This window comes from Siniperca chuatsi, linkage group LG8 (assembly GCF_020085105.1).
Source record: "Siniperca chuatsi isolate FFG_IHB_CAS linkage group LG8, ASM2008510v1, whole genome shotgun sequence".
In the NCBI taxonomy this organism is placed as follows: Eukaryota; Metazoa; Chordata; class Actinopteri; order Centrarchiformes; family Sinipercidae; genus Siniperca; species Siniperca chuatsi.
In genome coordinates this window covers 19,655,122-19,911,241 of record NC_058049.1, presented here as the reverse complement: position 1 = coordinate 19,911,241, position 256,120 = coordinate 19,655,122, and the positions used below count along the sequence as shown (strand labels likewise).

Sequence of the window (256,120 nt, the reverse complement as noted above, 5' to 3'; positions counted from 1 at the left end):
TGAACACAAAATCAGAGTTTGGATGGAAACCATGGCAATGATTTGTTACCACGGTAGTGACTCGCCACCACAGTCACCACAGCACTGGGCAAAGCTTCTGTAGACAGTTGCAGAACCACAGTGTTTTCCTCTACGGGTCTCTAAAAAATGTATCACTCTATGGTTTCTAAGCTTTTTGATTCTGCAAAGTTTAAACCACGGTCTTTGCTTCATTACTAAATGGTTTTCTCTTTTTCTATGTGAGATGTATGCTACAGCCTGTCTAAACAACAGTTGAGAATTTAATCTGGAAGCATTTATTTTGGATATATATTTAGCTCCTGACCACCGGCCCGGATCATGCCAACCATGCTAACTAGCTGGGGCAGGGTTATATTTACAGAGGGCTGGGCATCCATCATCGCAGCGCAAAAACACAGACAGGCAGAGAGCGAGGAAGGGAAAGTGTGGCCCATCCGTCACCACAGTCCAATCTCAGGGCTTGCCTATTTAAAACACCTCACAATTTGACCACAACAGTGCCACAGGTCACGCTGTACTACTGGACCTACAGCGCAGCATTAAACATTTGCATCCTTGTGCCATCTAATGTGCACAAGTGCACATGCTCATATTGCATGTTTTTTAGCATGCACATATGCATGCTATCACCAGAAAACCCAGACTGGAAGCTGTCCGATGACAGAAGAAAGGTCAGGAGGGAAAAAAAGCTGATGGTGACACCTGGGCTTTCTGCCCTGGCACACTGCACCTGAATGACATCACTCAGACGCATAGACAAAATAACACATCAACTGTCAAATACAAATGGGATAGACTGTCTGATACTGCAAATAGATGGCCAGACAGATAGGCAGGCGCACAGCCTGCAATGACAGATAGTGTTAAAGCAGACAGACAGACGGACAGGCACAAGGTCAGAGAATGAGTGACAAACAGACATACAGAAATGCTGCGTCACTCCTCGATACACAAGGATACTGAGACTGGCTTTCCTGCATGAGTGTAACTATGTGGAGACATTCCATGTGTGCATGATCAATCAGATATCTAAATGTATTTTTGTATACATACATTGCCATAGATTTTGTTTACATTATTATTTGAATACATTTTGTGCAATGTACAGAGAATAACAGTTGTACAAGAAAAATGCCAAGTAGCAAATACAACATAACAAAATATCTACAACACAGAGAAAGGAGAAAAATGTATTTTAAGTTCAACAGTATTCAACTCAGCTGTAGATTTTGTGCATACATCTTGTGTGGTTGTTTTGCCTTTATGAAGGAAAGCTGACTGTGCATGCATGCTCTTTGTTTAAGTTCATCTCTGGGAGCTGCCCAGTACAACCACAGTCTTCTGCTGCTGACCACTGAACAGTCCCAGCGGGGCAGTTGGGGCTTAAGTACCTTGTTTACCGCAATAACCATTGTTGGGGTAGATGACAGTGGTTGTCATCCATCCCACACAGATTTTCCCAGGCTCTCAGGGGATTTGAATCACATTCAGAGCAAACCTGTGACCCTCCAGTCACAAGTTTGCTTTGTGTCCAGCGCCCGGTTTGCATCCAACTTCTGTTCTGAGAGACTGCTGCCCTATGTGTGGACGTGCATGTTTGCTGGCTCAGGTAGCAGATCGTATAGGTTGCACCAATGCCCTCCAGCAAGAGGTCTGATGTGTTGGCATTTTCAGCGTGGGGCCAAGTCGTTAGCACATTGGAGTGGAGAATAAACCTGCCATGTAGGGACATTTGTCTGTGAGCTCAGAAACACTGAAACCCAAGAAGCCTCTCAAATCCCCCCAACTGACTGCCTCTGGGGTATTAATAACACACACCCATATACACACTCCTGTCCAACTACTGATTAACAATGACCCCAAGCAAAGTTTTCATTCTGATGAGTGCTGAAAAAAACGTGTCATTGCATGCCGAATTTTTGGATCGTGAAAGTCAGAAAAGCGCCTTTTTACCCTGCATGCATACTGTACTTCCAGGGAAAAACATACTTTGAACATAGTGTGAAGGGTTTATGGTGATGTTGTGGTCAAGTCTGGGCTGTGATTAGGGTGTGTGTATGGGTCCAGTTAAATGACATCATGTAAATGAACACCCCTGGTACCCGCCGTCCCCTGACCATGTGAATGCACGAGCCTCCTGGATGGTGAGGTCATGATGGTCTGTAGATCCTTGTCATGGGGGGTTTTTGCTAAAGTAAGGGTGGGGGGAATGCTGGCTATGCACACCCAATATACTATGTTTGGTTCCTCCACCGTCACCTTTTTACTCAGCGCACCCGTTTACCTACTGTGCGTGCATTATTCTTAAGCAGTTGGTTGCTAAACTGCACTGCATGTTGTGTATTTTTTTAGATGCACTAGGGTAAAAACTGTGAATGTAACATAAAAAGCCAAGATTGTCTTGAGCCACAGCTGCTTCACTGTGTTTTATGACCTCTGGCCTATGTACAGGGACTACACAAACAGTGGCTCAAATACACAGGTGCTATAAATCATGCATGTGTTGATAGCTCTAATCAGTGACGTGTGTGCTCGTGTGGTATAAGTGGTGTCACAGGCTCAAGAAACAAAACTATGGGGAAACGGAAACATAAGAGGCAATGAGTAAAAGAGTGTGTAGTTTATCGCCAAGTGTTACATGAAAAGTTTATTGTTGTTGTTAAATCTGCCTCTTGTATTGCTTTGGAAAACTACTCCAGCTGTGCTTTGGAAAAGTAACAGAGATAGGCTCCTGGAAGACGGGGAAGCCTGTGCTGCATTCCTGAGTCGTGAGTCGTGAGCGGGGTAATCACTCAATGTGATGTAATGACAGGTTCATGGGTTGTGCTCACATACATGTCCAGACAGAGCACCGATGTTAACACCTCACCACACACCTTCCCCAGATAGCAATATTTTATTTCCTCTACACTAAGTAGTCTGATAAGAACATTGTTTCTCAAGATAAATTACAGCAATAGATATACAGATGTTAGAAATATATAATAGATATGTACATCAGTGACTCTTTCTGACTTTCTAATGATTTTACCTATTGCAGGGATTTCCATGAAGATATTCATGTTCCCCTCATGATGACTTATAATAACTTTCACTCGATCACTTGACTTTTCCTCTAGCACTATCATTACATCGAACTTTTAATTTCTCAAATACTATGGATTATAACCAAATACCTGAAAAACTAATGAGATTCCAATCCTCAGTGGTTGTGTGCTAATTTTCAAATGTGGTGAACATGCTAGCATTGTCAATGTGAACATGTTAGCATGCTGATATGAGCACTTAGCCTAAAGGTCCGCTGTTCTTAAATACAGTCTCACAGAGCCACTATGTCTTTAGACTCTTAGTCATGTTAAGAATATAGGTGCGTTTTCATCCACCATCTAACTGGAAATTGCGGAAATTTGAAAAAAAAAGAAACATTGCAAAAAGTTTTTACACTTAAAGTGTAAAGTGTAAGTGAGTAAAAGTTGGTGTGTTAGCATGCTAACACGCTAAACTAAGATGGTGACGATGGTAAACATTATACCTGCTAAACATCAGCATGTTAGCATGACATTGTGAGCATGTTAGCATGCTGACATTAGCATTTAGCTCAGAGCACATCTGCAGAACAGCCTCACAGAGCTGCCAGCATGGCTGTAGAGTCTTATCAAAACTGGTCTGGTTGGAGATCTGCCCCAGCTATAGAGAGAGTTGCTGCAGGTGTTCAAAATTATCTAATGAGTAAAAGTGGCTCTGATGGGTGTGGACTTGCGGCCTAATAACACTGGCACAGTGACAACTGTGATATCAGTGTTTGAACCAAAATGTTGTCCCATTATCCAAATTTACTCTCACGTCTGACAAATGAGTGACAAATGCAAGCGCTATGTTATCTGTGATGCGGGTGAACTCTTCATCACAGCTTCATCACAGTGGTCAGCTCCTGTGTGTCAGCTAAGTCATCAGACTGTCTGTCTGCTTGGATTGGTTTTTATTTCCAGTATCGTTCACGTCAAACAGAATATGTCTGTCTCCCACACATCCTCTGCATATTTCACATAATCCATGAGGCGCAGCTGAGACCGCCAGCATATTCCCTCCCTGCAGGACGTGAGTGTGGTCCCTGATAGAATAATAAACTAGGCTTTTCATCATGGGAGGCATCACTCAGTCGAGGAATCCCAGCCAGACAGACTTGTCTCACTCGTGACAAATGGTTTTTCTCTCCCTTTTTTCTCCAAATCAACACACTTATGTTCCATATATCCATTTTATGCTGGCTTGTGAAAGAGTAAAAGAAACCACACTGTCCAAAAAAAGAGTCTGCAGAGCCTAGAGAGCACGCTTATGTTGGCAAAATGCACCATTTAATTGCTGGGCTTGTAAAAAAAAAAAAAAAACTATTTGTTTCAGGGATTCCCCCTCTCATACAACGAACACACACACACACACACACACACATGCAGACACACAGTAACTGCCTAGCTTGTGTGCAGAGACATTTAGTCTTTCAAAAGCAGCATTGTGTGAAGGTCAGGAGAGTCTGTGGAATGGTGATCTATCGTTGTGACATTCTCCATTCTGTGAGAAAGGCTGGACAGCCAGCTCCTGTTACATAGGCACCAGAGGAGAGCTGGATAAAAGGCAAGGAGTGTATTAGCATTGTTTCCTGTGTATGTGCATTTGTGTGTGTGTGTGTGTGTGTGTGTGTGTGTGTGTGCACGCCAAAGCCGGAGAGCATTAGAGAGACAGTGACTACTAAGATTCTGATTTTATTATGACTGTCTGCCTTTCAGACAGATCAGAGATGAGTGAGTAAGACTCAGGGGTATCAGCGATTTACTTCTTCAGAGAATGAAGGCCCACACACACTCCATAAACACAAACTTTGTATCCTGATACTGGTTTTATTAAATATTAACTGAAGGTAAGTTATGATTTCTCAGGCTTGTAACTGAACTTTCAGGTGCAGAAACTGCGGTATGAGCTAATCCTGATGATGCCATCAGTTTTGTGAACACAGTATCAGAATGCTGCAAGGTCACAAGTCCAGTGTGTGCCCAAAACTGCTGCCACAGGACAATGTTACATAGGTCAATGTTTGAGATATGTCTGTGGTTAGTGGTTTTATTTTATAATGAGTGGACTAGATACAACTAGGGATAAGTGAGAAAATATGCTGTTTGTAATCTGGGTAAAACAAAAAAAAAACATCTGTTGAGAAAGATGCTTCATCTTTTCTTTTCTTAAGAAATGAAACCACAGGGAGGGCAGTGATTCACAAATACGTTGCAAAGTAAGACAAAAAGAACCACAACCTGACCTCACTTTTATTTCCTCTGTATCTTCCTCTTTTTTGTCTCTTTGCCCCTGTACTCCTTACCACTCTGTCAGGGCTATCATTACACTGTATTTTCTAATAAATGACCCTCTGTATATTTCCAGGTTGGCAGCAGGTCAACTGTAAATATTTGCAGAGGAACTGCCTCAGGAATAAGTTACAGGAATGGCGAGAGCAACAGAAAGCTGACAAGCTAACAGTATCAATCTCTGACACTGAACTGCACTCAGCTGCAGTTAATCTATCCTTTTTTCTGAGCTCTGATGTCACCATTAATACACCACTGCATATCTTCACTTGGCATGAAAACAAAAGGCTGTTATTATTTGTCATACCACGGCCATAACTGGTTTTGAAGCTGATGTCCAATATCCTATTTTAAACATGTGTAACAACAGCCATCGTAATTTGGAGTTTTGCAAGTCAGGAAATCTGGTGGTGACACAGGCATGGCCAGCAGTCCTTCCTGTAGGTGTGCCTGAATCTATTCAACTTACCTGAATCACTGGGTTGTCCTGCTCAGCTTAACCCAACCCTAAACTGTAAACTGACAGGGCATGGAGAGAAGATGGGTTTATCTACTTAGCTACCAACCGTTAGAGCCTAGACCAGTTTTGTGGTTGTCCATATGAATATGCACCATTCACAACTTTGACTAGTTATGATATAGCTACATGTGTACCAGATTATATTGTATTTTTGCTTTCATTTGGCCTCCAATCATTGATAAGAAATATGCTCGGAATTTACAGTGTCTTAACATTCGACAGGTTTTCACAGTTAAAGTCTGGCTCATTTTCTGCATAGACCGTGTTAGGTGACTGGTAGTTGGAGCACCTCCAAATCTTGGATGAGAATGCAACTCTCCTTGGTTGAATCATCATTACAAAAGATGAGGAACTGCATTACAAAATGTCTGTTTTTTTGGTAGAAACACACATGTACAAGCTTGTGTATAGCAACATGTAAGTGGAAAATTTCTGTAGGAAACATCCAACTAAAATTAAGAACAAGTGGAAGCTATAGATTAGGCTTTCAAAAAACCTGACTAAGCAGTTTAAATCAGTTATTATGGGCCAATGTTAGATGAATACAGTAACTCTGGTGTAGTGTTTTGATTGCAATGGCAACAATGAAGTATTCTCTATTTGCTTCAGCTCTGATTCACATTCTTCTCCGTAGAAATTAGTGATTGAGGCTTATGGGTATTGTAGTATTTAGAGCCATTTGTCATTCTAAACTGAGGGAAAAACATTATACAAAGTGGAAATATGTAAGACCTGCGGCTATAACATGCATCTTTCTTATTTTCTCTGCCATACTACTTACCCTGCTGCATGTCTGCCTCTGTATCTCACCAATGTACTATCTGTCTGAATTGTGACATGAGACTTTCTCGATTGTCACTGTCATTGCATCATATCCCTCTCCTGATGTGACGCAATGGCAGTGAGTCACTAGCTGTTTGCAAGCCCGACCAGGAATCCTGGTTCAAGTTTATCAGGTGTCCCACAATGTTTATGCCATTGTTCTTCCTCTACATTCGCCAGGTGCTTCAGTGCAAGATAAAACTTCAATAAAGTCCTACATGACCACAATAGGCTGTTCACCTGGCCTTTGCCACCCTGGAGAGTCAGAAAACACACAGAGGTGTGTTAACAGTGATCAAAGGATTCACCGCTGATTCTCTTTCATGTCAAATAAAAGCGATTAAACACATCCTCAGACTGAAAGCTGCTGAAAGCATTTCTTCTGTGGCAGTGGAACATTCCAGGAGAGAAACGGGATATGTTCATTGGAAAAGGAGCTTTGAAGTTACCTGAGTGGTGCTGCCTCATCATACATTTACTCAGGTTACTACACTTGACTCTGAAGGCATCAAAATTATTGGGCCAGAGGCAAAGAGAAAGATAGGACAACCCAATAACTGTGTAAAACTGTATCATCTCTGTGAGTCAGTCTTTCTTGTGTAAATTATGTTCCATTCAGGTCTTATCTGTACAGAGGTAGAAGAAGGTGACCCCAGGCTACACTTAGCACACCTTACCTGCCTCTCTTGCCTCCACACCTCATTTATCACATTCCGATGTTTTCCTGTCACAGCCTGCATTTGAACTGTTGAAACACTGTCAGAGTGCAAGTGTGTGCTGTATGTATGTCATAGAGGTGAGCTGTCAAAATGGGCAAATCCTTGCCAATTATAAATCCTACCAATGCTATTTGAAATCAGAAACACTTCGTTATCGTGGTCCAATTGTTGGCTCTTAATTATTACATGAATTACAGAAAGTTTGGTTAGCAAACTACAGGCTTGTTAGCAGTCATATCTCCACTTACACACTGCTAAATGTCAGCTGTAAGCTATCAAAATAAAGCCATAAACAAACAAATAGGAATTTCAGTTCTATACTGACAATGCTTGATAGCATCTATTAAACTTTTTTTTCCATTAGTCAGTCTTTGAAATGATCTTATCTCAGAGTGTAAATGCACCACACATTTACTACTGCATAATATATCCATTTTTGAAAGCTCTGGTGCCCAGCCGTCTCCTAACATAACAACGTTACATAGTAATGTTGCTTAGTAATGCTTTGCATGCCAGCAGTGCGTTGAGGTAGGAGCATACTTTAGAATATAGTAAGGTCCTCATGGGATTTTACACACACTCCATAGAAACGAACCAAAAGCTCATAAAGCAAACTCTCTTTAACGGGAAGCCCTGCTCCTAAACCTTTAGAAATGAGACGCCTTTTGCTTTGGACACTAAGAATGCCAAAAACAACCAGGAAGTGTGTTTTTGACTCCTACTGTATATGTAAAAATACTGACATAAAACTGAAATAGCAGCTTCCCACTGGTTGTGCCCATACCCAAGGGGATTATGGGAAAGTGCTACCACCATGCCAATGGCTCCCCATTGTGGCATTGTGTGTATGTCTGTGTGTATTGTGTCTGCCTTAAAATGCCGAGGCACTTATTTTTTCCATTTATTAATTTGAAGGTCAAGAGTTCTGCAGTAAAACACACAGACCAGCAGACAAAAAGCCCCCCCACCCATCCTCACAACAATCACACTTCCTCACTTCAAACACTGTTATTTCAGCTTCTTTGTGTTTATGGAGTGTAGACTGAAGATCCACGGCTGTATGGGGAACTAGTGAGGCCATATCCTCTCAAATTGTACTCTGCTATTAGCTCAAACAGTCTATAAACATCAGCCACGTTATGTTTATACATTTTTAGCTCAAAATTATCATGCATTGCCTGCGTTGAGGCCACCAGCATTTCCATGGCATCACAGCAGCAGTGATCTCAGTGGGCCACCCTCTCTTGACGTCTCTCCATTTGTCATTACTGCTAGTTTCAGCCCTCCGCTCTGTTCTTCTCTCTTTCCTCCCTCCCACCCTGTTGTGAGACGGCACAGGAACTGGTCAGGGAGGAATGTGGTGGCACAGCAGCATGACACAGACGGAGCACCCACAAGGACAGAATTCAAAGAGAAGGAGGTGGAAAGGGCAAGCAAAAAGGTGTCAATGAGATGCTGGGACTTTCTGACTAAGGCATTCAAGTCTATTAAAGAGAAAACCACATTTGCAGTGAGTGCCGTCATTGTGGGAAGCTAATGTAACTACAATGGTTTATATAAAGCAAAGACGTGGTTCCTGTGTTGCCTCCTACATTCTCAGCTGTCATTTTTCTGAAGAACAAAAAGTCAGACAGTGACAGTGAAGATGTTTTTCAAGTGTCCTAATGAATACACTGGTAACCTGGTCATGGATCTCTCGCCCCGTGTCCAGGCACTCACTCCCTCTCACTCCCTCTACCTCTCCTTGCAGTCCTCATGCATTACAGTGTTGTTGCCTCTGTAGTTGCATGGCTGCTTTGACAGTAAATTGGTGTTAATAACTGTTTTATTCTATTCTCATTTTTATTTTATATACTTATAATTTATCTATTTTATGTTTCTTTATTTATCTGTACTTAAATCTGTCTTTGTGCTGCTGTAACACCCAAATTTCCCCTCTGGGGGATCAATAAAGGATTATCTTATCTTATTTTATTGATATTAATTATCCCGGCCATTCAAATTAAAGCAAACACCATGAATGTCACCCAGCAGTATGATGTCAGTGGTGACTTGGGATCCCACTTATGGTTTGAGGTCAGATAAAGGACCAAACTGAGAAATCATTTTTGTAGGATTAGTGCTTTGATTTCGCTCCTTGTTGTCTCCAGTAGATTCAAACTGGCATTGCAGAATGTGCTCAGGAGTAATGATTTCCCATGTATGTGTGATACAGTAACTGGTGGTGTCATGTGGTGAGAATGTACTGACCACCATGTGTCTTTCAATGTATCATCTCATCACACCAGGATGTCTGAATATTTACAAAATGGATTTTGGTCACATTGTGATCACATGACCCTGAGTGGAAAAGCAAAAACTACATTTAGAGGACACTGGACTTTTGGCACTTTCTGTGAACTATGTGACAACAACAAACTGCAACAAACCAATGGCTTTAGGGCCATTAGTAGCAACTGATTAATTAGAAACTAGCAGTAATGACTTTTTCCCTACATCTATTTTGCCAACAACAGCAACAATTGGACAACCAACCATTTCTCTCATTCCAACCACATTATAAGCCCTGGCCTACATTATATAAAGCCTTTCTAAGGCAGCTACTCCATGTTTCCAAAAGGTAGAGCATTCACATCCATTCTGGGGCAGGATCAAAATTAAAGATTCAGAATCTACACTTAAAGCTAAACTGCGAAAACCTGCCATCTCCTCTACAGCTGTGTACGCACTGTCCGCAACAAATATTGTGTACATACTCAAGCGAGTCGTGCTCTCGTCTGTTCAGGAGTTGCCATTGATCTCTGACACTGTAGAGGGTGCTGTGGACACATCTACAGCAAGCAACTGGAAAAGAGGTGTAGAAAAAGAAAGCAGGAAAAGGCGCATTTGACGGATCTTTGTTGAAATATTTACAGTAGCTGGCCCCTAGCCACATTAAATAAAGGGGTTATCTAATTGCAGGTGTGTTTTGGAAGGAAACGGAAAAGGAAGTGATTGGGTCAGGGGTTGATCATTGGACCAACAAGCCAATCATAATTAACAGGGAGCCACAGACTACAATGTTTCAAATTCTGAGAGGCAAGCACCAGTCCCACTTACATAATTACTGAGGTTTGTGCACGGGGCACATGTGTTTACAGAGCCCGGCACAAGAAGTATGCAACGTGCAGTGTGCATTAATGTTTTGAACTTTGGGAGAAACTAAATGTTTAACAACACCAAAAAGGTAGGGTAAACATTGTCACCGTTGGAGTGGGAATCAATTAAAGCCCCTCTGTAGAATCTTAAAATTTTGTACTTTAGCACCCCAAATGGTAGTATTAAAAAAGACACTGTTGCAGAGACCAGTGCAGAGATGAATTAGCTGAATGCAACACATAGACAAAATGTAATCCGGTTTTATTCTTTTGTAAATTCACCAACTAGCTAGCCTTTTTATAAACTAACTAATGAATAACCAACTTGTGTATAACATTTAGTCATCATTTAGTATGTTGTATGTGTCTGTGTGTGTTTCTATACATGTAAAGGCAGATGACAGCTGTGACACTGAGCATAAACACAAACTAAATGTTCAGACATTAGTTTCTATCCCTCCACATCCTCTTCTTCCCCCAGTTTCCTTCTTTTGTTTATTTTTAGTCATTCAGAATTTAGTATTTTTAGTGTGTTTGTTGTTACTTTTGGCTACTAACACCCACTTTTAAGGAATGCCTCTTGAAATAGCACTATGACAGACAGATGGAATAAAACAGCTATGTTGGTAAGGAACAGGGTAATGTGGGAATAAAAAGGAAAACAAAGAACAATCTTTGTGTTTATGCAAGACGGGCCTTTTCTTGGGTGTGTAGGGTCAGCAGCGTGTCGTCAGTGTGTGTGTGTGTAAGTGTGTATGTGTTTGGTGGATGTGTGCCTGTCTGTATTTCCGTTGGTGGTGCTTAGGACTGTGCAGTAATCAGCCAGGAGGAAGAGCCTGTCCAAGTGCAGACAGCGTATCTCCCCTAGCCTGAGGAGCCACCCGTTTTCTCATACAGTAAACACACACACGCATGCGTAGCCCCATTTGACAAACCATAGACAACAATGTGTAGGGTTTAGATTACAAAAGCATAAAAAAGTACCAGGAAGAAGCAAATGAACATTTAAACCAAATGGAATGGGCAAGTGAGACAACAGAGCAGCTCTGTTTACTATAGACACAATGGTCTTGACAGAAGAGTTATTTTTACCGACTGTGAAGCAAACTTGATATCGAGATAAGAGAATGGAAAACTGTGTCAGAGAGGACAAAACAGAGAAATGTGCAGGGCGAGTGTTAGGGAGGGGTGAGATAAAACAAAACAAAATAAAATTCCTGCTTAGGCTTTTATGCCAAGTTGTACCAGGGGTTGTGTGTTTAAAGTCTAGGGTGTTTACTGTGAAGGTTTATTCAAACATTTTGACCACATATGTTTGAGGTAGGCTTACATTAATAAATTACAATTATAGATGCAGAGTCTGCATTTTGCCAATTTTTCAACAGCATTTTAACGAACCTTAGACAGCATCAGAAAAACGTTATATTGTTTAGTTGTTGTCTAGTGCTAAGCCCCGTATTAGACCTGTCAATCAATTATAAAGAGAAAGCAAGTTCCAACCTTGTGTTTTGATTTTTGGGAGCTACCCTTTTGTTCACTTTTGGATCATGAATATTGCCTTTAGGACTTCATGTTTTTCGTTTTTGGGCCTCTTGGGAGCAGACCGTCACAACAAGCTGAAGAAATCACATACATCTGACACCCTATGGCCTTGGCCCATTTACACATCCAGCAGACATGGAGCAACATTAGCATTTATTTTGAGTCGTGGTTCTGGCCACCTCACCTTAAAAATGTAAGTCCAATACTCAGTCTCCTTGTGGCTCTGTTTTCACCTCCTCCAACTCCTGTGAGAAATATCTCGCTCTTTAGCCGCTAAACCACAATACACCACCATGTTCACCTGCTAGCTGCTAACTTTGTCTGTATGTGGTTTGGTGCTGCACATGTAGCATACAGTGGGTTTATCAGAGCGTTGTTGTCAAAAACAAACAAGGTTGATGAGAACAGTGAGAATAAACTACTGAAGTTGTAGACTGAAATATTAAAACAATGAGCTACACAAAAATAAACACTCCATTGAGCTGAGGGGAGGTGCAGAGTTTTGTGATAATTCCATGTGAGTCAGTCACTTTTCACATTACATGTAGTCATTTGATCCATCGCTCATATAAAAATATTGATTGGAGCAGCTTTAAATATAATTTAAATGTAATTCAACACCTAGACCATGTGGTTCCTACAAAGATAAAACATGTCTTAGAAATTAATATTTGTCTAAGTCTGCTCTGCAGTAGGTTATCTTGGAAAATGTTGCTGTTCAGGAAATTTAGACTCCTACATTGACTCACACACAGTGATAATGACGAAGGAAAATGACGAAGGCAAAAAAGCGGGACAAAGACAATATTATTGCCTAGCTTTCACAAATAGAAAATGATAAGAGACAGACACTTTTGGAAATAGGGTGTGGGGGCTCCTGAAGATGGCTGACTAACCTTGACCAGGAAAACTCTAACCTCATCCTAACTGTCTACTGTAAGTTTACTGTGACACACAAGCACACAAAAACATTTCTTTCAGCCTCACAAGGAGAGAAACATCTGCAATCAATTATTCCCACCCACCCAACTATAGAATTCAATAATGACTGTAAAACGCAACAGCAATTTTCTTTTATGATGTTGTTTCCCTGCTTGGCATTGCTTTCAGTAACTATAGAGATGGATGGCAAAGGCTGGCACAGACACTAGAGAATGGTGTTCGATTCAGTGGTCATATTAGTGGGAAATAAACTTCCTTCATTACTAAGTGCAGTGGATGCACTACCGCTGTTTTACCCTCTGTGTTTCCTCTATATAAGGTGCTATAATGAGATCCCACACACACACTCACACACAGGAGTGACAGGAATGTCAGTCCTGGACAGCAGCCAGTACCTAGTCACTCTGCAACAACCATTCTTCAGACCTGGGGCCCAGCAGGGAATGAAGTGAGTCCATGGTGAACCAAGCCTCTCAAACAAAGACTTGTGGTGTGGTGATGTCACTTCCTGGCAGGCTGTAACTCTGCTTGATGTGGAGTCTCTGTTGGTGGATGAGGGGGCGAGGCGATACCCCACTGGGATGGACGTAGGTCGGAAGAGGGGAGGAAAGAGGGCTGTTAATGAGCACAGAAGCAGGAGGATGTTGTTGTCGGTCGCACTGCGGCTGCTTGGTTTACCATACTCATTTCCTTCTCAGGCTTCTGCAGCGCTGAGATGTAATCGCTCAGCAGCTCCTGACCTGAATGTTAGGTCAAAAAGACAAAAAGTAACACAGAGATATAGAGGGAGTGTTTGAGGAGGGATGGAATTCAGTGACAATAAAGATGTCAGTGAGGAGTCTGTAATTAGTGTGAAGGAACTCCCACAGTAACAAACACACCTGCAGTCTCGAACAATCACACCACTGTCTTGAAAAGGGAACTGAGGCCTTATGGGGAGGCAGCTTGTGTGTGTGTGTGTCTATGTGTGTGTGTGTGTGTGTGCGCGCGCATGTGTGTGAGAGAGAGAGAGAAAGACATAAAAAGAAAATGAAATCAGGCAGGGAGAACTCTGACTGAATTCCAGAGGTGATAGTTCTGGAAGTTAGATGCAAAACTAGCATTAAAAACACAATCTGTGTGGTTTCAAGGGCAACCGGAAAGTCCCAATCTGTTTCAGTGATCTCACACAGTCCTGTAGACATCAATTGGTTTTACAGATTTTGTAAAAGAACTAAAAGAAGTATTCAGTGCAATTCAAAGACTCTAGATCTTGCTGAACCACTGATACGTTACCCTCATCCAAGCATTCAATGAGGTTTCAAGGGTTAAATTTCACTTAATATGCCTGATAAAAACTTGTTGTTTGCACAAAAATGTTGCTTTGCTTTACCCTGGCGTTGTCGGCCAGTTCTCTTTTGGAAGAAGAAGTAGCGGGAGAGCAAAAAATGCCACAATACTGCCTCCGTCACTTCTTGCTTGTTGCTGTGAATGTGTCAACACAAGTTAAGTGTTAGCAAGTATTGTATAAATATGCAACCTACCTGTACTTTGTGTTTAGTGTAAAAGAACATAGTAAACATTATACCTGCTAATCATCAGCATGTTACCGCTGTCATTGTGAGCCTGTTAGCATGCTGATGTTAGCAGACTCTTTTGACTTTGTCTTGTTAAAGCTGCGTGCTATCCCACAATGCCCTGAGAAGCGATTCTGTTGCGTCCATAGAAAATGAACACTGCAGGTCTTGAATCTTTACCTGGAGAACTCCAGATGAGGCAACAGTGCCAGACACAGTGCCAAAACTGTGGGCGATGGTCAGCCTCAGACATTCAACAACAGCCCAATAGCACCTCACAGTCCACTGTTAGCTTGATGTGTCAGGGCTCTTAGATATTTGACACTAGTGTCAAAGATGGTGCTCATCCTCAGTGATACCATAGTCAACCTTCAAAGTTCTCTTACGCTGAGATTGTGACAGTTTGGGTTTGGTTGTAACAGTGACTCCAACTAATCCAGCTCACAGGGAGAGGATCAGAGGACGTATAAAAACAACTGCTCCCACAGGGATGTGTCACATTCAGATAGGGGCCCTATTGTCCCCCAACAAAGCTTTGGTGCTATGTCACATTCCCGAAATCCACGCTGGGGAAGGGGGCTAAGGGAAGGAGTGATATTTTTCACACCGAGGCACAAAGCCACAGAGCATCGGTCTCCGTGACTCACACATGGGGAGGAAAAGAGGCTGAGTAATCACAATAATAACCACCATCATCCTGTCGTCTCGACAGTTGCTACTAACTGGGACTCCTCACCCAATCAGTACAGGAATAGAGTATCAGATCACTCATCAAGATGAGACAATATTGCTGTTGAATTAGCCGTGTCGGTGCATATGTGAGTGCTGAGCACGATAATAGTAGTGTGTTACTAATTACTTCCATCTCTCAGCTAGTAATGGGGCAGATTTTAGCAGGGCTTTTCACATGGCTGAGTCCATTAAAGTGTCCCGCTGGGGCTTGACTTTACTGCCTTGTGCAAAGCTGGCTGTCGTGTGTGGCGTGTTGATAAAGACAGAGCAATCTGGATTGAGAGATTAGCGGTGGTGTAATGGGCAGAGATGAAAACTAGATGTCATCTCTCTGCCAACCAAGTGCTTCCATGTCCTCAGCCCTTTCTCCTCTGTGTGTGTGTGTGTGTGTGTGTGTGTGTGTGTGTGTGTGTGTGCTGGCAGAAGAAGGTCAGGGGCGCGTCTGCCACGAGCTCAGCTCTCACTCTGAGAGAAGCCATCATCCATGACCTCATCCAAGGAAAAATCCCCCTCTCCTGCCTTCCTCTCCTCCCTCTTCTCTCCTCCAGCAGCTGAGCGCTTCCTCTGCATTCCTGCTCTCTGAACAGCTCCTACACTGTCTCGAGGCTGCGGCAGAAGAGAGGGAATACAGAGTAACAGTAGGTGGATGGACAGATGGAGGGCAGCAGAGGGGAAAGTCTCACTGAGGTCACGGACACCACTAATAGGGCTGTGGGCTGCTTAGGCGACCTCACAAGGGGGGAATGTAAATTTGTTGGGGGTCAGAGAGATGAAGGCAGATGAATGAAGAAATTCAAAAGAGGGAAAATCATTCCTTCATTTGCTTTAAATTTTCCGGTTCTTGGTCATGGGTGTTCCATTATACATTGAGCAGAAGGCAGGGTAACACCCTGGACACCTTGCCAGTCTATCAAAGGGCTATACATAAAGGCAGTCCAACACATTCAAACACTAGCGGTGTGGCTCGGTTGATCGGTCCACCACTTTGGTCTAGACTGAATACCTCAATAACTAATGAATGGATTGGCATACATTTTCATACAGACAGTCCTGGTTCCCAGATGATATATCTTAATGACTTTGGTAAGACTTTTCTACTACGCCAGTAGCAGGTTTTGAGTGAAGGTTTTGAGGTTTTTAGTGAAATGTCCCAGCAACTATTGGATGGATTGTCATGAAATTTGGTACAGACATTCATGTCCACCTCAGGATGAACTGTAACTATTTTGGTGATTCCCTGGCTTTTCATGTAGTGCCACCAGCAGGTCAAAATTTTAATATTTGTCTCATTTTTATTTTGTGTTAAGTGCTAATTAGCAAAGATTAAACTATGCCACATCTGTTGAACTGACTGTCTGCGTTCTGTGTTCATATCTGATACATTGCATGAGAAATAGAAAGGGCCAATGTTGTTTTAGTGGAGGGACAGGGGCATTCCTCCCCTGCTTGTATATCAAACACACATATCTTAGGCTCACAGAGGTATTTCTACACAAGGGAAATCCCTCCACTCTTTCCTCACAATCCTTTCAGGATCAAACTGGAAAAATAAAGATTGCTGAAAGTGTTTGCCTTGGGGGTGAGTGTTGGTGGTGGTGGTGGTGGGGGGGGGGGGGGGGGGTTTGAGGTGTTCTTTCAGTTTCAACAGCAGCCGACCACAAAGGAGACACAGCGAAGAAGAATTCCTGGAGCCCACTCATTGTGCTAACCAGAGGCTGCTGCCGTCTGCACTGACATCCGTCCGCCTCTCCTTTGTCATAAGCTGTGGTGTCAGCCAGCTCAACTGGCCAGCACGCGTTGGGCTGATCCTCTAAAACCACCATTAGGTGCCTGCTTCTGCACACACGCACCCTGGGCGGATATGGGAGCCGGTTTTTTTTTTTTCAGAGAACTGCAAGGCATACTGTGAGGGTCAGAGAAAACAGATGAGTCAAGCATGCAGTCATCCAGTCTTCCTGTCTGTTTGCCGGCATGTTGTTGTTTGTTTGAGTTATTTTTTTTGGCTTGTGTGTATGTGTGTGTGTGTATGTGTGGTAGTAGTGATGGTGATTAGGGGAATGGTCAATTGCGTCCAGTTTCTTCCCTTGCTTTCTCTCCACTCCTTTCCTCGTCCCCTCTTAACCCAACCCCAGTCCCTAGTCTCTCTCTCTCTCGCTCTGTCGCTAACTCTCTCTTCTCATCTTACCCAGTAAGTAATGCGATGCCACCATCAGCCTCCTTGGGGCCTAAATAGACCTCAGTGAGAATTTAATAGTGTGACCATGATACATAACAAGTGTCTGTCCAGCAGGGTGACATCAGCAGAGGGGAATCTGCTGGTATCCCTGCCCAACTCCTGCTGGCATCAGGAGCAAGTGGACTGAGCTGGGCTGCTTTTTCAACACTACTAACATAGAAAGCAGCAGTGTGGAGTGGGGGGCAGACTTGATCATTTGGGGGTTCTAAGAAAATTGTCAACCTGACCATTTCCAATCAAGTCTTACCTTTAAGTTATAATCCTTAAGATTTTAATTGTATGAAACTGTATTTGTGATATGGCTGGTATTTTTTCAGCAACAGCCATTCAGTGTATTTACATTCTATATATGCAAATACAGTTGTTTGTGTTACTGGCAGAGTCTGCCTTTACCACTCAGGATTGCTCACCCACACAGAAGCAAATTACGGTGAACAATGCATGCACATACGAGGTAGATTACATTAAATCTGACTTTCCACGTGTCATTTTGAAAGGAATTGTGCGACCTGTATTATTAAAACTCTGTTACCACCAGTAACCACACAAAGTAACCACCACTGAAATCACAAGGATTTTACTTTAATAGTTTGATATTTTGGGAAGTACGCTTTCTTGCTTGCTGAGAGTTAGAAGAAGAGATCAATCTCATGTCTGTGCACTATGGCGCTAGAGCTGGGAGTTGATTAGCTTAGCTTAGCGTAAAGACTAAATACATAAAGAAACAGCTAGCCTTGTTCAGTCCAAAGTTAAACAAACAAGATATAAACTTTAGAAGTACTAAAGTTTATTTTTTAATTTCTGAGAGAGTTAGGCTCCCCCTGCTTGCAGTCTTTATGCTATGCTAAGCTAACTGACTCCTGGCTCTAGCTCCATTGTTAATGCACAGACACTCATCTAACTTTCGGCAACAAAGCAAATAAGCGTATTTCCCAAAATGTCAAACTATTACTTTAATGGTACAACTGAGCAGTCATGGTATAGATGTAAAACCTGACTGATAGATCTCTTCTGATTGAGAAAAGTTAAATATTCGTACAGTGTGGTGTTACTGGCAACCCTTTGAGGCAGTGGTAATTTTCTTAGCAGCAACGGCTTATTATTTCCCTTGTAGCTTTTGGTGCAGTGGTAAAAAAAAAGAAAGTTTGAGGTTAAGAGAAGTAGCTGAGTTTGATGAAGTAGTGGAGGGAGTTTGGATGACTCAAGAAATGACCAGTTTTTTAATCTAACAAATGAGGGGTGTTGGTCATTAAGTACATATCCTCTAAATTAATGAAAAATGAGCTTTCATTACTTAAGGCTGCAGGGACCTATGTGGCTTCCTTTGCCCTAATGGCAAGACTGCCTCTGAGCACATGTGTCATTTTTAGGGGTAAAAGGAAGAGGAAGAAAAAAGAGACAGGAAAAGGATGAGGAAATGGAGGAGGGGATAGGGATGTAAGGAGGACAGGAATAAAGAATAAAGAGGGTAGCTCACAGGAACTGAAGGGTAAATCAAAGTAACGGACCAGATAAGGAAGAGTGAGAGCTATGATAGGCAGTGACGCCGCTCCTCTATTACTCCTTAATCTTTTTTATCCACATGCAGGCGAAGACAAGTCAGCACCCTCCTAAGTAGAAGTTCTCACCTTGACCCATTCTCCATGCTTCTCTCTTCATCTCTCGCTCCCCCTCTCATGTTACCGTGTTGACCTTATCTCCAAGCTCCTCTTCATTCCTGTCATCCTCCTCGCCCTCCTCCTCTTTGCTGTCCTCACCGTGTAAACAGGACAATACAGACTGTGTACAACACACTGATCCATCGCAGCCTCAGTCTTTTTGTCATGTGACAACGGCTGTGTCGCTGTTGTCACCTCATCAATCAGGCCTGAGGGGCACACTGAGGCAGTGCTGGCGCTTCATTTTGACTTTACAGGAGCAGTTGGGGATCTAAGTTTGTGCTAGCATCATGCAAACACACACATGCAAACACATTCTCTTTTGCCAGAATAGCAAATTGTATACCTTAACATCTAAAGCAGATTCTGACACACACACTCATTAATTTCAGGTATTAATGTGTTCCTGTTGATAATATCCGGTCAGATAATGATTATATTTCCAACTGTTGGCGTGCGTACTTCCATATCAATGTGGAAACTACCCATTGTTGCTCTTCGGCGGGGCAGGAAACACCTTTCACAACAAACTCACTCTCCTCACACTGATTCAATCCAATGCAACCACTATAGCATCTGATTACTCAAGTCTATTTGGCAATGTATCAAGACAACAGACTGGTTTACTTTGCTAATGGATTTAGATCTTTTCATAAAAGCTTTAGAGATAAATATTATCAATACACCCATATGGCACACTGATGCAATGTAGGTGACTCTACTGTATAGGCTTTATTGGTGGTCAGCTGAAAACATCTACCAACATACATATTGTACACTTTATTTCCTAAAATTATATATTTAAAACAGCATCACCATAAATGAAAACAGTTTATTGCTACTAACTATAATGTGTTTCACAAAATTAGTTGGAAACATTTTTGTGAGTCTCCAAAAGTCTTTTATGTTACAGACAAAGGCGCCTAAAATGAGTTTAGGTGAGCACACCTTGGCGTAAACAACTGCTGTCAAAAACAATAGCGATCTTGGTACACCGGCAGTTCTCATGGGAGTGTGGCACACAATGAATTTTGCCACTTCCAATGAATTTTGGCCAACCTGCAAGGAAATGGCTTCTGAGCTGTGGAAATATCTCTTTGAGTCTCTCTAGGAACATTCAAAAACACTCTCCTTCTCCTGCGGAGCCGTTACTGTGACCCTACAAGGAAAATTCAGGAGTGGTGCAGCGCTGATGCCTGATGATGGGCCACCATACCGGACATTATTTCCTGGCTGTGGTCCACCAGCCCACTGAGAAACAGAACGCAGCGAACTCCCTTCTCTCTCAGCATTCTGGCTCTTTGGTGGCCATCAGCCCCGGGAATAGCAGCTATGTGAGCATGACTGCACAGCACTATTTCTGTGTGCTCTGCTACTTGACATTGAGAAGCCAGGATTAGGTGGCTCCACTACTGTAAATGACTAGCCCCTGTCACACATACAAACACACGTACACATGTATGCGTTTTTGCAAAGACACATATACACGTTCATACATACTGCATAGGAAATCCTGTGACAAAAACAGATTGGAAAATACGCTACAATTATTTGTAACTGAGCAACCATAGTCGTCAGCATATCGTCGCTGTTCCCTGAAAACCATATCACTATCAACTTTTTTTCATGAGTTAATAAAAACAGGTCTGTTTTCAGCTTTGTCACAAGTGACATGTATTTTTCAGATAATCCTAAGGGTTTTTTTAATGTTTTTTTTAGCGTAAAGGGGAACTGTGCCAATTTTCCACATCAAAATGTGTTTACAGATCTTGGGGACTACTACTGCATATGTGAAAAAAGTTGTATAAAGGCTTTTGTGGCTCCAGAGGGAGCTATGCAAAGTCTGGTAAACTGCCTCGAGTGATGTCATTTGAGTCAGCGTCAGTTGGGGCTGAAGTCTACAAGTTTGAAAATTTAAAAAAAATCTGGGGGTGTGGAGTTAGAAAGAAGTGAGTTTACCAAACCTCTGAAGCCCGTTCCTCATCTCTGCTTGAGGCTAGAGGCTCCAGGCTACACTAACCGCTACTAGTATAACACACCTAGAACGCACCGAACAAGCGGATAATGTCAGCAGCAGGTTTCACCAAGGAAGAAAAGTTTGCAGAATAAAAAAGATGGTTCTGTTTTGATCATTGTTTTAAGCTGTCCATCGTGAGTCCGACAATGTTATAGAAGTGCAATGCTAAATCTGTGGAGTACTCTTTTAAGGAGGATGAGAATTTTGTCAATCCATAAGGGAACACTTAATCCCTCGGGTTTTCTGAAAAATTTAAAATCACCAAAATTGGAGATACATAGTCTTCATTGGACAGCGACAATATGTTAACCTCTAAAAATAGACTACACTATCATATTCTCTATGTCCCTTGATAGACAAATGAAGTATTTTGAATTTAATTCATCAGTGAGGTCGTCTTCTAAAATTGCAAACTGAGTAGTTACCAATATGTGCATGGATTGTTTTTTCCTGAAAAGCTGAACTGCAGTTTTTCAGTTGCTCAAAAAAGGAAATGAGGAGTGCTGGGTCCTGAATCAGGTACCACACCCTTATGGTTCATCTGAACATCTGTCTATAACTACCATCCCTCAGTGTGAACATGTGAGTCTGACAGTATCTTGTTTATTCAGTATATATAGAAAGCGTGGGAATCAAACCCACAAACAGTATTGAAAACGATCCCATAGCAAACATGTAAACACTGATGTTTTGCTGTGGATTTTTGCTTGTAATAGTTTGGTTAACCCCTGGAACCCACACAGACGCAGCACCAAGGCATTACTCTAACACATTCCCACACACACACACACAGTGTCGGTGTAACAACATCCGTGTAGGAGGTGACTTCAAGGGGTGACTAACATTTGGCTAGGTCTCTGCCTGCCTTTGAGTCCAGCTGGGTCTTTTGACTTTCCTTACCCCCATTAAACCTGCATGCGGCATACATGACAACATTGTTGCATCCTGCTAGTATTTGCCGTATGTGGTCTCTCTGAACTCTGCGGCATTCAGGGCTGGTTGAGGTCTCAGATGTTATACTTGGTGGTGTGTCTTTGAACATGACATCTGTTGGCTGTGTGAGTAATGATGTGTGGTGCTGTGGCACGATGGGTTGTGGCTGAACATCAGGTGTTCCTTATGCCTATACACTGCACATCTGTTCCCCGTTGCTCAGTGCATACACACAGTGGTAAGTGAGTCCTGACCGCACTCATAATGATTGATCTGTCAGTGAGACTGATGATGCTGTTGTCAACACATGAAACTGATAATGTCTCCGTTTTGGTCCAAAGAGAAAGGCCTCTGAGAAACATATTAATTTAACAAACAATTTTGTTAAACTGTACAACTGAAAACAACTGTGGTGATTAGACACTGGTCTCCACATTACATGGCCTACCCAGATATAACCACATTTAAACATAATAAACTAGGGAGGCTTTCTGACTCCATATCTACACAGCACCGACTAAAAATATTTGCCTTTTGAGCACTGAACATAATAACACTAATGGCCAGGATGCAGGTGCTTTGGTTAAAATCAGAGACAGGGGAAATAAAAATATTATGTTTACTATAGTTATAGCTCCTGAATGGGCCAAAAGAACACACTGGTGTTATCATTATCCAGATCTAAAATATCACATTAATGTGTGGCCCACGTAAGTGAACCAAAGAGCGAAAATAAACTTGACCTTACTTAACTGATCTGTCAGTACAATGTCTGAGACTCCCATTATAAAAGAACGTAGTGCTTTGATTTGTACAGTTAAGATATAATGAACTACAAGAGTCAAAACTTCTGAGAATCTTTTATTTTGCTCTGAAAAAAAAATCACATAAATATAAATCACTTCAAAACTATAGGACAGGATTTGAAAGGGTGGAACACTTTAATTCACATTTTTTGCTTTGTCAGCTGAACACGGATCTGAGGGAGTTTCTATAATGATGATGACATGACAATACAACATATTCATACCAAATTCTTGCTACAGTGCATATGATATTTGACTCCCTTTTAAAAGTTTCTTAACAACATAGACACCAAGTGCACAGTTTGTATGTTGCCTTTAATCAATAAATAGCCAGTGGGATGTATCATAATGACAGACACTGATCTGTTATTATAACACTGAGGCAGAACAGTAAGCCTAATGTGGCCTAAAGATCCCCAGAGCTGAAGGATCATTTTGGGTGGGGGAAGTGAAAGAGCAGTGCTTGCCTCATACCGCATCACGGTCATGTGTCTTTGAGCAAGGCCCTGAACCCTTAACTTCTACAGTGGAGCTGCTTAGTGGCTGACAGATCCAACTGGTTGTACTGGGCAGCTTCCAGGTTTGAACGTGTGTAACTGTGAGTGTGAGCAGGGCGTTCCTGAAAAGCATTGTTCTCAATGAAAAAACACTGAATAATTAAGCGATCTAGTCTATTCAATGATCAATTTATTAACCACAGTGCTATTGATCATCTACTGAGTGCCAAATATAAAGCCAGAAAATCAGATATTTATGCATCATATCTCATTTCATGAAATACTTAATATCTCAAGGAGCTTCTGCATTGTTTCCTTTTCTGTTTCCTAAATAAATATCATATCGTCCAATAAGAAATATAAAAACAACTGTAACATCATAATTTTAAAAACTGTTGAAGGTGGTTAAAATCTCTATAAATACATTTAGCTTAAATAAATAAATTAAAATCATAAATATACCGTTTACTGTACACAAAAAAAAACATGGACATGTGCAGGAAAATAGAAAATGCTATCTGTTGAGAAAAAAAAATCCAGGTTGAGCTCTCGTTGTTAAAAATCTTTATCTTGTTCAGTTCAGTCTGAAACGACCTCTTTTCGCACAGTCAAGAAGCAGCAAATGTTCCTTCTTCTTCTCGTTCCTTCGTGCTTATCACCTGTTGCTCGCCACATCTCCAGTCCATCCTCTGGGCCGTTAGTATTCCAGTTTCAGGCGGGCCGTCTTCTTTCTGAGGCCTTCAGGAATATGTTCAGTGGCCCATTTTTCATCTGAACGTCTAGCAGAGGGTCAGGCAGACAAAAACCTCTGTTCCCTTCTTCATGTACGATCCTTTTTCCTCTAGGACCTCCTTTCGCGCTTCACTTCTCTTTTTCTATTTTGAGGTAGAATTTCCACATCTTTGCCTAACATGAACAAAAAAAAGAAAAAACGAGAGGCGGTGAGCAAAACTTTATTTCATTTAGGCAACAAAGAACGAATTAAAAACGAAGATGTTTTGTCAGTGTATGTGTTTGTAGCCCTGTTCCTCACTACTCACCTCTCTTTGTCTCTTCAGTGGTTGGACGCTAACCCTAATTTGACCTTCTCTTCATTCTCTACGTCATACGCTCCCCGCTTGTGAAACCTGCAATAAAAAAAAGAGAAGAATCTTGTTCAGACTACTTTCTGTCTATCTATGACAAGTCTCTAGAAAAGCCATTTATCTGTGTGTGTGTGTGTGTGTGTGTGTGTGTGTGTGTGTGTGTGTGTGTGTGGTTGTTAGTGTGTGTTTGTGAGTGGATATATGAGTGTTTTTCTTACCTGAGCAATAATAAAAGGCCTATGATGATGAGGCAGACGGACGACAGCACTACCGCCACCACGGCCAGAGCTGTGGTCCGGTTGTAGCCCTCCTGGGGCTTCTCCAAGGGCAGCGTGAAAAACTGACACCTTTCCCCAGAGTAATTCAGGTGGCACCTGCAGACAGGGCAGAGAGGGAGTCGGTTGAGGGGTTAATAATTCAGGGAATCCATAGTGGTGGAGATGGTGCGCAGATAGATGCAGAGCTCGTACTTACACACAGGACGGGGAATGGATTTCCCGCAGATACTGGCAGGTGCCGTGAATGCAGAAATCCTTAAACTTCTTCAGGCAAGGATTCCTCTTCTTTCCCTTGCCTTTCCCCCTCTTTCTTCCCTTTCCTCTCCTTCTCTTTCCATCAGTGCTTTCAGCCTCGAGGATGGCAGATGGGTCTTTGGGTTTGCTTGACATGGCAACTAAACCAAAAACAGAACAAAAACAATTACATTGTATTGTCTTTGTTAAGGAAGCAAGTAAAAGCTGAATTAAGTCAGCAGTGAGAAATTTGAAAAAAAGACAAACTTGACTCCCTTACCTTGTGGCCGTTCCACTTCATAGTCTCCAGACATGCCATCTTCATACTCGTCTTCAAAATAATATTCATCGTTGTACTCCTCCTCGCCTTCCTGACCGTACTCCACTGTCGTCGCATCCACACTCCTGCTCTCCTCCTCCACCCTCCTGTCTTTGGTTGTGTCCAAAAAGTTGATAACAGCTGTGTGCCGCTGCCTGTCGCTCTCATACCTGTCAACTGCGGCACCACTGGCCAGTCTGGACACCACTGGGGGAGAGAATAAGAGTTGTTTTAAATGTCAAAATTGCATGTAAGCTTTGGTTTGATTCAGTCTTTAACATAATAGACCTCCAGAACACCTTAGAAACTCTTCCTCTAGGGGACACAGGTTAGTGTGCCAAGGTGGGTGGCCCTCTGAGGGCAAGTTGAAACATGTGAGCAAGTAAGCTCCAGGGCTGACTTATGGCTTTCAGTGCAATCACACTGATCCCTGTTAGGAAATACACAAGCTCAGATACAGAGCATGGTCCTTAAGGGGTTGGTAGGTATTCACTGCCGTGCTCGGGAGCACTTCAGCAGAGGGGAAACTTGCCAAAAGTGAGGCTTGAACTAAGACTCAGACTCAGAGGGACAGTTTAGATTTGTGGGCTTTAGATGGGAAATGTAGTTGGGGGGGGGGTTAGAAGTTGGCATACAATCTCTCTGTCTCATACACACACACAAAATGCATGGACAGACAGTTAGCTAATGTCAGGCAAGAATATGAGTTAAAAATAAATGTATCCAGTTACATAAAGCATGCTCTAAAATAGAGAGATGACCCCATTAGCTCCCGAATAGCCTGGCATCATAGAAAAGCGTTGCCTTAAAGGTTATAAAGTTTACAAGACACGTTATAGCTCGGCCATGCTCGAGAGGTTTACAGCCGAGGAGAGACGGTGTCGCGCAGGTAGACACAGAAAGCAAACATCAAACATAATAATCTAACTCAACACAGAGAGAGAGAGCAACACGCTTGTTATCATACATGAGGGCACATGAAACTCACCCAAGGCGTGAACCAGCAGGAGCACAACACTGAAAATCCTCATGATGTCAAAACTTCCAGTGATTTTTATTTGAGAATAAAAAAATAGGATGATCAACAAGTTGTATTCCTCCCACTTGTTCCGGTTCTAAATATTCCTTCGTTGCTGTCTTTTTTGTCTTCTCTCGACGTGTTTTGTGGGAATTAATTCCGCTCGTTTGAGAGCTCTTCGTGTGACTTCAGAGGGCTGGCGAGCCTCGGGTGCTGCGGTGTGAGGGGAGCGGAGACAGAGAGCGTCCGGACAGAGGCTCCGCGGTATTTATGGCTCTTCGCTTCACCACGCCTACAGAGGAGGCTGCTGTGAGAAAATGTGTGGCAAGAATAAAAGGTACTAATGGATTAGCTGACGGAATTCTGTGATTATTTTATCAATGCTATAATATATGAATATGTAAGCTTTGATTACCTGAGGTGCTCTTGTCTTTTAAAACACTGACTAATTTCTATAAGCCACAGTGTATGTTGCCTCTTTGCCTGCCAGGTCCAAATGACTTGCCCTATTTCATTTATGAGGATTTCAGATTTTTTAGTGCTGTAAAAGCATTTCATGGTTGGTAATACATTGTTTTACTATCACTCTGCTGTCTGGGCACTGTTGGTCTTTGTTGGTCTGTACTTTAAGCTGTATATATACAAATCTAAATATAGATAGATAGATAGATAGATAGATAGATAGATAGATAGATAGATAGATAGATAGATAGATAGATAGATAGATAGATAGATAGAAAATTGCAGTGTTACAGCAGCCAACTCACATAAAACAAACAAATAAGGTAGTTAAAAAACAATATACAATAAAAAAGTAAAATTATATAAAATAACAAATAGAATAAATAAGTAGTTCCCAAAATTGTAAAATGTGTGCCCTTTTACTTGTCTTCAAGTTTTGCTATAAACAATAACTAATATTACTTTTTTTAACTCATACAGTCAGACTTGCAGTCTATGGCTCAAAGAATTCAATGCTATTTAATCCAGATGAGTGTTATAAGCAGTGCAAAGTAGCCCCCACACAAATTTACAGTAATTAGAGTGATATTGGTTGATATTGATAAATGGTAGGCACACCCAACCAATAATATAGAAAAAAGAACTAATAACTGGACTGGTGAATTTCTCCAGGCCTATAAATAATAAAAGCAGGTTCCACAGGCAAATAAAGCATAGCTTGTCTGCGCCACCGCGTGGTGAAACTAGGAACTACATCATACCTGCTCTGATTGCGCTTGGAGAGGACTACAGGTGGACTCTTGACGTTACACGTTGCTCATGGGAGATTACACTCAAATGTTTTGGTTTCAGGTATCATGTAGAAGAGACATCCCATTTGAAATCATCTAGCTGTTGTTTTGCTTACATACCGTAGTAAGGGTTTGCTTCCATCTGTACAAAATACGAAAGCATGTTGGTAGCCTAATAGAAGAATTTGTGGCAATAACAGAAACGGTGACACCCTCATTACCTGTCTGATGTTAGGACAAACAGAGTTCAATCAAACACTTAATGAAATAAACACCCAACTGGAGTAGGCCTATACACACACTGTTTTTAGCTAGGATACATTTAACATGTGCAGCTGGAATGTCATATTTATGAAGAGGAAGAAGGAAGCAAAACATAACATTACATTAGAAAATCCTCTTGGGGAGGCATCAGGGAAAATATATAATCATTTAATTAAATACTAAAAGAAACACGTTTAGCTTGAGATTATTTATTGTCTGTCTGCGTCTCCCCGCGCTCCAGTAGGTGGCGGTAATGCATCTATAAACTGACTTCCTAACCGCCAATAAATCCAAAGAAGAAGAAGAAAGTTCTCACAGCGCGCGTGATTGCGAGGGTCTGGTCACGTGAATACTCGGGGAGAGGGCAGAGGGGAGGGGTGACAAAGATGGCCGACGAGGCAGGGGAAGTAAACACAGCTGTTGAGGATGGCGAAGCAAAACAACAGCTAGATGAGCCCGAAGTTTCCGGAGCCGCCACCAACGGCGATTCCGGCGGCGAAGACAGGCAGGACCGAGCAGAGAAGTCGGCTCCGGCGGCGGCAGAGAACAGTTGGTCGGCTCCTATCCTGTCTCTGGCTCGGAAGGCCACAGAAACGATTAGCAGCGGGGTGAGCTACGTTGCTGCCCCGAGAAATCCCTCACAGGGATCCGCTGCGAGCTCCCCGACGGAAAGGGAGGCCGAACATGATCTCACTAACACTGCAAAAACGCTTGCAGGTAGGGAGTGGCTATTATTAACCTTTGACACGCAAACTAACGCTGTCCAAGTTGTAAAATATTGCAGCCATAAAGTCCATCGCACAACTTCCTCTTGGACTTAGTTAAGTTAATTGTCAGCTGTCAGGACACATGACATCAGGAGCAAAGCCTTGATTTGATGGGTTGGTGACCGTGCAGATGGTCACGCTGTTCTCGCTGCCACTCTATGAAGTGTTTATTCTGCATTTTATGGACTCAAGCTTGCGTGACATCCCCTCCAAGCCTGAATCTGTTTGACTGATCTCATTTGCTATGCTTTTTCTTTGCCTTGCATGCTTTACAGTCCTGCCCCCCAAAAACCCCATGGCGATAGAAAGATCCAACCTCCTCAGCATGATGAAGCTGAGCATCAAGGTATTAATTCAGTCCTCCTTGAGTCTGGGCAGGACGCTCGACTCGGAGTTCCCTCCTCTACAGCAGTTCTTTGTCGTCCTGGAGCATTGCCTCAAACACGGGCTGAAAGGTGAGGCAGTCCCTGAAGCTGACTGTTTGAACAGAATTAGTTTTTATTTAAAGTGATCCAAACCCATGTCAGTACCAGAGCAAGCAGAAATTACTTTTACATTTTGTTTTGGTGTTTTTTTCAGCCAAGAAAACCTTCATTGGTCAAAACAAGTCCATATGGGGACCTCTGGAACTGGTTGAGAAGGTGTGCCCAGAGTCCGCTAACGTTGCCACAAGTGCCAGAGACCTGCCGGGCATTAAGTATGCTTTGCTAAGCTATTTTCCAGTAAACCTACAATGTAAATTATGCTTAACACCTGTTTGATTATTGGCAGTTTTATTTTATTTTATTTTCAGGACCGGTTTGGGGAAAGCAAGGGCTTGGCTGCATTTAGCGCTCATGCAGAAGAAAGTAGCTGACTATATGAAAGCTTTGCTGGACCGCAAAGATCTCCTGAGGTTAGTAAGCATGACTAGTTATGTGGACTTAACATAGCAGGTATTTTATACTAGGATGTTAACATGTTTGCATGTTCAGTTAACAGTTAATTTTCTACACTTCCAATTTATTCTGTTTCTCTCCATATCCTTCCTTCAATCCCCTCCATGTCTGTTTCCTCCTAGTGAGTTTTATGACTCTGGAGCACTGATGGTGGAGGAGGAGGGGGCGGTGATGGGGGGACTGCTTGTGGGCCTCAACGTAATTGACGCTAACCTCTGTATTAAAGGGGAGGATCTTGATTCTCAGGTGAGGGCCTGCACATCCCAGCAGTCACACCTCATTTTCTCCATGAAAAACAAGTCGATCAGGATCCACAGTGATCAATTTCTCTTTCCCATTTAGGTGGGAGTCATCGACTTCTCCCTTTATCTGAAAGACCCTGTCAACAGTGACACTCCAAAAGAGTGAGTGCCTGCTTTCAGATGGACTGAGCATCTCACCAGCACTGCTTTACATTATGTTTTGACATGCTCTATGTTCTTATTTAAGTTTGAACTGTGCACACTTGTTTTTATTGTTTCTCGTTCAGTGATGGCAAGATGACAGCCATATTAGATCAGAAGCACTACATTGAGGAGTTAAATCGTCACCTAAGTGGCACCGTCACTGACCTTCAGGCTAAGATGGACTCTCTAGAGAAGACCAACAGCAAACTTGTGGAGGAGGTAATGTGTGTGAACGGTTGTGTGATTGTGCTTGTACTTTGAGGGGTGCGAGAAATTTTTGGATTGCTCGAACCAACTATCTAAAAAAAAAGAAGGCATTCCCCTCTAATGTCAACATAGCATCTGTGTGCCATTAGTGTTTTTCATCTGACTGATGAGTGTGTTTTTCTTTTCCTCAGCTGACAGCAGCAACAGACAGAATCAACTCTCTGCGGGAAGAACACGAACAGCTAAGAAAGGAGAATGAGTCGATCTTGCAGTCCAGCCAGAAAAAGGAAGAGGTCAGAAAGCATCTACAGGTAGCTACAACTAAACCACTCCCAATCTAAAAAAAAATACCCAAACTGTATGGTGTGTTTTTCCAGGCAACCCTTCAGGACAGCCAGGTGGAGCTGGAAACATACAAACAGACTCGACAGGGCCTGGATGAGATGTACAGTGTGGTGTGGAAGCAGTATAAAGAGGAAAAGCGCATTCGCCAGGTCAGGTATCAACAGGCTATAGCACTAGAAGGGAAGACATCATGCCTTGTGTTTTTTTGTTTTGTTTGTTGTTGTTTTTTTTGCACTAATTAGACTCTAGAACTGAATTTGACTCATGCCTTTTGTATGTTTGCATTGCATGATGTCAGGAGCTGGAGCGTGAGCTGGAGCTCCAGGTGGGCCTGAAGCAGGAGATTGAGGTGGCCATGAAGCTACTGGAGAAGGACACACATGAGAAACAGGACACGCTGGCAGCCCTGAGGCTCCAGCTTGACCAAGTCAAGAATCTTAACTTGCAAATGTTTCACAAAGCTCAGGTAGACACACGGGAATACACCTTGTCTTTCTCTTGCATGCCCGCTCAGACAGAACGCACATTTACACAGTCCGTGTGTTTCTTTAGGACTCTGAACGAGAAGCAGAAAAAAAGCAGGCGGAGGCTGTGCAGCTTGAGCAGAAGATGGACGAAATGGAGAAAGCCATGGTGGAACTAGAGCAGAGGTATGTATTGTTCATGTTTCTGTGTGTTCAGATGATATTCCTTTAAATTAATATTCTTCTTCTTTTTCGTTTGTGTGTCAGACTACAGAACTCGGAGCGAGAGCGCAAACAAAGTGACCAGTCAGACAAAGATATGAGGGTGGAGCTGGAAGGAAAAGTGGATGCTTTGCAGAAACAACTGACGGACCTGGACACACTAAGGTTAAGACAAACATCGTAGAAAAGGTTACAGTCGTAGTCATCTGGACACTGTTTTCAGAATCAAGACGTTTCGGCTCCCATCCGGAAGTCATTCTCAATTGATAGAACACTCCTGGACGAATGAGGGACTACACCGTCTTATTTTGTTAAGACAAACACACACACAGTTGGCGAAAATAAAATATACATAGCATAAGTTCACAAACTACAAAAGAGATACAGAAGGATAAAATGACTATATGTATTGTACATGGAATAATTAGAAGAACACAGAAATGCCTTTATTTAAATTTAAATAAAGATTTGGCCAACAAGAGTTAATGCTAGACTGAGGAGTAGTTAAGTAATTCATCTTGGATGAGTCTGCGCTCACACTTCATTAAAGATTAGTAAAACTTCAAAATCGGCTCCAAGAGTAACTTTTGTAACTTGCTGTTCCATCTTAACTGTAGAAGGTTTCCTAATCAGTGGTCTTGGTAGGGGCAAAGGAATTTCCTTTCAAGGTGCACTAATAAGTAGCAATAACTGCAACGTGTAACAAAGATCAAATATTTACACTAAAACAATATGTATAAGTTTAGAAAAATAAGTCAGAATTATTAAGGGTCCAGTACTAATTCAAAGTCAGTATCTGAAAAAAGTAGCTTTTTCCAGTGAAGTTTAATTTTAATGGGATATAAGCTTAGTTTTGAACTTGAATCAATCTTACGCAAATTTCAAACTGTGTGGGAAATCACTGTCCAAGTCAAGTCTTCATTAATTCTCTTCATACATCAAGTCTAAAGAACAATGCCATTCATGTTAAACATGTTCACGTCATGTAAATTGAGTCCCCCGTCTGTGATTGTTAGTAGCAGTTCTTATTATGATTTAATATTTTCAACATGTGGTCCTACATACATACATAGGCTAGAAGAATTGCCATGTCTCTTCTCTGTTCTCAGGCTGGGTTTGGAAAATGAGCTGCGCACTGAGAGGGAACAGAGACAGAGTCTGCAGAAAGCTCTCCAGCGGGAACAGGACAACAGCATCGAGCTCCGCACACAGCTGCAACAACTCCAGGGCCTGCACACGGTTAGTGACACACACACACACACACACCAGAGTTAGGGTCAGTCAACTAACCACTTAGTTATAGAAGAGTTTTAGAAGTGCTTCTTTATCATTGCTTCCGGGTTCATTTTAATTCTGGGGTTCAATCTCAAACCTGTTCCAGGATTAGTGTGATTAGATGCTGCAGTTTAAGAGCGGTTCCTGGTTGAATATTTACATTTGTAATATATCAATATTTGCGATGTAATTTCAGTAGTTCAATTGGTGCAACAACCTCAGAAAAACATGGTTCATCGTATTTTTCTAAAGTGGTGTTAGCAAATACTTAATAATCCTGTACAGTATTGTGATGTTATGGTGCTTTTTTCCTGTGAATTGATGGTGCAGGAGCTGCAGGATTTGAAGCAGGAGAAGCAGCAGCTGCAGCAGACATGTGAGCAGCAGGAACAGGCTCTACAGGAGATGGGACTGCATCTCAGCCAGTCAGTACTACTGATTTTGTCATCTTTTTGTTAATCATGTGTACCATTTCATGTCATGAGGCTTTTGTGTTTCCTTCATCTTTGTCAAAGGTCTAAACTTAAAATGGAGGACTTCAAGGAGGTCAACAAGGCTCTAAAGGTAAATCTGAATTAGAGCGGTGTGTGCTTATACAATTGATTCTGTGAAATTTGAAAAAAACAAAAAACAGAAACCCTATCTTGTATGTTCATTGCTCCCATCAGGGCCACGCCTGGCTGAAAGATGATGAGGCTACTCAGTGCAAGCAATGCCAGAAGGAGTTCTCCATCGCACGCAGAAAGGTAGGCTCCTTTTTCGTTTTTGATTTTCTACTTCTATAATATTCATCTTCACAGCAATGTCATTGAGCTGTCTGTGTGTTGCAGCACCACTGTAGAAACTGTGGAGACATCTACTGCAACAGTTGTTCCAGTAATGAGCTGGCCTTACCCTCCTACCCTCGACCTGTGCGGGTGTGTGATATGTGCCACACCCTCCTGCTGCAGAGAAGCACCTCCACACGTTCCTGACAAGACACCTACAAGCTTAAATGCTTCTACAAGAGCTTTCTAACACTGCACATATTCATCCACTATGATTTTTAACTACTTATGTTAATAGAAAAATGTCATCAAATCTTGGAAATGTGATTTGGTGTTTCATTTCCACTGTTACCTGAAATTCAGGAACATTAGTTAATCTGTATTAAATAAGGGGCCACCTTTTAACACTGATGGGATGAGCTAATATACTTTATGCAGATTGTATGTTGAAGTATGCTTTAGAGTTTGAGTAATAGTTTACAGTTTCTTTGGGCTGGACTAACATCAGTTTGACAATTTGGTACTTGAAAAACTGATCATTGTAAAGTGTGTAGTTTTTCCTAATTCAAACCATGGATGTTGAGATCCCATCATGTTCACTTTTGGTTTTCAGCAGCAATCATTTGTGTAGCTGGTTGATAAAGAACACGTGTACTTCACTTTGATATTGACTTGTCATGCATCTACTCTAACAATTTTTTACAGCTATGGCCCCACTGCTGGATACATGCAAAATTGTGTAAATGACTGTAGAATGTTAACAAAAATCTAACTATTTTAGAATGTATTATAACAGGGTTTTGTTGATTGTGATAACTGCTACGAAGCCATTTTTTTTTATTTGAGAATGGTGACCAAAAGTTTTTTTTATCTAGATATTTCATAAATGAATAAAGCCTCCTGTTTTGCAATGTTTGTTTCAATTAGATATTCCAGACTAGTTTATTCACTTTGTGGACAGGAAATACAAATAGCATTTGAAGCAGTAGAAACCTTCATGTCAGCAGATTTGAAATTCACTTGCCGTTGATATAGCCCTCATCCAGAAAAAAGAAAAAAAAAAAACGCCCTATCAACAGTCATACCTTAAGAAAACAAACAAGCTCTGACCATGTTGTCTCAAATTCAGATTAACATTTTAACGGGAAATAAAAAACGCTAAACACTACGTAGAAGAAACAAGGACTAAACATCAGAAGATAGACATTTTCTGATTTTTTTTGTTCATGCACTCCAACATTGAAATGAATGTTAAAGCCACCAGCACATGATGAGTTAAACCTTGAGGAACAGCCAGGTGTTTGGAGACCGAGAACACAAAAACAGCACACTTCCTGGTAATGAAAATTTAAAGTACGGTTTCTGTGACATGTCAGATCTGTGAGGAATGGGGAAGACAAACAGTGCTTCTCTGACACTTCTTGTGACACCAGATTATCTCACTTCTCTCTGAAGATAATCCACTTAAAAAAAAAAAAAATACAAACCCTACCCCTCAATATTTTCAAAACAACCTCGCCTGACCCTACCCTATGTTCACTAGGTGAGACTTACGATTCCAGTCCTTCCAGCAAAATGCTGAGTTAAAAAAACACATCAAAGTAAGGGACAAACAAAAAAAAAAAAAACTACATTCCCCATCCCCCGCCCAGTCCATTCATAGAGCCTCTGCTTCCTCCTCCTCCTCCTCCTCCTCCTCCACCGCTGCCGTAGTAACTGCTTCCCATTCCGCCCTGGTTACCTAACAAGAGAGAGAATACACACTATAGGACCGAGGAGTTCACCAGGGAGTCATGCGAAGAAACACACTGCATTTCTGAAGAAATACCCAGAAATGGGTTCAAGATCAGGCCAGTGCAGACTGGAGCACAGCTGTGGTGCATATTAATACTTAAGTACATTAACTAAGTGTGTTGAGAGTAGGAACGGTTGTAGTTCAGGGTGGATGTAGAAGAAACATAATAATAACAACAACAACAACAACAATTTTAAGAGCTGACACTCACTATAGTCACTGTAGCCACCCATATTGCCCTGGCTGCTGTATCCACCAGAGTACCCTGAACTCAGCTGGCCACCGCTGTAAGACGACTGGTTCCCTGTGGAGAGGACAGATCACATCTGGTTCAGGAGGACATTAAAGCATCGTAATTATGCCATAGATGTGGTACTCTGTTGTGTGCTGCTGTTGCTCATTTTGTCTGAGAAAAGAACAGACACCACTAGACTTACGACCATTACTGATACTCACCCATGCCACCCATCATCTGGCTGCTGTAGGCTCCGTTACTGCCACCTGCTGTTGAATTCAAGAACAGCTCCACATAGCGGTGCTCTGAGGGGGAAAGAGAGAAACCATGAACATCATTAAGAACATCTATATGCAGGGTGGAAGTAGTAAAGTCACTTATTTTAAACTCACGCATGTTGGCTTTGTCTTTAGACATGGCTGCCACAGCATCCTCGTGTGTTGCAAACTCTACATCTGCCTCCCCGGTTACCCTGCCATCTGGGCCAATCTCAATATGGACCCGCACTGGATTCAATGGCGAGAAGAACTAAAAAATACAAACAAGGGCAAATTCACAGTGTAAGATACAACCTTAACATCTGCAATATGCACAGAGGAATTCAGCAATGCTGGGATTTTTATGATATTTTGCAGTTGTTCCTCAACTTACATTGTAGATGTCTGTCTCTGTGGCTCTGTATGGCAGTCCCCTCATGTGGACACAGTGGCCTGTTGTGCTCTGGAAGGAAGAGCCGCCATCTCCATACCGTCCATCCGATACACCTGAATATACATAATCGAGATTAACACAAGGGCTTATGAGGACTTTACATCCTAATCTTATTAATTCTATTGTGCCTTGTTAGCATGAAGGGACATAGGGTGAGTGATTATTTAAAACAACTGCACACCCACCTCCTCCATAGCCTCCGCGACGCATTCTGTCATAGGATCCCCCTCGGCCCATCATGTTGTAGCCGCGACCACCAGAGGGCCGATCGTAAGGGCCGGGTCTCTGCATGCCCATGGGCTTCCGCTGGGGTTCGTAATGGGTCCGCACCTCAGCACGGCTACTCTTGAAGATCTCAATGTACCTAAGAGCATAAAGATACCACAGTGAGGGCATGGGGAATGGGCCGGACAAGGCTGCATTTGCTCAATACTGATGAAACTGGGCTATGCAGATGCTGTCGTGGTGTAGTCCATAGGTACTAATATCTTTGAGTACTTAATGCTAGTTGTTGAGAGTAGATAAAAAGAACTTAACTGAGTTGCAAAAATGAAGCTGTCCAAATTGATAAGGGCCTTATTGACTTACACTTTTCTTATGGTTACCTGAAATGAGTTATATCTGATTTAATAGAGCGTCCTGTGTCCTTGCCATGACAGCCATTGTCCTGGTTTTAGAGGGACAGAGAGGGCTCCAGCCCGTCTGCAAATCACTTACTCTAAGCATTACCTGTGACAGTGGTCTCCAGATCCATGTGTACAGTGGTCCTCTGATTTTACCACCAGGGAGACTCCTTACCATTTATCAGCCTGGACTGATGTTTAGTGCTGAGACACCATTTGTTCTCAAAATTAAGCATGTACTCTAAATTCAGGATTCGTCTCATATTTGTGAATGGTGCCCAAGCACTAATCTTCCCATTGAACATTGTGAATGTGTGGCATATTTGGATCCAACATAGCAATTTGTGTATGTGTTTGTGGTAAATATTACAAATATGCTTAAATTAGCCAAGATGAATATAGTGTCCGTTTTGCATTTGGATCAGATGTTGAGGGTGCACACCATAAGAAAAGCAACTTATCCAGCCAACCAACCAACCATCCCCACCTGTGCCCTATTCTTTCCTTGTGTTTCTTTAGAGCCTTTTCAGCTATATCCTGTGAAGCAAACTGCACGAAGGCCTCCCCCGTACTCCTCCCCTGGATGTCCACCGGCAATGTTATCCCATTTGGCACGATTTCCAACCCTTCAACCCAAGGACAGATAACCCCAGCAGGGGACATATTAAATCACATGCCCAATCACAGAGAGAACTTTCTCTAAAGAGAGAGATAGAAAACTTATGGAAAACTCTATACATCATCACACAAACCAGTTCAGTTTTTAACCAGTGACTGGCCATTCAACGACTTACATTTACTATATTTTGGGGATAAAATAGAAATGAGAGGATAGAGGAAGAATATGGAAAAGGGCACTGTTTGGGACATCAGGCTAGTATTGGTGTGTTGATGAAGAGAGGACAAGATCCTGGTGGGTGACATGAGTTAAATTACTTTCGCCCATTAGCAACTAATGTAACACTTGACGTATAGTGTATATAAGAAAAATGTATTTAAAAGACAAGGGTGTGAGGAAATGGGAAAAAGAAACGATGCTGGGGTAAGAGATTGTCCAATCAGTGATGAATGAGACCCATTCCATCATTAGTAAATTACCAGTAGGCACAGACAACTTAAAAATTTAACTGCACTGTTTTACAACATCAGACGATTTAAAGAAAGAAAAGAAGGTGATGAAAATGGGCTAAATATGGATATGAAGGGCAAAGATGGGAAAGGGTGTTTGCATAACAGATTCCTGTCCTTGAACTAAACAAAGTCTTCAAATAATTTCTCTGTTTCAATTATAACTAGCTTCCTTTTCTGGCGTCATTTCCTCACTGATCACCAATCCAAAAACATAAATCGTTTTATTATTCTATTGTGTATACAGTAGGTCATTATCATTTTCCAATGGCATATTGACTCCTTTGTAAAATCAGATGAATTGTTAGGAGAAAGGAAACAAGAAAAGGAAGATGGGGAAAAAAAATAAAAACTTATCACCAACATTACATTAAGGAAGTTTTACAATTAACCCCTGCACAAGGCTTATTCTTACCTGAGAAAAACTGTACTATCTCCTCCTTGCTGCAGCCAAAAGGAAGGCCTCGAAGCCGGACGAGCCCATCTCCTGCTGTTTCTGGGCAGTTTGGACCAGTGTGCTTCATGACCCAGTCCATCTCGACATTATTCGATTTAAAAACTATATCACAGGACATACAACAATCAGCTATCACAGCTTAAAGTGAAGACATTTCAAAAGGAGTCATTATGCGCAAGCAGTTGAACACACCCTCGACATATCTGTGACCCATAGTTTCCCTGTCCTTCTTCACTGCAATCTTTAGGTCTTCCTCTGTCTCCAACTCGACAAATGCCTCTCCGCTGGGACGCCCCTCTCTTGTGTAGGTGAAGTGGATGCCACCTCCATTGTTGATGATTTTGCAATCTGCATTTGAAATGTATTATATAATCATTTCTGATTGCTTTACAGTACTTAAGTAATTCTTAAAAATTATAATATATAAATACCTGAGAAAAATCTCTGTACTTCATCCACTGAGCAGGACCAAGGGAGACCCCTGATGCGTACTACATACCCCTCATCAGCCATGACTGGTCACGATCCCTGAAGAAAAAACCCCCACTATCATTCAGCCTTTAAAAGTATGAGAGGTTAGCACATACTACTATATAGATAATGCATTCTAATCAGAAATCACTATGCCAGTAGATGTGGGCCGTATGGATACAATCTTCTGTCGTGGTATTTATCCCGATAAAAAACACATTTCTGCACTGTTTTTCTCATTTAGTGTTCAAACGTTAATATACTGAATTTTAGTGCTTGGACTAAAATGCAGTTTTCTTTCTACACTAAATGTTAAACGTATGACGTTTTCTACAAGGTAAAAAGATTTAAGATTTCCCCCAAGGTTTGAAATGATCACAGTCATATTTTGAGTCAGTTGCTTGGACCTTGATTAATGTGATTAGTGTAGCTTTAGTTGGCAGCGCCATCTTGAGGCCGTTTGATAGTGCCAAACGGTATGTACCAAATCAAAAATCTCGATGTCGTGGCTTTACCCTGCTACAAATAATATTGTTGTCTATAACATACATCGCAAGCAGTTGTCGCAATAACCGTATTCCCAGCTCTGCCTGAGTAAAAGTCTAAAGCGACCACTTCATAAAAAGCGCGAACCCGAGTCGTTCCCAGCTAAGTTAGCTAACCTTAGCGACTCAACAATGTGTCGCTAAGTTATTTCATTCGACAATATTTCTTGTGTTGAAGCGTTTTGATAAATCTTCAAGAGTTCGCAGAAGCCAAGTCGAGCCAAATTAAGAACCTAATTTATTTTCGACAGGGTGGATGGCCTTCAGCACGCTCACTACCGCACCCAGACACAAGAACAAAAGCGGCCCTCTCAGCCGGCGCCATATTATTAGCATTAACAGTCAGCTAGCTCTCACGCTAACATTCGCTAGCAAACAGTATTATAGTATAATCTGGTATACCTACCGGTATCTATATTATGCTATGAAAGTATGCACACTTTGCATTTCATTTTGGTAAGGCGAATTAAACGATAGCAGCAGCCATCAATTTACCTGATTCAAGCGTAGATACAACACGCCGTAATATGTATAACCAGACCTGCGTGATGAAGCTGAAACCTTGCACTGGGTTGCCAGAACTCCCCAACCATCCCCCTTTCTGGGGCTACCAAGCGACGCACTTAACTAGTTATCGCCTCTGTTCAAAACTGCAACACAATCACGTTATTTAACATGACCAAATATGTTAAATATATGTGTAACCAATATTAGTATTTTGCTGTCTTTTGAATTGTATCGGAATCCAAGAATCTCAAATTTGCTAAATCTCCTGTAAGATCTTAAAATTGACAGAAAGTGTGGTTTCTTTTTACAGACCTGGCAATCCCGGCTGAATAACCAATTGCCTTCGACTGGCCTGCGTCCACGCCCAAAAATGATGACGTTGCCGCCCTAGGCCTTGGCTGGCCGGGTAGCTTCTCCTGGCCTACAAATCCAAGTAACCCTGTTTACAGTGGTCAATAACTAACTTGTAATGCTTTTCAGTTTCTTTTAAGGTAGAATATATGTACCTCACAGACCTAATTTCAAGGCCAAACTGAGCTCTTGCTTATCAAAGCCAACTCAAAACATTAGGACAAACACTATTTGAGACTAAAGCCTATTTAATAGGACAACTCAACCAACAGCAAACCACAATAGATGTTTGAGTTTTTGTGATGATGATGATGTGTTACAGTAACCTAGATATGATACTGGTAACCTAGATGCTGGTTTTGGTGACAACTGTGACTGAAAGATCACTAGTTTAAAATATAGGCAGGAAAAGTGAACAAGCAGCGCTAACATTCTTAACAACCAGCTAATCCAAGATGTTGGTGTGGTGACAGACCAAAAGTAGCCTAATAAAAGCAAGCCATATATAGATAATTTGTTAAAATCAGTGAACCCTCTTTAATGATCTGGGCAGGAGAAGTTTACCTTCCTTTAACAACTTCTAAAGTGCCCTTCAACAAGGCACTTTACTTCCTTCTGCTTTAGAGAAGCTGTTTAGTGGCCAATGGCAGGCCATAATAATAATGGTCAGCTCCAGGAATAAATTTGTGTATATGTCAGAGGTAGAAAGTAACAAATTACATTAACTCAAGTAATGTAATTAAGTATATGTTTGAAGTACTGGTACTTGACTTGAGTGTTTTATTGAGTTATTTTTATATATATTCCTATACACATCATTTTAGCTGTAAATGTTGCACTTTTTACTGTACTGCATTTTTCTTATGGCTTACTGGTTACTTTGCAAGTCATAGAATGTGATGCATTCATGTATATTAAACTACGCAAGAGTATATAGTTAGACTTGACACTGCCTGGACCATCTGCAACATTAAAATACTGCTTGGTCATTATTAATTAATCATTCAGTTCGCATTTTACAGTACATTTACTTTTGATTCTTAGGTACATTTAAGGTAATACAAGTTTGCTTTTACATTAGCAAACTTTCAAGTGGAGGAGTTCTTACGGAGTATTTTTATCCTACAATATTGCTGCTTATTACTTATGTTAAGGATCCAAATAAATCTTCCAATACTGGTACATGTATGAATATGAAGCACACAATGCTAAAAAAAGAACATAGATGGTCACACATAATAATTATAAAGATTATCAAACAATGTGTCAGTTTGATACATTTTACTGCAAAAAGCGGGCATCTTTTAATATGTGTTGTTATCTTGTGTTTTAAGTCTAAAAGAATTCAGTTGCATATTAATTTTCAAAATGCATCACTCATTTCCCAGGAAGAAACCAGACACATTTACAATGAGATCTGACAGTTTGAATACACAAATCACAGGGGTTTAACTAAAAACGTGTTCTATCAATGAAACACACCTCTTTTAGCACAGACATTCTTTCCTTACCTGATAAATAAATATAAGTACTAATAATATATAAAGAGTAAAGGCATTCTAGGAACCTTGTTGAGTTAGGCAGTTTTTACTCAAGACCAGTTGATGGTCTTGATTCATGATGGACAGGTGCCTGACGTCAGTGAAAATTCTGCAAAGTTCAAACCAAACATTCACTAGGGTCCAGATAAAGACTTTTAAATTTGTGAATACTTCGGAATTTTACACCAGAGGGCCACTTCAAGGAAGTGTATGTGCCTCAGTAGTTTGAAAATGAAGTTCTTGATTTTTGTGGGTGAAGTCACTGGTGAAAGTCATGTGTGTTTTTGTCTCTACTCCCTAAGTCACCCAAGCATACACAATAGGTTGAATTATATCATGAGATTGCGTGTTACTTATTTGCAGCAAAACATCTATCTACATATGTAAGCAGTTCATTTTAAATAACAAGTGCAATTGTGATCAGTGGTCACCTTGTTTTTATCCTTGTTTTTCTGGTTGTGTGTGTGTTTTGTCTCGTATAATTGACTCTAAATAATACTTCTCTTTTATTTCTTCTAATTCTAATCTTATTTATGCTCACTAACACATTATATCAATAAATTGCAACATATGTAATTTGTGAGGTTAAGTTATATACTGATATTCATTGTCATTTAAAATCACATTAAATGATTAAAATTTACAACACGTACCAGTATACTCTCACTGTAGTCCATCTGTTAATGTGATTTCTCAAAGAGTTTACATGAACTAGTAAAGCTAGTTACCAGTTAAGTTGGCCTACCATGTCATGTCTTGACGTTCGTTCTACAGCCTCGTGATATTGGTAAACCTAACATGACGTTGCGGTCTCGTGTTTGACAAGCATTAACTTTGACCAATTGAAAACAGAACTTTTTCCTGCTAAGCCAATAGGGTTATCCGGATTTTCTAGTGAGGCGGCCTTTCTGAGAAACAGTGCGTATCGGGTTAGGTTGTTAGAAAGTTAATGGCTGGGGGAAAGAGATCCTCCTCAACCCTCGCTTCGGGAGAGTTTCTGGATTCCCTGAAGTAAAATCACGCAAATATCTTAAAAGAAAGAGCCTGGACGGACGTTTAAGTCAACAACTAGCTCGTTAACATACGTATCGTGAACATAAGTATGCAGGATGCAGTAGCCGGGACGGCAATGCTGACGGACGGCTTCGAGGACGAGATTGACTCGGTGACTCCTCGCTCCCCAGTGGCAGGGATGGGGGTAGGAGCGACACCAGGAGGAGTCGGACTAGGGGGCATTGGGATTGGTGTAGGTGGAAAGAAAGTACGTTTATACGGTGAACCAGGTGGGCCTGCTGCAGAAAGACTGGATTTCAAACTAGCGGCTGCGGCCGTCCTCTCCTCGGGTCCAGGATCCGGCAGCGACGAAGACGAGGTTTCAGAGGTAGCTACGATAAGCTAAGCTAGTTAGCTAAGCCTAACCAGAGAGCTAGGCAACATTCCTCTCCTAGCGCGAGCTGGCTGCTAGCTAGCGAATTAGCTCGCAGTTGGCAACCACCCCCTCCCAGGCCGCTGAAATTACGTAAAATAAGCCCGCACTTTAATCGAATAACACCTCTTGCCAGTTCAGATGATTATGGAGTGTTGTGATTTCGATAATGTTTGGTGAGACACAAGCAGTTGTTCACGCTAAGCGGCTGAAATGTTTTATTTATGCAGCGCAGGCTGTGACCACGGCCTAGTTCGGGTGGAAGCGAAGACGGCCTCGTTCGGTGCTGTCGTCTCGCAACACCCATCACAAGTTTGCAGCTCTTACAACAGCTTTCCAGCCACAGCAAATGGAAGGTGCCCGTAAACCCACGGACGTATACGGTCAGCTAACTATCTGCCATTTCGTAGTTGTGGTGCAATTACGTCACTTTTCCAAATCATGTAAATTAACTTCGATCGTCCCTCAGCTAACTTTTCGATACGTTTAGATTATGTCTTTCCTCGCGGAACCACTCAAATTTTCGACAGTCGGTGTTGACAAATAAACCAGTTGGGTTTTTCCATCCTTCGTCTCTGTCGGTCAGGTAGCTACCACCACTTTTGCGTTGTCACAATTGAGAGCAGCTAGAGTTCATGTTGAGAGGTGTCCAACTTTCCATGTGCTGGCACACGGGGACAGGTGTAAAGGCATCTCCTCCTCAGCTAAACATACTTTAGACATGTTTTATATTAGCTCATATGGATGCAGAGATAATACATAACATTTGTCTCCACAGCACAAATTTGACATGCCACCCAAAAAACACTTACTTAAATGACAATGTGACAAAACCACCTCTTTTTGGAGGGGGTTTTGACAAAATAATCAAATGGTTACTAGTCAGACTTCCAAATGCCATGTCATAAGAAAACAATTTTTATTGCATGTCTTGTCTAATGTGAGATGTCAGTTTAAATATATTAAGACTTCTCAGCCATTGAAACTGCAACAGACACAGGAATGGAGCTTGCCAGACTATTGGATGGCAAATATATGATTTGCATTAACCTACCAAATGTCTCAGTTTAATAACATTTTCATGGTAATGTAATATTCATTGTCATCTAAAAGGTGATGCAGTATTTACTGTCAGAAACACTATCATCAAGGAGTTATGGGTCTGGGGAGAGAATTGGCACCGCTGAGCTATGCACATTACCTGTTGAGCTGTCTCTATTATACTTAACTAATATCTGACCAAAGGGATATCAGTCTGAAACGTACTACAGCCATGACAGTTAGACAAGTAAGGATGTCAGCTGATACCAATGTCAATATAGCCTGGCCTTTCTGTCTGAGCATCAGCTGTGTAGTAGCAGAAGGAGAAAATATCAAGTTTGACAATTACATTTTGGGCAGTTTAATTGAATCAAATTGCAAATGTATGGCCTCTCTGTGTCATGTTTCTTCACTCGCCCAACCTACTATATAAGCCTGAAAGGGAGTGTTTGTTGTGGTGTTTTACTCCAGTGGAGTACTCGCTGCTCTGGGCAGTAGCTAAAATCTGAGCCCCAGGATTAAGCAGATGCCATTCTAGGCCTTTCGAGCTCTCTGGATACCAACACTCTGGGAACTGTAGTTCATTAATAGTGAAGACTGATGTCCATTGTTGATTATAAAGGCCTTAGTAGAACTACATCCCCCATGGATTGTTGTGCTCTGCGTTCCCATCGTATAGCTGAATTCCTCCACATTGCTGAATGCTGACTCTCTCCCAACATTTGCTCTCTGGGCCAGGCCCTAAAACTAAAAGCACGCAAGCCTGCTGCAGCTTATGGATGGAGATAAACAGAGATTGTTACTTTTATCAGAGGTTGTTTTGCAAACTGTTAAATGGCAGTAATTTATTCTAAATCTTATAATTATTTTAAACTCTGACCTTCTAGATAGGCTGTTTGCCCAAGTAAGTTATGTCTGTCGTATTTGTCATTCTGAATAGCTAATGTATATACATTATCTACTACACAGGATAAATGATTGACTTAAACATTTTTTTAAGACAGTACAACGTTTGGCACACTTTAATGAAGTTATTTGTGTGGAATTGTGTGAATCAGTCATTGGTGTATGTAATATATTGATGTTTTTTTCTTACTAACACTGTATATAGGGGTCAATAAACCCAGGTGCCAATAGGATGCCCCTCTAGAAGAAAATCAAAACACTTTTCCCATAACAAAGTTTAATCTAAGGAGAGGGATCTGATGTGTTTTTTTAAATTAATGTAGTTTTTAATTTGGCCTCTGTACAGACTACTAGACGAGGCTAGCTTTGAGATGTATTCTACCTGTGTACCAAAATACATCATGAGTAAATTCCACAACTACCTGTGGCACAACTTGGACGTTACTCAGAAGATACAATGTACAATTCAAATATAAACAAGTCCCACCACTAAAATTGAAACACAGGAATTGAACCAGCTGTTACTGACTAAATGTAAACAAGTTAGATTAAAGTTTTTGGATTGTGGCATTTTACATTAATTGTTTTTTGATATATATTGTTTATATTGTTTACATCAGTAATGTTTATATATAGAGGAATAAAACAGGCCTTTATTTTGAATTATGATCAGATGATCTGTAAGGTCTACTCTTCAGTAATGTGAGTATAGCTGTAATTTATATGCACAAAAAATATTGATATGGTCTTTAGTGACATTTACAAAAACATTTATTGACGCTGCATCGACACTTAATATAACATTGTTTGTTGTTTTAGTAAAGTTATGTTGACTCACTTGGGTTTTTTTGGAGGAATAAAATGTTTGTCATACAGATAGCCAACAGTGCCAGAGCTCAGGTATGAGACTGTGGTGCTGTACTCGGGCAGCTGACTCTCAGCTGAATCTCTCCGTGTGTGCAGGGGTTTTAATTCCTGGCCGCACTTCCTGTGCTTTGACTCTCTTATCCCTGCGCTCTTTTTTGCTTTCCTTCAATTGAAAGAAACCGTAAATAAACAAGGGCAGCACGCCTGGTCTTTTTATAGGTGGTGTATTTGGGTGTGTGTGGCCACTTCTATACAGTATAATGGAAGTAATAAGTGATGTATTAAGCAACATAATACAAATGTTTCACTTTCTCATGAGTTATTCTATGTGTATTGGTTCACCAATGCTGGTCAAGGTCTCTGACCAGAAACTAACATGAAAACAGCAGTTAAAGGGCGAACAATTCTTCTTTTACCCTCCTCTCTGTACCTCTTCCAGGTGGAGTCATTCATTTTGGACCAGGAGGACCTGGATAACCCCATCATGAAGACAGCGTCAGAGTTGCTTTTGTCCAGCGCCACAGATGGAGTAGATTTGAGGACTGTTGATCCAGAAACACAGGCCCGACTTGAAGCTCTACTGGAAGCTGCAGGTATGACTGCTTACCTTGTTAATTCAGCTTAAGACTTGACACATGTTAATTTGTAGTTGACCAGTACCTCATTGGCCACATCTATTTTGCTCTAACCAGTCTTAATTTGTGCTCTGACATACAGTGACTTTGAAAAATATAAAACCACATCTTTCTGCCTCAGCTTCCCGCCCCCATCCCTTTTAAAATCCCAACAAAAGTTGAGGTCTTAGTTTGTATAAGGCCTAAGGCTGAAACGGCAATAAAGAGAACCTGCCGGTTCTGCAAGTGTCATATCAGCACATAGTTTGAAAGTGATTTGGGTAAATTAGTTTGATTATAACTTGTAATCTAGGTGTAAGAAGGTCTGTGTAGATTAATTCATTAGGGCTGGGTGTCCTGGCCTCGTTAGGGCTTATGAACATTACCAGGCAGATTAACGCTGCAACACACTTGAGCCTCCACAGCGTGCAGAGAGCCTGTGTTGAACGGCTAATGGCTAATCTCATTCTATTCCCCTTTCCCTGACTAGTTGGAAGAAGAGGTGGCAACTTACATTATCTGTTTGCTTAAGATCTGTTACAGTTTGCATAATAATAATAGTAGTAATACCTTTTTAATGTTCTCTTATATTGATTTGTGATGCTTGTGGCAGGAATATTTTGACAGCCTCTCTTTATTCCCTGAATGAACAAAGTAGTCAAATACCAGGCCATCAGGGAAGATGCCAAGTGTCTGGTGATGTTTATGGGTTGTAGACTTCAGGCAATTGTTTATTGCAAAAGAGTTGCAACCAAATATGTTTAATACGATGACTTTGTTTGAGGTTAATAACTACGTATGAACAATTCCTACATTGTTAATCTGATGTGGATATAAACACCTTCAAATTAAATCTGAATTATGGCACTTTTTTCTTGTGGGGGATAAAAACATGCTGTCAAAACCTTCTAGCACAAAAGTTGACTCACTTCTTCATGGATACATTACAACAATTCTGTAACAGGTCATTATACAAAATATTACAGGAAACCATTAAAGGAAATGTCTGTTTAATACTTTATATACATTAAGAAAATATAGCAGACAGATATTCACCCATTAGACATATTTTATAATTTCCACTGGCTTTTCTAGTTTTAATCTAAGTTTAGGCTAAGTGTGCACTTTGCAGCTTTATTATGTACAGTAAATATCAGATCAGATTTGGTGTCAGCAGGTAGTCAATATTGTGATCTGGTGATGATATACCTAATTCTTTGAATAATGTCACTTTAAAAAATGCCTCGTTTTTGCTGTTAGTGGTATTCTGTTTGATTTATCAAGCCTGTTGTAAAGAGACTATTAATGCTTAGCAGACCTAAATTCAACAAATGCAAGATGTAAAACAAGTCATACATGGATTATTTATGAAAGCTAACCATATTTGGGTGACCTTTGGCTAATATTGTCTATTCTCTAGCTAATAAAGCTGTAATGTAATGAGGAAAAAAAAGTCAAATGGCAGTAAGGTGCGCAAAACACAAATGTAAAACCTAGTCAACATGAGCTATAAAAAACTTGAATCTGAAAAGGGACAAAATGATCATTTGAAGATAGAATCCTTCTTCAGACCATTGTTGTCTATTACATACACTCTGTAGCCACTTTATTTAGAATCTATTGCAATTCAATACAACAGCTCTGTCATAAATTCTACCATAAATACATACCTTTACAAAGTTTGACTTTCAGTTAGTGTTGACATTAAATGTGTAAATTTAATTATATGTTTATTAATGAGGTCACAGTTAAAGGTGGTGTTGACTGAACTACATTATATTGAGAGGTGTTTACATTTTTTTTGTTCTCCCTGTTTATATACATTAGGGGTCAGAATATTAAAAACAGCTCTCAATGTAATACAATACCACCACTAACTATGACCTCAATGCTAAAACATATAATTGTATTAACACCTCTATGACAGTCTCAAAAAAAACCTGGACATTGTAGGTATCATAAAAGTAGACTTTATGGCAGAACAGTTGTACTGAATTGTATTAGATTGTACAGGTGTACCTAATAAAGTGGCCACTGAGTGTACATAAACAGTACAGTGTTTTTGCATGTAACGACTTTTTTTCAGATTTTTAGACAGTATCAGGACAAAAGTTTTGTGCAAACTTAAACCAAGGGATGTCTGTATCGTCTTTAGATCGTCATCGTCATTGTGCGCTTTTAGGCTAACATGCTACTTTAGAAGTATTTTTCAGACACTATGAAATCGATGAAAAGATTCTTTCAGAAGGCTGAATACGCGAAGGTCTGCGTCACCCAATTTTATTGTAACCTTTGTGACAATCTAATGGTCATGTTGCTTTCTGCAGCCATTGGCCGCGTTTGCAAAGCTATGAAAATGGGCTTTTACCAGCAAGTTCTCTTTTTCTGTAATAATCACAGTCCTACTTCCAACACAGTTTGTGTTCCCTGCTGAACTCCACCACTTGCCTCTGTATTGCCATCAGTAATAGGTGGTGGTCGTGTGTTTTCAGAAAAGAGATGAGAAAAGTGCGACAGAAATTGGCATTAAGTTCTGATTAACATCCAGGACATTTATACGCTGCCAGACAGGCTCTCCCTACCCCATTGCTTCTACTTGTAACCCCCTAACACGCGTGCACACACACACACGTTTGTTTCACTATCCCCGTGAGGGACAGTCAAAAGACATATAATGCTTTCATTAGCCCCTTACCGTAACCATCACAACTAAATGCCTAACCTTACTTAACCTTTACCTAATTGTAACCTGAACCCTAAAACCAAGTCTTAACCCTCAAAAAGCAGTCTATACGCCCATGGGTTAGTGTGTAGTCAGGTTAAAGTCCCCACCAGGATATTAAAAACATGAAACACACCCACCATGATGACCAACTTTTTGCCCCTTCTTTAAAGACATCTTACATTATATCTTACACATTGACTGTATCAGAAACAATACAGGTTTGAAATCACCTAAAAAATACATTCAGGTTTAAAAACACAATACATCCGACATGTTTATAAGGCCTCAAGGGTACAAACAATGCACTTTGGGGAGTATAATTGAATGTAAACAAAACTGTTTACAGTAATTATTCCACTGGGGATTTTTAGAGCTAAAACCCTTACATTTTTTGTTTGGGGATCCCTTGTTGCTCTGTGTTGGGAAATGAAATCTCATGGGCATGCTGTCCTGATGCAGGCACTGGTAGAAAGGTCAATCTATTACATTGCCAGTAATTCCTATCTTTTTATTATATCTTGGCAGTCACAGGTCCTCTGTCGAACTCCCAAAACACTGTCAAACTCCAGTATTCGCAGCTTTTAAATGACTCCTCTCAGGTTACAATGACCAGACACCATGCAGCAGACACTTGAATTTACATCGCACGGCAGGTTTATTTATATAAGACCTTGCAAACTCAGAGTACTTCAAAGTACTGTACTTGGTTGGATACAAATGCATTAAGCAACATTGAAAATGACAAATTAAGAGAAAAGAAAACACAGTAAAACAAGATGAAATTAAATAAAAATAAACAAATAATAGACAAAAGGATAAGTAATATAAACTAAACTGTTTCAACATCAGTTTTTATTGTATTTAACCTTTATTTAATGATACAAGTTCAATGGAGGTCCGAGACCTTTTTTGCAAAGGAATACCTAGTTATTACAACGGTATAAACGTTAAGCACTAAAACCTAAAACAGACAGTATGTACTCAAACACTCACAAAAAATTAGAGGTTTAGTGCAGTTATGGTCCAGTAATAAATGGCCCCAAAAATAATCATTAAAGTAGAAGTCAAGTGGACAAAAGCAAAGGAAAATGAGAGTTCTGATGCTGATAAATGCACATTTCATACTACACTGGCTAGCATTTTTAAGATCTGTGGCTCTGAACTGTAGTTGAACTGTAGAGCCTATAGATAGCTGAAAAAGCGTGGCCAACACATTGTCTGGTTGTTAACATTCATCAGTTGACCAGTTTATTTCTGCAGTGAAGTTGTTGAGGCACTTCTCATCTTTAACAAGGGGGTGGGTTTCCTTCACTGGCAATAAAACACAAAATAAACATGGCTTTCAGACATCATGAACGCCAGTGTTAAAATTAACTTACTGATTATAATAAGCACCAGAAACTGCCATGGCTCACCAGCACTAACATTGCTACATCTTACCCAGAAGTTCTCCCTTAAATGGTAGAGATAGTTTTGAGACACTTACAGTGGACGTAAATATATTGAAAGCTTTATCTCAGACAAAATAAGGTTGAAGTGGAGTAATCGTAACCCGATTTACAGATGTGAATTACTTTTCAGTTATTTTGCGGAATGCACGTTAGTCTGATTTCATTTGCTTGTTGTTTTAATTGTGCTCATACGTCAGAAAGGTCATGTAGTGAAGTGGATGCAAAGTGGCATTTCTAAGTACAAATGAGTTAGCTGCTATAGAAGAAAATGGCAAAAAAAAAAAAATCACAGATTTTACCTCTCCCTTTTTGTCTAGCTAATACAATGTTTCTTATGTCAAGTTGTGAAGACAACTACCACCATAATCTAGTTTTTCAGATTAATTGCGCTACAATATGCATGTAAATGTCTTAGTAGTCGTGCTGCCAGATTAGTGTGAATGCTAGTTGTATGTTCTGAATATGCATTTGGTATACAGTACACCTGCCCTGACACTTTATTTTAGCACATCTAGATAGAAGATCATGTTGTCTGTGTAAACATCGCAGAGTTTTGGGGGGAGCAGTGCAGGAGCAGGTGCTTATGGGTAAACACACTGTACATCCCTTCTGCTACATCAGAAAGTTAGTTTATAGATTGACATGTCAGTTCGTTAAAATAACCGATGACAACTGCTTTTGTTCAGAAATTCGATGAGGTTTAATGTTGACTTGCTTGCAATTTTGCGTTGGCTGTTCTCAAACAAACATTGGCGGAAATTTTAATTAGCAACTTGGATAAAAATGTTTATTCAGATTACATAGTGTGTTGGTGGTACAGTGGGTGTAGGCAGTTCAGTGGCTAGCCAGAAACTTGTTTCCGTTGAAACACAACAAAAATATCTGCCAGTACTCCAAGTCACAGCCTTGACCTCAGTGAGAGCTCCATGTCCATTTTGCTAATGTTGGATTTAAACCTAAATAGGTGACGATCAGTTATTTGTGTTTGAAGTGTGATTCACAGTTGTAGAAACAGTTATTGTTTCAGAAATGTACAAATATGCCTTCCAAAAAAAGGTTAGATTACCCTTTATTTCTTTATTTTCATCTGAGATATTTACAGTGCATCAAACCCTGATGTATGTTCAGTCTGTTGTTCAGTGAACTTCTTGTGTTCTCTGAGATAAACATGATACAGTAAAATATTAATGATCAACTTCCTCGACCTCTTGTTTCCCTCTGCCTTGGGGACTATTGCAAAATCCTTGTCTGAGCGCCGTACTAAGTTGGCCTAGTGGACCACGAGGACTGGAACTCACTTCTGCCTTGCTAATGGATGGGTTGAGGCTGAGGCCGAAAAGTTCAAAGCCAACACTTTTTACTTCTCTCTTGGCTGTTTTTGCTTCATTTTTACACATGCCCTTAAAACGTATGCTGCCACGCTCAACACAAACACTTGAATGGTTTCATTGGTTGGGAAATGGTCCTTGTTCTGTCTTCTGAAAGAGCTCTTCCAATGTAGGTCATTAGCAAAAGCTGTTTTTTTCCTCCTGCTTGCCTCTTGTTCCCCTCTTTGGCTTTTCTTCTTTTTTCTTTTATGACAAACACACATACACAAACACATTTTTTTCTCATATGGTATTTTGTTTTTCTCCCAGCTGTGCTTTTCTCTCTTGCTGACCATGGTCTCCAGTTTCTGTTTCCCTCACATTCACTGCCTGTTACCCATCTAGATGAGACCTTTTTCTCTTCTATCATTAACAGCCTGAACCTATGTCTGCTAGCCTATAGAACTAACATTACCTCCCTCACTCTATTAATTCTAGTTCTGGTCACAGATCTGTTCTTACCTGGGCATTCCCATAGTAGTCCAGCGGACATTGTTTTATGCCTTACCATTTGACAAAGTCATTGGCAAAATTATAGGAATTAAGAATCATAGATGGTGTATTGAAAGTAGTGAAAAAATATATTAAGCCATATTAACAAATGCTTGTGTGTGTGTTTTCTGTGTGTGATTTGTTTTTTTTTTTCTTTTTTCTTTTTCCTCTTTGTGTATGCTGCTACTAACCCTGGATTGGATTGGCTGGACTGGACTTGTTTCTTCATCTGGTCTGGTGTGGTTGTGCTCCCCTGTTTTCCTTGCCCTATGCACCTCTGCCCTTTTGGTGTTCGGCAGGCATCGGTAAACTGTCCACTGCCGATGGTAAAGCTTTTGCAGACCCCGAGGTGCTACGGCGACTGACGTCATCTGTGAGTTGTGCCCTGGATGAAGCTGCAGCAGCCCTGACCCGCATGAGAGCTGAAAACACACTCAACGCCGGCCAAGCCGACAAGTATGTATCTCGCCCATACTGGCATATGCCAGTTTATCTTGTACACAGTTTCATGTAGTAATAAATGAATTAATATACCCTAATAAAATCAATCTCTTTTCTCTCGAATCTGACTTGCACAATACAGTATATACGTACGTGTGTGTGTGTGTGTTTGCTCCTTGGAAGTGATTGTGTAATTGTCAGGCGTATGTGTGTTCACCTGTCACAGTGGCAGTAATTGTAGCAGTCTGGTTATTTTCAGCCGTAGTTTAGCAGAGGCGTGCTCAGATGGGGATGTCAACGCTGTGCGCAAATTACTGGATGAGGGACGGAGCGTCAACGAACACACAGAGGAAGGGGAGAGCCTGTTATGCCTCGCCTGCTCAGCTGGCTACTATGAACTTGCACAGGTATGTGAAAGGAAGGTTGGAGTGGGATGTGATTTACATGTTTGCAGTGTGTAGTATCTGTACAGTGAAGTAACCTTTCTGCGAAGCAAATATAAAATCACGATGGTATCACCAGTTGATTGTTGGAAGATTGCTGTTGGGAAGATTTGCCATTGGTGACAAGCCCCTATCCACATTTCTTAACCTTATCATTTCCTCTTTGACCCTCAGGTTTTGTTGGCCATGCATGCCAATGTGGAGGACCGGGGCATTAAGGGGGACATAACGCCACTTATGGCAGCTGCCAGCGGAGGTTATGTGGACATAGTGAAACTACTTCTGGTCCACGGGGCAGATGTTAATGCACAATCCTCCACAGGTAAAACCCCTCTTCATTTCTCTACAATTATTATTATTATTTCCCAAAGGTTACTCTCTGTGTTTTCAGCCAGGTTAATCTCTGCTGTCTTCCAGGCAACACAGCTCTGACGTACGCATGTGCCGGTGGCTTCGTGGATGTGGTAAAGGTGCTGCTGAAAGAGGGTGCTAATATTGAGGACCACAACGAGAACGGACACACACCTCTAATGGAGGCGGCCAGTGCTGGCCACGTCGAGGTAGCCAGGGTACTCTTGGAGTATGGCGCCGGAATCAACACACACTCCAATGAGTTCAAAGAGAGTGCTCTCACACTCGCCTGCTACAAAGGTCAGAACTCAAATATAGTGTCTGTCCTGTTGATTACCTTATTTAGGTTCTGTGCCATTTACATGATCTTTACTAATACTATGTTAACAGTGATAGAAGGTTTAGAAAATGGGTTTTTCTTTGTCCTATGCAGGTCACTTGGACATGGTGCGGTTTCTGTTGGAGGCTGGAGCAGACCAGGAACATAAAACAGATGAGATGCACACAGCACTGATGGAGGCATGCATGGTGAGCATCTGACCCAAACCATTACCTAAATGTTTTCTCCTCAGGGTCAGTTTATACTGCCACTTGTTTTCTATTTGCTTGTATTTTAGTTTCAAAGAAATAATGCATTCATTTTACCAAAAATTATTTGACAAAAAATGTTTTTCTTTTTTAACAATTTCTTTCCATCTTTCCACACTCAGAAGCATTTTGACAGAGCTCTCAGCACAGTACACAGCCATGTACTTGCGCACCTAAGTATGAAAAAAAAGTAGCGTTTCAGTAAATATGGAAAGCACAGGCTGTCAATGCCTATGTCCCATGATCATGATCTCACCCAGCATTAGTTAATAGTATGGTGATTTTCATGTGGAGTAGTCCACTCTAATAAAAGGGGAAGGGATGTACCTGTTTTTTAAAAAGATAAATGAAACAAATAATGTTGGGAAAGTAGTTAATGAATCAATATTTTGTTTTCTAAGAGTCATCAGGAATTGTTTTGTAATGGAATTTATAGAACCCTGTTTTGAAAGTGAATTGTAAAGAACCTAGAGGTTCTCAGACTCATGCCGCATCACTGCATATTATCTTGATTGAAAAGTAATCCCATATATTTATTCAGGTGCTTATCTCTACATTCTCTGTGTGTCTCGCTGTCCCAGGACGGCCATGTGGAGGTGGCACGGCTGCTGTTGGACAGCGGTGCGCAGGTCAACATGCCAGCCGATTCATTTGAGTCGCCCCTTACCCTTGCAGCCTGTGGCGGACACGTGGAGCTGGCAGCCTTGCTCATAGAAAGAGGAGCCAACTTGGAGGAGGTGTGTGAAGAGACCATGAAATTAAGCAGAGGATGCAATTCCCAGTTGTCTTTCTGGAGCGGTGTCTATAAATATGAATTATGTAGCTGTAGACCAATTTGTGATTTCACACATCCTGCAGTAGAGAATAGCCTTCAATTAACTTCTATTCTTTTTATACTGCCCTGCTACTATTGGCATACGTTGTATTGAATACTACACCAGCCAGAGTCTTAAAATATAGATATAATTATTATCTAATTTCTAATAATTATTAGATAAGAACTTGTTTCCGAAATGGGAATTTAATTTGTTATTGACATTTATGAAACCAACTACATGTTTTATCTTTATTAAAAAAAAAAAAAGAAAATGCAAGATAGTGTAAGCAGGGGAAAAAGGTCACATTTCATTATTATTCTGCTATTTAAAGCTTAATAAAGGAAAAAACACACTCAGCTGGCAGTGAGGTAGCAGACTAGATCACATGATGACAAGCCAAATGACATTGCTTCAGGTTTTTTGTGGTGTCTCTACCACACCTTTTATGTAAAGATGTCTACTACGGTGCCAGTGACTAGCCGGTTGAACTTCCTTCTTCAGTGAGAGTATACAGTGAGTCATACTTGCCCCTATGTTTTCTTATCTGCTGACGTTTGTGTCCAGGTCAATGATGAGGGCTACACCCCTCTGATGGAGGCAGCTAGAGAAGGCCATGAGGAGATGGTAGCACTGCTGCTGGCTCAAGGTAAACGAGCTATGCTCCTGCATCTGGGAAATGGAAACTTAATGTGAAATGCCATTCCAGTGAATAGTGCAAACTGGATTTGTTGGGCAATGATCAGCCTTCTCTTTGTATTTGTCTGTTTTTTAGCAGAAATAAGATAATCACGAGTGTAATCTGTGAAATGATTTTGGCATGATTTAAGAATTTTGATTTATTAAAGAATGCACGTTTTGCACTTTATGAAAACAAATTGGTCACTAATCACTAACTGTTCTTGTTCTGTTGTCCAGGTGCTAACATCAATGCCCAGACAGAGGAGACCCAGGAGACAGCTTTGACTCTAGCATGCTGTGGGGGCTTCTTGGAAGTGGCCGACTTCCTCATCAAGGCAGGCGCCGACATTGAGTTGGGCTGCTCCACCCCGCTAATGGAGGCTGCACAGGAAGGCCATCTGGAGTTGGTCAAATACCTACTGGCTGCAGGTGAGCAAGAGGAAAGAAGGCCTGGAGCTGCAGATCTAGGAGAACAAAGAGTATACTAAGCTGCATTTAAAATGTCTTTGTTATACCTCTGTGCTTACAATATTAATCTCTTGATTTTGTCATTCAGGGGCAAACGTTCATGCCACCACGGCAACGGGTGACACAGCGTTGACATATGCGTGTGAGAACGGACACACTGATGTGGCGGATGTGCTGCTGCAGGCCGGAGCCAACTTGGTACGCCGTTCTCTTGGTCACTTATGACTGGCCCTTTGTTGAGTCTTTTGTGTGCAAATGATAATCAATCAAATTGAACACAGTCTGTTGTGTGAAGGAAGGCTTGTAGATTGTAGAACCACAGCAGCGGTTTTTGTTGAGTCAAATTTCCTGGATGTACTGTGCAAAAGTTTTAGGCAGGTGTGAAAAAATGCTGTAAACTAAGAATGCTTTCAAAATATAACTAATAATAGTTTTTTTTAAATCAATTTACAAAATGCAAAGTAAGAGAACAAAAAGAAAATCTAAATCCAATCAATATTTGGTGTTACTACCCTTTGACGCAGCATCAATTCTTATCGGTACACTTGCACAAACTCAGGGTTTTGTGGGATTATAGTCAGGTGTATGGTCAATCATTTATACCAAATAGGTGCTAATGATCATCAATTTCACATCTAGGTTGAAACACAGTCAATAACTGAAACAGAAACTGCTTTCTTTGTGAGAAACAGCCAAACTCTGCTACCAAGGTGAGGTTGTGGAAGACAGTTTCATGTCACAGGTCATACACCATGGCAAGACTGAGCACAGCAACAAGACACAAGGTAGTTATACTGCGTTAGCAAGGTCTCTCCCAGACAAAGATTTCAAAGCAGACTGGGGTGTCAAGATGTGCTGTTCAAGGTCTTATAAAGAAGCACAAAGAAACGGGCAACGTTGAGGATTGTAGACGCAGTAGTCATCCAAGAAAACTTGGCTGAAAAACACATCAAGCTTATTTCCCTTCGAAATCAGAAGATGTCCAGCAGTGCCATCAGCTCAGAACTGGCAGAAACCAGTGGGACCCAAATACACCCATCTACTGTCTTCATGGAAGAGTTGCAGCCAAAAAGCCATACCTCCGACATGGAAACAAGGCCAAGCGACTCAATTATGCACGAAAACATAGGAACTGGGGTGTAGAAAAATGGCAGCAGGTGCTCTGGACTGATGAGTCAAAATATTTGGCTGTAGCAGAAGGCAATTTGTTCGCCGAAGGGCTGGAGAGCGGTGCAACAATGAAGCATGGTGGAAGTTCCTTGCAAGTTTGGGGCTGCATTTCTGCAAATGGAGTTGGAGATCTGGTCAGGATTAATGGTGTCCTCAATGCTGAGAAATACAGGCAGATACCTATCCATCATGCAATGCCATCAGGGAGGCGTATGATTGGCCCCAAATTTATTCTGCAGCAGGACAACGGCCCCAAACATACAGCCAATGTCATTAAGAACTATCTTCAGCGTAAAGAAGAACAAGGAGTCCTGGAAGTGATGGTATGGCCCCCACAGAGCCCTGATCTCAACATCATTGAGTCTGTCTGGGATTACATGAAGAGACAGAAGGATTTGAGGAAGCCTACATCCACAGAAGATCTGTGGTTAGTTCTCCAAGATGTTTGGAACGATTTACCTGCCGAGTTCCTTCAAAAACTGTGCAAGTGTACCTAGAAGAATTGATGCTGTTTTGAAGGCAAAGGGTGGTCACACCAAATATTGATTTGATTTAGATTTATCTTCTGTTCATTCACTGCATTTTGTTAATTGATGAAAATAAACTATTAACACATTTTTGAAAGTATTCTTAGTTTACGGCATACTGTATATAACTCATGACTCTTTTGTTTAACTTCTGGACTAAACTGAGCTTTAACAAACACGTCTTCACCTTTGCCTTCCAGGAACATGAGTCTGAAGGGGGGCGGACGCCCTTGATGAAGGCAGCAAGGGCGGGACATCTCTGTACAGTGCAGTTCCTTATCAGCAAAGGTGCGTTATTGACTAGCTGTTTAGTTTAAAAATTAAATGTACTTTTTTTGGAAATTATTTGTTTTTGCCTAAATTCACTAAAAAGTTACTTGAGTCTCTTTCTTGAAAAGTCAAGATGTAAATTGTTGATGCATGCTTAAAAGTGGTCATTTTAAGCAGATTTGTAAATTCAGTTCAGTGAATTTAAAATATGCACGCGACTTTTCCCATCCTGTGACTCAAGGCTGGGCGATATATCTAATATATTCGAATATGAATTACGTGCAATTTAGCAGATGACCATATCGACATAGTTTTCAGTGTTTCTGCTGGTCGCCGCTGAGGGGTAATGTTACTTTAGTCAGCCATAAAGTGTGTAAATAAGCTCAGGTTGCAGTATAATAGTTAGTAAAAGGCTGTATGTTGTGTTTGCTAGCACAGAAAAGAAAAAAGGTCCCTGTTTATGTAACGTTACTACGGTGTCTTCTGCTCTTCGCAGCATTTGGTCCAGACTGTGAACAGCTTTCTAGTGTACAGCTAACTTTGAGTAATTATTTTAAATTTTAATTATTATTTTTTTGATGTAAAATGCAATCAATCATCTGATCGCTCTGATTACTCTACCCGCAGTTCCAGCTCCAAAACGTATTTGGGAGAACTCCAGTTTTAGGTTATTAAAATTGACTTTAGCCTGATTCGAAGCTGCTAAGTAGCTAGCTGTTCACAGTCTGTAGCAACTCTGCTGTGAAGAGTACAAGAAGACTTACCGTAACATAAACAGGCACTGTTAATTTATTTTCTGTGGCAATAAATAAAACACACAGTCGTCTAGCAACTATTATACTGCGACCCACGCTCATCTACAGACTAAAGTAACGCAAGGGAAAGACTCACTTTCACAACATTGCTGGTTACCCACAAGGCCACCTTCCTTAAAGGGGAAGGCTTGGCCGAGTTATAGTTCTGCAAGTACTAATCGTGCAGTAAAATGGTCTCTGTCAGTCTTTTACTATTGTATATGATGTTTCTGGATTAATATTACTGCTAAATTAATGTTTATGTTGCATTTTACTGCTGTAGATGTTTAAGGTTGAGCTAATTTTAAGTGATTTATATACTGTTTGGATAGTTTAATCTACAGCAATGCATCATATTCTACAAGATCATCATATGTTTGCACTATTAGAGAATTTACGGTATGTTATTTTAGGGCAAATGTGTATCAAGCTTTATATTATATATCGCGGCATAGCCTAAAAATATCAAGATATTATTTATAAGCCGTATGTCCCAGCTTAAGTTTACTGCATTTTCTGTTTCTGCCTTGATGAGTAGAACTCAGAACCTCCTGAAACTGGTACCTGGACTTAATTCTTGTGTTTATTATACAGCGAAGCTGCTTCATCAAATTACTTTGGTTGTCTTTGTTGCACTTTCAGTACTGCCATTCGTTGTCTTCACTAGTCTTGGTCACTGCATGCTCCAGTTTCTCTTTTATATTGTTTCCAAATTTGACTTCATTGCTTGTATATGTATTGTTTGTAACATTGTGAGGGGAATATGTGAAGCAGCTATCCAATCCAAGCAGAGAAATAATAGGTAATTTAGTATAGGTAAATAAGTAATGATGATATAAGTATATGATGAGATCAAAAATGTGGTTTTATTGATTTTCAACAATTTGACTCGACGATGCTTCATCCTGGAAGGATTTACACCCATAGGCTGATCAATATGAAAGTGCTAAAAAGATTTTAAGGAAAAAAGATTTTTCTCCAATTTTTATGCAGCGTATTGTGCACTAATGCACTTAACTTTTGTAATTGATAAGACACCAGTAATATATGAATTCATTGTTACTCAGTACAGTACTTGTATTGGTGAATTTACTAATTTACAACCTTTTTTATTAGCTCACCCATCCTAATGAAGGGATACTTGTTTGTATAAACGATTTATCCCTAATTAATTTGGGTTAGAGGCCCAAGGAGTTTGCCTTTGTGAATGGAATAATAAGACTCAAAATTCATACACAGTGACTTCATGTGTTTCCCTTTCTTTTGTCCAGGTGCTAATGTGAACAGAGCTACTGCCAATAATGATCACACAGTGGTGTCTCTGGCCTGCGCTGGAGGACATCTGGCTGTGGTGGAGCTGCTGCTGGCACACGGGGCAGATCCTACACACAGACTCAAAGTAATGCATACACTCTGGATCTAGATTAGACCAGTTAGAATATTTATGCTTTATGTGTAATAATAATAATAATAATAATAATAATAATAATAATAACACATCATTGAAACCATTTATGTTTTCTTTGTAGGATGGTTCAACCATGTTGATAGAAGCTGCTAAGGGCGGCCACACCAATGTGGTGTCCTACCTGTTGGACTACCCCAACAACATCCTGTCTGTCCCAGCCCCTGATCTCTCCCAGCTCACTCCCCCCTCGCAAGATACCTCTCAGGTAGATACATCAATAAATCACACTTTTTATTAATGTTCTTCTGGGGAATATTTCTGTTTCTCGTAAGAGGCAAGTCTAATAGTTGTTTTTGATTGCTTAACAGGTTCCTCGTGTCCCATTCCAAGCTCTCGCCATGGTAGTGCCCCCTCAGGAGCCCGACCGTGCCCCATCAAATATCGTTACACCCCCACCCGTCTCCAGCAAAGGTAATCAATGCTACAAGTCCTGTCACCCAGTGAGTGTACTCACAAAATGGAGTTGCAGACTTCACTAAGCCATTTAGCTGTTATCTCCCCGGTTTATATACCGGTGGTATTTTATTGTTAAACCATCCTAATCCTAAACTTCTTCTATCCCTTTTGTTCAAATCCAGGCGTGTCCAAACAGAGACAGGCAGCCCTTCAGCCCGGTGTCCCCAGCTCAGTTGGCCGGGGGCCTGAAGCAGAGCCTCTGCCGCCCTTCCACTTGTGCCAGCCTCTCGAGTGCATCGTGGAGGAGACGGAGGGGAAGCTGAACGAGCTGGGCCAGAGAATCAGCGCTATTGAGAAGGCCCAGCTTCAGTCACTAGAGCTAATTCAGGGGGAGCCGCTCACCAAAGATAAGATTGAGGAGCTGAAGAAGAGCCGAGAGGAGCAGGTATAATCCATCATCCACTTAAGATCTGATCTCATTTTAAATCTTCTTTTCAGTGTTTTAAGTGAGATGTATATTACCTTACAAGCAAATCTGCACTGTGATTTTGCATGCATTGCACCATATCAGAAGTTAGTCAAACAAGGATGTGGCTGTTGCCCACTTAGGTGCAGAAGAAGAAGAAAATCTTGAAGGAGCTGCAGAAGGTGGAGCGCCAGCTGCAGCTGAAAACACAGCAACAGTTCACCAAAGAGTACATGGAGGCGAAGGGTTTAAAGGAGGAGCAGGAGGCCGGACAGAGCCAGGGCCCAGGCCCGGGTCCCGGAAGTACGACGTCTGCTTCAGGGCCCCTTCCCACCACACCAGGTGCCCTAGTACACACCAGCTCTGACACGGATGAAGAGGCCATCAAAGATGGGGAGCAAGAGGAGCTGCCAGGAGAGGAAGGGGAAGAGGTGAAACTATCAGTAATTTTGTTTTTTGATTTTTATGTTATTATGATGTTAGTTTTGACTCTTCTAACACTTTTAGAGACTGTAGAGACTTAAGGTGTTTTCTGTACATTTTCAGGAAGAGGAAGACGATGACGAAGAGGAGGGCTCAGAGGAAGAGGCAGATGGAGAAGAGGACGATTACCTCAAGCTTCCTCGGGTGGGCACAATCCTCCAAAGCAATGCGCCACAGCAGCCACAGCAGCCTCCTCTGCCCCCTTCGCCACAGGCCCAGGCCCAGCCCCAGCCTCCTCCTCCACCCCTTCAGGCTGCCTTCGTCCCTATCCAACCCCTGCCAGATTACAACCCTGCAGACTACCCAGGAAGCACCAGCCCAGAGCTGCAGAGGGTACTGGTGGGGCAGCAGATGCTGGGCCAACAACAGCAGGGTCAACAGTTGGCTGGGTTAGGCCCAGGAATGATACCTCAGCAGGCCCCAGATGGGCTCATGGTAGCTACACCTGCACAGACGCTCACAGACACGCTGGATGACATCATGGCAGGTAAGTGCATTTCTTTTTGTAGTTGATTTAAGATTGTTGTTGACTCTCATTGGATGTATGTGTCTGCTAAATCCCTAATCTGAATGTTTGTATAACTTTTCTTTATTGCAGCTGTGAGCAGCCGTGTGCCCATGCTGAACACTACAACCTCACCCACACCCCTGTCCCAGCCACCCACACAGATGCCCGCAAACATCGCCTCGCCCCCTTCAGTCCTGCCCCTCTACCCCTCTGTTGACATAGATGCACATGTAAGACACAAGGCCAATTTGACATGACAGAGATCCCTGAAAATTGACAATGCAAGTGAGTACATGTTTGCACAGTCCTCTACCGTGTTAAGAAATGTTGTTTTCCTCACAGACGGAGAGTAACCATGACACAGCACTGACGCTGGCGTGCGCAGGAGGACATGAGGAGCTCGTGTCTGTCCTCATTGCACGGGGAGCCAACATTGAGCATCGCGACAAAAAAGGTATGAAAGCGTGAAAAAGACTTCTAATGGTAGGGAGGTATGAATTGGATATTTAATTCATAATAGGTGTTTCATATGTTAAGGAACACAAAAACCCTCAAATGCCTCTTTTCCCCACAGGTTTTACTCCGCTGATCCTGGCTGCCACTGCTGGCCACGTAGGAGTGGTGGAAGTGCTCCTGGACAAAGGGGGTGACATTGAGGCTCAGTCAGAGAGAACCAAAGACACGCCCCTCTCCCTGGCCTGCTCTGGGGGACGCCAGGAGGTAAACACATTGTCTTTCAGTTTACCCTCACAATAGTGACATTCCTGTTCAACATGTTCCTGGCTTTAACTATGCTGTGTAACTGTCTCTTGTGTTCATAAGGTGGTTGAGTTGCTGCTGCTTAGGGGAGCCAATAAGGAACACCGCAATGTTTCAGACTACACGCCTCTTAGCCTGGCTGCTTCTGGGGGTTACGTCAACATCATCAAGATACTCCTCAATGCTGGAGCTGAGATTAACTCCAGGTGAGCGACTGGAACCTCAATATTCACTTTGGCCCCTTTGTATGAAGTAAACATGTCCACCCTTATTAGGTTAATTAGCTCCTTAATCTGAATGTGACATTGTTTTAGTTCCTGAAAGTGAGTGAGGTTGTACTTTGGAGACACCTGAGTTTTTTAAACCATATGGCACCAAACAAATACTCTGTAAAAATCTCTGTAAAATGTGCCTTTGGGTTTTAGCTGCACCCAAAAGTAATAGCATAGTGATTACCTCTGTTATAAGTGAGGAGTGAGGAAACAATAATGCAGTAACTTCATAACCAAAGCTTTATAGCAGCTGCTGCTTTGGTAAATGCTGCTCTCCAAAAAGTGCAAATACATGTTAAGTTGCTAAATTGCAGTAAAATGATAACCAAGACAAATATTCAGTGATCCATGTTATACTTCTTATTGCACATTAAACAATTAAATATTTTGGTTTTTGGTCTCTAAACAATTTATTTATTTACTCTCTCACCAGGACTGGCAGTAAGCTGGGAATCTCTCCTCTGATGCTGGCGGCTATGAATGGTCACGTACCGGCAGTGAAGCTGTTGCTCGATATGGGCTCGGACATCAACGCCCAGATTGAGACCAACAGAAACACAGCTCTGACCCTAGCATGCTTCCAGGGGCGGGCTGAGGTCGTCAGTCTGCTGCTAGATCGCAAGGCCAACGTAGAGCATCGTGCTAAGGTGAGGAGTCTGGCCACGTTCACCAAGACATGGTCTTCTAGTTTCCATCCTTTTTTATAAATTAATTTGTAAATATTTTGCGCTGGCTGAGCCTTGGATGCAGCTGGCTATCTTGCTAAGTGACTTCTCACTTCATGCAGACTGGCCTTACTCCTCTGATGGAGGCAGCCTCAGGAGGTTATGCAGAGGTGGGCCGAGTGCTGCTGGATAAAGGCGCTGATGTCAACGCTCCCCCTGTTCCCTCATCCCGAGACACTGCCCTCACCATTGCTGCAGACAAGGGCCACTACAAGTTTTGTGAGCTACTTATCAACAGGTGAGTGCTCTTTGTTTCTGTACAGAACCATGACGTAGTTTTCTTATAAGATGATCCTCAGTTGCTTCTGTTGAGTGAATTAGGTCATAATTTTCCTGCAGGTGAGTTGTTTGATGCTGTGTAGGACATTGTGCTCGCACAGACTATTGGTGAATAAAGCCCCATATTGCTGTTTTCATTGCAACTACCAATGGTGCACAAATTGTGCTTTTTTTCATGTTTTATGTCTTCTCCCAGTCCTATACCTTTATGTGACTCCTTAAAGCAACACTTCTTTCTGTCTGTGCAGGGGTGCCCATATCGACGTACGAAACAAGAAAGGGAACACTCCTCTCTGGCTTGCAGCAAACGGTGGCCATTTTGACGTGGTCCAGCTCTTGGTGCATGCCAGTGCTGATGTGGATGCAGCCGACAACCGCAAGATTACCCCACTCATGGCTGCTTTTCGGAAGGTGCAGAGTTGACCAAAACCCTGATTGTCAGTTTGTCACGCTACACTGTGGCAAGCCTCTGGTTACTAACCATTTTACTTTTACATTTTAGGGTCATGTGAAGGTGGTGCAGTATCTTGTGAAGGAAGTCAACCAATTCCCATCAGATATTGAGTGCATGAGATATATCGCCACAATCGCTGACAAGGTAGGCATTGATTTCCTTTTCAGTCATTAGTCTGCTACATCTATTGGACTTAACAAAGCTGATGAAGATGTTAGCAGAACTATAACTCCAGCTGTTGATTTCCTGCTGTTGCAGGAGCTGTTGAAGAAGTGCCACCAGTGCATGGAGACCATTGTCAAAGCCAAAGACCAGCAGGCAGCCGAGGCCAACAAGAATGCTAGCATTCTCCTCAAGGAGCTAGACTTGGAGAAGGTAATGTCAGACCCTATGGCTGTGCTTTGCGAGGTTATTGCATTGTGAATACACTGCACACACTGGATGAGGAGAAACATGTTTTTTATGACTGTTGTCTTTGACAGTCCCGGGAGGAGAGCAAGAAACAGGCCCTGGCTGCTAAACGTGAGAAGCGTAAAGAGAAACGCAAGAAGAAGAAGGAGGAGCAGAAGAGGAAGCAGGAGGAAGAGGAGGGGCAGAAAACCAAGGAGGAGTTCTTTGAGATGCAGGAGCAGAAGGAGGATTCAGCTGACGGTAACTTTTTTATGACTTTTGCTATAAGTTAAGAGACTGCAGAATTGGAGTTTATTAATACTTGTACTAGAAATAAGAGGTTGGTAACCGTTCCTGTCTGAATTTTACCCCCCTCAGAAACAGAGGTTCCTATTGAGCCTCCAAGTGCAACCACCACCACCACCATTGGTATATCTGCCACCTCCACCACTTTCACTACAGCTTTTGGTAAGAAGCGAGCAAGTGTGGCCACTACCCCAAGCACCAATCGCAAGAACAAAAAGAACAAAACCAAGGACTCTTCGCCCAACGAACCCATCATATTACAGGATCCGCAGGTGAGCCCTAGAGCTTTTATCAACAGGATTGTTTGTCTTTGCTGATTCATAATGTGCTCTGTAGATTTGATTGTCCAGACTAAAAGCACCTGTGTATGTGTCTTCCCTCTAGGTTGCACTAGCACAGCACAAGGCTGACAAGAACAAGATCCACGGTGAGCCACGGGGTGGGGGTGGGGGAGTGACAGGTGGCAACAGCGATTCTGACCCCTTGGATAGCACCGACTGTGCCAGTGAGAGCAGCAGCAGCGGGGGCAAGAGTCAGGAGCTCAACTACCTCCCTGACCTCACCTCCTCCGCCTCCTCCTACTCCTCCTCTTCCTCCTCCTCCTCTTCCTCAGCCCCCTCCTCAGGAGCAGCCCAGTCCCAGGCCCTCCTGCGCGGCCCAGAGAAGAGACACTTTCCTCAGCCGCAGACTGACGGCAAGGTGGACAACAAGGTCACAGTGTCCATCTCAAAACCAACGCAAAAGTGAGTCCCCGATGGCGCAGAGCACATTTATCAACTGACATGCAGCTGTGTGTGTGTGTGTGTGTGTGTGTGTGTGTAGCTGCTCATTTAGGGAGAACAAGCTGAGTTTTAAAATGCTATTTTTATGTGAACTATTTACATAAAGTATTGTTAAATTGCAGACTTATTTCAAAACATTTTGAAATATTCAACCAACATTAAAAATAACAGATTATATCTTCATTATTGTGATCCAATAAACCTGAGCTTTGCCCATTTTGTCACAGAGCTCCGGACATGAACGACTCCACCTCCAACTCCTTGCCCTCTCCATTCAAGACCATGGCTCTTCCCGTCACCTCACCCAACAGCAAACTCAGCCTCACAAGCCCCAAGAGAGGTCAGAAGAGAGAAGAAGGTTGGAAGGAGGTGGTCAGACGGTCAGTGGTTCATTTAATTTTATCTCTTTACATGCAAACTTTCACAGGGTTTTGATTGACATGGCCAAGTTTTACTTAATCTGCATACATTTCTATGAGAAAGACCGTTCCAAATTCAAAGAACTTGTTTGGTTTGTGGGTATCAGTTCATGTAAATTACAGTCAGTAGTGTTACCATCTGCTGGTATAGACACACAAATAATGAAATTTTACTGTTTCTTTTGAAGATCAAAGAAGCTGTCTGTGCCAGCCTCTGTTGTGTCTCGGATCATGGGCCGGGGAGGCTGCAACATCACAGCCATCCAGGATGTGACAGGAGCTCACATTGACGTAGACAAACAGAAGGACAAGAACGGGGAGAGGATGATCACCATCAGGTAAAAATAATGCCCTCTGGCGGACTGTAAGCACCACTGCAGCATAACAGAGACTTAAATTTAATGTTGATCGGGCCAGCTGGAAAAATAACAATGTTTAGTCTGTAGCCCTTCTGGATGTGGTGCCTGCATTTTGGTCCACTATTGTTAAGGTGAAAACAGTAAACCTGCACATTTGCTATTGCTAGTACATAGTTTCTTGGTGCACTGGAAATGATTCGAGCTAAGACAAGAAGGCTGATTGCATGAGAACAATGAGGCAGCAGCAATGGACTTAACACACCAGCAGAGAGTTTAATAATTGCATGTGCTGCAAACCATTGCAGAAACAGTTTTGGGTAGGTTGCACTGCACGATTAATTGCTTTCAATTAACAAAAAAACTGAGGACCAGGAATGGAACCACACTTACACTTCACCACTAAAACATTTTTTGGTTGTGCTGTGGTCTGTCACAAAACTTTATCAGACTGAATGATGTCATCACTTTAAGATTTGCTATACTTTATGACACAAGAACGTAGTCTGAATAAAGTGTGCTTTGTTGTTTCAGAGGAGGCACAGAGTCCACAAGGTATGCAGTCCAGCTGATCAATGCTCTAATCCAAGACCCAGCCAAAGAGCTTGAAGATCTGATCCCCCGGAATCACATCAGAGCCCCAGGCTCTAAAACGACCTCAGCTTCCTTCCCAAGTACCACAGGGGCCTCCAGCGGTTCAACCACTGGGCCAAAGGCCCTAAGCTCGTTGGTCACCTCCACAGGCGTCTCGTTCCAGCCCTCTTCATCCTCGTCTTCATCCTCCTCTCAGGCCGGGGGAAAGATTGGGAAGGGGCTCTCATCAAATGTCAGACAGCCTTTCCCTGTGTCTTTGCCCTTGGCGTACGCCCACCCTCAGCTGGCTCTACTGGCCGCTCAGACCATGCACCAGATCAGACACCCTCGTCTACCCATGGCCCAGTTTGGTGGCACCTTCTCTCCCGCCGCCAGCACCTGGGGACCCTTCCCTGTGCGTCCTGTTAGTCCCGGCAGTGCTAACAGCTCTCCCAAACACAATGGAGGAACCAACAGCACTGGAGGCCAGGCCAGACCCAACTCGACCCATAGTGAGCACAGCAACACAGTCAGCTCAGGAGCCTCAGTCACGACCACCAACACCACCACCATCAGTGCTCCTAACACATCTACAGCCTCGCCTCATACTCCTAATCCTACCCCATACAATCCCCAGCCGAGCATCCCCACTCCTTCCTCTGTCAGAAAACAGCTCTTCGCCCCTGACCCCAAGCCTACTGGTGTCACCCCTGTGTCTGTTGCCGCCACTTCTACTAGTGGCAGCAATGCAGTACGAGGCACAGGTTCTCCTGCACATCACAGTTCCACTACAACTACCGCTAATCCCCCTCAGCAGCCAGTCGGTCCTATCTCACAGCCCCCCATCCAGCCAACTAAAACAGAGCCCAGTTCCGTTGCCCCTCCTGGAAAAGACAAACCCTCTCTACCTGTAGAGAACCAGCCTTTGTCTGTCAGTGAGAGCATCAACTCTGTGGGTTTCACGGCCCCTGCCATGGCTTTACCTCCCAAGCCAGAGCCTCGACAGCAGTTACCTCCCCCTCCCTCCTCTGTACCCTCCTCAGAGGCGCCACCACCCCTCCTCAACCCGCAGCACAGCTCCCACCTCCCCTCAGCACCTCCTCCTGTCCTCTCACACAATGTTGCACACCCCAACAACACTGTACCCCACTTCTCAGCCCCTGCGCCCAGAGTCTCCCATCGTATGCAGCCACCAGGGCCTTACTATTCCCTTCCTGAGCAGCAGCAGCAGCAACAACAGCAGCAGCAACAGACGCAACAACAATCTGTGTTTGTGCCCTTCAATGCTCAGCAAGAACCCCTGAAACAGAACCAAAACCAGACGTCCCAGCCCACAAATTTGCCTCCACAAGCCCAGACCCAAGCTCAAGCCCAGGCTCCAGGCTCCCTTCAGGTCTCTGCTAACCTGGGGATGATGAATGGTTCCCAGATGCAGCATGTGGCCAATGCAGGCAAGCCTCAGCAGATACCCCCCAACTTCGGTCCTGCAGGCCTCTTCAACTTCAGCAGCATCTTTGATAACAATAACCAGGTGACTTCAAGTAACATTTATAATTTAAATTTTAGCCAGACATCAAAATTAAAAGTGATTTAAACTAAACAGTACAAATATCATGGTTCCTTTTTTGCTGTTACATAAGATCAGTCATGAACCCAATAATTCTAATTTTGTTTTCAATTGTGCTTGCCTTGCAGGTTGGAAACAATCAGGTGTGGGGTGCATGCCATCTACCAACTCGATCACCTCCAGAACAGTCGTACTCAGCCCCACCAGCCTACATGAGCATGGGCCAGATGGAGAATATGATGCCCCCACCTCCTCCAGACAGCTCCAAAGCCCCTGGCTACCGCTCTGCCTCACAGAGGATGGTCAACAGCCCCATCGGTATGACAGTTTTCATTTTAGTTTATACATTATCATTTTGTTGATGTTTATTTAACTGCGTTAATTCCTTTGATATTAAGAAGAGGGACCTTTTTTAAATAGGAACCTAACTAAAATAACAGCATCAAAATGGGGGTAGCAACAGTATATATGCAATCGAATATAAAAAAATCATACATGTGAGAAAAGGTAGCATAGTTGAAACGTGTCTTAACATAAGGCCTTGTATTTTTTAGTAAAGTTGTGAAGTGAAGTTTTGAGGTAGTTTGCTTTCTCATGTGCTCAATAATGAGCCGTCTCTTTAATTGTCTGAACCCACAGCTTTGACCAGTTATGCCACCAGTATGTCTGGCAGCCCTGTGTATCTGCACGGTCATACACCAGTTGGCACACCCTCATTCAGCAGACAGCACTTTTCCCCTCACCCATGGAGTGCATCCACATCAGGTACTAGGCTCACATTCTTCTTTTTATTGTTGTGATTTTCTTATAACTTTTCCGCCTTGAATTATCTGTTTAGACTTTTAGAAAAGCCATTTTGTAACCAATCTTTTTATATTGGCTTGTTTCTTCTATAACCCATTTTAAATTCATGTATGGTATTTTTATTGGCTATTTTCTATTTTTTTGTAAAGCAGCACTTAAAGGCACTGTGCAAATGAATGTTTTTAGCAATGCTTTCAAATGTGATCTGCCCCTAACTATTTCTTGTTATACTGTCTCTTATCCACTAGGTGAATCTCCTGTCCCGCCTCCCTCTACGGTGTCATCTTCTGCCCTTTCCACCTCAGCTGTGGCCCCCCCTCCCCAGCCTAAGCCAGGCAGCTCCTCGCAGCAGGACCGGAAGGTCCCCCCACCCATCGGCACAGAGCGGCTGGCTAGGATCAGGCAGACGGGTTCTGTCAACCCACCTCTCCTCACCACCAGCTACACGGCATCTGTTGGACAGGGAGGCATTTGGTCGTTCGGGGTCGGCAGTGCTTCAGGTAAGAGTGAATTTGGTTTGGTATTTTGATTTCCTTTTTTGTTTGTTAGAATTAAGACAACTGTGAAAATTGAAAATTAATAATCTCAAAAGTGTGATTTAAACACAAGAACATATTTCAATCTCAATTACTGTGCACTAGTAACTGATATCCATTAGTAATGCTAACCCTGTGTGTCTTGGTTCAGAGGCCATGTCTGGTTGGTCCCAGCCCCTGATGAGCAGCCACATGATGCACCCTCAGCAGCAGGCAGAGCAGTCTGCCTTCTCTCAGCACCAGCCCATGGAGCAGGACGACACAGGCATCGCAAACCCTGCTAACAACTACCACCCGCCTCAGCATTTGCCCAACAGTTACATGGACTTCCCAAAGGTAACACAAAGCCATAAGCTCTGTAGATGATTTAACCGCTGTTCCTCTTATGTACACATATTTTACCACTTACTCATTATTGTCCATTCAGGGCATGCCTATGTCAATGTATGGAGGAACAATGCTGCCCCCTCATCTTCCCATGGCAGAGGGGCCGGGGGGACCAATGTACAATGGTTTGCACGCTGGTGACCCCGCATGGAGCCCCATTATCAAAGTGGTCCCCAACAATGCAGATAACTCTGACCCACAACAGCAGGTAATGTCCTCTTTTATTATACCCATGCTGTCTAATCATATGCTTAGAGTTAAACTGTCAGGCTTGTATTTCTGCCATTAGTCTGATATGATGTTTGACTACATTTGTTCTAACATTTACCCCTTATCGGTCCTCTCTCCCTTCAGGTGTGGCCTGGTACCTGGGCACCTCATGTGGGCAATGTGCACTTGAACCACGTCAACTAGACCGCGTCCACAGCAATCAAACGCACACAGCATGACCCACAGCGCAAACATGAAATACCAACTGACGAATATGACCGAATAAGACAAACGAAAAAAGAAAAACGTACATGTTAACTTTAGTAGAGACCTGAGAGTGCAGAGCAGAGGTTGAAGAATTGGAAGTTCTTTTGACGCCATTCTTTGATGTGCCTATCTCAAACAAGGAAAGGAAATTTGGCGAGAGCTATTAGCAGTGTCCCGATGATGCAAACAAACATGCGCGATCACCTGTTCAACAGGATCCATTCTCTGCGTAGTTTAGCGATTTTGACTTAAACCCACATACACCGTTCTTGGGCTGCAGGGGGCTCAACATGAAGTAGCTATTTAAACTTGGCCCAGAACTAGATGATGATTACCTAAAGAGAAAGAGAAATCAGAACCTTTTAGAGTGGTAAATACATGTATAATTGTTTACATACTAAAAAGGGTTAAAATGAGAGTAAATTTCATGTCGTATAGTGGCTCTACTTTATGTAGCCTGTATTAATGTGAAATATTTACCTTAATATTCAATAAAAAGATTGAAAAGTATTTGTGTGCTGTTTTTATGAAATGTTATTCTTTACTTATTTTTATGGTTTGACTTCAACAGACATCAAGACTTTGGTACACATTTCATCTGTCCTCTTTACAGCTGGAGTCCTTGTGCAGTCTTTATGGTTGCAAATTGGCCTTTTAAGAACATTCAGATTTTCAGAATCAGAAATACTTTATTGATCCCCGAAGGGAAACTCTTTGTTTGCTTTATTTGATGAATATCTATTTTCTTATTGAGACATGTTTGTTTGTTTGTTTTTCTTTTTAACTTTTTTAGCTGAGCGTTGCGCTAACTGGAAGGGGGCTTCACTGTCATGCCCAATTCTACTTCAACAGGATACATCTGTTGAAGTAATCTCACCTTAGACCAAATTGGAAAGCTAATGGGGGTGTTAAATAAATAAACAAATGGATGGATGGAAAATGTTAATTCATTCAAAGCAAAACTACCAGTTTCCAACCCAAAATACAACATCAATACTCACCTATTTGAAATTCAATGATGGTTGGAACACTGAACTTTGCCCAATACTGCTGCTTAGTTGTAAGTGGGGATCTTCTTAAAAAGAGCGATTGGCAAACATTTTCACCTGTAATACCATTAAGATACTATCAGTAATCTTCCTGTCTAAACATTAAACATTTGTTTAAACATTTCATTATTAAACAAAATATGGTCCTAGGACATCATAGATTGCAGTCTTAGATTAGTTAATTCCTTGAAACATATCTAATTTGTATCATGCTAACAATGTACAATGCTTATCTGAGCTTGTAGGCCCGTTTATCATTCAAATTTTTACTACTGCTGTCACTGAAGGCACCATAAAATAACTGGTCAGTGCATAGTAAGGCTGTTATATTCAGAATTTAGCTGGTTGTTCTATTTGGAACAACAGTTACTACTAAAGTGTTTTATGCTATATTTAATTTTTATGAGATTTTATAATTGTTATATGATCTTGCATTAATGTGGATCCATATTGTTTGTGTAGCGCAGTGTACTTTAATGAACGTTGACACTGTTAACATTTGTCTTTTAAGCTCTGTGTGCTGTGTGCGCATACGCCAGGAGGAGGTAATGTGGCAAAGTGCAACCGGAAGTGTAGTTCTTTAGTTCCTCTAGTCATTGGTTCTGCAGTCCAAGGTAAGCATGGCGGCGACAGCAGCAGCACCAGCGGCCCCTGAGCAAACACCTGAACCATCGCAGTCAGGACCTATGCCTTTTGACTTTTCCCAGCCTCCGATTATAGAAGGCTTCAACCCTTTGCCGAGGATCAAAGATGAGACCTTCAAAGAAAAATTTATTAGAAAAACCAAGGAGAACCCATTCGTCCCAATAGGTGAGTTATACAAGCAGGGTAACACTGCAGAGCGAAGTTACAGAAGTGCAGCACCGGGACGGGACATCTTGTCTTTTATCCTACAGTGTGGTCAAATCAATATCTAAATCTGCGTTAGCATTTAAAGCTCTAACACACTCAGCTGATTGTACTGGGTTAGGAAATAGTAAGTATGTAGGCTAAGCTAACATCAGAGGAAAAAGTAGCTAACTACCTAGTGTATATTTGTCAGCTTCGTTTGTCACGGCCAGAAACAATTTGTTGTCATTTGAGTCTCGTTAATGATCTCCATCTCTGAAACTTGTGCTGCGACCCATTATATTATACTTCCGTTGTGGTGTAAAGTTTGGGACTACAGTATTTCTAAATAGTCTCAAAACTGCTGATAATGAAGTCTGTGGCCAGAAATGTTGTTGAGATTGTTAATGGGATTTTTTAAATTTTTATTCTTTGAGCTTAAAAATAAATAAATAAATGTATCTCCATTGTATTGTGTGGTTGGTGGCAGCAGTGGATAGCTAAAAAACAAAAATCTAATCAGAAACTCACACATGACGCATTCATCTTCCAATGTTTTATGACATTAGAGACAGTATTTGCTCACCACCTTTTATCTTCTTTTTGCACGCAGTCAACCCGTCCAGTACCTGGGCGCTGTTCTGTTGGATCCTGTTTATAAGTTGTGCTTTGCTTTGTGTTCCCCAGGTTGTGTGGGAACAGCTGGAGCGCTGATTTATGGTCTCCGTGCCTTCCATCAAGGGAAAACCAGACAGTCCCAGCTGTTGATGAGGGGACGTATCTTTGCTCAGGGCTTCACTGTAGTTGCCATTATTTTTGGTGTCTTTGCCACAGCTCTGAAACCCAAGCCATGAAGACAGACCAAACCTCTGCCATTCAACTCGGAGTCAGACCAGATCCAACTTGGAATTTGACTGATCTTACTATCTGAATGAACTTAATAATGTATTGTTTCCAGTATTGTTCAGATACCTATGTTAAGGCCACTATTTATTGTTGTTTGAACACTGAATAGCTCATGGTGATTAAACATTTTGCAACAACATAGTATAATCAGCTCCTCTATCAGACCAAGTAAGCAAGCTGGATTTTACTTGTATAGTGATGTAAGTCTTTAGACAAAATGCTGATAAATATAAATTATATGCTTCTTTTGTCACTGAAATGATCTAAAGAACACCTGTCTTCTGATATAAATTTTAAGTTTAATCTGGTGTCCTGTGTGTATTTGAGAAAGCATCACACAAACAACTGTATTCAGGGGACATCTACTCCTTATACAACCTTTATTTAATGGGTTATTTAAGAAAAACAAATCAGTGAGGAAATTCATTGTGAACAGTTTTTTTTTTATATATAAAATAATGGCCTGGATGAGTAGATCGAAGTGCAAAGAGGCTTTTAGACACGAGACAGGCCCAGTCCATCAAAGTCCACCTTAAACACTCAGACTTTCAATTTCACTTGAAGATCCTTGAGTAGGATAGCCCAATGGTTGTATTAGGAATGCGACAGCCCTTTGTGAAATCACTTTACCTAGGCAGAGGCATTTCAGTGGCCAGTTAAGTGTGACACTCGTATCATATGAAAACAAAACAAATTAGAATCATAGAATAAAAATACACTTGCTGCTGTGCACATAGAAACTTTTCATGTTGTCTGTGTTTTTAATGTTTGAATGCTAAAAACTGTGGCTAAGTCCCTCAAACAGACAGCAGCACAGTCTTCAGCAATGTGCGTCTGGGTATGCGAGGGTGGATGTTGGCACTGGGCATTACTACATAATTTTAGCTCCTCACGCATCAACTGGACAAACAGAATCAAGTGATTATCTCCAGGGCATTGTGATGGCAACAGTCTTAGCTGGGAAATACGTGAGGACAAATAACTTTAGGTGATCATACTCCACTATTTTTATTTTCCAGTTCCCTTTTAACATTCACTTTTTTCAGTATTGATAATGTCCAAATAGGCAACATGTGAAACAATGTGCAGACATTACTGTTTAAAAAAAAAAAAGTAACACATATTGGTGTAACACAAAAATGGAGCATAAAACGTCTGCTGAGAAAAATCAGTGAAATGAGAAATGGCGCAAGCCGTTAATCATGTGAAATCTGAAAATTTAGATGATAGCATAAATCTTTGGTTGTGAATTTTTTTTTCCTGAAATCTTGCCTAATTGAAGAGGAAATCCATCTGGCTAAATACTCAAATTGGATTAAGAGCTACGTCAAAAAGGCCACGAGCTTACGCATTTGAAAGAGAAAAATCTGCCAGCTACGTTAAATATGATGATTAGGGATATAATACAACAAATGTGAACAAAGACTGCGTTTCTACATTAATGAGAGGCATAAGTGGTTACAATCTAATACGCAATAGTGCTTAATAAGTAAGTGTTTGACATTGACCAAAATGCAAATTTATAAAAACAACCAAAAATTGTGCATCCAAAATATTGGCAGAAGCATGCGATAAAGTTGACCTAATAACAATTTATAAGTTAAAAGGGGAAGGAAACTGTTTAACTTACAGTAACAATATTTTCTTAAGTATAGTAGTGATAAAACTGACCAGCTAAAGGATGTCGTAACAATAGCACAGTCCTTCATCTTCTCACAAGAGAGTGGAGTTAAGTATATTATTTCAGCATATTAGGCATCAAGAAAGGCGGGAAGTTTTCAAAGGTTATCAACATACCAGGAATTTTATGGAAAAGGGCATAGAAACTCTTCTGATGCAATGTGAGGTTAAAACTGAAAGGCAATGTTTCTAGAACAAAATTCTCCCTGCGACCTCCTCTAGCGAACTAGAGGTGTCTGTTTGAGAGAGATGAGGACAGAACGCATTCGAGAAACATCCTTTGCCTGTTTGTTGGTTTTCGGATTGAAGTCACAGAGACGGGCTACTCTCTCCCATTCAGATCCTGGGCTGTCGCCATCACTCTCTGCCAGGAAAGCCTCCTCTGATGCTCTACAGGTGGGAGGGAGACCAGAGAAAGACATGTTAATATTAGAGGAATTTCAGAACAGATTCCATAACAGCAAAACCCATCTGAGCCAAACACGGTGCTCAACCACAAAGTTCAATCATATGAATAGCACCTGTGTATATAAATACACAATGACTTCATGCATTTCTTTATACCAATCATACACTTTGTTGGAAACATATTTAATATTTATTATAACCTATGGCGTATGGAACAATCAAATAAAAATGCAAGAAATACCAAATTAGGCCTTCAAAAACAGACTTTTTAGTGTTTGGGCATGCATCAGGTAAAAATCAACTACCGGTAACTCACGGGGTAGGCAGGGCATACAACATTAAAAAGCATAAGAATTCTAAACCTACACAAAGCCTATAACATCAGAGTTGGGCTGTTTGTAGAAAGCCTTGTCAGCAATCCTAGTACACAGGCAAGGGCAAGAAAGCAGGAAAAAGAAGGAGAAAGGAGAACAGTTTCAGTGTCAAACAACAAGCAGAGAAATGTTAGGGTCTGCATTAAAATGATTATGTAAGCGACTGAGAAACAGTTCTAATGAGGTGGACTAAATATAATATTTCTGTACTACTGTAGTACACTGTCAAGCTTGGAAAAGGGGAAGCATTTCAGGCAACTACAGACTGCTTTGGTGCTAGGCTGTAGCGTTGATGAAAACATGACATTTACTCTCTGGTGTTTGCATTCCTTCTAGCTAGCTAGCTTCCTGTTTTGTTTTCCAGGCATTCTAACTGGACACACAGCTGTAGACTAAATATCTCATCAGAGGATTGTCTCTCAGCACTTTCACAGACACAGAGGGAGAAACTGGCCACAACTAGAGCCACAGATGCAGAGTGATACCGTGCCAGACTTGGACAGAGTCTGTTGGAAAGTGTGAGAGAAGAACGGGTTAGCTTGGTCAAGAAAAGGAAAGGCTGCAATATCTTTGTAAGCGTAACGTACACCATTGATTGCAACCAGACTAAAATAACTATCTTTAAATAATAGACAGACTGTCTATTATAAGCAATACTATATATATATATATTTAAACATGAAACGGTTACACTACACCAGTCACTCAAACATTTGATCCCTTGGTGCAGTAAGTCCAACACAAGTGCTTCAATGTGCTACATCGCTCAATAAACATTCAGTTTACAGATTAAGTCCACCTAATGTGATAAAGTCTTGTTAATATAGTGTTTGTCGCCACACAGTGCATCTGACTTGACATGCACAGTAAAAACAAAATTCTGAATGATTTCTGCTGAGAAATATTACAATCTGCCAATACAACACTTGAGTTGTTAATCTGAATAGAATGAGTTCAGTGTGGTGATTACAGCATTATCACATCATAATGATAAACCAACTGTTACTTCTCTGCATGTGAACAGGGGACATGTCAGACACTAACCTATTGTTGACCTTGTTCTTCTCCATCTGCTCATTCTGGTGTACATGCCAGTCCTCCAGCTCCTTTTTGGCTTTCTCTCTCCACTCTGCCTCTGCTGCCTTGGATGCTAAGTCTTGTTAGGATGCAACAGCAGAGAACAACAGAGTCAGAGAGTCTTTAAAAAAGGAAAAACTGAGAAGAACAACTGACATATTAGAAGGACTGTGTGTGACACAATTACAGTACATATGCTGCATCAATCGTCTTAAAGGTAAACTGCAAAAAGACACGTAACAAAACAACGCAATCACAGTGGGTCACTACAGCTGCAAAGTAGGAAGTGCATTATACAGTATGATTAATTCCCCAATGATAACATTGTTGCTCACCCAATGCCTCAAGGCGTGTCTTCTGTTCCTCCCTCCACTTGCGTAAACTCTCTGGCTCTTGCCTCTGAATATCCACCTGGGCGATGGCTGCGTAGTTGTCTGTTGGGCCATTGGACTCCTTTTGGGAGGACATAAAACATTTATCATAAACAGATATTTGATCCAAATACTGAGTAGATGGTAAATCCATCACATTATAAAATATATAAATGCCAATACCAAAAAATGAAGTGAAAGTAAATGAAAGTATTTGATGGTGTTAAGAATAAAAACCACAAATAAAATGTAATTAATTCTAATTTAAGACACAGGTTAAAATATAAATGTAAAGCTCACCTGAAACATATCCCCATTCACTGCGGCAAGCTCATCTTCGAAACCATCTGACATTGTTATAAGAAAACAAAGTTTAATGTTAGCTAAGATGGGCTTCCTGACGTTTTCCAGTTATCTTCACTTCCTCATGACCTGGGTTAGCGTATGTCCGCTACTAAGAGTTACTACGGCAGTGTCACTTTGTCCTTAGGCTAAACGTTACGGCTGAGACCTCGGAAATGCAGCAGCACCTGTTTGGGCACTGATGTACTCTAACTTTATGCATCTTTGCCAATTGACAGGACAGGTTTTTCCGGAGAAGCGTGAACAGTTAGCTAATGTTATTTATCTCAGTTACTGCTATATAACGTTACTATAGATATACTTACTTGGTCATAATCAGTGTTAGTAAAAAAAGCTACATAGTTTGACATCTCTAACGTTCCAACGTCAGGAGGTGGAATGACTAACGTTTACTAACGTACGTTGTCGGTGTGCAAACAAACGCACTACCGTCAGTTAGCTAGCGAAGCTATAAGGCTATCGTTCCATTAGTTTAGACTAAGCTAACTGATACACCACCTGGATGTACAAGCTAGTGATGCTATTGTTAACATATAGGGATAGGACCATTGTTCGCTAACTACTACCACTCCAGTACAAGTGCCACTAAACATATTAGCTAGCTTTAGTTAGCTCGTTTGCTTGCTAGCCGAAGCTGACATTAGGTCAGTCACAAACTTGCCATAGTTGAGCAACTGCGGCGGAGACGGCTGTTGGCCGCCCGCTCCTTCCAGTGCTCCAAATCCTTCGCCGTCGTTCTCTATCCCCGCTATCTCACTCTCCTGTTGAGCCAGGAAAGCTGCAGCTGGGTCCTCTTCAGCCGGGTGTGTTCCGTTGTCAGCCATCTTTCACAAAAGTGTTTACAAGTTTAACTGAGCTTGGTAGGTTTAGCTAACGTTAGCTAACGTCAGCTAACGTCAAAGCCCCTAAATTAGGCGACCAGTTCTCTAACGTTAATAAACAACTTAAATATTTCACTCGAATGTCAGCTATTCCAAGTAGACTTAGTAGTGGGCAGCTGGGCAAACAATGAAATCGCCTGTAATAAACAGTCTACGCTTTGACTTAAGGCCCTCACTGATGATTCATGATTTCTTCACTTGTTCCGCCACTGTGATGATGGAGCGAGGCAGCACCCTGAGGGTACCATTTCCCTTTTGTTACAGTTTGTCTCCATCTGCTGGCCATCTGTTGCTTTCTGCTTATGATAGAGCAGAAAATAAGAACCAGTTTGTACTTTGTACCTTGAGTGTTTCTTCCTTACTCCTATTCACATGGTTGAGACCACATCTAGGTTTTATATTGGCAGGATACAAATCAGTCAGACATGATCGAGTAAATAAACAAGGGGGTGGCTGTCTCACATTCAGTTATTGAGGTATACAGAACACAAGGCTCAATCAAAAAATGATTTATTACAACCCATGTCATACTTTAACAGCAGCAGTGTTTGAGGAAATACTGGGAGAGGAAAGTCACAGAGAAGTTTGGTGCGGTGATTTCAATGCACACAATAGTCTATGGGAAAGTGATCATACTGATTGTAATGGTACAGCGACTGAAGAAGTGATAGATACCAGAAATCTTGTTTGCATAAACAGTGGTAAAGGAACAAGATTAGATATAAATAGGAATAAGATGTCATGCATTGATTTAACACTGGTTTCTGCAAATATGGCTAGTCAATGTGAGTGGAAAATATGCAACGATAATGTGGGTAGTGACCACTTTCCCATTATATGTAATATAAATAGATAGATGTACCCAAGAAAGTTCTCCTATATATAGATGGCTTTAAAGGGGCTCAGTGGGACAAATTTAAAGAATTCTGCAGGGAATTAGCCAGAAACATTAAAATGAATGGAAAAGTAGATGAGCTAGTGAAATTACATGTATGATAATTGAAGCTGCCTCAAAAAGTATACCTAAAACAACGTCCATTAATGCATTGCTCGTTGAATCCAGTGAACTGCCTCTGCATCTGAGGAGAACTAAGTTATCTCTGACATACTGGATAAGAATTCAGGGAGGAGGAGACTTAGCATGAACTGTTCTGTAGAACTGTTGGGAATACACAACATTTTCTGGTAAAGGCTTTGGCTGGGACATTAACAAGAAGGTGAAACAACACTATACAACACAGTCCAGCAGTTATCCATAGCAGCATTTCCCATGGATATTTCCACAACCAAAAGTAAATCTTCAAATATTAGAAAAGAGGAGAGAGTGGACAGAGAGGGTGCCTGGTTCAAGAGTATTTGAAGAAAAGTTACTATAATTATTTTAATATTTTCACAGATGGATCAGTGGGTAGAGGAGGTTAAACCAATTAAAGTGGTGATATGTTCAGATTCTGCTGCTGCAATACAAAGTATACACAAGAAACAGTCCGAGAGGATCTTTTAATTGAGGTTTATATGAGCCTACTAAATCTGCAACAACTAGGAATAGATGTTCATTTCTGCTGGATACCAGCGCACGTTGGAATAGAGGGAAATGAGATTGCAGATAAACTTGCTAAAAATGCACTAAACAAAAATGATAATGACATTTTAGAAATTTGTTTTGGGAGATCAGAAGCAAAGTCACTAACTCATCAGGGAATAATGACAGTAAGGGTAGAGAATACTATAAAATCAGAAGAGTCAGAAATAATCAAGGTAAATGTAGGAAAGAAGTTATGTTATCTTTTCTAGGCTAAGACTAGGACATACAGGACTCAGTGCTACCTTGTTTACCATAAAAAAAAGTCAGTGTCAGATAAATGTGAGACTTGTAACTGTAAGGAGTCTGTTGAACGTGTGCTGGTGGGATGAAGGAGGTTCAGTGTAGAAAGCGAGAGACTGAAGGGCAGAGTGGTAGAGAGGCAGGGAGTGGAGCATCAAAGGTCTGTTAGAGACAGGGGATAAACCGTTACAGGTTCAAAGGGCTTTATTCAAATATTTAAAAGAAACAGGTATAATATCTCTAGAATATAAAATCTATAAAGTGTTAATTTATTTTTTTGTTTGTTTGTTTTGTTTTGTTTCCCCCCCGTTTGTTAGTTTTGGTTAAAGTCGTGATGTTTCACACTCCGATACAGTAGGTGGCGGCATGCACCTTTAACGTTGGTTTGTAGCCTGCCAGTAAATCGAAGAAGAAGAAGAAGACTTCTGACGTTTCAGCCGAGTCCTACTAAAAAGATTTTGAGGGAATGATCCTGCTGCTCACCAAGGGGATCCACGGTGGCTTCCTGACGTCCGCTTTAAGGAAGTCCGAAACTTAGCCTGCTTACCCACCGGTTAACTTTTTTTATCCAGTAAACTGACTCGTGATGTCTGGCGAACAGGGGGGACAAGAGGTAAGCGAATTAATTTGTCCTGACATCTGAATGCATTCCTTCGCGTGGGGTGTAACTTTTGAAAGCCAACTTTTTTTTCACAGTGTAAGTTGAATTGTATGGGATGTGTTGTGCGCCTCACTGTGCAGTTTATGGGTTTGGCTAGCAGCTCGGAATCACCAACTACTTTGTTAGAGCCGAGAGTTTGTAGAGGTTTCGTTTCCCATCTTGCTATTTCTATTGTGAATGTTTAAGGTTTATTTCAAGGGCTGCACTGCGGTGGTGTTACTAGTCTTTAGTGTTCAAAGTGGAGCCTTTAATTACCTGTTGCAAATGATTGTCTTGGACACACTGAAATTCATTAAAAGTAAGATATAAAATATATAAGCGTGTAATTCCGTGTATTTGAGGATATTTACAACACAAAGTACATGTTCCTATAGAAATATTATAGTGACACCAAAGGAGATTATAAATAGCAATACCATAAACAGGGACAGGTCACTTGAATGAGTACCACAGGCATTACTAGCATATTTATTGGCTTAAGCTGATGATTCCTCCAATGGCTTAATATAGGGGGTGGTATTTAATGAACTGAAATGCATTTATATTCATGTTGTTACTTCCACTGTTTTATTATTATCTGTTTAAAACAACAAAATAATCAATTTGCAGTGTGCTGTTATCACAAGTAAAAATCTAACCCCCATTACCTGTTGCTGCGGTGGGTCTTACCATTTATTGTCTCAAGCTGTCTATCTCGTAATTAATTTCCTTGGCTCCTGGACTTCTCTGTAGGAGGTGTAATATGAGAAAAGAGACAGTAAACTAATCCAAGTTTTGCTAATTAAGACTGTTGATATAATTGTACATAAATGCATAGACAACCTTGCACCAGTACATAAACATAATAAATGGATACAAATGAAAACTCTTAAGGATTTCCATTAAATTAGCAGGTTTGCAGGTTTTTATGGATGGGCTTATTTGGGGTGCTTGGCTGGTTGGCTTTATAGTATTTTAGACAAGGACCATTTGACTATTTTTTTATATTATCTATGAGCACACCCCTATTTAAATTTTTACTAGCTCCTCTGTTGCTTTAAGAACTTGATGTTGAAATATAATTGCTGGTTTGGTTGCACTGTACTTCATGCCCTCCAGAAGGAATGTAGAATAAGCTTTACTTCAGTTGTGGCCGTCTGCCTCTTAAGTACAAAATCCATTGACTTTTATGTAGCAGGCTTTTGCCAGAATATAGGGGTAGTTGACGTTACCTCTCTCCGTCCTCCTCTACCCCCTTTCTCTCTGTGACTCATGTGGGTGTTGGGCTGAAATAGTTTGGTGTAGTTTTACATTCCTTATATAGCCTCTGAGGAGTGAGGAGAGGCTAGGGCTTGCCTGTGTCACAGACAGTGTTGGGGGGTAGGGTTTGCCAGCAGAGAGAGAATCTGCTTGCCCTAGCTTACTGACTCTCTAGCTTTCTCTCAGGTTTGGGCTATCGACCGGCCATTGAGGACGAGGTAGGTTTGCATGGTGGCGTCTTGGGTAGCTAGCTGTGTGTCACAAAGTGCAATGACACCTGGAAGGGTTGAGGAGGAGGAGGAAGAGGAGGAGCAAGAGCTGTGTTGGGGGTGTAGGTACAGATGGCAGTGGTACAGATGTAACTCACTCAATTAAGAGCAAGTGACATAGCCCTACATCTCAAGTTGCCTTTGGTTCTTAAAATTTGCCTGGTTATTTAGTGACTTGCCATTAATTGTCAATAATTAGTTCTGGTGAAGTTATTTCACGCTTTCATGGTTTAACAGTTCATATTATGTAAAATGTAAAAAAATGTCAAGGCAAATTTTTATATGCTGTGGGCCAGTGTTTCATTATAGTTCACTTTAATTGTTGAATTATTCATTGAATACAATGAGTTGGCTATACTCACTCTGAAAAAAGAGAAAAGCTGTTGAATATCACTGCTGTTCTTATTGTCCAGTAGATTTATGATGCTGATCTTTTCTGTGGTACTCATTTGCAATGTAGTGTACTTTGTTACACGCTGATTATGACGCAAGGGATAGCAACCCATTAGTTTGTGTGTTGATAAATGTAGGAACGTTGTGTCCCAGCATCTTGTAAGTAATGCAAATAGCATAATTAAAATAGTAAGATTTATTATTTCTACCAAAAGACATATTCAATGAATTACTGTAACATGGTTATTCTTAAAATAAAACTTTTCCTAGATTTAACATTATATACTCTGAAATAAAACAACTTCAGTGTCAGTTTCTGTATGGAACATGTGTGTTTGTGTTGGAAACAATCAGACAGCCAGCAACTAGGCTGCTTGTATTAAGCAGAATAGGATGTGTGGCCTCAAAAACCTTTTCCGGGCTTTCTGACTAATTAAGACACCGTTTCCTCCTTTGTCTTCCCCAAGGCTATGAACGTATACTCTGTAACCCTCAGCGGCCCAGCGCCTTGGGGCTTCCGGCTGCAGGGTGGCAAGGACTTCAGCATGCCCCTCACCGTATCAAGGGTAAGACACTTTTTGTTATTGGAGTCCGCTTTTGTACTGTGCTCTGCATCTGTGATCATTGAGGTCTTTGCACTCTTCTTGAACATTTACATGGAGGATTATCCTTTTTAAAGTCATTTATATGCCTCCAAGCTTCTGTATAAAAGCCTTGGCCTATTTTATTAGTGCTTAGTGGTTTTGGTCTCCACATAATGACCCTACGTGAGCATATTCAAGTCATCTTTTGCAGACTGTGGTGTTAATTTTCATATTCTATTCATATTCATTTTCTACAGTATATACCAGCCCTTAATAGTGTTAATCTGTTGTTTGCTTTGCAGTACTTTGTACTCTCCATGTTAGGTCACTACCTCTTTGCTGAATAAATTTTCAAATGCTCTATAAACTACTGTCGCTATGAAGAGAGCAGCAACCACTTTCCAGGCCTTATAAGTGCAGTGATGCTTTGCCTGACAAACACACAGGCTCTCACTTGCAGCCACACACGCATGCACACATAAAATCATTCCAACATTGCTGCCAGCTATCGCACACAGATCTAGCATTCTATTATGCACTCTTTCTCCATTGACGTTGTTATATTGCTACCTTAGAGCCTGGGGTGATCTATAAATGTAAGACTGATTTTACATTTATTAAATCATCAGTTCTGTTCAATATTTGCAGTTTTCTATTTTAGAGATAATTAGGAGTTAATAAGTAATTATATGGGTCAGGCCTTAGCCTCACAAGGTTACCCCATATAGTCTGAGTCTTTAAATTCTTTGTTTCTTTGTAGTTGCCAAAAAGTCACACACATAATTATAACATTAAGATGAAAAGCTGTAAGCAAATGATGCACTATTTTATGTTGCGTTGATTAGTATGGCCTATAGCGTCTACAGTGTGTTGTAAGTAGCAATGCATTGAGTTGTGTGTAGAGCTGACGTAATCCTGCGGTGAGGGCAGCAGTTATCATCAGCCTTGTCAGTACATGCCTTGTATCTGCTCCGCTCTCTGGCAGGCATCGCAGTCAGAAACACAATGTTCCCCTTGGATTCATGACAAGAAACATTTTCTTCTACCCATAAAAGACCAAACGGATGTAAAAACCTATTTGACGAATGGCCCAAAACAAAGCAAGGATTTTTGGTGGGATATAGGAGTTGACTTAAAGGGATTTCAGTCTAGACGGGCAAGGCAAACTGTAAGGTGAATGTCAGAGGGTGCGTCAGTAGTTGTAGTTGAATATTGACTGTGTAGGATGCCAGTTTTTCTGCAATCCAGGTACATTACGCATGCTGATTATTTTCCTCACTGACAGAAATATGGCTTACATTTTCTGTATTGCAAAGCCTTTCCCCGCCAGTCTCCCCATACATTTAGTTTGTCTAAGCAGCTTGGTGTGAAATTGATAATGGCTTCCATTCTGGAAAAAAACCCCAGTACTGCTAAGATTGTTGCCTTAATGACTGGTCAGTGGCTAATATCATTGTGGCTTGTTCTAGTAGTTCACCAGGCCTCAGGGTACAGGATTTGTAAAGCTGTGACAGGTTTTCTCTCTTTACCGCTCACAGACCGTTGGCTCTCCCCCGCCATTGTCATAAAAGACTGGACAGTGAATCACACAGTCACAGAGGATGAAAACAACCCAACAAGGGGATGTAAACCTCAAAGATATATGGTATCTCTTAGTAACAGGAAGAAACGTCAGGCCTGCACTCACTGGGCTGACATTGGATACATTTAGTGGGTGGTCTTTCTTTACTTTACTTTACTTTAAAGCGATTACACATCAAAGAACATATGGAGTGACAGAACAAAAGGCTCAGTAAAATGCTGTAAGGCAAATAGATTGCAAGTGATAACTCCTGAAAGATCAATGCATTTAAGTGTTGTTGTTTTTTTGTTTTTTTTCAAGATTTGATGACAATTAGTGTTGTTGAGACGGGATTCATTTAGAGCAAATGGTTATTTAGTTCATTTGAGTTATGGCAGATTGTGACATTATCAATGACTTCATATTAAATAATTTACCCTGTATTTGTTGTACTGTAAATGGGTATTCTGATAATCTTTGTATTGACTTGGAAATGTGAGTGTGTGAGTGTGAGTGTGTGAGTGAGTGAGAGAGAGAGAGAATTCGTATATATGTTTCCATGCTCTATGAATGCGCTTGTTTCCTTCCTCCTCTGTCTACAAGCCTGGAAAGCTATGCTTTCTCAGCATTCCTGGGATTTTTCTCGTATCCACCCTGTCGCTGCCAACAGACAATCCTCTTGTCTCCTTTCTGTGTCTAATATGTCTTCCACACACACTTTTCTCATGCATATGATGGACTCCCTGGGATACTTTTCCAGTGAGATCAGAGGAAAGGAGACCATGCCAAGACAAACTGTTGCCTCGCTGTGAGAGGAAAAATAACTTTTTGACCGTAGCATAATATGTACACACCCATTTATCAACTGAAAAAATCCGTACATAACCTTTTATTTGCCTTTTTTTAATATCAATATCCCACTTTTTGTTTTCTTAGCCTTGTGTTAGTAGATGCATAAAAACTTGCAAGTGAAAGCTTGACCTTTCACCATCCCATTAAGGAAAAACAAAGGAAAAAAATAATAATGAGAAAGCAGTGTCTTTCTCTGTTTAATTGAAATGTTATACCCGTTTCAACTGACACAGTGATACTGGGCACAGCTGTATGTTTTCCGGAGACCTGGCTTCTTGACCCTCCTCCCAGCCTGGGTTTAACATAGGTTGAATGCTGCTTGGCACTGGTGAACTGATATTTCAGTGGCGAACCCTAATGGGGTTGGGAATTTAATGTTATTGGCATTTGAATAGTATTTAAAGGGGTACTCCAGTGCTTTAGTACTGCACTTCCATAAAATTTGTGGATCCTACATTTTCCATAATGCAGCTCGATAGTGTCTTTTGTTACAACCTGGGCAATGCCTACGTCTTTTTCCCACCTCTAGTTTGTAACACAATTTCTATTATAAAATTTGCAGTCTCCTGACATCATCAAGGTTATTTCGGCAGACTTCAAAAAGCTCCTCCAAAGCCACAGGAGACATTATACAAATGTTTTCACAGAATGAGTGGGACTAACCATAACCAGTAAACTGGACTTTAGGGGTAAAATCTGTGCCCCTTTTTAACAAACGACTTGGCTAGACCAGAAAAACTAGAACTTAACTTTATGTGGTTGTCATGTAATGTAATTCTGTGGTCTTGCAGTAGTGTCTCTGGAACTACAGTTGTTGGCTCGAGTCTCTGTGAACACCTAAAGGATTATCGCCGACACAGCCGTCTCATATGAATGGGTCAAACATGGGTTAACGTCCAGTAGGTGTGATCCTGCCTCCGGAAACATCCTACTGTGTCTTTACCCTTTTCTAACGAACCTTTTCTAACTTTTTTTTTCTTGAATTTCTCTAGACCTCTGTGACCTTGAGAAGACAGGGGTCTACTTAAGTAAAATTATACCTCTTTCAACAGGAAAGGCATAAAATGTAGGAAGCAAGATGTCGTCGTAACACTGTTTCATTGTTGCTTCAGTTGGGTCTACCCCAGTCTGAGGCAGCCCAACAACCCCTCAGAGGAGTTTCTCCGCATATCTGCCCCAGATCTCGTGCCATCGCGATACCATAAACATTATGATACCATAACTGAGCTTCCTGAGAACCATCTGGTTTCCATCGACAAACACATGCCACGCCGCTGAAATCAAATGTTCAGAGGAAATTACAGATGATGTCACGTCAATAATCGAGTTATGGAGATTTGTTAATATCTCTCCACCACCACCCACAGCTGGATGTGTCATCGAGTCTTCTATTCCTGGTTCTCCGTGTGCGTCTGTCTGACTTGAAGACCATCTGTTGCTTTATCACTTGTATACTCTTAGACACTCCCCTTCTCTCATACACACACGCACACACACACACTCAGGAAAAGGAGGCCTTGTTAGAGGGGTGAATTAATAATTCAGTACTTACTGATAGATTGCCCGCATGGGGCATTTCTTGTGTGGCTAGTTGGAGGTGAATGTCTTATGTTTGGATCAGTGCAGCAGTGTTTTAAGGTGAGTTAGTGCTAGGTGTTCCACTGCAGTCATTACAGGGGGACCACATACTTGCAGGTTTGGTTTTCCATTTCCCAGAGGGATATTTATGGCTTTGCATCAGCTGTGCTGTGTGAGTGATGTAAGGACAGACTGTCTCTTGGCCCTCAAATAGCCGTGGAAAGAATAAAATTGAGCTGGTGCAGAGTTACAAGACCAGTATATCTACAGCTGTAGATAAACTTTAGTGCATTATTAGTTTAACCAAAAACAAGAGTAGCCAGCCCAGAGCGAGTATGAGGCCCTGGCTGACCTGCAGGGTCAGTCAAGGGAAGCACTTCAAAGGTGAATTCAAGACGTTGCATTTTGAAAGGTTGGCTAGTGCTTTGAAATTCGATAGCATACCAAAACAGCTCTGCTGCTGTGCTCTGCCAAAAAGCCTTGAAACAGGCTAGTAACTGTTAGGCCAACCCTGTAGTTGTGAATACCTTCAGTGGCACAAACGTCATGCCATTAGTGTGAAGTGCAATCATATTTGCACAAAATCATGTATGACAGGATGCTTCTTGTCGTTTGTTACGTGTGTCAGAGGAATATCAAAAAGCCTTCTTTGTGGTATCGTCACTGCATGACGTTATCCTACATTGTGGCTACGTCATTATGTCAGATCTCTGGTTGTTGTGATGTACAGTGCAGTGTGTTGCATTCAGGAACATGTTTTCCACTGTCCTTCGCCGTATTGACAAACTGCTGGGGTGGTATTGGTTTTCCATCCACCCCCTACCAACCAAAGGTCTGAGCGCAGCAACTTTAACTGCTGCCTTCTCAAGTGAGGGAGCAGCTGCACACTGAACCTGAGCCAGGAGCACAGGTGTCTGTGTCCATCAGTAACTCAACTCACACAGACACGCATGCGCAAACATATACAATCTTTATGGCTTCATATAGTCTCTTCTTTTTGTCTCACCTTTACATTTGGAGGTCAGCAATATAGGTAAAATCTGTAATGATGGTTTGTAATTTTATAGTACATACAGATGTGAAAATACAGTGAAAACCAACATAAAATGTCTGAGTAAGGTGTTGGGCCACCATGAGCCTCAGTGCTCCTTGGTATATACTCTCCAAGTCTCTGAAACTCTGCTGGAGGTATGAACACCACTCTTCAAATAGATATTCACTCATAAATTGTTTTGTGTTCCAAAATGTGTAGGTGTTTATTTGGGTTGAGATCTGGGGACTTCATACCAAATGATTTTCATCATTTTCATATTCATCAAACTGTTCAGTGACCCCTTGTACTCTGAATAAATGAGGAATACAAGAACAGAAGGAATTCAAATGTTTCCACAGAGTTTTCCTTTAATTCCTCACCTGTCTGTATTTCCCATGATATTTTATCAAAAATAGAATTTTGGCTCTTTCCGTAGACCCAAAATCCCACCCCTATTTCAGGGTTAGCTTGCAATAGCTTAGTATCTATTGCTCTCCTGGTTAGTAACATTTTAACATCTCTCCCTTTTTAATTAGTTGAACAACTACAGCTCCATTGAGGCTTTGATAGTGCTTCTGTAGCTAAGGCGCTAACAAAATCTTTTTTTTTTTTAAATTTTTTTTGTAAAATGACATGGTGCTCAAGTTTTGCTATCCAGTATAATAGTAAAAAGGGGGATGCAGCTCTCCGTAGTGACCTCAGTGGTATTAAGCCAGGCTGTGCCCCTTCTCAGAATGCCACTTGTGTCCATGCCATAGTTGTTTCTCCACAGTGTAAGCTGTTACAACTCTTTTAAGTTCTTCCTAAACTGGAGAAATTATTTCTTTCTTAACCCCTCTAATTGCTTCCAGTGAGTGCAAATCAAAGGCAATTAAAGGGATGTTTGAACTTGGCTGTAAAATAAGTGTAGCTTGGATTGCGTCTGAGTAATGCATTTCTTCCTATTTTTAGTTTTGCCATGTTTAGATTCAAGGCGGGCTTTAACTTTGTTGTCTTTATGGGCTTCAGAGTAGTTTTTCAGCCTGAGCTGTCATCAGTTTACAGAGCATATTACCTCCCTGCTCACACAAGTGTTTATGTTTTAAAGTGCAGTATCAAAGCGGCAAGTATGATCGCTTAGCTGAACATGGCAGAAAACTATTGATTGAACTGCTGAGTCCTCTGAGCTTTTGATGAGCTAACATTTGCAGGGATCCATGACATCAGAGAGTAATCCTAATAGGTTTTTTTGCCAGAAATCCTGGCACCCGCTCGCTTATCTGATGCTGAACACTTTGTACTCTGGTTATCTGAGAATTTGACACAAGTCTCGAGTTTCATTAAGCCGCATGGGCGAGCTGACTAAGCCCTTACTAAACACGATTTGGCATCTCTGCGATGTCGTCTAGAACCACTAATATACACAGCAGACAGTGTGTAGTCTGTGTACATGTAGAAAGCCATTACTACCTATATAGACTATGTCAAGTTCTTCCTGTTTGTAACAAGACTCCAGCCCTTTGCTCTGACTCAGTATGTCTGCGTGTCAGCCCGAGAGGATGATGTCATTCTTTTGTCAGTGAAACTGTTCAATGACTTACCTGTATGGATGAAAAAAGTAGATGGGTTGTTCCAGTAAGCGATGTGACTATTTGTAACATATGGTCACTGTCTGCAGGGACTCTTTCAGGAGTTCCTTTCATGATCTTAAAGGCACATCTGCAATGAATCATATGCTGATGACTGATGACATCATGATGACCTATAATGCCTGTTTCCAATAGTGTTGAGTGAAATATCTCGGCTGGCTTGTCAGACCCAGACATACAGACTCCCTGAGTTGATCATTAAGTGTTGTTAACAGATGTTAAGCAAACTCAACTGAACATGAGTTTTTGTGTGTTTGTGTGTTTTGCTTTGAGTTGCTGATGTATGTGAGATAATGGGAGGTAATGTAGTCACACAATGAAATTTTAAGTACTTGTTTCACCCTGGTTTTGAAAATAGCATGCCTCGCTGACTGGGATAACAAAACAAAAGTGCCCCTGGTGCTGCCCCTTAACATGTTTTCATCCACACAACTGTCGTCTCCTGTGAAAACCCTGTCCTCGTGTACCTGTAACTTCTCTCTGGTTTCTGTCCCTGTGTTCTCTTTTCTCCAGCTGACCCCGGGTGGGAAGGCAGCTCAGGCTGGCGTCGGGGTGGGAGACTGGGTGGTGTCCATTGATGACTCCAATGCAGAGGACATGACCCATGTGGAGGCACAAAACAAGATCAGAGCAGCAACAGACTCCCTCACCCTCACCCTCAGCAGCAAGTAAGTCATCTGGCAATGCATGATGCAACAAAACACTACATGATCACTCGCCCTCCATTTTATCTCGGTCAAACACAGCAGCATAAATCACCACAAAACACACATCCTCCTTCATTCTTTGGAGAGATAAAATACCATAATGTCCTTGAAATTTGCCTCTATATGACAGATAGTTGCAAAACACATTGGTATTAAAGTTATCTTCACACACATTCCATTATTTCATTTCCCCTAAGGCTCAAACTAGTTTTAGGTTTTGAGTTGAATTTCATTTCACTCATAAGTCACAACCCCCACTAGTACATGCTGTCTGTTTTTTTTTTTTTTTTTTTTTAATTTCAGCTTTCTATCCTGTTTGTCTCTTTGTATATTACAGTAATTAGCAGGATATTTCAAAAACAACTGATCAGATTTCAGTGGATTTTGGTGAAAAGTTAGTCCATGAGCCAAGTTTTGGAACAGATAGCACTACCATATGGTCATTTATAAAACACTTTAAGCTTTTGCTCATCAATCCTGAACTGTGAGGCTTAGAAAGAAAATTATTTCTCTGAGTTCCTGGTCCAACCCATGTCTTTGCATAAAGTTGTGCCCAATTCCACCTACATAGATTTGAAAAGTTTTGTAAACTGCAGTATTCTTACTCCTACAAATTGTATCCAGTCTTCACAGAGTTGGTGCTGTGCATAGTATATTTAGGTGGTCTAATTTTAGGTTTTTCCTATTTATCCCATGCTGTTTTTCTACAAATGTATGCCAAAGTCTTGCTGGCATGGCCTAATTGAAACATTGCTAAACTTATTGAATGCATTGTGCAATTGCCACCACATTCATAAGACAGGTGCACATATCAGCCCAGAATTTTGCACTACTAAACCAAATCAAATATTCCCAGGATTAAGGTATTCTCCAAAATTCAGCATCACATATCACAAAATACATATATTGATTACCAATCAGTATGTATTTTGATGTTAATTCAAATCTAGATGCAGGTTAACAGCCTTTCAACATTATAATTTATTAAAGTAACAAGAGGATTGTGCGGTATTGGAGGTACATGCTCTCTGGATTGTTCCTAGCTTAGTATTACAGTAATAGTCTGTCCTTAACATCCTAAAGAAGCAAGAGCAGGAGTGAGTAGTCTGCATTTAGCAGCAGATATGCATGCCAAATGCTGTCAGGCGGATACACTGGCCTCGGTTGAAAACCATTTTCAGAGGAACCATGGGTACCTTGCATTATGCCTCAGCTTTGTAATGAAATTAAAGGAACTCTTTCTTCAAATTAAAACACTTTGTTAAGTATGAGCCAGGAAAATATATATATTTTTAAAATCTTGCTTGAGTTATTTTAATTAGCACTGGATAGCCTTCATACAGGCAGCACTTATACCTGCTCACATAACACCTGCCAGAAATTCCTGACTGATAAACTATCTCTGTAGAGTACAAGCCAAAATGTTTCATCAGGAGCTTAATTATAAGAAAAAGATTTCCCTCCCAAAAAAAGATGAAATGTAACCATTTGAGAGCTTAAAGCCTTCAGAAAATGAAAAGGTACTGACTTGTTAAGTAATAAAGATGAGCCTTGCTGCTGTCATGGGACTCATTTTGATTTTGTGATGCTCACAGGTAAAGAGGTTGTGATCACAGCTATTTTCACATCCAGTCCATTTGTGGTTGCCTGCCAAGAGACTCAGCTGTTAAATTCTGACAAACCTTCTTTGTTTACTTAGTTTGTTGAGAGTCAGAACAGCCGCATTTACGTATATGACCAGAAACTAATAGTTTCAGATCATGATGGATATTTGCTGTATATTGTTCAACATATGCCTGGCTCCTGTCACATTCATACAGCATTGGTGTCTGCATAGATCACTAAAAACTGGTCTACCAGTTCACGTGTCCCTGCCAAACATTAGCCGGTTCCAGCTTCTCAAATGTGGTGATTTTCTTTGTCATACATGATAGTAAACTGAATATCTGTAGTTTTTGGACTTTTAGTTGGATGAAACAAGACATTTTAGGACACGACCTTGGGCTGTGGGAAATTACAAGGGCATTTTCACTATTTTCTGACATTTTATAAGAAAAACAATTTAATCGAGAAAATAATCAGCATATTATTCTATAATAAAAACTAGAAGAGTGCACTCAGTAGTGCAGATCTCTGCTAGGCCTGGTATCACCAAATGGTGTATGAATAACACGCCAATGTCTTAAGTTATGTCGCGTGTTATCACAACGCCTTTTTTGCTTTTCGTGTGTCATTTCACGCCATTTAGTCTCTACTGACTTATATTGTGCAGAGACGGTGTGTTATTTTATGTGCGAATGTCACAGAAAAAAAAATGTCAGGTGACGTATCCTAAAGAGCGACAAACTCCAGCTAGCGATGAGGTCGGGGTGGATGGATAGGTCAAACAAACACAGGACTTTCACCCAGGAGGCCGCTGTTCGTGTCCTGTGTGAAATCAAAAGTCAACTTATTTTGACTTGCGTAATGTATTTAATTTCTTTAGCGTCACATACGTAACTAACATACTTACCTACCGGCCGTTTAAGAGGAGTGAGGAGTCAAGGGCGGTATAAAACAGAGCAGTCAATAAAATAAAAGTCAAATTGTGACTCACTGCACCCACGGGAGGTCCTTGAAGATACGTTCATAAATGTGCACAAAAAATATTAGGCTGATGGGTGCAGTAGTTTGTGAGATTAGCTGTGGACACACACACACACACACACACACACACACACACACATAAAGTAAAGATTAAGCTAGTTCATCAATTTAGTTTGAATAGGTGGGTGGACGGCAAGAGTTACTGTATCTGCTTGAGATATTGTAAAAGATTAGGCTCTTTGCTAGCAAAGAGCTGCAATTCCTGTTTTCCATACAGCCAACATGACACATTGCTGACGTTGCATGTATTTTTTTTTTCTGCAGAAAGAGGTTACATTACACTTCGACCTACTAAATGCCTTAAAAGGAGTGTGAGGGTTGGAGTTTCAGAGTGAAAAGGAAGGAATAATTAGAAAAGGAATCTTGTTGGACTTTGTGTTGAGCAGATAAGAATCAAGAAAAGTGACGTCATGCTCTCTGCAGAGGGATGGATGGGGGTTAGTCAGTTATCATACATGAGCCAGAGGTGCCTCCTTCCCCCTTATGTGAAAGGAAGATGAAATTAGGGTGTTGATGTGTGATATGTGTTAAGGGGTATTGCATATCAAAACTAGCTGTGACTTTGTATGTGACTTTTTGTTTAAAAAAAAAAATAAAATCAATGGCAGAAAATATTGTTACTGTGCATTTTAAAACACAAGTCATGAGTGTATTTAAGGAAAGAATAGTTTTCTTCTTTTACTTTTTGTCTCATAGAGAGTGGTGTAATGTTTTGATAGACCTGTAATAAGCCAGCATGTTTACTTAACATCAGCCATACTTTTCCTGCATTCTGTGGTTCGCCTCCTCTATTTCTCATGTCCTTGTTGAGTTCGGCTATTGTAAATATTTCACATTTTTCCACTCTTTTTTTATTTATTTATTTATATTTTTTTTACCCATGACTCCCTTCCCACGAATCCCCAGTCTCTCTCTTCATCTCGCCCTCTCCTATTGTTATTATACTGTAAGACAAGCAAATATTATTTTCCTGAAACACAAATTGGAGACGAGCTATTGTCAGTTTTATTTATTTGTATCTTGGCTGCCATCCACAGTTTCTTTTATGTCGAGAGGAGGACAGCTGCACGGTGATGAGATATGGTCTATTGTTTGGTTTAGTGCCTCCATTTTGTTCAACACCAATGATCATCTCCTGTCTTTTTTGCGGCAAGGTTTAGGCTTTATCCAGAGCCTTTTTATAGGGAGTGGAATCAAAAAAATATGGGCAATAGATTTACGGCTTCAAAGACAGCAGATCATGTTGCATTTACAGGGACACACTAGGTCCGTATTTCAATGCTCACTGTCAGTGATTGGCCTAGAGGTTTCTGGTTGGAGTATGTCGGTGACGTGTGCAAAGTTGATTACAGTATCATGGGAGATTTTGGGGGGGGGTTCTGACTTTATCTAACATCAGCTTGAAAGCCGAGCATGCATCAGCTAAAATAAGTGACCTGTGAAATGAGGCAGGAAATGATCTCATACAGTGTTCATATTCAGTTTCAGCAGAGGTCAGACCTGGTCCAAGCAAACTAACTTATTCCATGAAACGGTGACTTAATCATCTCCACATTCGTTCACTGAAGTCCAGTTTGCCAAAATAAATACAGTGCGTAGCAGCTGTCATACACATTCCTTATATCCCTGATTTTAAGCGTGACTCATCAAATTATGGGTTAAAGAGAGCTGAAGCACTATAAATGTCACATTCATTTGTCTTCCCAGAAGTGTGACACGCACAGACATGTAGACAGAATGCCTTCCTCCCCTGCTCCTCTTTCTGTATCTATACAGCCCTGTTGTCATTGTGACTTTAACATTGCTCAGTGGTTGAGCAGGCAATGACATGAGCCGTTATATATTTCTCATTGTCACAGGAAGCACTGCCCATTGTTTTGTATGTGTGTTTGTGTGATTGTATGAGGGTGACTGCAGCGCTGGTTCATTCTCGCTTAACCCTGTTGTAGCTTTGTGTATCATCAACATTGGTCAGGGGCTGGTAGTGGTTTATGTTTAGCTATTTTAGGAGCTACCAGCAATATAAAGCTGGGTGCCTCTATGTTTAATGTTTAAAGATATTTTAATGAACTGTCTGCTGTGTTGCTCCAGTCAGCAGAGGCACCGCAGTAATGTGAATCCTGGGATTAGAGTTAAGAAGTGTACAGCACTGTGGCACTTGCAGTATTCTTAGTCTTGGATTGTCTGCAGATTCACCCACCCAGCTATGTGAAAAGTAGTGAGGTTTTGGTGTTTACAATGCCACCACAGAGAAAACTGTGTTTTACAACCTGGTTCTTTCTCCCATCATTTCTATCATTTGTACCATCTTTGCAGATTATCTTAATTGTGGAGATATGGGTGTAAGGGGACTCTGCTTGAGACAGCATTACAGTGGAGTCCATGGGGCATTACAAACCCAAGCAATGCAAGCAAACAAGTCCAGCATAACCTGATTATCTAAACCACATATGAAAACAAAGGAAGTTATAACTGAACTGTAGTTGTAAACATCCTGAATCCAACTGTATAATTTGCAGGGCTACTTCTTGGTTCAGTTGTACATGCGTGCTCATGTAGTTTTATGATGCATTGGATAATTCTAATGGACATTTTGAGTGCATTCTCTTCTATTCTGACATCTATCAATCAATGTTATTTATTTTAGATTTTGTCATTGTAATTTAAAAGAATGCATAACACAAGCAGAACATCGTAGTTTTGTGTCAGGAATAGTGTTTGTAACTAATAGTGTTAGTTGTAATAAATTTTAATAAACTATTTTTTCAGTTTGAGTAATATACTCATAAATTGTTCATTATATAAAATCTAAAATAAAACATTATTTTGGAAGGAGATTCAACACAGCAGCGTCCTGTTAAGGAGGCTGTCTCAAACACAACCTTTTGACTGAAACATTGCAGACTTTTGTGATTTGGAAATTACAGTGCTCAGTATTGTAACTTAAATTAGTGAATGTGAGTTTGTTGTAAATATGCACAAATAACTCCCTGTCTTTTCTTTTCACAGAGCTTTCAAAGCGGGTGGAGACCAGAAGGTAAGACTATATTTGTCTGAAACATTGCGCTCACCTCTGTATGTACACTTGGATGCTTTGGCATGGTCTGCTACTGGACTACAGTGACATTGATTGAATTTGAAACTTCCTTTAATCGTTGCTCACAACTGGCCTCAACAGTGTGTTATGTCACTTTGTGTTTAAATTTATCTGATTCACCTGTCGAGCTCTCACAGAGTCCATGCACTGTGCATTAGCAAAGCATCAGCGAGTCGCTAAATGAGTTATTTGCTGGATGGAGTGTTGTGAATATTTCTTTTTGGAATTTCCTGTGGTTTATTTTGCACAATACCTTGCACAATCCCTGATACCAAAGTTATACTGATACATTTAGTTTCACTGTCAAACCCCTTGAGATCTACTTGCCCAACTGATTACAGTTTGTACAGTACAATGGTGTCATGAACTGCTTTGTGCTGCACGCTGTTTTTAGTAAAGCAGCAGGAACATAATACTTTCATAAAGTCAATGTTCCATTTTAGTCTGTGTTCTTTTGCAGTCCATGCATAATTCTCAGTGAGAAATCTCATTAGTGAGACATGTCAGTCAAATATGACAGTTTCTCACTTTGAGCATTTTCATTTTACCAGCAGTCGCAGATTACTTTGGCTAGTCCGTGGCAGACTGCCAGTACAAATAAAATGGCTGTGTTCACACTTCTTAAGCACTTCTTCCGTGTGCAGAAAAAAGCCAGCAGGCTTAGACAGAGATGCTCCTGCAGCCCGGAGTAATCATTTTCTCTGAGCTAGTATTGGGCTGCACTGGAAGCTTTCTTAACATAAAGCTTGGGATTGTACAACAGCAGACGGAACTTTTACTGTGTGTCAAAAATGTCTAACGGCATGTTGTGCGCTGTGCTGCATCGTCTCCCTCTCCACACCCTCACAGGACTCGCTTGCTTCGGCTTCTGTTCAGCCAAAGTACTCCTTTGCCCCCAGCACAACCATTAACAAGATGGCGAGGCCATTTACAGCAGGTGGTGGTAGTGCCAACTCAGGACCTGCTATTAAACCTGTGGCCTACTCGCCTAAACTTAACACTCCGCACTCACAGGGCCGTGCCAGCATGCAACAGCCACAGAACGGGTAGGTGGATAAATAAACACTATTACCTTTGGAACCCCAATGTGACTAATGTGGTTTTAATGGTATTTTGATGTCTCGTTATTCTGGTTTTACACTAAAGAGAAAATAACTCCTTCAGGATGTCTAAACTGCATTATGTGAAAAATTTACTTCAGTGGATTGCCAAAATGATGTCAGACTTTAAGAAACATTTCAGAAAAGATAAACAAACAACAAACAAATGTGTGCTGACTCAAGGCTGAGATCAACTTAATTACTCCACTGTCTGCCGATAATTTAACAAACAAGAGTATAAACCTAGCTATTGCGAAACACACCAGCAGTAATAAGCTGCTATTATAGATTGTGGCATGATAGACTCTCTCTATAGAATAATTCAGGGAAAAAGGAGGAGGTTGTCAGCCTTTTGTCAAAACCTGATCTTGTCTGCCTTTATCATACAGAGAAAAACAAACACTTTGTTTGCATAGCAAGGAATATTTAGCTGACATATGCAATTCAAGCTGGCTTCCTTCAGCTGAAAGACCACTACAGTGGAATTTATCAGATGACAAAAGCTGTTTTACAGTCAGACAAAATATAACAAACAAGCTTCAAACAATAATATAAACCAGCTTCGTTTCTTGCAAAACAATCCACCTTTTTAGAATGGATTTGCTATTTCAACAGATGAGTTATTGACTGGAGATGGAAGATACAAGTAATAATCATAGTAAGTCAGTAATATGCTGGATAGAAATGGCAGATTGGATTTTCAAGTCGATGAAAATACTTTGGAACTTACTCTGCACTAAACTTTAGAGTAAATGGTATTTCTCAGTTTTTAGAAGCTGTTTCGTTTGTCATGGCAACTCGCTTTGTCACATTAGTCACAAGTCATACCTCCAAATATACATTTAATTACATCTCTGTTTGTATTATGCTTAAAAATAATTCACTTCTGTAGTAATGTCACCAGAAACTTCCATTTTCTTTTAAACAAATTCCATGATTCTCTCCACATTTACCGCACTGCAGAAATTATAGGACCATGCAGCTAGTTATTTGTCACATCAGAGTAATAGTGATGGAAAGTCAGCATCATGGTGTATCTATTTACTCTTTTTAACCACGGTAGGGTCAAAATGTATGAATTACATACATTTTATGGGCCAAAAGTTAAAATGATGTCTTACCAGCTCTAAGATGGAGCCCTTTGTTCAATTTAGCTTCTGATCTTTTGGTTGTAAATTGACATCACTGCTGTCTATTAAAATTAAGTTAATGTTCCCATGACCAAACTCTTGTTGCTATAATTATAAATGTCAGTATTCTCCAGTTTTTATTTTCAGTTTTCAGATTTTACAAGGACTCCAGGAATGGATCAAAACATATTTTTAATGATCCTGAAAGTGGCAGTATGGCATGAAATGGTCTTCAAGGACTGGCCAGTCTGGTTCCTGTAATTTGGGTCATGCTAGTGGTCTGACTGCAGCCGTTGGTGAGATGTGGTCTGTTGCTGTATTTAGCCTCACTCATAAATTGTGCTGAGTTCTCACACAGCTTTTACTGCCCTGTGCTGGATTATTTAACCAGCCTTGCTTCCTCTAGAGGGGGCTCATATGGTTGTGAAGTTTCTCTGTAGATGGGCGAAACACATTACTCTGGGCCATCTTTGAGAAGAATAGAGCCTGATTATAACTGTCAGCCCACTTTTGATGAAGACATTGTTGGATTTCTTCAGACAGTAAACAGTTCGATGCAAACTGCATATGTCTAATGTGTCTAGGCCTGTCCTATTCAAACAGGTTTTGTTTGTACAGAGTGTACTCTGACATCATGATGCATCACTGCTGTGGCATTTAGCGTTGTATTAGAGCACAAGAAAAAATAGACTAACTGCGATGGCAAATTAGGTGATTTATTTATTTATTTATTTTTGGCAAATTCTACAGCCATTTACATAACTCTAAAGCATTTGTGCACATGGGTGAGAGGAGCGTTAGGCAAATGTGTTTGTGCCAAATCTACTGAGTCATTTTGGGTCAGGCTCACAATAGATGATTTGACAGACCAACAATGCCGTCTTTCTCACACAGAGCCTGTTGACAATAACAGCATGTCTCACGTCACCTCTTGCATGTTTTCTGCATCCTGCTGTATTTTTGGTCTTCTGTTGTGTGCAGCCTCTGTCATATATTGACATGTTCTGGTTTTCCTTCTGTTTAACTCAAAGCTGAGCTCTGACCTCTTTCTCTCATTTTCTGTTTTCCTCTTTTCTTTTAACGCCACAGATGGAAACTCTTGACAAGTTAGTATATTTCTTTTTGCATTCAGTACAAAATAATGTTTGCTTGTTTTCCTTTTTAAATTGTCATTCACACTCACAAAAAATGATGACCATGGTTCCCAACCTTTTTTGTCTTGTGACCTCATAAAACAAAGCAGTGTGTGTGCAACCCCTGACTGGTTGCATATGTTTACTGGTTGTGACCAATTCAGTGATTTAAAAAAACAAACAAACTGTTTTTTCTGCTTTCCTATCCTGTTAACCATCTCGTGACCTTCTGGGGGTCCCTATCCCCAGTTTGGGCACCTGTTTATTTTCTATTTCCTTGTAATTCACCAGTTAAACTGAACCATTTACCATTTCATTCTTTATATTGGACAATTTTAAGTTACAATCAGAACTAAACTAGAAACATCATAATGTCTTAAGCTGTTTATTGAGTTCCCCTCCTATCTTCTGTCTTTCCTCTGTTAACTTCATGCATTTTGTCTTTATTTGATCTTTGGCCTATTTTACAGGGGTGAAGCAACTTACTATGATGATATGTACCAACACTCCAAGTAAGGGGCAGCTGCATGCAGGCTGGTTTGTCAGCTTTAGTAGGTTAATATGGCCAGGCTAGATATGACAAGAGAGAAGAGCTGATGCTCTTGGGTAGATTCAAACATTGGGTTTACAGACAAAGATGCCAGTTCATTAGTAACCATTCATCTAGCATCCTCTACTTGCTTTTTGATTAATGCATGCTGCAGTTGACCTGCAACCCTGTTGAATATGTTTGAAAGGAAAAACATGTTTTGTTCTTGAGTAGTTCATCAAAATGAAAGCTTTAATATGTAGTAAAATGTTTCCACAAACAAGGCCAGGTACTGTAGTCTGCCAGCTTTTCTCCCACTGATTCTAATGACAGTTATAAATACGATCTGTAATGTGGTAATGTCCATTTATAACGGTCTATAGTGTACCCATGAGAAATCTTAGTAATGGGTATCCATTAGCTTGCTTATTGCGTGACCGTGATGCCGAGCATTAAGTGCTGCATGATCTGTTCAGGATGTCCTCTATTTTCGAGGTCACCTGATTAGCTGGGTTGGTGTGAGTGGGTAGTCCCTAGATGGGATTGTGTTAACCGCGTCTGCCGTGTGCTGCTGCTGGGTGTGTGTGCAGGCACGGCCTCAGGGTGGAGAACCTGCCGTGTTTCATCCCCAACGACCGCAGCAAGAAGAGGCTGATCCAGGACACCGAGGACTGGCAGCCCCGCACCGGCACCACCCAGTCCCGCTCCTTCCGCATCCTGGCCCAGCTCACAGGCACCGACTTCAGTAAGTCGGAGACCATGCCTGGCATGCTCACGAGAGTGAGACAACAGAGTGATGGGTTGTGGGTGGTTTCTCTGGTAGTCAAGATGAGGTGTAGGTGGAGGCCTGTGACTGAGCAGTTGATCTAATGTGATCTGATCATAGAGAGCGTGACAGCAGAGTGAGTGACACAGGAAAGGTGGATAACAGGGGTGTCATGTTATTTTTCAGCTGTGGAGAGGGGCCTCAGCTGTCAGGTGGCAGCTGTCTTCAGTGACACCCATTTTTTCATGACTGTAACTAGTCTGACAAATCGACTGCACATCTACATGTTGTTTATTAAAACAGAGGCTGTGCAGGAACAGCACCCTTTTAATAAAATGCATACTATTACTTATCGTGTTTGCGCTGGTATGTGATCAGCTATTTGACTGTTTGTCTGTCAAAGGCCAACAGTAGGTGTGTGTCACCTTGCTTATCAGTAAGGCATGCTGATGTGTGTCTCTCCTGGATCTCTCAGTGCAGGACCCAGATGATGAAACCATGAAGAGGTCCAGGTAAAAACTTGTGTGTCATTGATTTGAACACGTCCGCCTTCTCAGTCAAGTGTCTGTGTCTGTGCATTTGTGTGTGGAAGCTTCAGTTTGGCAATTATTTAAAAGAAAAAAAAAATCTTTTTAAATCTACCTTCAGTTATATGTTGTTGTTGGAATTTTGCTGCGTTGGCATGTGTGGTGTGATTTAGACATACTTTGTATTAAAAAGGAAAATTACGCCATGAAGCAGATTCTTGGGGAAATACCCTTATTCACTTTCTTGCCGTGAGATCGATACCGTTCTCGTGTCTGTACTCCAGCTAATAAGCCAGCAGCTGTTTAGCTTAGCTTAGCATAAAGACTGGAAATGGGGGAAACGGCTAGCCTGGCTCTGTCCAAAGGTAATAAAATCGGACTATGTGCACCTTCCTGCACCAGGCTATTTCTCAGCCGGGCGCTGAGAGGCTTGTTGTCACTGTGAGGTTGCCAGGCAACCAGCAGAGACTCTGGGAAGTGACTATGCCCAGTAAAGATATACAGAATGGCATATATCCCCCTTAAAGCCACAATGTGTCCTATACTGTGTTTTATACTTTGTTTTTTGTATGGTTAAATAAACAAGATATAACCTGTTAAATAGTGTGCTTTAGAGGTGCTGGTAGGTGGATTTTGTTACCTTTGGACAGAGCCAGGCTAGCTGTTTCCCCCTGTTTCCAGTCTCTGTACTAAGCTAAGCTAACTGGCTGTAGCTTCATATTTAACTGACAGATATGAGAGTCCATCTTCTCATCTAACTCTTGGCAATAAAGTGTATAAAGTATATCTCACAAAATGGCAAACTATTCCTTTAAGTTCACTTTAACATTTACCTTCCAAACCTAATCATATCCTTATTCTGTCTATGATGTTTCACCTGTTTTATTTCTCTGCTACTTTTTTCACCTTTTTGTGCACTTTACTCCACTTTCTGCTCTCTCTTGCTCTTTTCTCATTTATTCTCTCCCCTACAATCTATTTCCTTCCTCCCTATCTCTGTTTCATATCTCTATTGCTTGCTGTCAGGGAAAAGTTCCTCACTGAGATTCAGAGTCCCCGCTATGCCCGTCTGAGGGATTGGCACCACGACAGGTCTGCTCGCGCCCTCAATATCAAATCCTGAGCGACATCCTACATGCCATGGAATGCAGAGCCTGCTAGCGATAGCCACACCGCAACGACTACGTGACAAAGACGACGAAGATAGCCGACCGTCCAATGGCAGTTTTTGAAATTCACCTTTCAGACACATGGGGTGAAAAAGAAGTTTTGGGGAAAAAAAGAAAAGCAAACCAAAAATAGAAGAAACATAGCCTAGATGACAAAGCCCAAAGCGGAACCTTGCATACTGAGCCTAAGTGTAAGATCTCCCTCTGAATTTCTGACTTGATGATTGTTGACAACACTGTGGACCACTGTGTCTGCAGACCTATTTTCCATTTCCCACTGCATTACTTGGAGTAAACTGGTGGGAAGGGGGGTCTCAGCAGTGGGAAGCACCTTTCTGTTCGTTATTCTTCTTTGATTGTGAAGTTCAGACCCTCCTTTGATCGCTGTCTGTCTCTCTCACTCTCTCTGCCTGTTTCCATTTATTGAGTTCTTCATCGTTTTAGTTTTCATTTCTGATCCCCTCATCTCGTAGGCTTCTCCAACCATTAAGAAAGAAAAGGAAGATAAATCTGTACTTTTGTTTTTTTTCCTGCTGTCATCAAAAATATAAAACATCTGAAAAAAAGCAGCTCTTGCTTCCCTGTCCTTTCTTCTGTGTTTCTTTTCTTCTTGTTTATTCAGTATTCAAGCTTAAAAGGATACATCTCTTGATATCCAACTTCTCTTACTTCTCTTTCCTTAGCTGAGTCTCAACAATTTCTTTACTTACCTGCTGTACAGAACAAAAATTATTATGCAGAAAAAGGGGTTTCTCGGTATTTATGCAGTTCTGAATTAATGGGGTGCCTTCTCAAAGATCAGGGTTCAAGGTTTACTTTTATTGCCTCAGAGAAAATTGTTGTGCAGTCAGGCATAAAAACAACAAATGGACATACACACATGACGTAATGCACAATCATAAAGTGCAGAGGTACACAGTGAGAAAATGCAGCCCTTTGTCTGTTGCACTTGCCTGAAGTATAAATATCAAAGAGTATTTAAAGCTCAGTGAAAAGACCAACATTGTCATATTTAGAGTAATTGCTGCAGTATAGTGGCCTTTATCAAAGGGAAAATATCTAATGGCAAGTTGCACACAAGACGTTTTGATGGTTAGGCACCATGTATCTGATTTAGATGTTTGAAAAGAAATAACTTTTAGGGATAAAGAAAACTGGAAGCTATTAAAACAACCTTGTCCCTGGACAAGGTACAAAATGTACAGTTGCCTTTACTTGGCCAGGAGAAAAATATAAGATTGTTGCCAGTTACAAGGTGATATTGTCTAATGGTTTGTGACAGAAACATGTGAATGAGAAGTGCTCTGCCTCACATAGTTAGAAGAAATAATAAATTTTATGGCAGCAGGAAACTAGATAGTTGTTGCTATTTTAAAGAAATAAGTAAGTTACATTAAAAAAGGAAAATGGGTATTTTCTTCACACAGAAAACTGAAAATTAAATTACCAATAAGTGTATCCAGACAGCAGGCAGACAGCCTCATCACACACTTATTGTCAAATTTGTCAAGTTAGGAGGAGTCAACCATCAAAATCATGTGAAGAAATATCAGCAGGTAACAGTAATATGATGTGAAACAAACAATGTGTAATAGTTAATTATTAAAAGTGAAAAATATTACTTTTAACACGCCACATATAATGTAGAAAAGAACTGCAGCCTCTAAACATAAGGAACAAGGGATGAAAGGAAGAGCTTGTTGCATACATTAAAATACCTGAGCAGAAAAGACGTGTGCCACCATTGTTTGACATTTTGTCAGTTGTCACATTCAGGTTCTTGCAGAGCTGCATCACTTTTACCTCCTCACTGTGGAGGGTGACACATACGTCAGTGGCTTCTTGCTCTGTCAAAAATCAACAACTGCTCCTTTCTCTGCTGGATGTTGAGCTGCCAACAAACTCCTTTGCTTTCCTCATTGCTCAGGTCGATGCATCCCACAGGAGAGGAAGCCAAAAAAAAAAAACAACAACAAAAAAAAACTGATGTGCAAAGAGTGAACAGGAAATGTCAAGGAACAGTTCTATGGGGTGCTGCTCTGTAGCATGTCCAAATATCTACGTCAAAGGCAAAAAAAAAAAAATCCCCCTCCTGTCTGCGATGCAGGAATTGTGAATTGTGCACCTGCATCACGCTGAGTCTCTCACTGAGCAGAAAGCAGTGAAAATGTCAAGCAAACATGATCCAGGCTGCTCCAGGTGAGAATAAGCCCCTGTAGAGGATGTTCTCCAATTTGCACCTGCAACCTTCACCAGAGTGAGGTGCAGCCAAACAAAACTCTCAAAGGTGTGTGAGAAGTCATTGCCACTGGCCTTGTTGTCATGTAGGGCATCACGGCAAGAGAGTGTAGTCAGGGCTGCTGTGTTGACCAGGATGTTTTTTTGTGAGTTGTTAGGTGGGGTCCCAGAAGGCAGGCTTGCCAGTGTGTGGGTTGGAGGGCAGCTGACCTAGGGTCTGTGTGTCAAACAGGCTGAAACAGGTTTGTTCTGTCCTCTGTTTGACCCGGCCGTCAGAGATCCATCTCACCCAGCCTCCTCGCTTCCTTTCACTCTGTTTTGCTGTAGTTTCTTTCCAAAAATCTCCTGGTATGGTGTGTGTGTGTGTGGGGGGGATGTCGGCATCTTACCTTCCTTAATTTAGAAAGACTTAACTTCCTCTCTCTCAGCAGCCCTGCAAGCCATCTTCTTGCTATTGCAAAGGGATTTAATGTCCTCTTATTATTTAGAGTATGCTGTTTGGAAAATTGCAAACTGTGTTTTATTCTTCTTGCTAGATCGCTCCCAGCTGTAAGTGTATCTTCTCCTGCTTCTGTAACTTCTTGTGTTTAGTTGTTTGGCTACATAAGGAGTATAATTGATAGGCAGACTTAACCTGATACAGGCAATGCTATAGAAGAAGGCCGTTTCAGGGTAATTCATTTCACTTTTTCTTTGCAAATGAGAAGTGATTTCATCATCTTTCATTAATATATTGTAGATGGCACAGTTGATGATGTAAACATGATAGATGCCTAAGGCGGTGTTATATTTTTTTCCCAAGATGAGACGTCTCCAGAGCTCTCTGTCTTGGCTCAGAAGTTGTTTTTCCGTCTCAGTCATGGTTTGAAGATTTTCTGAATATAGTGACGCTTGCTGCGGGTAACAGAACTTTGAAATGTAGAAACAACTCTTTATTTCAACACTTCTGCACATGCAGGCTTCAAGCGAAACTCTTCTGCATCCAAATCTGACAGCATAACGTGTCTGAGTTTCTCGTTCTCTAACTTTGCCTGTGAGTGATGTCAATCAATCCGAGATGTTCGGGTTTCTTATTGCTCTCATTAGAGTAGAAAATATCTTTACCGAATGCACACCATGGTATGTTGTTCAGCATTGATCATTTGAATTACATTGTTTTTGTCTCACAAAGGCTTGTGTAATCATGTAAAATGGCCTGCGATTTAATTAAAATTCTATTAGTGTATTTTCTTTAACATTCACATGAATCTACGACACTTAACCAGCCTGTCTCGCCACAACAGGTGAGAAACCCACGCAATCCTGCTGATACTGATTAATAATAATCATGGTGCTTATGATGATTCACACAGAAGGTTATCGGTGGCCCAACATAATGGAGACAGCCATGGCTGCTGATATCCAAACATGACCTTTTATTGAGTAGTAACCATGGTTACTGAGACGCGTGCGTGCGTGCGCGTGCGTGTGTGTGTGTGTGTGTGTGTGTGTGTGTGTGTGTGTGTGTGTGTGTGTTTGTGTACCTTTTCTAATTAGTCATTTTCTCCCCACAGCCTTGAGCCAACTCCCTCACCTGCCAAGGTCCATGCAGCAGATAAACCAGATGGTGAGTTTCTGCTCCTGCTGATGCGTAAAAAGAACCCCTGCAGCATCCAGTAGAGGTTGTGCTAATAGATTCTTATTAAGTGTCAATACATGAGCATCAGCGGCAACAACTTGACACGCAAAACTGTCACAACATACATCTGGTGGGAGCGTGAATATTACATAAAAGTGTCCCACTCCCGTTGTGAAATTATTCAAAGTCACAGACAAGTTGTTATTTTTTTTTAATGCTGTAATTCCAAAACAAATCACTTTTTTTTTTTTCTTTTTTTTTTCTCCCCCTGGCCTAGAATCCAAGACTGCAGCTGCAGCAGGCAGTTCAGGTCCTTCCAGTCGACCACCGTGGGTCACTGACCCTAATTTCGCCAACCGCTTTCGTCCAGACAAGACCAGCACCATTGTGACCCAGCACCAGCAGCCGGTCCAGCCGACGCCTATGCAGAACCGCAGCTCCATCCTGCAGGCGGCGCAGCAGGCACCCGAAGACAGCGGGAGGACCCCACTATGTGGTGCCTGCAACAAAATCATAAGGTGGGACCGCACCACCACATCTATGGTGACAGTTTGATTCATATTACTGGAAAAAATATTCTACATGTTTGCTCCTTTCAAAGTCCTGTGAGAGAAATTACATTAATTTAAGACAGATAATATACACGATGACAGACTGTATGTCTGCAGCAAACTAAGTCAGTCAGCATAATTAACACAGTTTGGAGACATCTAGTTATCACTTGTAGATAAGCATTATGCTGACTTTGAAATAATTGAAATCTCATTTCACACATTTCACTGATAACAGAGAAACCTTAGTTCTTATTCTGGTCACTATTGCAAGCAAACAGAAGAGCTGTTTTTCAACAAGTGAAGGTACAAAGTTCCTAGTAGAACTAAAACCATGTCTCCAGTTTTTGTTCACATTTCACAAAGGAAACATTTCTATTGGAGCTGTTAAAGTGGAAAATGATGTAGCAGATTTCAATGATGCTTCTGATGTGCTGTTGTGTGTGTGTGTGTGTGTGTGTGTGTGTGTGTTTTTCAGGGGTCGGTACCTGGTGGCGCTGGGACGTTCTTGGCATCCGGAGGAGTTTACGTGTTCACAGTGTAAAGTGGTCCTGGAAGAGGGGGGCTTCTTCGAGGAGAGAGGGTCTGTCTACTGTACCAAGTGCCATGATAACCGATATGCTCCAAACTGCGCCAAGTGCAAAAAGAAGATTACAGGGGTAAGAGCTGCACTATTGTGTTGAGCAAAATCAAAAGACAAACAAGAAACATGAAAGGATTCTTAACCAGGAGAGACATTTTACACTTGAATATGGCTGTGATTTCTCTGTACAAGAATATATGGATGTAGTCTCCACTATACTTCAGCAACACCAGCTAAGCTGGAAATAAAAAATGTACAACCTTTTCTCCCTTTTGTCAGGAAATCATGCATGCCCTGAAGATGACCTACCATGTTCAGTGTTTCAAGTGTGCAGCCTGCAAGACTCCCATCAGGAACCAAGCCTTTTACATGGAGGAGGGCGAACCCTACTGTGAGAAAGGTGAGAAATTGAACTGTTGCAGTCAACACATACTGTACTCCCTAACTTGACCATTCTAAATAGAAATGTTGCCTATCCTTTTATAACAATTGAAAAATAATTACAAAAATGATAGAAATCTATCTTAAAAGAAAATGGATAGCTCTTTTGGGAAATTTTGGGACAGTACAAAATAGTTAAACACTGTGCTGCATTAAGGACTTGATTCCAGCTTTGACACAAAAACATAAATTAATTGCACCCAGATTTGCTACTTTCATGCTTCATAATAATACCAGCAAGACCATCTGTGGTGTAAAGCAGTGCTTCTAAATAAAATTAAGATGATACATTTGTTAATGTATGTCCACCATTGCTTTACAATGTCATTAATGTGATGTTTATAATCCATTTCCAAACACACTCAACACCTGTAAACTGTCAAATGAGGCCATCACGTGTATCTGGTGGAAAACAATAATAATGTAAAGACACTGGCATTGGTAGCAGTAATTAGTAACCTTATCTCGGTCTTCATCGAATGTTTAGTTTGAATGTCCTTTCACTCAAGGACTGTGTCTTTCTCTCATTCATAATTAACAATACGCTTCCTGTCACACATTCTTGAAGCTTCATAAAAGAGACGAAGGCATCTCCATGGTGAAAAATCCCCTGCTGGAAACGAAGGGAAACATCATATTAATGTGGTTTCTAGAGGAATTGAAGAAAAACTTGGTAGTTAGCAACAGCAGCCGTAGCCACCATGGTTTTTTAACAGAAAATTTAACTGTAAATCTCAATTAAAGGCAGGCAGTATTTAAAGGTAAGGCTTTAGTAGATAATATGAAACACTGGAAAAAGAAAAAGCATGCTCAAAATCCTCTGCAGATTGAGCCTACTGAGAACATCGCAATCCATGTAGACCCCCTGTAACTTCACACATGGATCAAGCCTTACATAGTTGTAGGCACTAGGACCTAAGTCCATGAATGAACCGAAGGGAAACTGACATCCTGCCAGACACCATTAAGTTTGTGATCGAGCTTATTTGATGAAAGACATCATATCTTTTTACTTTAAATGGATGCCATGGCAAGTGCAGTTCAGGGTACATAACAGAAGCTGGGCTACAAAAACAGAAAACTGCAGCCACTGGGTGATTCAGAGGTCTTGCCAAGTGCATTTTGTGATAAAGTTGTTTCATTTAAAAAAAAAAAAAAAAATAGCTCACTGCAGGGTGTCCCCCCTCCAGTGCTTGATTCATTTTCATATTTTTTTATCAAGCTATTTGTAAAACATTGCATTGTTGTATTATTGCTGTGGGGTTTGGCATGGGCCCACATCATGAATCTCTTGGCGCGTACCATAGTCAATCATAAAGTGTGATGTTTTCATCTGCTGTAATCTATTTAGCTCCAGTTTACTTCATACATTTCTCTATTGGATTTTATGAATGGTGTATGCTCTTCTATTATGCTGTAAATGATTTAGCAGGGCGGCGTGCTTCTCTCTCACTACTGAGGCTCCGATGTGGGTCGCTGCTTTATCCAAGGCAAAGCAAGAACCTGAGTACTCATACTCTGAATAATGCCTTTAGCTCTGATAAACATTGTGCTGCCTCAGCATCTTTCAGGGATTGTGCGGCTCTCACCCACTCACTCTTGAGAAGCAGCATTATAACCTGACACTTTCCCCAGAGTCCTTGTGATGAAAGAGACTGGCAAATCCAGTTAAGTATCTGGAGCAATTTCCCCTCATCCTAAACCATGCCTTACACTCTGCTGTTTGCGTTATTTTGTCCATCCATACATTAGTGCCTTTCCAAAGTATCAAATGCTCCAATGAGGAGAAGAGCCAACATTTGGCTTCAAAACAGCTTCATCCATCTTTATTGCCGTCATTCAAGTCCTTAAGTGTGTGTATAGTGGGATATTACTCCTCTTCAAGAGCAAAAGCCTCCAGTTCTTTAAAAGATGAAAGAGGTGGAAACCTATTTCCCACTCTGTGCTCCAGAACATCCTATAAAGGTTATGCAATGTTTACATATGGTGATTGTGGAGGCTATGGAGGATGCTTGACCAGATCTGGAGGATGATAAAAGCGCTTTTGAATTTGTTTTGTTATTTTATTCTTATGGTTCTCTCTCTCTCTATCTCTGCTGCTCACCACCTCTCTCTCTCTCTCTCTCTCTCTCTCTCTCTCTCTCTCTCTCTCTCTCTCTCTCTCTCTCTCTCTCTCTCTCTCTCTCTCTCTCTCTCTCTCTCTCTCTCTCTCTCTCTCTCTCTCTCTCTCTCTCTAGACTATGAGAAGATGTTTGGCACCAAATGCCATGGCTGTGACTTTAAGATTGATGCCGGGGATCGGTTTCTGGAGGCCTTGGGCTACAGCTGGCACGACACTTGCTTCGTCTGTGCTGTAAGTCATTTTGATTGATATGGCTCCCTGTGGGGCTCTCTTTGCCCCATCTCTTCTGGCTGTCCCAGCACAATGCCATCTGAAAAACCTGCCTCCATCTCTGGACCTCAAGCTTTCCCCTCTGTCTCTCTCTTTTACCTTGTCACCCGCAGCCTATCACTCTCTTCATCTCCCTTTCATTCTGTGGCGAAAACTGAAAGTAAATGCACTTAAGTAAATAACATGTACCTGCTCTGGCCAGTAGAAAACTGTGCAAATTCACATCTGCAATGTTAAGGTCTGATATCTGCTCTGCCCTGGTTTCTCAATCTGTCACTCTCTGTCTGTCTCCTTTCATCTTTAAAGCTCTGCCAAATCAACCTGGAGGGGAAGACGTTCTACTCGAAGAAGGATAAGCCCCTGTGCAAAGGCCATGCCTTTGCTCCAGTGTGAGAGCGAGCTTCGTCTTCGGAGGAAGGAACACCTCTCTCTCTCCCTCCTCTTTTACCTGCTTCGCCCTCCTGCCCACTCGTACACACTCTACATCTCTAGTTTGCCAACCACACACCTAGTTAAACTCGGCCTCTTTTTTTTTTCTGTCATGCTGACTTTGTTTCTATATTTGTTGACTTTATGTACTATTACTTTACTGTGCTGACAGGACAGTTCAAATGTTACCGCCTCTAACACCAAATGCTGTGTTGTATAACTGGAGGTAGTCAAGGAATTATTTCATGTCGTCACTAACTTGCTGACTTTTCAAGTGGACATTAAAAATGCAGCTCGTCTAGCTTTAATTGTAGTTGTAAGTGAAAAATTCTCACGACTCTACTAATCTTCTCCTTGTTCAGTCTGAAGTAAGATCAAGTTAGTATCTTCCAAGTTGGAGGATTCATTTAGCCCCTAATAATCTCACATATTGCAGTAATGATCTGCCACTACTCCTGTACTAAGTGCAGAGAAGTGATGGCCCCATTCAGGACTCTGGCCCACTCAGTCACTCTTACTGCAGTGCCTATTAATGTAATGGTGGTCCAGTCAAGCAGAAAAGGGGGTGTCCCATTTCTGCTTGACTGGACCCCTGCACTTAGGCTCTGGAAAATCAGAGCACATACTGCAGTTAACTGTAATTTTGTGTCCGTTAATAGTCACACATGTGGGTGACAGACAAAGTGCTGTTAATGTTTTTAAATGTTTCGCACTTCTAAGGTAAGGCGATTTGTCAAAGCTTTGAAATTATCATTTATTGGACATTTTAATGTAAGAAAAAAAACACATAAGGTGATTTTGTCCCTCATGTTACTATAATGTTGTGATTGTTCCGTAGATTACTTTCAAGTCATGGTTAAATATGTATTTATATTGCTTGAGAATGGACCTGTAAGTGTTGTTTTTATAGCTGCTGTATATTTCAAATAAAATGAATTAGTAATGCCACTCACTGGGGCAGATCGCCGGGCTGAAGTGTTTTGAGGTGAACTCATCTGTAAGACTTTCTGTTGACTGGTATTTTGCTCTCCCCAACAACAGGACAATGGACTGTCTAATGTTTTGCTTTGTTTTACAATAAGTACTTTACGCAAACAGCTTTGCTGCTGTAACAACGACCCTAGTGAATCCCTACAATATTCTCAGTGTAGAAATAAGTAATTTTACAATAGCCATTTAATCATTAAAATAGTCTGAATTAAGTTTTTTAAATTTATTTATTTTACTCCAAATGTTAAATGTTAGCCATGTTTAACAAATAGTTCTAGCTCCTAAAAATAAGGGGTCCTAACTTTAGGACATCTTTCAAAGTTATTCATCAACCCAAACGTGCACTCTTCAAATCTCCCTTTGTCCAACAGTTCATGAGCACATTAAATAATCACCAGCAACAATAAATACATCAATAAAGTAAAAACTGTTAAAAGAAGTTGTGGTTTTAGAGGGTGATGCGTGGTGGACAGGCAACCAGCAGAGATGCTCCACCGATGTGCTGTTTTGTCAAGAAATAGTTGTACTGTAACTTACTACCTCCAGAATCACAAATAATCATTTTTACCTTTTGTTTATGTACAGATTAAACCACCAATGTGATATAACGTGTTATTTAGTGAGCTTTAGGTGCTGGTAGGCAGATTTTATTTTTGAACTTTAAAGAAAGCCAGGCTAGCTGTTTGACACTCCAGGCTTTATGCTAATCGCGTCAACCTTTTCATCAAACTCACCAAAAAAAGTGATTAACCGTATATAAGTGTCAAACTATTTTTTTAAACTACAAATTTTATAGTCAGAGTGATGAGTCTTTGAAGGTGGACAATATAAAACAAGCCTATAACATTTAGTAGTACATGTATGGTTCTTTTTTTAAATTAATTGATAAGCAGCACAAGTTAATGTTTCAAGTAAAAAGATCCAGTCCTTGATTTAACAATATATAATTTATTTACAACAATTTCAGGTTGAATTACTATACATACCTTTCTGAAATGTCATAGAGATATATATATATATATATATATATACATAAGGCCAAGTAAATACTTGAAAGCACTTAGAAACGAATTTCCAAAATTCTACCCACAAATCCATATCATTGTCCAAAAAGTACAGAAAATCTCCTTTAGCAGAAGTTTTTCCATTGCCACAAAAGTTTTGACAACAATTTACATTGACGATAAGGAACACAAAAAGGTTAAAAACAAAACAAAAGGATTATACAATTGCATAAGCGCTGTGGCATGTAATAAATACAGCATTTTTGACTTGCAGAAAGGCAAGAAACATTGAATCAAGAAACTCAATAGAAAAACCATTCACAAGTACAGAAGTCTATTGTTCTTAGTTCAAAAAGAAAATGCTTCAGTCAGAGTGACAGGGAGGTATGCACACACCCAGTTTCTCACTCACACACACACATTCACAAACACACACACAAGTCCTTGACACTGAATAAGTAGTAATGAGTGACACAAAGTACAGCCGTGAGATGTAACAAATTTCCCTCATAACTCAGGGTAGCCTTTATGTATGTATGTATGTTACTGACACAAGTCTTACACAGAACTATCAGGCGCAGATTTGACCATGAACCGGACTGTCTTCATCTCACACACACAGTAATTGCAGATTTGTTAGAGTTGTTGGACAAGTTAGATGTGAAGATAGATGGTGAACATCCTGGCGGCTGGTGAATTACATTACTGAAATGTGCTTAGACAACACATCCAAGACAATGACAGAGGTGATAAAAAATATCGCACACAGTCTTGACTGTACAACTGCCATGGCTCTTCTAAACGTGCTGTGTTAACACTGGCTTGTCGGTGACCAAGAACTGATGTCCTCTTTCTCCGATTAGCCTCCACACAGTCCCAGTGTAGTGATTCACTAAGCATTAGTGACTATTTCCACTTTGTATTTAAATGCTTACAGTTAGAGAAATAATCAGGTAGACATATGCAGAGTAAGGACGAACAAAATATGTATAGAAACTTCCTGTAAAACAGTCTCTAAACCCTTAACACTGCAAAAAGTCTTCACTGCTAGATCGCCAAAGAACAGTATATAGGCAAACACGTCACGGTTTAGACTTGACAATTGCTGCGCCAGTTAAGTGTCTTTTTTTTGGCTTCATATTAAAATATAATTTACATTTCTTTACAAAGTGATAAAATAAACTGACACATTACTGCTTGAACAAACAGCATTAACTTGCCTCAAAGACAACAGCGAGGAAATGAGAAAGAAATGATTTGGACTTTAAGTCCGCAGTTTAGAACAGACGGCAACTCTGACTTATTCTATAGTAGCTTCAAGTAAAACAATGCTGAAACAATATTGAATGGATACAATATGAGGATGTAGTGGCCTCAAATGATATTCAGAAAACTTTGGTTACCAATTCTGCTGATATACAGTATGCAAAGTGACAGCACACGGCTGGTAGAAAAAGTATTTACATATTACATGTGGCGATGATCCATTTCAACATGAAAAGTTATATTTAAGGTGATATCGCCATTTTGTCAGAAAGGGGCTTGATCCGTGGGTTTCTTAAAGTTAATAAAAAAGGTAATATTTTATTTCATGGCATCTCGACATCAAATAGTACAGGGGTTTGTAAAAACTTGTTGGTCGAGAGGAGGCGTGTTTAATGGGATGAAAAAGAGGCTAAAGAGCTACCAGGTGCTGAGACGCCACACAAAAACAAAGTAACTTCTAACATACTTCCCCCCACTATAAGGAAACATAAATGTACATTCTAAATATCTGACAATCATAAAAGAGGCTCCAGTTAGTGTTAAAGGTTGAAGCCACAGGAGCTGGTAGGATGGGCTGTGCTAGCAGTTTGACTAAGAAGGGATTTAATGAAAAGGGCTCTCTTTACAACTTTAACAGATAACTTCACATGCAACCCTGAGGCAGACGGAGAGAGAACTATGGCTAAGTTGGGATTGCTCACACCTTTTCAAAGGATAATTACTGAACCAGTGGACTTCAAAGATACTCTGTGTATTTTATGTTGCCTGACCTGACAGCTCTGTTAATAAAAAAAAAAAGTTTTAACATGAATTAAAGCAAAGTAGCAAAATATGATAAGCAAGTGCGTAGTTGCAGTTTATAGTTTGTTGCATGAATCTGCTGGATAATTTTTGCCATCCTGGCTAGAAATAAAATAGAAAAAACCCTTTCAAAGCATCTTTTGTGAGCAAAGGCGTGACATTATGAATAAGCCACTCTTAACTTTCTCTGAGAGACAGGCGTTTCTCTGATGTGGAAATACTGTTTGTCACACAGCAAATATAGAATTCCCATCAACATTGCTTTATGAATTATAAAAACAAAGATGCACAATGTGCACAACGTAATCTGGTGACGAGTTTAAAGAATTTGTAGGCAGATTTCCTGTGGGAAAGTGCTTTTCATTATTCATATGGGATACGAACCCTTTTGGCCATGCTTTTATGTTTAACATCCTCTCTGCTACAGAATTAATGTAATCGGGGGAAAATGTCATTTTAGAAATGAGTTTTGACGACATTCAGTGTTCACATATATGCAGCTGGAACGCCTTTCGACCCTATGGCTCCTTCATTAGCTGTGGAATTTGAAACAGAAAAACGCCACAGTGAACGATTGGGGGCAATATAAGACGTGAAATATACTGGACGGATCAAAATCACAGGCTTTAAATAGAAATGGCTTCTGAAATATGACTTTTAGTGAAGATATTACTCACTCCTCCCTCAAAAAAGTAAAAAAAATAACCCAAACCACACATATATTGATTTAGAAGCAGGAAAGCTGTGAAGCGTCTCACTGGATCAAGATGTCAAGATGTTACATTCACAGTAGTGATACCGGCTGGACTAAAAAACACACAAACAAGATGAGACGGGTTTTTGGGCCTCTGAAATACAATCTATTTTAAACCTGCAAGTCCAGGATGTGCTACAAGCCGTCTGTGTGTGAGTTTTAAAGAAACGGCTAATGACACGTATGACACACACATCTATAGAGTGTCACTGGGTTTGGGAGGGGACGTTCGTAGACCCTGATGACCTTGTTATTAATGTGTTCAGCGTCATATAACGAACCTGCCAATTGCATATGTCGCATGTTTAACCTGAAGTGACTGGCACCTTTTGTCACATCCCGTTTATTTAATATGTCATCCATCACTTTTTAATCTAAGTTCAAAAATGATTCATTGAATTTGCTATATTGGCCATTAGTATTAGCATTACATTTGCATATTGCTCCTTATTAGCCATAACTGGCCTATTTATATAAAAAGGCATGAAGTTCATTTAATGTTATCTTTAAAGTAGAACCAGGGTGTGGACTAATTTAACCTAATCCTTGATGGAAAATAATGGGTATTTTCTTTACTGAGTTCATGAATACATTTCCCCATACACCCAAACTCTACCTTTCCCTCATTTGGTCTGTCATTTAAAGATTTTTACTCTGTTCGATGGGAAATAGGGACTCAATCCTACATAAACCCTTTATTATCTTCTGAAGTGAAGAAGAGGGACATTGGGACAGCTCTGCTATTCGATTCCTGCTGCAGTCAGTTGTTTTTCTTTTTGTGTTGTTGTGTTCTGTACTTTTCCTCTGCACCAGTCTCTCCCCCTTTTCTGGGTTAGCACTCGCCATCAGAGACCAGGAATATCATGGCTTCCTGTTTGCCAATGTCGGCCATGACCGTGGCCAGCTGGTTGATGTTGCCGCTGTGGAAATGTTGTGCCTCCCACAGGTCCAGGATCACAGAGGTTGGGCTCGCTTTGGATGCAAAGAAACTCATGTGTCTGCAGAGGGGAGCAGAGAAGAACAGAAAAATAACAGTGAGGGAAACAATGAGACATTTTTGTTAAATCAAGCGATGTGCACAAATCAAAAGGACAGTCTCGCATTTGCTCTGCACCAACGGAGTCTTAGGAAAACCTTTTCAGCCAGTATTTTATTGTACTACTGCTTCTTGTAACTCTGTCAATGTCAAGTTTTATTGTGTGTTATATTGCTACATCCTGATATGCTGTGTTGGAGCACTAAGTAAAAAAATGATAAAAGGTATAAGAACACAGTCTAGCTCTTGAAACTGCCATCAAATACAGAATCTAGCAATTTTCATTTGAAGCTTAACAGCATAAGCCTCATTCCTCTTTATTTGATGTTGAAATTGGCCCTAAATCCCATATAGTAAATCCTATATGGACTTTCACAGTTAAGTCGGAAGTGACCTTTTCCATTTTAGGAGCAGAACCTTTACGATCAAACCCAATCAATGACAACAAAGCAGTGGCCCCAGCCAGCTGTATATTTGATGTTGAGTGGGACCTGATCCCCGCGGTACCCAAAGATGCTTGTTTGATTTAATGGCCTTTTTCTGTTCTCCAAATATCTGGGGCCTTAACTGTTATGTAGAGCACACATGGCATTAAAAAAAAAAAAAAAAAAAGAGAGAACAGCGTAAACTCTCGGCACAAACGGGGGTTGTGCTGTGTGAGTGTTTTTTACCGAGTGGGAGGGGGTGAGACAGGAAGCCCAAAACGCCACCAAGTCATTTTCACCTTGAGAAAGGTCAGACAGAGTCTATTACTTCCTCGTATCTTCTGTTTGTCCAGTGAAGCAGTCTGTGATGGTTATAAACATGCGGCTGCTTTGGCAGAACACAAGAACTGACAACACAGTGTCGCTCTGCTATTTAGAGTCAGTTGAATTTTATAGCGCACACAGCCTTCCCTCTGCGTCGGAAGAACACGACAAAAAGAAGCGTTGGTCAAAAAATTGTCTGGGAACAAACCTCTCTGTCATTATTCAGATAAAAAAGGCAGAGCTTAGTGTCCGATGTGTCAGCCCTGCTTATTCACCTCGCTGTGTGAAACACGAGCTTATCTTGTATGGCTCAGACGCAGCCGTTTGCACAGTCTTGGGAGAGAAAGATCAAATAAAAGGTTCTTGGCATTTTAAGTTTTATTGATCGGTCCCGTTCCGCTCAGTCTGAACACTTTACACACACAGAAACAAACGCAGAAATACAGCATGACAGAATGCCAAGGAGCTGCTGCCTTCTCAGGAAAACACGTTGTTAAGTACAGATCAAACAACAGAGAGGTTGTTCCTTCCTCAGGCCTAAATGAGAATTGATTATGTTGAGCAAAACATTGCTAGTTAAACCTGTAGTGCATCAATTCAATTTGTGATTAATTGTGGCAAATAAAGTTTGATTGGACAAATTAAGTGTACCTATTTGATTTCATTACGAGGTAGAAATTAAATTGGAGGATAAGGGATCAATGCCTGGCTCCTTTCTGCTACAGGTACTCCAGTGATAAAGTACAGTAACTGTGAGAACAAACTGTCTGATGTCGGCACAGATCCAAACCTACTCCATCTCTTTTTGCCGCTTATGGGCAGCTAGCTTGCTACCTTTCCAATTACAACTGTTAAGCATAATGTAGCAGGTACAAGTTTAGCTGCAGACTTTAAGCTGCTTACCTGTTCCTGAGGAAAAAAAGGAAGAAGGGGGTCGTGTTTTCTTACAGAAATGATAGCTGTATCCATCAAGTCCACATTAATCCTATAATGTTAGCTGTGTCAAAGGAGGATTAGTTTGCTAAGGCAGAACCTTGTTTACCTAAACTTTAGGAAAAACACTTGACTGCGGTGATGCACTTTTACACTTATTCTGTGCAATTACTTAAATTTCTTAGTTACGTGTTAATCTCTACATTAGTATGACCCTTCACAATCAGTGTGATTGCATGTTCATTATTTTAAACAAGCGGTGTTCGAGTATTGTACATAAACTGCTGTGCAGCCTCTATCCTCAAGGGGTTTGAATTGCATTTCTTGAGAGCCTTTGTGTAAGCTGCCTGTTCTGGTGCGCTCCGACGATCAGTGATCAGATAAGGCATTACGGTATTGTGCAGTTGGTATTTACCTCTCAAGTTTAAGTCTTTGTGCTAGCATTCTCCAGTCGGCTCCGTTGGGACAGGGGGCATCCAGGCTGCTGCAGATCTTCTGCCTGATGAGGTACGGGATCTGAAAGGCGCTGGGGCCTGCCAGAGCTGTGGCATTACTGTCCATTAACAGAAACTCAGAGTCCACAGCTCGGGTGTCCTGGTAGGAATGATAGCCATGAAAACACAGCCTTCAGAAAACAAACCTTTTTCTCAGCACAGCATTAAAAAATTCCCTCATGACTTATGAAAACGTTGAATGCATAATCAATTGCTGGTTGTAAGCGAGTAGTTATGCTGAACGTTACCTTGGCAATGTTAAAGTCGAGGCTAAAGCTCTGTCCCTCCCCCTCCACCTGCCACACACACAGCTGGCAGGTGAGCTCACAGGTGCTGAGGCTGAGCCGCTCCAGAGTGAACGTGCAGTGCAGGTACCGCTGGGAGCCGTTCCAGATGTGGTAGAACGGGATCTCCTGCAGAAAAAACACGCAGCACACACAAACGGCAACGCAGCGGCACAGTCAGAACTGCATGTCTGAAACACAGCATAACAGGACCGCCTGCCTAGAATACACTGAGATCATCATTAATTACACTGACATAAGCTGCCATCATTAGGTGAAAATGGCTAAATATATCTGAGGCAGCAGACTGACAACATTCGGGTAAGTTAAAGGGAAATAATGTGAGTTAATAGCTGTCTGACTGTCTGAGTTGATAACAGAAGCATAACACACCATATCTGTATCTCTGGCATGAGAAACATTTTCTATTTGTCCATTATTTTTCAGTTGATTCAGCCTCTCTTTGCAGGTATGTACTGCATGTGCATTTCTGCTCAGAGCTACAAATGATGCTGATAGTGTCCAAGCGGAAACATCACAGCTCTACTTTAAATCTAAAACACATCATGTGACGTAGCGATGCGAACAGTGTATGTATGCATAATAGCTTTGAGTAGTACCGCTGTACAGCACTAGCTTCTGTCTGGCAAACAGCTACCAGGGAGTGTTTGGTAGAATTGATTCAAGGCTTACAATTTCTACATCTTTCTCTCTGTTGCTCCATATTCATGCATCATTTGCATATCCCAGGAGAAGCAGAGAGGTAACTGAAAAACAAAAACAAAAAACAGGGCACACTAACTCCTTACTTCACCCTGGGTTCAACAGCTGACAAGAACTCCGCTTGAGTGAAGTGGAGCTGCAGTACATGCTGCTAGCCAAACAGGGGCACTGTTACCCAGGCAGACAGATGATGGAGGGAGCCGGGTGAAACGCACAAAAGTCTTCACGGGGCCCCAGGGAGACTAAAGGCCTTTTTTGACCGCACTGCTGAGAGGGGAATAACACTTCCAAATGAACAGGCACAGTCCAGAGAAATAAGCCTCTGTTCTGGGTGCATTGTTGCTGCCGCTGCTTGCTTGGCGCAGCCTGTGTGTTCTCTTTGGGGACCTGGTGCTCAGTGCTTACATAGTTACAGCCAGAACATTTTCTAGTCCTCTTTGAACAGACCTCATGTCTCTGTTGCCGGGCTGCAGTGCAGTGGGCCACGCAGGTGTTGGGAGTGCAGCAGAGGTGGAGAGATTCCAAGAAGTTCCAGACATTTACATACTGCTCTATATTTCATCTGTGCTCCCTTTGAGAGAGCGGCAGCTAGGATAATCAATCAGCTTGCAGCTCTGGGTTAGTGCACACAACCCAGCTCCAATATGCACACGTATGCACCTCATGCAGAAGCGAAAGCTGACAAAAACATGCGCACAATGGACAGGGGTGCACACACACCCAAAAGGTTCCCCCGACTCCAATAAATGACTTAAAGTTGCAAGCAGTGCCAAGAAAGGAAAGGTTATTGGACAGAGGAGTCCTGCAGTAACAGACTGAAAAACTCTCCTTTGTGTGAATCTTTAAAGTGATCAGCTGAAGCCAAACCAAAACATACTTAATTAAACCAACTAAAATTAAAACAACTTTCCAGAGAGCCGACTAGACCATGAACCCTAATTAACAATAAAAAGTTGCTCCTGAAGAACTTTTGATTACTCAGTAACATCGCTTTTGCCGACACGTACTCCATTCTTCTTTAATTTCTTTGGATGGCTAATTTAAAATAACTCGAGACAACATGGATTTTAAATTGAGTGTACAAACACATTAGAAAGCCCTATAACTGCTGACACGCAAATCTGACAGATTCAGCCAGGCACTTATATTACATCTCCCTGCTCCCTCTCTGATCTGGAGTGACTCCCTGCCCCTGCAGCCGCCCAACACACCTGGTAGCCAGCTAGCAGCTTGCTCCTCCAGTGCGCCTGGGGCATGTCATGGATGGACAGGCGCAGGTTGTGGTAGCTGTCTTTGAAAAGCAGGACGTGAGGCTCGTCAATCAGCCGACCCCCGAGCTGCCGCTCCATCTGCATCACCTCCTGATGAAAGAGAGAGAGGCGTTGAGAGGAGAGGCATCAGTGCTCAGTGGAAAAACATTTACCATCACAGTCACAGAGGTAAGTGAAATAGCGCAACACAATCCATAATTGTGTAGGTTACCTTTGTATGGTGCATCACTCACACACAAAACTGTACAATTTGGAACAAGAATTTGTCTACATACACAGGGAGGAATAAAAGGAAATGCAAAAGAACAAGAGATGTATTATAGTGTATTATATTTTTTTACTTAGTACTTCTATTCCTGTGTGTACTGACGTGATAGTGAGCTACTGTAACAAAAGAGTTTCCCCTCGGGGATCAATAAAGTATTTCTGATTCTGATTCTGATGTATAATGGTGGGAACATCCAAAAAATTTGACTCAAACAAATGAACACACACACACCGACACAAACACAGCACAAGCCTGAGGCAGGGGCACAGTACATCTTAGGACAGGAAGATAGTGTCCCTGCATGTGGCCACAGCGGGCCGGACCGACTTGTCTCCACAGCGCTTTAATGTCACCACAAGGTTGATTCCCTGCCTCAGTGTGTGTGCGCCCAGCTTTCAGCAACTGCATTAGCATGCAAATACTGCAGCCACCCCAGCCTACTAGCTACCTGGGCTGTGATGAAGTAAGTGGACGAGCCATTAGTCAACTGCTCATTGTTCTCGCATGGCGAATCTCCTTAATTTCATTTTTGTTTTTGTGCCAGGAGAGATTTGTAAATGCATGCTTAATATTTTAATCTCTGTGGGACTTGCTCAGTGGACCATTTGTTGCCATCCAAATGACCATCTGGAATGGGATGATAATATCTGCCGCATTTCCCTCTGATCTATCAATTCGTTTTGAGCTGGATGCTTTGTGCTGAACAAGTCTTTAAGAATCCAATACTTTGGATGGCGTTCACATGTGCTACCTCACACTCCAAACAGAGAAGCATATTACAACAGAGAAAAACAGACCTCTGAAATTAGTAGTGAGAAAAGACCTCAGAAATAATATATGATCTTTTAATCTGTCTGAGGAGGGAAACAAGATGGCAGCAGAGGGAAAACAGACAGCCAGAATGCGCCTCGGAGTCTAGGAGACATATCTCAAAGACACTAAGAGGGAGATGTGTGTATAGATAGTGGCCATATGTTGAGCACTGAGTGCCAGCATGGTTGCCCATGGTATGATTTCAGCAAAGACATCTAATTAAGGTGGAGAATGGCAGTAATTTCTATCTGCACAACACTGATTCAATTTTCTGCCCTCTTTCCCAGGAATGGGCTAGACTGATTCCAATTATAATGGAAAGGAAGCTGTTAATTATCCATTTGGAATCTCTACCTGCTTTTGTTATTTGATGTGCTCTCTCCTTCACTGAATGAGCACTTTTTGGTTCAGCCCGAGAATTGAAATTCCATGTTTGCTCAGTGCATTGCTAATTTCCATGTTTGCTTAGTGCTTATCTTCATGTTAACACAAATATTATGCCCCCTGTGATTATCCATCTTGATGCCTGCATTTGCATTGGTTTATTCTTTTCACTCAAATGCCGCAGAACATTAAAGATGTACAATGATCTGATTGTATGTGGCTAGCTGGAATATTTCCCTCACTGTACTGCTATGCCAGAGCCTTGTGATGTTACGCAGCCCACTTACTCAAAGTGGGAAGGTCAGACAATGGCTCTGAATCAAAGCGTTGAGGTCTAATGAGTTAATAACAGGGGGCAGTGCATTCTCCACAGAATTAAAAGCCCTCTGCTATTATGTCTCTTACGCAGACAAAAGGCACATTATGAGGGCTTCCAGAGAGGTTCATTCAACACAGTTCTTAAGCACAATTATTTGTTGGGGGCGATTAGCATTGCAAATTGGGGCTGGTGGACTTTGATCGGGACTTTGACCTACAGCAGCAGATCTATAGGCCTGCTAGCAAGGGAGAGAGTGCAGAATGCCAATTATCTTATTATCAACATATAGCTACTAGAATGAATACTAACTCGCCTGTCAAGCAGTTTGTCAGGTTCAAGGCTGACAGGGCAGGATTACAATCAAACAGGGTCTAGGACATGGCACCCCTGCTTCCTGACAGGGACACTGAGCTTACTGAGGGAAAATATACAACATGGGATGATACACTTGCTCCTTTAAAGTGTGCACATGTCCTCGCTTTCAAATGACACTGTCTCGCTTGTATATTGTTTGTGTGCCTGAGTGCCTGTGAGTGTGTGTATTAGAGTGTGTTTTTTGTGCAGGGTTTCAGCATATGTTCTGGACTGAGAGAATAATGGCCCTCTTTACGCCCCATTATCCTGTTAACAAATGACAGCGTGAGCGAGCTAACAGATGAGAAGCTAAATTTGACCATATTATTTACTCTTTCTGGGGGAAAACAATGCAAGGTTTTGAATTAGTTTATCAAATCACATATTAATCATCAGCTTGGAGCTAAATTGTGTTTCCGTTCAGAGAAGATAAAAAAGAGCAGTTTCTCTTAGACACCCTGACCCTGTCCCACTGTGGAAACATTAAGATGCATGAGATGGGCGAGAAGTTCAAGTACTGCAGGAGAAAAACCCCTTTTGTTCTGACGGAATTCAAGATAGCCTGTGGTGTGTGTGAAGACTGTGAATTTAGAGTCAGGCAGAGCCAAGACCACCCCCTGACATTCAATGAGGCTGGCTAAAGAGAGTGAGATAGAGCAGGGAGGAGTGAAAAGAGCAGGAGCAAGAGAGAAGAGAGACAGAGGCAGCTTAACATTTGTGTCTCCAGGTCACTAGAGTGGCCAGCTTTAGCAGGAGAGATAACAGGATTACTGCAATCATGGCCACAGTTTTCTATGACTTCAACCCCCTTCCCACCCCACTCCTCACCCATCCCCTCAGCTTGGACCAGAGCTGGGACTGTGATGGACTGGGGCCGGGCTCCACCGGGAAACAAGAGACACTCATACAGCTAATCTCCTCAGGCTGGTGCTGACAGAAAGAGGTTAGTGGCTGCACCAAACTCTCTCTTGCAACAAAAACATCCAGTCATTGGATGCAGGACAGAAACAGTCTAAACAAATCAAAGTATTAGCAGAGGCATATATATATATATATATATATATATATATATATATATATATATATATATATATATATATATATTTGAGAGAGAGAGAGAGAGAGAGAGAGAGAGAGAGAGAGAGAGAGAGAGAGAGACTGGTTCAAAGCTGCAGATTAAAATATTCTACTTTCCTCACAGCGATGTCAAGCTTCTACATGTGGTCTTCTATTGTTCTGGCTTGATGTGTATTAAACAGATTAACGTAACTAGCTCTGATGGGGATTATAACTAGTGTTTGATCAGTTAATTTAGTCAAGCTACATGTCATCTGAAACAGAGAAATACACAGGATTTAATATCCTCATAAACTCGTCCTCACCCCTCCACCCTTAGCAATGTTGTGTCCTCGTGTGTTTAAAAATGTGCATTCATAGCGACGATCCATTTTCAGAGCTGCTCTTTTCAGGCAAATGCATTTGTTTATAGAGAGTTGCCTGGCTATGTGGGCTCCATAAATCTGTGTATTTGTCAGCAGGATGTGACAGGCTTTTCCTCTCTGACTGAGAGTCTATCAGTCTGAGCTCCAGTGGCCGTGCCCGCTACAGTCAACTCTGATTAATAACTACAAATAGAAGGGACTTGTCTGCTCAGTTATAAATGGGGACTGTGTTTGCTAGGGAAAAGATGCACATTCTGCCTGATAAATCACAGAGCAGGACGGGAGAAAACAGCACACAGGAACACAGAAATATAATATGGAAACAATTTCTCAGCTGGGCTCAGTGATAAAGCTGACTGTCGTCTTTAACTTAATGCCAGCAATTACTGGGCTGTGCTCTTCTGTTTTTTTCCCTCTAGAATTCCTTGCCAGTAACTATTCTGATGGAGGGATCAGAAAAACTGTATTACACTCTGTATATGCTGGTTTTCTCTCCTCTGATACATAAGAGCTAAAAGTTTCTGCTCAAATGTAGCTTGCTGCTCAGGAGCTAGCAAGAAAACGTCATAGTGGAGGGAGCACATAAACAGTTTATGAGCCCTTTTAAACGCAAATAAGAATAATAGCTTGAGGTCAAACAAAGTACAAAAGAATCCAGGAGCCACTATCCAACCAGTTAGACATCAATTAAACACCCATTTAACACTGGAACATACATTTTTACAATCAAGAGACAAAAAGCTGAATGTATTGGCCTCATTACATGAATATTGATGAAAACATAAATTCTGTAGTCTGAAATACAATACTGGGAGTACAAAGGGAGTTAACTCAAACATTTTCTCACCATTTGAGGCCAGACTTTGGATTTGTGAGATGTTATGGCTGTTAAATGTCACATAAACTCACTACAATGAAGACGCTTACCATGTTAATCATCTTAGTTTATCATGTTAGCATGCTAACATGCTAATTAGCACTAAACACAAAGTAAGGTTCAGCTGAGGCTGATGTGAATGTCATTTGTTTTGCAGGTATTTGGTCATAAACCAAAGTATTGGACAAATTGAAATTCTGACCTGATGATGGTGCTACTGCTTGTCAGTAGGATTCATCCTCTGAGGACATGAATGCATGTGCAAACTTTCATGGAAATCCATCAAATAGTTGAGATATTTCTGTCTGGACCAAAGTGGTAGACCGACCTACATTACCATCCATAGAGTCATAAACACGGCAAAATAAATCCCATATAGATATTCATTACAAAACTGTATTAGTATTTATGTTGGTCCCTCAAAAGTCTACCACGCAATACAAAAAAACTGACTTGTGCTTCAACCTCTGTAAAAAATAAATCTGACAGAAAGTGGGTGGTTTATAAATCATTCTATATGTTTTTTTTAAACTGTAGAACAACACTAGCCTTACAAAACACAGACATGTGGGTGTAAAGGAAGAACATTTAGTTATCAATAAACACCAGGATATTTTGTTATTGTTCCACTATTTAAACGTGGGTTATGCTTGGTGAAAAACATATACTGAGCATTCGTCCTTCATACCAAAAGCTGACAGATTCTGAATATCACAGCTAAATATAATAAACTAACTGAAGCATATTCCAATCCTAAAAAGACACCTTTGTCGGCACCCTTCCAGTTTAATTAGATGTTGGTGTCTATCTCTGTACTGAGTTGGAGGCTTGCTTCACTACAGGTGTTTCAATCAGTTGTGGGATGGCAGAACATCAGTGATGCTCTCCCACAGGTCTAGCTGGGAACAACCGAGTGCACAGTGAGGGCGCTACCAAACGCAGATCATGTCTCCTCTGCTGCTGTGCCAGCCTTGGCTGGGGCCATCAAGAGTGGGACACACATTAAATATTAACTTAATTGGTCCCGGCAGAGCCCTGCTAACATATGGCAAGCATCAGACGGAAATGTCACTGTTTCCCCAGAGCCCCCGCACACTTAGGATCAAAGACAATAACACTGGTTCTAATCTGCTGTAATTGGGAGATAAGAGATTGCATGGTACAGCGTGCATGCGCGTGTGCATGTGTTTGTGGGTGTGTGTGCATGTCATTCTTGTTGATGCAGGCTTGTCAGAGCAGACTGACAGCCAGCAAGGGGACTGCAGAGAAAATCTCAGCATCCCTTTAGGTTTCCACAGTTCTTCCTGCCACTGAACAGCCAACAGAAAAGGCAGAGACATTTTTTTTTCATCTCCCATCAAAAGTACAGCCTGTTTAATGCATGAAAAGTTGACTTCTTGTCTGAAAAACGAGGTGCAGTGCCTTAGCAGGCTGCAAATGCTGTCATAAAATTCACATGTGCTGAAGGGGTACTGTACATCAACACAAGCAAAATATTCTGCTGTGCCACTCCACTGTACCACCTACTGCTACACACTACAATTAACTCTAATGGTAGCCATAGTGAAAGTCTAATCATAAATGGTGCATTTTAAAGATAGTGATTTGTGATTAGGCTGAACCTCTCCAGGGAAGTTTAATCTCCACTCAAAGTGGTTAATGTACTTGCTAAATGAACTGCTCCCTCCATAATAGCATCAAGAGCAGTGTGAAGTCGAGATTACTAAACAGTGTGGGCCACATTCTAAATCACTCACTAAAAACTACAAAACCCTGGAGACGCCATGGCTTACCACAGGACCAGGTTGTGTGAGAGACGGGGAGCTAATGCACTCAAGGGCGTCGAGGGAGCCGCAGAGTATGGCAGCACAAGTGCTGGAGTCAACAAGCTCAGATGTCCTTTTCCTGGCTAAGAGAGCGGGAAAATAGCAGAACAAGAGCTAGCCAGAGGGAGAACGAGAGAAAGAGTTTGTGTGCACCAGCAGCCTTCCTGCATCCAACACAGGACACACAAGGTCATTTCAACAGTCGTACTGCAGCAAAACACCACCGGGTCACCCGATGATCTGGATATATAAAGAGAGCCCTATCATTACAACTGCTTTGATAGCAAGTAAACAAAAAAGGGTTGATAAAAAAGCCCTTCCTCTGCAGAGCTGCATCAGCTCCCGTATGCTACATTTTACATTTATTTCTACATTAGAACACAGTTGAATGCCAGCCAGCTATTTCCCTGAGCACACCTGCTATCATGCAGGACATAGCTGTCAGAATCTAAGAAAGATAGCGGCAGGGGCAGAATTGACCCACAAAAAGACAGATGTAAGCTAGGACAGTTTTCAGTAATTCCCACCCCACAGCTAGAGCCTGTGCACAGTTCTCATCTCATCTTCAGCTCCCTCAATGTGAGAGTACTAATTTCAGCCGGAGCCCCCACTGCCTTCCATTGTTTGTGTCCCACAGCCATCCATAGATTGTGCCGGTGGCGAGCCTCTGCACAAGGAGGTCAGCCATTACAGCCAGCAAAAGTGGACTCGAGTGGGAAGTGGCACTTGTGGCTGTGGGTGGTGTCAGACGAAGAGGAACAACTTGGAGAGAGACAAGGGGTGCGGAGAGAAATAGAGAGCGAGCGCGGGGGTTGCTGGGAAAAGATTGGGGCAGGCTCTCCTTTTAATTTACTAATTAACCATGCAAATGAAATCTTAACAGGCTACTCAGAGGCAGTCCTCAGGGGAGGGAGGAAGGCATTAGTGCTTGATTATACTCTGTCCATGTGGAGAGCAAAAAAGAGAAGCGAAATATGCTATTGAACAAAGTGATGAGAAACTTCTTGGCCCACGGCAGCCAAGCAGAACCACTGACAGCATGAAAGGAGTAAAACATCTCTGTAGGCATGCACATCAAAACACACTCAGAGTTTGTACTGTATACCATGATTAACCTGGACATATGCATTATTGTTTGAATAGACTCAGGGGGGGAACATCAGCTCCACAAATCACACACCCTTGAACTGCACATGGTGTAATCAGGCCTGCAATATTGTTCAATTTACTACGGCTATGCTGAACTCCAACATGTCTGCGCTGATTTCTACTAACCTTCCAATGTGACAGACAATACTATTACACATAATAGTCTACCTATCATTCTGCTGATGCAAAACCGCTCGATCCAGTCTCAGGCTGAGAAACTGCCCGCCAAACAGAATAACAGGCAGCGCTACATTTGTCACAATTTACCTTGAAGACGTCCTGTGTGTCGTCCATGCAGTAGACCCTGATGTTGTACTCCAGCGTGGAGCAGTACGCGTCAGAGAAGAGCACCAGCCTCAGACGCTTGGCAGCACCCATGTGCAGGGACTCTCCCACCAGGGCGAGGGTGCCCAGCTGCTCCGAGAAAAGCCGGCATGTCTCGGCCTCAAGCTGGCAGTAATAGGGCTCCGACACCAGCTCCTCCCCCATCAGCAGGACGTCCTGGAGGAAGCGAGGTGGAGAAAAAAAAAACAAGGTGTGAATGGAAGGTCAGGCACCCAATTTATGTAGGAGGGAAGGGTAATGTGTTTGCCTGGGTACCTGATGTCTGTATGTGTGGGTGTGTGTTTGTAAAGGGGTTGTTAGGAAAGTAGTTTGAAGCAGTAGCAAGGCCCCAAACTCTGTCCCTCCTGCAGTGTGACAAAGTAACATTTAAGCTAAAGGTCTTTAAGGTAATGTTACATAAGTATCTGGATAACAGTTTAGATCAGGAAAAAAAGGAATACTTTGTTCTTGCTTCAAATTCCCTTTTCACTGCAGTACACTTACTCCATACTGATATAAAGACACACATTCCCTCATACAAAGACACATGTCCTATAGAACACCATCAATTTACTTAATAATGCATGAACAAGGTACTCAATTGACATGAAAGGGGACTCTAATAGATTCCTGGTAAGAATAGATGGTTCTGGAGAAAGAAAAGACTGTGGAGGTGCAGTAAATGTTTATTGGGATTTCCGGAAATTCTTTCAGCCTTTGAGATTTGTTAAGAAAGGTGAAAACAACTTGCCAATTTATCTGCAAAACAACACTGTTGCCTGATGGAGAAAAAAGACAGATTTAAACATAGGGTTTTTCTTGCTTTGTTCCAGTGCTGTATCACAACTGCATCTCTAATAAAGATGACAAGACTTGTGAAAATATCCTATCCCATCACAGTACAGGATAGTTTTATGAGATAATTCTACTGCTCTCTGAGCTAATTTGATGGGGACAAATTGGACCCAAGGTGACAACATTTTCTCTAAAATCCCACCATGCCTGTTGACTGACTCTTCTCATTAGCCAATCAAGCTGAAGAGAGCATTCTGCCTGCCAAATGCCCAGTAAGCCCCTCTAGGATCAATTCAACCAGACACCATCTACATCAATAGAATTAGTATTGACACAATTCATTTGCTATGCAACCACAATGGAATTTCACTTTTTCATCATAATATTTCTTCAAAGTGGAGCAGAGAGTGAGGTGGCTCAATTACGCCACTGAGCGCTCACTCTACGGGCAATTCATTTCTCTTACTCCTTCTGCATGTCCATTTTCACCATCTCTTTATGTCTTTCTCTTCTTTCCTGAGCCACATTTCCAATCTCCCATTCTTTCTAATCATTCCTCTACATCTACATTACCTGCCTGTCCACTTTGCCTTTCCCTCTTTGTCTCCTTTCTTTCATTTTCCTTCTCTCTCTGGTTGTTTCCACTCTCATCCTCTCGTCCACCTGGCACTTTTTCCTTTGGTGGCCATGCAGTCAGGCCGTTGGGCTATATTTGGTCCGGCCGATGATTAAAAGTGCTGGTCTAACCTCTGCCTCAGACAGGCCAATCCATCCCACAGACACCCCACCACCACCACACACGGGGGAGGCTGAATAATTTATGCACAATATCGAACATGAAAGAAGACCTACTAACACTCCAAAGCCCACCAGCACCCTTTCCAATCTCTCTGGATTGTTGAGATGGGTATACTGCCTCAAACCGTTGTTTGCGTGTGTGTGTGTGTGTGTGTGTGTGTGTGTGTGTGTGTAGACACCAAATGTTCTTCTCAACTCTATCCTATTGGAGTCTGGCAGTTCTGGTTACTTTCAAATTTCATGGATGGAAAAATGGGGAGGGAGCTCTATAATTGGAAGTAGCGGTCAAAAATGGTCAAGGAGCACTCAGAAGAGTACTTTGAGGATCAGTAATTTGCTTAGAGAATTTCTGTTTTGAGACACATGTTGCCTAGCAACTTTTGAGCTGGAGAGAGCTGGTGCTTCCAGGCTTTTGTTCCAGCCCAATGAGAAAACACCTGATGGTCAATATAATTTAAACCCTATGGAGTGGATGAGTGCTGGGCCATAACTACCTCCGCTATACAGCATTGAGTGCTTTCCTGTGTGAGTTTCAAGTCTCTGCTGAACAAGTTTGTACTTTTTCAAGGAAAGCTCTCAGTGAGTTTAGTAAGACTTTACAAATTCACTGGGTGGCAACTTTGTCTTTCTATGGATTTGTGCTGGAGTTATAGTGCTGTCTCACCTCCCAAGCGCCCTCATAGTTCTGCTTCTTCAGGCGGACGGCCCAGTTATCGAGGCATGCGTCAGAGCAGTGGTCCATGCTGAGGATAACTGGCCGGCTCAGGACCACCCCCGGAGGGCCACAACTCACAACGGGGCTGAGCAGGGTCTGGCAGCCGGCCAGGGGCAACCTACACCATGGAGAGGAGAGGAGAGGAGAAGAGAAGAGAGAGGGGAGAGAGAGACAGAGACAGAGAGAGGGGGGGATTAATCAAGATGAAGTGCTTTTACTCGTCAAGTTATTAGTGAGAATTTACACGTCTCTTGTAAGCAGGATATGATACTGTCACCTCTGCAAATTATCCAGCAGCTGTACCAGAGAATAATGAAAGCCTGCTGGGCTCACTGACTAGCTGGACCAAGTTGTGATAACTGAGTAATAACATAACACTATCACAACATGCTACAATGACTGTGCCTTCTGAGACTGAATGCAGCAAGCCAGATAAACAGTGTTTTCCAAACAATTCATTTAACTTAAATAGTGCACATCCTGGTAAAAGGCTACGTTATTTATTTACATCCCTCCTCCACAGTACTGGCACAGACTCTTAAGCCTTTCGTAATGGAACAGTAGAGCATCAAAACAAACAGCCTAGTGGCATCCAGGGAAGACTGCCAGTTAGGCAGTGTTAAAGAGACCCACCTTAAATCTTCCTTCCTCTGAACAGTGAGATAAATCTCATAGATCTTTCCTCTGGGGATGGCCTCGGGAGGAATGAGCAGACTGATTCCTAATGCAAATAACAACAAAGGGAGGGGGGGGGGGGGTAAGGAAGAGGGGGACAGGCTCATTTGTTCTGACTGAACAACACTTTTGTCATCTCACAAAGGAAGCCAGCCCACTCAACAAAACTGTATGGCTGCAAAAACAAATCTACTCTGAAGGTCAGAGGCAGCCTCCGTCAGGTACAGTAGATGCAAATCTCTGCACTGGCAGCCGAGGCGGCACGCGTCCCCACGGTCAACAATTAGCTGAGACAAAAGTGCACACTGCATCGCAGTTTAAATGTCCTCCGTCTGCCACCAAGTAGATAATTGAGACCATGAAACAGACTACTCCAGGAAAATTACACTTCCCCAGGAGAGTGAGGGAATGCACCTTGGAGAATAGAGAGAGCTATTGAGGTAAGCTTGAGTGTTGTGGCATTTGTGTTGTGATTCTCATGCCAAAATCATCTTCTTAGAATCCTATTTAAAATGTAGTACAAAGTGACTATGTGACACTATCCTTAACAGTTGGGTCTATTCACCATAAAAACATGTTTGAATAAGGTGAAGGTGCCTGAATGCTCACAGCCTTGTCTGAATCTATAAACCATGTCTTCCATGAGCCTGTTCTGAAACTGTGCTAAATGACAGTATATCTCCTCTGGGTGGATGCATACGAGTACTGTTTTTTTTTTTTTTCCTGTGTCCCAATGAGAAGATGGGTGCCAATGCGTGGTATAGTCTACATGGCTTGAATTAATCCATGCATAAAATATCTGTAAGAGAGTGGAAGACAGACAGAGAGAGTGAGTAATGCCAAGGAAAACACAGGGAAAAAAAAGACCTTTTCTCCCACAAAATACTGGCGTATTGGCGCTGTCATCGGCTAATCTGGACAGCCTACAATGAGCCAAGTGAAAACACTGTCTTCCAGTATAATTATATAAGCTCTGTGCTCAGCTAATGCGAAGAGGGGAAGCAAAATAGGAGACTAATGATGGTGGGCTTTTTATATCTTTTATCAGACTAATCTTTAATGGACTATCTCTATTCTTCTGTCCATGCAACTGACACTTGTGGACATCAGCTACAAATTCAACCAGCTCTGTCATAAGCGAGGGGCCTAACTGGAATAATTTGTTCTAGGTTTTATTCCAGGAATCTCTCAGAGCACAATGTATTTGGCACACACTCTTCATTTTATAGCTAGTCATCTCAACACTGCACTGAACATTCATTTTAACTATTCATGGCGTGCAGTGTAGATGTAGACAAAACATTTTACTCGATCATGCATTTGAGATGCTGTAAAGGCAAATACCTTTCTTTTTTGGGTGTTTTAATCCTTGGATTATGCACTTTTTAGATAAAAAACCTGAACTTTTCACACACAATCCTCCTTAATCACCCAGCTAAAACAGGCCCTTCATGCATTTATGGTGTCTCATCTTGTGCCTTACAACTGTATCACAGAGAGAAATACAGCCTGTGCACTAAGCTGTTTCTTTTATGTGTGTTATCCTGGTGCAAACCTATTAGGAAACCCACATGCACAAGATTTAAAGGCTGAATGGTCTGGGTCGGTTTCAATAAGACAGTCAGACGTTTATGGGACTCAGCTGTTACTGATAAATTCTCCTTGTTAATGTCCATTCAGAGGCATTGTGTCATTAAAGCAGGTGTAGTAAAGTTTCTGTAAATGTTCTTTTTTACGTAAAAGCAATGACAATGTATGTAATGTGCAATACGAAAAACAACTGATTTGTTCCTACTGTATTTCCACATTTAATAGCAGATGTTACATTGTTTAGATGGAACTTTTCTTCTTTGTTTGAAGTACAGTGGCAAACAGAACATCCTACAGAGGATTACTGAAATCTCCCTGTCCTTACACAACACAGACTTACAATGCTGTGTCTACTGAAACAATACCTGAATGAAAACGACTCTGCTTTTACTGTCCAACTTTGGTATCATAAGAGTTTTTACTCATTGTCTTCTCATCTAAAGAGTTTTCATAAATTCCATTTACAAATTACAGTAGGAAGCAGTAAACTGGTCTGGACTTATAAATTATACATTGTTGCCCTTTAGTTCTGCTCCGTTTCCTGTTCAAACCGACTTATTATAAATGGACCAAGAGGTAAACATAAAGACTTATGGACTGGCAGGTAACTCATCGATTGGACAGTTTTGGGGACTTTACTGCACCTTATGTCTACGTTTTATTTTGGTCTTCTCTAGTGTCACAAAGAGCTAACACAAAAAATGATTATGGGTATTATTATTATAACTTAACTAAACCCCATATATCATAAAATGTTGGACAGGTAGAAACAGGACCAAAATGAGTCTTGTCTTGATAGTAGATGTGTGATTTTAGCATAATTTCAAAAGCTTAACTACTATTAAATCCATCTGTTAAAAAAAGCGATCTCCTAATCTGTGTAAAATCGATGTATAGCCCATATTTATACAAGACCATTTGGTAACCATAACATCATAAGTAGGCAGGTCATCATGTGAGTGTGGGGATTTTTCCTGATTTGTCAGAGAGTGAAGAGGAATTAAAACAGAGGTGTGCTGAACTTGTGTCCTACACTGTGCATTTTTAGCAGTTTCACATTAAAAATAAGTGAAACGTAGCAACCACACAGTAACTATTCCCGTAATAGAATTCGGTAAAAAATGCCTCTTTTTGACAAGTGCGAGTTGCAGTCTCGACTAATAATGCTCATAATCTATGATCTCTTCATTGTGACCACCTTCTCTGGTTTGAGGGTTTGATTTCCCCACATGGGTCCACTATGATGCAGGATGACATGACCAAAACTGTCTAATGAATGAGTTACCAGTCAGCTCTTAGTTTGTTTGTAAAAAGTCAGTGAGAACATGAACTGGACCAAAACTGAAAGGCAGAAATGTATCTTTTATTTTTCTTGGTCCAAACCAATTGAACTGAACTACAGGTTTGAAAGCCCCCTTAGAAACCTATATGAACCTAAAAGAAGAACCCACCTGTGTTGGGGATTGTCAGCCTCCCTCCCAGGAAGTTGAAGGTCCCATAGGAGGTGTTAGCAACATCGCGGGGCAGCGTTTTAAAGTAGCTCTGAGTGGACAGCCTGCTCACAAACTCGGCAGGGTCTGAGTTAAGTTTGCCATTGTGCAGAGTGTGCGAGCCGTTGGGAAGCGGATCCAGTAGAGGCCCATTGGTCATTGAAAACTTCCCAGTGGCATCATGGCGAGAGCGTAGAGTGCCTTGGTAACTGGTGGTGGTAGTGGTTAGATCAGGCTGGATGGTGAGCAAATGGGAATTCTCTGTTTGAATAATAAAAAAGAAAGCGGGTGAGTCTCCATGAGTGGCAGGCGGCAGCGTGGTTTCGTACATCACAGAGACAGACCTCACACTCTCTAAAGCTGTCGCGACACACAGAAAACTGAAACAAACAGGAAAAGACACATGGTGCAGAAAACAGAAGACTCACACGCACACACTCTTGACAATGCACAAACACAAATTCCACCCAAAGCCAGTCTATTCCCCTCCCCTCTCTCTATCTCTGTCTGTCTCTTTAGCAACCACACAATCAATTCCAAACAGAACTCAGATACAGCTTAGCATCCAGAATGTATAAAGGCTTTTTTTCACAGTGAATCACAGGCACTGCAACCCAGTTCCCCATCTCCATCCAACTCAGACAGTTGTATTTCTATTACTTGCTGGTAAACCTCAGAGGCTCCATACAGGCAGTAAACAGAGTGGGTACATTTCCTGACAATGAGGTGGTGGCGAAACATAATGTCTCAGGCAGGCAAATAAACAGCTTGTGCACCACACACACCCACACCCACACCCACACACACAACATAATACATCTTGCTTAGACTACAAACCACTGTGAACACATTCACACCACCTCCACAACCACAAACAAACACAGGATCAGTGGTACATGTAGATGAGTGCTGCACGGTCATGGTGGGCAGACAGACAGGCCGACGGACGCACAGAGGAGGGTAGAACAAAGAACAGTGTCCTACTGCTGTGGGGGGGAGGCCTGCGTGGCCGCGGTGCCCACACACCTGGCTTGCTGGGCTTGATGCCCATGGGCTGGAAGCCAGTGGTGAGGATGGAGGAGTCCGCCACGTCGGCATCTAGGCCCTCCTTCTTACGCCGGTAGACCAGGACCACCACGATGAGCAGCAGAGTGAGACACAGAGCCACTGCCACCATGCCCACGTAGAGCGCCACGTCCTCGGCCCCGCTCACAGCTGCAATGGGAGGACAACAGAACAGAACAGCAAAGAAATGATTAATCACGACTGCAAAACTCCCTCAGGTATTGAATGACAATACCAACATATGCTGCTGCAACATCTTTTATTATCTTCCATGCGAAGGTCTCACTTGAGGATCTGTTTAATAGCACGAAATCAGTTACACACTCACTGCTTGTGACCTAATGCTGCTTGACTTTGTCCCTGACTGTTTGATGCAGAGTTAAGAGAGCCAACATTAGCAAATATTAGATAACCATCTTGATTTGGAGTATTTTTAAAAGCCTAAAACTTCAATGTCAACCTGTGGATAATCGGAAAGGAGAAAAAAACAGTTTCTGTAGCAGGTTTTCAGCGTTACCTTACTTCATTTCTGCACTGGATAAATATATCTTATACTAGCATGTTCTTTCTCTCCCCTGTCTTTTTCTCTCTTTGTCTAAGCACTAAACACCCCCAAGAGAGACAGTGGAAAAATGAAGGATTTGCTTATGAAATTCTAGCACCTCTTATTGAATGTCTCCCTCTCTCAAAAGCATAAGGGCGTCTTTTTCCCAAAAGTACAGTATGAAGATGACAGCTAAGCCCAGACAAACATCAATGAGTGCATGCATTTGTGTGTATGTATTGTGTGTATGTGTGTGTATATGTGTTTGCAGGAGAATGGGATTTGCTACGGCTGTCTCCCTGGGCTGGGGGAATTTGGTGGAGGAGGTGGAGGATGCTCCCGGGGTCTTTGTGGAGGGCCATTGTCCCGGGAAGCCACAGGGGCGTAGCCCTGTCAACTGAACACAGTCAAGGAGGGAGCGCATTGAGCAATGTAGCTTTGAGGGATGGACAACAACGGCAAAGGTTAAAGTGCTGCAGGCTGGCGTGCGTTGAGTTGACAACAAAAGGAGGAGGATAGAAGCAGGAAGAGAAGAGCAAACATACAAGAATGAAAACAAGAATTAAAGAAGGACAAAAAAAAACATCTAACAGGGAGACAGCATGTGCCTGTGACTGACAGCATGTGTGATTAGCATTTCAGCAATGAGCAGCAATAACACGTCCAAAAGGTTTGTGTCAAAACCAACCTGATTAACGTTAGATATGACATATTTTGATGAATATCTCCAGACTGTCATGGTGTTTTTCCACCACTGTATAATCCTACCGCTTGACAGGAACTGCGCTCAACCTTGGAAACACAGATCTGACAAGTTTTAATTGGTGTTAGTAAATCTGTGACATGAGAATGGCACAATTAAATTAGCAGAGCGCTAACAGTCAAATTTGAAAAAAAGAGAAATTGGTCAAAAAAGTATTCTCTCTCTCCCATCTCTATTCTCATCTCTTTTCATCCATTTGTCCTTGCCTTCTCCTTTTGCCTTGGAAAATCAATTTCTTTGGACAAAGCTGCCTGACATACCCAAGTCTTTAAGAGAAATGCCAGAATCTATTTCATTTTCTCAGTACAATCTGATACCTTAAGTAGTGGGATTATATGCAGCCAAGCTCTTGTGGATGACTGGCTGAAGATAAACACAAGATCGTGGGTTTTGTTCTTGACATCATATAGCACATCTGCACACAACAAACTTATGGCATGAACAGTCGTACAGGCTACATACACCCTTCCTCCACCTCTCATCCTGTCCATTTACCTGTGCCTTTCTCCTCCTGTTTGTCTGTCCTCAGGGAAGCATAGAGGTGCTTAACTGTAAGCAGCCTGGCTAAACCTTTCACCTTCCACAATGAGCTTCAAAAAAGTGGGGAGAGACTATGGCTGAACCTCTCATTAAAGTTCCCAAATCCAATTGTCTTGGTGAGTCAAAGGCCAGACGAGGCTGTGATATTTGGACTTCTAACGCTGCAGTCTACAGAGAGATGTGCAGTCTGACTAAAGACCAAACAACACCCGTCAGCAAGGAGACAGGCCAACTGGGTTCTGCTGATTGGATAAACATAGTCTTAGATTGGCCAGTTGCTGTTTACTTTCTAAGGGCAAACCAAAGGCACCTAGCTAACCTCAGATGCAAAGATCCAGTATCTCTTTTCTTCCTTTTCACCTGCACACACCATTCTTGCACCCAGACAATAAAGTCAGTCAATCAGACAACTCTCTCTCTCTCTCTTTCTGCCTCCCTCTCTCTGTCTCTCTCTCCCTCTATTCTGTCTGTAATCTCTGGTGGCTTATCGGAGCATCACAGAGTGAAGTTTTATCTGACCCACCAGGTGTCACAGCGAAACCATCCCGATGCTCACTACAACCCTGACCAGCAACTGCTCTCAGCTCCTCCTGGCCCTGCTCATTGATTTTCATGATGCCAGCCAATAATTGAAAGGACATCCATCACACTTTAATTGACATAGCTAATCAGGTTTTATAATTGGCTTTACTTTAGTCCCCCTCTAGCGTGCCCTCTCTTCTGCTTTTTCCACACACACTCCTCTCTTCCTCTCTGCGGCCCGTCACTCCATTGTTCATTTCCACTTGATGTAATTGCTGGAGAAGAACTTTTGATTCTCTTTATGTGACCTCTCTTCATGATTGACACCTGCCTGCGGATAATCTGTGGATGTGATGAGCTGTTTTTGGAGCTGACTGCGGGCCAATCTGTTTGTTCCCTTCTCCTGGCGCTTTCAGTTCAGCCCTTTAGACTTGCTCCAGGGCTGGCTGGTTAGGGATCAGTTTCTGACTTGAGATGGGCCAGTATGGACTTATAATTCACCTCCTCTGAGGCGATGTACCTGGCTTCTGTTGAAGTTTGGACTCCTTTGCTGCATTGGCAGTCAGCACAATGTCCGCACCTGATAGTCCTCAACTCTCTCTACCTGCATTGATAAATAAAAGCTTTGCAGCCTCCTGCGCCTCTTCCCTGGGCATTTATCAAGAGACCTGAGAATATATTTCATCCCATGGCCAATCCTAGTCACTCGCCCGAAGATAAATAACACTGGAGTTCTTAAGGTCAGGGAAATATGGCTACTAAAACTCTCAAAGTGAACGTGACCATTACTATCGTCACAATACAGTCGTCCCATCCCTCAGCGGGTCCTGGTGAAATATGGCCCAAAATAAATGTTCCGCCATTTTTCACAAAGCCTGTGACCCCACTTCCAAACAAACCCGTGACGGAAACATCAGCTGCTTCGCCACCAAATTAGCCCCCAAATTCAAAAATAGACTAAAGACAGATTAATAGTTTGATTGTCTTTGCACAATCATTTGTGACACCCCCAGACTGGGATGATGCTGCAAATTAAGTTCATTATCTTCATTACACACATTAAGCCAAATAATTGTTTTTATGTTGTTGTCCCCCCCCGTGCCCTCTAACACCTGTCTGCCATTTTGGCTCTGGCACGCTGCCAGCATATTTATCATTTCCCTGCACAGATTTTGCGTAGCTCCATCTTGGGCTTCACATGTTTGCTTTATGAAAATGATCCTGCCTGGGTCAGATCTGTTTATTTTAGAGCTGTAACACAAAGCTTGCTGCCGCACATTGATTCTACATATTCTGATATATGCAATACCCAAAACAATAACCTCATCTAATATATGCCATTTCTGGCTTAATGAGGGAGATTAGAGATGTTTGTGAGGTCCTCAGACAGAGGACATCTTTTGTGGCAGAGTAACTACGGCTCACTCTGCAGTTGTATTGTTCGATTACACTGGAGAATAGAGGGGTGCCTTTTGTTTCAGGGAGAAGTTTTCCATCTCAGCTAATAGCCTGCAGACATGGTTGAAGTATAGGAGTTGCTGACAAGCAAAACCATCTTGCTATTTTGCTTATTATAATACTTCACACAGCCGTTGTCTATGGAAACACATCTGCTGGGAACAGATTGGGACAGGCATTCTTCAGAGGCCAGCGCTCCGCTCTGCACTGTCAGTGTAAATACTGAGCGACTCTCTCTCTCTGTGTGTGTGTGTGTGTGTGTGTGTGTGTGTGTGTGTGTGTGTGTGTGTGTGTGTGTGTGTGTGTGAGGAACAATGACTGGCATCTTTGTGTATATATCTTGCCTCTCTGGGGAGGAGCTGCTGACCTTTGATGATGGGCCGACTGAGCTCCCTGGCTCACTGCACCAGCCAAACTCAGCTAACGGTTGACACACGCACATGCATGCACACATACAGACACATAGTGCTAACACATACACAATGCAACATTCACATGCAGTACCCCTATCCACCCCCCACTCTCCATGTATCAGTCTGATCATGTCAATCAGTGCAAGATACATAATTCAGTGTGTTAATTCATTGGCCCATGTCAACCGAATCCCCATTAAAACTCAGTGTTTACCATGCAGATCAGCCAAAGAGTGCACTATTTATAACATTTTCTCTGAGATGCCACCCTGAGACTTACATTTCTGGATGGGGAAGCTGTAATGTCTTTCTGTCTTTGGTATCTGTAGGGATCAACAGAGCTCGCCCATCATGTCCATCTGGTCAGCAGTGGACCCTGTGGTGCCACTTTCCATTCAGCTGCCGGCTCGGGCTCTATGAGCTTTGCAGTTTCTAATCCTGACAGTATGCACATGCCCTATTAATAACACACTGGGAGTGACAACACAGTACTGGCTGCTTTACACAAAAATGAAATACAGATTGGCTTTGTAGCTTTATAAAATGCACAACATAAACACGTTGCACGTTAAGAATGATCACAGCACACATGCACACCGAGCCATGTGTGTTTTCACGGCCAATTTGACCTGTGGCACTTTATCTGGCAGGTTGTGTTTTAATCAGAAGAGAGATGGTTTAATTCTCAGCTCTATTAATAGGTCAGAGAGCATCACAGCACCGACACAGGTGAAAAGACTGTATATTATCTTAGCAGCGAGTGTCATACCAGTGTTTATTAGAACCGATCGTCTAAAAAGGTCACACAGGTGGGGACGAGCAAGACAATTCTACTCTCAGTACAAGTGTCTGATGAGATGGACATCTTTCCTTTATGATCCTTTTCTAAGATGTACTCCATTTCTAATCACTGGAAGCCGACGCCATAAGGAGGCATAAAATGTTTATTTGACTTGATAAAAAGAGGAGGAGGACACTCGCTCCTCTTGCAAAAGTGGAAACTGTATTCAAAAACAAAAAGCATGAAGGGAAAAGCCTTTTCCTCCCCATCCTCTCTACCTGCCTTAGTTCAGGGGCTAATTGATGCTAATCCTGTACACTTGTTCTCTATGTATTGTTAGTGATCTAGTTGTTGAATTTGATGAAGATTGCAAAACTGAACAATCATGCTTTTTATTTTTTGTATTTTCTGGCTACACCTCTTAAAAGTTGTTTTGAGCACATTTATTGATTTCAAAATGTTCATCAGCTCAGTTATCATAAAGCAAATATATAGCTATCTGCATTCTACTGATCCTGCTGCAGAAAAGTGGTTAAACAATACCTTGTGCTACTCTATCTTTTCTATTGTTTCATTGAGTTGAACAGTTGAGAGTATGGTTTGCAGTATGTGGGTGGTAGTGCACTCACTCTGCGGGCACTGCTCGCTGGTACAGTTGAGAGACTGGAGGTCGAGCCCCTGGCAGTCTTTGCCCCCGGTGCCAGGTAAGGGCTGGGTGCACTCCCTGCTTCTCCACATCGAACAGTCTGCACCACATGCCGACCACTTGCTCCACTCGCTCCAGCCTCCGTCCACTGCAAACACACACAATAAAAAAAAAACCACACAGGTGAGTACAAACACACGCATAGCAGCAAAAACTCAAACCGATTCACTTCAAACACAGAAAAATTATTGATCGGAAAACATGCTGAACAGTTTCAATAAAACAAGCTATAACTCCTTTTTACAAACAGCGTGAAATGTTAAAACTCTACACGGTGAAGTTCAGATGCAACAGTGGTGTAAAAGCAGTGGTGTATTTGCGTGTGGGATGAGAACAACTGGTAGAATACTCTGTTGCCATCCTGTGCAAATCCACTCGCTCTAAAATGGAAACCTGGTAGGAAAAGCATTATAAAGACATGCAAATCCACTTGCACACACTCAAATCCAGCAGACGCACATGGAAACCAAAACGTGTAAAACTGGGGAGAGCCATTTTGTCTCTATTCTACTTTCTTTGTTTATTTTCAACATGGAAATCAGATGCAACTAAGCTAAACCCCAATGGTACGAGGGTGGTGTGGAAGTTGCTGTGGCCTGGTAGACCATGCTGTCAACAAACTAAATCAGTACAGGGAGAAGAATTTGACCCTCGAGTCTACTGTCAAACTCTATTTAAAAATTCCCCTAAAAAAATTATATTTGTGAGGAAACAAATCCATGGTTTGATTTCTTTGTCTAACAAGCCGTTACTATAGCAACATGAGCATTACCTGCAGTATATTTGAATGCAGGACACAATACAGGTAGTATTACTCTGAACAGAGACGGATATACAGTACATTACACCTGCAGCCTATTTCTGTCTACCATAACTTCAAACACACCACCATCAGCACCAGCAAAATGAAACAAATGGAAATGGACTTGTAATACTTCTGAGAAATTTCAGCAGCATTACTACACGCAGATGGGGGGCCATTTTGCAAAGGCGGGGTAGTGGCTGGGGGTGGGGGTGGGGATGTTTGACTCCCTCCAGGTCTGGGGAAGGTTACCATAGGGCTAATGGGAAAAAGAGCAATAATGAGCTCTCATGGGGAAAAAATGCCACTGTCTCACTCTCTCTCTCCCCCTAATGCAAGGGTGAAAGGGACCAGACAAGAATCACCAGAGATACACACACACACACACACACACACACACACACACAGGGTACAAGCTCACCTCTATGACAGTAGTAACCCTCCTCCTGACTGACCTAAGGGCAAGGAAACCTTAGTGCTCATTAATCCTGGCAATAAAGAGTGACCCCAAGATAGCAGGTCAGAGGCTTTGGTTAATAAAACATAAGTGAGATGTTACTCAGGATGGGATACCTATTATTGCATAACTGTACCAAGTAATGATGTTATTTGGTTTTAGAATGAGTCCCCAATTGCAAAACGAGCTAAAAGGTGCTGTGAGCATATTAGGCCAGAGGCACAGGTGTGTGAATTAGACCCTGCTCCCACACAAGTCTGCATGTTTGTCCGTGTGTGTCCTCAAATGATTGCTAGAGAATGTGAGAGTGTTTGTGTGTATGTGTGTGTCGTGGGATGCTGACACAGCTCGGGCCTCTTTGCATTCAGATCCATTTGGCAGAGAGAGCAGAACCAATCAGATAATTGTCCTTGTTTGGCATTGAGTGGACCCATCCGTGGGCCAGTGGGCTGATTATCCAGGCTGGGAATGAGAATGATTGAATAGCGAATTACATCCTAATGAATATATTATGTCGCCCCTCAGTTTATCCACACCACTGTGAAATAAAGAGATGAGATCAACATCTGCCCTGATGAGGTGATGAAATTCTACTTCTCTTTTCCACCACAAAGCAAGACTAATGACCATGCAAATAACATTTTCAAACATGGGGATTGGAGTGGAACCAGGGTGCTGCTCATGAGAATGTGGATGAGACACAAGCACTGCGACCCGAGGCTGAGGAAAATCAAAGAAAGATGAAGATGCATAAACAGTTCTTGATGGCCTGTCTGACTCTGAACACATGTTGCAAATATTTCAGAAGAGGCTTTCCACATGAGCAGACCAAAGACATTTTTGGACAGCGTTAGAGGAAGAGGAAAGATAATAAGTGGTTACAATAAATGCAGTGAAGCAAGAAAATTGACACTTTCCTTGATTTTCTTATTTCAGACTCAAGGCTGAAATCAGATCCAAACCTCATCCTTTTACTTTTTCAGAATCCATATAAGAAAATTGCTATCCACAGCCACAGTTTTCTTTATCAAATCCCCAGAAAGAGATTGTTAGCGCTACTGCAAAAGGCACCACAGCTGATTTTCAATCATGCAGCACCACAGGTTTTAGGTCAGGCAGGTCTCTGAGAAGGGACAGTAATACAAGAGCCCAGTGGCAAGCCCCCATTTGGACATGTTGTCAAGGGGAGAAGCAAAAGGAACCCGGCCATTCTTTACAGGTCGGTAGGAGGGCCTGTTTGAGGCTGTTCAAAATGACAATGGCTGCTGACAGACACAGTCCGAGATTATCGGACACCTATGGTTCCTGTGTCCTTGAGGGGAACACGAGGAAGTAGACAAGTACCACTGAGACCAGCAGGCCAGCCCTCTGCTCCCACTGTCCTGTCAACACACATGTGTGCACAGTAACCACCCCTAATCCCAGTGTTCAAAGGCTGATGAAAAATAGCCAAAAAAAAAGGGGTTGATAGCTTACCCACAGCAGTGGGTGATGCAACAGAGATTAATAACAAAACCTTATTCTGTATTTATGACACATTTTATATATTTAAAAATCAGATTTTTGTTAGTGGTTGTGATATAGTATGTAATCAATAACTGAATAAAAGCCGAGTCTACTCCCTTATGTTAACTAAACTGCTAGAACAAACCAAAATGAGACAGAATAAGATATGAAGAGGGTGAGCCAAAACAAATGGCACAGACTGATTAAAAACAGCGCTGATGCAAGGCTGTCACCAGATGGCCACCGTCTTTTCGCAGTGAACTAATGTGTTTTTCTGTCACATTTATTAGCTGTAGCCTTTATTTATTCCTTGGATAAAATATGGAGTCTCCAGAACAATCTCTGATAATATCCAGAGACGCGTGAATGCTTACTTCCAAAGTACAATTAGACATTCGCCTGCAGTGCAGACAGTAGACATATGGGTGCTAACTTGCATATGTACAACACGTACATGCACAAACACAAGCTCACAAGTACGCATGCACAAATACACCAGCCCCGAGTCTGTTTACTTTCCATCTAGTAGAATTCTCATGACTCCTTTGGCAAGCCTGGGGGATCAGTACAATATTTAAATAATTCACGCGAGTTAGAAATCTCTTCAGGTTGTTTGCTGTTCTCTAATGCATAAGCAACAGCTCCATTAATTTGTGCGGGGCAGGTGTCTTGTGTCACTTCCAAAACTGGGGACTAACTATTTGCTGTTGGCTCGGGTAGTGTGTCTTTGTTAGAAATGTTGGCGTGATCTGACATTTTGCTATAGCTGTTGGCTCTGACCAAAAGTCAGAGCAGGGGCAGAGTCGATGAAAGGGTGAGGGATGGACTGCAGATTTATGTGGGATACTTCAGCGGGATATGATGAGATGGAGACAAAGGGAAAAGGAGAAGGCAGAGAGAGGAAAGAGAAGTGGAGATAAGCTCTTGCAAAGTTTGGCTACTGGCTGTCTCAAGTGTTGATCTGCTCTGCTCTGAGCCTCAGGCTTTAGCCTCAGCCTCCTCCTCCTCCACAGCTCCCTGTGTCTCTCCCAGCATGGAGCCCATCTGATCTGCCACACAGGCCTCCGCCAACTCTCATTAAACACTTTAGAGACTTAGACAAAAATACAGATGAGCCTCTCCAGCTTCCAGATGAGAGGTGGGAGCTCACATTTATATACAAGAGTCATTGTGAATAGACATGTGGAGAGTTCTGTTACTGAACAGGCCGTTGTCCATGGTGTCAGTCTGTGGAAGCCCATATGAAGTATGTGTATGAAAATACGCCTCTGTGGTTGTAGCTAAGCACTGCTCTGAAGGAATCATGCTACTTTTTAAATGTGGAACAACACATAGCCATCGGCATTTTAACAAGAAATATATATAGACTTAGCCGGGCAATGCAGAGACAAATTATAGCCTTTGCATGTTGTTGGCTCCAAATTTAAATTGATTTGTTTCCAGTGAGCATTCATTCACTTGACAGCATCTCTTTAAACCCAAAGGGGCAGTACAGCAAATCTGTGAGGCCAGGCCATCGATGTGTTTTAGACAAAACAGAAATTGCAAATTACAAAGAATAAGCAGATAAAAAACAACATATTTTTCTGTAACCCATTTCAAAGATCTAATGCTGTAAGTTAAATGCACTAGAGAGCTAATAATCAACAAAGAATCTTAGTCTAGATAATTAATGAACTCTTGAAACAAGACCAGCATTAAATCATGCAATTTTTAAAATGTAGCTCAAAACCAAAAGGCACTGTAGAGGAAAAATGCTTTCTGACTTAAAAAAGTAAGGAACACTACTTCTGAATCCAAATGTCAGCCGTGACTAAATAAATAACATGATGTCTATCTGCAGCATTACACAGCTCCCCATATAATTCATTCTTCTCAAGTCTCTTTCTTCTGAAATGGGCTGAAATCACCATCAACTGTGCATCTAGTGGATTAGACCTACGAAGGCTATTAAGCACAGTGATAATTAAAGTTGTTATCCAGTATGTAAGGATGCTCTCTGCTAGGCTGGTCTCATCGGTTCCCCCTCACTGAACGTGACTCTTATATGAGAGCGTCTATTCATTTATTCAGGCTGATGATTCATACATGTGTTAATCGTGTATTTGATTAATCAAAGTGATGATTCAGATGTATTTTGGGGGTTGTCTTTGCTGGGCTGTTTGTGTGCTGGGTGACAAATGATGGGAGCAGTCAGTTCATCTCGGGGGACTTCAGAGGCATATCTGTGAGTACACAACAGAGCCGTGGTGCCACTTGTGATCGGAAACAACAGCCCATCATCCCCCAGGCTCTGGTGTGGTGAACTACGGCCTTGAGGGGGAACCCTCTCTGGAGTCCGACAGCTGGGGCTGTCTGTGCCACTGATGTTCTGTCTGAGACAGGTAATGAGTGCGAAAAGGAGGCAGAGACTACCCTCTGTTGCCAAACAACAGGACTGATCGAGGTGTGAGTGGGGTCACATAGCTGTAGCGTCTCTCAAGAGGAAAAAAACAGGAGTTCTTTCTCTCCCAAAGTCTCTGCAAACTGTTCACAGAGCACAATGCAATTTCTGTCACAGCACCCTAAGGGTTGAAATTACACACTTTCTCCTTGTGGGGCAAGAGAAAGGTAGAGGAGGGCGGGGTTTGGTCTAACAATAGCAGCTTGGACTGACATTAATCTCTTTAAGCTCATGGAGGTCAGTATCCTGCTTTGCTATGGGGGAATGTCAAGCATCCCTGGACACCCCTCTAATTCCATTACTCGTTGCTCCAGTGCTAATAATTCCAAATCCATCCAGATAGCATCCTGATGGAGCGGCATGCATTTCCGTGTTTCCTTTGTCTTCTTCCTCCTGCTGTATTCCAGCGGGCCATGTTACTTACACTCACGCTTGACATCTAGTGATGTCTTTACATGGGAGATGTGTAACCCAACGCCTTGATTCACTGAGGAAGATAACCTCTGTTTTAGGCAGGGAGAAGTGTTGGATTTCCCTCTTTGCTGTTTACTGAGCGTGGGAGATTTCTCCTGCGGTCAGCATGGCTGCACAGCCCCAGTTATATGTCCACAAACTGATCTGCTGGCAGCCAAACAGCCAGCTCTCGTACACACTCAGGCTTTCTCTACTTCTTTCTCACTTTTCCTCTTCTCTCTCTCACTCTAGGCTTTGTTCCTGCCTTCATTACACTGTATCTAATTCCATCTGTCTCTATCCCTGCTTTCACCTTACACCTCCTTTTTCCTATCTTGCTCTCTCTCCTGCGCTCTCTCTCCCTCTGTCAGGGGGCTAATGTGGGACTGCAAATGAAGCAGCTTGACTTCCATCTCAGGCTACCAGAGATCAATATGTGTTGCTCAATATCAGGCAGGACACTCTCTGCCTATCCGACGCTCTCACAAGGGAGGACGGGCAGGCAAATGAAACGGCCTCAGCTCCTCACACGTAAACATGGTACACAGGCTGCCATAATTCAGCTTTTCATTGCCCATATTTACTACGTAGCTTGAGCAGAAAACAATAACAAATGTACTAGCTGGTCTGACACAATGCCATGGCTGGGACCATGTCTCTTAAAGCAGACAGGTCTCTGAAATAAAAGCAGGGTCTGCGTACAGCGCAGAAGATAAAGAGATATGTGAACAAAGACTGATAATAAATTACTTTCAGAATGAGGCCTTACTGTGAAGACTAATAGGCTCTGACATTGCTGTGTAAGCGGTCTAATTGCAGGAAACAACAGAAGCACTGACATCTAAGAAAAGACCTGGGTGCTGGTACAAAAGGCAGCCAAAATAAAGATGAATTGATGACTTCTAGATGCAAAAAAATGCAAAAAGGAAGCCACAGGAAGCCAAGCACCACAGGACAAACAGGGTTGCCTGGGAGTTACCTGGACAGGTGGCCACGCAGGCACTTTTCTGGACGTTCTGCCCCTCACAGGATGTGCCTCCATTCAGTGGCGTGGGGTTGGTGCAGCTCCGACTCCTCTTCTGCCAGCCACGCCCACACACAGCACTGCAGGACGACCAGGTGGTCCACGTGGACCAGCCGCCGTTGACTGTCAGACCAGCGCCGGGTTGAGGGTGAGGGAGGGGGAAGGTTGGAGGGGGGAGGGATGGATGAAGGGACAGAGCAGCCAGGATTACCCGACATGCACCAAGGAAAAGAGGTATGCTGCGCTAGAATAATCGAGACTGCTGTTACACTATTTGGTTCAGCACTGCAAGGTGAACTAATGGAAGAGCAAGAGCAAAGGGCGCTGCTTCCTGTGTCCAAGTTCGAAATACAGCCAACTGCAGTGAAAACAAAATGGCTTCAACAGGGAACAGAAAATAACACGACAGCTTGCCATCTTTGACCTTATCTCTGAGGAAGACACAGTTGGTGCAAAGTAACTAGTGGACATCTTAAACATCCCTCCAAATTTCACCAAGGTAATGCAAGTCATTATACAAAATACTCATAATTTACTACATAGAATATAATCACTGTAAAGAAATGCCATTTAAAGCAAAATGCCCATGGTCACAAATGCATAAAAAACCCCGCCTACTCTTGAAAATGCCAACACACTACTGAAAAATAAATATCATGGCTGTTCCAGTAATTCAGATTGTGTCCTTCACACATCCACCACTGATTTCACACCATTACGTGTCATTCTTCAAACTCTAGTACTCTTTGAATTGTAGAGAACAACACTGTATATATATTCCTCTTTTATGTTTGAAACTGAAAGTTCAGGCAGTTCAAAAACTCGGCACATTGAATTCCTATTATTGCAGCCACTTGCTGAACCAGTGCCCATGTTCTGAACCTTAACCATCTATTGGCACATAATTGTTGCTATATCGCTCGATCATGGCAGGTGATTATATCAAATCATGCTGGTTTAATTCTAATCAGCTCCTTCCTGTATCTGCTGTGTTTGCCTCAGCTTACAAGATACTGAGACTCCTGATTTATTGACTTGAACAGCACTGTCGTTCCTTCTCTGTACATACTCCCTTTCTAATTTCCCCCTAACTCTCTCCTGTGCTTGTCGTGGCTGAATCATTTCCTTGCCCTCTCTATGCGATTGATTGCCCGCCGCGGTGAGGTAAATTGCCAGGCAACTCGGCCCCTGATTACCTCTTAGCACAGAGTGCAGTCACACCAGCTAGGCCTTGTTAAAATGTATCTCTGGCCCCCTGTTGAACCCCCTTTGAAAAGTAGCGGTTATTATGACTTGCTACAGCTAGCTAGATCAGCTAGCATGGTGAACTGTGATCCTCTCAGGTAACTGAATTTTTCTTTTCTGTTGTAGAGCAACGTAAGTGAACAGCAGGAAGAGGTCTTTTTTTGAACAAGGCTGCTTCTATTGTGATTTAACCTCAATTAATATTACAATGGTGATAACATTTGTCATCTTGTCAAGCACATAGAGTGATGGGAAGAAATAAAATTGCACATGCAAGCACCCCAGCAATTTTTTCACAATTTGTCGGGTCTAAGAGTGAGAACTATTGTTTGACAATACAAGAAAGGCAAACAATAAGAGTGTGAATGCTCTTGCCTCCACAGTCATTTCAACTCTACATTTCTCCATCTGCAGAGCAAGTCTTTTAACAACAAGCTAATCAATTATAATCAACAGTAACAATAATTGCACTTTTTTATGTTTATGCTGGAGGCTTGGAGTGTATGATAATGTGTGACTGCATGCTTCAAGTTTACATGTTTCATTTGAAACTGTTCACCATGAAACACATGCCTCAATTTTCAACTACATTTACAGTCATACAGCGCCATTTAAAGGTTTGAACCTTCTTCAGGGTCTGCATAGCTTGTTGAATGATAAAATAAGCCTAAAAAGGAAATAAGGTATTTGGTCAAAGATCTAAAATACAATGATCTCTGTTACTGTCTATTTCATATTCATTGTTAATTATCGATTTGATAATTACATTTATAAACTAAATAAAATAATAAGACTGTATCTGATAAGTCAAATCAAAAGTAATACATGGAAGTGTTTTCTCACTCTAGTTCATCTGTCTAATGTGAAATGTATATTTTTGGATTTGGATTTTTCATGTTCATGTTTTCTGAATTTGAATTCATCCTACACCCTAAAAGCCATTCAGATTTTATTGAGCACTTTTGTTAGCTGAAAAGGCAGAGTAACTGCAATCTTAAGTGGAAATTAATATTCAAGTAGCTCCAACCTTAATATTAAATTTTGATCAAATAATTCCCAAGGGATGTGCATACTTACAGTATATTCCTTGTTTTTATTAGTATTTCTGATTTATCAACTTCATAAAAAATGAAATTTCTTATAAATATAGTATAATGAAAATAATGTATATATCCCACAAAAACATTAAAATAATTTTATTATATTTATATTATCATTTGATGCAAAAACTGAAGAGGTGTGCATACTTCTACATACACTACATAGTGCTGTGGAATATGGTGTGTTTTCTCTACAGACACGTCAGATAATACACAAGAACTCTTGTTCTGACTTTACAGCACATCATTGTATCGTCTTTTTCTGGCAGCCTCAACAAAAACAGAACCTGTGTCAGACATTGTGCCAGATTATACATTTCTTATATGCATAAAGTTGCTTTCATGATGTATTCCCACGTGATTTCCATCTCCTGTTTGCATATAGCTGAGATTTAAGTCAGGCTGTAACGTATGTAAAACTTTAGGTGTGCCAGCACCCAAGGAACCCTCTGTGATAGAAAATATGCTGTTTCTCTGCATTTAAATAAAGATCAGTCTGCTTATCAAGCCAAGTCATTATTTACAGTTTGCTCTTAATTCAATTTCTCTTCTCATTTTGGATCCACTACAGAGGAGGAGGAAGATGGCAGCCCCAAGATCGGAGACTGCCAGCTTTGGCAGAATGGCTGCCAGTAACATTTAAAGTTGTGCTAATTAACATGCAGATACACTACTATCTCTTTATGTAGTTATTTATGTAATTTATTGCTTGCTGAAAAATAGAGCTGACCTATGCAAGTTGTCACCATATGTCACATGCACTGCATAATGTTATTATTAAAACTACACTGTAGAATCTGAATCTAATATTACAACCACCTGAAAAAGTGCACACAGGTATCGTCCATGCACGAGGACATGCAGAGGTTAATGTGGAAATGTGGAATAACGGAAGCAACTTGCAAGCATGATTCAAAATATGATTCATTTGAGCTGTTTTTATGTTTGTATATTTTGAAGCTGGGGATCATTCGAGCCCAGACCTCTCATTGCAGGCGTGTACACAGCTTTGACACCCGTTGAAAGAAGTTATCACCTACCATAGACTAGGACCGTGGCAGAGGTGCTTTTGCGGCGAGCGACGATGTTTTTGGCCACACAAGTGTAGTTGCCCGTGTCCGCCAGCCGGGCTTTTTTGATGACGAGATTATGGTCAGCCGTGATGAAAAAATTGGGGTCGCTTGCTGGGTTGACAACATCCTCGTTTCTCTGCCACTCCACCTGAAAATATGTTTCAGCTGTTAAAATTCGCTGCAACTGAATAGAAACAGTCTCCCCCTCCCATGCAGCTCTACAGTGACCAGTGCTGTAGATTAGAGATACATGGACAGGAAAAGCAGTGAGTTACTTTTGTTTTTGATGCAATCAAACAGACAAAAAGAATAACAAATGTATCTTGGTATGATACTGACACTGAGATTATGAGAGGAATTAATTTATCTATACAGTTAAATATTTATTCTCTTTTTGTGTAGGAAGCGCAGCTTTAATTTTGTAGCTGCTGGAGACCTTAGTAGCTGGTCTGTGAGCGAAACGGATCATGCTTTGTGTAGTTTCTGTGCCCTCTTGCAGAAGCCAAAACCGATGTTATTCCTTTTTTGGTGTACTCTCAGATTGGCTGGCTTGTTTTCTTGCTCTCACTTGACCTCGTGCCGTCTCGAGAGTAGCTACGGTACGGCAGCATTGTTGTCGGTATTACTGCCAGTTGTGATGCCGCATATAATTGGGCTTTCTTCCTCTTGTGCGCTATCCCTGTTCTCTCCCGTGGTGACTTCTGCTCTGATGTTCTTTTCTGTTGAACTGCAGTTGGCACCTTCCTTCCTATTTCTCTGCAAACTGTCCCTACACTGTCGAGCTGTGATTGGCTAGTCTGCTGCTCCTGGTCTCTGGGCTGTCTGAGTGGCTGGCCTAACCTCCTCTTGTGTTGTTATTAAAGCAGTTAGTGCCTATCTGGGACTGGGAGGGTGCAGCAGACGAGGTGAAACAGCTGGCCCCAGTCTGGTCCTCTAAACACGGACACACACCACAGAGAGACGTGAACAGAGAGGGAGAGAGAGAGTTGAGCAGGACAAGAGTGTATGAGAGATACAGTACATGGAGAAATGGCAGAGACATAGAGAATGAGATTGGGAGAGAGTGAGGCAAATAGACCCATTAATTATGGATAGGCCTTTAGAGATGCCAAACGGGGGAGTGAAGCCTCCAAGCCTATCCTGAGTGATATGACGAGACGATGTGATATACGGCTTCTCTGAGATGTAAGAGAGATAATAAATCAATAATGGGGAATAATTAGAGGTGTAATTTATCCGTACAGGGTTGTCTGTTCCCTGGTGGAGCAGGGAGAGACGACGGGGAACTGATCCTGAGACACTTTTTGCTCTTTGTCCTCCTGGTGAGGAAAGGGTAAATGGATGCTAGATGTGGGCCTATAAATATCTTCTGTATCCGTGTCTCACCTCGGCTTGTGGCACTCCCTCGGGGGGATGGCAGCGCAGTAACACCTCCTGGTCCAATGCCACTTCTTTACCCTGCGGCTCCTCCTCAAAGTTCTTTCTCAGGTCTGAGGGAAAAAAGACAGGGAGAAACACAGCCAATTAGGATATTTGTAAGAGCTTGTGTGGTTCGAATGAAATACTTCTATCCACAAAACTGTCCTGGTGATGTTTCAAAATGTTCCACTCTTGAAATGTCCACCCATGGCCTCGCTGAGCCTGTCGCACTCCAGTTGGCCCCTAAGCCACACAGGGATCGGTGGCACCAACCATGTTGCTTATTACAAGCTGCCTGGCTGGTTCAGAGATGCTTGTCTGCTGCCAGAGGGGCCCGGCATCAAGCAAAAGCAATTGCATTACCCCTCGCTGCTCCCCTCCCACCCACTCTCCTCTCTCCAGCATCCGCCAGCCTCCAGCTTCCATCTGTATGAGGGCTTGGAGCAGCCACACGAAAACAAAGCCCTGAGGCGCCTGGACAAGAGCTCCTGCAAGCCTGGCTGACTGCATGGGGCTTCACATTACATCTCATTGAATACTCTTACTGTTGCACCAAGTCCTGCTATATATTTGTCCATAAGCCCAGGCTGTCAATTACACAGGTAAAAATGGCAATGCACATTTCTTGCAAGAGGAAATAAATGCAGGGCTGTTTGTATCTGATGAGCAAGACAGCCCGCAAATTCGATGTGTTCACCCCGGGTTTTGACTCAAAGCGAAGCAATGTGTTATTGTGTTGCGTGGGGCTGAGGGTGCGGCTGTTGGCCGCCGGTGAATTCCTTTAAACAGATGTTGAGCCTGTCCTGTCCAATCATACTGAGAGAAACATTAAGACAAGCAGAGACTTTCAAGACATTCAATTTAATTAAAGCCGATACAATGGGACTGGAGGAGACTTAAGATATAACAGTCCTGGAAGGCTCAAACGTATGCAAGTGTGTATGTCTCTGCATGTGAATATTGTGAATATGAACCGGTGTGTGTGCACACACACGCGTTGTTACTGAAGCGTGTGTGAGTGTCCTTATCTTACATCTAATTGACTTTGTTGAGCTCTCAAACAAGGTTGGATAATGAATGTGTGTTTTCAAAACGTCTAGTGGTTTGGAGATGGTGCTGCGTTCGGCTCTGTCTGGAATAATGCATATTTATGTGGGAATTAATAGGCAGAATGCTTTAAAATACTCAAATGTAAAATGGCTTCTTCTAATAAAACTTTTGAGGCTGCAGCGAGGGATGTGTCTGTGTTCCCCAGACAGATTTATGATTGCTGCACAGCAATAAATTTCAAATCAGTTTTTATTCCAGTTACTTTCATAGGGATCATTGCTGATGTACTGTATCCATGAAAGATATGCTCATGAATACTCAAATGTAGTGTTCACTATTTTTAAAAACTGCCTTCAAGCAGATGCATTACTCTCTGTTTCTCCCTGCCAGGGTCAGATATTTTCTTCTTATAAGCAGATTTGTAGAAGATGATTTAACTAAACTGTAATCACAGTAATACACTGTGATGCATCAGATCATAATGGCCTCTGGGCTAATTGTTAAATGAAAGTTAGTCCCTCCTCAACCACCCAAAGTGAAAAAATGCATTTGTAATGACAGTGATTGTTTTAAAGTGCACTCACAAGCAATCCGGATGTATGCTTTTTGGCTCTTCTGGGTTCCGGTTGTGCTCCAGGCGACACACTGACACCAGTACTCATCGAGACCAAAGATCTTCTCCACCTGCTGTCTGGTAATGTCAATTGTCACCTGCATGACTGGCAGCGCTGCAAAGCAAACACAGTAATAACCGTCAAAATGGTGAAAGGCTGGAGCTGAACGAGCGCAGGTTTATCCCCATCAGCTCGTTTGACGGCAGCAAAGAATGAAATGACCATAAATATTTCTCTACAGAAAGAAAGCAAATGAGCCGAACTGAATCCTTTAGTGCATTTTGTACCTTGAACTAAACCAGCAAAGTAATTTAAAAAAGCCAGACAGAATAAACAAGCAGAGAACCATAATCATATATAAACAGAGTGCTTGTTAACTGAGGAAAATGAGAAGAGAGCCTCACAGCTATCCTTGGTGTAATTTGGAGGGCGTTAAAACAGCAACAGTTGGGAAGGAACAAGGAAGCACTAAACAAACACTGTAAAACAAAAATACTCAGTACGACCTGCTTCTCTATTCTAACAAACAATGTTAATATAAGTGATACTGGGCAAAAACAGCATTAATTCTTTTCAAGAAGAAAGTAAAGACAACCCTTCTCTAAACAAAGCTAAACTCTGACGAAATCCATTCTGCCAAACTGTCCAAACAATATAGTGTTGTCAGACTCCTGTCTTTTTTGATATTTCAGAAGCAATCTTTCATTTCATTTTCCTTTGACCTTTTATTTGGGACCTGTAATTCAGAGGTATTTTCTATATGTTGAGCTTTGACCTTGATTCCTACCATGTGTCCTACTTTCTCTTCACTCTGATGAAGAGATTCCCATGTTTTCCTTCAGCTTCCAGCTCTGGGGTCTTGGAGAGAGAGGTGTTGAACCTTTCATACGAACACTCAACATTTTACAGTCACAGAGGACACACCCCCAAGACTGACAGAGTAGCATATACAGTGCTGTATATTTAAGTCTCAACAGAGAGCTGGTCTTCAACTTTCATTTACATAAAAGCACTTTGTGACACTCTTACACTCCCCTCACACACTTGATCTGTCTGCAGTGATCATTTCCAGTCCCAGACTGAAGCTTGACTAAGTGGCACCTATCAGGCCGTCAAACCTATACAGAAATTACATAAAGCACTTTGATGAATACGCTGTATCAGTGCATTCATCAAACAAAAAATGGGGAATTTTTCGTAAACAATTTGAGGCAAACTGTACACGGCTCTGTAGAGGCCTGTGTGAACACAGGCTGGCCCAGTGGTGACACGAGCTGTCAGGGAGGAAAGGTGACTGGCTCCATTGCTGGCAGCCACATGGTGATAAGTTGCTATGAGGGTCACTGTCAGACCCCCCATGTATTAGGGGCTAAATGCAGTAGATTTCGCTATATGCAGTCACAGTAAATGGGAGTACATGTGCAGTGAATCCAGCCCTGAAGCGCCACTGAGCGTCAACAACAGCCCGTGCTGTATGCAAGATTTCACCAATATGCTCATGTACATGCTTCACTCCCAGCTAATTCAAAAAGGAGAAAAGGTGATTTTATGTTCATACTGGCTTTAATATTTCAGGCAAAAAACTGTCAAAAAAGTTGGACTCATTTTGAAATAAAACGCTAGATTGAGGAATTCACTCTCAATTCCAGATATTCTGTCGGATATGTGTGTGTGTGTCTGTGTGTGTGTCTGCAGTGAGAGTGTGTGGCACAGGCTGAGAGAGCACCTAAATGCTAAAACAAATAGCTAAAGGAACAAAATGGGCACTACAGAGAATGAACAAATGGAGCAGAAAAAAAAAACCTTCTTCTTCCTTCAAATCAGCAGCATGGCAGTATTTGGCCTTCTCCTTAAATAAATAAAAACACGTACATGTACCTTATACAACAGGAACAACATTCGAATTCTCTACATATGCAATCCAATGGTTATTCTTGCAGTTACATTTTGCATATTCTAAACAAAAAGTCAGCCACAGCATCAATGGAAAATAATGAAATTAAGTCTAATGCAGCAGGAGAGTAACTGGTTGTTTTTTTTTTTGGTTACATATACTTTTATTTACAGTATGCAGCAAAATACAATTTATATCTAATACACTGGGGAGGGATTTGGGAGGGGGAATTGTTATATTTATTATTTTTTTGTTTTATATATACACATGTGCTTGCTATTATGTGTTAGTCACTAATAAAATCCTTAAAAAAGGCAATGCATGCTATATATTGAAAACATTAGATTATTGTTCTCTCCCCCTTTCTCTGCCCCCCAGGCCCATTGCTTAGGGGCACCGGCTATCTATATTCAATTTCAACCGATTTCTTTATCCGGGTTGAGGAGCATAGTCATACCTACAACCTCCCCCCACGATGTTGTGCACTCCCATATCATAAAGGATACTTTTGATATGGTTGGCCCTAGCATCCAAGTTATTATTAATTCTAAATCAGACACCATTCCTGCTTCAAACACACAGTTGTCCAGCCTCTGCTCAAAAATCATAACCTTTATGTTAAATGTTTAAATAACTATTTGCCCATCTCTAAATTGCCATTTGTTTCTAAAATAATGGAGAAAATTGTCCTGTCACAACTGCAACCATTCCTGAATACCAACAAAATCCTTGATCCATCTCAATCAGGGTTCAAAGCCCTCCACAGCGCTGAAACAGCTCTGTTAAAAAAGGTGACAAATGATCTGCTACTCTGTTGACTCCTGGGAAAATGCCATCCTGGTTTTACTAGATCTGAATGCTACCTTCGATGCTGTGGACCATGACATCCTTTTGACACATCTTGAACAGTGGGTTGGTATTAAGGGTACAGCATTAAACTGGCTTAAATCTTAAACATAGGACATTCTCAGTGGCTACAGGCCAGTTTTCCCCTTACTCTGCCCCGGTCACCCACGGGGTCCCTCAGGGATCCATCCTGGGGCCGGTTCTATTTTGCCTATTGGAAACATTATTAGGAAGTATGACATCTCCTGTCACTTCTTCGCTGATGATTCTCAGCTGTACCTCCCACTAAAATCTATGCATTTTCTACAAGCTCTCCTGGACTGTTTCAAGGACATTAAAGGCTGGATGGCAAATAATTTCCTTCAGCTAGCTAAACAGTAATTACACCTCTGGTCCCTCTAAGTCCAGAAGTCACCTCGCCAGTATGGTAAGCCACCTCACCACATATGTGAAGTCACATGAAAAATCCTGGGTGTCATCTTTGATTCTGAGCTCTGTCCTCTGTCTTTCCATGATATGGAAAAAGTAATCCACACCTTCATTACATCAGAACTGGATCATTGTAATTCCCCTTACTTAGGCCTTCCCCAGTCTCCATTATCTCGCCTGCAGTAGGTCCAAATTGTAGCTGCAAGGATGCTGACTGGTACCAAAAAGCGTGAGCACATCACCCCAGTCCTAGCCTCTTAGCCTCTTCATTGGCTCCCTGTTCGTTTTAGAATTAAATTCAAGGCCTTGATTACTTTCAAGGCTCTTAATGGTCAGAGCCCATCTTTTATCACAGACCTTCACTGGCAGCTCCTAGGTCTCTTAGATCTGGCAACAAATCTCTCTTGTATGTCCCACGGTCCCACGGTCTAAAACTAAAAGGTGACAGAGCCTTTGCATTTGCTGCTCCACAATTGTGGAACCAGCTGCCATTAGATATTAGATGTGCCCCCTCTATATCTGCTTGAATCTAGGCTGAAGACACTTTTATCCATTGGCCTTTTTGGCCCACTAATCTTTTAATCAGTTGTCATGTCTATATCTTGTCCTTTGTTGTTTATTGTTGTCATTGGTATGTTTATTTTTGTGTTTCTTATTTTTTTAGCTTTTTATTTTAATGTTCTTTTGTACAGCACTTTGATCAGCTTAAGCTGTGTTTAAATGTGCTCTAGAAATAAACTTGACTTGACTTGTTATATGGACACCTGACTGCAACAATAGTGCAGTATCGAGGATGGGAGGGAGGATGGGAAAATTTATCTGAAGAGAGCCCTCAAACCTGAAAGTTAAATGCAAACAAAATTCTGAAGACTGTTACAGCCTTGGAAACATTGGATGGCCCTGATTTAGACTGAGCTCACAGTAGTTTACGTGCATAAAATTATTTGAAAAAATATATTTGAAAACATTCATTTGAAATTTGGCAATAAGCCATGTTCAGTGCTATGTATGGCTCTACTTACGGTAGAAATTCACTTGATTAATGCAAACCTTCCTTCTTTGAGCTAGAGGGTGAAAGGAATAAAGATCAGTATAGAGATGCAAAGCATGAACAATAGCAACCTGAGGTGAGAAATCCTAAGAGGAGCAATTTGAAGCTCTGCTTGCCAGGGTAATTGCATTCTGTTTCCTTATCTCTTCCTGTCTCCATAATTACCTGCTTTCTGTGTCTGACACCTTCTAGTAACACTGCTGTGAGTCACTCTGTCCAATTTCACTCCAATTAATAAGTAGGACAAAATAATCTCATCACTTTCTGAACAAAATAGGACTGTAATTTTATAGCAGTTAATAATAATTGGACAGGTTGCTATTTACTGTTGTTTTCCAAAGTCTAGTCCACTGGGACGGCTGGAAGTAAAACAAAACTTTATGAACATCACTCAAAGCTGATACAGCAACTACACTATCGATTCATAGAAAGCTGTGTCTTTGTGGAAACTGACACACTTATGACTCAATTATATCAATATCGATTTATAATAGTATGCTCAGTTGCCTCCAAGGTGTTAAGAACTAAAAAGAGTAAGAGGAAATTTACACTTCCTTTCCTGCAAGATACTGAGCATGCACTTAACATTCCTGTTAAATGATAATTAAAACATGACACAATTCCCCCAGACTTCGGTTTGATCTGCAGCCCATTTATAAATGAGCTTATATCCCAAACCTCAGTGAAATTACTCACTTTAAAATTTTAAAGAATGATTATGTGACTGATACTGTATGAATGCTGGGCTTACAGCTGGAACCCCGGTGAATTTATTTTTTATTGGAGTGCAATAGGGCAACTTACTCGGTTGTAATTACCCATAATATTTGGAACATACACATCTCCAAGCTTTGCAACATTGCACTGTAATGAAGTGGGACTGACAAACAGACAAAAGTGTGCATGCTTGCACACAGACCCACACAGAACGTGTCATTCACATACAGTCATACCAGTGCCAATACCAATAAAGTCAGCTCCTGTCTTTTGGTAGTAAATACCACCAAACTGTTGGGACCACTGGCACTTTACCATTTAAATGAATTCATTTGTGGGACTTTAACTTAACTCTATTAGGAGACCACATGCTCTTTGTTCTGTAAAAGAGTGTGTTCCCAGAATCCCCGGAGGTGTGAACTCCCCCCATGGGCCCAGCTTTCAGCTACCATTGGTCTGACCTGTGACCCGGGACGTCACCAGGTCAATAAAGGGGGTCAGCAGTCATTGTTCTCTCTCTTCTCCAAGAACTCTTCACACGCAGGAGACGGCTGCTGCTGTCTCCTTCTCTGTGTAGCCTGCCTGGAGCAGACACACAGCAGAACTGAACTCTCTCTTACAGCAGCGTAAGATTTCTGCAACAAAGTTTAGCGCCAGCGGCTATTACACAAAGTCTGCCAGCTAACTTTAAGAAGGAGCTAAGGAAGTTAGCGCCGAGCTAACAGAAAGGAGAACAACAGACAGAGCGACTGGTTCCTCCATCTGCACAAATGGACTGTACAGCAAGGACATTTCTTCAATCGGAACCAACATTCTTATCTGCCTGCCTCATTCCAACGGAACCGCCAGATGATAACAGCAGCACGTTCAAAGCAACCTTATAACTGGGCATTACATAGCTGTATGTGGCTATGCACAGAACTGTTACTTTTGTTAATGTATATGTATCGATTTGGTTCATTGCATTTTATTGTTGTAATGTATTTTCACTGTTAAAAGGGCCAACAGAGCCACACTTTTTAACATGCTCAGCCCAGCTGCCATTTTGAGTTAGATTTCTTTTGTTTGATGCCATCTTGGACCCAAGCAGCCATTTGGACACACACACACACACACACACACACACACACACCCTTTGTTCTGTAGTTTAGTGCATTTAGAGTTGCACTAGTAGAGTAGTAGAGTAGACTTCATATTGTGTGTTTTTGCTTTTATTATCTTTGAATAAATGTTTGTGTATAATTATGCTGGTTTCTTTATCAATTGGGTACCGAGCACCGAATGGTGCGAGGACCCTACTGGAGTTGCTAGGATTATTATTTCCTCCCCCCAATGAATTGCATTTTTAAGGGGCTAAAAGGTGTTTGAAAACTCATGAAACTTTTCACACTTGTCAGAAGTGGCGAAAATGTATGTATTTTGTGGGTCTTGCACATGGGCGTGGCAAAATGTCTCCATAGCGTCCCCAACAGTTTTAAAAAGCAGCTCCCGGCCTACGTTTTACCTACGTGTACAAAATTTGGGAGGTATATGTATCACCCCAAAACATACAAATAAAACCCCTTGGAGCCATACCCTAAAAACAACAGGAAGTCAGCCATTTTGAATTGAACGTTCACTTTTCTGCCATTTTTTGCCATTTACAGGCTCCATACTTTAATGAACTCCTCCTAGAGAATTCATCGGATCATCTTCCGTGGCGTGGCGTCGAATTTTGATGTTTCACCATGAAAAAGTAAGTTGCTGTAATTTGAGTGTACATGGTCATGTCTGCCCCAAACTTCACAGTTTGATAAGAGTCCCACCCTGAAGACATCTACATGCCAAAATTCACTCATAGCCATAGCTCCACATACTGGCAACAGGAAATTACATGTTTTATACTTTGATGTCCTCCTCCTTGCAGGTTGACCAGATCCACCTCACATGGTGGTGGCCAAAAAAGCCTTAAGACCTTGATGATACTATAACCTTGTGAGTTTTCGTTGAACGCCGTGTCCATGGCGTGGTGTCAAATGTCGATGTTTCGCCATTACACAGGAAGTTGTAATTTGAGTGTACATGGTCGAATCTGACCCGAACTTCACATGTTTGATAACAGTCCCGGCTTGTTGAAATCTACAGGCCAATATTGAATATTAGTAATAGTGACATCCACTGGCAACAGGAAATTAGCCTTCAAAGAAGTAGCCCCCACAGTATGTTTCACCTAGATGTACCAAATTTGGGAGGCAGATGTATCATCCCAAGACTTACAAAAAGACTCTTGGAGTCATAGCGCCACCTATTGACAACAGGAAGTTGTTGTAACTTGAGTGTCCAATCTGCCCCAAATTTCACATGTTTGATAACAGTCCCAGCCTGACGACATCTACATGCCAATTAGGTGTTGTAGTCATTGCGCCACCCAAGTAAGAAAGCCTTGCATGACAATCATCATTTGATATACATGACATTTTCAGGGTGTAGTCCACACTTCATATACTAGAACTTATACTGCAACGGTGCTGCGACTGCGGCACACCCCGATGAGGGGTCAGGAGCGAGGGCCCGTTCATTGTTGCTTGCAGCTTTAATTAAAGTTATTATTTATGATTATCTTTGATAATTTTGATAGCCAAATTTTACTGATTGCACCTGCACAATTTAGTGCCCCTTTATCCATTGTAAATCCCAACACAAAGGCTAATAAATATGCATTACATGTTTTTTGACACATCGATACCAGGCAGCAGTTACAGGTTAAGACTTGGCTTTGAAACTGCAGTTCCAGACACATCAGTACAAAAGCAGAGAATTACACCAGTCCCTATAAATATTTAGTAAACAAAAAGGTACAGATTTTCAGTCCATTTAAAGAGGACACTATAATGTTTGTGCAGATATTGAACAAGACAGACAGTTCAGCAAAAACGTTGTGATTTTACAGGATTTCGTTACTTAGTGTAAGTAAAGAAAATAAATACTTTCTAAATTTCTACCTTCATGTTCATGTCATGAGACTAAAATAAGCAGAACTGATGGTTTAGTATCAGTGCCAACGTCAGCTATAAGGTTATAGTAATCCTGTAATGTTTCTATAGTGACAATATAGTAAACCTACCAGTTCAGATTCATGGAAAACACAGATTTCTTCCGTGTTACTACATTAGTCTAAGAGGGATACATTCTGCAAGGGCGAAGGTTTGGACGTGGGGAGGACACGGAAATAAAAAGTTATGAAAAGTAAACTGCTACTTTTATGCAATGTAAACAAAGTTATGCTATGTCACCTGCTGCATTATTACTACTACTATTACTTACTTAATCCTCTTCATCCCCTGTGGAACAAGGTCACAAAAAGCTCCCTGCATTGTCCCCTATCCTTGGCAACAGGTTGAGTCTCCCCCAACTTAAGTTAATCTCAGGCAGCTCGTCCATCACAGTTCTGCACAAGGTCAAATGCACTAACCCTACTTAAAATCATGTTTATTTTCCTTGATAGAGAGCAGATACTTTATGATAAATAATGTAGTATTTCCATCTTAAAGTGTAACTAAACCCCCACACCACTTTTTTCAGCTGAAAACCAATGTATATGGGTATTTAGTAGTGTTGCTGATGGATTCAGGTCCAAATCTTGACATTTTAGTGCAAAGTATTTGAATTCTACATATTATGTTATAAATATGCATAATGATTACCCTCTAGAGGTTGAAACCCAGCTATTGCAATTGAATTTCGTCATTGGCTGATCTGGAGGGAGGTGACGTATATGGAGGCAGCTTTCGTGACTAACTGTCACCAACCAACTAAATTACATACTGACACTCCCCCACAGACACACACTCACTGAGAGCTTCTCAGCCTCTCTGAGCCGCTAATGTTAGCTCAGCTACAACACAGGTACCACACAGAAACTTTTACAAAAGGGCCATGAATGTGCTTCCAAAGCTCCCAAAGCTGTGTTTCCAGCGCAGACACAGAGAGGCTGACAGCAGCTGCTCACGGCTGGTTAGCACTGGCGCGCTGACTACCAGCTTCATATTGCTGTGGCGGTCAGTCACTCTGGTCGATGTCTCATTACCTCCCGCGTCACACACTGACCACGCCCCCTACAGCGGTTGTGCAGAGCCACTTTGCTGCATTTTTTAAATATGCTGGGAGGGAGGGAGCTAGCAGAATTTAGGGGTTTAGTTACACTTTAAGTACAAAAAGCCATGTCCTCTGTCCTTTGACTTGATGGGCGATTCTGGCATCTTCTTTGGAGAATATTAACCATAAATAAAAACAGATTTAATTTGTTTTTAACCTGAAAAACATGCATAGAAGGAGGCAGTGATCTTTTCAGCCTTTTTCAGTAGTGCCTGCATACAGGCTGCATACACCCCCAAGAAACTCCAGCAATTAGATAGGGTAATCGCTATGTTGCCTGAGAGGCGAAACCCAGGGCAACAAAATAAAAGTAAGTCTACAAATAATTCATTAGAACTCCTGTGATTCAGTTTACCTGAACACACAGTTCTGTTAATCAACAATCTGTGTGTAAAGCAGACAGAGAGCATGCAAAGCTTGTCTCTAAAAGGACCATCCGTAAAAGCATCAAGGCTGTGGACTCTGGGCTCTGGCTTAAAGACACCCAAGCAAACACACTGTTCTGCCTCAAGACTAACAAATGAAACAGAAGGAATAAAAAAAAGACTGGAAGAGATGCAGAGTGGCTGAGTTCATGAATTACCTGACCTTACTATTGTATGATGGAGCTTGTTGCAAAGCCTTCAGGCAATGAAGTACAATACAAGCTATTACTAGATCCACTGGCACACACACACAGGACGCACCAACATTTACTGTATTGTGCTTTATTGTAATCTGCGGCAAAGACAAGGTTATTTAAACATGCACTCCATTCAGATGTGAAAAAAGAACAGTAACACTTAACAAAAGGGAAGAGCACATACATCTGTGTGTGTGTGTTTGGGTAGGATGAATTCCCCCCTGAGCCAACAGGGGATCTACACACACAGGGTAAACATCATTGGACTCAATCCCGGGTGAGTCGATATTGGGCTTGTCTGAGTGCGGGACTTTATTTTTCTCTCCCTCACTCTTGTTTTCGCAGGCTGTGACCTCAATTCCATAGGGGTCATTTGCTTATCAAAGGCAAGGACTGGAACTTGCAGGTCCTGAGTGTGTGTTCATTGAAACCAGGGAAATTCAATTAGGCGGCATCCCTACTGTGTGTGTGGCTGGGATTCATCAGTGGATATAGGAGGATTAGGGTTGGGTGACTCTACATCAGGGGAACACACCATTTCAAGGGAGAGAGTTCACAATAGTTGAGGGGAGACATCACAGATGAACGCTTTTAAGAATGAACTGTCTGCACATCCTGGCAACCAGTCAAAAGCATGCTCTAAGTGTTTCATTTCCTCCTGCGGTTCTTCTTTGTACCAGATGGCATCAGTGTCATCACCAGCACCACAAGTGTCCAGAGCTTCTTTTCAAGGATCCAACAATGCGCTCTTCCTCAGACCAATTACTTTACCTTCTCTACATGAAAGAAATCCTGACACCAAGCCAGGCTGTCAAAACTTTGTCAACTTTGGAGCTAAACAACCTGTTGAAATCAGTCTAAAAACACAGGTACATAACAACCTGTACAGTATTTCCATGTGTAAATAATCCAAAGTTAACTCCAGGTCACAGAGCCAAGGGCATAACTGCTTTATCATCCAGTCTTTAGACTCACTGTGTTGGGATTTCCAGTACAGCTCTAAAATGGCTTAATTCTTATTTGACTAATAGATATTTTAATGTTTGGATCAATAATCATGTGTCCTCCTCAGCTCCCCTGCTGTGTGGAGTCCCTCAGGGGTCAGTCCTTGGACCAATACTCTTCTCACTGCTTCCTCTTGGTTATTTGTTCAGTTGCTGTCGGTCCCACATTACCCTGTTCTTACATCCCTGCATTGGCTTCCTGTAAAATTCAGAATAAACTACAAGATTTTGTTGATTACATGTAAATCTCTGCATTACCTTGCCCCCAGTTACATTTCTAATCTCCTTGTTCCTCATTCCACTTCACGACCACTCAGATCCTCAAATCTTGGCCTTTTATCGATCCCCTGCTATAACCTCAAAATGAAAGGTGATTGTGCCTTCGCTGTTTTAGCCCCAACCCTCTGGAATCATTTTCCATAAACTCAGATTTGCTGAATCTTTGGACTGCTTTAAGCGGCTTCTAAAAACCCACCTCTATAGGCAAGCCTTTTTATAGATCTCCATCCCCGTCTTTTGTCTTTTGCTGTGCTTCTGAATTGTAATATATCTTTATCTATTAATTTATATTTTCCGTGTGTATGTCTGAAGCACTTTGTAACTGTGTTTTTAAAAGTGCTATACAAATAAAGCTTTACTTACTTACTTTCATTACCATGTAAAGCAGTGCAGTGATGGGTGGCCCATGCTACCTGACATGGAGAACTGAGAATGGCAGGTGGCACCATAAGAGTCTGTCTCCTAACAAGGATAACGTGGCCTTCTGAGTGAAGCATGGCTCTATTAAACAGCAAGAGAGATGGGAACAGGAGGGAGGGGGTAGGCAAACACAAGCCCTGAGTTCATAGGGAATACAGTAGTCAGGCCTCCCATTCAGGGATGTTGGTGAGGTTGCAACTTGAGTCAGTGGGACAGTGTTCTGGGTCAAGGCTCTGCCTCCGGTTATGACCAGATTTTCAAGAGCTTCTTTTGATTGAGCTGTCCATTTTCCACAATGAATGCACGCTGCAAGGCCCCTGCTGATGCACGGAATGTCGTTTCAGATTATTCATGGCTGACAAACAGGCGAGCAGGTAGCGCTCCAATCAATCCGGCTAGGTTCAGTCCAATGCCACTCCAAGGAGACTCAGGTGGAGCCTCGACGACGGAGTGAGAAGAGTAAATGGTGCAGGACAGAAGAAACACTAATGAAAGTCACGGAATAGCATGCCTGTTTTGAAATTCTGCTTCTGTTACTAAGTGACTAGAAGTGCAGGTCTTTTTACCCCATTAATGGTCACATCCAGAAAAAAAGTATTTTTTTTAATTATGAGCCTCTACCAAATGGTAGAGATAACCACTGAAGGTACGTGCGTTTTTATTTAGAATCTCTTTATTGCCAAGAGCACTGTGTAAAATCTGCAAAATAAAATATTTGACATAATACATAACCATGAAGCATTTTTTAAAGATGAATAAATAAAATGAATGAAAAAAACAAAACAACTGATGACAGATTCTCTTTATGTGATTTTCTACAATTGCTGACCTGTATTCAAACACAAGAAAACAGATTATTTCAATCTGGACACATAATTTGGGGCAGAAGTTGCACCGCCCCCAGTGATCAGAGCGAAGGACTCAATGTCCGCAACTGATATTGTAATTAGGGCCCAAGCGCCTACAGGCGGCGAAGGACCTATTGTAATGCAAGGAATTATTATAATTTTTAATCAATTGCTTGAATTTTTTGAGGGCCTAAATGTGCTTAAAAAGTTGCATCAGGACTGGTGAAAATATTTATATTTTATGGGTTTTGGATATGGGCATTGCAAAATGGCTCCATAGCGCCCCCAAGAAATTAAAATTAAGCCCCTCCGTGTGGTTTCACCTACATGTACGAAATTTGGGAGACACATGTATGATGCCAAGACAAACAAAAAAGTCTCTTGGTGCCATGACCTAAACCCAACAGGAAGTTGGCCATTTTTAATTAATTTTCATATTTTTGCCAATTTATAGGGGTCATATTTTAATGAAATCGTCCTAGACCATTCTGATCCACTTCAGAACTTGGTCAGCATACATAAAACAGGTTGCAGAGTTTTCGTCGAACGGTGTGGCTGTGCGGCGAATTTTTTTGGTTCGCCATTAAACATGAAGTGCTTTGTAACTGTACTGTACATGGTCCAATCTGAACGAAACCTCACATGTATGATAAGAGTCCCGACCTAAACACATTTATGACAATATTAAGTTCCTGTCACAGCGCCACCAACTGGCAACAGGACCTGGCATGTTTTACGCTTTGATTTACTCCAGCAAGCAGGTTAAGCACATCCACTCCAAATGTGGTCAGAAATGGATTTAAGACCTTGCTGAAGCTTCTTTGTGAAGATTGTGAGTTTTCGGTAAACATCCTTGGCGTGGGAGCGCGGCCAATTTCGATGCTTCACCATGAGACAGGACGCTGTTGTAACTTCCCTTTACATTGTCCCAGCTGCCCCAAACTTAACATGTATGATAAGAGTCCTGCCCTGAACACATCTATATGAAAATATTGAAAATATTACTGGCAACAGGAAGTCAGCCTTCTGTGACAAACATAATCCGATTTGCATTACATTTACATGGTGTGGTCTACGTATGATATCCTTCAACATGAGGCATAAAGTGTGTTGTCTAGCGACACATGACGGACACAGGAAGTGACATTTAACTCCTACGTGCAGTGACTAAAACGTATCACAATTCAGAGCTGCGTTGAACTGACGGCGCGGCTGCAGCATGGCCGACGTGCATGGAGGTGCGAGGGCCCAATCATCGCTGCTTGCAGCTTTAATTAAATTTGGTTTTGTTGAATAATTATTACTGGTATTAGCATTACCACCCTTGACTTAGCTAATCATCACTGTAAATTAATTAAAAATATCCAAAGAAAAATCATATTGATATAATTTCAACAGATATGCAACAAAATAATGTTAGATCTATCATATTCACAACAGTTTAATAAACTTCCATCGCAATGGTCAGTTTTGTGAAAAAAAATATGTTAGCAATACTATTTTTACAATTAATGGACATCTTTGCCAATTGGTAGTGCATGATTTTTAAAAAATATTCTAAAGTCATCACAGAGGGTCGGACACCAAACAAAATAAAAACAAATATTAAGATGAATCTGAAAAGGTTGGTTCTGAAAACTGCAGTGTACCTTGCATTTTGGATTGGATTTTTTGGGCTAACACACTTCAATCAAGTGCTACAGATGGCTTAAATCAGCTTTAGGTAAGAACAACTACTTTTTAAGCAAGACACAACTCAAAATGGGCTCTACCAAATGGTAGGCAAGACCATATAAGGGTTAACAGTCAGTTTATTCAGACTTCAGATGTGCGCAGCAGTATGTGAGGGGATACGATTGAGTTTAAAATCATTTGAGCTCAGTAGTAATAATGAATAATAATGTACACACTTTGCATGCCCCAGGGGAGTGAGATCTTCACTCTGCAAGAAATTTCACTGCCATATTTATCACTGACACAACATCACGCTAAGTGCACACAGGATCTCACAACAATGCGCCGCGCAGTACATAAATGACGCTCAAATTGTGTTTTTAGTTGCACAGGTGTTCACAGGTTTGGAACGTGATAATGAATTGATGCACAAAACTTCAGAATAGCTTTTGCGTGTCACCAAGCACAGACATCACATGCCAGACAGTAAAATTAGGTTTCCATTTATTAATTTCATATTTATATCTAATCGCCAGCTACCATAGAAAAGCCACAACTGATTAAATTAAATGGACATTAATTCAAAGCACTGGATTTTTCTATTTACACTGTCTCTCCATAATTAGTTTGCCTAACCTTTCCTTAATAACACACACACACACAAACACAGAGGCAGTGCTGTGATTTACCACGGTGCCCTTACCAAAGTGCCCTTGTTGTAATTACTCTCCATCCAATATCCTGACCCTGATGATTGGCAAGAGCAGAATGTTCTATATGCCACAGTCTTCAGGCTGGGAGTGGCTGGGACCTGCTCTTTTATCTCCCACACACACCTTGTCCTACCTCGAATGAGAACACGTCAGAGGTGAAGGCCCTGAGCACTTTGCTTCTGCTTCCATTACATTCTGCAGAGTGGGAGGATCTGATAGAACGTAACCCACATGAAAGCTCTGATAATTTGCTCGGGCTAACATGTTTCTCTCCCCCTTGTCTGACATGGCCTTGGGCGCCGAAGTAAATAAGGAAAACTGCTTCAGGTAAGTCAGCCTGGCTTCCATCTGGTTGCTGAGTGCTCTGTGCCATACAAATTGCATTAGGGTTTTACCCTCCCTCCTGAAGATCGGTTGGTCCCTTTTGGGCCTTTGGCCGGCAGTGTTGTCTGAGTTAGAAGGCAGAGGTTTTTGGTAATCCAATGAAGGTGTGTGGGCGAATGTAAATATTCAGCACAACAACAAACAGCATTGAGTAAACAGCCTGGGGGAGAGAGGCTACGAAAGTCTTTTTACAAATGTTTTGACATATTAAAATTCACATTTGTTCTTATAATATCAACTCAAATTGCTAACTTATATTAAATGAAAATAATGTTTGTATATGTGTGAATATTTTAAGTAGCACTAATTAGCTCGCTACCTCCAATTAGCATGTTATATAGATCACCAAAACTGGAATTTATCTTAATCAATCTGGTATTTTTACATAAACTATTCCCACCTTAGAACTCTCTATTTCTTTCTATTTGTAACCAATGGCCTGTTCATGACGTGTTTATATTTGGTGTCATTCTAAACACCTTGTGCCAGGTAGGGATAATCCTCTGAACATCAAGTGATAATACTTTTCTTAATAGATTTCTCCCCCCTGAGAATGAAGAATGAAGAGGAAGGCAAAAGAATACCAAAGAAAAAAAGTGTTACTGTATGTAACATATCCTGTAGTGTAAGAAATGGCAAGATCTTAAAAGAATAATGGAAAATGTTCACAGCCTCAATCTGTAATCTGTTTAAATCCCCCACTTGCCCCGATGGTCACATGATGTTGAATCTACACGGTTCTCATTCCAACATGGACCATGTTGTTGAGTCCAGAATAAACTATAATGTGACGCATGAGGGTAAGAAGTGCTGCAGACCGAACACGAATTGAGCCTTTAAATATTAATTTCTTTGTTCAAATGTGACTGTATTAATTATTAATACAGTAGATGCAAGACAGAGAATTGTGGATTTTATAAATAACCTGACAATGAAAAAGTGCAGAGTGGACCCCTGAGCTTGGTTTGATATCAGAGGTGCCAGATGTTAGGAGCTGGTGTTGGAATAATATGCACAGATGCAGCAGAGATAATAAACTTGCTTAAAAAGGAGAAAGCCAAATATAAGTGATGATTTGAAAATTTGATTATAAAGACAAGAGATATGATTTTCCAAAGATCACAAAAAGCTCTGCAACCAGTTTCCATTCTGATTAATCTGACATTTATTTTCTTTATTGATCGATTAATGAATGAATTAAGTCTATAAAATGTCAGAAAATGTTTAAAAATGTCAATCACAATTTCCTAGAGCCCAAGGTGATTTACATTGCTTCTTATATCCAACCAATATGCCAAGACCTTAAGATATTCAGTATACTATCATACAAGACAAAGAAAAGCAGCAAATCATCACATTTGAGAAGCTGTAACTAATGAATATTTGGCAATTTTCCTTGAAGTGACTCAATTAAATTTCTAACACAAACTGGCTTAGAGGCAAAGTGGCTATAACAGAAGGAAAATACTCAGCTGACACCAACAACATGCCAATATTTGTTTCCTAAACACAGCTTTTTATTCAAATTTCAAATACGAACTTTGAATTGTCCTGTGATTGAATACTGGAAAGTAAATCTCTGCCCTTTGACTGCCCTTTAAATACATGTTGCTTTGAGATCTCTTGAAAGACAGAAGAAAAAAAAAAAAAAAAAACCTAATCCTCTTCAGAAAACAAACTCTTGGTCTAAAACAACGTGAACGAATGAATTATTAATTTGAATCGCATAAAATCCTCAAGATTGCTTCCTGATGGCTCCTGGACCAGGACTGGTGCTCTTGTTGTTGTCAGAATGCCTCATTGAACACTCGCTCCGATGAAAAGGTTTCCTCAAACACGTGCGGCGTCGCCTCTGCATTTTCTTTTTTGTGTGTTTGTGGTCGACGCATTGACCACACAATACTGAATCCAGAAGTGGTATATGTGGGCAGGAGCACACTGATAATTGACTTGGGTTTTTATTTCCTGAAACATGAGGCAGAACACATTTGCCTGCTTGTTTTTCACTCTGTCACCCACCTGACCTAAAGTCCAGCAGGCTGCATATAATGCAGTGCAGTCCATCCACTGTAAGCTTACTTGAGACTGTGTAGAAAAGTACAGTTGAGACTACACAGGTTTAGATGCATTTGATAAAGCAGCATCCCACCTGCAACTCACCTCTTATTTATGATGCTTCCAGAGAAACTTTTCTGTGCACCTTTTCATATTTTACACAACATGAGGAGATTGAAGCCATTCTTCTTCCCTCACTCCATAAAATACTCTTTTCACTACGCTACCACTATCCCATACCCAGGACACCCTGCACTTCTAGTTTTAAAGGAGGAGAACGGTGAGTTGATGTTTGTTCGAGGAGTGTGTAAAATACCTATACTGAAAGTCTCTTTGGGGCCAAACACACAAAGCATTAACTGTCAGCCACTGAGTTCCTCTGCCTATCAAAAATCTCCATGGACTATTTAGCTGTCAGCTCCCTCACTACACCTCCCAGCTCCACTATTTTTAAACGAATTTGAACAGGTGTTGATTGACACCACAAACTCCCACTCTGTCTCCTTCTGTCAGCACAACAGTCACATCTTTCATTTCTAAGGGAGGTGTAGGTAAGTTGAAAGATAAAATTATATTACAGTAAGAAATGGAAAATGAGAAAAATATCAAAAGTTCATTGCCTATAATCAAAATAGCAAGGCAGGGAGGAAGTTTACCGGCTCTTCTCTGCTCCTTTCTGAATCCCACCATGTTAAAACGGCACATTTTGAGGCACTTTATGGAATCCAAGCACATTTGCAACTTTGGCCTCTATTTGCTCAGCACAAGGGCAGTACAAGTGGCCTGGGTAATGCATGTGCTGCATTTCATTGCAGCATACAGACCACATTTTATTCAGATGTCTCGCTTAGGGCACGGAAAGCTTAGAACTACGGTTAGAAGAATCCGAGCAAATATTTCCATGTAGCTCTGAGGACCAACTCGCTTTCCACAAAAGGTACATGGACTACTGTCTGCTTCTGGAAATGTACTTTTTTACATTTTACTTGAGCATTTAGAGCATTGCAAAGCTAAAATACTGTACACTATGTAGCAGAAAAAAAGCGATCTATTATTATTTAAAAATGATAAATTCAACATGATCACACAGACTTTTAAATGCTTTTTCTGCACAAACCATTGCATGCACTGCACACAAACTACAAATGCAGGCTTAAAGGACTGTATTGATCACATGCCTGTCTTTACCAGATGGGGTAAATAAATAACTTTAACTGTTGTGAGAGTAAGAAGCACCAAGACTGTTGAATGGATTCCAACTTTCAGCAAGGGCACAGCTTTTGTGAGACTGACAAATACAAAATTACTTCAGAGAAAGCAAAGTGCGGGGCTGACACGGGATATGTTTTGGTGGGAGGACAAAGGCTGTGCGCGTGGGAGATTGGAACGCCAGCGTTGTTGTTTGACAAATGGTAATTATCATTCAGTTTTGTTCCACTAATTGCAGTTAATTTTGAAATTCATTATTCCTGCATGTCAAGACCAACTTCAAAAGAACAAACCCTAACGTTCTCCAAATTTCCAAATAAAAATACGACTTACACAAAGTCGGAGACACTAAGAAGTGTGGCCTTTGTATGAGTCTATCTTTGAGATCAATCAGCACAGCTGGTTCGTTTTTAATTCTGTCTGCCTCACTTTACTCCCACTGCTCCAAACACACTTGAAATTGTCTCAAGGCCAGACAAACACAGGCTTCAATTAAATCCACTTTGACTCCCTTCTCACTCTGAGGTGTGTTGTTTTGCTTTGAGAAAGGTCTGCCTCAACACACACACACACACACACACACACACACACACACGGACACAGACACTGTGCTGACCTGCCTGAGAAGCCTAATAGAACACGTTGGCAGATGTGTCACGGGAACAATTCACCTTGCCATCTGCTTTTCTGTGCTTCATCGCCAAATCCTTCCCCTTCCGTCCTGCAATCAAGGACAGGATGAAATACAAGTCCCATTATGGGGAAGCAGCTAATAATGCATTATCAGTTAGTTCCCTTGGCTACTGATCGATGCTTAGCAGGTGGTACAAGGCCATTTTGTTCATTTAGGACTACACTGTCCGCTTCCCACCTGATTCTCTTATTTCTTTCTGTTCGTTAGATCCTGGCTCACAGGCCTATCAAGTTGTGCAGAAATTACAGCAGGACTGTTCTTCAATATTCCATTAAAGATCATGTTTAATCACTGTTGTGCCACCCCAGCGCCATTAGGAAGACTCTGTCCTGAATTCACCTGAATTTTGACAGCATCAAGGTGACAGCTTGCTGCTTTCACATTTTACTAAATGTCATTCATGTTAAGGAACCTCCTGTAAGTCTCCTGTAAAGGTAAAGGTATTTATCTGCATCCATGTTGTTGACCTATTCAGGACTGAGTAAGAGAGAAGAAAAAAAACATGTAACACAGTGACAAAGAGAGGGGAGAGTCAGTGGAAGTTGGTGTGAGTGAGGTGAATGGCTGCTATAATACCACGGCTAAGTATTGAGGTATTAAAATAAAGGTTACAGATCATTTCAGCTAAGACCAGCTTATCTCCCCCTTAGATCAGAAATTAAATATGTCATCACATTACAATCCAGGATCTAGTCAATCAGAAAATACATATTTTATTACAAATGAATCCTCACTGGTTTGCCAATGGAGGGGTTAGCCCTGTGGTGCCATAATACATTAGTTATAATCATAAAGTGATAGATGGTTTTAAAAGATTTACTGACTACGTCATACGTGGTATTTAGACTTAAAAGAATTGACAGAGGACAAGAGTGGTTTCTGATAAACCTGGGGGTTATAGGAAGGGGTTATATATCCCTTATAGGGGTTTGAAATTATATGCGGAGTTATAAAAAAGGAATATTAGAGTTTATTAATATTGTGTATATGATTCCACTGTAAACTCTGAAAAATTCACCTTCATAAAGTACGAGGCAAATGTGTAGTGTTTGATCATTTTCTCCATCATCTTCTGTTTTCATTGTAGAAGCCTTGTCAACATCCACTTCAATCAACAAAGAAAATATAATCTCCCCGCATCTTTATAAGGCAGTTGCTGAGCTTTATTGAAATAGGAATGTGAAATGCATGTATTTTCCACCTGAGAGGGTTTGCTGCAGGGGTGACAATGCAACGCGTGGATCAAAATCGTTTCCATCAATGCTGGCAGATGAAATGCAAACACAATCAAATCAGTCTGGCCCATACAACAATCCTCCGCTCAAATGCCAATCTCCCTTCTCCTCATCATGTGTCTGATGAGAAATCATAGTGTGGAAGAATCTCCTAATCTATGCAAACACACTGTCAGCATTGATTTGTTCGGAGGGGATATGTCTTTATTAGGGCTCGCCAGACGTCTCCGTTTCTCCAGTTCTATAAAGGATGACCTGGGAAAGACACAGAGGCAGGGGCTTTGGAAGCAGTCACAGCCATAACAATTGAGATAAGTTACTGAGGACAGGTAATGAGAACCGATAGACTCAAAGATGGATCGATATCGGACATTGATACCAGGAGAGGAAGGACAAATTGTGACATCTCTTTCCTTATCCATGTTCAAAGGAGCTTTTGAGACAAGTGGCCCTGTGTGTGTGTGTGTGTTTGGGGGGTTGGTTCAAAATGTTCACAGAATACAAAGAGTTATAGACATGTCAGTATCTCTATAACTGTAACTGTGCAGTAGACACAGTCAGCTGGAACAGCTCTTTTGTCTTTCCTGTACTGAATCACTTGCAATAAACAGACCTGTCTGATGAGGGCAGAGGTCACGTCTGCTGTAGACAGGTATCCACATGTCCTGTTTTCTACCTGAGCTTTGAATACTGAGCAGTCTGACTGAAACATGTCTGCACTTCAGACCTGGATCAGTTATTAATTTAAACCCTTCCAGTTACTTTGACGTTTGCCAGAGTCTGCTGGGAGTGAACATGGATGGAGTTTGCTTAATATTGCCTATGCTGTGCTGGGCAAGACCAGTTAATCTCTGAAACAGCCACATTTTTGATATCACTTCAATTCGGTTCTGCTGTGTGACGGTTAAGGGATTATCAATTGCGGCTTGTGCTCTCTTTGATCAGTTTGTTTTCACATTTGATATCCTTTAGTAATGAAAACATGTGCAGAAGTCATTAGGACTATGGGAATCCCTCGACATTCGCAGTGCAGATATCACAGCAGCAGACGAAAGGTTGCTTCAAGTGCACTGGTGATCAGGTGTGCATTCGCAAACAGGCAGTCTAGTTTGACTGTCAACTTCAGTTTCAAAATCTGTTTCTCACTGCTTTTCATATTTCTAACACCCAGGAATTTATCAGATGTAGCATTTTTTATAATCATTCAAATAATAAAAATCATTACTACTACTGTATTATTATTCGATTATAAGCAGGAAAAAATCACATTGCACTATTCATACTTTAAATGCAGAAGGTCTCATCTTGTTAATATTACTTTGTAGCTAGGAGTGGGCAATATGGATACAATTGTCTATCAAAGTTATTTTATATTGTGGTATCGATATACTGTATATTGTGACATAGTACATTTTCTAGAAAACAAAACATATCTGTTTTCGGTTAGTCAAGTGAATTACCTAACAAATCGAGGTACTTTATCACATTGATGTAAAAAATAATAAAAATTAAAGTCCAATATTGCCATAAAGCAGTCCTGCTTAGTGATCTGAAACAGTTAAAGGGTACTTGGTATAAAACAATATGGTAGACAAATTTACATTGTCTCACGGTATACAGTACATCATCATATTGCTCAGCATTTGAAGAAATGAGAATTGTTATTCTATTTAATAGATTTAGAGCTGTAACAAATTAATTTTTTTCATCAACCTTATTCTGTGATTCATCTTTATCTTTGATACTGTAGGCATCTTGAAGTGGGTAAAACAGCTTTTCTGTACGCTGTTCCCTCTGTCTGAAACCTTCTGCAGTTACTGTATATCTAAAATAGCTAAATTTGGCCTCTCTGTGTATTCAAATCACTGCTGCAAAAACTGGGTGCTGTCCCTCCTGGCTACTGATGTTTTGGGGTATTTTAGAGTCTTGATGTGTTCGTCTTGGTGACTGTTTTGTATTGGTCTTAGTTATTTTATGGTTTTAGCTTTAGATTTAAGATGTTTTTGTTTAGGATGAAATCTTTTACATGGTTGTATTAGAAAAGTTATTCATGATTTTATAATCGCATTTCTGTTTAATTCTGATTTTGTGGCATATTCTGCGTTATCTGTCTCATGTTGTTTGTAACTCATTGTTATTGCAGCTTATCGTAGCCAGGAAACTCTCAAAAATGAGATTTTTAATCTTAATGAGGCGTTCCCAATTAATTAAAAGGTTGAATATATATGCTTCTTAACCCTTATTTTACCCTGACAGGTTTAATTGGTGGTTAACAAGGGTTAGCAATTAGACAAACTCAGAAACACTTGTGGAGCGAACAGCAAGACTGTCTTTGTTGGGACTCCACAGATGAATTCATTCATTTCATTTCAATAACAGCAGCATGTTCAAAGCAACCTTTCTTCCTTTACAGACTGGTAGCGTAAACACCCAACCTATAGCTGGGCATTACATAGCATAGCAGAGTACACGGCTTACTTTTGTGAATGTATATGTATCGATTTGGTTCATTGAGTTTTATTGTTATGATGTGTTTTCACTGTTAGGTTAATTTGGTAGCCACATGCTAAGTTGATGTTAGTCATGTTCACACAGACACAGGGTCTTGCATGCAACTAACTATCCTCTTTCTAACCTGGCACCATTTATCCTATACAGTTCACGCACTCTCCAATTTGTCCTTTAACAGAGCCACACTCTTTTCAAACATGGCCTAGCCGCCATTTTGAATTTCCTTTCTTTGTTTAACCATGCGGCCGCTCTTCAGCCCAGCCGCCATTTTGAATTAGATTCCTTTTGTTTGATACCATTTTGGACCCAAGCAGCCATTTTGGGTCAGTCACTCACTCACTCACCCTTTGTTCTGTAGTTTAGTGCATTTAGATTTAGACATCACTCAGTTATTGTGTGTTTTTGCTTTTATTATCTTTGAATAAATGTTTGTGTATAATTATGCTGGTTTCTTTACTGTTGCACAAGAGTTAATAGCCAATATCCCAGTGCTACAGAATGTTTACATTTCTGTATGACTATATGGACTATATGGATATTATATACCAATAGTATATCAACGATATTTTGACATATCAGATGTATGCCTCTTTATGCCTAATCAAACTATATGTGTGCTTCATTGTTGTTGGGCCACTCATCCATCAAAGACTGAAGGAATCATTAATATGTTGAACAGAGAACAGCAGAACAAATGTGCATCTCCATCTCCAGCAGTGACTCTTGACTCTGATGTGTCTACATGCCATTTCCATTATTGTATTGTAATATTTGTTGGAATTAAGAGCATTAACTCGATCCACAGCCCATCTTTAATTTACATAACAAAGGAAAGAGGATCCTTGATGAGAATCCCAATCAGTTTGAACATGCCAGCCAATGAAACTGAGGCTGACATCTCAGGAGCTTTTCGACTGTTGCTGGCTGTTCACATGGGTGCATAGTATTTACATCTCTGTCTTTGTTAATGGAGGAAACAAGCATGGATTCTGCCCAGTGCAAAGCATGGAAAAAAACACAACCACTCATAGTCAGGTAGGATATTTCTCAAAGATTCTTTTAGAGAAATGGGCTATTTTGAGAAGGTGATTTTTCACTGTTACACTGGGTATAAATTGTCAATCAATTTTTGTCAACTTGGGTATGTCTCCAAACTCCTCATCCCTCCCTCCTCGAGGCATGATGTTGATATTGAGCAGCTTCTGGTGTGACAGAAGTCCTGGTTGCTTGGCAACAGGTACAAGTTTAGAGTCCGGTGTGACTGTGACGACCAGGGTGAGAGGACAGCCTGACAAGCATGTACCGCGCGCGCACACACACACACACACACACACACACACACACAGCTTTACCACAGTTGGATGTGTGTGATGTTTCTTGCAGGAAGAGGGATTAGAGGGAGCCATCAGTAAACTCCTCAGGGCAGTGCTGACATTAAACAGCACAAGTGTTTGAGAGATCGATGTGGGTACCTTGGAGCACCCATACCTCTGGACAACCACGTGTCCTTCATAACTGCACAGCCCCACATATGACATATTCATCATGAAAGGCAGTGGGAACACAGAGTGATGTGGGGAACTGCAAGGGGGCCTTGGAACTTCACAAGGAGTACTAAAAACGGACCCCCTCGCTGCGGAAGGGGTCCATGGCACCCGGCACGACAGATTTGTTTCATAGACAAATAAATGCTGACTATAACGGCTAATAACCACATGGCAAATGGTCCATCATCATTAAATGTTGGCAGAGCACCGTTGCATTGTTAATGTGATGTTCCCATAAACTCAGTTGCAGTTTATGGGGCACATCGTGTTCTTGACAAAACTTGCTATTGACAAAACGCAATTCATGTTCACCATATCAAATTTAAGCAGCCGACTCTGCAATGCGAGCTGGATTAAACCCAGACATAGCACGTGTATCATAGAATCTGTGTTTACATGCACTTAAATAACCAGGTTAATCAGAGTACGTGTTTACATGCACTGTAGTAACCATTATTTTTTTTACTTATTTTAAAACACCTTCCCTTTGTGTTTTTGTGTGTGCGTGTGCAGACACTGATAGGTATGTCAGCCTTTTTGTGTATTTCTCCGTTGTGTCCACTATCTTTTTTTATGCATGTGTTTGTTATTTATAGCTATTGCATGTGTGTATGTGTTCCAGCTCCCCAGAAAAACATGTCATTTTCACGTTTCTTATTCCCAATCAGTTGTCAGACTGTGAATGGGTGGTTTGAATTTGCAGATCGCTGCTGAATCACACCACATCAGTGTCATAAACATGTATGACACTGATGGCAGAGGCGGGGGATTGCAGCACAACAGAGAGAAAAAACAAACAGGTCTCCAAGGTGATTGAGAAGATTTCTGAGACTGAAACCAATGTGCTTATTATGAGACTGGCAGGCTAAATAGGCTGGAGGATGAGCCAAGAGCCTGATGGAGCACAGTAATCACTGGCAACTTGCAAACCTTAATTTCAGCAAGCAAACACTTTACATAATGTATCTATTGAGTTGCACATGTCACACATCCGCAACATCCAAAATAGGTGAAAACACTGCTCATCTCAGCTGAAAAAGTGTCCAGAGGGAGTTCAATATGAGTCAAAATTACAAGGAAATGAATTATTTAGATGGGAAACATGTTTTGCATGTACCTGAGGCTGGGTCAACTGTCCGCTCAATCAAGTGGTCATCCTGGTGAACCCACTCGCCGTTGCACTTGAAGTAGATCTGCGTGGCCGGGGTGGAGCGGCAGGTCAGCGTCACCGGCTTATTTTTCACGATGTACTCGTCCTCTGGCTCCACCAGGAAGTGAGGTAACAGGTCCGAGAAGGCAGCAGGAAGTGTTGCTGTGGCGACATGCTCGGAACCTTTAGAGAATAAAAGAAGCAGGGATTTTAGAGGGGATGCCAAATAAAAACGCTTTCAAGTTTTCAAGTTGTCATGAGGGCAGGAGCTGAACCTTTCCTGCTTCACCGTTGTGACTAGTGAGTGAAAATGCAGCAGACACCAAATATCTAATGCAGAGATTCAGTGTCCTTGGTGAATTGCGACTCATACATATGCATATAAAAGAGGCAGAAGAAGGCAGAGACAGATGGACAGACAGAGTGAAATAGAGCAACAGAGCTCTATGGAGGAGAGTTGGCAGTGACAGAGCTCGGCCTTGTGTGCTCTTGGCTGGGTCGGAAGGGTAGTGGAGTCCATGTCTTTACTCCAGCTCTTAATCACAGCCCTTTAGCATCACCGCTGATGGACCGGCAGCCATAAATCCCGTCTCAGCCAGTAGGCCACTTCACATTGTGTTATACGGCTCTTCAACCAGGACTCTAACTCTACCCACATTAAGCAAGACAGCGCGAGAGGCAGTGAGGTTAGAGATGACTGACAGCTAGACAGCCAGTTAACTTAAAATCACTTCCTATATACAGTAGATGCCATTTTATTCCTCCAGAATCTTATGACATATAGATACAAGAGCTGTCCTGGAGGGGGACAACGCTACGATTCACAGCAAACTTTTACGCTTGCTGAAAAATGTTCAACACAAACGCTGAATGACACAATGGAGCCTACAGTGCACACATCTTTCCTCTGTGAACACAGTTTCTCTCTCTCTAAACATATTAGTCTTGCGCAAGAGATAGCGAGAGGACACACAACAGAGTAGAAAGAGGGAAATAACCTCTTTACACCACCGACACTCAGGGGTGACCAGTAAATCCCAAAATAAAACCCCTTTAAATAGGAGTGTAATATTAATTTACTGCCCTGAATCCAATATGGCTGACAGACCGGGCATTAACAACCTTCTCCATCACTCCCTTTGCAGCAGGAGAGGATGGGAGTCCACATCTCTCATAATGAAACGGCAACACTCATGCTGACCTTTCTCTCCTCTCTTCCTCTCCTCCCTCACCCAGCCTTCGTTCATCCTTGCAGCTTGCTCATGCCCGGGTCAGGGATAATATTATGTTGCTTCATAAACACCAATCTTTGGATAAAGACATTATCTGTCAGTTCCTCCCCCACTACACATGATATTAATGTCTCTTTCTTCTCCTTTTTCTCTTTTACCCCTGTGTGCTGAGTTGCTAATTTATCAGGATGAGATACAGTGAAGCATGCCACTGCCGGTGCTGCTGAACCCCATTAATGTTTCGTGTACATGTTTAACTCTTAATGAAAACTAAATGTTCTGTGTCCAATGAACGATATAGATCACTTGCTGACACTTTGCCTTTTTCCCCGTTTTCCAAGCACATTTTCTTATAGCAACGCATTCGCAGAGAATATCATTAATATGTCAGTTCCCTATTCACAACACAACTGCCTGACGTTATTTACTATGTATGCGAGTGTGTGTTTCTTGTCTCGTGGTGTTAAGGAAAAGGCCACAGTTCATCATGAATAGTGAGTATAATTGCTCTAACGGAGAGCCAAAACTTTGCTAATAAACAGCGCAAGACCAGTAGGTCAGGTTGTTTGAAAGTGTGTTGGTCCTAATGACGGCGGCTTCTTCTAATGGGCTGGCTTCCAGCTTTGTGACCGCAGCCATTAGCCGGCCGGGCTGACCCTCTGTACTCCCCGCTGACTGAAGACGGCAGCTCACTAAAACAGTGGGCGAGACTCACCTCACACCTGCCAGGTTAATCATCTCATAGAGGACAGATGATGTTGAAACAGAGAGTGAAACCATAGCCACCTGAGACACTGACGAGTTGCGAGAACTGCTTGATGAGCTCCTGATGTTGTTAACTCGTCGCTGGCTTCTCATTTGCAGGGGTCACATTCAACATGAACTCTCAACTTTTGATGATGTTTCCAATTTGTGTTTGTGTGTGTGCGCGCTTGTGTGTGTCACAAGGGGTGGGGATTAGTCTTCCATTTTAGTGCATGCACTTTAGGTTAATGAGGTTAAACACGTAATTTCTTTAGAGAAGTAAATTGTCATTTTATGTGAGGGAATTCTAGTCACGCACTGCTTTATATCAAACCCATAATAGAGGGCTGATGCGTAGTAAATTGGCTTAGATTATTGTCACGACACAATGTACTTCAAAGTCAACGTGTGCGCACACACACACACGCACTCACACACAGGGAGTATCAGCCACTTAACAGACTTCTTGCAGGTCAATGCACAAATCAAATAGACATACAGCTGCACTACGGGCACTGTATTAGATTCCACTGAATGTGACTGGCTAAAGCCACCATTAATTGTCAAATGCATCTGAGTCCATTGCCAGATAATTTAGTACACACACAAACAACAAACACTGCACACTAAATGTCTCCCTTGTTAATCATTCGGCCAATGAAGAGGATTTCATTGATACAACGTGCTGGATGTGTTATAGGGCCCGGTAACCATTACATAGCTCTGCGCATTCCTGTGTTCCTGCACAGTTTCAATCTTTTTCATAATAATTTAGATTTTTGTACTTTTTATAAGAAACGCATCAGGTTGCGACCTGATATTTGTCTGCAGCTGCTATTCTCTTGAGAGATGAACTGACCTAAAACACACACACACACACACACACACAAGGGTGCACCAGGTGTCAGTGTGCTGAGCCATGATGTCCAGGGCATATTTCCTGGTGCACACAGACCTCATGTCTCATCGGTCCAGCTGACCACGTCAACTCCAAAGTCAGTGACCGAGCACGTCCACAAAAGGGGGAGATGACGAGTTGGTTATGATGCAGTTAAAAACACAAAATATATATTTAAAAAGTTTTATTCCTGTAACCGCTGTAACTATATATGCACACACCACTGCATTTTAAAAAAGCACGCAGGATTAGATTTTCTCAAGTGTTGCAGTTTTCTAAACGTCTTTTGTTACCATCCATCTTCAATATTTCGTAATGATTTTTACTTTAATGTCACTTACTGTATCACTTTCCAGCAGTAGGTATCTTTTTTGTATACACAAAACTTTCAAGTCTTATTTTGACACAAGCAGACGAGAAGTGAGGTTTGAGGAACTTAATTTCAGTGTGCCATGTTGCGTACTGTCGACTTGTGTTATCGCCATTTGTGAAATAAGTATGTATTTTTTTTTTATTTCACTCCCTATTATCTACTTGGAGAACAGAATTGCTGAATGCATCACAGTATGAGGATGTCAGCAGGGAGAAAAACCATAGCTGGAGAGAAAATAACCCTCTTCTGTGTTTCTCCCTCATGGCACCAACACATCGTGTGCCCTTTGGAGCCAATTACAATATTTTTTCATGTCCCCAAAGGAAAGCATCATTGAGCAATCACTGTGCATAATTTACATCACAGTGATGAACAGCAGCTATAACAAGTGTTTTATGACACCATCAGCACCTTACAATGTCCTCTGAAATTAATTCAATTAAAATTACTATCCAGAATATTAAACCATTTCATGTTGAGCTGCCATTAACAACAAAGCCATGATCAAATTTGTCACAACCACTTTGTTGGTTGATGTTTTTCTTCAGAGTGCTTGGGTTTGCTCAAGTGGCTTCCTGAGTGATTTTATACTACTGAGTATCTTTATTTAGAAATCACTGTAAATATAATGTATGTACATTGGGGTTCTGGGAACAGGAGCATTGTTCATGTATAGTTAGAAATACTTTAAATAAGCCTTTGAAAATATTAACATTGGGAGTGATCAAACACAGGGAAAGAAGCAGAAATGGGATGTGTAAAAAAAAAAAAAAAAGAAGCTCCATCCACCATCATATATAATCTGGAGCATGGCTGACTGATGTATGTTTGTCCCCAGATGACAAATATTTACTCCTCCACATGTCTGGGATTCAGAATACATTTTTCAATGAGACAACCATGCTTCAACAAGCACTCCTTCAACCACACACACTCATTCTCTGTCAAACACACACACACACACACACACACACACACACACGAAGCTACAAAAAAAGTGCACATACGCAAAATATAGACCGCAAGCATGCAAAAAAGGAAAAAGCTGCTTGCAAACAGATTTGTCTTTCTCTCAATCAATGAGAGACAGAATTATGCATGCTAAAAAATGCAGGTTTACACAGAAATGCTCAAACACCAACAAACTCAGATACCACACAATATCCCTGGTCATTAAGGTTGATCTGGAAAACAATCAATCACTGGCAGTGAAAATATACTTGTAAGGAAATAGCTCAGATGCATTAAATAAACATGGAGGAGAGATGGCACCCATAGCAACCTAAACTTAATCACATCACGTTTCCATCAGTGGTGAAGGAAGCTGAGAGGCTTAAAAAAAATAAGGGCATGAAGGACAGAAGGAGAGGAGGGGACTGGGAGGACGGGGTGAATAAGTAAATCAGTCTCACACATGCCACATTTCACGTTATTACAATCTTCTTCCATTTACATGAATAGAAAATTGGCTGCTTAGCATGTACATTGATGCAGGGCTGTTCATCTGTGTGTGCATATATTAATTTAGGATACTAATAACTGCCTACACTGTTCCCTGACGAGAATATTTCCATGATAGATGCTCTCCTGAAGCTCAGGTCACATCGTCAGACTTTGAGAATTGCCATCAAAAGATAGCGGCATCTCTACTGAATGATTAAATGCAGGGGTATTTGAGTGATGTTGTTAAACAGTTTGTCAACAAAAGAAAAAAAAGTTGGCGCTGTTATTTGTGTAAATATGGCACACAGCAACACTATTAATGAGCCTTACACCTTTGAACAGGAGCTTACACATCTGCTTATTCTGGTTTGTTGATTTCTATTTATTCAATTTCCTGTCATCTACTTGAAGCAACTCCTCAGCAGGGGGGTCCAAGCAGGGAAGCAATTTTGTGCCGTTTACCTTTGACACCAGCGCTGACACTCCGACACCTTCGCTTCGCTCGTCTTGCAAGGCGACGCCGTCTTGAAAGGCACATTTGCCTTGAAACCTATGAGACCATTTTAAGTTCCTGTCAACGCAAAAGAGCTGACATTTTGAGAACTGTGTGTAAGTGACAGAGGCTGTGTGTGCGTGAGTATATTTATCTGTGCAGATGTGCATGTTTGTGCAAATGTGTGAATAAATGGCTGAAAGTGATGTTTAACTAGATCAACAGCTGGGAGCCTGAATTTGTGTACATAACAGCGAGAGTGCTAACACGAGACAAATGTTATGTTTCTGATTTAAATAGTTACACAGTCAGACCTATGATTCAGAAACCATGTTCCTATTCTTAGATCGTTAATACTGTGTGGACTAAGAGCCTCCAGATTGGAACAAATATTCATATTCATCACTCAAGTGCCACAGCTGATGCTTTGGCCCCATTCACTTCCAGATGTTTCCACGGACAATCCAGTTTCATGGCTGAATCAGCCTCTCAAACAAACAATCAGTTTTCTATAGCAGTGGTTTAATCACTGGCTGTGACTCCAAATAAACTCTGTATCCTGCACTGCATAATTCAGTGACAACACTAACTTGGGTATTTTACTCAAGTTACATACAGTATATGCTGTCATTACAAATTTTAGGGCATTCCAAATTAAGTATGAGAGCGTTTAGTTGCTTTATAAAGAAATAAACTTTTGATCATGTGATCATTTGACCATCATATTGAATAGCATCTCCTCAAGAGATGAAGAGCTTAGTTTAAACTGAAAATACATAATTGAAACCCAGAGCAAAGCAAAGATCAAGTTGTATTATTAGAAATGTACTACTCTTTGAGCGTAAATTTCTGGTCATCAAAACAGCATATTAGGCAGAGGAGATATCATTCAGAAACTTGCATAACATCTCTGCTATGTAAAGCATAGTTTAGCTAGCATATTTAATGTTTGGTACCTTCAGTGTATAAGGTCACTTCAACCAAGCAAAATAATCAGCTGAAAAACTAAATTACAAAGATCCTTCTGCAGAAGTCCTTAAACATTAATTAATCTCAAGAGGCTACAGAATACTTTTGAGAAATTCATAAAGCCTGTGCATACATGAGAAACACTTAATAGATTTAGTTCATTTTAGATATAGATTCAAAATGCCTTGCTGTAGCAAAACTCAGAATTTAAATGCCTCAGATCCTTCAAAGCTTCACCTGTTTGGCGGTTCAGTGCATGATGTTTTTCAAAAGAGTCGCAGAGATTTAAACACATTTTGACTTAATAACTGCACGCAATCCTCAAAGGAACTGAAGACATCCTGAGCTGTCAGGAGGGGCAGACGCAGTCGCAGTCTTTGCCATCCAGGGCACGCACGCTTATGGATTTGTCGTCCCCTTACGTTTAGCCGGAAACGAGGTTATCCAGAAGCAAGTTGATTACAGAACTCAGTGCAGGCATGGGAAGAAACAGCAGGCTTTCTTAAATCTTTGAAATGGATGTTAGGAAATAATGGAAGGAAAGAGGAAGGAAAAGACAAGAGACAATTTAGATTACCAAGTTAATCCTTTAATTACCGGATATGCCTACAGCTAAAACGAGAGGTTTCACACACTGCATTTTATAACTGTAGAACAATTCGAACTGCAGAAAGTGAGGCAGACCGCCATAATAATCAAGAGCCATAAACCTTAAAATAATGGAATGTCAGTATCGCTGGTAATCTATATTGTTTATGATGCTGGAAAAACTGAACAAAACACTGCAAATTGCAATTCAGAGCTGAAATGAAACTCGCTCCATACCCCATTTCTCATATTACATTGTTACTTTGAGAGCTTTACAATTAGATAAAACATGTTCTCTTTCAGCCGGCTGCGCAGAGCACAATATTCCAAACGTCCACACAGAAAATACACCGTCCCAAAAAAGAAAAAAAAAACAGGTTCAATTTGGCAAAATGACAAAGCAGCAAAGGGAGAGTATTTAACTGCTGACATCGCTAGAAGCTCCTTAAAGTTCTTCAGTCTGTTCCAAAGGCTTTTGATACAAACCATTGTAAACGTGAGGCCCCCTGCGACACTTGTCAACCCCTGTCAACCTGCCAATTCCTTTATCTTCCTCCTCCTCCTCCTCCTCCTCGTCTCATCATTTACCTTCCTCCCAGTAAAGATCTGGGTAGAAAGAAATGGGGGATGACTCGTGCTATCTAATTAGTGTGACAGAGCATGGAGGCTCCTCAGCATCAGATAGAGAATTAGAACACAACACAAAGATATGATCCATAACAAGGCTGAGATAACGCATCACCTGTTCAACTCTAATTACTGTAACACAATGCTCGCACCAACTTTCCAATTTAACAAGCCACCAGCACTTACTGTAGTGGTGACACAGTATGCCACTGGGCTCACTAACTGTATAGTAATAAGATGAGGGAAATGCATGCTTAAGTACATAGGGGAAATCTCACTTGTTGAGAATTTGACAATACAGTCGCATTAAATTACTTTAGTACTACTTTACTCTTAACAAGACCAAGAACCCATTTACATCTGGCATTAACATGCAATTTGTTTCTGGATATCCTATCTGGATAAGGAAAAACACATTAATATAAAGGTGTAAATGCATGCAGAACACATTATGATCACGATGGTCTGGCTCGCATTGTGATTGTATCTCAGCAGCTGTAAATGCAATCCCTACAGCGTGACCACATTGTTAAGAAAAAAAATCTGACCAACAAGTTGAAAGGTCACTTAACTTCGCTTCAAAAACCCCTGTTGCTTTCCTTGACCTAGGACGTGCCATGGTTGTTAACAAGACTGTTAGCCCCAACTAACTAATTTGTATATTGAGATGCGATCACAATGTGGGCAGAACTGAGATAACACAAATGCTCATTAACACCAGGTTTGAATGAAAAGGCCAGTGGATTGGATGTCATTATACAAATAATATAGCCAGATAGAGATCACATGTTAATACCAGAAGAAAATGGGGATTCAGAGTCTTCAGTTTACCATATTAACCATCTTAGTTAGCATACTAATATTTGCTAATTAGCACTAAATGCAAAGTACAGTTGAGCTCAATGGGAATGTCATTAGTTTTTAAAGGTATAAACCAAATTTTTTAACCAATGATGGCACTAGAGGAAAAGTCAGGGGATTCATCCTCTGGGAAACATGAATGTCTCTACAAAATGCCATGGCAATCGATCCAATAGTAGCTATTTCTGTATGGACCACAGCGGTGGACCAACCAACCGGCGGACATTGCCATTCCTAGAAACATGCCGCTAGCATGGCTAAAAATTGTTTTTGCTCACTTAATGAGCCATGAAAACACAAATACATATGTGAAGTATATTTGTAACATCTTTCATTTTCAGCATCTTCAATATTCCAGAGACCAAAATCAAATGCCAACTCCAGCCTCTATAATCCATGAATATGTCGAGAATAATGAATGCTGCAACCATAATAAATGCCGACATGTGGCAGCAGAATTATCAAAAGATAAACGCTTTTACCACAATGTGACATGTTCACAAGCGGCAAAGACTTGGATCCAGAGGCTCCGGACCTGAAAGAGAAATGTAACTGGGAATTATGTAGATAAGTGTGAACCTGTCTAGAAATAAAAGAGAGAGCTGGTTATCTGATATGACTTTCCCTCCAAAGCAAACCAAACCACATCTGAACTCTGTTTAGGGTATCAGTCGAAGGCAGAAGCAGCGAGCAAAAGGGGAAACTCATTTCAACCTGAACAGCTTTCTGATTATTCTCTCTATTTTTTTCCAGCTCCTTCCAGTCCTCCTGACATCACAACCAAAAGCAAAGACACACAGGCATCTGTGATTTAGCAATGCATGAATACAAAATCGGTTTCGGAAGAAACACATCCCTTCCTCCATTTCAGATTAATCTACCTCAAAAATTGTATTTGAGTTTTCTTAGCCAATTTAAGGAAGTAAAATTACATATGAAGCACTAACTTTGTTGAATAAAATTAAGCCCTGAGTGTGTGACAGCAGCCACATGTAACATTCACACATTCTGGTTCAACAGCTTAGCCTCCTCACTTAGAATGACTCATGTTACTTGGCCTTTATCTGTGCATTGGTAATCACTCATGTAATACGTACATGACTCCTCACCTAGTCATGTACATTAAGAGTGATGAAAATTAAATAGTACCCTTGGAACATACAACCTTGTACACCGATAAGTGAATAATAACAATAATGATGCAGGCACAATGTGCAGTCACTATAGACGTCAGTGAGGTGAAAACTAAATAAACTGCACATAAGGTTTAAAAAAAATGCTAATATGATACGAAGAAGACCAGCTGCACACCAAGAGATCCAAATAAAATAACCTCTTCCTTAAATCGAACTGATGTTGCTTCTTGTTTTTCTCCCAGACAGTCTAATTTCTTTAGCTTTAACAACATTGAAGCTGGTATAAAAGAGGGAAGAGGAAGAGATGGTACCACACTTGAGCACAGTGCTTGTTCTGCCTTAACCCTGCAGATCAGATGTAATGTTATAGGCTTTAAGCTACTTCAGGCTGTGACTGCTGATGCCTACACAATGTAATTCCCCACACCTGTGACAGGCAACTCCTAACACTTTCTCTTGAGGAAACAAATTTATTATTTTACCTCATCAATTTCTTTTTAAGAGATACTAAAAAAAGTGTTTAAGGATGAATAGCATGTTGGTGGGTTTAGAATGTAATAAAGCAGAAAATCTGGAGGGAAATTAAAGACAATGAGGAATTATGATTAGCAGGAGGAGCAATTGAATTTAGTTACAGATATACTGTTTATTTCCCAGTGGTGGAAGTAGTATTTAAAGGATAAGGCTGACAATAATCTATAATCTGGTTATTGTCAACAATTCCCAACAATGTGTTAGGTCTGTCTCTCAATATCTTCTGACTTCCCTTTCCTCTCTGTGGTAAGGCCATTTGTTCCTGCTGAAGATGTAAATCTTTAAAATACTTATGTCAAACATAAATGTTAATTTTCTATAAATGTTAAAAAATTTCCTATAAACAGATAGGCACTGTAGTTTTATGCTAACATCACTCAAACACGAATAAATAGTGTATTTGTTGAGGAATATTTTCAGCTGCAGATTAATACACATTTGGTGCACTCGTGAGTATTTATGGCCCCAGGACGGTGTATGTGGGATCGACTCTAAACAAGTGCCCATATTCATAGTAATAAAGGAACATGTCATCCAGTGCAACAGTTCAGCTCATTGATGTGTTTTAATAATTTTTTGACAACAATGGAGCACCGTAGTACAGATGAATAAGCTACAGTATATCAGGCTTTGGATAAAAAAGACACTACTTGTTAGTAGGATCAATTTATTGTTGGTTTTAGTCATTTCATGGGATTTGTTGACAATAAGAAAATTAGAAAATATCACCAGTTATCCTTTAAATCCATGACTTCAATGAAACTAGCAATACCACAATACAAATATACCTAATCAAAAGTAAACATACATTAAAAGATTTATGTCAAATGTTAAAATACCCATTCTGAACAATGGTCTTCTTTTGTTATTGATATAACATGTAAGAAGCATTTTAATGTTGTTGCTGGTCCACGTGGTTCTTCATATAATGCTGGGTAGTTTAGAACTCTAGAAATGCACCATATTTTATGTGTTTTTCATATATGTTGTATGTAAAATCTGCAAAGTAACCAGTGATTACGCTTGTAGTGAAGTAAAAAACTACAATAATTTTCTTGGAGAGATAATAGAATGAAAGTGTAAAGTCTCGAACAATGGAGATACTAAAATACACAGCAAAATGCCAGGATATTAAAACTCGTACTTTAGTAATGCTTAGTTACTTTCCTCCTCTCACATGGACAAGATGCTGTGTGTGTCTGAGGCAGATAAGCAGCACACAGGGATCCTCCTCCTGGGCCGCTACGGCAACTGATGATCTTCTGACAGATGATGTGATGAGGTGGGACAGTGTTGCTACGCTGCTAATAACACCTCACCGCAAATAAGGGCTGAAGACATGCACCGTCTGATAACAAGGGAGCTGCTCTCATTGTACAGGAAGTGCTCTTCGTATTTTCTACTCTGCACTCTTTTTTAATTTTATTTGATAGAATCCCCTTTTAAAATGGATATAAAGTGATCTGTGAGTAGTGGACATGTAAAAAAGTTTGGTCTACAAAAAGGTATGATATTTCTAGATGTTTGCCCCTTGTGTCCGTACTGAAGATGTTTAAAACTACATTTTTCAGTTCTGTAGTAAACTTATTATGACATTTAAAAATGCATCCTGCTGAACTTGTGCAGTGGCTGTTTTTCGACATACTGAAATTGAAAATCATTTACTGTGCAATATGCTAAAAACGGCAGGATGTAATAACATTTCAAAAGTTTAGCAGAAATGGACAAACTACAAATACACAAGTAAATAAAGGAGGTGACTGTGATGCCGCCCACAGTTACATCTGCTCTACAGGGTGCGCCTTTCTGCTACAGTCAATAAAATCTATCTGAAAAATCACCATAAATGTGTCCTTTTCTGGATAATTAGCAGTTCCGTTCTCATATTGCTTATAAATGTATTGTTTTCAAGTCACTGTCAGTACAATAAAGTCTTCACTGCAGTTATAACACAGAGGCCAAGCTGCAGCGTGCTCATCTGACGCAGAGGGAAATTGAATTTAACAACACAATGGTCAGCTTCTTTTTTTACCTTACTCACATCTGCAGAGTGGTTACGACCTTATGCACAATACACAAATTCTTCAAGCTGTCTTTGAGATCCTCCCCGAGAGTAACGCCTCTATGTATTGTGAATACCAAAAAACACTATGAGGATAAATTCATGCATGTTTGCTTTGTTATTATAGCGTACATGTTGAGCACAGTAGACCTTTCTCCAGAGTTCCCTCAACAATGGCAACAATAGCTGGTCTGGGTTTTTCCTCCTCCCTGCCTTCCCAAATCCATAAAGAGCCTTGATGGCCACGCTCTACATTACAGAGACAGAAATGGCTTCCACATCCAACCCAATAATGTGCATGAACAATAGCAAAGCATTAGGTGACTGGCAATAAATATCTGAAAAGAGGCACTTTGCTCCAGGAAAATATACCAATAGAATTAAAGCTTTCTTGTTTGACTGTAAAACTACCAGGAAAATGGAAGCCTCAAACTATAGGCTCACTCTGAGAGCATTTGAATGTCATTTGGATAATGGAGTGGTATTCAAGGTTTTTTTTGGAACTGCTTTGAAATGCAAGGCAGGTGACGACCCTGACAGGCCGTGTACCAAGGAACCACCCAGTGAATTTGGTTTTATTGACAATTCAGAATTTGAAAAGGGGAAATGTTAGTCATACTAAATGTAGCAGGACAGGCCTTATTTCACTTTAAGATAATCTTTGTCTAAATAATGGGCCACTTCCTCCCTTAGAGCAGGAAATGGTTTAGCTTCCAGGTAACCGCCTACCCCCGCATTAGAGAAAATGTGGGCGGACCACTGCCAGTCTTTGCCAGTGGAGCAGGAGTAAAGGCAGGATTTAAGACAGGGAGGAAATGATAACAGAAAAATTATGCGCCAACATTCATGCAAAGGATTTATTTTTATATGTAACGTTGTACTGCAGCAAATATTCTAAAAACTAAAATCCAAATTCTGCTAGTAGAGCTGCCCACTTAATTTTGATCATCTTTCATCGAGCCTCCAGTCAAATTGTTGATCTCTCAGTCAAATCATCATGAGGCCATTTTTAAATTCCCTTTTGCCATTATCCTCAGAACAATGTAGGATGAAATGTTAAGACTCATCTCAAAAACAGGCAACATATTAAATGCATTTTAAGCAAATTAGGGAACAGTAAGAATTTGCAAAATATGCTTTTCCTTGTCCTATCACACAGAGTTAGGTAAATAGATCAATGTTAATTTAATCTCTCTGCATCCAGTTAAACAGGAGATACTGTTTGTTTATCTTAGCTTAAGAAGTAGGGGGAAACTGCTAGCCTATCTCTGTTAGTAAACAAATGTATCTTACATCAACTCCAAAATGTATGTTTTTTCTCATCACTATCCCATATGGGAATTTGAAGAACCGGCCTATCAGACATTGAACAGAATAAGAATTAAAAAAATAAAAATAAAATAAAAAGCAACAATAAGCTAAAACAAGTAGTAAAAACACAAAATAAAAACTCTTACCAAAGGGAACAAAAAGGGCAACAACAGGGACAGTACCTCAGGGCTACAGTGCTGCTGCCAAACTTCAGTGAGTGCAAATTAATTGATTTTATTGTGCACGCTAAAAAGAAATGTTTGAATCGATTACACCTGGCACTGAGGAGTCTGCACACTAACTCTGCCTTAAGTGGAGCAGCTCAAACTCTTTGTTTTGGGGATGGTAGGTGGCATTTTCTCTTTTTAGAAGTTATCAGAGAGTGTTTACTGTTGCTCATCAATCACCTTCCATCTCCTTCAAAAAGTATAGTGATCAAATACAGCGAACAGCATTTGTTTTGGATACATTTCCATCATCATTATGTGGTTAATGCAGTTGAGGCCAGAAACGTCTTTTAAAAAAAGACCTGTCTTGATGGTGCGTTCAAGTGCTTGTGGTAGAAAATGGTGAAAAAATGTGCTGAAGCTAACTAATGTGATCAAGACAAATTCCTGCATTTATTGTGAATAGTGAATAAATTTGTTTAGATTCTTATACGATCTACATTAAAGTCATAAAATAAATGATATGTTCTATGGCTAAATATGAGCCACCACAGTGTTATAATACAAAAGGAAAGGAGGAGCAGGAAACAACAAAATGCAAAATAAAGATATTTCAGACAGAATTATGTTTTACAGACAGCACAGTCATGTTATTTTCACAATTTCTAAGATCCTCTGGACAAATGACTGAATTGTTAAAGCACTTGTCACTGTGTCTCAGCAGATAAAAACTGATTGCATCCACTGTTCTCAGATTTTAGTATCAGTCCCCCCCCAAATTTAATGATGAAACCTCAGATTAAAAAAAAATACTGTTGCATTATCTATTCGATACTTTGCTACTTTAGTTCTGTAATTAAATCCACATTTGTAATAAATGTAATATGGTTATTATCCTGTCTGAGCTGCATAAATTTAGTTTCCATGATTCCATTAAACCCGTGCAAGTATACAGTAATAATGATAATAATAACACCTGTTTAAAGACACATATATAAAATTAAAATTGTAATGATTACTTTTTCCTTCCTAGTTAACAGGTTCCATTTTTTCTTGAACTAATTACAAGTCAGTGGGACTTTTCAGTTTTAAGGAGCTTTCAAAATACGCTCCCTATAACACTTACAACAAAATTCCTCTTTATTCTATTTTGATCAAATTATAGCCCGTCACTGTACGAAATAATATACAAGGTCATCTGCAAAAAGAAGATGCTTCAAACCTGAATGGTGAGAGAGACTAAATATATTCGTAACAGACAGGCTTGTGTACATTGCAATATACTGTATCTGTAACATGAGGACTGGTCATAAGTGACAAGAACATCAGCCCAGCAAACACCTGGCTGGTACCTGCACTTAGGTCGAGGTTATGAATGTTTGTCATTGTGTAAAACAGCCCTTTTGTTTTTCTGAAGGATCAGAGTTCTGATGTCCGGTGGCAACCCAACACCACCACCCCCACCCCCAATACCCATCCAGTGGAAAGACAGATTGCCTATTTTTCTATCACCTGTGCTGGGGCTGGGCCCGTGACACCTGCTAGACGAGCACAGTTTAGTGCTCTCCCTGTCAGCTAACGTATGGGTCTATTGATGTGCTGTGACTGGGCCGGGCTGATCCTACCCAACACGCATTAGGGCCAGCTGTTGTGCCTCATCTGTCTCTGTGCCACAAACAGACAGTAAACGCAGGCTGCTCCAAACATAACGCCCCATCTACCTTCACCCCACGTCACGCTGCTCACAATACCATCATTTCCCGGCCCCTGACTAAATGACTGTAGAAGTGCCGGCTTTAATTGAGTCCAAGAATGTGGCTGATGGGGAAAAAGTTGATTCACTGCAAGTACGGTAATTGCATTCTTGATTACACCCGTCTGAGAAGCTAATTCTAGGATTTAAGATTCAGTGAGGCTTAATAGAACAGTCTGGACGATCACAGTCCAAAGAGTTAACAATGCAATGTAAACACTACAAATTGCATGCTGCTGTGTTTGACACTGATGATTAAGGTTAAAGAATTCATTGATGATTACAGTAAGTGCATGAAAACAAACAAAGGGCCTTGATAAATATATGTGAAAACCAATCCAGACTCATCAAGTAATCAGCTGACAAAAACAAACTAAAATATAGCCGCAAGCAGCAATTCCGGGGTTCGAGCCAACACAGACTGTTGGAAGTTTAACGCTTTTGATCTGGACCTGGTCAAATGTGGCCTAGACAGAAGCAGTGAAGCACACAGTGACAGAAGCACACTTTTTGCCCTTATAGCGCCCACTAGCGGTCGATTTGAAGGACACTTTCGGGGCATGTTTCAGGTTCTTATGTGGACATATCCTGTAAGTTTTGTGATGATTGGCCCAACAGTTGTTGACTTTGGTCTATTTATGTGCTGTGCCACGCCCCTTTTGAAGTTCATTGGTCAATATCTTGAAAACTAAATAGATAAACAAGCTTTATACAACTTTTGATAAGCTTTGTCCAATGATGTTCCATCAAAAATTTGGTAGCAATTGGACCTACGTTTTAGGAGATGTCAAAAAATTCAAAATGGCGGAAAATCTAATTAGGCGGACTTTAGTGGTCCCAGAGGCTTTTTTGTAGAGTATATTGAGCTGGACTTTTTGGGCCTTAATTACAGCACCACCATGTGGCAGATTGGGCTCAAGACAGCACAAACACAATAGAGTTTCAGCCCCTTCAGGACTTGAACCCCTAAAAACTGCAAATTTCCCGTCATCCAAGTCCGATCTTGTGGATGTCAATGCATTCACGATGAGATAAGTTGAACCAGCAACATCAGAAACATGGGGAGACTCTACCTACCCTGTTGAGAAAGATGAGGGAGACGCCCTTTTCAAAGTTTGAGCCCATGAACCCCTGAAAGGTCTGTTCATGCCCCTGCCGGCATGAATAATCACCCCCAGCTCCCCTGTAATGTGCTGCGGATGATATATAGGGCCACATTTATTACTGCTCCGCTTCCACCTGGCTAAGAGCAGCAAGTCCTCCATTAATAAAAAAAAAAAAAAACAACCCAGGCCTGCAACAAGACTTCTGCATGGCCAAAGACTAGAGGCTTAGATCCACTGTTAAGACTGCATGGCCTATTTGGTAAAAATTGGACTCATGGACAGCTCCCATTTTGCCTATAACACAGCATGATATAGAGTTCCCTTTGGTTCTTATAGTAAGTCTATTCAACAGTTCAGGGCCACTTGCACTGCTAATCCTTGTCCACATTCACATGTCTTTGCTACTCATATTGTAAGATTTCTGTCATCTCAGCAGGGAGCAAGCAACAGTCCAATCAAGACACATCCAGGCTTTAGCTATTAGACACATATGCATGACATGTTGTTGATTGAAGATTAGTCCTGCAGGACTAACACATTCTTATTTGAATGGTAATATGGGATTAAAATTGCCAGCACTTTGCAGTGGTTTTACAGGATTAAAGCACCATTACATGGCATCCTTAAGATGTCAAATTAATTGTACAAATTTGCCCTTTAGACAAACATGTCAGACTACTGACTTAAAAACAATACCAATGGTTTCTGACGCACGGGTCATGCTAACATGTAATAGGGAGGTGTTTTGAGGAGACTCTAGCATATCTTTTAAATATCATGTAGGCTCATTACAGTGTTCAGTCAGGAAAAATAGAAATCAAATGATAATGAACAGATTAATATACCAAAACAGCAGCCTAAGGTCTCACCAGCAAGAGAATGAGTTTAACTTGGCAGTGGTATGTTATGTGGTATGATATGATGTAAAAAAATCAGAACATTTGGTTAATTGTAATGACATTACTTTTCTACTGAATAATTTCAAGCAAAACAGTGCACCATTGCAGAAAACCATTCCAACATCTCTGGCAGATTTAAAGCAGCTTTTACACGGCCCAGCTTCTCCTACAGTCTCTGAAGGTTGCTGGATTTTCAGCTGTTGCTCTCCCTCCTTTCATTTTTCTCCTTCTGACGCTATAAGCTGCAAGTACTGCAAATGCAGGCCTGAAGTTGATAAAGGTCAGCACTGTTAAGTGCCTGTATGTATGAGGGAATAGCCTTCAGTATTATACTACCTTACACTGTTGCAGAGAGCCTCAGCTTCTCGGTATTCTGAACTAATGTAAGCAGAAAGGAAAATATTGCCGGTGATTGCACCCACAGAGCCAGTGAGTAAATATGTGTGTACATCCGTGTGCCGAGAGGTCACAACATGAATCCATTTCTTTTTTTTAAGATTACTTTGGACAGTGACGGCTGTAGCTAGAGACAGGAAAGGCGGGAGAGAGAAAGGGGATGACATGCCCCGGGTTGGAATCAAATCCGGGCCGCTGCAGTAAGGACTCAGTCTTAATGGTATGCGCTGTACCAGGTGAGCTACCGGGCGCCCTTAAATCCATCTTCTACACAGAAATTACTTATTTGTCCAATTTATTACAGAGTATTTCGCACAGTAGAGAATTCACACGCCTCTTGATTGAAATCATTGCCACTGGGAGAACCTAGCCAACACCCTCAGAGGAGCCGCTATTCTGAAAGTGAGTGAATCATTGATTTTCAGCAGGAAATCATCAAGGCGAATCTATGGTAAATGACAGAGTGGAGATGGCAAATGGTCTAGTTCAGCAGGATATTCAGTTATCACTGCATTCTTTTATAGACAGGCCATGGTGTCCAGCTATTTTCAAGCTTGTGGTTAAGTGAAGACCAGTCACTCTCAGAGGGAGTTTGTTCCTGCGCTTTGGTAAAGTGCAAATGGAAAGCACCCTCGAGTGAGCAAAATTGTGTGAGAAAGAGTTTGAAAGAAATTGTAATCTTGCCAAAAATAAAAACGAGACAAGAAAGCAATAACATCCTGAACCAACACAGAAATCCTATTGTGGGTTCTACGCCAAAGGGTTGCTCTATGAAAATGAGCTGCTTTGATGTTTGATTAAAAAATATCCTACTTCTTTGAATCCCTGTAAGATTTGTTTGAAAATTAATAATGCTTGAATGAGAAGATTTACTAAAGAGCTAACAGTGCAAAGCCAGTTCAGTAAAAAATGCACAACATTTTATATTTTTTCACAGCAACAGATTTGACATCTTCATTGTGAAATAAACAGCTCACACTGTGCTAACAATTATTAAAATACAATGACCGTTTGTCCAGTGCAGTTTGGTTAAGAGAAATATGCATGTGCATTCCAAAAAGCTAAATCATTTTGTATTAGGAATTCCAATTAATCAAAAAATTTCTTTGTCAGATGTCAAATTACAAACATTAGTAAGGAAAACACATTAAGCAATAGCAGAAGCTGCAGACTTGAGAATAAGGTGTCTGGTTGTGGTGCTGCTGACAGCGAGAGATAAAGATTAAGGCAGAAAAACCTCCTTGTTCTGGGTGTGGATGCCCTTGGTAAGGAAATGTTTTTTGAGGCTAAAGCATGCGAGATGATAACGGGTGCTGGGTGCCGCTCTGTCCCGTGAAATGTTTGGATGTCTGCTACGGCTTTGTCGCTAGGTCCGTTTTCATCTATGTAAAGCATAGTGAGGAAAAAAAGGTCAACTTAGAGGTATAATATAGAAGACACATGATTTGTTTGCTCAGACAACACATGAAAACTGCAGGCAGCAGGGTTGTCTATCCTTTGATGATTATGTTCAGCCGATTTTGCAAGAATAAACTCGATGAAAGCTCTGTTGGTGCAATCTGCGTAACCATCAGTAATGGCTCGAGCTAACGAATAAAATGTTGGGCCAGTGCATTTCAGGCTGCTTTATAACTTGATATAAAAACATATTACAAATGACGTTTTAGATGAGTCGTGACTCATCTTAAACATTCATCCGGCTGTGTCAGCCTTTAACATTTTTGAGATTATACAACTGATTGACTTGGCTGGCCTAAGGCTACTTGTTAGGGAGCTGTGATGGACCTGTGCCAGAACCTGACAGGAGGAAGCAAAGAAAACATTTGGTTCAAATGCCCAAATGCAGGAGTACATCAGTAAGTGAAGCACTGTCTTGGAGGTATATTTTCATGTGAAAGAAGCCGTCAACAGGACAAAGAGCCGGGTGCTGCACTGCACTGTGGTTTATCCCCTGCCTACTATGAACAATAAAAAGGCTGGCACCGTGTTATGGGGTGTGTGTGCGTGGGTGTGTGTACACATCTGAGTGCATGTGTGACTGAATCTCCTGAGCAGCTTAAGTGAAAGTGATAAGCAGTAGAAACAGCATTCTGCTTCTCACAGGCTGCTTCCAACGATCGCTGGGAATTCATTGCTCTTTCTGACTGTCAAGCAGGAAGAGAAGGGGGGAAGTGTATTTAAAGGATTTTCACAGTCCTTAATGCTATTTATTACATCTCACCAGCTGCAGCGAGGAGTGGCTACATGTAATTGCGGCCATAGATCTTTTGGCCTGAAGACAACCAATCAAGATGGATTCCTTTTCCGTTGCTGGGATTGACCGTGAGTGAATCCTGGTGACTTAGAGATGGGACATTATTTAACATGGACCCAGAGTGACGTTAAGGAGCATTAGGTTCCGGGGTTGTTAAAGCACTTGTCACACTCCAAAGGCATCCATCTGCACAACGCTGGCTTCAATCAATAGATAAGTAATCGGCTGCAATGAGAGCCAGCATGCGGTATTACTCACTGACTCTGTCCTGAAACAGCCCCACCGCCCAGCGAGTGGAGAAGTACAGAGTATGCAGCTCCATCATGAAGGAACTTATCTTTCAGCTGAGCACGACGGTATCGACAGCCCAAAACTAAGAGCGCCTTTGTACTCAGGGATCACTCAGGGATTGCAATTTCATGTTGCAATCTTTTCCTGCTACAAAGTCAAATAAAACGCGCAACAACTTGCTTGTGACCAAAGCAACAAAGTGGACACAGCAGTCCTAGTGAGAAGCTTGTCCTGGTGTGGTTTAGTTACAGTACAGTATGTGACATTGCCTCCTTGCCATTACATTTTCTATGAAGAGCTGTGAACTCGCAGCATGTTACAATAACCGTTAATATTAGAGATTCATTGTTGAAATTCACTTCCACATATTAGTTATTAGTTCCACAAGCATGAAGCCTGCTAGAGCTATGTGTTGTAATTGTCCAGCATGATTACTGATTATAAAACTAGTCTGAAAAATATAGCAAACTGTGTGCAAAATAATGAGATTGTTCAAAGCTTCAGGTTGTCATGTTTATTCTGTTTAAACTTTGAGTTTAAATCGGGCTAAACTAATCAATGCACCTGACATGTTCAAATAAGACTTATGAGACTATTCTTGCACGGAAACTAAAAGTAGAACAAAAGTAATTCCTTTCCTCTTTTGGGTAACCTATAAAAAAAACTATGTGTGAAACGAGATGACATTCTGACTAATTCAAGTTTATACTTTGTTTGTACTTTACATCACATAATACTTCATACTTGCTAATAATCCACATAGAAGCTACAAATGATTTGATATTTGTTTTAGCCAACAAGCTCCTCTGCACATTATAACTTATTAAGAACAATGACTGTGTAGTGTCAGAGAAAAAGATAATTAGTTCTTTAAAAGTTCAAAAGACTGGCTCCTCTGCTCCACTTTGACTGTACATTAAAGCCATGTCCCATTAAAAACAAGACCTAGAACTTTGATCTTGACTTTTATGGAGGAGAATACCACTGCAAAATAACAATTTAATGCAAAAAACCCCACTATTAAACTGCAAGAATGCACTTTAGCTGACATATTATTGATTACTTTACCGCTGGAATAAATCTTTGTTCAAATGCAGCCCTCTAACATGTGTGGAACATTTGTTCAACTAAACATGTTGAACAGTGATATCTCTGAAGATAAACGACTGCAAAAAATATAAGTGTGTAAGTGTTAAGCAACAGCAGCAGTACTAAAGGAAGAATATATCTCTGTATTTAGATTGACAAAACGATGGATACGCCCACAAGCATCTGATGTAGGAGGTGGCAGTGGTGCCTTGAGGCTTCACAGCTTTCTGTGCGGCTTCAGCCATAGGAACAATTGAATCTTATTGAGAGTAACTGGCTTCAGCTTTGTGAAAAAAACAAAACCCTGACATGAATTTAACAATCAAAACAGGGATATGAATACCTTCTGAGGGGAAGGCAAAGGTTGGCTAATGTGCTTCACTGCATAAGAATGCAATCAGTCTTCACATGTTCTGCATACTAACCTTCTTCCCTACAGACGTGATTACTGCAGGCGAGAACAGTCATACCTACTGTCTGCGGCATTGGGAAAGTAAAACAGTGTTTTTATGCTGTCTGATGATGTTAAAGTGAGTAGTGTTCATGTAACACGTTTCTAATAATACTAAAAACGCTTAATCATTGTGCATTGTTTACAAAAAGCAAAGTATATTTATTATCTCAGCATTTTTGTCTTTTTTTGTTGAGAAATATGCCCCCTTCAAACAATGCATTTGCATACACCATGCCATAAATCAAATTAGTACCGTGATGTCGATGGGGTCTCCTGCTGTGATTTCTCTGAACAGACATGGACAACAACACAGCTGGGAGCTGATATGCACACCAATTTACTTTCTGCACAACAAATATATGCAGTAGATTCTCTAAAAGAAAATGGAATATTTAATTTCTCATTTGAGTGGATAACCAAACCCCATGTAAAAATTCCCTCGATTATTCATGATGAGGGTAGTGCCGTGTACGATGAGTACAGCTGCAAAACAAGGTTGAATCACTTTTGCCATAAGTGCCTTGTATCAACAAGACAACACCTAAAATGTTACTTTCTCTCTCACTAATTGCTCTTTATTTGGGATGAAACAAGTGTAATTAACTTTAAACAAGAACTAGTTAACAATGCAAAATGTAACTTTAAGGATACAGTTCAGGATTTTGACACATTAGATGAGAGATAATATGCACAGTCCACAAGTCCTAATTTGTTGTTATAATTTTGATGAGATTTGTGTTGAGGAATCTCACCTTTAGTCTTGCATTATTGTATCTTCATTCCTGTTTTAATCAAATATATTATAAAACAAATTTACAGAAAAACAGAAATCACAAACACTTCACTATTTATATTTGTTAAGTAACAAATAGTGAACAAACAAACAGATCAATTGACTTATATAAACATTGTATGTTGTTGGTCATTTTTGCTTTTTTATACACACACACACCTATTTTTTCACCTTCTTGTATGTATATAATAGCATATATCTTCTTGTATATTGTTCGGTATGTAAGTACATTGAGAGAATCTTAAAACCGGAGTCTAATTCCTTGTATGTGTACACATACTTGCCAGTAAAGCTGATTTTGATTCACTTCACAGTTCACACACACACACATGTTCAACCACACATAACACAATGTCTCTGTTTAAGAAGACAAATATAAAAACCTTACACTAATCACATCGATAAGTCCTTTTAACAGAACAATTGGGCTCAAATTGTTATCTGGCCTTGCTCTATTTGGCATATTCAGTACAGACATGTCATTCTTCTGGTGACAGTGGATATTGATTTTTAGGCTGGCCTGCTCTAAATATCGGCCTCATACAATAGACCAGGCACAAAGGCTATTCTCTGGATAAGAGTGTTGCATTCAATAACTGCTTGGAGTACTGCTTGAGGAAATTTAAAGGAATTTTTGGTGGGATTCTGAAAACTATTTAACAGGCCTATTGTTGCTTGTCCGGTGGTACGCGCATCTAATGGAAGAGCTTCTCTTGTTCTGGAGACACTGTGAAAGTGAATTACGACGTGCTAATGTGAGGTCATGATTAACACAAGACAGAGGCTTCAAGGCCTTAAACCAGTGGTCTCCTCTACCCCCCACCCCTCCACCATCACCCTCCTCATGTCCTATACTCAGCTAATCACTCCTACCTTAGCTCCTCTTTCCATATGTTGCAGAGATTTGATTGCTTGCCATTTTCTAGCTCATTAATGAAGACTTATGCTGCATTTGTAATGAATGTGTCCTAGTTGAAACATGATCAAGTTTCTGGCCTCGCTGAGTGCTTTTCAGACGATTGCTTTCACCTCTGTGGTTGGCTTCACTGGTGTGGCAGGAGGAAGCCACTGCAGAAGTGGAGAACAAAAGCGAACTCTAGCTCAGGAACCTAATTACAAAAGGATTTTTTTGAAATGTTATACAGAAAGCATACAGGAGATGTAAAAGGGAAAAATAGTACATTTTAGGAATTAGATGTACTGAATATTTTGAAATGTGCGATATTTCATGGATTGTTACTTTTGATAGCAAACAGGCATAACCAAAAGATTGAAACACTTCAGTATATAAATGTCTATGATACCTATTTAACAAGGTTTCATATTTTGTAACCAAACCAGCTTGTATCAAAACTCCACCAAATAGACAGCTAAGTCCTTGTGAAATGGGTCGTGATTCTTTATCAGCCTGCAACAAGAGCCCTAAACAGCTGAAAAGCCAAACATTCAGTGACTCCTTTCAGCCAAAATCTAGCTGTATTCAGACTCTGCAGATGTGACTGTTGATGCACATCAGTAGTATTCACTGGAGGCAGGATATCAGTGCTGACATCTATTTGCAGCCATACTCTCGTGCCCATCATTCTGAGTTTATTGTCACCAGCATGTACAGTAATTACAGCTTATACCACTGGTGACTTTGGTGATCAGCTTTAGTGAGAAGATTTACTTCAGTTTTTATGCAGGTTTTCTTTTTGGTGAGTTATGTTTTTATAACCTTGTGTTACATGTGGTTAAAATTGAACCAAAATCTTTTCTTAATTTTAATTCTAATGTGTTGTTGCAGTATTTTATAGGAATAGTTTGACATTTTGGGAAATACACTTCGTTTTCTTGTCGAGAGTTAGATGAGAAGATTGATACCACTCTCATTTAACTTAGCTTAGCATAAAGACTGAAAGCAGGGGGGAAACAGCTAGCCTGGCTCAGTCGGAAGTTACAAAAATCTGCACCTCTAAAGCTAACACGTTTTATTTATAAATTTTTTTTGTTTGTTTAATTCATACATAAACAGAAATGTAAAAACCAAAATTTATGGGTTTATGCAGAGTTCATTTTACATATACATTTAGTATTTTTTGTTAGCTACATCCTTCATAAACAAGGCCGATTATCTGTGGAGAATGATTTAGCGTTTGTCATTTTGGGGAATTTTACTGTATATTATGCAGGGGGTAGCTTAAACTCTGAACAAGACATCAAGATCACTTAATCTTGTTTCTGACACCCCTCTCTTGGTCTGTTCTAGGAACGCTCATTTGGCTTTAATTCCACAAATGGACTCCAAAGCCGTGTTTACATTGAGCAAGACAGCCCTAGCTGTGACAGCTCAAAAGCAGTTCCCTAGTAATAAATACACTAATGCTGCATAATCAAGTCACATGTACACTAATGTCTACTTGAAAGCTCTTTAGAGGGCCATGTCATTGCAAAGTTGTATTAAAAATGTATCTTATGTGGTTTGTTTTTTCATGCCTACATATACTGTATGTGTCATACACAAGGGAAGCACAGTGGTACACACAGCAAAATGAAAGCTTCAAGGCCACTAATGATAATAAGCTGTAATAGAAAATGGGTCAAGAACTTACAATAGGGAGTTGATTGCACATGTTACTGCATTGCCCTAACATAGTAAACCACCTGCTTTGTGCTTCTTTTCTCTTTTACACACAAACACCACACACACACACACACACACACACAGATACATGCTCCCTCATCATTCACTGAGCGCTCGCTGCTAGTGCCAGTCATTTATTCTGAAGCTTTTGCAAAGACTGGTCAGCAGAAGAATTGCTCAATGAACATCACTGTTAGTAAATACATAAAATGCCTCGATGGTAGGACCCAAAATAATACAGGGCTTTTCTGTTATGACTATGACTTATGCCATCCCTGTTCTGTCACTTCTAAAAGCCCAGTGAGTGTGGGGCCGAGCCGGTGTGGAGAAGTGTGTCTTATATGCATGAGTGTGTGTGGAGGGGTGGTGATGCCAGAGCGAGGCACTGAAGAGGTGTTGGCATCCCATGCCGGAAAAGTGTGGAAATTTGCAGAGCGGAGAGAATTAGCGACTCCCTGCTGGGCCAAACGGATGGGTGCGGAGAGAAAGGGAGGGGAGGAGAAAACTCCATGATGGTGTAGAAAATGACCTCTGAGAGGAGAGGAGCGAACGAGAGGGGCGGGAGAGGATGGGTGGGAGTGTGGTCCGCTGGGAGAAACACAGAGAGGGATCCAAAGCCAGGTCACCTTCTCCAGAGAGAGCAGCTGTGAACACTCTGCCCCTGGGAGGAGGGTCACAGTCGAAAGTTCTGTATCTTATACACCAAAGTCCAGATTCTCTCTCGCTGTCTTCACCCTGCACAGGTCTGCAATAACAAAGCCAATTAAGAAGCCCAAGAGAGAAGCTAGTGCAGTCTCACAGTCGCCTCTCGCTGACTTGGCAACCAGAATTATAGCTCAAGAGAGTACCTTTCAACATCGAATATAGAGAATACCAGCAATTACCAGTGAATACCTCCATTCTCTAGCTTCATTTCCAACTGAAGTGGTGACTCATAAAGTCACTTTTAATTTATCCCAGATGCATGCTAACCCTAACCCAGCATACTGAAATAATGGCTGCAACAGAATAACACCTTGTGTTTTAAGTATAAATGGTGGTAACCTTGGCAGAGTGTGTTTTATTTTGTAACGATTTGGCCGCTGTGGGGTTGTCCTTATTTACTGTACGTGGCTTTCCAGGTGCCATTTCTTTCATCTGGATGTCACACTGCATGACATTAATTCAGATTCAGCTGCAAGAATCAATACCGTGGTATTGTTCTGGGAGACATGCGATGAACTGACAAGTTGATCTCTGTTGCACGTCCTCTATTGTCCAGGAGCGCATAGAGTAAAATAATGTTGCCGTTATCTTCTGATACGTGCAGATGAGGCTGCCACATCTGTGTGATGTACTGTAAAAGAATCTTTTGAGTTTGTTACCTGAGAATCTATTGCTGTACAGTGGTTCACGTCACAAGACTGGTTATCATTCCTCGCTGTATTCCTTCTGTTCCAGCAATTGCCCTCAGACTGTCTTTCTGTATAGTAGCAGCCCTTTATATGAAAAGTGATTGTGAACAGTAGATGCAGGATTAGATCCTTTTCATGGGTGGCCAGGCTCTAGCTATGTGCTCCTCTGTAACTGTCATCTTGTAGATTTGAAATCCCTCCCCGATCGATTGTACTAAAAGCTCTAATCTGATTGTTAAAAGAGCTGATTTGACAAAGCTGTTATCAAACTGATTTAAGCACCAATCAATACTGCATTATGTGTGGGTGTCTTTTTTTCTTTCACAGTTGTGGCAACTTTTCCAAGGACAGGTTCAGGAATGTCTTTCACCTCAAACAACATACTTTTATGGGAAATATACAGACCATATTTTCATGTAATCAGAAATTCACAATCTTGCACAGCCTATGATATCTTTCTTATCAGGACACAGTAAAAAACTAATAATGCATAATTGTCAAGTGTGGAAATGAAAAAAATCATTCTTTGTCGATGTTTTAACATTAACTGGGTGTCTCCTCCTCTGTGTTCATGTGTGATTGTATTTTTCAGGATAGTGTAATGGTCCATGAAGAGTTGTGTAGTCCCTCTGAAAGGATCATTTCTCAGAGAGAATAGGAATGCACATAGATGGCAATTTCAACTCCCGTTTTCTCTTCCATCTTTCCATGTCTTTCAGTATTCATTCCACACACGTATTCAACATTAGAGGGCAAATAAATTGATTGCCAGCAGCTGAAGACACTTATCTCCCAGCAAGTCAGCTTTGCACTGGAGACCCCAATACCAAAACCGGGAAGCACTTCATTACGTTGATGCTTAACAGTAAGAAAAAAGACCAAACACTGGAACAACACCAGCAAAATGCGGTCACAAATACACCAAACAGAGTAAGACCAGGATGGAGTGCAACACAATAATCAAGACCTCCGGGCTAAACTGTGTTCATTAGTGGCAGCAATGCAGAATGAATGGAGCTGCTTACTTATTCTGCAAGCATCTTGGTAAAAGCAAGCAAGCAGGAACAGGGCTAGCCTTAGCCTCATGCTTGCCTGGATAGTGATGGCCAATTAAGCCCCTCTCTGATGAGCCATGCAGAGGCCCGGCAAGCAATTAGGAGGCCAGGAGTCTCTGCTCATTATTGCTGCAGACTATTGAGCGTTGTCCCGTGTAACACACATCTGCAGCCATGAGATTCCAGAGATGCCTATTAGATGTTGGTTTATATCATTCAAACTGAATAAAAGAGAGATTGTCCTGCAATCGCTGCTTTAATGACCCAGTGTTACTGTAGTAATGTCAGCGCTTGAGGAGGAACCCTCTCTGTGTGTACACCGGGAAGCTGTTTGTGAATAGAAAGCTTCTTCGATTTGACATTCAGTATTGTCTTTTCAGATGTGATTTGTCAATATGATGCTGATAACCAATGAAGGAGTTGACACACACTAATGCATCAGAAGTGATATTGTCTTTTGACAGACAGCTCGCTGCCTCCAGTATTGATTTAGCTCACGTTTCGGGATGCGACACTGTTGCAGGGGGTCAAAATCCAGCTCTAATACACTCAGGAAGCCAAGAGAGAAACTGTTATTGTAAAGATAGCCGAGTCTGATAATGGAAGTGTACTGAATAGGAGTTAGAGAGTGGATTCTTAAATGTAAAGCAAACATAACAGTAAATATTCCTATTCTGAAGCAAAATTCACATACAAACAGCAAGATTTATCTTAATTTAAAAAGGGGGAAAAAACCCAATGGGATCATTTGACGATATGGAAACATATGCCTCTATACTGTAAGCTTATCTGATTACATAATAAAAGCAGAGAAGAAACATTTTCACCACAACTACTGCTGACTGATGTTTTGAGATAAGGATCCTGTTGTGATTTTTTTAAAAACAAGAAATAAAAATACACCTGCTGTAAGTGAGGATTTAATATGCCAAGATGACTTTTATACCAGGTGGCATTTTGGTAGAAATAATTGTATGCTAAGAAGCTGAAGTGCAAATAAGTATGATTCATTTTTAAGTGCTCTGTGTTTATACAGTACTTTAAGGGTATTATAATTGTTTGCTATTCACGGGGCTAGGGGCAAAGATGGGATAAATGAGAGCCAAAGGTACACTAAATAATAGTAGTGTGCAGCAGAATAACACAGAAGCACAGAGAATAATATAACCTTGCTAATGTTCCTGCAGACCTGAGTTCCACTGCTGAAAGGCTTCTGTTCTAGCCGAAGCCCTCATGTGGTTCAGCATCCATCCTTATACAGCCAACCAGAGGAAGTCCATTAAGTCAGTTTGGAGACTTTGTGATTTCCTGCTCTCATGGCAGTCGAACCTGCCAACCCCCCTCCCCCCTGGCATCATATTCCCTATTTCCCCTGGTTAGCACCAGAGGCAGGTGGCACTAAGTGCTAACCATATGGCTGCTGCTGTAAGAATAACAGTGAGGGATCAGCTCCAGTGGGCACAGAGTTACACTGCGATGGAGATCAATGATAGGAATTTATCACCTGAGGATGGGCACTGAGTGGGTGTGTTTGTGATCTTTATGGACAACAGTTTACAACCGAGTGAAGAACAGAGGGAATAAGCTTGATGTGAAGGAAAAACACAAAATATCAGCGCGTGGTTCTGTGATCAACAGCTTCACAATGTTTGTTTCTGGGCTTGGTCTGAATGTGCAAACCTAGTCTGATTGGGCCACTGGGAGTAATACGTACAGAGAAACCATATGTGAGCAGAGGAATGTGGCTCTTTCCCCAAGAAATGAAATCTTTTCCTTTGAGGGCTATTCAACAATACCCAACCTGTGGCAGGCTTCACATTTGTGATCCTGCTTTTACACACACACCCAAACACACAAAAAGGAGTACATTTACAAGCGTTAAGGTAAATGAATAGCTTTTATGAGTAATTACACACAATACATCACAAAACACACTTTTCTACATTTCAAAGCACATCCAGGTTTGTTGGTTTTCCAAATTCATTGCGCCAGAAACTGGCAAATCATAAATTGCATCTGCATCAAAGTTGCACAAAGACCAAGGGGAGGCATTCAGTGATATAACTTGGAACATGAAACACTCAAATGTATCAAATCATATTAGCTCAACAATCAGACAAATAGAAATCTATCCAGCTACAATACAACTGTATTAGCCTTGCCGTTGAACAGTAGCAAAAGAGATATCAAAGTACATGTAGGAAGCTTACGAAAGAAACAATTTTTTTTCAATAATAACGTAAATAGAATTCTACTTTTATAACATTTACCATAATGTAAAAAAAATGCAACATCAGAAGTAAATGATACGGTGGATAAGGCAGCTGTGGAACCAGACATTTATGCTTTAGCTATCCATGCTTTTTCAAGTCAGTGAATAAACTACCAATTACACACTGCATTTTCATTGGACCTCATTATCTTTTTCTGAGTCTTCAGAATGCATTTAACATAGACTACTACACACATGCAATTAACTTTTCTAAAATTAGCCTCTTGAGTGAAGACTGGGGGGTTGATGAGACTAGGATGGTGAATAAGCATCAAATGGGAAAAATGGGTTTGGTGAGTGAAACAAAAAATAAACAACTTAAGGAAGGTCAGTGACTGATTGCACAGTAAACGTACTAGCACATGTTTAAATTGGCTGATTTAAGATATACTTTCAAGTTTCAAGACATGAACATGAGTCTGAATACCTTGTAAGGGCGGGCATGTATATCCTGCAGGGTGTTGTCACAGTCCCAATCGGCCCTGCTAAGTTTTGATGGCTACTGAATGACATATGACTGAATAGCAGGTCTGTGTCCAGGGGAGTCCAGAGCTGAACATATGGACATTAGCACAGGCTGTCGGTAGCCTGCTGGCTCTCAGACTGTGCACTGGGACTGGCCTACCTGACGCTGTGCCTGGTTCTGATTGGACAACAAGTCCAGTAGGCTGGCGTGGTTCCAGCTCAGACTGGACAGCTAAGAAGCTGGATGTTGGCCAAGGTCGTTTGTGGACACTCCAATTAATTGACATATAGTAGAGAGTGACAGCACACTTATAAATGAATGAGCTTAAGAGGGACAGTGTTCAGTCTAAAACATTACAGCTTCCATCAAAGCCTGAACGATAACAAAGTCTTTCAGCTCCTAATATTCCCCATATTCCTGAATGACCCCACAATGTTGAAGATGAAGAGAGATAAGACCAGAGAAAGTTCATATTCCCATTTTAAAAGATTTAAAAAAGAGGACTAGATTTACTAAGAAAATGGCTTTGCGCAATGGCACTGCGGTGATCATCTAGTTTGCGGCAGCAATCTGTGTATTCAGCATCTGATTTACTAAAGTAGCAGCTCATTACACAGTCAGATCCTGGACTGCACCTTGTACTGCCGTACAGACGCACTATGAGAGCACTAAGCTCAGAAAAGAAATCATAACGTAATGATCTTGATTACAAAGTATTTACTTTGGCAGAGAAAACGGTTACTATTACTCAAAATATTACTCATAAAATATAATAATAATAGCATATATCTAGTTCTTAATACATTAAGAGGCAAAATTCATTTTTTTTCCCCAATAATCAGTTTTTACTGTATAATGAAAGTTTCTTTTCCCACTACAATCTGTGGCTCTCGTAAATCGCATCTGCACTATGTTTAAGACTGCTTTTCAGAGGCGGAAAACTTTCCCTGTAAAACTGACAGTCGCAAATAGCGTGACCTCAGTAAATCCAGTGGAATACATAATCAACCTCTATTAACATGCCTCCTCCTATTACTTGTGCGATCCTCCCTTACATACGTATATGCAATGAGGAGAGATGCGGGGCTTGCATACACTCGCACAAATGACGCGCGAACTGCGACTGAAAAATCTGAAAAACAGGCAAAAAGATACATTAGTTAGATTTTTTCCCCTCTATGGAAGCGCAACAATCATTATCAATTAATAATCAATTATGACTTTAAGTGTGTGAAGTCTTATGTACACAGAAGAAGAATACATTTTATGGAAAGGTAATTTTTGAAGGAGTCTTCATTTGAATCATTTTGGAACCATGATAACAGGTGTCTGTTCTCAGCAACCCCTGTCTGCTATTTATAGATTATTCTTAAAACAGAATTCAAGGAAGGATTGTGTGGTTGTATGTGTAGAGGCATTTGTTCAAACTGATCTTTGGATTTGTTCATTAAATCCCGTCAGTTATTCAGACGGATAGTAGAGAATTACATATTTAAACCAGAAGTCCAAAGGGTTGGTTTTGTGGAATAAGCATACCAAACAGCCTTTTAATTTTTAAATATTAGTCCTCAGTCAAATGGCTAGCTGGAGAAATCATTGCAGTCATTGCAGACTGACCCATTTCTTGTTTTTCCCTGTAAATTTCAATTCAAAATTTTGATTTTACTTATACAATTAGACATACTGTAAAGCCATTTTAACACTGCCAAAATTTTACAGCAATGTACACACAGAGCTACAGCATAATTTTATCACATTTTCACTTTAAAATGTTGTAAAATCACAAAAAAATAAGTGCAGAGCTGTGGTTAATATTTACAGCTAATCTATATATGAATATTTTAATGAACAAGTGATTATCATGCCAAATACAAAATCATGTAGAATGAATAATGTCAAAAATGGCTAAGGTTCATAATGTAGTACTGTACAAGTGAGGACGTATATGGCTGAGATTTAGTCAGAACTAAAGATCTCCCATACAGCGAATCTTCCTCTTCCAGAAACAGGACAACTCGTGTCAGCGTGGTTGTGGAGATGCATAACAACCACGGCATTCTTCTGACAGTGCCACTACAAAAACATTCAGTGCCGCCTATGTCTTAGGAATGCAGAGTTCTTGTCTAGAATGTAATATTTATCTTGTAAATGTCTTGCAGGCTCAGCTTCCACCTTTTACCCCACTTGATATGTGTGCCTAGCTATGCAGCTAAGCACACCATCCATGCCACATTAGGCGCTCTGTGCCACAGATACACCACCTTAAATGTAGACATTTCAGAGAAGACATTTAAACATCAGAGCGGCATCCATTCTATCTTGCACTCACTCCCTCCAATGCTGTGCTATCAGCATTGGAGGATAAACAGATACAACCCTGGGGTATTGAGGTGGGCAGGAATATTCAGTAGCACATAAAGGCTGAAGTCGGCAAAGGCCTCCTTGGGGCTGGTGTGCCTGATCCACATCAAGCTGGCTTACTTCCACCTCTGGATCACTTGAAGCCTCCATGCCAAAGAGAGGATAATAACATTTCACCTCAAAGAACAATAACGAAGAACCAACAGTTTGGAGGGAGGTAGCACACAGTAGTAAAGGTTGTTTTTCATGCACCAGCTCACACAAGCTTTGAAAGATCCCGACTATGATCTCACCTCACTCTGGTTTCTCTGGCTTGATTGTTCAATTCTGCATGCAGATGATCGCTCCCTCCCCCCGTGTCACTGGGGTGTCATCTGATGTGCACCTGCACTTAGCCACCATGTGAAGGGCAAGACTAAATGCAGGATGTGATCGCTGGGTCCTGGTGCCTTTAAGATTTACATTCCATTAGACGGCTTGATTGAATCCACCTGCCCTGTGCACCCATTCACCCGAGCAAACCTCTGCTCGAACCATCTGTAGGGGGACAGATTGGGCCTACTGAGCGCAACTAGATGTGATGAACAAAGCAAATATGCTCTTGCGCAGTGATTCTTGCGCCACCCCTGACTTAATATTATGTGATGCATTTATTTTTACCCTTCTCCTCCATTTTGAATCAATGTCTTTAATCTGCCTGTGACAGAACTCTGCGGAATATTCATGTGGGAGGAACACAGTTCATAAATAGCTTCTCAAAAGTTTGCTTTCTTTTAAACATTTGAGGCTGACCTCAGTATGAAGAGATTTTTGTGCAGCCTAAACACTTTATTTTGTAAAGTGAATAAATGGACTTGGAAGAGATTGGTGCTTGTATCTGGAGAACCAAAATTGAATCATAAAATTATATGAAGCAGACTGTGTTGTTGATTACATAAACTGGATGAATTTGACAATTTGCCATTTTCTCTTGTTTGTAACATAAAATGTCACCTGTCACCCAACCATGAAGTTAGTCAGCCATCCTCCACCCTGACCACTATACCCGTATTGCCATGACAAAATCTTTTCAGACAATTTATTTACGTCAATTTTTAGAGATTTTTTTTTCTTACGTACTTTTCTAGATTTTGGTAGATTTCCTGAGATAAAGCAGTCCCCATTGGGCAAGTTTTACTTTGCAATAAGTTAACACAATACTGTAAAATATTTTTTAAACAAAACATGCATACAGTTCTAATGCTCCTAAACTCTTAGCATTCAAAATTCAACTATACAGTATTATATATATATATATATATATATATATATATATATATATATATATATATATATATATATATATATATATATATATATATATATATATATATATATATATATATATATATATATATATAATAAATAAAATGAACATCTTGCTGAATAACTATAATTCACTGAAGGAACATTGTGACAAAATCATCTCAAGGTAAATTAAACCAGAAACAATTTTCTCCTCAAATCCTCAAGAAATACGTGTACACTGAGCAGCATCACAACTGAAACAGTCTTGTGTTGTTTTCCCATCGCCTGCCTTTCAACTACACAGCTATTGGACTGAACAGATGGTTATATCGTGGGCTGACAATGGTTTTGTGTTTTCTGACTAATCTTCCATGAAATTTGCAGAAAAAAAGCAGAGTCAATCTTATTTCAGTCACTTTAACCTCCAGAAACTTTAACTTGTGAATTATAGAAATTACATTTTTAATAATACAGAAAGGTCCCACTTGCTTTTTCCTTCTGGGCCAGACTCAATTTATTATGTTCATGCATTATTTGATAAGAGCTGTGCAACCAAGTTTAACCTTTTGAAGAACTGCGTTGATCTTTCTCTTGGGGATTCAGGAGGTTCCACGGAGAAACCAGGACAGCATGAATATTCACCTGATGGCTGTGAAAGGATTTCAAGTCAGCTACATAGTCAGCTTCAACAAGATCTAAAGACATCATTATGCTTTCAGTCTTGTTCATGTCATTAGTCTTTCAGCCAGTAGGGTCAGTCCAAGACAACATGGACATCTGTAGATACATGTTGAGACCAAAGGATCAATCACACCAGCATTTATAACAGCAACATTTCTGATTGTAATCAATTAATTTCAATGAAATTGGTGTAATCTGTGGATTCACTCGCGGAGGCAGTGTAAATTTGTATAGTGCTCTTGTGTACAGTTAAGGTGAAATTAAGACGCCAAAAATAGGAACCACCTTACTAGAAACGATTAGTCGATTAATCAATTGGTGGATCAACAGAGAAATTATCTGCAACTATTTGATAATCTATTAATCATTGTCAATTTTCAAGTAAAAATGCCAAACTTTCTCTGGTTTCAGCTTGTCCAATATGATGATTTGCTGCATTTCTCTGTTTTACAACATTGTAAATTGAAAAACAAGCACATTTTGATGGACCCTTTTCACTATTTTTAAACACTTAAACGAGAAAATAATTATCAGATTAATGAATAATGGAAAAAAACACATTCCCTATTTCCAGTTTTTCAATTGTGAGCAATTGCTACTTTTCATTGTCTTGTGTGGTAACCTGAATATCTTTAGGTTTAAGTTTGTTGGTCAGACAAAACAAGTAATTTGATGACATCACCTTGGGCTTTAGGAAATTGTGACGGCCATATGTCAGTGTTTTTTGACATTTTATAGACCAAATATGATTAATCAATTAATTAAGAAAATAACTCAGATTAATCAATAGTGAAAATAGTCATTAATTGAAGACCTACACCTTACTATTCTATTGCATTATAATATGAGGTAGCACTTATTGTGTATTTGTACTTTTTTCCACGTCAGTGTGTCCACCCCTGTACATACTGCGTCAACGATCATCTCGAATATACAATAAATGTAATTTATTGCAAACTAGGGAGGTGGACTGTTATCATGAGCTGTAAATCCTGAAGTGAATTCTACAAACAGGGTGATATGACTTCTACAGGCAACATACCTCAGGCGAAAGTGCAGCTATGAGAAGATTATGATGCACAGCATTTACCCGAGGGCCTGAATATAAGATATATGGGGGCAATTTTGATTTATGATATTTTCTTTTAAGTGGTTGACCTATGTGCATTAAGAGGCATTTGGAAACCATTCCTCAGTGCAAAAGAAAGGCTCTCGCTTGATGTTTGTTGGCTCTTTCCATCTCTCACAGATGTAAATTAATCATGGCTGCATCTCTCGGATGCTCGCTCGATGCTCAGAATGAATAGTAGCATTACACAGAAGTGGCTGAATGCTTTTAATATCAAGAAGCTTGTAATATCAAATCAGTTTTTTTTCTTTTCAGTTTTGTTCTTAACCTGATGATTTGCTCTTGAAATGTATCTCCTTCAACTCCGATGTGACGGCCTTCATTAAGAGGTTAATTAAAAGAATTGGCATAAAACAGAAGTTAATTGCTTCAGAATAAAGCTATTTGCTTTCTCCAACTGACTGAGTGCAATTTGTCTAATTAAATAAAAAGCATTAGCAGATGGTAAACATTATGAATTGATATTAGCAATACATGCATATTAAACAGTTAACATATTAAAAGTTTTTTTGCTTTTAATAATTGCTGTTGAGCCAGTTGAGCAATGACAGCCTTAAAACCCTGAGACTGAATAAGGCTTCACTTCTCAATTGATTAATGTATTTTTTTACTTTTTGTGAAATATTTTACAAAGAATTACTGTTTGAATAACGGTTTCCTCCCATTAATATCAGCCTGCTTAATAATAAAAACATTTTAGCTAAACACTTAGTGGGATTAGTGGGTGTGAGTGGTCATTTGACGGTCCATGTAAAAGCAAATCCATAGAGCATACCTTGTCCTAATAATAGCTTTAAGCTCAAACCCTTGAACCAGTTCCAACAGCACAGAGCAACCCCACTGAGGGTCCTGATCGCGGGTTTGTCTCTGTGGGACAGGAGCATCATGGTCCACAAGCCCTGGGTAAATGTTTGTGCACAGAGGCCGAACTAGTTCATATTCATAACCGTGGAAGGGTCTCTGATTTACGAGGCTGGATTTACTACCTATTGAGCGCAATTACATACAGCACAGGCAGTGTGCAAACAAAGCCTCAGACAGCAGCCATTTTGTGCTCTAGATAACAGAACTAATGGTAATAAAGTGAGTAGGATTATGACTACTAAGGAGTAAAAGTGTTGTCTATATACACTAAGTTCAGAATAAATTAAAAAATAGCACACTGAACTTAGTGTGACTACATAGCTTTCTATTAAATATTATCATTACATTACCTCTCTGATTTGTCCTTTCAAGTACTTGCATAACTAGAGGAGACACGAGATGTACCAATAAATCAATACATTTCTACAGTGCATGCGGTGCTATTCTACTGATTTAATTGCCAGATGCTCTGGTGGAATTGTGCTTCATTGATGGTGTGTGTTGTTGATCATCTCGGGGCAAGTCTGAATAAACAGGAATATCTAATCATATTACATTTATAGCTCTACATTTCTCTCATGGTTGAATTTCTGGACCACGAAGCTCTGAACTTAAAGCTAAGTGTTACTGAAATTTCATTGAGTAAAATTTCAAATATTGTTAAAAACATGCATTTAAAAAAAAAAAAAAAAAAAAATATATATATATATATATATATATATATATATATATATATATATATATATATATATATATATATATATATATATATATATATATATATATATATATATATATATATATATATATATATATATATATATATATATATATATATATAAATATATATATAAAAGGTTTGAGCATTTACATTTTTGGCTATGAAAAACAGCAGCACATGTGAAGGTGTGAAGGCCTTCCTCTAGCTCTAATTTATGGAGGTCACATGAAGGTAATCACACTGATAACTCCTCTTTGATAGTTGAAAAAGTGGTTTTATGAACTTTTAAAAAAAGGAAATGTACCACACCATTTACTTGATAATTTCCATTACCATCAAAAGCAGCAGGGGGAGGAGAGGGCCCTGCTCCTGATCCTTAAGCTGATTGAAATATGCTGCTCATTAGATTCCATTCCCAAAATTCATGAATCACAGTAAGACAGATGACAGTTGCCTCACCTGTAAAAAGGTCCCTCCTATTAACCGGCAGATAGCCTAACTATTGTACTAAGGAAAATGGCTCAATTTATTACCGCCTTCATATGAATGCAAATGAGGTGCAATCAATAAGTCCAATTTCTGACGTGCCATTAATAATATGTGGCCAAAGAAAAAAGTAGCACAAGCATTAATATAATACCAGCAATTATTAAGTATGTAAATGAACAAATCTATAGGAAATGGGCAATTTTGTAAATAATAAATCACATACAGTGTACTAAGTATGGCAAAGCAGAATCCTAACAAGGTGTCAAACAAAATGACAACATCAAGGCTTATGCAATTAATTGTTATTCTGTTATCAACATCCACGCAAGGCAAATTATATCACAAGACTGCTATATATCAAGAAAATATAAAGTCAACAAAGGTAAAGAGACAAAAAAACACAGACATATCCTAATTTTATTGAATTCCTCAACAGAAAAGAAAATGGAGACAATCCAACCGTAGTACAACAGCAGGAAAGAGTGAAGGCTGGGAGATTCAAGGTGGCTGCAGAAAAAGGAGAAGTGAGAGATTTATGCTAAACGTGTGCTGACTGACAAAGCAACGTCTTCTCAAGGCTCTGCAGGAGATCGGCCTAAATCCTTCTCATAAATTTTATATTAATGCCAGAGGTAAGCAAGGTTGTTTTTCCCAGTATTTCACCAAGTCCATTAAACACACCTAATATATTTCAACATTCTCCCATTTCCTCATCTAAGTAGCTCAGCTGAATTGCAAAACTTGTACATAAGAGAATGTTTATTCCTCGCCAAGTCTGATGTGACTTCAGTGGCTGTGCTTCTCTGTTAAGGTTGACTGGTTTAAAGATAAAAAGCTAACACACTCACCTTCTTCTGCACCTGTAGGTACTGTAACCTTGCCATTTCAGGAGATAATAAGACGAGCTGTCTAAGTGTGTGTGTGTGTGTGTGTGTGGGGGGGGGGGGCAATCTTTCTCAGATCTCACTTACCACTCTGTTGCAGTTTATTCCTCACAAATAAGAATTCAACTTGATAACAAGTCACAAAATCTTTTATTCCAAGAAAAGTGTGAGAGCTGTCTATCAACATTTTTGCTTTGAATAAGAGAAAGAAAAAGGTTGCACTTGTGCAATTTGTTAGCTTCTGAGCAACAGTCTGTGCAGGTAATGCTAAGTTTCTGCTTTAACACCTCTTCTCTTCCTTGACTGGCCTATTTTAAGATGTGGAGAGCTTTCCCCTCCTAATTCCCAATACAACACAGTAAACCCCAAATGCAACAGACTGCAGCCACTGCCATCCAATATAGTGGCTACTATGGAAACAACCCTGAACTTCAGTATCAATATACCACATGACTAGATGATAGTAAAAACACTAAAATAACCTATATCCCTGGCACACTAAGTCATTAACATATTGTGCCACATGAATAATAGGCTTACATACCAGTAATGAGTTCTTCATCCCTTAGTGAACAGATATACTGTGTTCCATTGTTGTTTACTGACAAATCATATTATCAGATCACTTACTCACTGTATAGGAGAAACATTTTAACATTTTGCTCTAACCAAAAAGGCACACAAGCTCAAGATAGTGAATAAAAGTACACTGAAAACTACAACATGGATTTCGACATACAACAGCCTCCTCAGTCAAAATGGTGGCTCAATCCTTTCACACTCACGAGAAAGGAGAAAACATGTCTCCCAGCTAGACAGGAGCAACAGCGGTGGTTTGATCTCTGCTTGAGCTCCACTTTTCAATTGCTAGTCACAAAGATGTAAGAGCATATGTCTGGCATTTAACAGCCATGAAAAAAGCTGGGGAGAGAGAGAGAGATGGTGACTTTATTCTGAAACATCAATGTCTCAGTTGTCAAAAACATGCTGATAGACAAAACATGCTAATAGGCACACATGGATGCACACACACACACACACACACGCAATTAAAAAAGCTCTGGAGACAGCAGACTGATTGTTTATCTGCATCGTAGCATAGAGAATTGAAATCCACAGTCACAGATAAGACATCAATCTTCCTCAGTGGGCTGCGTAAATAAATCTGATTACGGACAGAATCATTTCCCCTTTAGAATTGTTTTATCTGCTCATTCCATGCCTCAGCACCAGATAACTCAGAGAGTGCTTGGCACAAGGTGGCGGCTCAACTCGCTTGTCTCACATCAGTGTTGCAGGCCTGTTGCCAGTGGAATGATGTCATATTCGATTCAAACTTCAAATTATCTGTAAAAGAAAAATACATCTACTAATCTTGCATTACCACCATTATGTAACTATCTTATAATTGAGTCTTATAATTGTCAAAACTGGATATAATAATGACTAGTGACGCACAGTGGGTAGAAACTAGGGTTAATCTGCCATTATTTTCTCTATTAACTGAATCATCTAACAAAAAAAGTCAGAAAATTGTGATTGATGACTAAAAATGATCTAAATTAACTAAAAAAAAAGAATTCCCAACCAACAGTTTAAAACCCAAAGATATTTAACTTTTTATCACTTAAGATAAAGAAATATAGCAAATCCTGACAAATGAGAGATTAAACCAGCAAATACGTGGCATTTTTGCTTTAAAAAAGGATTTAATTAATCAATTATTAAAATAGTTTCTGTTGATCGACAAATCCATCAATCATTTCAGCTCTTGTGGACAGTATAATCTGTCCTATAGCCTGAATTTTCATGGAAAATTTAGATTTTTAACCCACTGTCTTTCAAAATGATATCATACATAACATAAATTCACTTTTAATTGAATAGCTTTAAATTTGAAAAGATGTCATATTGATTATCGCCATTCATTTTATGGAAGACTGGATAGAAGTCTTAAATTTAGGGAAATGTACCTCATGAACTAATTGAATCTGAAGTAAACTGATCACAATTCTGATAATGAGACATGGCTATGTCAAAATATATTCTGATTATGTGCATAATTGCTATGAAATTCCCTATTTGTGCATCTAAGAGAATTTAAATGGTATGTACTCTAAGTCATTCCTACTGAGCATCAGCTCATAATTTCAATACATTGCAAGCTTCTGAATATTTTATGCAGCCAAGGAAAAAACAAATTCCTTGCAGATTTGGATAAATGAGATAATGTAATGCCGGAATGTACAAAGCTTTTACACACTTTTCAACAAATCCTACTGTTTGTTTTCACATCGTAATGTGTTGGAATCCCATTCAACCAAAACAGATTTGTTGGCGCTTCTCTGTTAGATGTGAAAAAGGATTATAAGGCATTCAGACTGAGGTCAGTTCACTTGTGTGACCTGTATAAGCACTGACATCCACTAAAAGGAATTTGGGCAAATCGGACAAGCCAGCAGCTGAGCACATCTACATTATACGAACCAGCATTCAGCAGACAGGCATGGTGACAAAGCATTCCCTTAAAACACACCAGATAAAAGACTAATTTGGTCCAATTTTGCTGGAGGGATGCTTATCTCAGAATTCAAATAGGGTCAAAAGAGAAAACAGTCACAGAGCCGGTGATAAGATCTTGGTGGAAAAGCAAAATAAACCCTGTAACCCCTCTGAAAAATGAATTATGGTCCGGATCCTTGTCGATGTGGATATGCCTCTTATTGCCATTTACCTCCAGTGAGGACAACATGAGTCACCACAATAAAAAGGTAAATAAATAACTGATGAGGGCAATAAAAAGGAAATGCAGCAGTTAGGCTTATCAGAAAAAAACAACAGCCAAATTTTTACTCTAGAACGACAATGATAAGAAAGCTGGACTTCAATGGAAATAATAAACACGAATCATAAATCATCACAGATTAAATGTTAGCATACTGTACTCTGGTGTAATCTCTTCCACAGCAGGAAATTGTTGCTTTCAGAATTTATCAGGAACATAGTGAGTGTGTGTTTGAAGTGGTAGGGAAAGGGAAACTTGTTCGAAAAACACCTTCAGTTGCAGTACCCAGTGCTACAGAGTTTAGTGGTAAGAAACAAAAAAATTATTATAATAAAAGTTTAGGATTCATCAAACTATTTGACAAATGATGTCAAGAAAAGGGCAAAACCTGTGAGAGCTTAAACAACTCCGATCTCGAAGGAGTTGGGTTCATGTCCTACCAGAAATGAGCCGAGGCAGAGAAACTGCACCACGAGACAGTAATGAAAAAAGTGTGTTTCCATCAGCTTACTGCTTCAGCTGTCTTTAGATGAAGGGAGAAATGAAAGATTGCTGCAGCAGAACTGTCTATCACTTATGAACTACAACCCATCAGAGCAGGATATCATTCAGAAGACAATGGTGGATCACAACACTTTCTAAGCACAGTTCCTCCATTTTGACCAATCATTGAAGATGAGAGCTGGTTGAGTTATTGACACGAGAAAATAAGAGATGTAAGGGGTAACTGATTGCCTCAGAGGAACCACTTTTAGCTAAGTTTAATGCAAAAAAATATATTATGAAGGAAATTGCTCTATTTCTGTTACAATCCACTCCTGTCAGCAGTTTACTGGCAACTGTGTAGTTTTACTGCATCCAAACAATGAGACGGCCTCACTGCCCCACAATAATCGGCAACAATCAAGAAGTTATGCAAAACATTGCTGTTGTCATGATTAAGGCTGCAACTAAGAATTATTTTAATTACTGATTCATCTGTTGATGACTTTTTCAATTAAACAATTACTTGTTTGGTCCATAAAATGTTTTATATAAAACAATTTCCTGAAACTCAAAGTGACGTCTCTGAATTGCTTGTTTTGTCCAAACAACAGTCCAAAACCCAAAGATATTCACTTTACTATCACATACTGTAAAACAAAGAAATGCATCTAATCCACACAATTGCGAAGCTGGAACTACAGAATGTTTGGCATTTTTGGTGGAAAAATGACAAACAATGAATTCATTATTCATAAAATAGTGGTAAATAATTTTTAGGATGATTGACTAATTGATTTAATTGTTAATTGATAACTCATCTTTGGAGATTTTCAGAATCAAAATAAGCGCAATTTACAGCAAAACAATAGAATTACTTCTTTGTAGATGTAAATTTGTATGGGACGCATCCTCACTTTTCCACAACCTTTTTCCATCATGACAGGTTGATAGATTTCTGATCGTTCTAGCTAACATGACACAGGAACTCAAGTGACAAATTACAACAGCAACAACAATGCAAACACAGATTACACCATAAGTGAGTTCTTGCAAGTAGTAAGAAAAAACCTAATCCCCAGTTACAAGACCACAAATGGGCATGGTTGCTGGGAAACCCATCTATATTCTGGGGTGTTTGCCTATCTGGCAGTTCTCTCAGGTGATCACACTTGGCCGTGGTTGGTGTTGCTACCCCGATTGTGTCACCCCTTTGCCTAAATTTAGGTCTTCTACTTCCAAACAGCAAAATGACAGCGAGCGGTAGGGTCAAACTCCAGGCTCAAGACCCTCCTGAGGTCCTTTTCTTTGACCTGTGTCACTTGATACTTTTTTGTGTTTACACTCAGGTTGAGACTGTAATATACAGCAGCTATATTTTCCCCAAAAGAGTTGGTTCCACTTTCATTCCACCATTCATTTTTTCCCCAATTAGCTCACTGTTTAGTATCATTTAGATTTCATCAATTGAGGAAGAACAGAAAACAATATCTGTATTACAGAAACTTCCTAACTTGCAGATTCTATCTTAACTGTTTGGTAACCGTGGTAATTAGGGTTAGGACCTTATTTAGGAAAAAAAGCCATTACAGATTAACAGTTCCTAAATCAATGCTATCCTAACTTAAGATAACTTAAGTGTATTACACAAGCACCATAACGTCCCAAAATCTTAAATAAACTGTCCTAACTTTAGGGTAACCGTTAAGATGTCCTAACTTTCACTTTTCCACTAGGTAGTGTCAGTTAACTTGTTTAATCCATATGGCTACTCTTTTATTGCTTTTATAACAAGTAATGAATTGCCAATAGGAACTTATTTACTGAGAGGCTTATGGCATAGCTCACTCTCTTTCTTTTATCTCCCGAGCTTTATTGTACATTTCCCAAAAAGAACATCTTTGGATTCCTCTACAGATGTTACCAACACCTCTTACTCATGTGTCTTGAAGTTAAGTGCCAGTTGTTGTTTTGCTCCATTTTTTGTTTCAATATGTTTCAAAAAGAAAAACCAACAGTTAAAGTTGTTTAGCTTGCCGAGATGAGAAAAGTAGCGTTGGTTGCTAGGTAACAGACAAGTTGAGAAACAATGTTGGATTGAGTATTAAGGATTTCCTAACCTGAGATAAGATAGGATCGTTAGTTAGGATTTGCTTCTGTAATACCAAATTGGGAAAATCCTATCTTAGATTCTTCCTATCTTAAGACTTAAGATAGGAAGTTTCTGTAATAAGGCCCCAGAAGCATAAACCATCTTTAGAACTATATTGTACATGCACGTTGATGACTGTGTAACTAGTAATGTAGATGGAAGCTCACTGGGTCCAAACTTCACTTTCAGATATCAATAAGGAGAACCGAAGGAATTTTTCTTGACAAATACGTGTTTTTATAAAATTTGGAACTGGTTCCAGTTCTGAACAGGTTTTCAATACTGAACCCTACTTAGTCCAAGTATCCACTTCCTCAGATCCCTAGCACATTTACACATTGTTTAATTTTGAGATTTTTCTCTTTATTGTCTTTGTGGTTACAACTCACAGACATTAGTTTTAGTAAGGCAGGCTAGTGTTGATTGGAATGATTCACTGTTTCCACTACTTTATTGGATCAGCACTGAAACACTCCACTGACATAAATACATTTTTTAGAAGTATTACAGTGGTCAATCATGTCTGCCTACTGTTTTGTGTAAAAATACAACCTAATTAGCCCACTTCAGTTTTTATGTGCACAAGTCAGAAAAGTACAAGTTCAAAGCTTGTTCGTTAATCACTGGCTAGATAGTTAAACACATACAGCTGCAGAAAAATAATAATAAATTACAATTAAACCTAAAACACAAGTGGTGCACAGATGCACACCAACAAGGAGGAGGAGGAAACAGCAAACTCTCTAAGCTGGACAATTTTTCACAGCTGCTGCTTGCTAGCATTGACAGCAACAAAACCAGTGTGGTCGTCCATAAACTGAGATGTGAGAGTGAGTGCAATTTCCCCTTGTTTTGAGATGTGCATACATAACACACAAACCAAACACTAACCAATATATTAGGCTGCCACACACATGATAAATGATGATAATGCAAATGACTATATGCCAAGAGAGTAAATCGGTTGCACCTGTGGGCCTGTGGTCATTTGTTTTGTGATTGCCAAGGGCATAATGAGCAATAGGCACCCGGTGAGTAAGCCCGATTTGTTTTGCCCTTTGTGTTGCATTATCTGGCTGACCTGTCACAGCTGTATCACAGGGAAGGTTTATTGGATTCAGAGACCGAGCTGTCGCGGTTTACACCTACACCTTCTGCTGTCATGGGTGCTAATCAACATTTCCTGTGTGCGAGTTACCACGGTGTCCTCTCCAATGTCTCATTTTAAAACCTGTCTGCTGTGACAGAGACTGTATGCTAATGTCAATGTGATGATGTAGTAGTTAGCAAATTAATGTAGGTGATGAGTGGGGATCCAACAAGAACAAAAAGGGGGGCATGCCAGGGCCTATCACCCTAGTATTAAAAGACACTACATGGCCAAAAGTATGTGGATACTACAGCCATGCGTGTTTGTTGAACATATCATTCCAAAATCATATCAATATTTTGGAACCTGGTTGCAGGGATTTGCTCCCATTCAACGATAAGAGCATTAGTGAGGTCCTGATGTAAAGCTGACTTGCATGTGGCGTTCCAGTACATCCCAAAGGTGAACAAGGTCTGGGCTCTGTGCAGGCCAGTAAAGTTCCACAAACAGAAAAGGGCCTCCCAAAATGTTGCAGCAAAGTTGGAAGTGCACTATTGTCTGGGGCAGTGGGTCCCAACCTGGGGATCAAGACCTCACAAAGGGTTGCCACATAAATCTGAGGGAGGTGATGAAAGCAGCAAAAATAAATAAATAAATAAAAAATTAAAAAAATAAAATAAAAAAGCTACACAAAATTATATGTATGTTTTCAAAGTTTCACATTCAAATATTTGCTATTTTGCTTGTGAATTACAGGAGGATTTAATCTCTTCTTCTGAGCGAACAAAAATTGGTTTTGCCTAGTCATAACCCATCTACACAAAAGCAATGACAAGTAATCACAAGTACACACTGTGTCACTGTAAGGGATCACAAGACAAAAGGTTTGGTAGTATACAAGTATCACTGTAGGCTGTAGCATTATGATTCCCTTAACCGGAAATAAGGGACTTGACCACAGCTGAGAAAAACAGTCCCAAACAAAAAGTATACAAACGTATATGAACACGACTGTCCACATTCTTCTGGCCATGTAGCTTACAAAGTGCATAATGAATATGTATACTTTTAGTGTCAGGAGGGTAACTTGATTCCTTTGAATCACTGCAGTCACATATTTTTTAGGGCCATAGGTAAGCTGCTTAACTCTACCTCTCGAAGTGGGACTACAGAGTGAGGGATAATTCAATAAAGTGCAGCTCTCTGGTATTTCCCCCCTGCAAAGCCACGACACCGCCTGAAATCTACAATGACAAAACTGACAGCTGTTGACTGGGGACGTGGCATTGAGGAGAATCAGGTCTTGGCGCACGAACTCATCCCGGCGCTCCTGCATCATCGCAGTGACAGGGCTCAGGAGCCGAGGACTGACACAGGAGGGAGAGGGGATGGGAACGTTAATGTATCATTCATCAGAGCTCCGCACCCTGCCTCTACTGCAGTATGAAAACATAACTGTAATGAAAATCCTATCGATTGGAGTCGCTTCCTTTTAGACAAATTGCACTGTTTTCTCTGCCTTTCAATTGTTTGGAAGGCAAATGTAAAGAGCAAAGATGAAACCCCTGGAGACATCATCGTCAATGATTCATCATGACAGGTGGACCTTGTATCAACTTTAGCTACAGGCAGAGCCTTCCTCAGAACCAAAAAACACCACAACAAGATTTTTTAATAAATATTCATCTGCATTGAGAAAAGGCTAATGAAATATCGTATTCAATGAGTAAATTGGCCAATCAAGTTAATGATGTAACATATAACTGACTCAAGTTATGAAAAAAATTGCAGTAATTTTCAGGGCTTGATAAGACAGTGGGTACAGTGTGTGCTATTCCATTAAAAGGGGATTTCCAGATGTCAAATAGGTTGTGAAATGTGTTTTCGCTCCGACCAATAGCATTTTAGTCTATTCAAGCTAACGTTCACTGTCACCCAGAATGAGCAACACCTCCCCCGCTTAATCCACCTCCATAATTCTGGAGGCAGGGGAGCTCTCGTGGTTAGAGAGACCATCTCTGCTTTGATCTAACACCCCTGCAGAAGTGTCCTTGATCAAGACGCAGCCACAGGCGAGCTGCTCCTGGCTGCCAATGTGCATTCACCCCTTTGCTGCAATGCAAACATGCAGCTCTCTGAGGAAAATAAAAAAAATCTCATTTTAAAACCCGCACTGAATTCTTACAATCCTAAAACTGTTCTCTTGGTTTGTTAGCCCTCCAATGTCTGGTCTCAAAGGGCCTCAGAAGCATCAAAATGAAAATCTTCAGAAATGATCTCTGACATCATCACCCCTATCAGTGGTCATTAGGGAAACAACAGACAAAGAAAACTATTTTAAAGTACTGGAACACAGCCAGTTATGTGGCCCCAAAGGAGGCTTTTGCAGAGCTAACATGCATGAAGTGACAAGACAGACAGTGAGCATGGATAACCATCTTACCCAAGTGCAGTCTTCCTGCATTTCTAAATTAAAGATAGTAGATAGCACAGCCACAATCTCTGCATGGGATCTCATTCTCTGGTGAAGTAAAGGGACTTAGAGGAAATAGATCAACCCAGCATCTCAAGGGTCAGGGGTTTATTTAATGAAGTCATATCGGTGAAGCCTGCTCCTTTCTGTTATCACTGGGAGCGTTTATATAGAGGGTGGTTAGTGTAAGTTAGTGTAAATAACCATTGTGCTGTTATAAATGCCGCTTTAATTATTTTTGTTCCAACTGCCACTCATCAAGACTTAGTTTCTTTTAAGTCTATACACTTTCTAAAGACCACATGACATTGCTGCAGCATGTATAGTAATACTTACGAAGACATGTTTTGTATAAATTGCATAACTGAATATGTATCATAACTTTTGACCAGTTAGTTCCTAATGGTATTAAAGAAACCTACATTTCTTCAGCATGAACCACTTTGGTTAAAATGGAGTTTCAGTACTTGCATTGAGGAAATTATAAATGAGATGTTTAACTGAGCATCAGTTGCTATTTAAACCCACAAACTCCATGACAAACTCTGCCAACTGGGGTGAAAATTTTAACTCAGAAACCTCAATTTCTACCGCTGCGCTACCAACTGTTCATGGTGAATAATAAAATGTGTGGGTGTGTGGGTGGGGACTGTGTGAACACTTCTGTTTCTATAAACATATCATGAACACAGTTTTGAACCGACAAATACAGAGAGGAATTCAAACTTTTTTGTCTTGGTGGAGGCATTTGCATCTTAACTCAAATACTGAATGAACCCAAAGCCATGATGGAACAACAAATGGACACTTGCAAGACACAGTGCAGATTAGTACTAAAAATGATCATGAATACATAGAGTAACATATGTTGTGCATGTATGTGTGTGTCAGTTAAAACATGATGAAAAACATACACCAGACACTCTCATATGTGTACAGAATATCTGTTTGTATGTGTATGTGTGTGTGTGTGTGTGTGTGTGTGTGTGTGTGTCTGTGTGTGTGTCTGTGTGTGTTGTGCTGATGGGTGGGGCATTCATGGTAACACAGAGCAATAAAGCCATCAGTGAAAATGAAAGAATAAGCCAGAATTGAGGATAAACTGACACAGGAGCTTTGACGGCAATAACCCGACATGCAGGGGAATTAACCAGGGTATTACAGCTAAACCTGTGGGACTCTGCAGCTTCTGTAGGGAAACTTTGACACATGGTCCGGCATACATACTGTGACCCAGGAAATAGGGAGGGTGAAGGGATAATACTACTACTCTGCCTTTGAAGCAAAAAAAGGGTCAAATCTTGTGGTTCTAAAATATCTGCAGTGCTTTTTTTTGATGAGATATAATTAAATTATCAAATAACTTTTAATTCTGTCAGCATCAGCCCAGAAAAGAGAACTATTTCTTGACACAGGGAGGGCTTGCATTTCCAGGCTCATGTTTTGACTCTGAGTGTCATGGAAACAGAGATTTAGTGTGACATCGCTGATGCCAAATGTTGTACTCCTGCAATGCTTTGCAGAAACATGGCACATTCAACGTTCTGACTTTGCACACAATATTCCCCAAGACTTGAATTAACAATGTGGAAGAATAACATTACCACTTAAAATAAAAAAAGGAATTGAGAAATGGCGTTTCTCAAAGAGGAACTACACTAGAGAATGCAGTTAACCTTGGGCAAAAACAGCGTTCTACTGTCTTTAGTAAAGTATCACTGAGTTTGACTATTTCCTGCAGAGACTGAAAGCTGAAACGGTGCATTACTGTCAATCAATTTGCTCCTCTTAGTTTGGGGCTATATGTTGTGTTTATAATAATGAGAGTGAACACTAATGAAACATTTTTGGCAAATGAGCTTGTCTTTTAATCCAATTAGCTTTGGATCCATCAGCCAATGACAATTCTTAGTATTAGGATTGCTAGCAAAAAGACAGGGGACCACCAAGATAACAAAAAAGCTGTTTTTGATTACATTTTAGTTAATGAATTCATAATTAGCAAGTGTAGTTTAAAAATGTACTTCATGTCGCTATGCTTCATCATTGTCTTGAAGTGTTTAGTGCCCACACCAGAAAAATACGCTATCTGTTGTTAAACACATTTAGTTTGCCTCCCAGTGACTCTGTGACAGCAACTAAGATTGAATGAAGATCAAGCCGCTACACTCCTGCTGTTTAACTCATATTTTAACGTTGGCAGCAATACAAAAAATTGTCATTTTAGATTGATTACTGGCAGGATAATGCAAATTTGCATATAATAAAAATTAATTCAGAAGCAAGTGATTATCAGGAAAAATATTCAGCTCAGTCAATTGAATTTATTTATTTCCATAGCCACAGGAAAATTACAAATTATTCTTCATAACATTTCATTTTGTTGTTATTCTGCATACGGCTTTGTTTTGTTAACACGCTCACCTTTCAGATTTAACCTCGTGAATAAAACAACACAGAAAAGAGAAAGCATAACACACTAACATTTGATTACGCCCTTATCGTTAATTCATTTTAAATAGCTTTAACAGCCTAATACATTGAAAAAACAGTTACATGCATCTGAATATACAGTCTGTATGTGTGTGGGTGTGTGCGCTATGCTATTCATTCTGCACTTTTTTCTCCTTATTGTTGCAGGAACCGCTAGCTTAGCTTCAAGCACATCACCCTATAATTGTTCCTCGGTTCATATCTGTCATGACACTTCTATAGGTCTGCAGCCACTGTCACAAACCACAGCCTGCAGCCCAAATGGGGTCGCTCTATTTTTTCCTCAGTATCTCATACAACCAGCCTTTGTTCCTCATAGCACAATCTGGAGATGCCATTAGTGGGGATGGAGACAGTGATGTTTAGTGACAGCCAACGACTCCTCTGGTCAAGAAAGTGCCCTAGAGTCATCAGAGTGTCACACACACCCCTCCACTCTGACTGAACACAGCCTCAGCTCCCCAAGTTCACCTTTGTTCTAGCTATCTGAAAAGCAGAAAGCTAATTGTGTGACAGGGGTCGGGGTGGGCAGCACCCACGACAGCCTGAGTTGTGCCACTGAGTAAAGCTGCCAGGCCTTCTTGTCAAACATACTGCAGGAGAAACCGACAAAAATTAGGCAAGAGGGGGAGGCTCTCATTTTGCTGCAAGTGGCAGTTTTTGTCTTTGTGTTCTGTTCATGACTATTGTCATCACATTTAGGGCTGAGCTCAAAAACATGCAGAAATTCTGCAAGCGGCTGGGTAGGATGATAAGAGAGAAGCTACATGGCCTGTTTGGAGCTGATAACTTAGACTCAGCATAAATCAAACACCTTCTGGCGATTCAAATAAATTGTACAGTTGGGCATCATATGTTGAAAGGGGATAGAAGAATTCAGAGTAAGAAAGTATCATGCCTCAGTGCCCCAAAATGAAATGCTGCAGACTTGTCAAATTATATCTTCCAAGTGAAATGCTTATGCTGTGATTTACTAGCATTACTGTATAATATACAACACATTTTTTACACTATAATTTAAGTACAACTGCAGAGTCTCCAACTTAGTCCAACTACTTCCATCACAAATGTTAAATCATGTGAACAAATTGTATTTCCTCTACCAGTAGACACAGAATGAGTGAAGTGTTGTCTTGACTCTTCTGTGGTTATCGAACATAGCCAAACAAACAGTAAATCAGCTTGTGGTGCATTTGTTGATAACGTTGTGTGGAGACAACACCACAAACCACTCTATAGGCAGTTAATGGGTTTACTTGGCTGCTTCATACTTGTGGGACCTCGGGCCCTGCTGTTTGCTTTAGGCGCTGGCAATTTCCACCAGGCTGTGGAGGCTCTATGCATCAGTGCTGGCTTAACACAAAATGGCAGCCTGTTACAGAGGATGGGCACAGTTAATGCTTTAGTTTATGTTTGAAAAACGTCAACACATGAATCTCAACCAAAGTGTGCTACTTAGCTCAGTGCTGGAAATGTGGTTTACTGACTATTTTAAGTTTGAGTAGTAGTTTTACAGGGATAAAGCTGACATGGAAGAGTAGACAAAAATCGTATTTCCAGAGGATCTACTGTCAGCTTCTCAGACTCCTCTAATGAGTGAGGAGCGCTAAGGTATGCCGTTGATTAATACAATGAAATCTGAAAGGTAAGACAAGCTTGATAAAAGGAAAGCTGAAGGCTGCCAACGCAAGAGAAAAGTGCCTTTGTGAGATCTTAGAAATGTTATCCAAGTAAGAAAGTCCTTTTTTATACATGGGACTAGATTGTTTCACAGTTTTATCTTGATCCTTTGAACACAAGTGGGACAAATCCTTTTTTTCAAATCTGGACAGGGACTTGAAGACTTCTGGAGCAGAGTGCACAAAGATAAAAGACTTTCTTTGTGTAGCAAATGATCTTCTTAAAATGATTACTCTGCTCTTGTGTGTAAAAGCTTAGGATTTCACAGTGTAACATTTCTGCAGGAAAATAAATAAAAAATATCTAAGGGAAAAAAGTTTAACAATGACATTTTCAACAACAATCTGACTCAGCCAGAAAAGTTATTATTTAATCATTACTTTAGTGAAAATGGCAGAGCAAAGCCATATGCAGTGTATGTTGTAGACCAAGAAATTAGAAAATAAGCCAAATTGCATTTGGCTTTGTGATGATTCAGCCTGAAACCAATCTGTCCAAGTTTTCAGTCGGGTAATTTAAAAACCGGAAATATGATTTTAAATAGCTAAGTATGGACTGTCCAATCTCGCAATTCTCACAGTGGCACTTCCATCACACATTACGGGGGTGATTCAGGGACATGGTCAGAAGTCTGGCTCTGCGAACTTGTGAAAGATAGAAAATAAGATGATTCATAACACTTGAGATTTCAACTGAGGAACAGCAGCAACAATGGAAAAGGTTACTCAGTCATAGACAGAGTCTAACACATTGTATTGTTTTTTTTCCTTTAGTGACCAGCATGAGGTGATTTGTACAGACAAGTACATGACAAGGTACGTTGTGCATATTTACTGTATCAGTAAAATATAAAGAGTATAGACATGGGTTATACATACATTCGGGGCATCAAAAGCACAAAACTATTACAGTGGTTTAAATATGTAAATGTAAACAGTAAGAGACACGTACAGTTTAAGTAACAATCAGCCTGATATACAGTAATGTTTGATAATTACAGGTAAGAGTAGGTGTCCTGTTTATGTGAATGTGTTTATATGCAAGTGGGAGGGGAGGGGGTGATCCTAGAACGGGGCAGCTCAGTTGGCCTATTTGGATCAACCTAAATAAAGAGAAAAGGAAGAAAAACACTTTTCTCTTCACTTTCTCCCCTCCTTTAACTATTTCCTCTTGCATTGTTATTTATTAGTTTCCCTGTTTCTGTTCCCTCATTAGACACTAATTTAGAAAGAAGAGGAGGGATCACCTTCCTCAGACCCTCAGGAGGGTACAGCCCAATGTAAGTCAGACAATGCTTCTCAGTCAAAAAAAAAAAAAAAAAAAAAAAACCCAAACCCTCCAGAGAGAGCCTGTTCATTGTGGATTAATGTGCCTTTATAAAGTTGTCATGTCTGGTAGAGATTAAGGGGACCTGGTCCTCCCTCCCTCCCCATGCCACACCACATCAGTCTGGCCCAGTGGAGCCCCCTGGTGCCACGAAGGCTGGACCAGAGGAACATGTCACCACAAATCTCTGCAAGAGCCAAGCTGGGAGTCCAATGGTCACATTAGAAGCAACAATAAAATAAACATATTAATGATAATTGTGCAGACAAAAAGAATCAGAAGATCAGAAGAGAACACATAGGCTTGTTATATTAATTCTAAAGGCTGATAATTAGCCACACAAAAGTTAACATCTGGTGTTTCTTGAGATCTGACAAATTGTGTAAGAGTGAGTCTGATGGGAAATACTCAAGTAAAGATAAGGGGATTTTGGTATTACTAGCTTATGGTTTCTGGCTATGAAGAATAAGGTTGATATTTTCCTGTTTGATTACAGTACAGCTGGGGACACAATAGAAGACCTTTGAAATCCAAACTCCTAACTGTCTGTCAGTTATAAATGTCCTCACATTACATTTTTACAAAGAAGGAGAGCGTCTCATGCAGTTACATGTAGCTGCATGTGATAAAATGGAAAAACTACTGTATCTTGCTGACTCTTGACATGTCACTAACATCAGGAGCACAGATTTCATATCTTGACACCGAGCACTGTAAACTCCATTGGCTATTGTCATCGCAATTCCGTTTGGCAGACACTCTTATCCAGAGTGACTTACAATGCTGCTCAGTATTCATGATTAAAAACAACACCATCAGATCAAGTGAAGACAGACATTTGGCAACATTTGTGACCACTCTAGGGATGAATATGGGATCCCCACAACTCACAGGATTTATTCAAGGCATGTGCAGATGCCCAGACATGCTGCAAACATCAGAAATGTCTGATATTAAGCTAAGTCTATGAGTTCAGGGTATTTAAAACCAAATCTATGAGCCCCTGAATCTAACAAATCATTTTTCATACCTGGTACATCCAGTTGACTGTCAGCTCCAATTAGATTGTCAAATCTGGAATAACTGAGATGACTAATCCTTTTTAGTATCTTCAGTTTATGAGTGATGGGATGTTTTGAATTGGGAGTAAAACTTTTCTACAGTGACTCAGAAATAAAGGATGGATGAAAATCAATAGAGAAGCTGTTAACAATATCAAATGAACCGAGCTCAGTCAGAGGCCAGCATACATTCAGTCACTGCTTGAAATTGGACACCAATTCACATTAATTAAATGACAGCCATATCAAACAAATAACTCCTTATATAATTGTTCATTGGTCACCAGATGTCTGCCCGCCCTAACTGCATGTTAGGCAAATTAATTAAATGAACAAATTGAACTGAGCTTTGCTGCTTTTACGGAATGAGTTGACCGGTGCCAACTCCCAAAAGAAGCAACGGCAAAATTACAATCAATAATCTGTAAAAGCACTTTCAAGTCTATAAACAGCATACCAGCTAATACACATTATTCAGTGTCCAATTAAGCAAGTAACATCTGTTAGGCCAGAGAGGAAGCACTGCAATATGGTGACATCATACTGTCTTTTTGACAGTGGAGACTTGAACACTAACAAGAACTGCAATATATCTTCTATCCACCCACACTGAATTTCATGCTGACGTCAGTATATATCCATCAATTGACTGCACCCAGCAGACTTAACCGAAGACCTGTTGTGAACTAATGAAAGGTATATCAACATACTGTGGCCATGACTGAAGCTGTTCAATTAAAAATAAATGAGACACAAAGTTTGCATGTGAACATGTGAATGTCTTTCCTAAGGAGCAATGCTTTGTATCTGTTATCACCACAAGATCAACCTGTATGCTGACAGTTACAACCTTGCATGTTGGAAGTTACACACACAAATATATTAAATATTCACATCCCAGTGCCAAAGACCACCCTTGAGAGACATAGAGACAAGGTTACAATCACCCACTCAAATCAGACCAACTGTTATAATGTGAGAGAAAGTCCATACTTAGGTGACCTAACAACAACTGAGCCATCTCCATCCGCTGTTGAAAACCACAAGATGCAGTTAAACGTTTTGAAAAAAGCTAGTAAGTGGACCTTGGGTCAAGATTTTGTCAAAAAAAATACTCTTAGATGTTTTTGAATTTTTACTCACAGGGGGGAACAGAGTTAATGAAAAAAAAACTATACACATACAGGAAAACTTACTGTACATGAACAAATATACTGTAAAGACAGTGCAAAGACAGATGAGTGAGAGTGGACAGCACTGTCCTGTTTGTTTTCTTGTTTACTCGAGTTGACTACCTGAACTAGCCTGCAGGTATTTTTCCCCCATTTTTGTTATTTCACTTTGTCTTTTTTTCTCCGTTGATTTTTGTTATCATATATATGTGTAAGATCATAAAATTGTGTTTGGTTAGTAAAACCAGTGTTGATTTATCAGAAATTGTTGCTACATTGCTATAGCATCACATAATCACAGGTAGCCACTGGAAAACTGGGCATACTAGCAATTCACAGAGCAGCACTTCATTTCAACATTTTTTTCATTCCAACAGTTGGTTCACAAGTTACTCCCCTAGGCTTGATCAAACATTCACCACTGTCTGTTTTTAAAATGGATTATGACAAGATGTTCTCTCCAAGAGAATGGTACATATTGGATCTAGTTTCCTGCCAACTTTTAACTGAACAAATCCAATACGGGGTATCTAATAATACAGCAAATAGTGCTTACAGTAGTCCAATACTTGAACAAACGTAGTCCACTGAAAACCAGAAGGGGGAAAAGAACTTTACATGTTTACGAGGGCTCTATGGGGTAAGATTTTTAAATAAACAGGAATAAACAGGAAATTATGCTTCAAATGGCTCTTTATTGGCCAGGCAATCATTGTTGGGCCCTCCTCCACCAACTTCTTAATTTTCCGCTTGTTGTGTTTTGATGGCACAGGTCTAGGACATAACTACAGAAAATTTGAGAGTGCTCAAATTCACCATTTGTGACAGCATGGCATCTGAATGATTACAAGTTATTGAGGTTATATTGTAATCACTGATGTGTACCTGTACTTTTAAAATATTGTGACTTTCAAAATTTTGAAAACATTAGTCAATACATGGCATGATTATGATAACTGTTTTAGCTCTGGCTATAAACTGACTGAATGTTCTATAATGCAGACCAAAACGTCCTCGGCCCTACGACTTTTTAAGACTGAAATCTGTGTGATTCCTCCTCTAACTGATTATTTCAAAATGGAAGTCTATTTCACTAATATCACTAAACCTTCATTATTGATTCTGCCTGTAACACAGGATTTTAAATCAGTGGGTAATTAACAAAAACAATGCCAGAGCAGAGCTGCTCTGTACTCGTCTTTTCAAATTCAAGCACCAGTGACAAGAAACTGCAGGTATGAAAACACACTTTCAACATGAATGCATTGTCAGTGGACATTTAAATCCATAGAAGCCATAATCAAGTGCAAGGCGTGCTGTAAAAAAGGGAGTGTCTAGCCTCAATGGTAGCTGTGTTGTCATGATTAATTCTATTGGAGTAAGGACTTGAATGTGTTTTCTGTGAGACTAGTGTTTCTGATGGCCTTGCCAAGAAAATCTGCTGTTTAGCTTTAAGCTTTGAATCCGTAATGTTCAGACCTCATTTCACATCGGGAAATGGTTTGTTTGGGAAAAACAATAACAGAGGGACCTACATAGATCAGAGAGGCTGTTCTCTCAGTGCTACACATTTAGGCTGGATGATAAATGGTTCATGTTTTGTGGGAATCAACTTGCATAACATAACATCAGAATGATTTTTGGTGATGATTTCAGGTACAAGTGGAAGAGAAAGGCGACAAAAAGAAGGCGTCTGATCTGACCTGATCTTTCAGTTTGTTTCTTTACATATCTCTAAGCAAAAGGTGACACAAATGACATTAGTAATGTTGTATAAATAATGAATTATTAACAAGCTTGCTGCAACCCAGCAAATTCTAACCTTACACCACACAACATGCTGTCTGGGCTTGAATGTGCTCTGGGAGTCAGCGCTCTGTTGACTCCTTGCCTAAGGCATCAGTGCCTGGACACATACACATAATTAGGAAAGGTCATTGTGCCTCCTGTCTTGTCAACAAAATCACTTCAAGATGACAAATTCTGGCTCAGCCTGAGCCAGACCTCTCTCAGATACCCTTGCCAATCAAGCGCCAGCAGGGCTGTCTGGGTAGCCTTAGGTGATTTCTAATTATGTCTTTTACATGCCATGCTAAATAAGGGTAAGCATAACAATGAGCCATACATTTAGTTGGAGGTGTGTTTTCTCGTCAAGGTTGAAGTAACAGACAAAAGTCTCATTATCTTGTAACTTTAGACTACACGCTGCTGAAAAAAATGGCCTTGTGAAAATTCAAATCAGATAATTTCTCATTAATAATACAAGAAAATGTTAAAATGTATACAGTTTACTTAACTACCGAGAACACAAAAAATATTTTTAAATGAACAAAAAAATAAGGATTTTATACAATGACCTTAAATTCCTTTCCCACCACACGCTCTGCATACTTTCCATCCAGTCCACTGTATGATGAAGTGGAAGTGGCTTTCATATCGCTCCCTGGTGGCCTTACTAAAGAACTATTAATCTATAGCTCTCCATATTGCATTCGGATCCACTTTCCCCAGCCACCACCTGGCCTGAAGTAAAGGCCAGAAGAGGACCCAAAGGACTGTACACTCTCTTATTATGAGCTGCACCAAGACACCTCTGGGTTTCTAAGCGCTTCCTCTGACAGTGACTGATGGCCAATTAACCATTTGGAGAAGAGTACTGATCACTTGGAGAACAGGAAGGATCTGGAAACATCTCATAACACACCACTATTCTCACTGTACAAAGCGAGAAGCCAGACAGCACATCATGTATACTAAAAACAATCATTACAAAAAGAAAAACAACAGCCTTTTCACACAAATACTTCATCTCAGGCTAGCATACAACAAAACTGTCCACCATATTCTGGTTAACAATAGTCAGCAAAATCATGGCCAAGAGATACTGAGGAAGGAAACTACAGTCAAGTGCCTTTTGGCGTCTACCGGGACATCAACCTCAACCTTCACATGTCCCATGTTCTTTGCTGAGGTGAAATGAATGAAATTTTTTCCCTAGAAAGACAACATAGTGGCATCCAAGGTTCAAGGTCAAAATGGCATGTTCTTTCTCTCCATGATAGTGTAAGAGACAGAGAGTTGACCCAGGGAAAAGAACATTCGATTAGACCCTCCAGGAAAAGACTCAGTGCTCAACTCAACAAGCTCATCCGACTTCTCATTGGTGGCCCTTGGATATATGAGGGTGAGTGCTGGCACAGGATGGTTAGCAGCGACAGAAACACAACAGTAGAGATTGAAGGCAATCTCCCAACTGCTGACACAATGTCAGATACTGTGGCTTTCCATGGATTATGGTCCAGGTGCCCATTGAAACATAGGCTAATCTCATCCCACATCAGAGGTGAAAGGTCAATTTTATGCTACCTAGATAGAAAAGCACAGATAGTGACTATGGTGCACTGCAGGAGGGAAACAGCCCAACTTCAACCCCTAAGCGCTCTCACATAGACCTGAATCATAGAAATGGGGTAATTGAAACAAAAGGGCAGAGTCTGACAGAGATGTAGTGCCTTCGCAGGGCCTCTGCACAGACTGCAGAAAATAACACCTAACTCCTCCCTTCTGCGAGGTTCATCCTCCATGTGTCCTCGGCAACGCCTGTGTCCTTCCTTTACTCCTCAAGATTGCCATTTGCAAATGATAAGCGCAGGGACATAGCCTTCTGAAAGATAAGGCGCCTGGGCATTTGTCACCAAATGGAGCGTGCTCCTCCATTGTTTAAAGCTGACCTGTGTTGACATGCACTGTTTACCTTTTATTCATTTATGCTGAACTATTATCTCTGCCTCCATTAATCACAGTAACTCGAACTGAAGAAATTACATTTTGCAAGACTTGGACAGGAAGAAGATTCATTCAATTCGTCTGTATTCTTTCTTTCAGACAAATTAACATGATGGAAAGTGAAAAATGCAATACATTTGATCAGGTCTATCCTGCAAATAAGCAATTCCAACTCTCTTTTTCATTGTAATTGTCCAATTCAAATTCTGTAAGCAGCATAAAATTCATAACAACCATTTGTACTCCTGTGAAATCATTTTAATTTTTTTCTGATATGTAATTGCCTCATTGTATGATATATTCTGCATTTGTACATCATGCTAATTTGCTGGGTGAGTATCAGCGGTTCAGAAAATAAATAATTTTAAATAAAAATTTCCCCTTCCCCCAGTGCACAAGTCTTCCCGTTGTCTCTGTCATTTGAATACATCTCCCATGACTAGAGGGAACAAAAACTCTTTCTGGTAGTAAATTATCACTTCCCTGTAAAAGACCATAGCCCAGCAAATACATGGCGACGATCATTTGCCATGCATTAGCTAAGGGACAGAAACGAAGTGGTTTTAAATTCCTTTGACCAGAAGGCAATTTCCCCCAATAAATTATGTTAATTTCAGCTTTCGCTCTCCTTATCGCATTCTTTAGTGAGTCAATGAGGAGAGACAAAACTGGCTGTGGGATGACTCACATTAGAATCATGAGAGAAGTCTGGCTAAATAATCCCTTATATTACTGTACTAAGAAATGGGAACTTGCAAATTACTGCATTATGCAATAGATTTCTGGTTGTTGTCATTTAATGGCCATCTCCTTGCATCACCACAAGGTTTACACCCTGTGGAAATTGCTCTGAGGTGACTGTTCACACAAGTAGGAAGGTGCCGGATACCAAATCCCATGCTCCCTCGCTGAACCAGACAACAATTGCTTGGCAACACTCTCATTGGGCAGAGGGAAAAACAAAGACAAATCCAGGATTTTTATTCTCTCCGCATAGATAGCTGGGTTTTTGATTATCTTTTCTTGAGGAAGTAACAAGGGACTAACAACTGGCAACAGACTAACAGGCAAGCTTAAATAAATGGGAAACAACAGAAGCAACAGGAGTTGAAATAATCTGCACACATACACCTAACACACACACAGCAGAAATGCATGTATGCAAATCTTTGTGGAAACACCCTCTCTCTCTCTCTCTCACACACACACACACACACACACACACACACACACACACACACTTCGCATACTGAAAACATCAAGTGGTGTGCACACACAGGCAAAGCAGTACAGTTCTTTGTTCCTAAGGCTGAAAGCATACCTACCCCCTCTGTCCGGCCCGTCAGATCACTCACAACGCAGTGAAAGGGAAAGTGCTCGGTTAGCTCAAATCTAGATTGACAGGCCTACCTTTATTACTGACTGAGTTATGTTTCCCTGCAAAAAAGACAAGTCGGCTTTTGATACAGACGAATGCCGAGTCAGCACCTTGCCTCTCTACAGAGGATAGCTCGACTGATCTCAGCCGAGACTGTCCCAGCCCTGATGTAGAAAGAATTGGCTACCAAATTACCTTCCAATCCATTTCTGGAACTCACTCTGTCCTATAAAAAGTAGTCTGTGAGCTGTGATGGGAGCATATAAGAACGCTTGTACTGACCTAATATATGATACAGAGTGACAGACTGAAACAGGGAGAGGGGGTCTGCCTAGAAATATGATACAGAAGACAAAAGAATAAAACACATTTTACCTATACCCCTGTATTAATTTTAATAACTGGCTCGTTGCCATTCAGGGTCACAGTAGGGCTGGGAGCCTATCCCAGCATGCATTGAGTGAAAGGCTGGGAAACACCCCAGACTGAGGTCCAGTCGATCACAGAGCGAACAAAGCAACAGACAAACAGTATCACACCTGTGAGAATTTAGAGTCTTAAAATTGACATAAAGCTGCAGGTCTTTGGACTGTGGCAGGAAACCAGAGCAACCAAAGGAAACCCATATGAACACGAGAAGAACGAGCAACCTCCACACAGAACCAAGGCACAGAGTAACTTCTTGCTGTGAAGGAACAGTGGCCAACCACTGAACCACCACTATACCCATATAACCCAGCAACCCAATCAAAATACATCAGTATCAACATGCATCATAAAATGACTTGTAAATACCACCGCACTGCTACTTACTTAGCTTGATATATGAGGTCCCTGGAGCATGACTGTTTATTTAATCCTAATATATTCATAATTATACACTAATTAATGCAAGAGAAAAGCCCTCTTAATTCATCATCTCAGTGTCCTGAAGCAAGAGACACAATTACACCAACTTTAACATGTTTGCCTTCTGTCCAAAGCAAGGTTAACAGTTTGGAAACAAGCAGAGCGAACGAATGATGTGTGAAATTCTCTGTTGTGGATACTCACCAGCAGCTTCCAGCTGTGTGGCATTGTGAGGATGATATTTAGCATCAGGGAGAGTGACTAAACAAAGTGTTAAAATAGTCAAATGGCTGCACCATGAAATGGTGCATTACAGGCTACACAATTGATCAGATCACTGCTTCGACTGGCTTGATTGTGCACTATGCAGTAACCTGTAACATTAAGGGTCAGGGGCCAGCACTCTGTTTAGGTTGGATTGTCATAATAATTTATGACATCCACACAAGTATTATTGTTACATACTATTATTATAAGGCTATTTGATCTTTGAAATGACAAATCTAATTGAGTTAAAAATGACATCTGAAACGACATCATAGGCTATCTGACAAATGGCTTATTTGTAGCTGCTGAGGGAAATTTATCTCCAGCCAGAGTAGTACTTCAGCTCACCCCACTGTTAGTGATTGTTTTGTACATCAAAGCACATTTGCATGCAATCGGGAGTGTCTGGCCAAGAAGCTACATCATAAAATGTAACTCATCAGTGCGAGTAGGTCGTCTACCAACTCCGTAAAGCTGTCACCATACTGCAAATGCAGCAGGAATGAGTCCTGGCCGGAGAGAAACGTGGAGTTGAATGATCCTGTTTGCAGCCAGCAGCAGCAAGAGGTTAGATGGATGACTAGAGGCTCTGGATATACGGTTTGCTCAGTCCGCTCTGTAGCTACATAGCTCAAAGACTTAACAACAAAATGATTTGCGAGGTGATGTTCTTATATTGAAATTAGACTCGCAAAAATGCTGTGAAGGTTGTTTATGTGACAGTATGAAAGGAGCGCAATGTTACTGAGCACTGCATTTCTTTTCGTTCACGGGCCCGGCTGTTAAAACAGCTCTTAAAGTGCAGGTTTGCTCATAGTCCTTCCAAGCAGGTAGCCCGAACTTCCCTTACAGTCACGACCGTGGGGATAAAATGCATGCTATAGACTTCACGGCGCTGCTTAAGATAGATATTTAGCAACATAAGAAAGCTGGGCAATGATAGACATTTGTGTCAAGTTTTAACCTTGGTAGACATGTTTGAGGCAACATACTCTCTCCCGTGTAACCTTGAAGGTGCAGGCTAATTGATATAGTGCTAGCAAATTATAGAACAATAACGACTGCCAACAACGTGCTCTGTCACGCGCGGCTACATTTCGGCAAAAAATAAATAAATAAATAAAAAAAACGCCAGCAAACTTGACACGTGCATCCTTTCTATTCTATGTACTTACTGTGCTTTTCCCCGACACAAATATTTAACAGCATAATTAACCAAAAGCACAAACGATATACTGAAACTCACCAGTGCAGGTGAAGCCAGCGAAGACGAGCCAGAGCACAAGGAGCGTAGCGCTGAGCCTACAGCGGACAAAGGGGCCCAGAAGTAAGGGCATCTTCGTGTTTTTCATCACCTAACTTTCAAAAGGCAGGGAGCAGAGAAGAAACACTGGCACACTGGGGTTTTTAAGGTCCGAAGAGTGTCCTCTGTAGCACTTAACGCCTTTTTCACAACGCCCAAGTCTCTTCCTCAACACATATCCTCCTGCCGTGCCGTGGTCATCAGCATCCCAATTGTGTGTCTTCGTTGCTCAGAACAACGCATCACAGGTGTGGTAAATAAACTGCTGCCTTGCTCACCGCCACGGGTTCACTGTACTGTATTTCTCCAAAGCCGCTATCCGTTCACAACTCTCCCTCTCTCACTGAGCCGAGGAGGGGGGCAGTTTCTGTTGTTTCTTGTCACTTTGCAGCCTTCGCGCGAAAGATTACCTTCTCCAAATGCAAAAATTGTAAGACTTGGCATCAGAGAAGGAACATCTGCTTGCACAGCAATGCTGGAGTGTCGAGAGTCTGGGAAGGTAGGCTATATGCTGCGATGAGCGGAGCAGCAAAACCAGGAGCGGACTCTACGTGCTCGCTGGGAATGGAGCGTCCTCAGCGCGCCCTGCTGTTATATTCTTTTTCTTAGGCAAACATTTACATATCTTGAATAAACATAACTAACCACATATTGGCAATGCACGACAGAATGGAAATTATTTCATCTGTATCCATGCAAGTGTGCTTTTCATATCTTCTGCCTCACATGAAAATGATGGATATGACATTCAGTCCTGTATGATAGGAATCAGATCGCTGCTTTGCATACAAATCCACACAGATCACATCTGCATGTCATTGAGTTTTAGTTAAATGTGCCTCTGGTTTGTCTTGAGGTTTTGTGTGTCTGCTGCAGTACATCAGTGACGGCCAAACACAGATGAAGAAGCATGAGGATTAGCACTCCCATGAGAGTGTACACCTGTCAGCAAACTCAGACCAGGATGTGACTTATGTTCCAGATAGCTTTTCCTCATTTTCTGGGGGTGTCAGTAGAGTGATTTTCAGACTGTTCAGCCATGCCTTTTTACAACGCTACCAGAATCGACAGCAGATTATTAATACACGGGGGGGGGGTTGTGTCTTTGTTTATCCATTTCTCCACTCCCACATACTAGTCAGCAGAATAATAAGTGGAAGCACAGAACTGGACCACTGTCTTAGCAGCTAATTATGGGGCTCATGTAGATGGATGATTCCTCAGATAGAGCTCAGCTATTATACACACTCATTAAGCCTCCTCTCCATCCAGCATCCCTTGCTAAAGGTCAAAGTCACAGTCAGAATGACAGTACAAAGCGCAGACACACGCACGCATACATGCAGAAACACACAACCCCACAGTCATATAGTTTTACAATCATATCCTGATGGGCACACTGTGAATGTGACGGGTAAGTTAAAAGGCGGACACACAACAGCTAAATGCAAGAGAATGACTCAGCCTTGGTCACTTGTGAGGTTGCTTGTAATGATCTCTCATTCTGCTAATCTGCTCTGTGTCCTATCAGGCAGTGCAAGCTGGAGAGTGTCTCTTCCAGTCACAGTATGTGATCCTTTTTTTCTGAAAACAGCATCCAGGCTACATGCATTTCAAATGAGGATCTGAGAATATGTATATATATAAATGCATATTATCCTCTTACAGGGAGGGAGCTGAGCTTCAGCTGTTTTTAAAGGAATTATTAGAGTGTGTTTTCTGTGTCAAAGCAGGGCTCAACCTCTTCCACAACCTTTTCTTTCACTGATTCCTCCGGGTCCAGCATCCTGCCCCCTTTGCTCCCTCAATCAGACTATAATGAACAATCACAGCTCTTTGGGGAGTTGACACATACAGTTGTTCATCGATTTGTGGTGTTGTAATTAATTTTCTCTCCGTCACTGGCTTGAGTTACAATATCCTGAGACCTGAAGCAGCTTGTTCTCCTGCAATCAATCACGAACCCAAGACAGAACCACCTTTGCTCTTGTATCATCTTAAATTATTCACAGCAGCTATGATCCAAAGAGACCAGACTCAGTGACCGATGCGTATTAAGAAAACATGAGGCTCATTTGTATGTTACTGATTGTTGCAATGTTTGTTGTTCCGGGGTCCTTCCATAAACTGTGCAATTACACTTGCGACATATGCAACCTATAAAGACAACTGATTCGCCTGGTCGATAAGCATCGATCCAACGAAGGTGTCCAGCATGAAATTAATATTATTTATTATTTACAAACAACACAGAAGGTCCCTTGAGGAGGATGCAGTGCAGGCTCTGACTGTCTGCATTCCAGCACAGACTTGTGGAGAGAGAGAGAGAGAGAGAGAGAGAGAGAGTGGGTGTATCAACTTCCATCATGACCACAGTTTCACAGCCTATTGTTTTGTTTATATCAAATTAAACTGCAATGCTACTCCAGAGAGATATAATTGACCACAGTCTTAGATTAAATGACTGTAAAGATCTTAATAAGCCATCAGCGGATTGCATATTACATTGCAAACCACTTATGAGGATACAGTCCAATGAGAATGAAATTGAGGTTCAGATTTGCATGCCACAGCATTTTAGCCATTAATTACAATGCAAAATGACTGTATGATGATCAATAGTCTTATCAATTTAATTAAATATTATTGATATGGGCTTAGGAAAATTAATTAGGAGCCAAACAAATCTCTGTAATGTTGGAAGAGAAGGCATTACTTTAACATCAAAACATCTCCAGTAGGTCCTCCACTGAATTATAGATTATAACGGATAAGGGACCCCCATCCTTCACTCTGTAAAATTACACTAAATATATATGCCATGAAACAAATGTTAAAGCACATGCTATCTATAAGTACTATAAAAGCCATCATCATCACTACATTAGAAATACACATGGGCTTTTACTCCAGATCATTGTATCTGTAGCTCTCAATACACTGGATTGGCTATGCATAGCTGTGACTTTGTTTAATTAAATGATGTCACACAAGTGGAGATAAAATAGCCTTAGTGTGATCTCACCACATCTTGTGCAGTTGAGTGAGGAGCAAAACCAAATGAGAGTGAGAGATGGAGTGTTTAAAAAACAGAGGAAGAAAGTTAAGGGGGGGTGGGGGGATGAAGGCGCCCACTGAAGGTCTCTCATTTCAGCAGCACAGACTGCTGATGAAGCTGAACTTCCAATATCCCACTACTTCAGCTCTGATGATTTCTCAATTTTACAGATATGGCCTGAGAATGTGATTTGATGAAAATGTAAAATGGGATAACCACCAAATCATATGAAATGGGCAGCATTTTATTCCACGACTATAAATCAAAAGCAGACACTAAAAATTAAAGTTGATTTTGCGTGTTTGATTCAAAGCACAACTATCCTGACTTGGACGAAGAAAGGGTGTCCTGTCTTACCCTTAAATTAAGATTTTCTTTCATGCAGATTCTTCACATTCCTTGTAAGTTCAAGAGCTTGACTGTTGAAAGAAGCCCAGGCAATGAGTGTGGCACTCCAAGAGTTTTTTCGAAAGGGAATTCAAACAATTTATTCATAGAATGTGTTTCCATCCCAAATACATTCCCCTAATCTAAAACACTGCATGAGTGTTTGGAAATATATGATGATTTCATTTTCTCCCAGTTTCAGGGTCATAAATAAATTTGCATTCTGTCAGCAAAATGGACTAACTGACTTGTAATTCATCAAACCCGCTGCTTAGCGCTTAAACAGTTCAACACATGGTAAGCTGAATTTTTTTCTCACAGAATTGCCTCACAGCTGTGTGCTCTAATAGGTGAGGAGGAAGAGAAAGGATCGCTTACATTTTAAAGACCTCATTAAACAATAAAATAAACAAGACAAATGAACTCCGTGAATGACACATTTCCATGGGGGCTTTAATTCTGAAGAGATGCATTTTCACAATGAATACATTTTGTTTACCATTTTGAATGTAAATGTAAAGAAAGCCTAAAGAAAAATGAACTCTTTAGGTATCTAATCACGTGTGATTGAGGTGTGATTTGCTCAGTAAAGAGTCAGTATAAAAACAGCATCTGCATTCTTTTCCCTCTTTGAATGGTATCCTATTAATTCAAAATCCCATATGCCTGACAAAGAATAATATTATGACTTTACTGGAATGAACTTGAAAACATGAATATGCTGTTTGATATACCTCTTCACCAGACAATGGGTGACAGTAAAAAGTGTCAAGCCAAACCATTTTTTCCCACAAGTTTTTTTTTCATTATTCTCAAAAAAAAAAAAAGGTTTCCTGAAATATGCTTCCTGGACTGACATTCTCTTGTTGTTTTGAATGTCACATTGTCTAAGCGTGCATAGGAGAGGAGACTTTGAATGATGTTGAATGTTTTATGACTCCCTGCTTTTGTGTCAGTCTTTCCCAGTGCTGCTCCGAGACTCTGCAAGGAGAACCTCATCTACCACTGCTGGATCTGACAGCGTAGGAGTAAGACATAGGCTAGCCACAGTTAACATTAGTGGAGCTTCATTTCAAAATGCCATCCATGCATCAACCCAGGGAAAATGTTACCTGAAATGTGTTACTAAAGATCAATCTTTTAAAAAAAAGAATACATGTTTTACTTCAAAATGCTGCATATGGATTCTTGGCTGAAAACTAAGCATTTCACAGACTGTCCCTTAGAGTCCCATAATACTTTCTTCTTGTTTAATATTCCTAACATACATTTAGCCAATTTCCCATCAACCATGAAGTCTTCAAATGTCTTCTCTTGTCTGATCAACAGTCCAAAACCAGACGATAAACAGTTTCCTTTGATTTAAAACAGAGAAAAGCAGCAAATCATCAGAGCGGAGAAGCTGCCACCAGAGAATGGTTGTTTTTTTCTGTTGAAAAATAAGTTCTATTATAAATATGATATATTGCTTCACATAAACTTCCCAACTGTATATTAAGTAGTTAAAATTAGCTGCAACATTAAAATGCTGCTTAGTGCATCAGTGATAATAAACTAATGATATCCAAAAATATAATGACATTGACTGAGGCCATTCTGCCACCATAATGAGTACTTTTGATACTTTAAGTATGTTTATCTGCCAATACGTGTATACTTTTAAAGTAACATTTCAAATTCAGGAGTATTTTTACACTGTTTTATTGCTGCTATAACTGAAGTAAAGGACCACGATAGTTTTAACTACTGTAATGTAAATTTACATAACCTTTCCTGGAGCAGTAAACAAAAAGGTTAGATGTCTTTTCACATGGGCATTTGCAATTATGTCGGTTTTTCAGAGGAATCTTAAGATTGCTGATAACTTCAACGATATCTGGTAATATGTATGTGATATGGTCCTTTCACACCAGTAATCATTTTGTAACATTTTACACATTTCTAAAAATCCAGGGTGTCACTTTTTAAATTCATTTTCAAATCCAATGAACCATTTAATTAACACCAGAGATGTACAAACACGCCTGCCTTCATGTTCCACCCTCAAAAAAATATCTGGGGGAGAATGTCATTTATACAAGACAGATAGATAGATTACACTTCTACAAATAACACATATTAAAAAAAAGTGCAAACAGATGAAAACAGATGTGACAAATAAAATACATAATTTTGGTTCACATTTAAAAGTAATGAACCGTCAGTGATTGTGCTCCAGTGACTCAAACTATCCGCTTTACATGGATAAAAGTGTCATGTAACAAGAATAAATGAGACATGTATTTGTCACATCACAACTCAATATTCTTTTTGACATTTGACATGCAAATAGATATAGTTACTATGTTAATGGAATGAATGGATTTTTCTGTCACACAACCCACCCAGTTCAATGACACTTTAATTAACGATTTTTTTTTTTTGAGCGTGTAGGTATAAGCAAGCTCTCAGTTAGATTTATGCTGCAATTACAGTATATTCCAGCAGAAATGCATTTCTTGGAAACCCAGTTCAACATATTTTGACATCGCCTTAATGTGATCCATTTCTGCCTCTGACTGCATACATCCAAAGGGAGTTTCAAAATAAACAGAGGCCAGTGGACAATGCATGTATGTGTTTAAATCTTTATTTTGCCTCTCAGCGTCTGTTTGTGAGACGTCCAATCTTTTTGTCTGAGCACATTCTTGGAGAGATGTCAGAATGGTATTGACAGAGACCAATCGGGAGGCGAGTGCACACATTGTTCACTCTGCACACATCCTGCTCATTCAATTCTGGGAAATTGCTCTGCCTCAAAAAAAGGTTGTCATTATTTTGTCACTCAGCATCCCAGGTGACATTTACAGCAAATAACGCCAGAGAAACGCCACAGAGAAAATATGAAGTCATGTTTTCAACTAAAGAAAAAATGTTGAGGGAACCAAAATAATTGTCTCTAATATGATGTATGTAGCATAACTGATACACTTAAATGAAAATATAAAAAAACCTCTGCACTATGAAAGATGTCACTTGAATGAAATGTTCATCTTTTCGTTAGCTTAGTTCTCTGTAGGGTAAATATTTAGGTCATTTGACCTATTCAACAAAATTATTTCCATTTCCTCTTTTCACACACAAACCACATGTTTTCAAGGCATTGCTGTGGTGTGAAACCCTGTATGGAGGATGTTCTCAAGACCATGTGATTATTTTTATCCTATGTGGCAAGTTTTACAGGTGCTATTAACTCTGTATGGATGATGTCTTTCATAGAACAACCACAGAGTCCTGTTCTGTACCTGCCAAAATGACAGATGGCTGCATTACTGATCAAGCCCATTCAAAAAAAATAAAAAATAATGCAGCCTTGAGTTTGATGCAGGATAGTGGTGAAGGGTAAAAGAGAGCTTACCTGACTTCTTCTTCTTCTGTTATCTACACACACACACACACACATACACACACACACACACACACACACACATACACACACTTCTTTTACAAGGTTATATTTTGAAGAAGATATTTATACAGTTTGTATCCACAGCTCCAAGATGTGAATATACACATGAATTAAATTGTTGTGAATATTATCACAGAAGGTGAAAATGCCTCACATCCCACCTAATATTGACATTGGTAGATTTCTAGCTGAGATAATGAGTTCCTGTGCGCTATTACAAACTGAATACAGCACTCACAACTCTTAAACTGAACGCATCATGTTAGAATCTTATTGGCAATTGGAAACATTGACCCCAGCTTAAGAGCTTAACCACATGGTCCAGGTCAACAGGCATCGATGTTACAGGCCTCATTCATTAAAGGAAATACTTGAGCCTCCTTTTGGGGCAAGTCTCTGCCAGTGCTGAACCCTTGAGTCCCGTGCATGTCACTGTAGTAAATGGCAGTTCTGCTGATTAAGCCATTTCAAAAGCACATTCTTGAGTTGGATGATGGATAATAATTCTGATCTTTTACATGCCCTCATACACAATTTGGAGGGCAAATGAAATACATCATGATGCCTTTTTTGTTGTTTTATAGAGCACATTGTGAGTGCAATGAGACACTAAATATAACATTTTGTAAATGTAGATGGAAAACTGAAATACCAGCAAAATTAACCTTAATGTTACAAGCTCAAAAACATACTCAGCACAGTCTTATCACTTCATTCATGACTTTTCTTAATTTTGTGAGAATTGCTTATGAACATGATTTTGAACTGATAACATGTTTCAGACATCCGCTACAGAAAATGACACATTACTTCTATTTGGGGTGTCACAGACCCCAAAACATAGTTAAATACAATGAGTTTTCAAATGATTGGTGTTGACAGTAGTTTTTATGCAGCTCTACCCCTCCCAAATCCCAAATATGTATTTGAAATTCTCTTTCTGTTTTATAACAGTTTGTTCATAAGCGGTCTAACAGCAAGTGACCTCAAACATGCTTAGGTAATGTCACTTCAATACTAACTAGATATTGGATTTTACATAAGTAAAGTATTAAGTAAAAAAGAAAAGAATATATTCGTTGAAAAATGGTTGATTTTGCAATTATTTTTTACTATTTTTATACATACAGCAGTGGGATCTGTGGGACCCCAAGCAATGAGGAAGTACAGGCAATGTCAACAAAACACTTTGAAATAAACTGAGTCAGAAATAAACTTTCTCATAAATTTTATATCCAGCACCATTAAAAGGGTAGCCCAAAACATGCAAAAGTATATTATGTTGTATACGTGTGAACATGCAGATGGTGAAAAGTTTATAAACATTTTATAAGGAGGTCTATAAGGAAGTGTCTGTCACGGCCAAGCACATTTGCTGCAGGCTCATTTCATTTATGCTGCACTTGTGTGGTTATCTCTAATATTTCTGAAATACTAAAAAATTACAATCAAAAAGCTAGAAATTAGGGCGGCAGATAACGGAGGAACCACAGTTAAAAATTGCGTACATCTGTACCATTAGGACAGAACAAACTGTCTCAAATAGTATAGAAATATTACAGTAAATACATTATGGTTGAATTAAATATAAATTAAGTTCTCATGAGACGCATTATAAATTTACTTTGTGCTTATTCCAAAGGTAGGTAAACATTCTGAGCAGGTTACCCCATCAAATCATTGTTTCACATGCTGCCTCTTTAGTTCTTGTTATAATTAAAGTAATTTTGTTCATAAAACCATTCATCAGAATAATTTAGTATGCCTTTGAGAATAGGGTTTCAGGGTAAATAAGGTTTACAGCAGAGAATCAGAAAACTGTGGGACAACTAATTCAGCCCTTCATTCACTACACTGTACAACATCGACATCCAAAAGTAAACAAGCCTCACAATTTTCGTAAGCCTGTGCAGAGAGGTTGTCTTAGAAGAGTTGGACCTCCCAGCAATCATGGAAAATAAGGCAGTAAAAATAGTTCAAAGAGCCATAACAGCGGTTCTCAGAAAATCCCTTTCATCATTTATCTGCTGAACCTCTCCATCAGCAGAAAGTGCTTCGGCAGTACTGTACCATCATCACAAACAAAGACAGATTTAGCCAAAAAAAAAAAACCCAAAAAATAAGTGTGCCTTCGTCGGTGGAGTTACATACTCACTAGCCAGGCACGGTAATGACAATTCTGCAAAGCTCACCTGCGATAGCTGCTGATTAAGTGCTGTCATGCTGACAATAGGATGTGATCAGCTTTGCTCGACGCCTTAAGCATTTCATGTTGTCAACACCTGAAGCGTTGGATTAGTAAAAGCCTTAAGTGTGGGTTGTCTGAGAGTGCCTGTGTGACATATTGTTAAATGTCTGCCAGCTATTGAGCTTGTGGGGTATCATCTGTAGCCCACAAACAGGGTTGAAACTGATGAATGATGCAGCTTGAAAGGACTTGTTTAGAGTTCAGTGAGACAAGCTGTCCCGAATAGATTCAGAAGATCACATGTCAGCAGGATACAGAGATATTCTTACTGGACCAAGGTTGTATGTGTCAGAGAAATTTTATCCAGCTTCCTGATGGAGTTCATTTTTCTCCCTCATGCCTCTGCTCTGCACCCCTTTATAGGACTGGGGAATTTATGAGAGGGGATGACATATCAGGACAAAAGTTACAGTGGTATTTTATATTGTGTTTGAGCAAACACGGGCTAGACAAAGACCTTTGTGTGTGTGTGTGGGTGGGTGTGTTGAAAGTCTACACTACAGTGCATTGTTGTGAGATTTTTTTTCTTTTGAGTGAGAAGAAAATAGAAATCCCTGTACAGTGTAACACAATGCAAAAAAAACAACTCTATAGGAAATATTACTTTGTAAAGTTTCCCTTGGTACACTTGGTGTGTCGTTTTCACATGGCACCATCTTGACTCGAGGCTCTGACTTTGTGTTCATACTCCACACCATATGTCAGTGACATTTTCTACATCTTTCATATATATTTATATATTTTTTTAGATTTTGTAGATAGTGTTTCAAATTTAAAGTATGGTGCTACAAGAATTTCATTGCATGGATTCTTGGCGCAGATAAAATTAAACTTAAAATTGATTTTGAACTGGTTGTAGTTTGGGTTTTGTTATACTGGAATACATTGTATTATAAGGTGTTTCAGTACTACCTTCTGATAAGGTATCCTTTATATAAGGGATAATGTACAGCGAGCCGGTCATTATTGCAAAATGAACCCCAACAGGTTGATGCAGGACCCCGACGTGAAGCGGCAACAACATATGAAATATGTCTCCTATGGAGACATATTTCATATTATTGCAACTGTGTTTAATTATATTGTCATTCATTATATATTTATATACCAGCCTCCACTCATGGGTGTTTATAGAGGGAGTTGTGGTTGTGGACAAACACATTAATAAACACTTATGTACACTTATAGCTCCATTATAGCGTGTTATAAACCATTTATTAAATGTTTATATTCTCTTATGAATGTTAAATAAGGGCAGTTGAAATAAAGTGTTAGTGATTTGTCTTTTTAGCTCTTTAGACTCCTCCAATGGATTGTTTGACTTCTGATTTTCTGGAAAAGTGCTCCAGAGCATCTGGTCCAAAATTCACTTATTAACAACTTATTAACATTTACAACTCCTCACTTGGAGTATTGTAACAATGCTTAATTAATTACTTTATTAACCCATTGGTACAAAATGTGGCACTTGACTGCAGACTTTATTACACTTTATTAATTATTATATTATTAGTATTAACATACATTGATTACCCTTTACAGATGACTGTTAATGGATTGACTTTCATGCCTTATAACTGATCTATAAAGCATTAGTAACCAATTTACTACCAATTAATGAAACCTATGAGCCTAATATTAGTGTTTCTCTTCTCCTCCATATATGTACATGAGGTTGACAAAATGTGAGAAACACCCTTTAATATACTGGAGTCCAATAAAACAACAAACTACAGCATCAAAACATGCCTTATTTTACATTTTAAATAAGGTAGTATTTATTGAGCAACTTTTACACCTTGCTTTACATCATGTAGTAGTTTGCATTTTTCTGATCACTCAGTGTACCATGAGTACAGAAAATACTCGTTTCTGATTGGTTACCAGGTGTCTGTTAGAATAATATCGTGGAACATGACACACATTTCTGCTGTTGACCACTGCACTAAATCAGTATGCATGTAATATCAAACTGCAGGTAACCATAGCAACAACACAGTTCTTACTTCGTCACTTTTGTGTCCCGCCATGTTTTATCAGTTAACTCACTGGTTAAATTAATCTTACCAGTGGCTGCTTCCCATGGTTCTATTTGTATGTATGTATATAGAAAATAGGCAGAGGAAATATTTCACGTCTTCACCCTCACCAGTTAGCTGTAACTGGTAACACAGTAAAAAAAGATATAAAGTTAATGTTGACTGTGAAGCAAAGCATCACCTGAGACCTGGAGCAGTAAAAGGCTCTAAATCAAAGTATTCAA

At 40.7% G+C, this 256,120-nt stretch overlaps 8 protein-coding genes across 23 annotated transcripts; 4 read left to right on the top strand and 4 right to left on the bottom strand.

Moving 5' to 3' along the window:
- Positions 1-23,040: 23,040 nt before the first annotated feature.
- hbegfa (heparin-binding EGF-like growth factor a) lies at positions 23,041-26,708 on the bottom strand. Of its 2 annotated transcripts, XM_044206289.1 has the most exons (6): positions 26,400-26,701; positions 25,373-25,618; positions 25,055-25,253; positions 24,799-24,954; positions 24,536-24,622; positions 23,041-24,401 (listed from the first exon to the last, which is right to left on the bottom strand). In XM_044206289.1, the coding sequence occupies exons 1-5, from the start codon at positions 26,440-26,442 to the stop codon at positions 24,550-24,552; spliced, it is 717 nt and encodes a 238-aa protein (XP_044062224.1). In that variant the 5' UTR covers positions 26,443-26,701; the 3' UTR covers positions 23,041-24,401; positions 24,536-24,549. The 2 variants fall into 2 exon arrangements, with proteins under 2 accessions (XP_044062224.1, XP_044062225.1); XM_044206290.1 differs by lacking the exon at positions 24,536-24,622 and having other exon boundaries at positions 26,400-26,708.
- Positions 26,709-28,285: 1,577 nt separating this feature from the next.
- Positions 28,286-34,277, top strand: rufy1 (RUN and FYVE domain containing 1). The gene is made up of 17 exons (XM_044206280.1): positions 28,286-28,663; positions 28,989-29,168; positions 29,293-29,410; positions 29,507-29,608; positions 29,774-29,897; positions 29,994-30,055; positions 30,181-30,316; positions 30,496-30,597; positions 30,682-30,798; positions 30,948-31,115; positions 31,202-31,299; positions 31,381-31,500; positions 32,445-32,574; positions 32,941-33,035; positions 33,126-33,174; positions 33,279-33,356; positions 33,441-34,277. Exons 1-17 carry the CDS (start codon positions 28,333-28,335, stop codon positions 33,582-33,584), a joined length of 2,154 nt encoding a protein of 717 aa, XP_044062215.1. The 5' UTR covers positions 28,286-28,332; the 3' UTR covers positions 33,585-34,277.
- A 13-nt stretch (positions 34,278-34,290) lies between these two features.
- Positions 34,291-40,120, bottom strand: hnrnph1 (heterogeneous nuclear ribonucleoprotein H1). The gene is made up of 11 exons (XM_044206288.1): positions 39,838-40,120; positions 38,758-38,854; positions 38,519-38,674; positions 38,285-38,428; positions 37,229-37,367; positions 36,304-36,482; positions 36,059-36,171; positions 35,800-35,935; positions 35,629-35,712; positions 35,384-35,476; positions 34,291-35,118 (listed from the first exon to the last, which is right to left on the bottom strand). Exons 2-11 carry the CDS (start codon positions 38,837-38,839, stop codon positions 35,006-35,008), a joined length of 1,239 nt encoding a protein of 412 aa, XP_044062223.1. The 5' UTR covers positions 38,840-38,854; positions 39,838-40,120; the 3' UTR covers positions 34,291-35,005.
- Positions 40,121-42,655: 2,535 nt separating this feature from the next.
- Positions 42,656-72,095, top strand: ankhd1 (ankyrin repeat and KH domain containing 1). 4 transcript variants are annotated; one of them, XM_044206272.1, is made up of 39 exons: positions 42,656-43,122; positions 46,421-46,574; positions 52,930-53,086; positions 53,316-53,478; positions 53,689-53,836; positions 53,932-54,165; positions 54,299-54,393; positions 55,035-55,190; positions 55,836-55,917; positions 56,187-56,378; positions 56,506-56,615; positions 58,315-58,402; positions 60,450-60,577; positions 60,708-60,851; positions 60,955-61,057; positions 61,225-61,487; positions 61,652-61,939; positions 62,055-62,478; positions 62,590-62,729; positions 62,842-62,953; positions 63,074-63,219; positions 63,322-63,464; positions 63,964-64,177; positions 64,318-64,493; positions 64,783-64,945; positions 65,037-65,132; positions 65,247-65,363; positions 65,471-65,639; positions 65,757-65,956; positions 66,069-66,427; positions 66,694-66,846; positions 67,074-67,223; positions 67,776-69,345; positions 69,510-69,699; positions 70,021-70,146; positions 70,434-70,685; positions 70,873-71,057; positions 71,149-71,316; positions 71,463-72,095. In XM_044206272.1, exons 1-39 carry the CDS (start codon positions 42,844-42,846, stop codon positions 71,520-71,522), a joined length of 8,097 nt encoding a protein of 2,698 aa, XP_044062207.1. In that variant the 5' UTR covers positions 42,656-42,843; the 3' UTR covers positions 71,523-72,095. The 4 variants fall into 4 exon arrangements, with proteins under 4 accessions (XP_044062207.1, XP_044062206.1, XP_044062209.1 ...); XM_044206271.1 differs by having other exon boundaries at positions 55,029-55,190; XM_044206274.1 differs by having other exon boundaries at positions 42,657-43,122; positions 53,331-53,478.
- Positions 72,096-73,220: 1,125 nt separating this feature from the next.
- higd2a (HIG1 hypoxia inducible domain family, member 2A) lies at positions 73,221-74,671 on the top strand. Its single transcript, XM_044206295.1, has 2 exons — positions 73,221-73,444; positions 74,150-74,671. Exons 1-2 carry the CDS (start codon positions 73,255-73,257, stop codon positions 74,314-74,316), a joined length of 357 nt encoding a protein of 118 aa, XP_044062230.1. The 5' UTR covers positions 73,221-73,254; the 3' UTR covers positions 74,317-74,671.
- A 47-nt stretch (positions 74,672-74,718) lies between these two features.
- cltb (clathrin, light chain B) lies at positions 74,719-79,774 on the bottom strand. Of its 3 annotated transcripts, XM_044206291.1 has the most exons (7): positions 79,303-79,754; positions 78,579-78,625; positions 78,243-78,360; positions 77,875-77,986; positions 77,316-77,336; positions 76,823-76,876; positions 74,719-76,438 (listed from the first exon to the last, which is right to left on the bottom strand). In XM_044206291.1, exons 1-7 carry the CDS (start codon positions 79,463-79,465, stop codon positions 76,267-76,269), a joined length of 687 nt encoding a protein of 228 aa, XP_044062226.1. In that variant the 5' UTR covers positions 79,466-79,754; the 3' UTR covers positions 74,719-76,266. The 3 variants fall into 3 exon arrangements, with proteins under 3 accessions (XP_044062226.1, XP_044062228.1, XP_044062229.1); XM_044206293.1 differs by lacking the exon at positions 77,316-77,336; XM_044206294.1 differs by lacking the exons at positions 76,823-76,876; positions 77,316-77,336 and having other exon boundaries at positions 79,303-79,774.
- A 2,019-nt stretch (positions 79,775-81,793) lies between these two features.
- On the top strand, positions 81,794-113,149 carry pdlim7 (PDZ and LIM domain 7). 7 transcript variants are annotated; one of them, XM_044206284.1, is made up of 14 exons: positions 81,795-81,960; positions 84,377-84,475; positions 91,659-91,813; positions 97,508-97,535; positions 100,915-100,931; positions 101,429-101,470; positions 102,078-102,232; positions 102,729-102,765; positions 107,741-107,793; positions 108,077-108,323; positions 108,835-109,015; positions 109,219-109,339; positions 111,618-111,733; positions 112,079-113,149. In XM_044206284.1, exons 1-14 carry the CDS (start codon positions 81,934-81,936, stop codon positions 112,163-112,165), a joined length of 1,365 nt encoding a protein of 454 aa, XP_044062219.1. In that variant the 5' UTR covers positions 81,795-81,933; the 3' UTR covers positions 112,166-113,149. The 7 variants fall into 7 exon arrangements, with proteins under 7 accessions (XP_044062220.1, XP_044062217.1, XP_044062216.1 ...); XM_044206285.1 differs by lacking the exon at positions 101,429-101,470 and having other exon boundaries at positions 81,794-81,960; XM_044206282.1 differs by lacking the exons at positions 100,915-100,931; positions 101,429-101,470 and adding an exon at positions 98,445-98,641 and having other exon boundaries at positions 81,794-81,960; positions 108,083-108,323.
- Positions 113,150-114,119: 970 nt separating this feature from the next.
- Positions 114,120-245,292, bottom strand: unc5a (unc-5 netrin receptor A). Of its 4 annotated transcripts, none has more exons than XM_044206275.1 (16): positions 244,660-245,292; positions 181,687-181,902; positions 156,274-156,417; positions 154,607-154,710; positions 153,188-153,368; positions 149,758-149,925; positions 143,041-143,205; positions 137,310-137,540; positions 136,287-136,586; positions 133,204-133,291; positions 132,520-132,688; positions 130,206-130,439; positions 122,447-122,596; positions 120,477-120,641; positions 120,150-120,328; positions 114,120-118,014 (listed from the first exon to the last, which is right to left on the bottom strand). In XM_044206275.1, exons 1-16 carry the CDS (start codon positions 244,763-244,765, stop codon positions 117,849-117,851), a joined length of 2,766 nt encoding a protein of 921 aa, XP_044062210.1. In that variant the 5' UTR covers positions 244,766-245,292; the 3' UTR covers positions 114,120-117,848. The 4 variants fall into 4 exon arrangements, with proteins under 4 accessions (XP_044062210.1, XP_044062211.1, XP_044062212.1 ...); XM_044206276.1 differs by having other exon boundaries at positions 137,352-137,540; positions 244,660-245,291; XM_044206277.1 differs by lacking the exon at positions 149,758-149,925 and having other exon boundaries at positions 244,660-245,291.
- Positions 245,293-256,120: the final 10,828 nt, after the last annotated feature.

Bases quoted from the DNA above. Each gene is read 5' to 3' on its own strand.
- hbegfa (XM_044206289.1), bottom strand. From the start codon at position 26,442: ATGAGGATTTTCAGTGTTGTGCTCCTGCTGGTTCACGCCTTGG. The intron at 25,619-26,399 runs GTGAGTTTCATG...TCTCTCCCCCAG, and splicing joins CCTGCTGGTTCACGCCTTGG to TGGTGTCCAGACTGGCCAGT. The intron at 24,623-24,798 runs GTAAGAAAAACA...TTTTTATTGCAG, and splicing joins GGCCTTTTATTATTGCTCAG to GTTTCACAAGCGGGGAGCGT.
- rufy1 (XM_044206280.1), top strand. From the start codon at position 28,333: ATGGCCGACGAGGCAGGGGAAGTAAACACAGCTGTTGAGGATGGCGAA. The intron at 29,609-29,773 runs GTTAGTAAGCAT...GTTTCCTCCTAG, and splicing joins GACCGCAAAGATCTCCTGAG to TGAGTTTTATGACTCTGGAG. The intron at 29,898-29,993 runs GTGAGGGCCTGC...TTTCCCATTTAG, and splicing joins GGGAGGATCTTGATTCTCAG to GTGGGAGTCATCGACTTCTC.
- hnrnph1 (XM_044206288.1), bottom strand. From the start codon at position 38,839: ATGGCTGATGAGGGGTATGTAGTACGCATCAGGGGTCTCCCTTGGTCC. The intron at 36,172-36,303 runs GTGGGTGTGCAG...ATGTATATTCAG, and splicing joins TCGCGGAGGCTATGGAGGAG to GTGTATCGGATGGACGGTAT. The intron at 35,119-35,383 runs GTGAGTGTCAGC...CTCTCTTGTTAG, and splicing joins GGGTGGCTACAGTGACTATA to GTAACCAGGGCGGAATGGGA.
- ankhd1 (XM_044206271.1), top strand. From the start codon at position 42,844: ATGCAGGATGCAGTAGCCGGGACGGCAATGCTGACGGACGGCTTCGAG. The intron at 53,837-53,931 runs GTAAAACCCCTC...GCTGTCTTCCAG, and splicing joins TAATGCACAATCCTCCACAG to GCAACACAGCTCTGACGTAC. The intron at 55,191-55,835 runs GTGTGTGAAGAG...GTTTGTGTCCAG, and splicing joins GAGGAGCCAACTTGGAGGAG to GTCAATGATGAGGGCTACAC.
- higd2a (XM_044206295.1), top strand. From the start codon at position 73,255: ATGGCGGCGACAGCAGCAGCACCAGCGGCCCCTGAGCAAACACCTGAA. The intron at 73,445-74,149 runs GTGAGTTATACA...TGTGTTCCCCAG, and splicing joins GAACCCATTCGTCCCAATAG to GTTGTGTGGGAACAGCTGGA.
- cltb (XM_044206291.1), bottom strand. From the start codon at position 79,465: ATGGCTGACAACGGAACACACCCGGCTGAAGAGGACCCAGCTGCAGCT. The intron at 78,626-79,302 runs GCAAGTTTGTGA...TAACAATGTCAG, and splicing joins GCCGCAGTTGCTCAACTATG to ATGGTTTCGAAGATGAGCTT. The intron at 77,337-77,874 runs GTTAGTGTCTGA...ACTTTCCAACAG, and splicing joins AAGAACAAGGTCAACAATAG to ACTCTGTCCAAGTCTGGCAC.
- pdlim7 (XM_044206281.1), top strand. From the start codon at position 81,934: ATGTCTGGCGAACAGGGGGGACAAGAG. The intron at 81,961-84,376 runs GTAAGCGAATTA...GTCTTCCCCAAG, and splicing joins GCGAACAGGGGGGACAAGAG to GCTATGAACGTATACTCTGT. The intron at 91,814-97,507 runs GTAAGTCATCTG...TTCTTTTCACAG, and splicing joins ACCCTCACCCTCAGCAGCAA to AGCTTTCAAAGCGGGTGGAG.
- unc5a (XM_044206275.1), bottom strand. From the start codon at position 244,765: ATGAAAAACACGAAGATGCCCTTACTTCTGGGCCCCTTTGTCCGCTGT. The intron at 149,926-153,187 runs GTAGGTGATAAC...CTGGTCTGACAG, and splicing joins TGCCACGGTCCTAGTCTATG to TCAACGGCGGCTGGTCCACG. The intron at 120,329-120,476 runs GTAACGTTCAGC...CATTCCTACCAG, and splicing joins TCGACTTTAACATTGCCAAG to GACACCCGAGCTGTGGACTC.